This window comes from Drosophila elegans, unplaced genomic scaffold (assembly GCF_018152505.1).
Source record: "Drosophila elegans isolate 14027-0461.03 unplaced genomic scaffold, ASM1815250v1 contig_814, whole genome shotgun sequence".
NCBI lineage: Eukaryota > Metazoa > Arthropoda > Insecta > Diptera > Drosophilidae > Drosophila > Drosophila elegans.
Genome location: NW_024546167.1, coordinates 20817773 through 21099914, shown reverse-complemented (window position 1 = coordinate 21099914; position 282142 = coordinate 20817773). Strand labels below are relative to the sequence as shown.

At 39.3% G+C, this 282142-nt stretch overlaps 28 protein-coding genes and 2 non-coding genes across 47 annotated transcripts; 19 read left to right on the top strand and 11 right to left on the bottom strand.

Moving 5' to 3' along the window:
* The first annotated feature begins 300 nt into the window (after positions 1-300).
* Positions 301-772, top strand: LOC108137822. The gene has a single exon (XM_017259747.2). It carries the CDS (start codon positions 331-333, stop codon positions 640-642), a length of 312 nt encoding a protein of 103 aa, XP_017115236.1. The 5' UTR covers positions 301-330; the 3' UTR covers positions 643-772.
* A 2347-nt stretch (positions 773-3119) lies between these two features.
* Positions 3120-3628, top strand: LOC108137831 (collagen alpha-3(IX) chain). Its single transcript, XM_017259756.2, has one exon. The coding sequence runs from the start codon at positions 3168-3170 to the stop codon at positions 3531-3533; it is 366 nt and encodes a 121-aa protein (XP_017115245.1). The 5' UTR covers positions 3120-3167; the 3' UTR covers positions 3534-3628.
* Positions 3629-46397: 42769 nt separating this feature from the next.
* LOC108149153 (gustatory and odorant receptor 21a) lies at positions 46398-48011 on the top strand. The gene is made up of 3 exons (XM_017276555.1): positions 46398-47149; positions 47363-47420; positions 47478-48011. The coding sequence occupies exons 1-3, from the start codon at positions 46398-46400 to the stop codon at positions 48009-48011; spliced, it is 1344 nt and encodes a 447-aa protein (XP_017132044.1).
* Positions 48012-49697: 1686 nt separating this feature from the next.
* Positions 49698-51580, top strand: LOC108149456 (xylulose kinase). Its single transcript, XM_017277051.1, has one exon. It carries the CDS (start codon positions 49796-49798, stop codon positions 51512-51514), a length of 1719 nt encoding a protein of 572 aa, XP_017132540.1. The 5' UTR covers positions 49698-49795; the 3' UTR covers positions 51515-51580.
* Positions 51502-86471, bottom strand: LOC108149446 (cGMP-dependent protein kinase, isozyme 1). Of its 2 annotated transcripts, none has more exons than XM_041710615.1 (5): positions 86398-86471; positions 54161-54591; positions 52211-53659; positions 51957-52142; positions 51502-51792 (listed from the first exon to the last, which is right to left on the bottom strand). In XM_041710615.1, exons 1-5 carry the CDS (start codon positions 86407-86409, stop codon positions 51630-51632), a joined length of 2241 nt encoding a protein of 746 aa, XP_041566549.1. In that variant the 5' UTR covers positions 86410-86471; the 3' UTR covers positions 51502-51629. The 2 variants fall into 2 exon arrangements, with proteins under 2 accessions (XP_041566549.1, XP_017132529.1); XM_017277040.1 differs by lacking the exon at positions 86398-86471 and adding an exon at positions 57030-57316.
* Positions 83013-83963, top strand: LOC108149177. Its single transcript, XM_017276594.2, has 4 exons — positions 83013-83206; positions 83269-83481; positions 83551-83665; positions 83746-83963. The coding sequence occupies exons 1-4, from the start codon at positions 83103-83105 to the stop codon at positions 83899-83901; spliced, it is 588 nt and encodes a 195-aa protein (XP_017132083.1). The 5' UTR covers positions 83013-83102; the 3' UTR covers positions 83902-83963.
* LOC108149472 (probable ATP-dependent RNA helicase DDX28) lies at positions 84506-86310 on the top strand. The gene is made up of 2 exons (XM_017277087.2): positions 84506-85441; positions 85506-86310. The coding sequence occupies exons 1-2, from the start codon at positions 84578-84580 to the stop codon at positions 86256-86258; spliced, it is 1617 nt and encodes a 538-aa protein (XP_017132576.1). The 5' UTR covers positions 84506-84577; the 3' UTR covers positions 86259-86310.
* Positions 86415-88948, bottom strand: LOC108149462. Of its 2 annotated transcripts, none has more exons than XM_017277074.2 (5): positions 88507-88948; positions 88304-88441; positions 87272-88250; positions 86979-87212; positions 86415-86913 (listed from the first exon to the last, which is right to left on the bottom strand). In XM_017277074.2, the coding sequence occupies exons 1-5, from the start codon at positions 88855-88857 to the stop codon at positions 86477-86479; spliced, it is 2139 nt and encodes a 712-aa protein (XP_017132563.1). In that variant the 5' UTR covers positions 88858-88948; the 3' UTR covers positions 86415-86476. The 2 variants fall into 2 exon arrangements, with proteins under 2 accessions (XP_017132563.1, XP_017132554.1); XM_017277065.2 differs by having other exon boundaries at positions 88304-88450; positions 88507-88947.
* A 289-nt stretch (positions 88949-89237) lies between these two features.
* Positions 89238-90276, top strand: LOC108149286 (peroxisome assembly protein 12). The gene has a single exon (XM_017276733.2). The coding sequence runs from the start codon at positions 89325-89327 to the stop codon at positions 90216-90218; it is 894 nt and encodes a 297-aa protein (XP_017132222.1). The 5' UTR covers positions 89238-89324; the 3' UTR covers positions 90219-90276.
* A 5-nt stretch (positions 90277-90281) lies between these two features.
* Positions 90282-91274, bottom strand: LOC108149296 (post-GPI attachment to proteins factor 2). Its single transcript, XM_017276745.2, has 2 exons — positions 90477-91274; positions 90282-90418 (listed from the first exon to the last, which is right to left on the bottom strand). The coding sequence occupies exons 1-2, from the start codon at positions 91132-91134 to the stop codon at positions 90282-90284; spliced, it is 795 nt and encodes a 264-aa protein (XP_017132234.1). The 5' UTR covers positions 91135-91274.
* A 150-nt stretch (positions 91275-91424) lies between these two features.
* On the bottom strand, positions 91425-92989 carry LOC108149303 (post-GPI attachment to proteins factor 2). The gene is made up of 2 exons (XM_017276757.2): positions 92051-92989; positions 91425-91935 (listed from the first exon to the last, which is right to left on the bottom strand). Exons 1-2 carry the CDS (start codon positions 92679-92681, stop codon positions 91799-91801), a joined length of 768 nt encoding a protein of 255 aa, XP_017132246.1. The 5' UTR covers positions 92682-92989; the 3' UTR covers positions 91425-91798.
* Positions 92990-93332: 343 nt separating this feature from the next.
* LOC108149276 (cleavage and polyadenylation specificity factor subunit 4) lies at positions 93333-94632 on the top strand. The gene has a single exon (XM_017276722.2). The coding sequence runs from the start codon at positions 93455-93457 to the stop codon at positions 94400-94402; it is 948 nt and encodes a 315-aa protein (XP_017132211.1). The 5' UTR covers positions 93333-93454; the 3' UTR covers positions 94403-94632.
* Positions 94633-95069: 437 nt separating this feature from the next.
* LOC108149266 (integral membrane protein 2B) lies at positions 95070-98917 on the top strand. The gene is made up of 3 exons (XM_017276712.2): positions 95070-95295; positions 96899-97610; positions 98137-98917. The coding sequence occupies exons 1-3, from the start codon at positions 95188-95190 to the stop codon at positions 98274-98276; spliced, it is 960 nt and encodes a 319-aa protein (XP_017132201.1). The 5' UTR covers positions 95070-95187; the 3' UTR covers positions 98277-98917.
* LOC108149258 (RCC1-like G exchanging factor-like protein) lies at positions 98905-100501 on the bottom strand. The gene has a single exon (XM_017276703.2). The coding sequence runs from the start codon at positions 100432-100434 to the stop codon at positions 99070-99072; it is 1365 nt and encodes a 454-aa protein (XP_017132192.1). The 5' UTR covers positions 100435-100501; the 3' UTR covers positions 98905-99069.
* Positions 100502-100608: 107 nt separating this feature from the next.
* On the top strand, positions 100609-109395 carry LOC108149237 (cytoplasmic protein NCK1). Of its 3 annotated transcripts, none has more exons than XM_017276683.2 (6): positions 100609-101172; positions 104696-105269; positions 105545-105749; positions 106174-106519; positions 107084-107551; positions 107795-109395. In XM_017276683.2, exons 2-6 carry the CDS (start codon positions 104771-104773, stop codon positions 108002-108004), a joined length of 1728 nt encoding a protein of 575 aa, XP_017132172.1. In that variant the 5' UTR covers positions 100609-101172; positions 104696-104770; the 3' UTR covers positions 108005-109395. The 3 variants fall into 3 exon arrangements, with proteins under 3 accessions (XP_017132172.1, XP_017132165.1, XP_017132181.1); XM_017276676.2 differs by having other exon boundaries at positions 104539-105269; XM_017276692.2 differs by lacking the exons at positions 104696-105269; positions 105545-105749.
* A 323-nt stretch (positions 109396-109718) lies between these two features.
* LOC108149214 (arf-GAP domain and FG repeat-containing protein 1) lies at positions 109719-132054 on the bottom strand. 3 transcript variants are annotated; one of them, XM_017276648.2, is made up of 6 exons: positions 131432-132054; positions 113321-114228; positions 112167-112625; positions 111825-112019; positions 111441-111763; positions 109719-110799 (listed from the first exon to the last, which is right to left on the bottom strand). In XM_017276648.2, exons 1-6 carry the CDS (start codon positions 131599-131601, stop codon positions 110761-110763), a joined length of 2094 nt encoding a protein of 697 aa, XP_017132137.1. In that variant the 5' UTR covers positions 131602-132054; the 3' UTR covers positions 109719-110760. The 3 variants fall into 3 exon arrangements, with proteins under 3 accessions (XP_017132137.1, XP_017132144.1, XP_017132153.1); XM_017276655.2 differs by lacking the exon at positions 131432-132054 and adding an exon at positions 120730-120841; XM_017276664.2 differs by lacking the exon at positions 112167-112625.
* Positions 132055-132914: 860 nt separating this feature from the next.
* On the bottom strand, positions 132915-134256 carry LOC108149164 (WW domain-binding protein 4). Its single transcript, XM_017276566.2, has 4 exons — positions 134156-134256; positions 134020-134092; positions 133244-133965; positions 132915-133182 (listed from the first exon to the last, which is right to left on the bottom strand). Coding segments are annotated over exons 1-4 (1017 nt in total). The 5' UTR covers positions 134158-134256; the 3' UTR covers positions 132915-132962.
* A 327-nt stretch (positions 134257-134583) lies between these two features.
* LOC108149522 (probable serine hydrolase) lies at positions 134584-136502 on the top strand. Its single transcript, XM_017277155.1, has 3 exons — positions 134584-134777; positions 134952-135038; positions 135487-136502. Exons 1-3 carry the CDS (start codon positions 134717-134719, stop codon positions 136323-136325), a joined length of 987 nt encoding a protein of 328 aa, XP_017132644.1. The 5' UTR covers positions 134584-134716; the 3' UTR covers positions 136326-136502.
* A 1165-nt stretch (positions 136503-137667) lies between these two features.
* Positions 137668-138700, top strand: LOC108149207. The gene is made up of 3 exons (XM_017276636.2): positions 137668-137773; positions 137832-137955; positions 138362-138700. Exons 1-3 carry the CDS (start codon positions 137700-137702, stop codon positions 138599-138601), a joined length of 438 nt encoding a protein of 145 aa, XP_017132125.1. The 5' UTR covers positions 137668-137699; the 3' UTR covers positions 138602-138700.
* A 1733-nt stretch (positions 138701-140433) lies between these two features.
* LOC108149349 lies at positions 140434-146284 on the top strand. Of its 5 annotated transcripts, none has more exons than XM_017276868.2 (4): positions 140434-141412; positions 142868-144247; positions 144725-145318; positions 145875-146284. In XM_017276868.2, the coding sequence occupies exons 2-4, from the start codon at positions 144159-144161 to the stop codon at positions 146140-146142; spliced, it is 951 nt and encodes a 316-aa protein (XP_017132357.1). In that variant the 5' UTR covers positions 140434-141412; positions 142868-144158; the 3' UTR covers positions 146143-146284. The 5 variants fall into 5 exon arrangements, with proteins under 5 accessions (XP_017132357.1, XP_017132384.1, XP_017132342.1 ...); XM_017276895.2 differs by lacking the exon at positions 140434-141412 and having other exon boundaries at positions 141612-143018; positions 143899-144247; XM_017276853.2 differs by lacking the exon at positions 140434-141412 and having other exon boundaries at positions 141612-143018; positions 143169-144247.
* A 369-nt stretch (positions 146285-146653) lies between these two features.
* On the bottom strand, positions 146654-154765 carry LOC108149340 (epidermal growth factor receptor kinase substrate 8-like protein 1). 3 transcript variants are annotated; one of them, XM_017276833.2, is made up of 6 exons: positions 154463-154765; positions 150238-150640; positions 150036-150179; positions 147727-149340; positions 147119-147301; positions 146654-147056 (listed from the first exon to the last, which is right to left on the bottom strand). In XM_017276833.2, the coding sequence occupies exons 2-6, from the start codon at positions 150589-150591 to the stop codon at positions 146964-146966; spliced, it is 2388 nt and encodes a 795-aa protein (XP_017132322.1). In that variant the 5' UTR covers positions 150592-150640; positions 154463-154765; the 3' UTR covers positions 146654-146963. The 3 variants fall into 3 exon arrangements, with proteins under 3 accessions (XP_017132322.1, XP_041566190.1, XP_041566189.1); XM_041710256.1 differs by lacking the exon at positions 154463-154765 and adding an exon at positions 151953-152044; XM_041710255.1 differs by lacking the exon at positions 154463-154765 and adding an exon at positions 150752-150844.
* Positions 154766-155476: 711 nt separating this feature from the next.
* Positions 155477-156684, bottom strand: LOC108149564 (KRR1 small subunit processome component homolog). Its single transcript, XM_017277204.2, has one exon. The coding sequence runs from the start codon at positions 156608-156610 to the stop codon at positions 155570-155572; it is 1041 nt and encodes a 346-aa protein (XP_017132693.1). The 5' UTR covers positions 156611-156684; the 3' UTR covers positions 155477-155569.
* Positions 156685-157318: 634 nt separating this feature from the next.
* On the top strand, positions 157319-164455 carry LOC108149380 (serine/threonine-protein phosphatase 1 regulatory subunit 10). 3 transcript variants are annotated; one of them, XM_041710246.1, is made up of 7 exons: positions 157319-157417; positions 158227-158453; positions 158528-158625; positions 158695-158969; positions 159126-160499; positions 162337-163713; positions 163744-164455. In XM_041710246.1, the coding sequence occupies exons 2-7, from the start codon at positions 158451-158453 to the stop codon at positions 164052-164054; spliced, it is 3438 nt and encodes a 1145-aa protein (XP_041566180.1). In that variant the 5' UTR covers positions 157319-157417; positions 158227-158450; the 3' UTR covers positions 164055-164455. The 3 variants fall into 3 exon arrangements, with proteins under 3 accessions (XP_041566180.1, XP_017132398.1, XP_017132406.1); XM_017276909.1 differs by having other exon boundaries at positions 162337-164455; XM_017276917.2 differs by having other exon boundaries at positions 157335-158159; positions 162337-164455.
* Positions 164456-165049: 594 nt separating this feature from the next.
* Positions 165050-166561, top strand: LOC108149553 (peptidyl-prolyl cis-trans isomerase, rhodopsin-specific isozyme). The gene is made up of 2 exons (XM_017277194.1): positions 165050-165586; positions 166269-166561. The coding sequence occupies exons 1-2, from the start codon at positions 165080-165082 to the stop codon at positions 166470-166472; spliced, it is 711 nt and encodes a 236-aa protein (XP_017132683.1). The 5' UTR covers positions 165050-165079; the 3' UTR covers positions 166473-166561.
* Positions 166475-176137, bottom strand: LOC108149140. 3 transcript variants are annotated; one of them, XM_017276549.2, is made up of 15 exons: positions 175974-176137; positions 175796-175920; positions 175285-175495; positions 175098-175230; positions 174574-174710; positions 173875-174513; positions 173611-173812; positions 173165-173544; positions 172073-172629; positions 171271-171570; positions 170189-170800; positions 168852-169904; positions 167433-168403; positions 166666-167047; positions 166475-166607 (listed from the first exon to the last, which is right to left on the bottom strand). In XM_017276549.2, the coding sequence occupies exons 1-15, from the start codon at positions 176104-176106 to the stop codon at positions 166554-166556; spliced, it is 5889 nt and encodes a 1962-aa protein (XP_017132038.1). In that variant the 5' UTR covers positions 176107-176137; the 3' UTR covers positions 166475-166553. The 3 variants fall into 3 exon arrangements, with proteins under 3 accessions (XP_017132038.1, XP_041566442.1, XP_041566443.1); XM_041710508.1 differs by having other exon boundaries at positions 175796-175913; positions 175974-176061; XM_041710509.1 differs by lacking the exons at positions 175098-175230; positions 175285-175495; positions 175796-175920; positions 175974-176137 and having other exon boundaries at positions 174570-174606.
* A 16099-nt stretch (positions 176138-192236) lies between these two features.
* On the top strand, positions 192237-195115 carry LOC108149173 (larval serum protein 1 beta chain). Its single transcript, XM_017276580.2, has 2 exons — positions 192237-192552; positions 192797-195115. Exons 1-2 carry the CDS (start codon positions 192343-192345, stop codon positions 194960-194962), a joined length of 2376 nt encoding a protein of 791 aa, XP_017132069.1. The 5' UTR covers positions 192237-192342; the 3' UTR covers positions 194963-195115.
* Positions 195116-195454: 339 nt separating this feature from the next.
* On the top strand, positions 195455-195619 carry LOC121467898. The gene has a single exon (XR_005977923.1). It is a non-coding gene; the product is annotated as a U1 spliceosomal RNA (small nuclear RNA).
* A 1564-nt stretch (positions 195620-197183) lies between these two features.
* LOC121467909 lies at positions 197184-197348 on the bottom strand. The gene has a single exon (XR_005977934.1). It is a non-coding gene; the product is annotated as a U1 spliceosomal RNA (small nuclear RNA).
* Positions 197349-213267: 15919 nt separating this feature from the next.
* Positions 213268-217377, top strand: LOC108149576 (glutamate receptor ionotropic, kainate 2). Its single transcript, XM_017277214.1, has 11 exons — positions 213268-213458; positions 213524-213679; positions 213739-213801; positions 214010-214213; positions 214427-214638; positions 214693-214815; positions 214881-215123; positions 215182-215598; positions 215827-216198; positions 216280-216960; positions 217036-217377. The coding sequence occupies exons 1-11, from the start codon at positions 213347-213349 to the stop codon at positions 217309-217311; spliced, it is 2859 nt and encodes a 952-aa protein (XP_017132703.1). The 5' UTR covers positions 213268-213346; the 3' UTR covers positions 217312-217377.
* Positions 217378-231635: 14258 nt separating this feature from the next.
* LOC108149327 (protein O-mannosyl-transferase TMTC2) lies at positions 231636-264102 on the top strand. 2 transcript variants are annotated; one of them, XM_017276796.2, is made up of 10 exons: positions 231636-231978; positions 255465-255551; positions 257036-257591; positions 258080-259169; positions 259242-259356; positions 262102-262187; positions 262256-262644; positions 262703-262787; positions 263061-263218; positions 263280-264102. In XM_017276796.2, the coding sequence occupies exons 1-10, from the start codon at positions 231905-231907 to the stop codon at positions 263451-263453; spliced, it is 2814 nt and encodes a 937-aa protein (XP_017132285.1). In that variant the 5' UTR covers positions 231636-231904; the 3' UTR covers positions 263454-264102. The 2 variants fall into 2 exon arrangements, with proteins under 2 accessions (XP_017132285.1, XP_017132293.1); XM_017276804.1 differs by lacking the exon at positions 263280-264102 and having other exon boundaries at positions 262708-262787; positions 263061-263192.
* The last annotated feature ends 18040 nt before the right edge of the window (positions 264103-282142 follow it).

The window sequence follows — 282142 nt, the reverse complement described above, 5'->3', positions numbered from 1 at the left end:
CCAGCTCAAGTAAAAATAGTAAGTTAAACAATCAAATATTTTACACAAGGAACTGAAATCAAATCATAAGTAGCTGCCAAATGACGCACAGAAGGTAAATTAGTCAATGGTAAACAGTAAACATTACTTTGTGTCTGGTTTTCGGTTTTACCAAATTACCACAGCAGACGTTTGTTTGATTTGTGTGACGGTGCCTGAGCAACAGCTGTTTTAGAAAGAATTTCTTTGGTCTCAATGGAAAATTTTGAAAATATAAAAGAGCTCGTGCTTCGGGAAAAAGGTATTACAACCTGAGTTTCCACGAAGGCAAAACTACAAAACAGAAAAAAAATGCGTTCCTTCACTCTGATTGCCCTTTTCGCTATTATTGCTGTGGCTACCGCTCAAGGACCTCAAGATGGACCTAAAGCTGGCCAGGATGGACCTCAGAACGGTGAGCAGGGCGGTCAGCAAGGATCCCAGCAAAGTGGTTCCCAGGAAGGACAACTGGGTGGTCCTCAAAATGGCCAGCAGGGTGAACCATGGCACTTGTCTGCGAATGAATCAGTCATCTCCAACATCACCACATCCATAACCCCCGAGGCCAGCACCACAGAGGCCAGCACCACTGAGGCCAGCACCACTGAGGTTTCCTCATCTTAGGACGTAGCTGGATTCTATTCCTTAAACTATTTTAGTTTTGCATTTTTTCCTTATCCTTGATATTATTACAAATTATAAAAACAATGGATAATGTTTTGTTGTGTCTACTGGTATAAATAAAAAAATCTTTTTTATAAAAAATGCAAAGTATCTTTTGAAAAAGTAAAATAAGAAATTTCGAATATATAACAGTTTTTTTTCCTAAGCAGTAAAGAATAGATTGCTATTTTGTTGAGCAAATTGTGTTACAAAATTTTCATTTTAGAGATCCTCCAAAACATTTGGCTAAGCAATATACCCACCAACACAAAAGAAAATAAATACATTTAGACGAGTAAAAGGTGTTACATGCGACGAACACGGAGAGCCGCTTAAAGCGCTCGGGGTTGTTTCAGCATTTAACGGAAAAAGTTTTTCCATTTAGCGCTCAGCCTCCGCCTTGGTTTTTTTTTCCATCCACAGAGCTCGACTCTTTAACATGGTGAAAATTAAAAGTTAAATGCGCAAAGTCAATAAAAGCCGGCGATGGCTATGGCGATGGCGATACTAACAAATGGAAGCGAGAACGCGGCAGTTGGGAAATCCTTTAATGCCATCGCATTTGCATGGCAATATAGACTTTGGGGGAAGTGAAAATGGAGGGTTGTGGTGTGGATGATACATTCAAGGACAATAGCTCGCCTCCTTGTGTCTTTTGTGCGCCACTTGCGACTGTTTGCCCAGAGATAAAAACTCGGTTTGGGGCTTGAGCACAGCGCCAACTAATAAAATGCACTTGCAGTAGTAGTCAGGATTCGGCTAGGTCCTTGCAATGGTTTGCGTTTTGTCTTTGCCGGCTGAGTGGCTGCGTTTGCTTTGCTAATTGATGCACTAGGCGCTTGTGTACTTTACAATTACCAGGCACCGAAAAACGGGTCGGAGCTTAGAGATATTTAGATTGAAGAGTCCCCTAGCAGATGTACATATATTTTTACACATAAAACTGATAGTCATCTGATTGAGCCATCAATTCCCGAAGACAAAAGCGTGACCGGAATAACTGGAACAGTTTTGCTTTCCCCATTTTTCCAGCACCCTCTTTAACTGCAGTTGCTGGCTGTTGGGGCGGTGAACAAAATCAATTGTGGAAAAATATGCAAAGCGTTTTTAATTAAAATTTTGAAGATCTTGGTTGGACGGAACCCTCACAGCTAAGCTCGGCAAATTATAGAGAGAGAGCAAACGCATTGGGCCGTGGATTATGGCCAGAGGCGAAAAATGGGCAAAAATCGAGGGCGTGGGTGAGGGTGAGGGCATTCCACAGTTGTTCAGATTTTTAATTGCAATTGCAGCGCGCTCATTAAAGCGATAATAATTCAATGCAAATGAAATCTGCAATTTTAATTTGCCCGACTAAGTGGGAAAAGGCGAAAGGGTTCCGCCCACAACAAAACGAAATTAGTTTGCTACATTTTCCGTTGACGCACATTGAACAATCACTTTCCCTTTAATATAACATATGAATATAATGATATAGGAGAAGAAGATATTGTTCAGTGTTCAATGTGGCCAGAGCAAACATTTTGCCATTGCTTTTAGCACTAATTAGTCAATTAATGTCCAATTTACTATTTCGATGATGCTCTGATGTAACTACTGCAACTGTAACCCAACAACGGACAACGGACATCGGACATCGACATATGTATTCTGCTGGTCTCGGCCGGACACACAGTGTGTATGATTAATGCTTAATTGCATTAGCCAGAGTGCAAACGTCGACTACACAGCTCGAAAATAAATGAAATTCAAACTTTTTAGCGGCTTAAATTCAAGTGCTAAATTATATATAAATTGAACTGAGTTCAGGCTATTTCTTAGAATTAAATCTTAATAAAAACAATTTATATTTAAATTTTCTTATATAATTAATAAAGTATTTGTTTGTTACTTTGTTTAATTGAAATACAATTTATTAGAACTACATTTTATTGACTTTTTGAAGTGCATAAAGAACGCATTAGACCTTGGCATTTTCAATGACCCAGGCAAATTAAATGGACATTTGTTTATTGGTCCTGCATTTTGGAGAAACCATGCAAACTCATAAATTGCATCCGCTGCTGAACAAACTGATGAATTACCCGCAAAACCCAATAGAATCGAATCACAGAAGGCGACAACTCCATTAGCTATAAAAACCACCCGTGCCAGACACATTCTGTGCTGATAAATAGTGAAATGGAAGTGGACAAACACAACAGAACGGAGACGGCAGTATTGAAAGCGAATCAAGAGCAGCTGCTCTGTGACGCCAGGGGAAAAACAGATGGATAAATGGCTAGCATTTTGGAGCAGCTCAAAGACTCTTTGTCTGGCTTCGGTTTTACCAAATTACACTTGACGTTTATTTGATCGCTAGGCGACGTCACTGAAAAGCAGCTGTTTATTCATTCAGTTGAATGGGGGAAAGTATAAAAGGCGTGTTAGCATCGAGAATAGGTATCACAGTTAAGTAATACTGAAAGACATAAACACCGAACACCATGCGTTCCTTCCTAATCATTGCCTTGTTCGCACTGCTGGTCGTGGCTGCTGCTCAAGGTGGACGTCGTGGCCGCGGAGGTCCTCAGGGTGGACCTCGGGGTGGACCTCAGGGTGGACCACAAGGCGGCCCACAGGGTGGCCCACAAGGAGGACCTGGTGGACTTGGAGGACCTGGTGGACCTGGTGGACCTGGAGGACCTGGTGGACCAGGTGGTCCAGGTGGACCTGGTGGACCAGGTGGACCTGGGGGACCTTGGGGACTACCTCCCAATGCCACCCTCCCCTGCAACAGCACCACAACGACAACAGAAGACAGCACATCGACCTCAACCACCGAAGCCAGCACCACCGTGGATGCCGCTTAATAAGGGAGCTCGCATTCAATTTCAAATCCATTTTTGGCTTGTTCTCCTCTGCGCTTCCCTTGATATTAATAAAAGCATTTCTTGCAAGAATTAAATTTTTCGGAAATTAAGAAATGGGCTATATTAACAAAATAACAACTCAAATTTCAAACCAAGATTTATTTTCAGATTTTTAGAGCAAAGAACAGTTATGGACTTAAAGCTGAAAGTTTTTTGTCACTTTTCTGCAGGGTTTTGGTCATTTTAATGCAAACACGATTTTTTTTGGAAATTTAGAAAGGGGTAACATCATAAAAATGGCAAAAAATCCACCAGAAATTACAAACCAAGTTTTAAACGCAGTTTTTTAGAGAACTAAGCATCGAGACATTAAAGATACACCACTTCGAAATCGGATGCTTAAAAGAAAAGTTATAGAATTAAAACTGCAGGTTTTTTGTCACTTATCTGCAAAGCTATTTTATCGGAAATTAATGGATTTATATCTGTAAAAAAAACAACTCACAATATTAAAACAAACTTTAAGCGCAGATTTTTAGAGGCTCAACCCACAAGACTTTAAAGATATACCGCTTGAAAATCGGATGGCGGAATGAAAAGTTATGGAATTAGAGGTGCAGGGTTTTGATCAGTTTTCTGCAAACACGGTTTTTTTGGAAATTAAGAAAGGGGTAACATCATTAAAAATTGCAGAAAATCGACCAGAAATTACAAACCAAGTTTTAAAAGCAGTTACTTAGAAAACTAAGCCTCGAGACATTTAAGATATACCACTTCGAAATCGGATGCTTAAAAGAAAAGTTATGGAATTAAAACTGCAGGTTTTTTGTCACTTTTCTGCAAAGCTATTTTATCGGAAATGAATGGATTTATATCTGTAAAAAAAACAACTCACAATATTAAAACAAACTTTAAACGCAGATTTTTAGAGGCTCAACCCACAAGACTTTAAAGATATACAGCTTGAAAATCGGATGCCGGAATGAAAAGTTATGGAATTAGAGGTGCAGGGTTTAGGTAATTTTTCTGTAATCACGATTTTTTTGGAAATTTAGAAAGGGGTAACATCATTAAAAATTGCAGAAAATCGACCAGAAATTACAAACCAAGTTTTAAAAGCAGTTACTTAGAAAACTAAGCCTCGAGACATTTAAGATATACCACTTCGAAATCGGATGCTTAAAAGAAAAGTTATGGAATTAAAACTGCAGGTTTTTTGTCACTTTTCTGCAAAGCTATTTTATCGGAAATTAATGGATTTATATCTGTAAAAAAAACAACTCACAATATTAAAACATACTTTAAGCGCAGATTTTTAGAGGCTCAACCCACAAGACTTTAAAGATATACCGCTTGAAAATCGGATGCCGGAATGAAAAGTTATGGAATTAGAGGTGCAGGGTTTTGATTATTTTTCTGCAAACACGATTTTTTGGAAATTTAGAAAGGGGTAACATCATTAAAAATTGCAGAAAATCGACCAGAAATTACAAACCAAGTTTTAAACGCAGTTTTTTAGAGAACTAAGCATCGAGACATTAAAGATACACCACTTCGAAATCGGATGCTTAAAAGAAAAGTTATAGAATTAAAACTGCAGGTTTTTTGTCACTTATCTGCAAAGCTATTTTATCGGAAACTAATGCATTTATATCTGTAAAAAAAACAACTCACAATATTAAAACATACTTTAAGCGCAGATTTTTAGAGGCTCAACCCACAAGACTTTAAAGATATACCGCTTGAAAATCGGATGCCGGAATGAAAAGTTATGGAATTAGAGGTGCAGGGTTTTGATTATTTTTCTGCAAACACGGTTTTTTTGGAAATTTAGAAAGGGGTAACATCATTAAAAATTGCAGAAAATCGACCAGAAATTACAAACCAAGTTTTAAACGCAGTTTTTTAGAGAACTAAGCATCGAGACATTAAAGATACACCACTTCGAAATCGGATGCCTAAAAGAAAAGTTATAGAATTAAAACTGCAGGTTTTTTGTCACTTATCTGCAAAGCTATTTTATCGGAAATGAATGGATTTATATCTGTAAAAAAAACAACTCACAATATTAAAACAAACTTTAAACGCAGATTTTTAGAGGCTCAACCCACAAGACTTTAAAGATATACAGCTTGAAAATCGGATGCCGGAATGAAAAGTTATGGAATTAGAGGTGCAGGGTTTAGGTAATTTTTCTGTAATCACGATTTTTTTGGAAATTTAGAAAGGGGTAACATCATTAAAAATTGCAGAAAATCGACCAGAAATTACAAACCAAGTTTTAAACGCAGTTTTTTAGAGAACTAAGCATCGAGACATTAAAGATACACCACTTCGAAATCGGATGCCTAAAAGAAAAGTTATAGAATTAAAACTGCAGGTTTTTTGTCACTTATCTGCAAAGCTATTTTATCGGAAATGAATGGATTCATATCTGTAAAAAAAACAACTCACAATATTAAAACAAACTTTAAACGCAGATTTTTAGAGGCTCAACCCACAAGACTTTAAAGATATACAGCTTGAAAATCGGATGCCGGAATGAAAAGTTATGGAATTAGAGGTGCAGGGTTTAGGTAATTTTTCTGTAATCACGATTTTTTTGGAAATTTAGAAAGGGTAACATCATTAAAAATTGCAGAAAATCGACCAGAAATTACAAACCAAGTTTTAAACGCAGTTTTTTAGAGAACTAAGCATCGAGACATTAAAGATACACCACTTCGAAATCGGATGCTTAAAAGAAAAGTTATAGAATTAAAACTGCAGGTTTTTTGTCACTTATCTGCAAAGCTATTTTATCGGAAACTAATGCATTTATATCTGTAAAAAAAACAACTCACAATATTAAAACATACTTTAAGCGCAGATTTTTAGAGGCTCAACCCACAAGACTTTAAAGATATACCGCTTGAAAATCGGATGCCGGAATGAAAAGTTATGGAATTAGAGGTGCAGGGTTTTGATTATTTTTCTGCAAACACGATTTTTTTGGAAATTTAGAAAGGGGTAACATCATTAAAAATTGCAGAAAATCGACCAGAAATTACAAACCAAGTTTTAAACGCAGTTATTTAGAAAACTAAGCCTCGAGACATCTAAGATATAGCACTTCGAAATCGGATGCTTAAAAGAAAAGTTATGGAATTAAAACTGCAGGTTTTTTGTCACTTTTCTGCAAAGCTATTTTATCGGAAATTAATGGATTTATATCTGTAAAAAAAACAACTCACAATATTAAAACATACTTTAAGCGCAGATTTTTAGAGGCTCAACCCACAAGACTTTAAAGATATACCGCTTGAAAATCGGATGCCGGAATGAAAAGTTATGGAATTAGAGGTGCAGGGTTTTGATTATTTTTCTGCAAACACGATTTTTTTGGAAATTTAGAAAGGGGTAACATCATTAAAAATTGCAGAAAATCGACCAGAAATTACAAACCAAGTTTTAAACGCAGTTTTTTAGAGAACTAAGCATCGAGACATTAAAGATACACCACTTCGAAATCGGATGCTTAAAAGAAAAGTTATAGAATTAAAACTGCAGGTTTTTTTGTCACTTATCTGCAAAGCTATTTTATCGGAAACTAATGCATTTATATCTGTAAAAAAAACAACTCACAATATTAAAACATACTTTAAGCGCAGATTTTTAGAGGCTTAACCCACAAGACTTTAAAGATATACCGCTTGAAAATCGGATGCCGGAATGAAAAGTTATGGAATTAGAGGTGCAGGGTTTTGATTATTTTTCTGCAAACACGGTTTTTTTGGAAATTTAGAAAGGGGTAACATCATTAAAAATTGCAGAAAATCGACCAGAAATTACAAACCAAGTTTTAAACGCAGTTTTTTAGAGAACTAAGCATCGAGACATTAAAGATACACCACTTCGAAATCGGATGCCTAAAAGAAAAGTTATAGAATTAAAACTGCAGGTTTTTTGTCACTTATCTGCAAAGCTATTTTATCGGAAATGAATGGATTTATATCTGTAAAAAAAACAACTCACAATATTAAAACAAACTTTAAACGCAGATTTTTAGAGGCTCAACCCACAAGACTTTAAAGATATACAGCTTGAAAATCGGATGCCGGAATGAAAAGTTATGGAATTAGAGGTGCAGGGTTTAGGTAATTTTTCTGTAATCACGATTTTTTTGGAAATTTAGAAAGGGTAACATCATTAAAAATTGCAGAAAATCGACCAGAAATTACAAACCAAGTTTTAAACGCAGTTTTTTAGAGAACTAAGCATCGAGACATTAAAGATACACCACTTCGAAATCGGATGCTTAAAAGAAAAGTTATAGAATTAAAACTGCAGGTTTTTTGTCACTTATCTGCAAAGCTATTTTATCGGAAATGAATGGATTTATATCTGTAAAAAAAACAACTCACAATATTAAAACAAACTTTAAACGCAGATTTTTAGAGGCTCAACCCACAAGACTTTAAAGATATACAGCTTGAAAATCGGATGCCGGAATGAAAAGTTATGGAATTAGAGGTGCAGGGTTTAGGTAATTTTTCTGTAATCACGATTTTTTTGGAAATTTAGAAAGGGGTAACATCATTAAAAATTGCAGAAAATCGACCAGAAATTACAAACCAAGTTTTAAACGCAGTTTTTTAGAGAACTAAGCATCGAGACATTAAAGATACACCACTTCGAAATCGGATGCCTAAAAGAAAAGTTATAGAATTAAAACTGCAGGTTTTTTGTCACTTATCTGCAAAGCTATTTTATCGGAAATGAATGGATTTATATCTGTAAAAAAAACAACTCACAATATTAAAACAAACTTTAAACGCAGATTTTTAGAGGCTCAACCCACAAGACTTTAAAGATATACAGCTTGAAAATCGGATGCCGGAATGAAAAGTTATGGAATTAGAGGTGCAGGGTTTAGGTAATTTTTCTGTAATCACGATTTTTTTGGAAATTTAGAAAGGGTAACATCATTAAAAATTGCAGAAAATCGACCAGAAATTACAAACCAAGTTTTAAACGCAGTTTTTTAGAGAACTAAGCATCGAGACATTAAAGATACACCACTTCGAAATCGGATGCTTAAAAGAAAAGTTATAGAATTAAAACTGCAGGTTTTTTGTCACTTATCTGCAAAGCTATTTTATCGGAAACTAATGCATTTATATCTGTAAAAAAAACAACTCACAATATTAAAACATACTTTAAGCGCAGATTTTTAGAGGCTCAACCCACAAGACTTTAAAGATATACCGCTTGAAAATCGGATGCCGGAATGAAAAGTTATGGAATTAGAGGTGCAGGGTTTTGATTATTTTTCTGCAAACACGATTTTTTTGGAAATTTAGAAAGGGGTAACATCATTAAAAATTGCAGAAAATCGACCAGAAATTACAAACCAAGTTTTAAACGCAGTTATTTAGAAAACTAAGCCTCGAGACATCTAAGATATAGCACTTCGAAATCGGATGCTTAAAAGAAAAGTTATAGAATAAAAACTGCAGGTTTTTTGTCACTTATCTGCAAAGCTATTTTATCGGAAACTAATGCATTTATATCTGTAAAAAAAACAACTCACAATATTAAAACAAACTTTAAACGCAGATTTTTAGAGGCTCAACCCACAAGACTTTAAAGATATACCGCTTGAAAATCGGATGCCGGAATGAAAAGTTATGGAATTAGAGGTGCAGGGTTTAGGTAATTTTTCTGTAATCACGATTTTTTTGGAAATTTAGAAAGGGGTAACATCATTAAAAATTGCAGAAAATCGACCAGAAATTACAAACCAAGTTTTAAACGCAGTTATTTAGAAAACTTAGCCTCGAGACATCTAAGATATAGCACTTCGAAATCGGATGCTTAAAAGAAAAGTTATAGAATTAAAACTGCAGGTTTTTTGTCACTTATCTGCAAAGCTATTTTATCGGAAACTAATGCATTTATATCTGTAAAAAAAACAACTCACAATATTAAAACATACTTTAAGCGCAGATTTTTAGAGGCTCAACCCACAAGACTTTAAAGATATACCGCTTGAAAATCGGATGCCGGAATGAAAAGTTATGGAATTAGAGGTGCAGGGTTTTGATTATTTTTCTGCAAACACGGTTTTTTTGGAAATTTAGAAAGGGGTAACATCATTAAAAATTGCAGAAAATCGACCAGAAATTACAAACCAAGTTTTAAACGCAGTTATTTAGAAAACTAAGCCTCGAGACATTAGAGATACACCACTTCGAAATCGGATGCTTAAAAGAAAAGTTATAGAATTAAAACTGCAGGTTTTTTGTCACTTATCTGCAAAGCTATTTTATCGGACATTAATGGATTTATATCTGTAAAAAAAACAACTCACAATATTAAAACAAACTTTAAACGCAGATTTTTAGAGGCTCAACCCACAAGACTTTAAATATATACTGCTTGAAAATCGGATGCCGGAATAAAAGGTTATGGAATTAGAGGTGCAGGGTTTTGGTCATTTTTCTGCAAACACGATTTTTTTGGAAATTTAGAAAGGGGTAACATCATTAAAAATTGCAGAAAATCGACCAGAAATTACAAACCAAGTTTTAAACGCAGTTTTTTAGAAAACCAAGCCTCGAGACATTTAAGATATACCACTTCGAAATCGGATGCTTAAAAGAAAAGTTATAGAATTAAAACTGCAGGTTTTTTGTCACTTATCTGCAAAGCTATTTTATCGGAAATTAATGGATTTATATCTGTAAAAAAAACAACTCACAATATTAAAACAAACTTTAAACGCAGATTTTTAGAGGCTCAACCCACAAGACTTTAAATATATACTACTTGAAAATCGGATGCCGGAATAAAAAGTTATGGAATTAGAGGTGCAGGGTTTTGATTATTTTTCTGCAAACACGGTTTTTTTGGAAATTTAGAAAGGGGTAACATCATTAAAAATTGCAGAAAATCGACCAGAAATTACAAACCAAGTTTTAAACGCAGTTATTTAGAAAACTAAGCCTCGAGACATTAGAGATACACCACTTCGAAATCGGATGCTTAAAAGAAAAGTTATAGAATTAAAACTGCAGGTTTTTTGTCACTTATCTGCAAAGCTATTTTATCGGACATTAATGGATTTATATCTGTAAAAAAAACAACTCACAATATTAAAACAAACTTTAAACGCAGATTTTTAGAGGCTCAACCCACAAGACTTTAAATATATACTGCTTGAAAATCGGATGCCGGAATAAAAAGTTATGGAATTAGAGGTGCAGGGTTTTGGTCATTTTTCTGCAAACACGATTTTTTTGGAAATTTAGAAAGGGGTAACATCATTAAAAATTGCAGAAAATCGACCAGAAATTACAAACCAAGTTTTAAACGCAGTTTTTTAGAAAACCAAGCCTCGAGACATTTAAGATATACCACTTCGAAATCGGATGCTTAAAAGAAAAGTTATAGAATTAAAACTGCAGGTTTTTTGTCACTTATCTGCAAAGCTATTTTATCGGAAATTAATGGATTTATATCTGTAAAAAAAACAACTCACAATATAAAAACAAACTTTAAACGCAGATTTTTAGAGGTTTAAGACACAAGACTTTAAAGATATACCGCTTGAAAATCGGATGCCGGAATAAAAAGTTATGGAATTAGAGGTGCAGGGTTTTGGTCATTTTTCTGCAAACACGGTTTTTTTTGGAAATTTAGAAAGGGGTAACATCATTAAAAATTGCAGAAAATCGACCAGAAATTACAAACCAAGTTTTAAACGCAGTTTTTTAGAAAACTAAGCCTCGAGACATTTAAGATACTCCACTTCGAAATCGGATGCTTAAAAGAAAAGTTATAGAATTAAAACTGCAGGTTTTTTGTCACTTTTCTGCAAAGCTATTTTATCGGAAATTAATGGATTTATATCTGTAAAAAAAACAACTCACAATATTAAAACAAACTTTAAACGCAGATTTTTAGAGGTTTAAGACACAAGACTTTAAAGATATACCGCTTGAAAATCGGATGCCGGAATAAAAAGTTATGGAATTAGAGGTGCAGGGTTTTGGTCATTTTTCTGCAAACACGATTTTTTTGGAAATTTAGAAAGGGGTAACATCATTAAAAATTGCAGAAAATCAACCAGAAATTACAAACCAAGTTTTAAACGCAGTTTTTTAGAGAACTAAGCCTCGAGACATTTAAGATATACCACTTCGAAATCGAAATCTGCAAACACGATTTTTTTGGAAATTTAGAAAGGGGTAACATCATTAAAAATTGCAGAAAATCGACCAGAAATTACAAACCAAGTTTTAAACGCAGTTTTTTAGAAAACTAAGCCTCGAGACATTTAAGATACTCCACTTCGAAATCGGATGCTTAAATGAAAAGTTATAGAATTAAAACTGCAGGTTTTTTGTCACTTTTCTGCAAAGCTATTTTATCGGAAATTAATGGATTTATATCTGTTAAAAGAACAACTCACAATATTAAAACAAACTTTAAACGCAGATTTTTAGAGGTTTAAGACACAAGACTTTAAAGATATACCGCTTGAAAATCGGATGCCGGAATAAAAAGTTATGGAATTAGAGGTGCAGGGTTTTGGTCATTTTTCTGCAAACACGATTTTTTTTGGAAATTTAGAAAGGGGTAACATCATTAAAAATTGCAGAAAATCGACCAGAAATTACAAACCAAGTTTTAAACGCAGTTTTTTAGAGAACTAAGCCTCGAGACATTTAAGATACTCCACTTCGAAATCGGATGCTTAAAAGAAAAGTTATAGAATTAAAACTGCAGGTTTTTTGTCACTTTTCTGCAAAGCTATTTTATCGGAAATTAATGGATTTATATCTGTAAAAAAAACAACTCACAATATTAAAACAAACTTTGAACGCAGATTTTTAGAGGCTCAACCCACAAGACTTTAAAGATATACCGCTTGAAAATCGGATGCCGGAATGAAAAGTTATGGAATTAGAGGTGCAGGGTTTTGGTCATTTTTCTGCAAACACGATTTTTTTGGAAATTTAGAAAGGGGTAACATCATTAAAAATTGCAGAAAATCGACCAGAAATTACAAACCAAGTTTTAAACGCAGTTTTTTAGAAAACTAAGCCTCGAGACATTTAAGATACTCCACTTCGAAATCGGATGCTTAAAAGAAAAGTTATAGAATTAAAACTGCAGGTTTTTTGTCACTTTTCTGCAAAGCTATTTTATCGGAAATTAATGGATTTATATCTGTTAAAAGAACAACTCACAATATTAAAACAAACTTTAAACGCAGATTTTTAGAGGTTTAAGACACAAGACTTTAAAGATATACCGCTTGAAAATCGGATGCCGGAATAAAAAGTTATGGAATTAGAGGTGCAGGGTTTTGGTCATTTTTCTGCAAACACGATTTTTTTGGAAATTTAGAAAGGGGTAACATCATTAAAAATTGCAGAAAATCGACCAGAAATTACAAACCAAGTTTTAAACGCAGTTTTTTAGAAAACTAAGCCTCGAGACATTTAAGATACTCCACTTCGAAATCGGATGCTTAAAAGAAAAGTTATAGAATTAAAACTGCAGGTTTTTTGTCACTTTTCTGCAAAGCTATTTTATCGGAAATTAATGGATTTATATCTGTAAAAAGAACAACTCACAATATTAAAACAAACTTCAAACGCAGATTTTTAGAGGTTTAAGACACAAGACTTTAAAGATATACCGCTTGAAAATCGGATGCCGGAATAAAAAGTTATGGAATTAGAGGTGCAGGGTTTTGGTCATTTTTCTGCAAACACGATTTTTTTTGGAAATTTAGAAAGGGGTAACATCATTAAAAATTGCAGAAAATCGACCAGAAATTACAAACCAAGTTTTAAACGCAGCTTTTTAGAAAACTAAGCCTCGAGACATTTAAGATACTCCACTTCGAAATCGGATGCTGAAAAGAAAAGTTATAGAATTAAAACTGCAGGTTTTTTGTCACTTTTCTGCAAAGCTATTTTATCGGAAATTAATGGATTTATATCTGTTAAAAGAACAACTCACAATATTAAAACAAACTTTAAACGCAGATTTTTAGAGGTTTAAGACACAAGACTTTAAAGATATACCGCTTGAAAATCGGATGCCGGAATAAAAAGTTATGGAATTAGAGGTGCAGGGTTTTGGTCATTTTTCTGCAAACACGATTTTTTTGGAAATTTAGAAAGGGGTAACATCATTAAAAATTGCAGAAAATCGACCAGAAATTACAAACCAAGTTTTAAACGCAGTTTTTTAGAGAACTAAGCCTCGAGACATTTAAGATATACCACTTCGAAATCGAAATCTGCAAACACGATTTTTTTGGAAATTTAGAAAGGGGTAACATCATTAAAAATTGCAGAAAATCGACCAGAAATTACAAACCAAGTTTTAAACGCAGTTTTTTAGAAAACTAAGCCTCGAGACATTTAAGATACTCCACTTCGAAATCGGATGCTTAAAAGAAAAGTTATAGAATTAAAACTGCAGGTTTTTTGTCACTTTTCTGCAAAGCTATTTTATCGGAAATTAATGGATTTATATCTGTTAAAAGAACAACTCACAATATTAAAACAAACTTTAAACGCAGATTTTTAGAGGTTTAAGACACAAGACTTTAAAGATATACCGCTTGAAAATCGGATGCCGGAATAAAAAGTTATGGAATTAGAGGTGCAGGGTTTTGGTCATTTTTCTGCAAACACGATTTTTTTGGAAATTTAGAAAGGGGTAACATCATTAAAAATTGCAGAAAATCGACCAGAAATTACAAACCAAGTTTTAAACGCAGTTTTTTAGAAAACTAAGCCTCGAGACATTTAAGATACTCCACTTCGAAATCGGATGCTTAAAAGAAAAGTTATAGAATTAAAACTGCAGGTTTTTTGTCACTTTTCTGCAAAGCTATTTTATCGGAAATTAATGGATTTATATCTGTTAAAAGAACAACTCACAATATTAAAACAAACTTTAAACGCAGATTTTTAGAGGTTTAAGACACAAGACTTTAAAGATATACCGCTTGAAAATCGGATGCCGGAATAAAAAGTTATGGAATTAGAGGTGCAGGGTTTTGGTCATTTTTCTGCAAACACGATTTTTTTGGAAATTTAGAAAGGGGTAACATCATTAAAAATTGCAGAAAATCGACCAGAAATTACAAACCAAGTTTTAAACGCAGTTTTTTAGAGAACTAAGCCTCGAGACATTTAAGATATACCACTTCGAAATCGAAATCTGCAAACACGATTTTTTTGGAAATTTAGAAAGGGGTAACATCATTAAAAATTGCAGAAAATCGACCAGAAATTACAAACCAAGTTTTAAACGCAGTTTTTTAGAAAACTAAGCCTCGAGACATTTAAGATACTCCACTTCGAAATCGGATGCTTAAAAGAAAAGTTATAGAATTAAAACTGCAGGTTTTTTGTCACTTTTCTGCAAAGCTATTTTATCGGAAATTAATGGATTTATATCTGTTAAAAGAACAACTCACAATATTAAAACAAACTTTAAACGCAGATTTTTAGAGGTTTAAGACACAAGACTTTAAAGATATACCGCTTGAAAATCGGATGCCGGAATAAAAAGTTATGGAATTAGAGGTGCAGGGTTTTGGTCATTTTTCTGCAAACACGATTTTTTTGGAAATTTAGAAAGGGGTAACATCATTAAAAATTGCAGAAAATCGACCAGAAATTACAAACCAAGTTTTAAACGCAGTTTTTTAGAAAACTAAGCCTCGAGACATTTAAGATACTCCACTTCGAAATCGGATGCTTAAAAGAAAAGTTATAGAATTAAAACTGCAGGTTTTTTGTCACTTTTCTGCAAAGCTATTTTATCGGAAATTAATGGATTTATATCTGTAAAAAGAACAACTCACAATATTAAAACAAACTTCAAACGCAGATTTTTAGAGGTTTAAGACACAAGACTTTAAAGATATACCGCTTGAAAATCGGATGCCGGAATAAAAAGTTATGGAATTAGAGGTGCAGGGTTTTGGTCATTTTTCTGCAAACACGATTTTTTTTGGAAATTTAGAAAGGGGTAACATCATTAAAAATTGCAGAAAATCGACCAGAAATTACAAACCAAGTTTTAAACGCAGCTTTTTAGAAAACTAAGCCTCGAGACATTTAAGATACTCCTCTTCGAAATCGGATGCTTAAAAGAAAAGTTATAGAATTAAAACTGCAGGTTTTTTGTCACTTTTCTGCAAAGCTATTTTATCGGAAATTAATGGATTTATATCTGTAAAAAAAACAACTCACAATATTAAAACAAACTTTAAACGCAGATTTTTAGAGGTTTAAGACACAAGACTTTAAAGATATACCGCTTGAAAATCGGATGCCGGAATAAAAAGTTATGGAATTAGAGGTGCAGGGTTTTGGTCATTTTTCTGCAAACACGATTTTTTTTGGAAATTTAGAAAGGGGTAACATCATTAAAAATTGCAGAAAATCGACCAGAAATTACAAACCAAGTTTTAAACGCAGTTTTTTAGAGAACTAAGCCTCGAGACATTTAAGATACTCCACTTCGAAATCGGATGCTTAAAAGAAAAGTTATAGAATTAAAACTGCAGGTTTTTTGTCACTTTTCTGCAAAGCTATTTTATCGGAAATTAATGGATTTATATCTGTAAAAAAAACAACTCACAATATTAAAACAAACTTTGAACGCAGATTTTTAGAGGCTCAACCCACAAGACTTTAAAGATATACCGCTTGAAAATCGGATGCCGGAATGAAAAGTTATGGAATTAGAGGTGCAGGGTTTTGGTCATTTTTCTGCAAACACGATTTTTTTTGGAAATTTAGAAAGGGGTAACATCATTAAAAATTGCAGAAAATCGACCAGAAATTACAAACCAAGTTTTAAACGCAGTTTTTTAGAGAACTAAGCCTCGAGACATTTAAGATACTCCACTTCGAAATCGGATGCTTAAAAGAAAAGTTATAGAATTAAAACTGCAAGTTTTTTGTCACTTTTCTGCAAAGCTATTTTATCGGAAATTAATGGATTTATATCTGTAAAAAGAACAACTCACAATATTAAAACAAACTTTAAACGCAGATTTTTAGAGGTTTAAGACACAAGACTTTAAAGATATACCGCTTGAAAATCGGATGCCGGAATAAAAAGTTATGGAATTAGAGGTGCAGGGTTTTGGTCATTTTTCTGCAAACACGATTTTTTTGTAAATTTAGAAAGGGGTAACATCATTAAAAATTGCAGAAAATCGACCAGAAATTACAAACCAAGTTTTAAACGCAGTTTTTTAGAAAACTAAGCCTCGAGACATTTAAGATACTCCACTTCGAAATCGGATGCTTAAAAGAAAAGTTATAGAATTAAAACTGCAGGTTTTTTGTCACTTTTCTGCAAAGCTATTTTATCGGAAATTAATGGATTTATATCTGTAAAAAAAACAACTCACAATATTAAAACAAACTTTAAACGCAGATTTTTAGAGGTTTAAGACACAAGACTTTAAAGATATACCGCTTGAAAATCGGATGCCGGAATAAAAAGTTATGGAATTAGAGGTGCAGGGTTTTGGTCATTTTTCTGCAAACACGATTTTTTTGGAAATTTAGAAAGGGGTAACATCATTAAAAATTGCAGAAAATCGACCAGAAATTACAAACCAAGTTTTAAACGCAGTTTTTTAGAGAACTAAGCCTCGAGACATTTAAGATATACCACTTCGAAATCGAAATCTGCAAACACGATTTTTTTGGAAATTTAGAAAGGGGTAACATCATTAAAAATTGCAGAAAATCGACCAGAAATTACAAACCAAGTTTTAAACGCAGTTTTTTAGAAAACTAAGCCTCGAGACATTTAAGATACTCCACTTCGAAATCGGATGCTTAAAAGAAAAGTTATAGAATTAAAACTGCAAGTTTTTTGTCACTTTTCTGCAAAGCTATTTTATCGGAAATTAATGGATTTATATCTGTAAAAAGAACAACTCACAATATTAAAACAAACTTTAAACGCAGATTTTTAGAGGTTTAAGACACAAGACTTTAAAGATATACCGCTTGAAAATCGGATGCCGGAATAAAAAGTTATGGAATTAGAGGTGCAGGGTTTTGGTCATTTTTCTGCAAACACGATTTTTTTGGAAATTTAGAAAGGGGTAACATCATTAAAAATTGCAGAAAATCGACCAGAAATTACAAACCAAGTTTTAAACGCAGTTTTTTAGAGAACTAAGCCTCGAGACATTTAAGATATACCACTTCGAAATCGAAATCTGCAAACACGATTTTTTTGGAAATTTAGAAAGGGGTAACATCATTAAAAATTGCAGAAAATCGACCAGAAATTACAAACCAAGTTTTAAACGCAGTTTTTTAGAGAACTAAGCCTCGAGACATTTAAGATACTCCACTTCGAAATCGGATGCTTAAAAGAAAAGTTATAGAATTAAAACTGCAGGTTTTTTGTCACTTTTCTGCAAAGCTATTTTATCGGAAATTAATGGATTTATATCTGTAAAAAAAACAACTCACAATATTAAAACAAACTTTGAACGCAGATTTTTAGAGGCTCAACCCACAAGACTTTAAAGATATACCGCTTGAAAATCGGATGCCGGAATGAAAAGTTATGGAATTAGAGGTGCAGGGTTTTGGTCATTTTTCTGCAAACACGATTTTTTTTGGAAATTTAGAAAGGGGTAACATCATTAAAAATTGCAGAAAATCGACCAGAAATTACAAACCAAGTTTTAAACGCAGTTTTTTAGAGAACTAAGCCTCGAGACATTTAAGATACTCCACTTCGAAATCGGATGCTTAAAAGAAAAGTTATAGAATTAAAACTGCAGGTTTTTTGTCACTTTTCTGCAAAGCTATTTTATCGGAAATTAATGGATTTATATCTGTAAAAAAAACAACTCACAATATTAAAACAAACTTTAAACGCAGATTTTTAGAGGTTTAAGACACAAGACTTTAAAGATATACCGCTTGAAAATCGGATGCCGGAATAAAAAGTTATGGAATTAGAGGTGCAGGGTTTTGGTCATTTTTCTGCAAACACGATTTTTTTGGAAATTTAGAAAGGGGTAACATCATTAAAAATTGCAGAAAATCGACCAGAAATTACAAACCAAGTTTTAAACGCAGTTTTTTAGAGAACTAAGCCTCGAGACATTTAAGATATACCACTTCGAAATCGGATGCTTAAAAGAAAAGTTATAGAATTAAAACTGCAGGTTTTTTGTCACTTTTCTGCAAAGCTATTTTATCGGAAATTAATGGATTTATATCTGTAAAAAAAACAACTCACAATATTAAAACAAACTTTGAACGCAGATTTTTAGAGGCTCAACCCACAAGACTTTAAAGATATACCGCTTGAAAATCGGATGCCGGAATGAAAAGTTATGGAATTAGAGGTGCAGGGTTTTGGTCATTTTTCTGCAAACACGATTTTTTTGGAAATTTAGAAAGGGGTAACATCATTAAAAATTGCAGAAAATCGACCAGAAATTACAAACCAAGTTTTAAACGCAGTTTTTTAGAAAACTAAGCCTCGAGACATTTAAGATACTCCACTTCGAAATCGGATGCTTAAAAGAAAAGTTATAGAATTAAAACTGCAGGTTTTTTGTCACTTTTCTGCAAAGCTATTTTATCGGAAATTAATGGATTTATATCTGTTAAAAGAACAACTCACAATATTAAAACAAACTTTAAACGCAGATTTTTAGAGGTTTAAGACACAAGACTTTAAAGATATACCGCTTGAAAATCGGATGCCGGAATAAAAAGTTATGGAATTAGAGGTGCAGGGTTTTGGTCATTTTTCTGCAAACACGATTTTTTTGGAAATTTAGAAAGGGGTAACATCATTAAAAATTGCAGAAAATCGACCAGAAATTACAAACCAAGTTTTAAACGCAGTTTTTTAGAGAACTAAGCCTCGAGACATTTAAGATATACCACTTCGAAATCAAAATCTGCAAACACGATTTTTTTGGAAATTAAGAAAGGGGTAACATCATTAAAAATTGCAGAAAATCGACCAGAAATTACAAACCAAGTTTTAAACGCAGTTTTTTAGAAAACTAAGCCTCGAGACATTTAAGATACTCCACTTCGAAATCGGATGCTTAAAAGAAAAGTGATAGAATTAAAACTGCAGGTTTTTTGTCACTTTTCTGCAAAGCTATTTTATCGGAAATTAATGGATTTATATCTGTAAAAAGAACAACTCACAATATTAAAACAAACTTTAAGCGCAGATTTTTAGAGGTTTAAGACACAAGACTTTAAAGATATACCGCTTGAAAATCGGATGCCGGAATAAAAAGTTATGGAATTAGAGGTGCAGGGTTTTGGTCATTTTTCTGCAAACACGATTTTTTTGGAAATTTAGAAAGGGGTAACATCATTAAAAATTGCAGAAAATCGACCAGAAATTACAAACCAAGTTTTAAACGCAGTTTTTTAGAGAACTAAGCCTCGAGACATTTAAGATATACCACTTCGAAATCGGATGCTTAAAAGAAAAGTTATAGAATTAAAACTGCAGGTTTTTTGTCACTTTTCTGCAAAGCTATTTTATCGGAAATTAATGGATTTATATCTGTAAAAAAAACAACTCACAATATTAAAACAAACTTTGAACGCAGATTTTTAGAGGCTCAACCCACAAGACTTTAAAGATATACCGCTTGAAAATCGGATGCCGGAATGAAAAGTTATGGAATTAGAGGTGCAGGGTTTTGGTCATTTTTCTGCAAACACGATTTTTTTGGAAATTTAGAAAGGGGTAACATCATTAAAAATTGCAGAAAATCGACCAGAAATTACAAACCAAGTTTTAAACGCAGTTTTTTAGAAAACTAAGCCTTGAGACATTTAAGATACTCCACTTCGAAATCGGATGCTTAAAAGAAAAGTTATAGAATTAAAACTGCAGGTTTTTTGTCACTTTTCTGCAAAGCTATTTTATCGGAAATTAATGGATTTATATCTGTAAAAAAAACAACTCACAATATTAAAACAAACTTTAAACGCAGATTTTTAGAGGTTTAAGACACAAGACTTTAAAGATATACCGCTTGAAAATCGGATGCCGGAATAAAAAGTTATGGAATTAGAGGTGCAGGGTTTTGGTCATTTTTCTGCAAACACGATTTTTTTGGAAATTTAGAAAGGGGTAACATCATTAAAAATTGCAGAAAATCGACCAGAAATTACAAACCAAGTTTTAAACGCAGTTTTTTAGAGAACTAAGCCTCGAGACATTTAAGATATACCACTTCGAAATCGGATGCTTAAAAGAAAAGTTATAGAATTAAAACTGCAGGTTTTTTGTCACTTTTCTGCAAAGCTATTTTATCGGAAATTAATGGATTTATATCTGTAAAAAAAACAACTCACAATATTAAAACAAACTTTAAACGCAGATTTTTAGAGGTTTAAGACACAAGACTTTAAAGATATACCGCTTGAAAATCGGATGCCGGAATGAAAAGTTATGGAATTAGAGGTGCAGGGTTTTGGTCATTTTTCTGCAAACACGATTTTTTTGGAAATTTAGAAAGGGGTAACATCATTAAAAATTGCAGAAAATCGACCAGAAATTACAAACCAAGTTTTAAACGCAGTTTTTTAGAAAACTAAGCCTTGAGACATTTAAGATACTCCACTTCGAAATCGGATGCTTAAAAGAAAAGTTATAGAATTAAAACTGCAGGTTTTTTGTCACTTTTCTGCAAAGCTATTTTATCGGAAATTAATGGATTTATATCTGTAAAAAAAACAACTCACAATATTAAAACAAACTTTAAACGCAGATTTTTAGAGGTTTAAGACACAAGACTTTAAAGATATACCGCTTGAAAATCGGATGCCGGAATAAAAAGTTATGGAATTAGAGGTGCAGGGTTTTGGTCATTTTTCTGCAAACACGATTTTTTTGGAAATTTAGAAAGGGGTAACATCATTAAAAATTGCAGAAAATCGACCAGAAATTACAAACCAAGTTTTAAACGCAGTTTTTTAGAGAACTAAGCCTCGAGACATTTAAGATATACCACTTCGAAATCGGATGCTTAAAAGAAAAGTTATAGAATTAAAACTGCAGGTTTTTTGTCACTTTTCTGCAAAGCTATTTTATCGGAAATTAATGGATTTATATCTGTAAAAAAAACAACTCACAATATAAAAACAAACTTTGAACGCAGATTTTTAGAGGCTCAACCCACAAGACTTTAAAGATATACCGCTTGAAAATCGGATGCCGGAATGAAAAGTTATGGAATTAGAGGTGCAGGGTTTTGGTCATTTTTCTGCAAACACGATTTTTTTGGAAATTTAGAAAGGGGTAACATCATTAAAAATTGCAGAAAATCGACCAGAAATTACAAACCAAGTTTTAAACGCAGTTTTTTAGAAAACTAAGCCTCGAGACATTTAAGATACTCCACTTCGAAATCGGATGCTTAAAAGAAAAGTGATAGAATTAAAACTGCAGGTTTTTTGTCACTTTTCTGCAAAGGTATTTTATCGGAAATTAATGGATTTATATCTGTAAAAAGAACAACTCACAATATTAAAACAAACTTTAAGCGCAGATTTTTAGAGGTTTAAGACACAAGACTTTAAAGATATACCGCTCGAAAATCGGATGCCGGAATAAAAAGTTATGGAATTAGAGGTGCAGGGTTTTGGTCATTTTTCTGCAAACACGATTTTTTTGGAAATTTAGAAAGGGTAACATCATTAAAAATTGCAGAAAATCGACCAGAAATTACAAACCAAGTTTTAAACGCAGTTTTTTAGAGAACTAAGCCTCGAGACATTTAAGATATACCACTTCGAAATCGGATGCTTAAAAGAAAAGTTATAGAATTAAAACTGCAGGTTTTTTGTCACTTTTCTGCAAAGCTATTTTATCGGAAATTAATGGATTTATATCTGTAAAAAAAACAACTCACAATATAAAAACAAACTTTGAACGCAGATTTTTAGAGGCTCAACCCACAAGACTTTAAAGATATACCGCTTGAAAATCGGATGCCGGAATAAAAAGTTATGGAATTAGAGGTGCAGGGTTTTGGTCATTTTTCTGCAAACACGATTTTTTTGGAAATTTAGAAAGGGTAACATCATTAAAAATTGCAGAAAATCGACCAGAAATTACAAACCAAGTTTTAAACGCAGTTTTTTAGAAAACTAAGCCTCGAGACATTTAAGATACTCCACTTCGAAATCGGATGCTTAAAAGAAAAGTGATAGAATTAAAACTGCAGGTTTTTTGTCACTTTTCTGCAAAGCTATTTTATCGGAAATTAATGGATTTATATCTGTAAAAAGAACAACTCACAATATTAAAACAAACTTTAAGCGCAGATTTTTAGAGGTTTAAGACACAAGACTTTAAAGATATACCGCTTGAAAATCGGATGCCGGAATAAAAAGTTATGGAATTAGAGGTGCAGGGTTTTGGTCATTTTTCTGCAAACACGATTTTTTTGGAAATTTAGAAAGGGTAACATCATTAAAAATTGCAGAAAATCGACCAGAAATTACAAACCAAGTTTTAAACGCAGTTTTTTAGAAAACTAAGCCTCGAGACATTTAAGATACTCCACTTCGAAATCGGATGCTTAAAAGAAAAGTTATAGAATTAAAACTGCAGGTTTTTTGTCACTTTTCTGCAAAGCTATTTTATCGGAAATTAATGGATTTATATCTGTTAAAAGAACAACTCACAATATTAAAACAAACTTTAAGCGCAGATTTTTAGAGGTTTAAGACACAAGACTTTAAAGATATACCGCTTGAAAATCGGATGCCGGAATAAAAAGTTATGGAATTAGAGGTGCAGGGTTTTGGTCATTTTTCTGCAAACACGATTTTTTTGGAAATTTAGAAAGGGGTAACATCATTAAAAATTGCAGAAAATCGACCAGAAATTACAAACCAAGTTTTAAACGCAGTTTTTTAGAGAACTAAGCCTCGAGACATTTAAGATATACCACTTCGAAATCGGATGCTTAAAAGAAAAGTTATAGAATTAAAACTGCAGGTTTTTTGTCACTTTTCTGCAAAGCTATTTTATCGGAAATTAATGGATTTATATCTGTAAAAAAAACAACTCACAATATTAAAACAAACTTTGAACGCAGATTTTTAGAGGCTCAACCCACAAGACTTTAAAGATATACCGCTTGAAAATCGGATGCCGGAATGAAAAGTTATGGAATTAGAGGTGCAGGGTTTTGGTCATTTTTCTGCAAACACGATTTTTTTGGAAATTTAGAAAGGGGTAACATCATTAAAAATTGCAGAAAATCGACCAGAAATTACAAACCAAGTTTTAAACGCAGTTTTTTAGAAAACTAAGCCTTGAGACATTTAAGATACTCCACTTCGAAATCGGATGCTTAAAAGAAAAGTTATAGAATTAAAACTGCAGGTTTTTTGTCACTTTTCTGCAAAGCTATTTTATCGGAAATTAATGGATTTATATCTGTTAAAAGAACAACTCACAATATTAAAACAAACTTTAAACGCAGATTTTTAGAGGTTTAAGACACAAGACTTTAAAGATATACCGCTTGAAAATCGGATGCCGGAATAAAAAGTTATGGAATTAGAGGTGCAGGGTTTTGGTCATTTTTCTGCAAACACGATTTTTTTGGAAATTTAGAAAGGGGTAACATCATTAAAAATTGCAGAAAATCGACCAGAAATTACAAACCAAGTTTTAAACGCAGTTTTTTAGAAAACTAAGCCTCGAGACATTTAAGATATACCACTTCGAAATCGGATGCTTAAAAGAAAAGTTATAGAATTAAAACTGCAGGTTTTTTGTCACTTTTCTGCAAAGCTATTTTATCGGAAATTAATGGATTTATATCTGTAAAAAAAACAACTCACAATATTAAAACAAACTTTGAACGCAGATTTTTAGAGGCTCAACCCACAAGACTTTTAAGATATACCGCTCGAAAATCGGATGCCGGAATGAAAAGTTATGGAATTAGAGGTGCAGGGTTTTGGTCATTTTTCTGCAAACACGATTTTTTTGGAAATTTAGAAAGGGGTAACATCATTAAAAATTGCAGAAAATCGACCAGAAATTACAAACCAAGTTTTAAACGCAGTTTTTTAGAAAACTAAGCCTCGAGACATTTAAGATACTCCACGTCGAAATCGGATGCTTAAAAGAAAAGTTATAGAATTAAAACTGCAGGTTTTTTGTCACTTTTCTGCAAAGCTATTTTATCGGAAATTAATGGATTTATATCTGTAAAAAGAACAACTCACAATATTAAAACAAACTTTAAACGCAGATTTTTAGAGGTTTAAGACACAAGACTTAAAGATATACCGCTTGAAAATCGGATGCCGGAATAAAAAGTTATGAAATTAGAGGTGCAGGGTTTTGGTCATTTTTCTGCAAACACGATTTTTTTGGAAATTTAGAAAGGGGTAACATCATTAAAAATTGCAGAAAATCGACCAGAAATTACAAACCAAGTTTTAAACGCAGTTTTTTAGAAAACTAAGCCTCGAGACATTTAAGATACTCCACTTCGAAATCGGATGCTTAAAAGAAAAGTTATAGAATTAAAACTGCAGGTTTTTTGTCACTTTTCTGCAAAGCTATTTTATCGGAAATTAATGGATTTATATCTGTTAAAAGAACAACTCACAATATTAAAACAAACTTTAAACGCAGATTTTTAGAGGTTTAAGACACAAGACTTTAAAGATATACCGCTTGAGAATCGGATGCCGGAATAAAAAGTTATGGAATTAGAGGTGCAGGGTTTTGGTCATTTTTCTGCAAACACGATTTTTTTGGAAATTTAGAAAGGGGTAACATCATTAAAAATTGCAGAAAATCGACCAGAAATTACAAACCAAGTTTTAAACGCAGTTTTTTAGAAAACTAAGCCTCGAGACATTTAAGATACTCCACGTCGAAATCGGATGCTTAAAAGAAAAGTTATAGAATTAAAACTGCAGGTTTTTTGTCACTTTTCTGCAAAGCTATTTTATCGGAAATTAATGGATTTATATCTGTAAAAAGAACAACTCACAATATTAAAACAAACTTTAAACGCAGATTTTTAGAGGTTTAAGACACAAGACTTTAAAGATATACCGCTTGAAAATCGGATGCCGGAATGAAAAGTTATGGAATTAGAGGTGCAGGGTTTTGGTCATTTTTCTGCAAACACGATTTTTTTGGAAATTTAGAAAGGGGTAACATCATTAAAAATTGCAGAAAATCGACCAGAAATTACAAACCAAGTTTTAAACGCAGTTTTTTAGAGAACTAAGCCTCGAGACATTAAAGATACACCACTTCGAAATCGGATGCTTAAAAGAAAAGTTATAGAATTAAAACTGCAGGTTTTCTGTCACTTATCTGCAAAGCTATTTTATCGGACATTAATGGATTTATATCTGTTAAAAGAACAACTCACAATATTAAAACAAACTTTAAACGCAGATTTTTAGAGGTTTAAGACACAAGACTTTAAAGATATACCGCTTGAAAATCGGATGCCGGAATAAAAAGTTATGGAATTAGAGGTGCAGGGTTTTGGTCATTTTTCTGCAAACACGATTTTTTTGGAAATTTAGAAAGGGGTAACATCATTAAAAATTGCAGAAAATCGACCAGAAATTACAAACCAAGTTTTAAACGCAGTTTTTTAGAAAACTAAGCCTCGAGACATTTAAGATACTCCACTTCGAAATCGGATGCTTAAAAGAAAAGTTATAGAATTAAAACTGCAGGTTTTTTGTCACTTTTCTGCAAAGCTTTTTTATCGGAAATTAATGGATTTATATCTGTAAAAAAAACAACTCACAATATTAAAACAAACTTTAAACGCAGATTTTTAGAGGCTCAACCCACAAGACTTTAAAGATATACCGCTTGAAAATCGGATGCCGGAATAAAAAGTTATGGAATTAGAGGTGCAGGGTTTTGGTCATTTTTCTGCAAACACGATTTTTTTGGAAATTTAGAAAGGGGTAACATCATTAAAAATTGCAGAAAATCGACCAGAAATTACAAACCAAGTTTTAAACGCAGTTTTTTAGAAAACTAAGCCTCGAGACATTTAAGATACTCCACTTCGAAATCGGATGCTTAAAAGAAAAGTTATAGAATTAAAACTGCAGGTTTTTTGTCACTTTTCTGCAAAGCTATTTTATCGGAAATTAATGGATTTATTTCTGTTAAAAGAACAACTCACAATATTAAAACAAACTTTAAACGCAGATTTTTAGAGGTTTAAGACACAAGACTTTAAAGATATACCGCTTGAAAATCGGATGCCGGAATAAAAAGTTATGGAATTAGAGGTGCAGGGTTTTGGTCATTTTTCTGCAAACACGATTTTTTTGGAAATTTAGAAAGGGGTAACATCATTAAAAATTGCAGAAAATCGACCAGAAATTACAAACCAAGTTTTAAACGCAGTTTTTTAGAAAACTAAGCCTCGAGACATTTAAGATATACCACTTCGAAATCGGATGCTTAAAAGAAAAGTTATAGAATTAAAACTGCAGGTTTTTTGTCACTTTTCTGCAAAGCTATTTTATCGGAAATTAATGGATTTATATCTGTAAAAAAAACAACTCACAATATTAAAACAAACTTTGAACGCAGATTTTTAGAGGCTCAACCCACAAGACTTTTAAGATATACCGCTCGAAAATCGGATGCCGGAATGAAAAGTTATGGAATTAGAGGTGCAGGGTTTTGGTCATTTTTCTGCAAACACGATTTTTTTGGAAATTTAGAAAGGGGTAACATCATTAAAAATTGCAGAAAATCGACCAGAAATTACAAACCAAGTTTTAAACGCAGTTTTTTAGAAAACTAAGCCTCGAGACATTTAAGATACTCCACGTCGAAATCGGATGCTTAAAAGAAAAGTTATAGAATTAAAACTGCAGGTTTTTTGTCACTTTTCTGCAAAGCTATTTTATCGGAAATTAATGGATTTATATCTGTAAAAAGAACAACTCACAATATTAAAACAAACTTTAAACGCAGATTTTTAGAGGTTTAAGACACAAGACTTAAAGATATACCGCTTGAAAATCGGATGCCGGAATAAAAAGTTATGAAATTAGAGGTGCAGGGTTTTGGTCATTTTTCTGCAAACACGATTTTTTTGGAAATTTAGAAAGGGGTAACATCATTAAAAATTGCAGAAAATCGACCAGAAATTACAAACCAAGTTTTAAACGCAGTTTTTAGAAAACTAAGCCTCGAGACATTTAAGATACTCCACTTCGAAATCGGATGCTTAAAAGAAAAGTTATAGAATTAAAACTGCAGGTTTTTTGTCACTTTTCTGCAAAGCTATTTTATCGGAAATTAATGGATTTATATCTGTTAAAAGAACAACTAACAATATTAAAACAAACTTTAAACGCAGATTTTTAGAGGTTTAAGACACAAGACTTTAAAGATATACCGCTTGAGAATCGGATGCCGGAATAAAAAGTTATGGAATTAGAGGTGCAGGGTTTTGGTCATTTTTCTGCAAACACGATTTTTTTGGAAATTTAGAAAGGGGTAACATCATTAAAAATTGCAGAAAATCGACCAGAAATTACAAACCAAGTTTTAAACGCAGTTTTTTAGAAAACTAAGCCTCGAGACATTTAAGATACTCCACGTCGAAATCGGATGCTTAAAAGAAAAGTTATAGAATTAAAACTGCAGGTTTTTTGTCACTTTTCTGCAAAGCTATTTTATCGGAAATTAATGGATTTATATCTGTAAAAAGAACAACTCACAATATTAAAACAAACTTTAAACGCAGATTTTTAGAGGTTTAAGACACAAGACTTTAAAGATATACCGCTTGAAAATCGGATGCCGGAATGAAAAGTTATGGAATTAGAGGTGCAGGGTTTTGGTCATTTTTCTGCAAACACGATTTTTTTGGAAATTTAGAAAGGGGTAACATCATTAAAAATTGCAGAAAATCGACCAGAAATTACAAACCAAGTTTTAAACGCAGTTTTTAGAGAACTAAGCCTCGAGACATTAAAGATACACCACTTCGAAATCGGATGCTTAAAAGAAAAGTTATAGAATTAAAACTGCAGGTTTTCTGTCACTTATATGCAAAGCTATTTTATCGGACATTAATGGATTTATATCTGTTAAAAGAACAACTCACAATATTAAAACAAACTTTAAACGCAGATTTTTAGAGGTTTAAGACACAAGACTTTAAAGATATACCGCTTGAAAATCGGATGCCGGAATAAAAAGTTATGGAATTAGAGGTGCAGGGTTTTGGTCATTTTTCTGCAAACACGATTTTTTTGGAAATTTAGAAAGGGGTAACATCATTAAAAATTGCAGAAAATCGACCAGAAATTACAAACCAAGTTTTAAACGCAGTTTTTTAGAGAACTAAGCCTCGAGACATTTAAGATACTCCACTTCGAAATCGGATGCTTAAAAGAAAAGTTATAGAATTAAAACTGCAGGTTTTTTGTCACTTTTCTGCAAAGCTATTTTATCGGAAATTAATGGATTTATATATCTGTAAAAAAAAACAACTCACAATATTAAAACAAACTTTAAACGCAGATTTTTAGAGGCTTAAGACACAAGACTTTAAAGATATACCGCTTGAAAATCGGATGCCGGAATAAAAAGTTATGGAATTAGAGGTGCAGGGTTTTGGTCATTTTTCTGCAAACACGATTTTTTTGGAAATTTAGAAAGGGGTAACATCATTAAAAATTGCAGAAAATCGACCAGAAATTACAAACCAAGTTTTAAACGCAGTTTTTTAGAGAACTAAGCCTCGAGACATTTAAGATACTCCACTTCGAAATCGGATGCTTAAAAGAAAAGTTATAGAATTAAAACTGCAGGTTTTTTGTCACTTTTCTGCAAAGCTATTTTATCGGAAATTAATGGATTTATATATCTGTAAAAAAAAACAACTCACAATATTAAAACAAACTTTAAACGCAGATTTTTAGAGGCTTAAGACACAAGACTTTAAAGATATACCGCTTGAAAATCGGATGCCGGAATAAAAAGTTATGGAATTAGAGGTGCAGGGTTTTGGTCATTTTTCTGCAAACAGGATTTTTTTGGAAATTTAGAAAGGGGTAACATCATTAAAAATTGCAGAAAATCGACCAGAAATTACAAACCAAGTTTTAAACGCAGTTTTTTAGAGAACTAAGCCTCGAGACATTAAAGATACACCACTTCGAAATCGGATGCTTAAAAGAAAAGTTATAGAATTAAAACTGCAGGTTTTTTGTCACTTATCTGCAAAGCTATTTTATCGGACATTAATGGATTTATATCTGTAAAAAAAAACAACTCACAATATTAAAACAAACTTTAAATTTGGTCATTTTTCTGCAAACACGATTTTTTTGGAAATTTAGAAAGGGGTAACATCATTAAAAATTGCAGAAAATCGACCAGAAATTACAAACCCAGTTTTAAACGCAGTTTTTTAGAAAACTAAGCCTCGAGACATTTAAGATACTCCACTTCGAAATCGGATGCTTAAAAGAAAAGTTATAGAATTAAAACTGCAGGTTTTTTGTCACTTTTCTGCAAAGCTATTTTATCGGAAATTAATGGATTTATATCTGTAAAAAAAACAACTCACAATATTAAAACAAACTTTGAACGCAGATTTTTAGAGGCTCAACCCACAAGACTTTAAAGATATACCGCTTGAAAATCGGATGCCGGAATGAAAAGTTATGGAATTAGAGGTGCAGGGTTTTGGTCATTTTTCTGCAAACACGATTTTTTTGGAAATTTAGAAAGGGGTAACATCATTAAAAATTGCAGAAAATCGACCAGAAATTACAAACCCAGTTTTAAACGCAGTTTTTTAGAAAACTAAGCCTCGAGACATTTAAGATACTCCACTTCGAAATCGGATGCTTAAAAGAAAAGTTATAGAATTAAAACTGCAGGTTTTTTGTCACTTTTCTGCAAAGCTATTTTATCGGAAATTAATGGATTTATATCTGTTAAAAGAACAACTCACAATATTAAAACAAACTTTAAACGCAGATTTTTAGAGGTTTAAGACACAAGACTTTAAAGATATACCGCTTGAAAATCGGATGCCGGAATAAAAAGTTATGGAATTAGAGGTGCAGGGTTTTGGTCATTTTTCTGCAAACACGATTTTTTTGGAAATTTAGAAAGGGGTAACATCATTAAAAATTGCAGAAAATCGACCAGAAATTACAAACCAAGTTTTAAACGCAGTTTTTTAGAGAACTAAGCCTCGAGACATTAAAGATACACCACTTCGAAATCGGATGCTTAAAAGAAAAGTTATAGAATTAAAACTGCAGGTTTTTTGTCACTTATCTGCAAAGCTATTTTATCGGACATTAATGGATTTATATCTGTAAAAAAAACAACTCACAATATTAAAACAAACTTTAAACGCAGATTTTTAGAGGCTCAACCCACAAGACTTTAAAGATATACCGCTTGAAAATCGGATGCCGGAATAAAAAGTTATGGAATTAGAGGTGCAGGGTTTTGGTCATTTTTCTGCAAACACGATTTTTTTGGAAATTTAGAATGGGGTAACATCATTAAAAATTGCAGAAAATCGACCAGAAATTACAAACCAAGTTTTAAACGCAGTTTTTTAGAGAACTAAGCCTCGAGACATTTAAGATACTCCACTTCGAAATCGGATGCTTAAAAGAAAAGTTATAGAATTAAAACTGCAGGTTTTTTGTCACTTTTCTGCAAAGCTATTTTATCGGAAATTAATGGATTTATATCTGTAAAAAGAACAACTCACAATATTAAAACAAACTTTGAACGCAGATTTTTAGAGGTTTAAGACACAAGACTTTAAAGATATACCGCTTGAAAATCGGATGCCGGAATGAAAAGTTATTGAATTAGAGGTGCAGGGTTTAGGTAATTTTTCTGCAAACACGATTTTTTTGGAAATTTAGAAAGGGGTAACATCATTAAAAATTGCAGAAAATCAACCAGAAATTACAAACCAAGTTTTAAACGCAGTTTTTTGGAAAACTAAGCCTCGAGCCATTTAAGATATACCACTTCGAAATCGGATGCTTAAAAGAAAAGTTATAGAATTAAAACTGCAGGTTTTTTGTCACTTTTCTGCAAAGCTATTTTATCGGAAATTAATGGATTTATATCTGTAAAAAAAACAACTCACAATATTAAAACAAACTTTAAACGCAGATTTTTAGAGGCTCAACCCACAAGACTTTAAAGATATACCGCTTGAAAATCGGATGCCGGAATAAAAAGTTATGGAATTAGAGGTGCAGGGTTTTGGTCATTTTTCTGCAAACACGGTTTTTTTTTTGGAAATTTAGAAAGGGGTAACATCATTAAAAATTGCAGAAAATCGAGCAGAAATTACAAACCAAGTTTTAAACGCAGTTTTTTAGAAAACTAAGCCTCGAGACATTTAAGATACTCCACTTCGAAATCGGATGCTTAAAAGAAAAGTTATAGAATTAAAACTGCAGGTTTTTTGTCACTTTTCTGCAAAGCTATTTTATCGGAAATTAATGGATTTATATCTGTAAAAAAAACAACTCACAATATTAAAACAAACTTTAAACGCAGATTTTTAGAGGCTCAACCCACAAGACTTTAAAGATATACCGCTTGAAAATCGGATGCCGGAATGAAAAGTTATTGAATTAGAGGTGCAGGGTTTAGGTAATTTTTCTGCAAACACGATTTTTTTGGAAATTTAGAAAGGGGTAACATCATTAAAAATTGCAGAAAATCGACCAGAAATTACAAACCAAGTTTTAAACGCAGTTTTTAGAAAACTAAGCCTCGAGCCATTTAAGATATACCACTTCGAAATCGGATGCTTAAAAGAAAAGTTATAGAATTAAAACTGCAGGTTTTTTGTCACTTTTCTGCAAAGCTATTTTATCGGAAATTAATGGATTTATATCTGTAAAAAAAACAACTCACAATATTAAAACAAACTTTAAACGCAGATTTTTAGAGGCTCAACCCACAAGACTTTAAAGATATACCGCTTGAAAATCGGATGCCGGAATGAAAAGTTATTGAATTAGAGGTGCAGGGTTTAGGTAATTTTTCTGCAAACACGATTTTTTTGGAAATTTAGAAAGGGGTAACATCATTAAAAATTGCAGAAAATCGACCAGAAATTACAAACCAAGTTTTAAACGCAGTTTTTTAGAAAACTAAGCCTCGAGCCATTTAAGATATACCACTTCGAAATCGGATGCTTAAAAGAAAAGTTATAGAATTAAAACTGCAGGTTTTTTGTCACTTTTCTGCAAAGCTATTTTATCGGAAATTAATGGATTTATATCCGTAAAAAAAACAACTCACAATATTAAAACAAACTTTAAACTCAGATTTTTAGAGGCTCAACCCACAAGACTTTAAAGATATACCGCTTGAAAATCGGATGCCGGAATAAAAAGTTATGGAATTAGAGGTGCAGGGTTTTGGTAATTTTTCTGCAAACACGGTTTTTTTGGAAATTTGGAAAGGGGTAACATCATTAAAAATTGCAGAAAATCGACCAGAAATAACAAACCAAGTTTTAAACGCAGTTTTTTAGAAATCTAAGCCTCGAGACATTTAAGATATACCACTTCGAATTCGGATGCTTAAAAGAAAAGTTATAGAATTAAAACTGCAGGTTTTTTTGTCACTTTTCTGCAAAGCTATTTTATCGGAAATTAATGGATTTATATCTGTAAAAAAAACAACTCACAATATTAAAACAAACTTTAAACGCAGATTTTTAGAGGCTCAACCCACAAGACTTTAAAGATATACCGCTTGAAAATCGGATGCCGGAATGAAAAGTTATTGAATTAGAGGTGCAGGGTTTAGGTAATTTTTCTGCAAACACGATTTTTTTGGAAATTTAGAAAGGGGTAACATCATTAAAAATTGCAGAAAATCGACCAGAAATTACAAACCAAGTTTTAAACGCAGTTTTTAGAAAACTAAGCCTCGAGCCATTTAAGATATACCACTTCGAAATCGGATGCTTAAAAGAAAAGTTATAGAATTAAAACTGCAGGTTTTTTGTCACTTTTCTGCAAAGCTATTTTATCGGAAATTAATGGATTTATATCTGTAAAAAAAACAACTCACAATATTAAAACAAACTTTAAACGCAGATTTTTAGAGGCTCAACCCACAAGACTTTAAAGATATACCGCTTGAAAATCGGATGCCGGAATGAAAAGTTATTGAATTAGAGGTGCAGGGTTTAGGTAATTTTTCTGCAAACACGATTTTTTTGGAAATTTAGAAAGGGGTAACATCATTAAAAATTGCAGAAAATCGACCAGAAATTACAAACCAAGTTTTAAACGCAGTTTTTTAGAAAACTAAGCCTCGAGCCATTTAAGATATACCACTTCGAAATCGGATGCTTAAAAGAAAAGTTATAGAATTAAAACTGCAGGTTTTTTGTCACTTTTCTGCAAAGCTATTTTATCGGAAATTAATGGATTTATATCTGTAAAAAAAACAACTCACAATATTAAAACAAACTTTAAACGCAGATTTTTAGAGGCTCAACCCACAAAACTTTAAAGATATACCGCTTGAAAATCGGATGCCGGAATGAAAAGTTATTGAATTAGAGGTGCAGGGTTTAGGTAATTTTTCTGCAAACACGATTTTTTTGGAAATTTAGAAAGGGGTAACATCATTAAAAATTGCAGAAAATCGACCAGAAATTACAAACCAAGTTTTAAACGCAGTTTTTTAGAAAACTAAGCCTCGAGCCATTTAAGATATACCACTTCGAAATCGGATGCTTAAAAGAAAAGTTATAGAATTAAAACTGCAGGTTTTTTGTCACTTTTCTGCAAAGCTATTTTATCGGAAATTAATGGATTTATATCTGTAAAAAAAACAACTCACAATATTAAAACAAACTTTAAACGCAGATTTTTAGAGGCTCGACCCACAAGACTTTAAAGATATACCGCTTGAAAATCGGATGCCGGAATGAAAAGTTATTGAATTAGAGGTGCAGGGTTTAGGTAATTTTTCTGCAAACACGATTTTTTTGGAAATTTAGAAAGGGGTAACATCATTAAAAATTGCAGAAAATCGACCAGAAATTACAAACCAAGTTTTAAACGCAGTTTTTTAGAAAACTAAGCCTCGAGCCATTTAAGATATACCACTTCGAAATCGGATGCTTAAAAGAAAAGTTATAGAATTAAAACTGCAGGTTTTTTGTCACTTTTCTGCAAAGCTATTTTATCGGAAATTAATGGATTTATATCTGTAAAAAAAAACAACTCACAATATTAAAACAAACTTTAAACGCAGATTTTTAGAGGCTCGACCCACAAGACTTTAAAGATATACCGCTTGAAAATCGGACGCCGGAATAAAAAGTTATGGAATTAGAGGTGCAGGGTCTTGGTAATTTTTCTGCAAACACGGTTTTTTTGGAAATTTAGAAAGGGGTAACATCATTAAAAATTGCAGAAAATCGACCAGAAATTACAAACCAAGTTTTAAACGCAGTTTTTTAGAAAACTAAGCCTCGAGCCATTTAAGATATACCACTTCGAAATCGGATGCTTAAAAGAAAAGTTATAGAATTAAAACTGCAGGTTTTTTGTCACTTTTCTGCAAAGCTATTTTATCGGAAATTAATGGATTTATATCTGTAAAAAAAAACAACTCACAATATTAAAACAAACTTTAAACGCAGATTTTTAGAGGCTCGACCCACAAGACTTTAAAGATATACCGCTTGAAAATCGGACGCCGGAATAAAAAGTTATGGAATTAGAGGTGCAGGGTCTTGGTAATTTTTCTGCAAACACGGTTTTTTTGGAAATTTAGAAAGGGGTAACATCATTAAAAATTGCAGAAAATCGACCAGAAATAACAAACCAAGTTTTAAACGCAGTTTTTTAGAAATCTAAGCCTCGAGACATTTAAGATATACCACTTCGAATTCGGATGCTTAAAAGAAAAGTTATAGAATTAAAACTGCAGGTTTTTTGTCACTTTTCTGCAAAGCTATTTTATCGGAAATTAATGGATTTATATCTGTAAAAAAAACAACTCACAATATTAAAACAAACTTTAAACTCAGATTTTTAGAGGCTCAACCCACAAGACTTTAAAGATATACCGCTTGAAAATCGGATGCCGGAATAAAAAGTTATGGAATTAGAGGTGCAAGGTTTTGGTAATTTTTCTGCAAACACGGTTTTTTTGGAAATTTGGAAAGGGGTAACATCATTAAAAATTGCAGAAAATCGACCAGAAATAACAAACCAAGTTTTAAACGCAGTTTTTAGAAATCTAAGCCTCGAGACATTTAAGATATACCACTTCGAATTCGGATGCTTAAAAGAAAAGTTATAGAATTAAAACTGCAGGTTTTTTGTCACTTTTCTGCAAAGCTATTTTATCGGAAATTAATGGATTTATATCTGTAAAAAAAACAACTCACAATATTAAAACAAACTTTAAACTCAGATTTTTAGAGGCTCAACCCACAAGACTTTAAAGATATACCGCTTGAAAATCGGATGCCGGAATAAAAAGTTATGGAATTAGAGGTGCAGGGTTTTGGTAATTTTTCTGCAAACACGGTTTTTTTGGAAATTTGGAAAGGGGTAACATCATTAAAAATTGCAGAAAATCGACCAGAAATTACAAACCAAGTTTTAAACGCAGTTTTTTAGAAATCTAAGCCTCGAGACATTTAAGATATACCACTTCGAATTCGGATGCTTAAAAGAAAAGTTATAGAATTAAAACTGCAGGTTTTTTGTCACTTTTCTGCAAAGCTTTTTTATCGGAAATTAATGGATTTATATCTGTAAAAAAAACAACTCACAATATTAAAACAAACTTTAAACGCAGATTTTTAGAGGCTCAACCCACAAGACTTTAAAGATATACCGCTTGAAAATCGGATGCCGAAATAAAAAGTTATGGAATTAGAGGTGCAGGGTTTTGGTAATTTTTCTGCAAACACGGTTTTTTTGGAAATTTAGAAAGGGGTAACATCATTAAAAATTGCAGAAAATCGACCAGAAATAACAAACCAAGTTTTAAACGCAGTTTTTTAGAAATCTAAGCCTCGAGACATTTAAGATATACCACTTCGAATTCGGATGCTTAAAAGAAAAGTTATAGAATTAAAACTGCAGGTTTTTTGTCACTTTTCTGCAAAGCTATTTTATCGGAAATTAATGGATTTATATCTGTAAAAAAAACAACTCACAATATTAAAACAAACTTTAAACTCAGATTTTTAGAGGCTCAACCCACAAGACTTTAAAGATATACCGCTTGAAAATCGGATGCCGGAATAAAAAGTTATGGAATTAGAGGTGCAGGGTTTTGGTAATTTTTCTGCAAACACGGTTTTTTTGGAAATTTGGAAAGGGGTAACATCATTAAAAATTGCAGAAAATCGACCAGAAATTACAAACCAAGTTTTAAACGCAGTTTTTTAGAAATCTAAGCCTCGAGACATTTAAGATATACCACTTCGAATTCGGATGCTTAAAAGAAAAGTTATAGAATTAAAACTGCAGGTTTTTTGTCACTTTTCTGCAAAGCTTTTTTATCGGAAATTAATGGATTTATATCTGTAAAAAAAACAACTCACAATATTAAAACAAACTTTAAACGCAGATTTTTAGAGGCTCAACCCACAAGACTTTAAAGATATACCGCTTGAAAATCGGATGCCGAAATAAAAAGTTATGGAATTAGAGGTGCAGGGTTTTGGTAATTTTTCTGCAAACACGGTTTTTTTGGAAATTTAGAAAGGGGTAACATCATTAAAAATTGCAGAAAATCGACCAGAAATAACAAACCAAGTTTTAAACGCAGTTTCTTAGAAATCTAAGCCTCGAGACATTTAAGATATACCACTTCGAATTCGGATGCTTAAAAGAAAAGTTATAGAATTAAAACTGCAGGTTTTTTGTCACTTTTCTGCAAAGCTTTTTTATCGGAAATTAATGGATTTATATCTGTAAAAAAAAACAACTCACAATATTAAAACAAACTTTAAACGCAGATTTTTAGAGGCTCAACCCACAAGACTTTAAAGATATACCGCTTGAAAATCGGATGCCGAAATAAAAAGTTATGGAATTAGAGGTGCAGGGTTTTGGTAATTTTTCTGCAAACACGGTTTTTTTGGAAATTTAGAAAGGGGTAACATCATTAAAAATTGCAGAAAATCGACCAGAAATAACAAACCAAGTTTTAAACGCAGTTTCTTAGAAATCTAAGCCTCGAGACATTTAAGATATACCACTTCGAATTCGGATGCTTAAAAGAAAAGTTATAGAATTAAAACTGCAGGTTTTTTGTCACTTTTCTGCAAAGCTATTTTATCGGAAATTAATGGATTTATATCTGTAAAAAAAACAACTCACAATATTAAAACAAACTTTAAACTCAGATTTTTAGAGGCTCAACCCACAAGACTTTAAAGATATACCGCTTGAAAATCGGATGCCGGAATAAAAAGTTATGGAATTAGAGGTGCAGGGTTTTGGTCATTTTTCTGCAAACACGGTTTTTTTGGAAATTTAGAAAGGGGTAAACATCATTAAAAATTGCAGAAAATCGACCAGAAATTACAAACCAAGTTTTAAACGCAGTTTTTTAGAAAACTAAGCCTCGAGACATTTAAGATATACCACTTCGAAATCGGATGCTTAAAAGAAAAGTTATAGAATTAAAACTGCAGGTTTTTTGTCACTTTTCTGCAAAGCTATTTTATCGGAAATTAATGGATTTATATCTGTAAAAAAAACAACTCACAATATTAAAACAAACTTTAAACTCAGATTTTTAGAGGCTCAACCCACAAGACTTTAAAGATATACCGCTTGAAAATCGGATGCCGGAATAAAAAGTTATGGAATTAGAGGTGCAGGGTTTTGGTAATTTTTCTGCAAACAAGGTTTTTTTGGAAATTTAGAAAGGGGTAACATCATTAAAAATTGCAGAAAATCGACCAGAAATAACAAACCAAGTTTTAAACGCAGTTTTTTAGAAATCTAAGCCTCGAGACATTTAAGATATACCACTTCGAATTCGGATGCTTAAAAGAAAAGTTATAGAATTAAAACTGCAGGTTTTTTGTCACTTTTCTGCAAAGCTATTTTATCGGAAATTAATGGATTTATATCTGTAAAAAAAACAACTCACAATATTCAAACAAACTTTAAACTCAGATTTTTAGAGGCTCAACCCACAAGACTTTAAAGGTATACCGCTTGAAAATCGGATACCGGAATAAAAAGTTATGGAATTAGAGGTGCAGGGTTTTGGTAATTTTTCTGCAAACACGGTTTTTTTGGAAATTTAGAAAGGGGTCGACCAGAAATAACAAACCAAGTTTTAAACGCAGTTTTTTAGAAATCTAAGCCTCGAGACATTTAAGATATACCACTTCGAATTCGGATGCTTAAAAGAAAAGTTATAGAATTAAAACTGCAGGTTTTTTGTCACTTTTCTGCAAAGCTATTTTATCGGAAATTAATGGATTTATATCCGTAAAAAAAACAACTCACAATATTAAAACAAACTTTAAACGCAGATTTTTAGAGGCTCAACCCACAAGACTTTAAAGATATACCGCTTGAAAATCGGATGCCGAAATAAAAAGGTATGGAATTAGAGGTGCAGGGTTTTGGTAATTTTTCTGCAAACACGGTTTTTTTGGAAATTTAGAAAGGGGTAACATCATTAAAAATTGCAGAAAATCGACCAAAAATAACAAACCAAGTTTTAAACGCAGTTTTTTAGAAATCTAAGCCTCGAGACATTTAAGATATACCACTTCGAATTCGGATGCTTAAAAGAAAAGTTATAGAATTAAAACTGCAGGTTTTTTGTCACTTTTCTGCAAAGCTATTTTATCGGAAATTAATGGATTTATATCCGTAAAAAAAACAACTCACAATATTAAAACAAACTTTAAACGCAGATTTTTAGAGGCTCAACCCACAAGACTTTAAAGATATACCGCTTGAAAATCGGATGCCGAAATAAAAAGTTATGGAATTAGAGGTGCAGGGTTTTGGTAATTTTTCTGCAAACACGGTTTTTTTGGAAATTTAGAAAGGGGTAACATCATTAAAAATTGCAGAAAATCGACCAGAAATAACAAACCAAGTTTTAAACGCAGTTTTTTAGAAATCTAAGCCTCGAGACATTTAAGATATACCACTTCGAATTCGGATGCTTAAAAGAAAAGTTATAGAATTAAAACTGCAGGTTTTTTGTCACTTTTCTGCAAAGCTATTTTATCGGAAATTAATGGATTTATATCTGTAAAAAAAACAACTCACAATATTAAAACAAACTTTAAACTCAGATTTTTAGAGGCTCAACCCACAAGACTTTAAAGATATACCGCTTGAAAATCGGATGCCGGAATAAAAAGTTATGGAATTAGAGGTGCAGGGTTTTGGTAATTTTTCTGCAAACACGGTTTTTTTGGAAATTTGGAAAGGGGTAACATCATTAAAAATTGCAGAAAATCGACCAGAAATTACAAACCAAGTTTTAAACGCAGTTTTTTAGAAAACTAAGCCTCGAGACATTTAAGATATACCACTTCGAAATCGGATGCTTAAAAGAAAAGTTATAGAATTAAAACTGCAGGTTTTTTGTCACTTTTCTGCAAAGCTTTTTTATCGGAAATTAATGGATTTATATCTGTAAAAAAACAACTCACAATATTAAAACAAACTTTAAACGCAGATTTTTAGAGGCTCAACCCGCAAGACTTTAAAGATATACCGCTTGAAAATCGGATGCCGAAATAAAAAGTTATGGAATTAGAGGTGCAGGGTTTTGGTAATTTTTCTGCAAACACGGTTTTTTTGGAAATTTAGAAAGGGGTAACATCATTAAAAATTGCAGAAAATCGACCAGAAATAACAAACCAAGTTTTAAACGCAGTTTTTTAGAAATCTAAGCCTCGAGACATTTAAGATATACCACTTCGAATTCGGATGCTTAAAAGAAAAGTTATAGAATTAAAACTGCAGGTTTTTTGTCACTTTTCTGCAAAGCTATTTTATCGGAAATTAATGGATTTATATCTGTAAAAAAAACAACTCACAATATTAAAACAAACTTTAAACTCAGATTTTTAGAGGCTCAACCCACAAGACTTTAAAGATATACCGCTTGAAAATCGGATGCCGGAATAAAAAGTTATGGAATTAGAGGTGCAGGGTTTTGGTAATTTTTCTGCAAACACGGTTTTTTTGGAAATTTAGAAAGGGGTAACATCATTAAAAATTGCAGAAAATCGACCAGAAATTACAAACCAAGTTTTAAACGCAGTTTTTTAGAAAACTAAGCCTCGAGACATTTAAGATATACCACTTCGAAATCGGATGCTTAAAAGAAAAGTTATAGAATTAAAACTGCAGGTTTTTTGTCACTTTTCTGCAAAGCTATTTTATCGGAAATTAATGGATTTATATCCGTAAAAAAAACAACTCACAATATTAAAACAAACTTTAAACGCAGATTTTTAGAGGCTCAACCCACAAGACTTTAAAGATATACCGCTTGAAAATCGGATGCCGAAATAAAAAGTTATGGAATTAGAGGTGCAGGGTTTTGGTAATTTTTCTGCAAACACGGTTTTTTTGGAAATTTAGAAAGGGGTAACATCATTAAAAATTGCAGAAAATCGACCAGAAATAACAAACCAAGTTTTAAACGCAGTTTTTTAGAAATCTAAGCCTCGAGACATTTAAGATATACCACTTCGAATTCGGATGCTTAAAAGAAAAGTTATAGAATTAAAACTGCAGGTTTTTTTGTCACTTTTCTGCAAAGCTATTTTATCGGAAATTAATGGATTTATATCTGTAAAAAAAACAACTCACAATATTAAAACAAACTTTAAACTCAGATTTTTAGAGGCTCAACCCACAAGACTTTAAAGATATACCGCTTGAAAATCGGATGCCGGAATAAAAAGTTATGGAATTAGAGGTGCAGGGTTTTGGTAATTTTTCTGCAAACACGGTTTTTTTGGAAATTTGGAAAGGGGTAACATCATTAAAAATTGCAGAAAATCGACCAGAAATTACAAACCAAGTTTTAAACGCAGTTTTTTAGAAAACTAAGCCTCGAGACATTTAAGATATACCACTTCGAAATCGGATGCTTAAAAGAAAAGTTATAGAATTAAAACTGCAGGTTTTTTGTCACTTTTCTGCAAAGCTATTTTATCGGAAATTAATGGATTTATATCTGTAAAAAAAACAACTCACAATATTAAAACAAACTTTAAACTCAGATTTTTAGAGGCTCAACCCACAAGACTTTAAAGATATACCGCTTGAAAATCGGATGCCGGAATAAAAAGTTATGGAATTAGAGGTGCAGGGTTTTGGTAATTTTTCTGCAAACACGGTTTTTTTGGAAATTTGGAAAGGGGTAACATCATTAAAAATTGCAGAAAATCGACCAGAAATTACAAACCAAGTTTTAAACGCAGTTTTTTAGAAAACTAAGCCTCGAGACATTTAAGATATACCACTTCGAAATCGGATGCTTAAAAGAAAAGTTATAGAATTAAAACTGCAGGTTTTTTGTCACTTTTCTGCAAAGCTTTTTTATCGGAAATTAATGGATTTATATCTGTAAAAAAAACAACTCACAATATTAAAACAAACTTCAAACGCAGATTTTTAGAGGCTCAACCCACAAGACTTTAAAGATATACCGCTTGAAAATCGGATGCCGGAATAAAAAGTTATGGAATTAGAGGTGCAGGGTTTTGGTAATTTTTCTGCAAACACGGTTTTTTTGGAAATTTGGAAAGGGGTAACATCATTAAAAATTGCAGAAAATCGACCAGAAATTACAAACCAAGTTTTAAACGCAGTTTTTTAGAAAACTAAGCCTCGAGACATTTAAGATATACCACTTCGAAATCGGATGCTTAAAAGAAAAGTTATAGAATTAAAACTGCAGGTTTTTTGTCACTTTTCTGCAAAGCTTTTTTATCGGAAATTAATGGATTTATATCTGTAAAAAAAACAACTCACAATATTAAAACAAACTTTAAACGCAGATTTTTAGAGGCTCAACCCACAAGACTTTAAAGATATACCGCTTGAAAATCGGATGCCGAAATAAAAAGTTATGGAATTAGAGGTGCAGGGTTTTGGTAATTTTTCTGCAAACACGGTTTTTTTGGAAATTTAGAAAGGGGTAACATCATTAAAAATTGCAGAAAATCGACCAGAAATAACAAACCAAGTTTTAAACGCAGTTTTTTAGAAATCTAAGCCTCGAGACATTTAAGATATACCACTTCGAATTCGGATGCTTAAAAGAAAAGTTATAGAATTAAAACTGCAGGTTTTTTGTCACTTTTCTGCAAAGCTATTTTATCGGAAATTAATGGATTTATATCTGTAAAAAAAACAACTCACAATATTAAAACAAACTTTAAACTCAGATTTTTAGAGGCTCAACCCACAAGACTTTAAAGATATACCGCTTGAAAATCGGATGCCGGAATAAAAAGTTATGGAATTAGAGGTGCAGGGTTTTGGTCATTTTTCTGCAAACACGGTTTTTTTGGAAATTTGGAAAGGGGTAACATCATTAAAAATTGCAGAAAATCGACCAGAAATAACAAACCAAGTTTTAAACGCAGTTTTTTAGAAATCTAAGCCTCGAGACATTTAAGATATACCACTTCGAATTCGGATGCTTAAAAGAAAAGTTATAGAATTAAAACTGCAGGTTTTTTGTCACTTTTCTGCAAAGCTATTTTATCGGAAATTAATGGATTTATATCTGTAAAAAAAACAACTCACAATATTCAAACAAACTTTAAACTCAGATTTTTAGAGGCTCAACCCACAAGACTTTAAAGGTATACCGCTTGAAAATCGGATACCGGAATAAAAAGTTATGGAATTAGAGGTGCAGGGTTTTGGTAATTTTTCTGCAAACACGGTTTTTTTGGAAATTTAGAAAGGGGTAACATCATTAAAAATTGCAGAAAATCGACCAGAAATTACAAACCAAGTTTTAAACGCAGTTTTTTAGAAAACTAAGCCTCGAGCCATTTAAGATATACCACTTCGAAATCGGATGCTTAAAAGAAAAGTTATAGAATTAAAACTGCAGGTTTTTTGTCACTTTTCTGCAAAGCTATTTTATCGGAAATTAATGGATTTATATCCGTAAAAAAAACAACTCACAATATTAAAACAAACTTTAAACTCAGATTTTTAGAGGCTCAACCCACAAGACTTTAAAGATATACCGCTATAACCATAATCGGATGCCGGAATGAAAAGTTATTGAATTAGAGGTGCAGGGTTTAGGTAATTTTTCTGCAAACACGATTTTTTTGGAAATTTAGAAAGGGGTAACATCATTAAAAATTGCAGAAAATCGACCAGAAATTACAAACCAAGTTTTAAACGCAGTTTTTTAGAAAACTAAGCCTCGAGCCATTTAAGATATACCACTTCGAAATCGGATGCTTAAAAGAAAAGTTATAGAATTAAAACTGCAGGTTTTTTGTCACTTTTCTGCAAAGCTATTTTATCGGAAATTAATGGATTTATATCCGTAAAAAAAACAACTCACAATATTAAAACAAACTTTAAACTCAGATTTTTAGAGGCTCAACCCACAAGACTTTAAAGATATACCGCTATAACCATAATCGGATGCCGGAATGAAAAGTTATTGAATTAGAGGTGCAGGGTTTAGGTAATTTTTCTGCAAACACGATTTTTTTGGAAATTTAGAAAGGGGTAACATCATTAAAAATTGCAGAAAATCGACCAGAAATTACAAACCAAGTTTTAAACGCAGTTTTTTAGAAATCTAAGCCTCGAGCCATTTAAGATATACCACTTCCAAATCGGATGCTTAAAAGAAAAGTTATAGAATTAAAACTGCAGGTTTTTTGTCACTTTTCTGCAAAGCTATTTTATCGGAAATTAATGGATTTATATCTGTAAAAAAAACAACTCACAATATTAAAACAAACTTTAAACGCAGATTTTTAGAGGCTCGACCCACAAGACTTTAAAGATATACCGCTTGAAAATCGGATGCCGGAATAAAAAGTTATGGAATTAGAGGTGCAGGGTCTTGGTAATTTTTCTGCAAACACGGTTTTTTTGGAAATTTAGAAAGGGGTAACATCATTAAAAATTGCAGAAAATCGACCAGAAATAACAAACCAAGTTTTAAACGCAGTTTTTTAGAAATCTAAGCCTCGAGACATTTAAGATATACCACTTCCAATTCGGATGCTTAAAAGAAAAGTTATAGAATTAAAACTGCAGGTTTTTTGTCACTTTTCTGCAAAGCTAATTTATCGGAAATTAATTAATGAGCTATCGTAGAAAAATCAACTCAAAATTTTAAAACAACGTTCTTGTGACAATTGGAGTCGGCAAGTCTTGCAAAAAGAACGTGTGAGCAACAATGGCTGGTCAATCCATGGATCCGCTGCAGTTCTTTAAGCCGCATCAAAGGATGAAGCTGTGCCAGAGTTTTTTTCTCGTCTGCAATTATGTCACACGGCGAGCTGACTTTGTGGGCATAAAAAAGCAGCTAAACACTTTATTTATGCAGTCTCGCTTGTCGTTTGTCTTAAAAGTTTTCGCATTAAACGAGCTGAGTTTGCCAAACTATGTGCTGTGGAAATGAATTTCGGTGCCAAAACAGGGCCAACTCTGGCCAAAAAAGCATGGGCGAACTCGCAACAGTTGGCTGCAGTTCCCCCAAACCGCTCTGGAAATGAGACTCGAATTCCCAACATTCTCCGGCGGAAGATTTGTTGCCCCAACTTGTTATATCCCACAGGAGCGAGGAGTTGCACGAGAGGATTGGGGGCTATTCCGCTGTCATTGCCATGGATTTCCTCTCCACTCTCGACTGACTTTAAGCGCCTTAAGAGCCATTGATGCCGGGCCTTTTTGTATCTCAGGCAGAAATAGATCAAAAGTCAGGACCACACACACGACAACCGAGAGGGGTTGTGGGTTGGGGTTGACCCAGAGGACAAGGACTGGCTCAAAGACGGCGATGGAGACCCGTTGGTGGCACATTTTTATTGGTCATTAGTGCGAGCCTCTATCGGCATTCGTAAGCATTTACACATCGTTAAACTTTCATTTCCGGCAAATTAAGCGCATTTTATGTACCTTCTCCGTTCGGTCGCCCTCAGTTGAACTCCTACCCCTGCTCCTCATTCTCTGTTGGGTCACCCGATGGTCGGTGTCAGCAAAATGACCACAACAAACGTACACCTAGAGAAAATGAAGTCAAATCTATTACCGAAACGGTTATGAAAAGTACACCAAAAACAGAATGTGGTTTTAAAAGTAAAAACTTTAAAACTGTACTCAAACATCACAAACATTAATTTTGCTTCTGCAATAATTTGTGGTTAGGCTCATCTTATTTATTTTAACCTACATGCTTTTTAACTTAATATTTCAAATTAAATTACTTTTTTTATATAGCACTATATTTTATTACAAACCAATCTAATTAAAAATCCTTTCTTTTCTTCATCTGTAGGATCCTAACCAACGACTAGGCTCGTGCTCATGTCCCGGACTTCAGCATATTTAATGGAGGGCAAGCAAACGGGCGCCGCCTCCGGGCGTGTCCCTTTCATTGTTTGTCTTTCAATCGAAAGTCAATAGCAAGGCCTGTCCTCCATTCTCCGCTGGAGAAGGGTATAAAAGGTTCTGCAATGAGAAACGGCAGGACTTTTTCGAAAACCCAACGATGTCGTTCTGGGCAGTGAGTCGCGGCCTGACGCCGCCTTCAAAGGTGGTGCCCATGCTGAATCCCAACCAGCGGCAGTTTCTGGAGGACGAAGTACGTTACCGCGAAAAGCTTAAACTAATGGCGCGTGGCGATGCCATGGAAGAGGTGTACGTTCGCAAGCAGGAGACTGTGGACGATCCCCTCGAACTGGACAAACACGACTCGTTTTACCAGACCACAAAGAGCCTGTTGGTGCTCTTCCAGATAATGGGCGTGATGCCCATTCACCGCAATCCGCCGGAAAAGAATCTACCTCGGACGGGCTACTCCTGGGGCTCCAAGCAGGTCATGTGGGCCATCTTCATCTACAGCTGCCAAACGACCATTGTGGTGCTGGTGCTGCGCGAGCGGGTGAAGAAGTTCGTCACCAGCCCGGACAAACGATTCGACGAGGCCATCTACAATGTGATTTTCATCAGCCTGCTCTTCACCAACTTTCTGCTCCCGGTGGCCAGTTGGCGACATGGACCGCAGGTGGCCATCTTCAAGAACATGTGGACCAACTATCAGTACAAGTTCTTCAAGACCACTGGCTCGCCGATCGTCTTTCCGAATCTCTACCCGCTCACTTGGTCGCTGTGTGTCTTCTCCTGGCTGCTGAGCATCGCCATCAACCTGTCCCAGTACTTCCTGCAGCCAGACTTCCGGCTGTGGTACACGTTTGCCTACTACCCCATCATCGCCATGCTCAACTGCTTCTGCAGCCTGTGGTGAGTACACGTGTGATTTTTATAGTCGTAATTATGACTAATTATCGCATGTTTAATAAAATTGTTTGACCAATGCAATTTTTTGCGTTTTTTAAGTTTAAAATATTACCTTGATTATCGCTGAAAATTAGATATTATATGAAGCTCTTAATTTTATGTTAAAGGTTATGTTATCGCCAACTATATTTACTATTTTTTGTTTATCTCTTGCAGGTACATAAACTGCAACGCATTCGGTACCGCCAGTCGCGCCCTCTCGGATGCTTTGCAGGTAAAATAAAACAGGTTTTCAACAGCAAACATATTAATTTTACATTGTTAACTGCAGACGACCATCCGGGGCGAAAAGCCTGCCCAAAAGCTGACCGAATACCGCCATTTGTGGGTTGACCTCAGCCACATGATGCAGCAGCTGGGGCGAGCGTACTCAAACATGTACGGCATGTACTGCCTGGTCATCTTCTTCACCACGATCATCGCCACTTACGGGAGCATCAGCGAAATTATCGACCACGGAGCCACCTACAAGGAGGTGGGTCTGTTCGTCATCGTTTTCTACTGCATGGGCCTGCTGTATATCATTTGCAACGAGGCGCACTACGCTTCCAGGAAGGTTGGCCTAGATTTCCAGACGAAGCTGCTCAACATCAACCTGACCGCCGTAGACGCAGCCACCCAAAAGGAGGTGGAAATGTTGCTTGTGGCGATCAACAAGAATCCGCCCATAATGAATCTGGACGGGTATGCTAACATCAACCGGGAGCTGATCACCACCAACATCTCGTTCATGGCCACCTACCTAGTGGTGCTGTTGCAGTTTAAGATCACCGAGCAGAGGCGCATTGGCCAACAGCATTCTTAAGCTTGTCAGTTTTCGATATACTATAAGTTATTACGATTAAGATTTGCTGAAATTTAAATAAAAATGGGATTTATTTTCCAGTTTTGGAAAGAAATCGGTCTTTTCGTTTAGCTTATCGGGGGAATAATTTCGCGGACGGCGGAATTATGTCGTTTTTTTTTTTGTAGCGTTTGTCGTTTTTTTTTGTGGCGGAGAAAAATAATATTTTTTATCAATTTTATTTTGTTAAATTCCCCATGCGATAATTTTATTTTTTTTTAGAAAAATATTGCGTGCGACAATTTTTTTTTTTTTTTTTTTTAATATTGCATGCGATAATTTTCATTTTTTGTTACAATTTTTGTTAAAAAATATTGCATGCGATAATTTACACATTATTTTTACAAATTTTTGTTAAAAAATATTGCATGCGATAATTTACACATTTTTTATAAATTTTTGTAAAAAAATATCGCATGCGATAATTTACACATTTTCTCAATATTTTTTGGTAAAAAAATATCGCATGCGATAATTTACAAATTTTTATAGATTTTATTTTGAAAAATATCGCATGCGATAATTTTTATTTTTTTGTATCAATTTTATGTGGAAAAATATCGCATGCGATAATTTTAATCTAGATCCCGACAACCACCCGCGTTGCCAACCATCGGCGGATGCCCGCAAAGCATTCGCGTTGCCAACCACATCCAGCCCAATGCACCCTAAAAGCATGCTACAACCAAGCAAAAATTCGGCATGCAATTACATGCTTCCCAAAAGTATGCAACACCTTTTCTGCCGTAAAAGGTCCAGAAAACTTCTTGATATCTTCAAAACTGGAATTAAATCCCATTTTTGTTTAAATTTCAGCAAATCTTAATCGCAATAATTTCCCACAAATAAAAATACGACAATAAATGCACTTATAAGCGTTTATTTTTTTTTATTAAACACACCTGTGAAACAAAAATAATTTATGTAAAATAATTGCCTCAATCGATGTCCAACTTATTGAAGTATGCCATAATGCCGAAAAGATGTAACGCCTTTTTACATGCTGCCGTGTCGCTGTTTTCGTACACCAGAAGATGCGTATTAAACTTTTCGTAGTTGATATCTGCGAAAAAAAAATTTAAGTTATTTTATAAAATATGATATAATATTATTAAAATATGTCACCTACCAAGCTTGTCTTCTCCACTTAACAGCCGCATTCCTTGAGTAACATTTCCTCGCACACAAACTTGTAGAGTTCCAATAATTCGCTATGCCGAAGTCATCATCGCCAGAATTGTGTCCCTGCAAGTAAGATAAAATATTAATAGCTAACTCCTATAACTGATTTACAAAACGTACAACCTAAGCTAAAAACAATACTAATCTTAAGCCATAAGACTTTAAAGATATGCCACTTTCAAATCAGATGGCGAAAAGAAATGTTATGGACTGAGAGCTGCAGGCTTAAAAACAAAATTTAAGCGCAGATTTTTAGAAGCTTAAGTCACAAGACTTTAAAGATATACCGCTTAATCGGATGCCGGAATGAAAAGTTATGGAATTAGAGGTGCAGGGTTTTGGTCATTTTTTTGTAAACACGATTTTTTTGGAAATTAAAAAATTTCATAAAAATTGCAATTCAGATAAAGGTTATTGATAGTTGTTGTCGCTTTTTGCATTTAATCCGGCTTTTAATGTAATGTCTACACAGTACAACAACTTTTTTAGCTACTAAAATCTATTTTAAAAAATTGTTTGTTCTCCCATAAATTTTTACCTACCTCTGCAACCACCGATGTGTGATGTGCCACCGACGCAGGCAGGACTACAGTGGCAACAGCTACCTCGGTCTCCATTTGGGCACCCAGCTGCTGCGCGCCGTGATCCTTGACTCTAAGCTGAGTGTCACCTATGTCGCGCAGATTCGCTATGACGTTGACCTGCCCGAGTTCGGTACGACCAATGGAATACTGCCCGACGGTGGCCCCGGCGAGTTCCTGGCCAACCCGGTGATGTGGGTGAAGGCGCTGGACATGCTGATGGACTGCCTGGCGAAACAGGGAGCGGATCTGCACTCGGTGGCCTCGATTGCCGGAGCGGCCCAGCAGCACGGTTGTGTCTTTTGGTCGGAGCTGGGCCTGCGGCGTGTGTGCAATTTGAATGCGCACCTGCGACTCCACGAACAGATCACGGAGAGCGCCTTCGAGCTGACCAGGACACCCACCTGGCGAGACACCTCCACGGATCAGCAGGTGCGGGAAATGGAGCAGGTTGTCGGCGGTCCGGCCGAACTTTCCAGTATCACGGGCTCCAGGGCGTACGCCCGCTTTACGGGCCCCCAAATCCGGAAAGTGTACACCCAGTGTCCGGAGCAGTATGAAAGATGCCCCAGGATCTCTCTGATCAGCAGCTTTTTGGCTTCGCTGCTGATTGGCGGCATCGCCTCCATAGACTACACCGATGGCTCGGGCATGAACCTGATGGACATCCGGCGAAAGACGTGGTGTCCGCTGTGCCTGAATGCCTGTGCTCCCGACCTGGCCAGGCGTCTGATGCGGCCCATTCCCGCGTCCCGGCTGCAAGGACGCATTGCGGACTATTATGTGAAGCGGTGGCACTTTCGGCCGGACTGCATGGTGGTGGCTTCCGCTGGCAGCAAGGCCTCCGAGCTGGCTGGTCTTCTGGTGGAGAAGGACTTCCTCATGCTGTCGCTGGACACCAGCGACGTGGTGGTGATGCCGCTCAAGAAGGCCCCCCAGCTGGAGGAGGGCCATGTGATGTGCCATCCCACCCGGACGGATGAGTACATGGGCCTGCTGTGCTTCCGCAATGGCGCCCTGGCCCGCAAGGCCGTCTGCGAGGAGGTGGTGCAGGGCGCTTGGCAGCGATTCTACGAGATGCTCGATGCCACGCCCCCCGGCAACAATGGCCATGTGGCCATGCACTTCCGGGAACGCGAGATCATACCCATTGCCCGGGGTGTTCTGCGCTGGGCTCCCCACGTGGACAACATGTCGCAGGAGTGCGTGCGCGGCAGCCCGCGATTCGAGACGCCGGAGATAGAGGTGCGCGCGTTAATCGAAGGGCAAATAATGCACCACTGCGCCGTTGCCCGCGAAATGGGCTTCCACAAGGCGGCCGACACCAAAATCATTGTGGTGGGCGAGGACTCGCGGAGTCAGCGCGTGCTGCAAATCGTGGCGGATGTCTTCAATGCTCCCGTTTACCAGAGAACCGGCGTCGAGGTGAGCCTCTTGGGCTGCGCCTTTCGCGCCCGTTACGCCTTCTACGAGCATCGGGAGGCCGCCTGCAACTGCCGCTCCTGCAAGATGCCCAGGGGCAGGGCGCCCAAGCTCAGCTTTGGTGAGTTCTTCAGTGCGGTGCCCTCCGGCTTGAAACTGGCCGCAGAGCCATCGCCTGGTTGCGAACAGATCTACAGGCCCCTGATTGCGCGGTGCTCGCAAATTTGCCAGCTGCTGGCAGCCCAAACATTGGAGTACATCATCGACCAGGATCCATAAATTTCCCTTTGTTCCTTTCTACGTTTCTACGTTTCTACGCAACTCAATAAAGTAAGCTAAACTAAAGAGTGTGGAAGTACTAAGTCAAAGATGGGGAGGGGTATGTGGCATGTGCCTAGAAGTCCGCATCCCAGCCTGAGAGCTCGTCCGGCGGCTCGTTTAGGTCGCAGGGGAAGCGGTCGAAGTAGCGCACGTCCGTCGGATGGGCAATGGGGCGCACAAAGGGCGGGATCAGCAGCTGGCTGGACAAGCCATCCCAGTCGAATCCCAGGAACCACCTGAGGAAGACATGGATTACTAAAATAGCTACACTTTTATAAAACAGCAATGGATAAAAATCAAAGCGAATAATATGGAAATTGAGTACAAACATGTTTTTAATGTTATTTTTTTTTTTTTTGCTTTGGTGGGCACCCCTGCTTCTTTTTAAGATGGTACTCACTTGTGCTTCTTGATGTCTTGGATGCCCCCCGTCTGGTAGCCAAGTCGCTCCGAGGGAACGTCGCGGCACAGGCGCTTGATGAGCTGCACAGCCCAGCGGGAAATGTGCTTGGGGAAGGCGATCATGTCGATGCCCTTCAGAATGAGGTTGTACGTCTGCATGGGATCCGGGGCACTGAACGGCGGTCTGTTAAAGACAAAAACCCATAAAGTAAATAGTTATAATAATAAGTGCTTATTGCTTATTTCACTTACGTGCCATTGAGCAGCTCGTGGATGAGGATGCCGAGGGCCCAGTAGTCGACGGCTCGATCGTGACCCTTGTTGAGTATGATTTCGGGTGCCACATACTCGGGGGTGCCGCAAAAGGTCCAGGTCTTGGCACTCGTGCCAATCTGCTTGGCAAAGCCAAAGTCCACGATCTTCACGTAGCCGCGCTCATCGAGCATCAGGTTCTCGGGCTTCAGATCGCGATAGATGATGCCGCGGGCATGCAGGTACTCAAAGGCCTGCAGGACACAGCCAATGATGAACTGGGCGGCGTTGTCCTCGAAGGAGCCGCGATCCCGGAGCATGGTCCAGATCTCGCCACCCATGCAGGCCTCCAGCAGCATGTACACGTACTTCTCGTCCCGGAAGGTGCGATACAAGCGGCACACGAAGGGCGACCGCGAACTGAGCATTATGTGGCGCTCGCTGTAGATGTGCTCCTCCTGCTTGGTGTCCACAATGTGCCTCTTTTTCAGACACTTCAAGGCAAAGGTATCCACACGGCCTTGATGGTGCGCCTTGACCAGCTCCACGCGACCAAAGCCACCAATGCCCAGGGTGCTGACCACCTCGAGGTCCGTGAGCTTGAGGTCGGGAAACTCCTGCTGCAGCTGCTCCTTCAGCTCATCCCCGCTATCATTCTCCCTGGCCGCCTTCATGGCCAGCATTCTGCTCTCGTCGCCGTAGTCCTTCTCCTTCAGCTCACACAGATCCCCGATCAGCCGCTTAAAGGAGTCCCTGTCCAGGGTCAGACACTCCACGCCCGGCGACAGGGCAATTATGTTGGCCGTTCTCTTGTCCTCGTTGATCAGCGCCTGCTCGCCAAAGTAGTCCCCGCGGGCCAGAGTGCGCAGTTCCGTTTCCTCCACCGACGAGGGCGTCAGCTTCTGGGTCACACGCACATTGCCCTGCGAGATCAGGAAGAAGCTGTCGCCGGCGGTGCCCTGGCGAATGATGTAGGTGCCGGCGGCATAGAACTCCAGCTCCAGGACGTCGGCGATCTTGGCCAGCAGCTCCTCGCTGAGGTTCTTCAGCAGCGGCACCGACCGCAGGAAGTTCACACTGTTCTCGATGCGCTGCAGACCCGTGCACATCATGATCTGCTGGAAGACCCTGCGGTCGAGCACCCAAACGCGTGCCGCCTCACTCAGCACCCGAATGGAGGCCGTCCTGGTGCAGTTGTACAGGATGGCCAGCTCCCCGAACGCCTTGCCCGGGCCCATCTTGTCCAGCACCTTGCCCTGCTGCATCACCGCAAATTCGCCGGCCGCCGAGACGTACAGATGGGCTCCCACCTCGCCCTCGCGGATCACGAACTCCCCGGCCGCAATGCTCTTCGAGTACATCGAGTCCACCAGTTCGCGCACCTGCGAGGCGTCTATGTTCTTCAGAAAGTCGTTATCCATGATGGCGTCTTTGATCTGCTGCTTGTCACTGTAAAAAATAATAAATATTTGTTAAAATAGTTTCTAATAGGCATAATTAATATTAACTTTTTTAATTAACTCCAAGGTACCTACCTACCAAATCAGCTAGTCGGTTTACAGATCTATGCAAAAATATCTGCAGTTTCTAATAAGTTTTATTTTTATCAAAAAATTAAAATTATTTTTGAGTTTAATTGTATTCTTATCAAAAACAATAATTGTGGTTTCATTTATATTTTTTGCTCAGAAAAAATCATAATCGTCTTCATAATCATGTAATAATAAATATTACAAAAATTAAAAAATTATTGAAATACTTTAAATTTTGAAATAAAAGAGTGAATATTGTTAAAATACCTTTTTTTATCGCAAAACATATCCTTATTTTTTAAAAATTTCTTGGCTTAAATAAAAATATTTTTAGCTTGTAATTTTAAGTCTTAAGACATATATAGTTGTAGCCAGTAATCTTGTTTGGCGACCAAATAAACAAATAGACAAATCTCACCTGAAATCCTTGTCGTATTTGGGAATGGGTATGCTGTAGGAGTGCTCCATGGACTTCACGCAGCTCTCGGCGGAGACACCTTGTTTTTTGATGGCCGCAGGCATTGCCTTGGGCGGCGGTTCCCGATCTCGTTCCCGTTCCCCCGCGGAGGCAGATGATGTGGATGATGTGGAGGATGTGGCAGCCGACGATGTGGAAGCGAATCCCGTCGAGTGGGGCAGTGGGCCCAGGGACAAGGCCTCCAGGGCGAACTCCGGACTGGAGGGCAGCACCATTCCGCAGGAGCTGCACACATGGGGATCCCGCTCACGATTCTGATCCCGATCCCTGCCTTCCTGCTCGCCACATTGCTCCGGCAAAGGGTAGAGCTTGGACTTGGTCTTCTCGTTCCGGGTGACATTCAGGTGGTTGGTGGTCTGCTGCAGCACACTCTGGAAAAAAAAAATGGGAAGTCAGAGATAGGAGCAACAATTGCCATGCGTCGGTTAATCAATTCCCAGGCAATTGGGAGGCAATCAATCGATGGGGGCTCGTGATTCCCTCGACACCCGAAACCCAACTCAATTAGATGACCCACTGCGGATGGCATTCACGTGCTTTCCCGATGACAAACGCCGAGATGAAATGCACTGAAAGTCTTGCTTAAGATTTTATAAATATAAATAATATAAATATAAATAGATCGTACAACAGCAAAAAGTATAAAAAAAGCTAGAAATTTCTACAAAAATGTTTTATGATATTGTTTTGAGTACTAATGTTTTATAATACAGATATATAATTTTATGATAATTGTTTGCCAAATTAATTGGCGATTAAGTGATTAAATACTACTCATAGCACGGTGTTGTGATCTACCTTAATTTCTTGGTCTATTTTTACTAAGATTAAACTATTTTTTAATAAATACTTATCAAAGATACACCCTAATTTATTTATCTCACACTTTAAGAATTTATTACATGGCATGGCAATGTGGTAATGATTTCTTTGTGAAAAACAAACATTCGCTTTGCTAATTTCGCTTTTAGATACATTTTTTCCGCGTGTATGCCAATTGGGTGCGTTTCTTGACTCCCTTATCACAGTCCGTAAATAGAATGCTAAATTTTTCCCTAAGCGGTGACCCAAAAACGAAACGGCATAGATAAAGCCGTAACCAAAAGGCAAATCCGAGTACGAATCCGAGGCGCCACCCTTGAAAGTACCATAGGCCTAGTCATAGCTCCAGTTCCAGTTTCTGTTTCAGATTCGGTTCCATTTCCAGCTCAGAGGGTAAACAAGATAAGCCGAATGTCAGGGCGAGGTGTTACCACCCCTTACCACCCCTTTCCACCCCCCACCAACCACCTTTTGCTTGTTTTCCAAATTATTTGCATAGAAATTAGCATTTCAAAAACACTCTTCGTAGCTCGTATTTCCTTTTTCTCGCTCACCGCTCTTTTATTTCGGTTTCGGTTACTGTGTTTTTCGAGATGCGCGTGCTGCCCCGTTCGGAACTATATTATCTATGTATCTTTGTATCTCTGTTTACCCACAAAGTGATATGGGGCATCTGAGATCTGAGGGGAACCCAAAAGAGGGGCAGCTGGAGGTGATCCGGCAATTAGCGACGCACACTCGCGAGGCGTTTGAATTAAGTGCCGAAGAGCTTTACATCTCGCCAAAGAAACAATTTCCTACGGCTTCCACTAATCTGGGAAAATTTTTATTATGACAAGGGGATAATATGGGGTATACTTGAAAGTTTTTCTCCTTAGTAAAATTCCACTTATTTAAATGTAAGTCATTTTAAGAATTAAATAGAAATAAATCTTAGTAAAATTGTAATTAAGAATAGAGTTTTTATGGCTTAGAAAAGGCCACTCCATAAATATGTATTTCATTTCGGTAAAATTGTTATTACTATTACCTTGATCTTCAAAAATTCCTTTGCTAACATCTTAGTAAAATATTAACTAACTTAAATCAGGGTCCTTTAAATAAGTGATTTCTTAAAACTTGGAAAACGTGATGCCAAATGATTATTTAATAATTAATTGATTATACCATATCCCCAACAATCCAGATAGACACAATAGACTTTTGCATAACCACTAAAACAGTTTAAGTTTACCCCAAAATTTGCCGTCAAAGCTCTCCGACTTTATAACCCCAATTAGTGAGATAATGGAAATTAAATGATATTAGGCTTCCAGATTTTTTTGAAGAACTAGCTACCGAGTATCTCGCAGTCGCTAGTCTCGAATTTTCACCGCTCTACACCCGACTCTTTGGGCTATAAAATTGTGCACGTCGAGATCTCGCCAAGAAGTGCTAATCACTTGGCTCAATAAATCTGCCTTACACATATTTAAACTATGTGGGGATGGAAAGCAGCAGAGAGGGGGAGCGGGGGTTCAAGTACAAATTTATAAGGCGGGGAGAGGGCATGAGATAGCTACGAATATCTAGCAGATACGACGGCAAGGGCATGGGTTAGTCCCCCCCCTGTCCCCTTCCCCCTTTCCCCTGCGATTCAGTGGGGTAGGCATGGGCATGGTGTATATATGGGGTGTATCTGATATCTGGGCTGAGTCTGCTGCTGTTGAGCAGATAACAATGTGACGGGGGTGGAGAAAAGGGTGGAAGGGGGAAGGGGGGCTCGACGTTGTGTATTTGCAGATACTTTTGTATCTCAGCGATACACAAAGCGAATTCAAAGCGAATTTAGTCCGAAAAATAGTGCGGTCTGGTGGTGGCTCCTCTGCTTATCTGCCAGGGGCAGCAAACAAAAACCTAGCAAACAAAGCGATGCGATAGACAGCGATGGATGGCTTTTCCCGCTCTATCTGGTTTTACCTTTCGGTGAGCCTTCGACTTTTCTCACCTTCAGCTTGTGGATTTCCCGGTGCAGTTTGACCAGCTCGCTTTCCCGACTGCGCACCATTTCCCTCAGCGACTGCACATCCTTGGTCAAATTGGCGACGATCGCCTCGCGCTCTCGATCGGTCATTGCCGAAGCCATTTTGATCAGCTGTCTGTGGGGTCAAAGGTCACTCAATCTCCTTTCCTGAGATCTACGATTTGGGGACTAGCGTTAGTCAGCGTTTTTCCATTCAAGCGGTGATGATGCTCCCCCGCTGCGTTTCGCCGGCGGTTTGGTTGCGCGCGCGATTCATTAGCGACTGCCATCAGGTGGCGATCGACGCGGCGTATACGTGATTTATCAGAGAGAGAAAGGCGGCAGAGCGAAGGCGGCTATAGCACAAAAAGAGCCCCGAAAAAGAGCGATCTCGGCTTATCAGCTGAGTAAAGCAGAACAAAAGAGCACCAAATGACAATTTAAGGGGTTACCAGTACATGCACACAGCCAAACAATAGACCATGGCTTTTGTTATACGAAATCTAATAAACTTTTGTATACGATAAATATATTATCTGGGGTGCTTACTTATAAACCTTTTTTAATTTCTTTAAACGACTATTATATTTTAAAAATATTAGTTCTCTAATTTGTGATAAAAAAGCTTATAAAGGTTTTTATAAAATATATTTAATATCTAAGGTAATACCTTCATACATAAATATTTTTTATACAATATATTTAATCAGTCTATAATATATATTTTTATATAAAAAATATCATTTCCGTAATTTTGTAGAAATTTTGCTTTTCTGGATATTAATTATTAAGCTCCAGATATAGTAATAAACAAAATAAATTTCAAAGCTTTTGTGTGCAAGGACTTAAAATTTAAAAATCGACTTATCAATTAGTTAAAATTAAAAAATAACAAAAAAAGAAACTAGTAAAAGGTGTAAGAGATGGTAAAACCTTAAGGCAATTTAAATTGGCTTTATGGCTGCCCTGAAAACAAAACGCAGCCGCAAAGGCCGGGCGTAATTTGATGATGACAGCCAACGCGACATTTACGGGACCAAAAGGATGGCCAGCCGATGGGTCAAGAGGGGTAAGAAGGTGGTTAGAAAGCGGTGTGAAAGGGGCCAGGAAATGACAGGGCAAGGGCAAATGCGAAAGCGTGCAGAAAGCGCAAAACGAAACAAAAACGAAAATGCGAAATGGCAGCCAGCAGATATGAAAACGAAAGGCAACTGATGGAGCGAAAAGGAGAAAAGTAAGGGGCACAGATATGGCGGCCATAAGGTAAGCAACATCCAGAGAACTGACAAACATTTGGACATTTTAGAATAACTACAGAAACTACATTTCTTTTCTGGATTTACTGAAATTATAAAACTTTAGAAAAAATATGCGTTGTGTCTGATGTAATAAATATACCTCTATTTAATTAAATGAAATAAAAAAAAGTAATTCTAAGAGTAGTAAACTTTCTGCGTAATAAAAAGGAATACGATATATTTAACACCAGTAAAGTTATTTAGAAAAGAAATGGTACAATTTAATAGTGTAATCTTACTCCTGATTTCTTACTTTAAGTACAGAACTTGAAATTCAAATTTATGTGCACTAGATTATATCCTATTTTTCATTGCCAAAGTTTTAGGTGGGGGAGCAACTTAAATGAATTGCTGAAATCTGGAGTTTAAGTCAGATGAGTTGTGCTGTAGTTTTGTCTTGATAGCAGGCGACGAGCAGAAACAGTATGAAATAAAATTGCTTTACAGCCATAATAGAATTATATTGGTAAAACTGTGAGGGGAAACTTTAAAGAGGAGAGGCAGAGGGTGTTTTTCGGAGTCTGCCAAATGCAAGCGAAAATAAAACGCAAACGAGCGACGAAATTCGCTGGTGGCATCGCTGGCTTCAGTGGCTTCACCCTCGGTTTCGGTGGCTTCCGTTGGCGGTGGCCCACATTTAATGGAGACTCGCATTCCGCCACAGACAGTGATATATCTGGGATGTGCAACACACGAAAAAAACTGGAGGAAAATCCAGCAGAGAAAGCGATTTTCGGGCGACGTGACACCCAGCGGGCAGGACTTTGAAATCAAAAAAAAAAAAAAAAAAGAAGCAACACCGAACATAAGGATTAGCTGCCGAGCTTAAAGGGAAAACGGAAACGGTAGCAGGGGCTCACACGGCGTATGCGCAATGATGCAGCAAATGATCTATTAAAGCATTGCCGCCAGTGGAGTCAAGATAAATTACCTGTATGAGGTGAACGGGAACGGGAAACAGGACTTTAGACGAGCTGTCGAGCTGCTCAAAACTCTGACATGCTACGGCAATTATTTGCAGGAGCTAAGGCACCACCCAACCACCTAAAGCATTGTTGCCAATTTAGCCAATTTCAGGCTAGATCTGGCATTGTAAAAAATCCTATATCTATAAATTAGCATGAAGCAGTATGGGCACGCTTAATCTAGTATTTTTGAAAATAAAATATCTTGGAAAAATTGTAAAAAGCCTATAATTAAAAACCTAGCATGTCTTTGCTCTTGTATTTAATATAACTAAGCCGCTTTAGTATCTATTTAAGTTATTTATTTTCATTTTCTATATTCGTATATCGAACATTTACAATGAACATGTACAATCTTAACAAACATAAAATAAAGTGTGTCAATTGCCAATACTATTATTTATAAAAATAAAGTTTTTTAGTATGTATTCTTTAATTTAAATATAGTTTGTTCTCCAGCATTTATTTTTAGTTCTTAGTCTGTTTGTATACAGAACGCAGATTACGTGGGAGTTTAATACCTGTCAACACTGCATCCAACTTACTAGGGCACCCCGATCGACCTCCGTGGCTGCATCCACAGAATCCTGGAGCATGGAAACCGGGCTCAAAAGCCAAAGACTCCGACAACTGGGGGGCAGCAGCTTAACGTCAATCCAGCAGAGACAGCTAATTAATGGACGCTAATTTCTGATGGCTGCAATCCCCCTGATGACGAGGCGGGCTTATCATAAAAGTTTGTCGCGCATTAAAAACAGAAACTGAGTACGAAGACAACAGTTTTAAAATAAAGATTAGAAGCAGGCAAACGGAATTCCTAACTAGACGAATAAATTAACTATTTCCACGGATTTTTCGGGGAACAGAAAATCTGAAACGCAAGTTTTAGCGTAGAGAAGTAGATACAATTAAAAAAAGTAAATCCTTTAAGTTTAAGAAGCACACAGAATTTAAAGATATTTAAATTACTTTTCTATTGTGCTTTTTTAAGAAAACTGAATGGTTGAGTACTATAATAAATTTAAGCTTATTATAATGTAATAATGTTTGTCAAAAATGTTGTTGTACCAGCTAATCAGTTTGTGGATCTAATTTTAAACAGAAATTATATTGCAATGAAATGAAAAACTTAATTGTAATTGTAAAATGCTGACAGCAAATAAGCTACTGAAAGGTAAAGGTCCGCGTGGTTTGTCAAAGCGAATTATGAGTTGTACCTAATGCAAAGTGCAGTCTCGTTTTATTTCGCAGGACGTTGTAAAGCAGGGATTACCAAATCAGGGGGCGCGTAAATCAGAGAAGGGGGATTTTGGATTGTGGATTGTGGATTTGCGGCCTGCCAATATTTGCATAATAGATATCGCATGTCACACACATTTCACAGCGGTGATTACGGCTGCCGAGGGCCAGAGAGTTGAGAGCCTGGCTTTCGTTTTGCATTCCTGCGGCTGTCTGTCACAAGGAAAATCCGGAACTGAAAGGAAAAACAATGGAAAGCAAAAGCAAGGCAAAGCCGAAACAAATACGATTGACGGGCATAAAACAGGCAGAGGGCAAATCAAGTGGCAATCTGCGGTTATGAGCGGGTTCCCCATAAACATTACTCCGTAAAAAAAACCCCTCACATGCATACAGATCGTATGTAAATGGGGGCTTAAGCTGGCTTTTCCTGCAAATACTATCAACGTGTCGACAGAGCAGCAGGAAAAAACAAAAACCCTAGGACATCGAATAGACGATAGGTGACAATGGAAACCAGGGAGATAAACAAAACCCTGTTTTGTACTTTATTTTATACCATTTGTCCGAAGGGCAAGGAATTCAAAGACAATCACGTTCCATTTCCATTTGCAACTCGAATCTCGTGATTTGTTGTTGTTGTGCAGGAGGACACATCCTCGGAAAGCCATTCCCCTGGGATCGGTAGCATTTCTTATCGCCTTATCAACACAACATAACATTTCGTTCGTGTATTTATTCAATTAAAATCGGCTGCATGGGGGGAAAGGCCAAAGTGTACACCGGGGATTAATTCCAGCTACTCCGTACCACTGGTACCAGGTGGGTCCTTGTAACTGCCCCCCAAATCCTCTGCCCAACCCCTCAATCCTCGCCAGCAACCATTATCATTGGCTCCACCTGCCATCCAGCCCATTCATTCTGGCCCTTTTTTGTTCTGCCCTCGTATTCGTATTCGTATCTCAGTTATTGCCTTTGTGATACTCTCTAATCCGGGGAGTAAAAAGTGTTTTCGACTACGTAAATTAGGTCTTACATCTCAATTACCTTAAAGAAGAATAATATTATTTAAACATCATTAAAATCTTCTCATTTGAAACTATTTAAAGCATTAATAATTGCCCAAGATTTTCTATTAAAAAATATCTTTATAATATATTGTGGTGCACTCTCATCTGGGGATTAAAAACTCTTTTTGCCTATCAATTGATTATTTAAGTTTTAGAAAACCCAAAACAGAGCCTGTTTTCTCTCTTTTCTCTTATAAATTAGACGTCTCTTTATAGGAATATAACTTCGTCTAAGGGCATGCCACTATTTTGTTTCTTCCAAATTAACGAAGAACTAACCAGCCGACTCTTCTGACTATTTTTCACTGCTTTTTGTTCGTTTTTTGTCTGTTTTATCCCCGGCAAGATAAATGTAACATGTATGGTGGGGAAACAAAAGGAAACCCCCCGAATAATAAACCATCAGCAGACAATGCATCATGTGGTGGCCAGCAGGTCAGCTGAATAATTCCATGGGCAGCGCTAATTTCGAGTTTCTGTGTCGGTTGCACATATCGAATTATTCTGCCTGGCAGTATGGGAATTACCTGTCACACATCGTAAAAGGCAAAGACTTGGAAAATTAATGAAAAGTTCCATTACTTGAGGACGATGGACGGCAAAAACTTTTGCACTTTGACCAGTTTTTCGGATTCGTTTGGATAATAAAAAGTGCTTCAAGGAAATGTTTTTTGGGATGCAATCCTGCTCAAGCACGCCTCTTTTTTAACTTGCCACCCGTATTTCCCATCCACCTTAGCTTTTCCCATCTTTATGCATAGTTGGCGTGCTTTCTTGGCCTTTTTCTACACGTCTGAAAGGAAAGAGCAACGAAATTTGTTGCAGATAAATTTAGATTTTCCAAATGGGTTTCGGTAGCAAGAGCACATAAAGAAACTTTAATGATCAGCAACTCAAAATCATCAGAAGTGCATTTACAATAAAGTGTAGTTCTACCTGCTTAAAGTTATTTTAAAGTAATTTATTTATAATTTCAAAAATTTATTTCACAAATCTTTTTAAGTTAAGTTTTTAAGGGATTTATTCTAACTTTCAAAAATTGGTTTAAATCAACTTTTTAAGTAGGGTCTAACTTCATTTTGTTAGCTTTATAGCTAAACATCAATATTTTTTAATAATAATAACATCAGAAGTACAATACTTCAAGGAAACCTAGTCCTATTTTCTTTCAGTGCTTCTGGCAGTGCGAGAAACTGGTCAAGTTGAGAATGCTGATGGCTCTTGGCTGCCTGCTGCGTGTTTGTGAAGTTTTGCAAATTGCTCGCACACACACTCGCCAGTGGACAATGATAGATTAGCCACCCCCCCTCGCCCTTACTTTTTTGGCCTTTTTGGCCTTTTTGAGTATGCGCTCGAGAAAACTTCAATTGGCAGTGCCAACATTTCTTACAACAATATTAAACTGTAATTGAAAAAGTCAATTAAAAAGTTTCGCATTTTGTTCTCAATGAACGCAGTCAGACATCCTGCCATGCCACGCCCCCTTTTGCCGCCCACAAAACGATGTTTGCTGCAAAACTTGGCGCCTGTGGGTATGCAATCAAAAAAAAGGATAAAAAAAGTGCAAGGCGAAAGCGAAAACTTTCTCCACCGCCTGTTCATATCATGCACTTCCTCTTTATTTTTTATTTTTTTATCCCTGCAGACTTGTGGATTGAGACTTTTGAGTCGGACTGCAAAGTGTCAATTAGCGTGCAGTTCATTCCTGTAATTGTGCAAAAGGGTGCATTCCTTTGAGCGAATTATAAAGGCAATTAAACGATTGATAGCCAAAAAGAATCCTCATAAAAACTTACTAATGACCTTATCTAACATACCTACTCGAAAACTTTTAGCTCCAAACTAAATAAAAGCCTTTTAAATCAAAGCAAATAAACGGCTCTTGTATAAATATATTATTTTTTAATTATGAACAGGCTTCTGCTTGTATCATAGGCATTATATACACACAACAACATTTTTTAAATTTTACAAAGAGAAAAATTAAATCAATCGTTCGAGATAAAAGGCTTAAGCTTCTTCAATTTCCTTTTATTAAAAGTGGGTGTATCACAATTTCCCACAAAAGTTTGTGTCCCAATAAGTAAATGGAAATTGAGTGAAAGTGCAAGCACAAATATTTGCAATGTCCAAATTGTGCTATCGAAAATGTTGCAAAAATAAGAAACTCTCTGAATATTTTGACAGGCGTAAGAGATGCGGATTCAGATTAGTTTTTTGACCAGTACTCAAATTTATAAATAAATTCGCCCAATTGAATTGCAAGTGCAGTCAAAAACACCACAAGCTAACTTTCAAAGAAAAACACAATGAAATATTTCAGCAGTAATTGGGGAAATTGATTTCTTGGTTTGAAAACGACTCGGAAATACGCTTTTGTCTGTGGCAACTTTTAGTGATTCGAACGAAACTAGTTTCTATTGCAAGTTTAAATTAGAAATTCCTTTAATAAAAATAGTAAAATACTCAACATTTCAACTAAGAAATGTAAGACAGCAAACGATACGCGATTGTAATTGACAGCCAATTTAAAATTCTAAAAATGGTTTTTATATATATTATCCCTATTCCCAGTATAATACGAAATCACCGTAAATTAAGCACGTTTGCTAGCATTTCGATGCGGATGATGATGGATCTATTCGAACCGGAAGTGTAAAAAATTCAGCACCTCCCTTTTAACCTTCCCCTTTTGGCTGCCCGTTGAGCAAGCTTTATTTAAAAATGCAACAAGCAACGTTGAGCACTTTTTGTTTCGGTTTCGCAGCACAAATCGATAGAAGCAAACAAAAAGCGTTTGCAGGCCAAAAAAAAGGGGAGAAAAACTGGCAGCCAAAAATGCCAAACAAATTGATTGGAATCGAAAACGAAACGCAAACGAAAACGATTCGAATGATTGACTGGCTGGCTGACTGACTGACTGACTGATGGATCGACGGACAAAATATGATGGCTTATGGCGGTGCTGGTGGTGATGGTGGTGTTGGTGGTGTTGGTGTTGCTGAAATGTAACCATTGCGACTTTGATTGCACACGTTTGCCGCTCACCTTTAATTTGGGGTTCGAAAAACATTTTGGCCTGTAAATTAATTTGATTGCCCGACTCATGAATGAACAAACGGACGAATGAACAAACGGACAAATGAACAAACGAATGAAAACCATTTGCCCGTTTTTTGACAAATGCAATTACGCAACGGTCTGCAATGCAAATTTGTGTTGTTGCAGTGTGCCTCCAATTGTTGTTTTTGTGTTCCTGCCCAGTCATCGAAAATGCATTTGGCATTATTTGCTGGCCGTCGCCCGAAGGAGACTTCCGCCGCCACCATTCAAATCGAATATCGCCTCTGCGCATAGAACAGCATCGATGAGAATCGAGCTGAATCGCGTCGCAATGAATGCATGGACGTCTTCTGCGCCACGTCCTTCCCGCCCTTCGACGCTTTTCCGCTTCACTGAAATATAAATTGAATTCAAATGAAAATTCTAGATTTTAAAACAAAATGTAGAAAGAAATTCATTTTTAAAGCGAGATATTTTATAGAAAATTTAAAAATAAAAAATATTCCAATAAAAATTTACTTGATACATGATACATAACACTAAAAGGGATTAAGTCCCTTTAAGCATTATACTTTTCACTCACTTTTCTCGCTGTGTAGCCGTTAACAATGACAACAGAAGCGAAGGCAAACCCGCAGCTCACAATGCAACTGACGCAATCGACGAATCGACAACTCGACGTGTTTATTCACTGCATTTCCTGTTGATATTCAACAAATGTCAGCTGCACCTCCTTTTGGCCCCCGCTGTTTCAGAGTTTCTGGAGGAAACAGGAAGCGCATTTGCAGCGCTTTGCCAGGACATCCCGCCAAGGGAAAGGAGGCAGGGGAAAAGGGCGGTGGAAAGTGGGAAAAGTTTGAAGCTGCACATTGATTTTTGCACTTATTGTTGGCAATTGCATGTGGCCTTGCTACACCAGTCTGCAGACCTTAGAAAGCCCCAGCTTTAAACTTGACTAAAAGAAACATTTTGACTCATCAGGCCAAGAAATATGAAAGAAAACGCTATTTTTAAAACTCCGTTTTTATGTCCGAAACTTTTTCTTCTTAAAACTTTGACTTATAATAAATTTTTTGTATATTTGAGCTTATGCATCTTCTGAATAATACTTCTTCATCATTATTAAAGGGTTATTGAGGATTCATATTTAATTGGTTCAATTAGATTGAACCTTAAGTTCATTAACATAAGACCTTTTCTTGCTCCTCTACTAAATCGAAAATTAAAAATAGTATTAAGTATAACCTAATCGTATATAAAAATCGTCTGAATTAATTAATACATTAAAATAGAGTCGTAATAAATTTGCAGTACATTTTCAAAAGAACATAAAATAAAGTTACTGCTTCAAAAGCTTTTAAATTTTTGTTGCCCAATTAGTTTAAGAAACAGCTCAACTGAAAATCAGAAATCGAGCAAAACTTTCCCGAATACCGTGTATAATTATTGACTCAACCGGCAGCAGCCAACTGCTTTCTCCTTCCGCCGCCCAAGGCCAAAAGAGAAATGAATTTAATTTTCATAAATATTTCTCATTTTGGCAGTGGGAGTATTAAGTTTTAAGCTGCTGTTGCAGTTGTCGTCATCGCCTTGATTTTTGTGGTGCCTCTCATTTCGCATTTCAGTTTCTTTGGATGCGAAGAAAACCCGGGTTTTTACTCACAAACATGTATATATAACGCCCCTTAGGCATTGCCACGCCCACTGCAGTGGCAAGTGCGTCAAACCAGAACAAAAAATGAAAACGTGGCCAAGTGAGTGTGAGTGAGGTAAAACATAAAAAATTGAAACTAAAAATGTTTTATGCATGGGCAAACCACAACAAAGCGCGTAAATGTCATTTCCTTTTGACTAAAAGGATACTTTGAAATTGAAATTGTGGTATTTTTTACACACCCACACAGCTGCAGTACAGTGCTCACACTGGAGGGCAGCACCTCCTCCTCATCCTCCTCCTCATCTGGATCCTAAAGTCCTGGAGTCTCGCTCCAGGCAAAAAAGTCAGCAGTGCCTTTGTAATAGTTTCTACCCCCAATTCAGTGGCTGTTTTGCCAGTTGCATTGTGCGGCCATCGAGCATTTTGAGTGGTCTGCTCATGTGAGCAGCCACCAATGGGTTAAAGCAAGTGGCTTGGCTGCGAGTGGGTTAAGATTGGGGTTTTTTTTGCGACAAGTGACACAGAGACAAGTGGCGAGCTGGAAATCAAGCCTCAGCTAATTCGACAAATATACAAGCGATATTTCTATTTGTTTATGAAAAATAGCTTGTACTCAAAATAAAATTAACTTTAAATTTTAGAAATTTGGTAAAACAAAATGAATTGTTTTTACAACAATTTTCTACATTCCAGAAAAGATTTAATATTTTTCGTGACTTTTTTTCCTAGATTTTTTTAAAAAAATTTTTTTATTAAAAAAACTAAACCTATAACTAAGAGTATAAATAATTAATTTTATTTTGAGTGTAGTCTTTTAGTTAACCCTCTTATCCGCTTGTTGGGAATATCAGTAGTAAAGGCAGTGAGTGTCTCAATACAAGACTTTGTGGCAATGTCGAGGCCATTGACGTGGCAACTTATATAGCCAATGTGGAATATTGTACAAATAGCATACTTTGCAACTAATTACGCTTGACAAATAGGGGGAAAAATGCGATGCCTTCAGGCCAGAACTGTTGTTCACACCACTGAACAGTGGTTTCTCAAAGTGGCTGACATCTCCATTTGAGGGGTTTCTGATAAGGGGACTCTGAAAGGGGACACTTACATAGAAATGTGTTCAATGGATAGAAGGTAATGTACCGCAGAATAAGTACAAACTAAGTAGTCTACAAACTACATTAATGGATACATTATACTCTAATTTTAAGAAGAATGATATATACATTGAAATAAATATCGTTAGATTTAGACAAAAGACGGTCCTGTTTTCTTTAACTAATATTGTATTTAAAAATCTTCTCAATTGGTAATTAAGTTTAAAATTGTATTAGAACACTATAAACACTATATAAACATTATACACGACTCTTCAATCCTAAGTTAAACTAAACGAGAACCCTATTGTTATAGTTATAAGACCACTGTGCCCAATGGGAATGGCAAATGGAGAAAGCGCTCCGTGGCGAAGGAGCAGTGGCATTTGAGCATTGTGCCAGTGACAACGAGCGACTAAACATCACAGTTGAGTGCAAAACTGTACGGGGGACAAGGGAGTGAATGCATTTTCCGACTGGCTGGACAGCACTCTCAGGAAAACAGGGGAAAACTTGTCGCTTGAGGGGAGAAGAGTGCCAATTATCGGCATTTTGCATTTGGAACTTTGCATTTGGCATTTGTGGCCAAGGCAGCGAGGCATGAATTATTATGCCGAAAAACTTTCGAGAGACAGAACTCTTGCATTGGCATTGAGTTAAATTTCGATTTTACTCTTGGCCCCTAATCTACTCGGTCCATAAGCCCTCGAAAGTTGCCTCTGAAATATTCATGCGTGTGGCGACAATAATGCCGAAATTCGGAGAAAAGAGGGAAGTGCCATTTAGTAATGCAATTGCAAGACAAAAACTGGGCAAATTCAAAGGCAACTTGCCATTGTTTGCACTTATTCAACACGCCTTTTTAAAGCACTCAAAAAAATGGTAACTGGTGTATACTTATTGATTTCGTATCAATGAAAATAATATATATTACATGAAGCTTTGGTAATCAATAACAACAGTTTTTCATGGTTATTTAAAGTCACTGAATAAAGCTTTGTTTTTGGGTGAAATACAAATGCTTTTATATATTAAACTTTCTCAGAAGATTACACATTTTCCCCTTTTAATTTTGATGAGGTATTATTTGTCCTCAATTTGTAGTTTAAATTTAAATATAACTCAGAAAACAATCACAGCATATATGTAAAGTCCTACACTTAAACAAATAACAATTCTTTTTGGATGGCTTATTTCTGGACTCTGCAACTTTTAGTTTAAATTAAAATCAAAAACCCAAGTACTAGCAAGTACGTAGCTACCACACATCAAAAAAATATTGCTTCAGCGCCTATTTTAGTTTTAATAAGTGATTGTTTGTCCCACCAATTTGTAGTTTAAATGAAAATACAACCCAGAAAGTAATCAAAGAATATTCTTTAAAACTGCAATTGAAATCATTTAAATTTGAATGGTCTATTATTTGTCTCTGTGCATCTGCAGCTGCTCGGGTTTTGAGCAGGCTAATTTGCGGTTGGCCTTATAAATTGGTCCGACCGCAGCTCGCACATAAAATGAAGCACACAGAGACAGAAATCAACCATTCGCCGCAGGCTGCGCGCTAAGAAAGCGGGAAAAGTAGGGAAAAGTGGGAAAATCGGGGGAAAGCGACAGGAAGCGAGGAAAAACTTTTACGAGCCTCGCAATGAGCGGTCAAAAGTTTGCTTTACGACAATTATGGTGACCAAGGAGACTGGAGGAAGTGAGTGGTGAAGCGTGTTTTGAGGCCGACAAAGTTCAATTACGGTCAACAAATTGTTTTGCAATTTGAAAACACATTTTCATAGTTTTTTGCTGGCCGCAGCTTCAGGAAAATGAGGAAAATTCCCCCCTCTTATTTTTAAAGCCCGCTTATAGCCGCAAAGTATGCAATGAAAAAAGAACGCTCAAGATTTTAATCGTGATTTGCGCATATTGCGTAAAATTGAATTTTCAAGTAACCAAAAAGTTCTGTCAAGCGCCTCAAGTGGGCGCCTGTGGGGGACGAGGGGCGTGGCACACCAGAAAATTTCTCAATTCGAGTTCTCAAATGAGTGTGTTTAGTGCGGAGATGACAACGTGATTTATATTATTGACGAATGGAATTTGTATTTGGATTGTAGAAAATACCTGAATCGAAATGATGCAAATTCAAAGCTATTTTAACTCTATTCATTTTAATAATATTTAATAACAAAAAGTGATAGTTTTACTAAAAAAAATATACTTTATTCCGATCTACTTCTTTTTTGAACTTTATCTAAGAGATCTTTTTGAAAAAGGTTTTTGGTTTAAATACAAAACAAAATAAAAATCTAGCTTTAAAAAACCTTAGTGGTTTAATTATTTCAAATTCATAACTGCATAACTGTATGTAGTTTCAATTTAGTTTAAACTTATTATTATTATATGAAAATATAACAATCTAGTAATTCTACTAATTTTAGATGCAATTATACTTAAAGCCATTTATTGACCCCCTAAGAACATTCTGGTCCCAAAATCACGTTTCCATCTCCCATTTTTGCCTGCGTCTCCAGCGAGTGGCAGTTGCAATTGGTCGAGCACTCATGGAACTGATGTGTTTACATTTAGTGCCAGCTGCCATCTTTGGAGTCCTCCGAATCGTTTAAATCCCTGCCCCTTTTGCATCCGCATCCGCCTCCGCATCCACTCTCTATTTGCCCAGACTTAATTGTGGGCAGACTGCGGGAAATTGGGGGAGCTGAGTAACATTCAAACTTACATCAGTAAGCCCTGGCGTGCTGTGGAATAATCTTGCTCCTGGGGAGTGGCCACATTTTGCCATCCTCCCTTCAAGTGGATGCAACTGTTTGCCCCGACTTCTGCATGCTGTTTTGTTTCCCTTGCTGTTGCTCTCTGGCATTATTATTTTTAGAGAACACGTTTTTAATTTCATTTGAAATTCATGAGCTGCATTTTCTCGCTTTACGAGACAAAAACAAAACAAAAGAGAAGCAAAAGACTCTTAAAGCTGCAATTGAATTCGCGTCGCAACGTCAAATAGCTTTATTCCGGTCTGGCGGAAAATTCAATTTGGGAAGCTCTTTTAATATGCGGCGTCTTAGGCATTGTCTGGCATTTCCATTTCCATCTCCTAAGCGGCTTTCTTCGTCCTCCAGGTGGTTTTACTTTTACAGGCTCCGAATTCGGTTTCTGTTTCCTGGTGCGGGCCCAAAAAACACAATCAAAAGGCCGTTTTAATTTAATATTCATAAGCAGCAGTTAATGAAAATCACTTGAAGTCATCAGATGAGGGGCGGCCAGAAAAGGGGGTGTGGCCATGTGTGACAAGGGTAGCAATATCAGACGATATTGCGTTGTTACGTATATACTATATAATAAAATGTCAAATATGTTTGACGCAATTTAACCGCAACACAATATCCGCCGAACGGTGAACGGCAAACACCCAACTGGCACTCGAGGACGCTTAAGGACCCTCAGGTTATCAGGTGGAAGGAGGTTAGTGACAGGGCACAAGGACGAGGACGAGGACGAGGACAATATCCCTGAATGGGATATGGCCTGCGACAACGTCGATATGGCCGACGTGGCAGGTAAAAAGGCAATTCCCGGCTTCAGTTACCCAATGCAGCTGCCCCGCAACCGGAGCCCTTTCACCGATACTTCCGATACCCTGTACTTCTTAAGGTATTTATGCAACAAGTATAACTATTAAATATATTTAATAGTTATTATATGTATAAACTTTTTTTCATGCTTTTAAAAAAGCAGATAGCCATAGCAATAGCATTTGAGACCATCTATATTTCATTCGGATTTATTTACTGCCAAAAAAATTGATCACAGAAAAAGTATACAACTTTAACTTGTATTGCTACCATATTGTAAATTTTAAGCAGATTGTCAAGAAACATAATATTCAACAATTTGTCTTCACAGAAATGCTGAATTACATTTTTAGTAAAATTAAAACATTACATATTAAATAAATTAATTGTTCAGTCAAAGCAAGTTTGAAAGAAAACTAATTATTTAAAAAACATTTTAGTAAGAAAGTCTAAGCCAATTCAAAAGGTTTAAATATAGTTAATTTTTGTTTAATTTATTTTAATACTTATCTAAGTGGGCTATAAGGGGGTTCAAACTACCCCCTGTGTGATACAAAATCTGATATTTAAGCCACCCACAACGAAATTCTGGGTCCGCTTCTGATAATAGGTATCTCAGTAACCTTAAGCCCACAATATCCTTGCTGAGTATCGCTTTTACTGTATTGTTATTAGCATAAAATGGGTACGTGAGCGTGGCGCAAACTGAAGGCCAATCTTAAAGAGCTGTACTAGCCCAATCAACCTTAAATAGGGGCCAAAGTCAATTTATTGATTTTTCAGGAGCGCATTTTTCACTTTCCAATCGAAGACAACGGCGATGCACGCCATTTGTTGTGGCCCCCAATGAGATATAGCCCAGATATTCGAGCAAAAAGGACATTGCATGCTGCTTGAGGATGCAGGAGAAAGGATCTAGGATATAGAGAGCAGGGAAAGCTGAGGAAAGGATGAAGCAGCCTTCGGCTATTCAGTCTGCCAGCCAGCCAGAAAAACAGTCAATAAAAGTCCACTTACATTTCTGCCGACATCTCAATTATTTTCCTTTCTCTTACACACACACACAGACACACATACACCCAAGAAAAGTGAAAGGAAGAGGGAAAAGGGTCACAAGGGACGAAGCTTTCACCTACTGGCACACCTTTGAAGGCCTCTACGGATTCGAGTCTTCTTGTCTGCCTTTGACACTCACAATTTCACCAGCAATGATAATTCAAATTAAATTTCACCAAGGCAATCGCAATCGAATCGATATGGGTGTTCATAAATATTTCAAAAATTCCTTGGAGAGTTAATAATTTAAACTGGCAAAGGATAAAACACTTTAATTGATTAATTAACGGCAGTGAGCTAAAACTCGTGGTAATTCATTATTAGCTTTTGAAAGAAAACAAAATAAATTTATAATGGTTATGTTGTTCCTATTTATAAACACTATATATGTTTATTCTAAAATTTAATAATTCCCTATAGAATTAAATTAAAAGCCAACACCCAAAAATCCTTGAAAAGTTCATAATTTGGTGTGGCAAAGGATACAAAAATGAATTTATGAATTAACAACAGGGAGCTTAAATCCATGGGAAATCATTATGAGCTTTTAAATGCAAATTTTTTAATTTCATACTGGGGTACCAAAGTTGGGATAATGACCACTTAACACAGCTGCCAGACAATTTATTGCCCAATAAAATTACTCAGTCGAAAAATCAAACATTGCATTAACTTGGCTTTTAACATTTAAAAGTTAAGTTAGGGGCTTGTATTTATCTTGATCAATTCATTAAAATATATTTGTAATTGTTTTGGTAAGTCATAATGAGCTTTTAAGTGGAAATTACTTAAATTCATAATGGGATACCAAAGCTGGGATAATCTGCACTTAAAACCGCAGTGTTAAGTTTTATTATTTAAGCCAGACGACGACTTGTTGCCCAATAAAATTACACGCTCGAAAAATCAAACATTGCGATAAACCAAGTTAATGAATCGAGCTAAGCTAGGGAAAACCCATAAATGGAAAATGGCAATGGGGAAAAGGCAACCAGAAATGGGGGAAAAACGGCTCCCCCGAGGAGCTCCAATTAAGCAAAGGAAAACGGACAAACATTACGGCGAAATCGCTTTATTTTTGAAGTTGTTCGAAAACACTCGAAATGAACAAACCCATTTGAGCAACTTAAGATGATTACGACGGGTCTGACCGACTTGAGACGGGAAAACGACAATGCCAAACAATTCATTTGGCGAGCGGATTTCTTTCGCCTCTGCGGGAATAAGAAAGGGAAACGGAGAACTTCGAGGAGAAAGCAACGGGATTAAGGGGAATCGCGTCAAGCTGGCATAATCTGCGCTCCGCTTGCTTATTTGCATAAAATAATTGAAAGGCGAAATTTAAAAGAATCAACAAAGGCGCCAAAGCCGGGAAAACAGAAGGGAAAACAGAAGGGAAAACAGGGCGGAAAACAGAAAACCCAGCGAGAAACGCACTCGAGAAAATCCCCAGAAGAAGGAGAATTCTCGAACAAAGGCGTACGGTCAAGTGAGCCGGACTGCACCTCCGAGTGCACTAATTACGCCGGATGCAGAGCCTCCGGACTAGCTGGTTAACACGGAGAGAAACTGAAGGTGCCAAAAATAATATTTGGATACTACATTCCTAGCTTTAAATTTATTTTCAACTTTTAACAAGAGGTAAAAATAAATAAAACCATATTACACATTCTCCAATAAGGTTTTATTGCCTTTGTCTTTTAAAAAGATTTCTATAATTTAATTGGGACGAATATAATGTTGTTTGAAGTTACAAAAATAAATAAAAACATATACCACATATTTTTTGACTTTTAAATTAGTTCAACAATTTAAATAAGAAAAATAAACTGTTATAAAAAATTATCCGCGTAACTAATTGAAAGCAAAAGTAGAAAGCTTTCCCTTTTAAAAGTTAACAGCTTTAAAACAAAATATTAAATCACTAGAAATTTCAGTGCTATTTAATCCCTTTCTGAAAGCTTATAATACTGTCCCAGATTTACTTAAATGCAATCCACAACAATGCTGTCATCTCATCGACATCATAGCCACATATAATGGTAGGATCTTTGACAGCGACAACTGGCTGAGTTTTGTTTTCTGTTCTATTAATTGGGTTTGCGCCGCGACAACTTTGTTTGCTCTCAATGGAAATCACGACTGTTGCCGTCTGCTGATTGACTAATTGGCCGGGAAAATAGCAAATCCAGGAGTGTCGTGGCAAATCATTCACTTATTCAATTATTGGCACGATGCGCATTCGATTCGATTATATGGCCCCTGTGATTCCGATTGCGATTCCGATTCTGCCGTGCAATTAGTTGCAAAGAGACACTCGGAAAATCAGGTTGGCAAAGGGGCATGTTCAATTGGCGATGAAATCTTCGACAACCAATTGCATGGAATTAAATCCGGCATACTGGGCCAATAATAATAACCCGACTACACGTGTCCATCCAACGCTCGTTACGTCCATCGATGCTCATAATTGAGTTAACTCTGGGAGAGATGGGTGGTATAAATCACTATACCACCCTACATTTCACTCCATGATGTCCTTTAATTGACAGCCACGTATTTAAATCGAATGCCCGGTGATGGACAACGGATGGAGACGTCGTCCTTAACCGCTTTTGCCAGATGGATTTTCGACGCACGAACAGTGATGGTATCCTGGATATTTTCCTGCTCAAACTGGAAATCCTAAGGATAGTAGTTAGATACTTAATCTTTCTAAGCACTTAAAAAAATCTATTCTTGGTTATTTTTAACCTCCAACTAGAAATTCTAATGCTAGTGTTTCTAGTCATTACAAAATTCTTTCTCATTCTAAGCACTTATAAAAAAGGTATTCTAGTGCTAATGTGGCCAATATTCTTATATAGTTGATGCTGGCTGCTAGACAATTGTCGTTTCATCAACATAAATTAATCTTTATTTCTTATAGTGAATAACATCCCTTCCAAATATATTTTTTTTTAAATGCCTTTACCTATGTTAAAAATTTAGCTATTTCTAGCATTATACAACACTTGATTGAGTCACGCCTTGTACATTTTGCAGTGGGCAACACTGAAGCTGGCTGCTCGACAATTGTCGTTTCATCAACTTAATTGAATCTGCCGCCCCACAACAATAGTGGGTTGGATATCCGCGGAATCGGGATCGGGATCGGGGTGGAGTTCGCGATGGCGATGGTTTACAGGTAGGTAAATCTGGTGTCAGGTGTTGCGGCGTATTGCTTACTCAGCCCGCGGGCGGAAACCTTTGTAATTGAAATTCCCTGTCGGAGGATTGCTGAGGCGTCTCCTCCACGGGGAGACATCCGACCAAAATAAACGTCAGGCAAATGACATAACGCATACTTTTTTAATTATGCAAAGAGCCGGGGAGTGGGGGTCGAAGGGACTGATTGATTGCCGACAAGCCTCGGCTGCTAACGAATGGAAACAATTGATGACGACCGCCGTCGAGTCGGTGAAAGTTATGCTGATGCTGATGCTGATGCTGGGCTTACTTTCTCTTCGTTCTCTACTTTCGCCACCTCAAGCGTAAATTTGGCCAAGCCCGCTAATGGCTTTCAATCCACAGAGACTCTCCAAAAGGAACTATCAATGTCGCGGAGTTTTTCGTGACAACAGCAGCCATTAAACTTATCGAAGGACTCGCCTTCACCTTCTCCTCATCCTTCACTGCGTTCCTGAATCTTTAAGCTCTTTTTGTAAATGAAAATACTTTAACAATCTGTTTGAGGCAAGCACGATTCGGTTGCAGGAAATGGACGGAAGTCCATTTTGTTAAAGCTTTTCCAACGTATCAATATTTTACAATTTATTTAAGTGGACAATTTTTTAGCTTAGCTTTAACGACTGTTGGGGGAAATATAATGCATGCTTAAAAGTTCAGAAAAACATGTGTAATTCCTCATTAAACAAAATACAAATTCTGTAATGTAATTTTAGAAAAAAATACATGGTAGGTTTATAATTTACTAAAGCATATAAAATGGCTTTTAATTAGCTACTTTACATCAAGGCCCACAAAATATATGAGTTAAATTTGGTTTAAGCTTTGGCAATGTATCAACATTAAAACAATTTAATTCAATGAAACTCTTTTTCGACCTTAAACTCAACAAATCTATCAATTTAAAGCTTTAAAAGTAAAGTTTAAAGCTTGAAAAAGACGTTCTTATTTTATGACCACGTAATAAATGATTTTAATGCTCAATCGATGCTGACGTGTTCATTGACATTCATTGAAACTTCCATTTGCAATAATATCATACTGTCCATCCGTTAATCTGACATCATGGCGAGTTTTAAACCTTAAATTCTCATTCATTCACTCAATTTTCACGTTGAATGCTATCGAACGGAATTCGATTTGCCACAAGGACTTCGTCAGCTCCGCCCGTCCTTTCATCCTCCCATCCATGCACATTCATTGCCCCTTCCGGCAAATGCTGACAAGTTTCGAATTTCCTGGCGCTTCAATAATAATAACCAGCACTCCATTTCGCAAGGACAAGAAAACAGGAGAGGTGATGCATGGCTTCCAGCTGGGAAGCTCCGTGGTAGCTAGTCCCTAAACCCACTCCCTTTTCGGGATTCCCGATTCTCAGATGCTTGGCTTCCTAAGTCCGCACACATCGCTGCACATTTATTTCCGGCAAATTAGGCTCAGCACGGTTCGAGATGCCACGACCACGGTAGTTCAAGAAAATCCAAGGCAGTTTTGCCATCTTGCAAGCCGCTTTGCGATTCAAACTTGACGTTGCTCATACGCCCCGACGACCCAGACGACCCAGTCGACCCCCAAAAAAACCCAACCTTTGTCAATGCGAAAACATGAAAATGATAACAGACAATTTATTGAAGCGCCCAGATACATATTATACAGACTTACAGACGGTCAGGGAATCCAAAAGTACCGACCTCGGCGGACTCTCAAAAGTAGGCAACACAAAATATACCCACGCAATTCCAGAAATGTTAAGATATGCCCATGATTATTATGATTTGTCGATTCCCGGCCACTGCCTCCGCTTTCGACTCTTCCGCCCATATTTTTGCGGGATATCAATGCGAGGCTGTTAATTTATTTCAGCTGCCCTGCACAAAGCAAAAAATTTCAGGTTTTGCTTTCCAATACAAATTGATGCGGTGAATTTACACTGTAAGACTACAGTTTTGGACTCATCGGTATAAATACGAAAGTAAATAATTATAATTTTATTATTTAGTATTGAATTTATAAATATCAGTTGTTTGTTTTACGAGACACTTTTATTTAAACTAAATCTTTAGGTTTTTAATGGTTGCTACTATTTAAGGGTTCTCAAGTTTCTACAATAACATTATTGATAGCGAATTTCTAGAATTTTGATTTATTTTATGACGCTGAATCCCATTTTTGACAGTTTTTTTTCACTGTCTTATTCTGTTTGTTGTTTTTTTCCACGGTGTATTCCTATTTGTATTCATACTACCTACATTTGCGTCGGTTTTTCATGCCTGAATTCCGACCAAAATTCATTTTATTAACCACACACGCACTCTATTTTCCGTCACATGTACAACTGCGACTTTTTCAGCTTGACAAATATGCATCGCTCTCGACAGTGAAGCTATTTTGCATGTTTTTGATTTTCTACGAAATCTGTGAAGACTGTGCGAGAAGGGAAATCCCCGCAGACTGTCTGGCATGGGGGTTAGCAACCGTCTTGGGCTCCTTTTTTTCGGCAGCTGCCGAGTGAAGGTCGGAGTTCCCAGGACCCCGACTTCAACAGCTTAGCAGCCCGTGTCAATGGCTCGGTGCGTGAGAATTTGTTGCCTTGCGAGCTTAGAGGATGGAACATGCCAACCGGCGGCCAAAGGCAAGGGAAACGGAAGGTGACAGGTGGCGGCGCTCACCTGAGCCACATACATCACTTGCAACCCCCTGGTCCATGTTTAGTAGACAGTTTTATTTACGCTGATGGCCATAAATATTTGAATTACAATATAATATTTAAGCCCAAAGCCAGCGAGCTAGGGGTGAAAGATTTATGGCTGCCGCAAATCTACGCCAGCCACTTAATGCATTTTAATTTATTAAGCTGTCAATCTGCCGGGTTCGGCACAGTAGCACATCCGCATCCGCCTATCCGTATCCGCATTCGCACAGGTGTAGCACACATCACACAGCACGTGTGCCTGGGATTTGTTCAGCGAAGAGTTATGCGTTTACTCTTGGACATGGACGGAATTCAAGTTAACTGCATTAACCAAACAGCGATGGAGGAGCCACAAGTTGTTTTTGCGGAAAAGAAAACACAAAGAAGAAAACAGCTCAATTTCATCGTGATTTACGTAAATCAAATATTTTTGGGGAGGAAATCACACAGAAAAAGACAGCTAAGAAAACTCTCCGAAATTGAAAAGTTTAAAAGACTTAACATTTTCGACAAAATTAATTTATAAACCTGAACAACAGTATCTTTAGTGCAGGACTTGCGACATTAAATTGTGTAATATTAGTTTCTCCGTGGGTACAGGGGGAGAATGAGTTAAGAGCCCGATGTCGTTGCTTGCCAGTCACTTGTCGCCTGTCATTCGTCAGTCTTGAGTCTGCATGTCGTCGGCCTCTGGAAGTTCTGTGGCAAATGACCAATTTCAATTAGAGATGCAGAGCCAGACCATCGGAGCTCACAATAATACACAATGCATGCCACACGCACTGCTTAAATATCCTTAAGGGACTACACAGAGAAAGCGATATGCTTCAAAACAAATCGCAATCCTATTAAATCACTTTATAAGTAAACAAGTAATCCTGCTAATAAACACATTTGAGGAAATAAAATCAATTTTGTAATCAAAATTGTCTATAAAATAAACACACCAAAAAAAATAACATACTACAATTTGGCCAAAACTAATAAACATTTTATTTGATAATAATTTCACCATTTATCAGGGTGCAGATGATATGCACACAATGTACAACCAAAAATATAAAAAAAATAAAATTGTTCAATGAAAATTTTTGTTTTTCAATAAGAAAGTTACGCAGTTTAAATTGCATGCAAATCCAAACAAAAAAAATGTTTAGTCCTTCAATTGACAAGCCGTATAAAAGCAATCAACATTTTTCATAAATTAAAATGGAAAAAATTATTTTATTTCAATTATTTATAGTATTTTTTTTTTTTTTGAGTGTAGCCACACACACTCAACAACCTGCTGGCTGTTTAAATATGAGCAACAGATTAAAACTTAATTTAAAGTTGACCCAGCCGGGTTTCGTGTTTCCACTTCAAGTTTAATTAATATGTTAAGCCCGTAAAAGCTGCATCGGTAAACTAACCCCATCAGCCAGCTTTCGTGTCCTGTGTTTGTTTTTTGTTTTTCCATTCCCCCAGAGACCCCCGCACAACGCTTAGGCAAACAAAAGGTTTTGGGGCTTATATCATACTCCCCCCACATCAACACCCAAACACACAGAAAATGAAGCATCTTGCACGATGGCTTACATGTGTAGCTGGAACTCAAGGTGAATACCAATTGTCTGCCAGTACTTTTTCCCATTGTACTTAGGTACATTTCATTTGCGTGTGCAGTGTTAATCCGCAAAAATCGGTAGACTGCGGCTGCCATATCCAGATATATACATACATAAGCATATACGCTTTGGTCTTATGCATTGTTCTAATGCGTGCTTAAAGCGCATTTCCAGCATTTCAAACTCGTCTGCACGCACGAGTGCCCACAGTTGTGGTCACATAAATGCTGTCAAATCAGAGTTAACCATTTCCTAATACACATTTCAGTCAAACAATTATGACTACCAACTTGGGAACTAATATGTATCAGACAATAAATGCATAAGCATTTTATGAACAAATTACTTGTAAAATATTTAAATATACAGTGATTAAATATCAGATAAAGACAAAAAGTGGTTTAAATTAAATTTTGCTGACATCTTCATTTGGGAAAAATGTGTACATTAAAGCTGTCGGGCTCTACTCATGATTTTATTTTTTTTTAATTATTTAAAGATGGATTTTAATTACATATCCGTTTTATTGAGTTAAAGCTGTCGGACCCTTCTAATGCACATACATTAAAATAAAATAGTAAACCACAAAAACCAACTATCAGAAATGGTTTAATAATTTGAAACGAGTTTTCTTATCTTAAATGCTAGAAATGTAATTGAATGGTATGGTAGAGAAAGCATTGAAATAATCTCGATAAATGCGACCACTTCTGTGGCTTTCGTATGTGAATGCCGCGCCCAAATACAGGAACAAAGCACAAAGCGCCACTCGACAAATGCGCTGTAATTTGAGGCGACAAGTATGCAACGCAAGTTTTAAATGCATTTCACGCACTGCGGCTGACGTACCACTCATTCCCCCCGCTCAAATGATCCCCTCCATAGTCCCCACTAATTCTGGTAAATCCATGAAAAGTCCGACATTTCTGTCACGCCCGAAAGTGTCGTCAAGTGATGGCTGTCGCCGCCAGCCAGGGCCCACTGTGGCACACACAAAAAAAGTAGTTTATTACATTTTTCGTATCCTCTTAATTTTAAATAATGGTAAATCATGATAAACCAGGATATATGGTTAAACAAAAAACAAACGAAATATGGTTAAACAAAAAACGTACACTAAAATAAAGGTTATATTAGAAAATGTTTTTAAAAAAGAAAGAAACCTTTAATTATTTAAATTAATAAATAAATACTAAGAAATTAATAATAAGAAAAATATTTTGTTTAATTAAAAAGATCCTGATCAAGAAACGTTTTTAGAAGAAATAGCCGGAGCTCAAGTCTCAGTGTTTTCTTTCTGTGTAGATGGCGTGGCCGCGGAGTTAGGTTGGAGTTTGACCATCATGATAGTGCACTCGAATGGATTCACAAAGCACGCAGATTTCAATTACACAGCTACGCACGAGTGTCCTTTATTTCACCTTTTTTTATGGCCTCGCTTATCGGGCAAAATGGTGCAGCAATTAGAGCCGACTGATTTATCTAATTGGGAGCAGGAAGGGAGAAGACCGGAAGTGGACACGAGACCACGCGACTTCTTGATAAGTAAAATCACGCAATTTGGCAAATGATTTACCTGACTTTCGTCAAAGAATCGAGACACGCACACGCATTGTTCTTTCATTCTGATTGAATTAAAATTAAATTATTAATAATGTGATTTGCCAAGATAAGGAATTTCACAAACATCACATTTTAAAGTACTAAATAATAAAATTTTTTTGTAAAGAAAACATCTCTTGAAGAATCTTTACTATCGGACTATTTTGTTTAAGACAAACGACAAAGTCTTGTGCAAAATATGCATATAGTTATATGAAATTTGAATATTTCAGAATTCTGAAAAGTATGCAAAACTTTGTCTCAGAATTTAAGACTGATTTGCATACCCAGTCGCACCGCAAAAAGTCAACATTTACAAGTTCTTCACACCATGTGCACGAGCATAAGAATATTAAAATCGCATTTTGCTTGAGGTGTTCGCTTTATAAAGCCATTACGAACTATCCGGGGGACGGGGAACGGGGGGACGAAGGCAAAAGGGGAGGTTGAGGGTGGAGATGGTGTTCTGCAAAGTCCGCATGTGTCGGGCCGGCATTTTAACACTTTAATCATTGAAATGCAAATTCAGATCCGAGTTTCAGCAAGACATGCGTCAGCCAGTAGCACTTGTATGTTAACACGGCCACCGAATGCCACGCCCCTGAATTCTGGAGAGGACAGCTCAGGATTCTGGCTGGGATTTAGCATATTTAAGGCCCAATCTACACAGAAAGAAATATGTATACGAATCTGAAGTAGGTTTTTTTTACAATTTTTAATGAATTCATGGCGGTTAACATTAATTTTTCTTGAACTTAGGCTTTTTTTTATTTGAAAATCTGGCCTCTATTTTGGTTGGAATTTAATTTTGGGGCGACTCTTTTGTATTACGAAAAACAGTTTTTTTTCTGTGGAGGGCAGCGCATTTAGAATTCAGCCTACTCCACACAACTGAGTTCCTTTTCGGCTCCGAAAATAATGAAAATGCAGGACCTGGCAACGAATAAATTAACCTGAATCGCATTTATATTCGAAAGTAGTGGCGCGATGCTGCTGCTGCTCAAACCTGAATTTCGCGCGGAATGCTTTCTTTATTGCACGTAAATAAAGTCATAAAGTCATCATTACAACCGCGCCAACAAGGAGCACGATACGAAACGATAAAGGAGCACAAAGGACAAACTTTTGTGACTGCGATAAAAATTCGCAAATGTGCACAAATTACTCAAAACATATTAAAAACTGCGTCTCCGCCTCAACAACTTGCGCAAAACGTTGCACACAAATTAAAAACTCTTCGAAAGAGCAGAGATAAAAGGAAATTCCTTTGTGGCAAGTTTTGCCGCCGACCTGAAGTTGCGTTCATTGTCGCAGGAAAATGCAGTACAACTTTTCCCAACTGAAAATCATTGAGTGTTACTAGATGACTGGAAGTTTCCTTTTTCGACACGACATATGAAAAGTTTCGTAATTCAGTTGGTAAAGTCATCTTTGAATTTGGCGGTGAATTTTTTTTTGTTCTTCTACTAAAAATGGGTAAAAAACTTCTTAAAAATCATACTCATTAATACTAAATATCAGGCTTAAAAGGTAACCAATAATTTAACGCAAATTAAGTAATTTTTATAACAAAATTTAATCAACAATTTTACAGGTCCAAATTAAACAGTAACCTGTGAGTACAGTTTTGGGTTACCTTTTTGCCAGACTCAAAAATCGAAATTCTTTTTTGAAATTAATTTAAGGAATAACTTTTTGTAATCTTTAAGGTCTAAATATACATAGTGTTTTGGTTGCCTGAGTGTGGATTTCCACTGCAGCACTGGGTCGGAATACCCTTTTTGAGGGTTGTTTTGATCGATTTGGTATTCTCAAGCTAGCTGAATATGGTCCCATTTGTTTTTTAGCCTCCAACTTTTGTTTAATTAAATTGAAGTTCTTATCGAAGGAGTATGAAAACCGGCGAAAAATGGAGGAGGAGACAGAGACTGCATTTGAACGACACCAAGCTATCATTCCCCAGGTGAAGAAGGCCTATGACGAAGTCATTCAACAGATATTTGCGGACTTGAGGTAAGGCGAAGATATGCATCCCAGTCAAGGAAGAGATGACATCTAAGTACATATTTGTTTAGTCCTTCAGATCTGGATGTTTGTGCAGCCATTTTGGAGGAAAAGGAGGATACTTGCTTGGACACCGAACAGATGATAAATAGCACCCGTCGGCTCATGACCAAGATCGTCCTTGATGTGAATCAATGCTTCTTTACCGGCAACGATGTGAAGACCAAGCTGACCACTTTGGAGATGCTGAAGGAACAGTTTGCTGCTCACGAGGGAAAGGATTGGTTGGTATTATAGCTAGTAAATAGCTTATAGACCCGGAACAACTTTATGTTTTACTATTGAACCCTCAGGAACTTCAACGGTGTGTCCCCAGAAGAACTCACTCGCCCGTTGCGCATGCACAGTTTGGCTCTGAGCATTCGCTTTATGGAGCGCCAACTGAAGTCCCAGGAAAAGGAACTTGAGGTATTACTACCCTTTGATTTTTGCTATCTGAGAAACACTAAGAACTAAAAATAAACGAATTTTTTAAATTTTTATTGCAGATTGCTATGGCCAAAAGCAATGCGAATCGACAGCTTGTACGCGATGTGCAGAGCGAACGAGTGAAACTGGGCGTCATAATACAAGAGCAGCTGGCTCAGTATCAGGAAATGATGCCACAATTAATCGACATAGAGCGTTCCATAAATGAGATTTGATTTAATCTTAAAATAAAACTATTTATGTTATGATTATCTAATAAATAATACGTTTGAATCAATTACAAATGTATGAATAGAATGGAAAATGTATTAAATACAATATGTACAATATTGTAGATATATATATAATTTTTTTTTAAGTACTAAAAATGCTTGACTTTAATTTAATTAGACACTAGTTAGAATTAAAGTTATGGAAATAAACATACTAGACACCTTTTCCTAAAATTTAATAATTTTTATAAATGCTAAAACTAGTGCCTCTTAAAATGTACTTTAACTTTAATATGTATTACGGTTATTTATCAAAAGTATAATATATAAATGTGCCTTTAACAAAAAACATTTGTCAAACATCCCGCCACATAGGCAGCACTTTAGAAAAGGTATTTTCCAGCACTTAACTCCGGAGCTGATTTCCTCGCCGGCAAACAAAATAAAACTAATCCGAAAACTAGAGAATGATATCAATAGTGAAAAAAGTGTCTCCTAAATGGGATTTCAATACTTGTACGCACTTAAATCTTTTATAAAAATGTAATAAAAACATTTTTTATACTTTCTGGCACATTGGCAGCACTTTCCCAAATGCGTTTTGCAGCACTTAACCCCACAGCTGATTTCCTCGCCGGCAAATGGAATAAAAACATTGAATAATCCGGAAACCGAAAGAATGCTGAACTTATCCGTGGTGCTGCGGGTGCAATCTACGGCAATCCGACGGACTGCATCCTTCGCTACAGCGGCGGCGGTCAAGACCAAACCGAAACCGAAACCCACAAAGGGTCAGCCCAAAAAGCAGAAGGAGCAGCCCCTAATCTCCTGCAAAAGAAGCCAGTTCAATTTAACCCAGCACGAGCAGGAGGATGCCAAATTTGGAAGCCTTACTCTGGCCTCCAAGGGCTGGTTGCACAACAAATCCAAGGGAGATTACTTTATCCTGAATGCCAGTGTGCGAGGGGAACAACTTCATCATGAAATGCAGCCAGTTGATGGGTTTCTGGACTCCTCTGGGCTGCAGATTCATCCCCAACTGCTGGACAATCTTCGAGATGAACTGGGCATAAAGCTGCTGACGGGCATCCAAAAGCAGGGAATGCCAATTGTCCATGGGAAGGAACACTGTCTGATAGCTGCGGAAACTGGATGTGGAAAGACAGTTACATATCTACTGCCCATCCTGAACAAGCTCCTCCAAAGAGTGGGTGCCGATAGGAAACTCAACTCTCCCCGAACACTGATCCTCACTCCGGGCAGGGAGCTGGCCACCCAGATAGCCGGTGTCGCAGAGAAGCTCAGTCAGGGCACCAATCTCAAGGTGCAATCCCTGCTAGGAGGCAACACCAAGCAGCTGATGTTGAGTCCGCAGTTCGAGGAGTTGGATATTCTAGTGGCCACTTTGGGTGCCCTCAGCAAACTGGTCACCACTGGCATCTATCGCATGGAGCACGTTCGCCATCTGGTTCTCGATGAAGCGGATACCCTTCTAGATGACACGTTCACGGATAAGCTGACCTACTTCCTGAGGAGATTTCCCGTGAGTCTTGCTTGAGTGGGTTCCCCAAGAAGAGTTAGTAGTTTTTCTTTATCCTTGACAATAGTTCCATTTGGTGCAAAAGGAGGAGACTGGCACCCAGCTAATCCTGGCCTCGGCCACCATGCCCACCAACACCAGGGAGATCCTGCACAAAGTCATTGATGTGGACACCATTAGGGAGGTAGTGAGTCCGCATCTCCACCACCTGATGCCCCATGTGACCCAGAAGTTCCTGCGCATGTCCAAGGCCGATCGGCCAGCCCATCTGCTCACGCTTGTCAAGCAAGATCTTTCAAAGCGACGACCACTGATTGTGTTCAGCAACAAGTCCACCACAAGTGACTATGTTTCCATCTTCCTGAACAACAGTGGAGTGAATTGCCTCAATCTCAACGGAGACATGCTGATGAAGATCAGACTGGGCCGTTTCGAGCAGTTCCAGAACGGCCACTGCGACGTCCTCTCCACCACAGATGTGGGAAGTCGCGGTCTGGACACCACCAGAGCGCGGCATGTGCTCAACTTTGACTTTCCGCTCCATGTCTCCGATTACATCCATCGGTGCGGCAGGATTGGGCGAGTGGGCAACAACTTGGACAATGCACTGGTCACAAACTTCATATCCTCACGCCGCGAAATCGACGTCGTCCAGAGGATCGAACATGCCGCGCGAACCGGTGGCCTGCTGCCAAATGTGAATGCCAACATCAGGAACATTATCAACAAGCGAATTGTGGCTGAGATGAAGGCGGCAGGAGTTCCAGTTCCGGTTTTGGGGCCAACCAATGGTCATCAAGCACAAGAAGAGGCCTTCTAGTCTTGTAGTTTTAAGTTTTGCGAGTAAATAGTTTTGTTTTCACTATGATAAACCACTGTGCTCCTTTTATGTATCAATGGGTTTTATGTTATGTTTTTTGAGAAGGGGCTGTAGTTGATAAAAACTAATATTTACTCACCCCAGCGCACATCAACGTTGAAAGTAAAAGTATAGTTTTATTGAGATCCCCAAATAATTCTCCTTCACAACCCTTAGGTTCAAATCCTCAGGTAGTGGTAGCCGCTAATGGGCGACCATCTTCGCACGTTCGTCAGCGGCTTAAAAAGCTTTCGCTTGGCTATGAGAATATCGGAGCTGGCACCACCACCAGCCCCACCATTCGCTGTGGACGCGGGCGAGTCCACGGAATGCGGCAGATTGGAAACCTTGGGCTTTAGCAGCATCGGTCGACAGCCGGCGAACTTGAAGCGGATGTGTCCGGCGCAATTAAGCTGCAGATTCGGTGGCTGGAGGTGGGGGAATGCCTCGCACAGAGTGGGCTTTGGCTTGAGCGCCTTGCTGGGATCATCGCCATGGCACATGGCTGCCGCCAGGGTGCTCCATTCCAGTCGACGCACTCCTGGTACTGATTCTATTCTATAAGCCGGTGGCTTGACTCGTACGTACCGCCTGCTCACCATCTTTTCGTAGGTTCCTGTAATATAGTACTTGTACCAGTTACTAAGAAAGTTTTTCGAAGTTTTACTTGGCAAAACTTACGCGCATAGTGCACCAGAAAGGGTTGCAGAGCGGCACCGCATCCATGCTCCAGCCACTCGTACAGATATGTGTCATCCTGTCCGCCCAGGAAGATGGCAGCCGGTGCCAGATCCTGCCACAAACTGTCTGGAATTTCCTCCACGCGTAGTTTGTAGATGTAGGGTATAAACTCTCGAAAGGCATACTCCCCCAAAGCGATTAGACCGCGTACCGCTCTGCTGATGTACTTAAAGTCTGGATAAGAAGGTTTTACAGATTAAACTTTAAATTAAAAGCTGTTTGTGAACATGTACCCCTCTCACTGCAGATAATGCGTCCCTCAAAGAACCTCGCCAAACGTCGTTTGATGAGGAAGAGGCACTCTGCCTGCAGATAACCACTCTGGGAGGCAAGCTGACCCATTGTTTCGCACAGTTCATCGACGAGGAGATTACCCACTGGAGTGGCAAAGTAGGTGGACAGGTGTTCCTGTGTCTCCGTTTGGGGATTACCCTCCTCCGCCTCCTCCTCCTCCGTTTGCAGCCTGTATATGGTGTGCTCCTGCAGTGTATTTTCACTGGGAAACATCTGGGGCTCCTGCTCCTGCTTGCCCACCTCCATGACAACGGGATTATCAGCGGGATTGGGCAACTGTTCTGGCTGCTCTTCAAACTCCATTTTGATGGTGGCCTGCTCAGCGGAGTCTGTAGCCTCTGGTGGTGCTGGTCTGATGGTTTCGTAGGGAGCCATCAGTTGGCTGACGAGCACCTCGGCCAGGTTGAAATACTCCGGCCGACAGGCATTGTGATTGGCCGTGGAGTTGTAGTTACAGGCACGTAGCAAGCGCCAGCAACGCTGGCTCAACTGGTCCTGCTGCTTGAAGGCCAGCAGCTGTACGATCTTGCTCACTATAACCCGGTAAATGGAGCCCATGAGGGGCGTTTGGTAGGCATGGCAGATGGCAGCCATCTGGGATTTGGTGTCTGCGAAAAGGGCAGCCGTAATCAGACTCTGAACACACTGCCGCAATAGATCCGTGTGCTTATCTTCCACGGGGCAGATGCTCTGAAAGTCCGCATCATCGGGTGTGCAGAGATTGATTTCCTTTTGAAACTCGGCACTCAGTTCAAAGATCTTGTCGGAGTGGAAGTAAAAGCTGCCATCGTAGTCGATGCGGTCCCAATCGGTGTCCATGGCGCCCAGCATGGGTGGCACATCGGCATCCTTGAGCACCTCATTAACCAGATCATAGGTAACCACTCCACCCGAATGGCGGGAATATATCTTCACGTTCTAATGGGAAAATCAATAAATACAAATGTTAATGGGTAACATATTTGCCATACATTGATCAGTTCCCAGATTTTGTAGGAGGCATCCTCGGCCAGTTTGGCGCACACATCTTGTGATAGTTCTACATCCGTTTGGTCGTGCTGCTCCCAAAATATCTTAATGCTCCGCGGATCAAAGCCGGCATAGCTCTTCTGATGGCCCTTCAGTAAAAAAAGGGGTATTATAACCAGGGAAGGCCCTTGGAGTATCCTCTCACCATTCGACTGGAGTTTCCAGAGGCCTCTGCTCCTGCAATTCCTCCTTGGAGTCCATGGCCACCACCGCCACCTCCGGCCACCGCAAATGAGGCATCAAATAGATTGTAGTTACCCAAACTCGAAGTTGGCGTTGTGGGCGTCGTGACCATATTAAGGTGGGTGGGCGTGGCTGGCAGGCTGCCCACTGCGGATGCGGAAGTGGCAGATGCGGATGCGGATGCGGATAGGGAATTCTTACCAGCCAACTCCAATTTGGCTGACTTGGAGCGGGATTTTGTGGACTTTTTGGTGACTTTACTGTGCGTTGACTTGTTCAACTCGTCGGAATTGCCAACGCCCGAGGTTTTCATCGTTTTATATATATATTTAACAAAAACAAACAAAAACAAAACAAATTTCGAAAGATTAGCATCCAGTGTTGTGAAACGACGTTCCAATGATGCCCTGCACACTCGGCTTTTTTCAAGCCGAAATAAATGTTTATAGTTTTTCTCCCGCTGTTTTATCGATAAGAAAATCCTTACAACAAAACAACTGCTTTTATTTAATTTAGCCAGAGGTTTTTAATAAATTTAAGAGCCTGGAGCGGCATAAAAAACTAATTTCGCCCGTATACGTTTTTGTGTAGTATTCGTACAATTCCTCTTTTAAGCCAAAAGAGTATTTCTAGCTTTTTTCGCTTATTGTATTTACGTTTTCAACAATCGATAGCCCCAAGGACTGATAAGAAATTACTTGACGCGCTTTACAACACAGACCAAACAACTGTTTTTATTTTATTTACCCAGAGTTATTTTAATGAATTTAAACAAAAATAATGGCAGAAGCCGCTAATGTGCGCCAGAACCTGCAGAATGTGCCCTCGATATTTGAAATATCGGCGGCGGAGACACTGGACAACCTAATTTACCCGGCTCTCAGCAAGATCTTCGACTACTTTGGTTTGCGGCTGGACTTTAAACTTTGGGGAAGTTTGCGGATTCAAGAGGAGCTATCACCATTGTTGACCTGGCTGCTGCAGTACTTGTATCTCCGGAAAAGAGCATCCTCGTTTGGCGAGAGCTTCTACGGACTGCAACGGACGGTTACGGAAACTGGGGATTTGCTGAGCCGCCGGCAGCAATTCACATCCGCCACATTGTTGACCTTCATTCCTTACCTGGAACGAAAGTTGAAGAGCAGAATAGCCCGCCATGAGGACACAAATCCCTGGGAGCAGCGACTGCTCAGTGCCTTCCATGCTTTTCATGCCGCCAAGGCGGCGCACACATTCCTTTACCTGATCAAATACGCTTCAAGTCATTCGCCCATCTTCAAATCGTTGGGTCTGACCCTCCGCTATCCCAGTGAGCCTCCCAAGGAAGATCAATGGACCTATCTCGTCCTCAAAATGCTAGAGGTCTTGGCCTTTTTCCTGCAGTTCGTGCAATGGTGGTACTCCACGGATCAGCGACGCAAAGTCGGAGGCACCCTGCTCAATCCGGAGGCCATGCCCAGGAAGGAGCTACCCCCGGAAGTCGAGAAGACTCTGCCCAAACGAGGCGAATGCCCAGTTTGCTTGCTGCCCATCCAGACACCCACTGCCTGCTCCGTTTCTGGGTTCGTATTCTGCTGGAAGTGCATCGTTAGCCACATGAAGGAGCATGGATGTTGCCCGGTCACCCAGTATCCTATTAGTCTGGACGATCTAGTTCGCATTTACGAAACATAACCCTAAGTATTTTGTTGTCTTTTACACGATTTTGTTAATACATTCAATAAGAAAATTACGTGTTTAGATTTCACTGAGGTAAAAGCCCATTCGCTGATCGTAGCATATATAGACGTGGTAGAAGTCGAAATAAGCCAGGCATAGATACAAACAGAAGCACTCGCTCGAGACAAACTCCCCAAAGCCAAAAATGGAGTAGGCTGTAGGATAAACACGAATTTAAACTATAAAGATACTATTTTTACCCGCTCAACTCACCAAAGGGAAGGCAAAACTTCTGGTGGATAAAGTAAAATAACCACATTATCACCACGGTTACAAAGTAGAGGAAAACCAGTTTGCTTTTCAGCCGTATGGACAGCTCCTCGTGCAGCTGCTGTCTATCCTTGTCGAGCATATAATACTTGCAGCACACGAAGGATCCCGCCATGTAGATGGCACACGACATAAACAGGGATAAAGCGATGGCAATGTGAAGCAGTGAGTCGCCATCCACTTGGGCAAAGGTTCCCCAGAGCAGCATAATAAAACTACTGACCGCCAGCAACATGACTATCAGGTAGCCGAAACTTCGGACCGCTTTGGGCAAAGTCCTCCGGTAAAAGCGGAACTGCAACCAGGCATTCGCAATCCAGAAGGGAAACTCCATCCAACATGCAAAGGCCCAAATACTGTGCTGCGACTTGGCAGCCGCCGATGTGGTGGGGAAAAAATTGAAGACATGGCAGGAAGTGTATGTCGTGGCCGCAAAATCCGTGGCAATGGCCATCACCAGGTTGTAGGCCATGCACAAGGGCACTTGCAAAAGTCCAAGGGCCAGAAAAGGACCCACCGGTAAGCGAAAGTGCCGCTGAGGCCCCAAATCCTTCATTGAACTAGGTAGCATCTTTAGTTTATCCTCATGAAAGTGATTCATTTTGGCACAAATAAAAATAATTCGTTTCCTAATTCTCACAGCTTATACTACAAGTAGAATGACAGATTTTACAGTGATATCTTGTTAGTATTAAAAAAAAAAATGTTGCTTGCTGTCAAAATAACCAGCCTAAAGTTTGTGACACATGTGCATATCATACCTTAAAAATCATTTAAGAAATTTCAAAATATTGTATATTAATATTACGAAATGGTATACACAATTTAATTAAAATATTCCTAATTTATCATTTATCCAAATTCAAATAAATACAATTTTATGCTTACAAAGTATTAAAATCCATAAAGCCATTTTTAAATTGCGTTTTGTATAAAAAAGAATATTCTTAAAGCCTTTTTCTTATCCAAGAGCAAGTGTAAAAATATTGCATTACATAAAAGTGGAACACGGTTCGAATTTAACTAGATTCCTTACAAACTTTTTAAGCTTACAATATTATTAAAGAACCATTAAAGAACGTGTGAAAGCCTTAAATAAAAGCGTGTGTAAGCATTAGATCCTGTCATACTGAATCGTTTCCTGTCGGAGTCCTTCGGAAGCGGGTTCCTTTGGTAAAATTAAGTAAACTTTGAGCTTAAGCTAAACACCTCGGCGGCTGGCTGGATGATATGGCGGCGTTGTGGGGATCGACCTTGCAATTGATCTATAATTGTGATAGGTAAAGGCCGTGCTTGGCATCGCATACCACGTTGAGGGCGTAAAAGTCCCAGTAGGATGTCATGTGAAAGCCCATGTTGGTCAGCACTACGATGTACTCGAACAAGGCAAAAAAGGTGTAGACTGTGGAAATTTATATTTCAGTTTAGAGGCATGCGGAACAATGTATCGGCATGCAACCAGAGTAATGGGTAAGGAATAAAATGATTTGAGGATTTTAAAACCATCAATCACTCACCTCCCGCCTCGCAATGGGAATTGTGCCTGACGAAGCAGTAGCCAGCCAATCCAAAGGCCACCACATTCACCAGAAACAGGTTCCTCTTGTATCTAAGTGATTTCTCCTCGTGTGGCAGGAGTACGGTTTTCCGGGTATTCCTATTGAGCAGGTAGGAGACCAGCATATAACACTCGGAACAGGCTATAAACACCACAAAGGCGTTCCTATGCGTTTCATAGTGATCCGCGGAGGTCCAAAATGAGAGGCAGAAAAGGGCCAAGTCCTCGATGACATTCAGGAAGCAGGCCAGGATGCCCAGCAATCGCCGGCTCCTACGGATATGTTCCCTGTAGTGCTCCAGGTAGATTTTGGCCACCGCCAAACGAAGTGGTAAATGCAGGAAGATGGCCAATCGCCAAACGGTTTTCTGCGGCTCATAGTTCCCAATGGCTGCCGAAACGGAGGGCAGATAGTTGGTCACATCGCAGTGGGTGTAGGTGCTCCTCACAAAGTCAAAGGTCAGCGACCAAATCACACAGAAGAAGAATCCTCCGAGGGGCAAACTCAGAGCCACCAGTGCCAGTCTTGAGAAGGGAAGCCGGAAGAAGACGCTTTTGGGATCGTTAAAACGCTCGTATGTGGGCAGCATTTCAACTTTGGAGATTGGGATGGATTGGTTGGGTCTGGAGTCGTTTCTTCAGCGGCTCACGCTCCACATTCTCCAGTTCGTCGGCTCCCAAATAAGCTAATCTCGGTCTTTTCCGCGCACTTTTCTGCTTACGTCGTAAACATTGCGAAAAGAAGTTGTAAACAAGTGATCGATAAACAGCTGGCTATCGACCGAATGGCGGGGGTGGTTAATTATCGTGTTTCCTCAAACACAATTTTTTAAATTAAACTTATTCTTAACGTGGCGCTTATATAAGTGGCCCTTATAGATAAACAGTTTTATCATCAACACTAACGGGGCGGATACTTAATCTGAACGCCAAAATACAACAGCCAACAGTGCTGGTCATTATCGATTTATAAAAGTAGCTATTTGGATTGAAAGAAATAAATTCAAAGCTTGGGGGTTTTGCTTTGTTAACTATTGTTTGATTTAAATAAATCTATTCTAAGTTAACATTTTTTAATAAAAAAGTTTCAGTGATAAAAAAATATTGTTAATATAAATGCATTTTTTGTTATGTTAGCAAAACTAGCTTAGATAGATACTCCGGCTAGACTTCGCTAAAAAATAACCAGGTGTCCAGCCCTATCCACTGCCACCCGCAACCTCAATCGATATCGATAACTTTTCGCCGGCTGCGTGACATCACTAGCAGCAGTAAAACAAAACAACAAGCGCAAAAAAAAAGAGAAACTGCATTGTTTACCAGATTTTAAGGGCACCCGAAACCCAAATTAAATCCTGCCGAGATGGACATCCTACTGGCCAACGTGAGCGGGCTGCAGTTCAAGGCGGAGCGGGATTTGATCGAGCAGGTGGGCGCCATTCCGCTGCCCTTCTACGGCATGGACAAATCCATTGCGGCCGTCTGCAATTTCATCACCCGGAGTGGCCAGGAGTGCGACAAAGGAAGTGCCTGTCCATTCCGACATATTCGCGGCGACAGGACGATCGTGTGCAAGCACTGGCTGCGCGGACTGTGCAAAAAGGGCGACCAGTGCGAGTTCCTGCACGAGTACGACATGACCAAGATGCCCGAGTGCTACTTCTACTCCAGATTCAATGCCTGCCACAACAAGGAGTGTCCCTTCCTGCACATCGATCCGCAGAGCAAGGTGAAGGACTGTCCGTGGTACAAGCGCGGCTTCTGCCGCCATGGCCCCCATTGCAGGCATCAGCATCTCCGGCGCGTCCTGTGCATGGACTATTTGGCCGGGTTTTGCCCCGAAGGACCCGCCTGCAAGCATATGCATCCACATTTCGAACTGCCCCCGCTGGCGGAACTGAGCAAGGACCAGTTGCACAAGAAACTGCCCACGTGCCACTATTGCGGCGAGCTGGGCCACAAGGCCAACTCCTGCAAGCAGTATGTGGGCAGTCTGGAGCATCGCAACAACATCAATGCCATGGATCACTCGGGCGGAGGGCATTCTGGCTACTCCGGTGGTCATTCTGGGCATTCTGGCCATTCCGAGGGCAATGACAATGACAACTCCAACCCCAACAACAGTCACCACAGTCAGCATGGTCCACATGGGCAACATGGTGGACCCGGTGGTGGTGGTGGCGGTTTCGTCAAGGTGCCCACGCCGCTGGAGGAGATCACCTGCTACAAGTGCGGCCACAAGGGACACTACGCCAACAAGTGTCCCAAAGGACATCTCGCCTTTCTCTCCAATCAGCATAGTCATAAGTAGTATCCTCCTCTGCTCTGTATGATTAGATTGTAAGCGAGTGCAGCAAATAAAGGTTGAAAAGGGTTCCGTTCCGGCCCCCAGAAGCCACAGAGATCGAAAGATCCTTACTCCATTGATCATTTCATCCCTGAAAAAAGAGTGTTGGCCTGCATTTTTCAAAAATGTCCTATTAACTGCCAGTAGATTGTATTTTGTTATCAACGAAATAAAATTTTTCATAAGACTTTAAATATATATTATTTTTGAAGAACGTCTTAGATATGTGAGACTTTAGAACGAATTCTTAAGGGCTCTTTTAGTGGAACCGTCATTAGTAAATTAAAAAAATTTAAATAAAGCAACTATAGATATTCATTAAATTTAAAAAATAATTAGTGTGAAAAAATACTTAATTTTATTGAAACTTATTCATGAACAGATATTCAAAAAACTAAGAAAAAATTTTAGAAGCAAAAACACTTAAATTCATAAAAAAATAACAACATACAGAAAATACTTTCAAAAGAATAGGTCTATTATATATGTAACAATCGTTTTATATCTTAGTTTTTAAAATTTCAAATTTTCCTTTAGGCGCTTAGCATTCTGATCCAAGTTTTCCACCAGCCTTGAGTCTCATATTTTAGGTATTCCGAATCCCACAGAAAGATTGATTGGCATGGCAACGGTCACACTGTCTGGATCGAGATTTCAACTCGTCAACAATTGCGCACTAAATTTTCAGTAAAAACAAACAGAGACGAACGTTCCGAGGCATTGAAAACTAGTTTAAATACAGAGCAGCCATGACAATTTTGGGCAAATTGCGGGGGGAGATCACGGACCAGGAGAAGGTGCCACTGCCGATGAACCTCAACGATGAGACGCTGATGCATCATGGCTCCCTAATCGCAGTGAGTTTAGTTTGCATTCCATCCCATTTCCCAGAGAAGATATATGTACATATGTAGCCTCATTTTTGCGCAATCGTTTTGCGAGAGGTGTCCTTGTGTCCAACCCACCCCCTTGTCCTTCTGCCCCCAAAAAAAGCCACAAGTTCTGCCAGGGGGGTGGTGCTCCGAATCGGAATCCGAATTTGCAGCCTCAGCGCAGGCAGAGGCAGAGCTCGACCTGCAGGCCATCGATTTTTCCCCGCTGGAATTCCTTGTCGCCCCCAAATTCCACCACCCACCTCCCCTCCCCCAAATGACGTGTACCCATTCACTTTCCTGGGCTTTCCCCGCCAAGGACTACTCACATTTCTCGAGGTCAGCGGTGGGTCTCTTCCTGTTGCTGGTGGAGATTGCAGATTGGCCCTGACAGCTGGGGTAAACCCAATTTGGGTTGCAATTTCAGATCATACTTTTTGTGTGTGCAGGTTTTGCTCTTTGGCCCCGCACACACAGTGACCTCGATAAGTATGCGAACGTGGAGAGTATCCAAAGAAAGTCGTGTCTTATCAGCTGGCAGTCATACATAAACACTCCCAGCCAATTTGAGTTCTAAACATATTTCCCAATCTCTCCCCCATATCAAGTTTCTACGATAATGCAGCGACAGCAATCAGCTGGCATTGTTCACTTTAATATTTTACTACTGCACAATGATATAAACAATAAAAAGTAAAAGTACAAAAGTAAATTTTAATAAATGATGTTTTGAAAAAATTATTTATCCTAACTTTAAAAGCGTTAAAAAGCTATGCTTTTACATATAACTGTCAATTAAAATTTTTTATTTAAAAAAAAATCTTTTAGACTCATGTATTATTTAGTACATTTTTGTGCTTATTTGTTGTGTTTATAGTTGTACTAAGGTCCACTCTAACTAGCATGCAAACGATTTCAATTGACTAAATGGTTGCAAGGGGAACATTTATTGTTTGACCTATCTGAGAAGTGCTTGCTAACGACGCAGTAAGCGAGTGTTTAAGCAAAGCAAAGGGATGCAGTTTTGATTGTCCTAATCTTAGTTCTGGAAAGTCCCATTTATTTTACATAGCACCCAGTAAAGAAGTATTGTTCAGCAAAGGCAACTTTTGGACTTATAGAATTTTCCTTTGAGTCAGCTTATTTATTTATTCGTTTTGCCGACGACTTTATCGCTGTTTTTATGACTGTTCCATTGGGAAACAATAAGTATATCTTGATAAGGGGGGAACACAAGAAGGCTTTTAGCGTATTTTGTTAGATTTTTGTTTTGTCTTTTATAAAGATTGTAGTTTTTTTTAAATATATTTTTTACAGTTTGAGGAGTATTATTTTAAACCTAACCAATTTGTTCTTATTTGTATATCAAATTCCAAATAAAATTGTTTTTATTTATATAAAATCGATATAAGGTCATAATTTGTATAAAAAAGTCTGTTAAGAATTGCTTTTCGTTATATTATTTTTTTTTTTTTAATTTTGAATGAAAAATCTATATAAAATTTAATTGAAATTATTTCGCCCATGGGCACTATCCCCAAAAAATGTATAAATTCACCTTATTTAAACCCCAATTTCCCATTCACAGCCCAAGGTGGCTTACAGCGACAATGAAGCCGATGCGGAATCGATGGTCTTCAATAGGCCCCAGCACCATTGCCTCAAGTCCTTTCTGCTGTTCCTGATCGCCGTGGTCGTGATGCTCCTGGGTGTGTTGGGCGGATGGACCCTATATCGCGTATACGCCCCATCGCACGGAAGCATGAGGTACCACGCCCTGTGCGAGATTCCCTATCCAGAGGACTCGATGGAAATGGCGCGTGTGTATCCACGCTCCGATGGACCCTTCGCCTTGAACTGGCGCTCCCTGCTGCCCGACTTTGGACCCCCGATGACAAACAGTGAATCCCTCGATGACAACTACTTCCGCGAGGACATCGAGCTGGATGGCGATAGCGATGAGGAGGGATACGCCCGTGTGGACGTGCCCGACTTCAAGGATGGACGGCGAGGTCGTTTCATGCACGACTTCAAGGAGAATCAGTCGGCCATTATCGACACCACCACTGGCAGGTGCTTCATCATGCCCTTGGATCGGGATACCACTCTGCCGCCCACCAGCTTTGTGGATCTCATGAAGAAGATGAGCACTGGCTACTACAACATCGATACGGAGCGCGTTCGGCGCCAGATGCGCGTGGTGACGCCCCGCATCACCGATCTCTCGCTCATCTCGGAGCGAATTGCCAACGAGTGCTACGACATGAAGGTCTACATGATGGAGAAGTTCGTCTCGGGCAGTAAGTTTCCCCTTACTTATCATTGATTGTTATGCTTCATCGTTTACAACTAGACTAAGAGAGCAAATCACTAGATAACTCTCGTTTTTTAATTACCTATCACTGATGGCATGCTGCATCGTTTACAAACAGATTCAGAGAACATTTCACTAGATTACTCAAGCTTTTACCCTGCTTGAAAACTAATTGCACGCTTCATCGTCTACAACCAGATTCAGAATACATTTCACTAGATTACTGTAGCTTTTACTTGACTTAACACTAAATGCATGGTTTCATCATCTTCAACCAGAAACATTTCAGTTAATTACCCTAGCTTCTACCCTGACTAATAACTGATTGCATGCTTCATCGTCTAGAACCAGATTTAGGGAACCTTTCATTAGACAATGCATTTGCATGCTTCATCGTTTACAACCATATTTAGGTAACATTGAACTAGACAACACTAGTTTTTGCCTTAGCAATTACCAATTGCATGCTTCATCGTCTACAACCTTATACCTTATACCCTTTTCCTTTGCAGTTTCGAAGAGATCGGCTGATCCTCTGCCTGATTCCGGCAAGTACGCCGAGTTCATGGGCAAGGGAGTCATCGAGTACGATTTGGCCAATATTGCCGAAGTGGAGGCCTATGAGGCAAATGAGGCTAACCAACGGGCCTGAGCATCCAGAGAGGAGGATCTTTTAAGCTACAACACCCCATATTGAATACACAACCTAAAGAAATTATTACTTAGAATCGATTTATACATATAGCGAAGAGAAGCGATGAGATCTGTTCGAAGCCATGCCTAGAAGTGGTCTAGATCTGGTTTAACACTGGTTAGCAGGACACGTGCACCCCACTCCGGGTGGATATATATCATCATTGGCCAAGTTAAGCGAATCATGGACGACGACCCTAGTAAAGAAGCGTAACGAAAATGTACCTAGAACGCAATCAAAGCGATCGACGAAATTGTGACAAATACGAGCAATGTATTAGCCTCGGGTGCGGAATTAAAATTGAGAAGAGATTGGATCAGATTAGAGATTGCTACAACACACACACACTCACACAGACACACTGCGGCATTCCAAGTACATATTTTATATATATGCTCTTAAACTATTCTAACAATTAATGTATAGAACGGATTCAGATCGAAGCTATTTACATGGAAAAACCAAAACCAAAAACCCAACCAGGAAAAACCGAAAGAGGAACGGAAACTATCAGCATGCGTCGAGTGGGAGAGAAACAAATTAATCTAAATGTTCTTTAAAACTACTTAAATGTATTAAACGCGAATTTGTGATCTTTAGCCGTTTTCTTTTTATTGGCGGGCTTAACATGTTTCTCCTTCATTAGAATACTAACAAAAACATGTTTCTTTCGACTAGCATATATTTAAACTTAAATTATTATTATTATTTTAAACAGATACTATTAACAATAACAATTTCACGGTTAAATCTAGAAGTAGGCCTTGCAGAGAGCAATAGTGTGATCCACTCCGTAGGCAACTTTGGTAACTTTACCATTGATGGCCGCCTTGAAGGGGAAGAACTGATCCTTTTTGTGTCCCAAGCCCAGATGACCGAATCTATTCTTTCCCCACATGAAGAGATCTCCATCCGAGTTGACAGCGCCCATGTGAAAGACTCCGCATCCAATGGAAACCACCGAAGTCGCGTTGCTAAAGTCATTCCTTCCAAAGAGCGGCGGCAAGAGATGCTGTGGCTTGGAAGTTTGCTCCACAAAAGATCCAAAACCGAGGATGCCAAAGCCCCAGGTGTAAACCAAACCCTGATCATTGAGGGCCATGCAAAAGGATCCGCCTGCAGCCACATCCTTGATCTTGCCAATGGATTTGGTTAGCTTGAGAGCTCTGGGTACATTTATTTGGGTCTGCGCATGTTCAGAGTCATCCAGCTGTCCATACTCCGAGTTGCCCCATCCGAAGGCATCGCCTGCTTCGTTCAGGGCCAAAACGCAATCCGATGAGCAGCTTAGTCGCACAATTTTCTCCTTTTCTATGTCGCCGCCTATGAGGGTTATCTGCCCGGCTGTGTGGTAATTTCCCTGGCCAGTCTGACCATCTGCACCCCAACCGCAGGTGTGAACCCGACCGGTTTTGGTCAGGAACATGCTGTGATCCTGTCCGCATTCTACCTGGACTATTTCATCATCCTTGCCGCATATATCTTCCTGCGGAATTCTGTGGATTAGGGCACTCTTGCTGTAACGCTCCTCCTCGATGATAGAGCGACCACACTGCCCATAGGAGTTGTTGCCCAATGTGAAGATGGTTCCGTTTCTGGTCAGGATCACCAGATGAGCTCTTCCCGCTGACATGCTCTTCACCTGCATATCTTCATCCGATTCTCCTTGCACTCTGGGTAGTTTTATGGCTGTGGGATAGATGATCACATCCAGATTGGCTGGATCCTTCGGATTACCCTTGACTTGGAAACCCAGTTGGGAATCCGTGTTTAGGCCGCTGCCAAAAAGTGTCTCCCCGTCGTCTCTTTTTACGGCGTAGGCTGTGAACCCGTAACCTGCCGCCACATCCGTAATATCATTATTGTTGGAGAATTGCAACCTAGTGGGATGATGAACCATCTCCGTGTAGCGTTCCTTGGCTTTCTTCACATTGGTTTGGAGGCCCAGAGCTCCAGTTTCCTGGAATCCCCAAACGTAAACGCGGTTCTCATGGCTGTCCGTGGTTTTCGGGGTGTATTCCTTGATTTTTGACTTATCCTGGGCCAGAACTACCCGCTTGGCCTTTGCTGTATATGATCTGCTGATCCCAAGACCAATTTTTCCGGCTTTAAGCATGGTTTAACAGCTAAAATTAATATATCAGGTAATTCAATCAAAACAAACCAGAAATAGTGTTGCAAAATACCATTGCTCACCCATCGATAGGAGAGATGGAAAAACATCGATGGCGCCCCGCCAAACATCGATGAAAGCGATGTTTTGAAAACATCGATGGCATCGATGTTGGCATCGATTGCTCTAATCGAAATCGGATGGGCGAGTGAAAGAAACGGCTCCGGCAAAATCATTAAAAATTAATTAATTAACCGCAAATCAGCGCTCCAAAAGTGTGCAAACAACTCGGTATTAAAAGTAATTAACGCGTGCGGTTATTAGAGGACTCGAAAATCGTTAAATTCCCAGGATTTGTGTGTTTTTCCACTCGCCGCAGCAGCATATGTACACACACACACGCGCACCCCCGCCCCAAACACACACACACACACTCGGAAATATATATATGTATATATATAATATTATAATTAAAGTTGTGTTTTAAAGTGTGTGCGTAAAGTGCAATAGCCCAGTGGAAAGTGGAAGTGAAATAGAGTGTGGTGTTCCAGGAGTTCCAGCAGTTTTGAGTGTCGTCTTAACACACATGTCTTCCCATTTGCTGCTGGCTTTTCCAAGGGCTGGTGCTAAGGGTTAAGGATTGAGGATAAGGACACACGGATAGCGGATACGGATACGGATAAGGAGTGCCAGGCGGAGAATCAGGAGGAATATAGGAGTTGTCCAATCGCTTCGTCTCCGGTAGGTACACACAAAATATTCGGCTGCTCCTTTTTAGCTCCTGTTTGTGGCCTCTCTCGAAAATCTCTCATTCATCTCTCTCTCTCTTGCCTCTCTCTCTTTGGTCCTGCGCTTTCTCTCTCTCACCACCTGGTGGTGCGTAGTCCTTTTGGTCCACCACCCCTGGTGGGTGGCGGTGCTGCAACCCTTAACCCTCGGCTTCCCATCACCTTTTTTTTGGGTAACCATGGTCGTGTGTTTACCGGTAACTGTGCCACCAAAAGTGCTAGTGTTCTGAAGTACCTTTACAGTACCATTAATAGTTACCTTAATAAATATCTGGTACTTTTTTCCCTCGAACCTTTTGTTCCTCAGAGAAGAATTTCATACGAATATAAAGTTATCCTTGGTTTAAGATTATATTTATATTGTATATTTAAATTGATGTAACTTAGTTGTGTGCCATCAAAAGGGCTATTGTTAGAGAGTACCTTCAAAATTGTGCCCTAATAAATACCAGGTACTTTTTTGCCCAACTCAGATATCAGATAACTTAGTACTGTGCTGATAGTTTTAAAGATGATTGACACAATATTTAAATTGATTGAATTGGCACAATTGATTTTCATTTAATCCTAGTCTATGGTTCTGAAAAAATCTTAAAATTTTTACCCATGTACTTGCACACTATTTAGGTACAACAAGACGCATAGCTTTCCCAACACTGGCCATGAGTCCTGCCCTCTAACCTCACTCCCATTTTTAAGGACAAGAAGCCGACCCTCTCGCTGCCGAAAATCCACCACCTCGCAGAGATTTTGCGCAGCATCTCTGGGCACGGCCGGCAAATGTGACAGACTCCCTCGGCAACAATCCCAAAAAGTAGAAAAAGTAAAACAAAGCCGAAAACCGAAAACGAAACCCCATTCGAATCCCATTCCCCAGCAAAAGTATTTACTTAATCAACTTGGGGAATGGAGTTGCGGCCCAAGAGAATGAGTGATCTTATGTAAACAGGGGCGCCCTTTGCCTCCCACGACACCAGATAAGAGACTGCTCCACACAAATGGCCCACTTTCAGTTCCTCCATTTCTTCCCTACCCCCACCCATCCAAGTCGTAACTCAATGTTATAGACCCAAATGCTCTCATTTCGGGGGCCACCAATTTGTTTATGATGGTTTTCGGGGGCTAGTAGCTGGTGGCTACTACTCCCTCGCCTGGAACCGATCTTCGGAAAACAATGGAGGGGAAAGAAAACTTTCCGCCTCATAAACTCATAGGCTTGTCCCGTCGAGCACGTGCAACTCTTTCATTTTTCAGCACTTCCCTCTTTCTCTCAAATAGACGAAATGTTGTCAAGAAAACAATAAACGAATGCACAGAAAAAAATATCTTTTGAATGCAGAAATTTTTCAACTGTCATGCTATATGAATCATATTTTGAAGTTTCTGTAAACAGCAATGGAATGTTTAAAGTTAAAAATATAACAATGTTTATTTCATATCAGAATCAGACTTAACTTATCAGTTTAATTCAAGTTCATATCATATAAATAACATATGTTTGTATATTTGATAGTTGCAAAGATAAAAGTTGCTTACATACTCTTTCTACTATTAGTATCAACTTAATCTTATCTATTTACTTCAAAATCATATCATTGGTATATTCAACTTTACAAATTCCACCCGATTTCTGTGATTCTCTATCACCAGTGTAATGTCAATGTCTTGGGCTTATGCAAGCGCAAACAATAACAAAACAATTGCCAAGCCAGAAAGAAGAAAATCCAAATCCAACGGTGGTGCAGTTCAGTTCATTGGCAGTCAGCCAGCCAAGCGTTTCATGTTTACCAGGGCCTCCTCCTCCTCCTCCTCCTCCTCCTCGTACTCGTACTCGTACCGCCCCCTTATCACTCGAGCATTTGCACAAACATAATCTTTTTTGGGTTCTTTCTCCGTAGCTATCTGGGTTCGGTTACGGTTTCACTCCCCGCTTTCTCCGCTCGACAAAAAATGAAAACACAAACAATAGCAGGCAGTGAATCACTTTGTGACCAGTTCCTCCACTTCCTCATAAACAGGGTTTTTTCCCGAATTAAACAACCTTTGACTAATCGATAGTAAAATAAACAATTAAACGAAAACTTATATGCCTTATATTTTTTGGTTTGTTAATCTAGAACTTGTAGTCTTTTGTTTCCAAATAAACAAGGCGTTTTCCCTTATCTCAGTTTGAAGACTAATCGGCCGAAAAGTAAACAAACGAACTTGTTATCAAATTAATATTATTATGACTACATTTTAGGCAGGAAGTTCGCTAAATGTTTTAACAAGAATTTGTTAGAAGCTTTCGTTTAAAAAGTGTTTCTTTATATGGGTTCCAGGAATTATAATGAGAAATACTTATAGCTAAAAATCTAAAAATAAACATTTTCAGCTCAATCAGTTTGTCATGTTTGTTTATGATCTAACAACATCCAAACTTCTCTCACTTGCCATAGAAAAGTGAAACCAAAACGGCTTAGATTCAAAGCCCCAGAAGAGCGTTTTCTTGGCTTGTGGCCGACACTTATTGATTTTTAATTATCCCAAGATGGCCCTTGGCTATGACATTGACTTTGATTTTTGCTGCCTTGGCCAATGAACCCATCGCCGTGTTGCTCTTCAGAGATCTCTGGCCCGAACAAGCAACCTTCTTTGCCGCCTGCTAACCGCCTTATGTCACTCGACAAATCTCGGCCAAGAAACCAATTTCCCAATACCGCCAACAATTCCCGTTCGTGACTCATTGCGGTCGAATGTGTCAGTTGTGTTTTCTGTGTCTTGTTTGTGTCTTTCTTGGCCTGAAATGGAGGCGAGATTTCGGTTCTGCAACCTCCGAGTAAACAAATCAATGGCCGATGGGCCACTCATTCGTTCGCCTGGCAATTGGATTCAATTGAGTGGAGTCAGGCATCGGAGGCAACTTTCACTTGCACAGATTTTAATTGCTTCGCAACTGGAATGGCCAGATTCCCTTCCCCTCTCTGCAAACCATCATTATTATTATCATCATATAAACACACTCCACTTCATTCATTCATCCTCATCATCGCCGGCTCGCTGACCCCAAAAACAAACATTCATCTCTCGGCTAATTTTTGAGTTGGTTTTCCTATTTAGTATTTAGTATTTCGTGTTTGAGTACTTGCATTGTATTTTTTAAACTAATCATTTTCACGCTTCTTAGCTTCTTGAGTGCTAAACAATTAAACATAATTTTATTATATCATTTGCTCTCTTCTTTCTTTCTTTCTTTTCATTCACTTTGCTTTATTGCGTTATGTTTACGTTTGCCACGCCTACGCTGCCTTGCGCCCCCATCATGACCACGCCCCCACAGCAATTATGCATTGGCTAGAGGCGATTTGCAGCAAGCTTAGAGTGCCAGCAGCGAGCAGCTGCAATACATAACCACCACCAAACGATCACCATCAAAAAAAAGACTTCATCAAACTCCAAGTCCACCACCAACAACAACAACAACCTCTTGCCTCCAGGAGCAGTCCTTACCAGGAGCAGTCCCAGCTGGAGGAGCAGGAATCCCCCCGCGGCGGAGGAGCAGCCAGTCTGGAATGTTGGAACACCCCCAGCGATTTGTGCGCAACATCCCCGACTCCTCAGCCAGTTCGCAGCAGTATTCGCAGCAGCATCCGCCACAGCTGCCGCAACACCAGAATCTGAATCTGAATCTTAATCAGAATCAGAATCCGAATCTGAGTCAGAATCAGAATCTGAATCAGAACAACCAGATCTACCAGTACCGTCCCCAGGTGCCAGTGCCCGTGCCAGGATCACCTGCCCACCATCAGCGGCACTCGTCGCTCTCTCAGCAGCAGCAGCAGCAACAACAGCAGCAGCAGCATCAGCAGCAGCAGCTACATCACCACCGCACCCTGTCCACCGCCTCCTCCTGCAGCGCCCAGCACAAAAGTGTGACCTTCGGACAGCCAGCGCTCGACTGCGGCGGCAACGGCAGCGGCAGCGCCAACGGAAGCGGTAGCGGCAACTCCTCCAGTGGCAGTGCCGCCGGCAACGCTGGAACCCAACCAATGGCGGGCAACATGAAGCACGGTGAGCTGCTAGTACACACTCTATACAATATTAACAGAGGAGCAAAATGGGGTAAAACCAGGATTTAGGGATTCTAAAACTTCATGACACAAGTCAATTAAATTCTTAGGAAGTAACAATTAAGTATAATCTTGGTTTTGAGTCTATACATACATACATTTTTTTGTACTAGGTCATGAAGTTATAATCCCTATTGTCTTGGTTTTCTCACTCAATACACTCTATACTTTTTTTTTAGAATGAAAATAACAATTCGTATTGTATCCAATCCGCAGGCAAATCTCAGGAAGACGTCTGCTACGTGGTAGCCAAGTACGATTATGCAGCGCAGGGTGCCCAGGAGCTGGATCTGCGCAAGAACGAGCGCTATCTGCTGCTGGACGACTCGAAGCACTGGTGGCGCGTCCAGAACAGCCGCAATCAGTCCGGCTACGTGCCCAGCAACTATGTGAAGAAGGAGAAGCCCTCGCTCTTCGACAGGTGCGTCCTGGTTCCTGGCCCGACTAAACCCAAGCGTTCTTCTCTTGCTCTGATTTCAGCAGAATTAAGCCCTCTATATCTATTCTGTATCTGTATCTGTAGCTGTAGATGTATCTATATACGCGTTCGAACTCCCCCACCTTCCACCTTTTGCTTTGGTTTTAGTAATTTAACTTTAGTAATTAAACTGCTTTCGGCTTTTGTATTTTGTATTTCGAAACAACAAAAATTCGTTTTGCTTTCGTTGTCTGTCGAGCCCCGCCCCTTTGCCCCCCTGAAAACTTAGAAACTCCACTACTAACACCCGAAAACGAACTATAGGACTAGTCTAATAACCCACCTCAGAATCTCCCCAAGAAATCTCTCCAAATCAAAGCTTTTGCCAAAGTCTGACCAAATATCTTGATCTGATCGTTCTGTGCAGCATCAAGAAAAAGGTGAAAAAGGGCTCCGGATCAAAGACGCTACCCAATTGTTCGCCCTCGCGCCAGATCGAGAGTCCAACCATGTCGCGCCGACTGCCCCCAGATCCCGCCGAGGCCATCGGCTCGGCCGTGGTCAAGTACAACTACCAGGCCCAGCAGCCCGACGAACTATCGCTGACCAAGGGCACGCGCATCCTCATCCTGGAGAAGTCAAACGACGGCTGGTGGCGTGGTCAGAGCGGCAACTCCGTCGGCTGGTTTCCCAGCAACTATACCACGGAGGATTGTGATAACGACGGCGAGATCCACACCTACGCCATGGCCGAGAACGTGCTCGATATTGTGGTAAGTGGTTCACTTCTTAGAATTGAAAGCACAAAGGGAAAATCTTAGAATATATACACCTTTACAAGAAAAAATAAAGGAAATTTGCCTACCAATTTAAATTTAACTAATTGTAAACGATGGATCTTCTATCCTTCCTAACCACTGCACCGTTTACAACCTACTGAAATCGCAAATCCTTGATAAAGATTGGCTTCCATAGAATAGATAATAGAAAAAAAGAAAGCAATTTCTCTACCGATTTTCCCCAGCATTTAAATAAAACTTATTGTATTATTGCATCTTCTACCATTCCTAACCACTGCACCGTTTGCAACCTTATCAAAATGGGTAAATCTTAGAATAGATTAGCCACTGCACCGTATACAACCTACTCAGAATTGAGAGTACAATTTTAGAATAGACAATGGAAAAACGAGTGAAAGCAATTTCCCTATCGATTTTCCCCAGCATTTAAACAAAGACGATGCATCTGCTAAGCTTCCTAACCACTGCACCGTTTACAGCCACCTGAAAATATTACCTAATAATGTTTTTTTTTGTATACTTTCCTTCCCACTAAAGGTGGCCCTATACAGCTTCACGTCGAACAACGACCAGGAGCTGTCGTTCGAGAAGGGCGATCGGTTGGAGATCGTGGATCGGCCCGCCTCCGATCCGGACTGGTACAAAGCTCGCAACAACCAGGGCCAAGTCGGTTTAGTTCCACGCAATTATCTCCAAGAGTTGAACGACTACCTGGCCACGCCCTATCGCAATACGAGTGCCAGCGCCGGCAACGGAAATGGAGGAGGTAGCAATGGCGGAGCAGGGGGCGGCGGTGGAGGAGGAGGAGGCGGCGGAAGCGATTCCATGGAGCGTCGCAATGAGGGCAATAAGCCGGCGGCGCAATCCTCTGGCCAGCCAATTGAACGGCCAAATCTGGCGGGCAAGTCGTGGTATTATGGAGCCATCACCAGAAGCCAGTGCGACACGGTGCTCAATGGCCACGGGCACGATGGCGACTTCCTCATTAGAGACAGTGAGACTAACGTGAGTGAAATGCACAATATTGAACTGCCACAACATATCTGAAGCTTTCCCTTTTAAATTATTGGAAATTCAAACTTATCAATTTGTAAATCAAAAAACGCGAATTCTTTATGTTAAAAAGAGCTTTTCTTATATGTTTATACAGTTTTAGTTATGAGAAAAGATAAGTTTACACAATTATGTTGTGATAGTTCAAGTCAGTTTAAATAAGTAAGCAATTAACTTAAATATCCTTTCTTGCAGATGGGCGACTATTCGGTTTCGTTGAAGGCCCCCGGACGCAACAAGCACTTCCGCGTGCACGTGGAGCAGAACATGTACTGCATCGGGCAGCGGAAGTTCCACTCGCTGGACCAACTGGTCGACCATTACCAAAGAGCGCCCATCTACACGAACAAGCAGGGCGAGAAGCTGTATCTGGTGCGATCCCTGCCGAAGGCCAATGGCACGTAAACAGAGTTCCGGGCGGAATCCAGTGCGGCGGAATCTCAGCAACCAGCATCCAGCATCCATATTACCCGTATTCAATCAGCAACACACATATGCAACACAAAATGATATACCAAGGCTAACTTGTAGGCAGCTCAGCGCAGCGCATCGCGACGTGTAGTTCAATGTAGTTCGGTTCGGATATTCAGTTATGGACACTCAGTACAGTACTCAGTTTTGGATTAGATCTGACCAGCGTGTGTATATAGATCGGTTGGTTTAAACGCGACCCGTACATACATATATAGCCACGGACAAACACAAATGACCTTTTTGTACTTTTATATAATTGAATTAACTAAATTACCGCTTAATTATCGCATTGGCTAAAACTAAAGAACCCATCATTGCATTCGATTCGATTTGAGCAATTCTAGATGTCAACATGCAATACCATTTACATATTTACATACCATACATGTGCACATATACTATATTCTAAAGCAAAGTTGTAGCAGACTTAAATGTACACAGAGAAGAGAAGAGAAGAGATCGCCGCTTTTAATCAGAATCACAACACTCGAACATGTAATATGAGATATGATATGATATGATACGATGTCTATTATCCATGCGTTAACCATAAGCACATACTGTATTTCGTGTATGTACTGTACATACATGGGTGAGACACATCCTGATCCTGGATCCAGGACACTCAACCCAAAAACACAGCCAGAGTAAGGAATACGCGCTCCTACAGTCATTTTTGTTATTTATCCATTTAATTATCGACTACGATATAACCACGCAAAAAAACAAAAACAAATACAATTGATATCTCCGGGCGGAGTCGGTGTTCCGCCGCATAATTATAAACATATTTATAATTATAATATAATCGTTTGCTGGCGTGGCGGAGGAGGAGGAAAAGTGGGCGGCGACTTATACGCGTATAAGCCATAATGTACAGTTGATGCAATGCTAACCTAGGCACTTTTTCATCTCTAGATATACGTGTACTCTTATTTACGATTACGATTACGAGAGAGAGATAGTAGAACGCAGCGATTCCAGCTTTAACTTTTGTTTAATTGCTATTATTTGTTTTCCTACGTTTAACATTACGATTATTATTTTGTTTTTATTTAGCTCTAGGAAAGAAATTAGCGAAGGAACGTAACGAAAGGGAGAAGTAAAGTGTGGCTGCCAGTTAAATGACTTTCAACTTTTCTTTCATACGCGAATTTTTAAATTATAAATCTATATAATACGAGTACGTAACATAAAACTTAAATAATTTATAGTAATTTAAACGATTGCTAAACAACCAACTAGTACTAAAGACGAAGAGAACAAACTAGAAATTATACCGAAACGGAAATGAATAAAAATACATTCAAATAAAACATAAACCGACAGAATTCTGTTTACTTACCCATTTGGAAAACAGGAGCTCTTGCAAAGTTCTTGTATTTATTAATAAAATCTTTTGACGTTGCATACTTTTTGGATTATCTTGACAACCATTCTTGATTCTTGAGTTGCAAGTTTTTAATTTAAACTTGGATATCCACAATTTAATGGGAAAATCTTGCACTAACTTTTCTATAGATGATTCCTAAAAGTATGCCAATAAATTTCATTATTATTTTGAATTTTCGAGGCTGTTTTGACCAATTCTACAACGATCACTGGGGACAATCACAACAGGAATCCAAAGTAAACAGGTTTAGCGTTCTTATTTGTTTTTTTATTGAAATTTTCGTAGTTTAAATAACTTTAAGGCTTCGATAATGTTTGACACGTTAAGGCTAAAAATGGAAAAATTCTTGCTTCTTATCTGGACATGGACATGTGAGCACTGAATTGAGTCATGGATTCGGTTCGATGGATGGGTTGGTTCGGTTTGTTCGGTTGGTTGGGACAACTGGTGTTAATGGAGGCATTACACGGGGCTTACAATCAGACAGAATATGTACAAATGTCTGAGTGCCATCGTGGGTGCAACAAAAAAGGTTTGACTCGCGAGTTGAGCAATCTATATCTATCTGCACGCCCCATATCGCACGTACTAAAATATAAAATTAGCACACGGAAAACGCAGACGATTTAGCAAAGAAAACAAGAAGCAATTCATTAGGTACAAAAGCATATTTGTATATATCTGTATCTGTATCTGCATCTGCATCTGTATCCGTATATATATATATAGTTTTATAATCTTATTAAGGCCACACAATCAATAACTGACAGAGTTCTTATCCGCAAAAGAAAGTGCTAAATGGGGACAAAGACAAATACGAGAGGAGGACAGACACAACATATAACAGAGAGAATCTGGGTCAACTGCATCCTCCACTAGGATAAGGATTAGGATTAGGATTAGTATCAGTATCTATGTTAGTTAGTGGATGATGTGTTTTATGGGCGGGCGCTTAGTACAAGTAGAAAGTTCTAGGGGCAAACGGCAAATACAAATTTGCGTTTCCGTATCCGTAAACGTTAGAGTAGAGTTACCATGTAAAAGAATATATTATACGCCTCAAAAAAGCGCTGAGTGCTACGACCTCCAGGATTAGCGTCAGCGCGGAGCCTTCGGGGTATACATATTTGAGCTATGTACACAGAAAGTGCTCTCCGGCGTGGATTATGTATAATATAGATTAACGCTAGTGTTCGTAAAATGGACTAATTTCGGTTCGCTTCCGCAGCTTCTCCACTTTTTCTGCTCTTCTTTGTTCGCTGGCTCAGTGCCGCTTAATGTCCCCGGTTGAGTCTCATAAGAATGGATTGTTGGTGTTCATGGCGCCGCTGGCCTGTGAATATAAAAAAAGAAAGGGCACCTTTAGCAAACATTGATCCGGACTAAGCCAGCACTGGCTGGAAATAAACCACCGACTGTCTGGATTTAATGTGGCAAAGGGAACGTGAGAAGCGGATAACTTATGTCCACTGATAAAAACAAGGTGCAAAATCACATTTAAATATTTTTGGCTGTGATTTCCATCCATTGTGGTTTTGAGTTATATTATTATTACATATAATATCTAAAATAATTTTTTTTTAATTTAAATATGCAATACGAAAATATAAATTCAATTGATTTACTGTTTAATTCTTTTTTCAGTGGCGTTGGATACGTGAAAATTATTGCTTGTTTGCTTGATTAATATTTGTTAAAGAGAATTACGCAGCCTTATGATGACATTATTTATCGCAATGGCTGGAATCACGTTTCACACTTTAAACAGCTAATTAGGGAAAATGGTATGGTAAATGGTATGGTATCTTTAAATATACCAAATGAATCCAGACAGTCAATATAATGGTAGGTTAGCTGCGTTAAACATAATAGTAGTTGTTTATGGTTTAAGTTTTAAGCACTCCTGATTTAAGGTATGTTTTTGAGCACTTATTTTATTTTGACCGCAAGTGCATAACACATTTCGATACTCACTGCAAAGGGATTGTTGGCCATCACCGGAGCTGGTTGCATGCTACCAAAGCCGCAGCCGTTGGGCAAACCTTGCGAGATGGCGAACCCGTTGTTGTTGTTGAAGTTGAAGAAGCTCTGCTGTTGATGGTGGTGCTGCTGCTGGAGAAGATGCTGCCCCATCTGCTGCTGGGGACTGCTGCCATAGGCATTTGGTATGAGCGTCAACTGGCCATAGAGATTCTGATGCTGTTGCTGCTGGAATGGATTCACCACATGGCTGCTAAGCTGCTGCTGCTGCTGTTGCTGGCTCTTGAAGGGATTTGGATTTGGATTGTTGTTGAGGACTAACAAACAAGTATCCAATTAGCGAGGGTTACAAAAATGAGGACTCTGTGAAGTACTCACCGCCAGCAAAGGCATTTGCATCCTGGCCATTGCCATTGGTGGGCGTGGGCGCCTCGGTGACGCTTTCGCTGGCCTTCAGCTCCCTGAGCTGCTCATCGAGGTCCTTGAGAGCAGCATATCGATCCTCGCTAGGAGCCATGGCTGCACTACCACTTTTGGGAGGACTCGTCGCATGGCCATTCTGCAAGGGTGCACCTGCAACATTGGGGAAACCAATCAATACACTGGTTAAGATTACATTTTTAAATAAAAACTAATAAACAAACAAATAAAAACAACGAGCCAAATGCAACAGAACTTTAAACACAAAACTCAACTCAAGGTAACTGTTGAAAAACTTACTCCACGTAAAGAAATCATGGAAATTGGCATTTAAAATATTCATCTCTTGATCATCTGTCTGATCTTCTTGGGAACTGTTTGAGATGGAGTTGAACAAGAAATACGAATTCGAGGAGGGCTTCTCTGGAGTACTCTCATTCTCCAGGTAAGTCAGAAAGGGATTTGTGGGCGAAAGTGGCAGAGTGCCATGGAAAAAGTGTTGCTGCTGCTGCTGTTCGATTTCCTGCTCCTGCTCCTGCGCCTCTATACGCATCTCCTCCTGCCAGAAATTCCACGCCAGCTCTGGTTCTTCTTGGACGGTTGGCAGTGGTGATGATACTGCAGAAACGGCGGAAACGGCGGGAACTTGAACTGAGACTTGAGCAGAGCCCGGAGAAGGTTCATCGCAATCGTCAAAGGGATCGTGAAAGCCCCGCCTGCTCCAGTCGCTGATCCAATCGTGAATCGTGGTTGTTGGAGCTGGATATTCAGCCAAACAGTAAAGGATTAGAGAGTGGAAACATGGACTCTTCTGGGTGTTGGTATCTATCAAAGTGTGCTCAAAGTGGAAGGCGAGCGAGGGGCGCAAGGCAAGCTGCAGGATCTTACGGAAAGCCAAAGCCAAATTTGAGTTGCTGGTAATTCAAGCAGCGGGTGCAGGAGAAAATGTAGATATTTGAATAGGTCTCTTGTTTTTAAACTAATTGCAAACATGTACCGATGAAAGATTATAAACTAGCCAAGGCACTATCAAATTCTCTAATGCCAAATTATCAATTTGCCGCTTTTGAAGGGTATTTTTTAAAACTCTTTAATAAGTAAGATTGGGGATAAACATTATATAGCTGATCTTTTACTCAAAACTTTGAGCTGAGCCAAAACTCTTTTTTACTTCCAAAATGATGATCATGACTATAAAAAGATATACATTGTGCAGAAGTATGATTTTATATTCTTCTAATAAATTCGCCACATCGTATATGTATACTATTCAAAGCGTTTTGAAATTAATTTATGCCTGTAGCTCAGTCATAATTAAAACTAATTAAATAATGATTACATCTTTAGCGCTTAATCAACTGAAGGGAGATTCAAACCAAAGATTACAGATTACTCATTTAATGAAAACGAATCGAATGGAAAGAAAAGCCAAGCCTAACGAACTGGATACTTACCAACTGCATTGAAGATGGGTGCGTGATCAAAGTCGGCAAAGTTCTCAGTGTTCTGATGATGATGATGATGACCATTGCCATTGAGAAGATGCTGCTGCTGCTGTTGTTGTTGCAGCTGCTGTTGCTGTTGCTGCAGTTGTTGTTGCTGTTGCTGCTGGAGATGAGCTGCCCGGAGGGGCTGCACCTTGGCATAGCCATTGCTGGATCCCACCGAGGAGACGGAGGACACGGCCGGCGATCCTGACGACCGTGCAGACGTGGCATCGAAAATGTTGGCCGAGCCAAAGTCAGCCACAAAATCGGAATCCGCACCGAAGCCATTGCTGGCGCAACTGCTGGTGTCCGAAAGAGCTCCCGTGGATGTGGAACCGGCACTGTTAAGGCTACTCAATCCTCCACCCAGACCAAATGCATCGTGATTGTTATTTTGGCTATTCTGCTGCTGCTGCTGTTGCTGATGATGGTGATGATGATGATGATGTGGCCGACTGATTGAAGAGGAGGAATTCCCAGAGGACGATGAGTTAGCCAACTTTTGCAAGCCATTGGCCGATGTTCGCTGGGCAGCAGGCGGTGTCAAATGAATGCTGGCATAGCCATTATTGCTATGGTGGACACCATTCTGAATGTGATTTGTCGTTGTCATCGGAGCAGACTTGTTCAGGTTTACCGCATTGGCCAGCGACTTAAGCGGACTGGCCGGCTCCAAATAGTACCGCTTGCGTTCGTACTTGTCCATCATCAGCTCACGCTGATCCTGCTGATGCACAGCACGCTTGGGATCCCACAATCCCAGCCAGGTTTTCGCACACAGCTCGTTGCCATGGCTGCGCAGGAAGTCGATCTCGTCCTGTGTGAATGTGGCCATCGATATGGATTTCACCCGATGTGGTGGCGTTAAACCGCGTCTGCAACATAAAGGAAATCACATTTTTATTAATAAAATGGAAAATAACTTTATTATTTTATTTTATTAACTAACTTTAGTTCGGGGGATTAATGATTAAGAAAGAGTCAAAATATTAAAGTACTATAAAGTTAAAAGGAAAGTATTCACCTTAAGAATTGTAAGCTAAGTTTCAAGTCTATAATTTAAAACAAAAAAAAATGGAGTATTTTTGTGTGTCATCAATTTGTTTTCTAATAAAGTTTACTATTTTATTGATGGGGCTAGCCACCACCTTAATGCCTCAAAGTAATTCGTTTCTATTTTGAAAATTGCTCAAGATTTGTCCCCACTTTATCGCCCATTTCTTGTGAGGTGGTGTTGATGGTTGGTGGTGGTTTGCCTGACCCACTTGTACCCACCAGAATGACCCGTCAAATGGGCGTTCAATTTCAGTTAATTGCGCAAATTAATTGCGCTGGCCTTGGGGCCGAAAGCAATTGGAGCACTTTGGAGTGCCCAGAACGGCATGAAAAATGAAACCCATAAAAACAGTAGCCGAAGAGGAGGCGCTCGCACTGTTGTTGTTGTTGTTAGTTTTGGAGAGTTTTCCAGCAAATTCGCCTCGCACCGACGGCTAATTTCGGTTTTTCACGAATTTCCCGAACGAAACGAGTACACAACAGCAACAACTTGGCCACAGCAACAGCAGAGAAGCAACAAAACAGCAAAACAGCAAATCACCAAAAGTGGCAAAAGTGGCAAAAGAGAGCCAAGAGCCAAATATGCATTGCAAGGGGAAGCAGAAGCTGGACGTTTCACATGAACGCTTCGCTGGCTTCAGTTGCTAGTTGGTTGTTAGTTGTAGGTTGTTGGTAGCTGGTTAACCGGTTGCCGAACGGAAAAAAAATTGTTAGAACAACAGGAGCCAGTGTTAAGATTATAAGATACCCCGTACTCTTGATAATATGAACAAAATAATTACCCAGGCTTCATCAACTCTAACCGTTGTTGTTCTAAAGAATTCGAGTTCTTATTACGTTAACAAATTTATTTAAATTGCTTGCTAAAATCCTCTGGTTTATCGAAGTTAACGAGCTTATTATGTTAAATATAAATGTAGCACTTTAAACGACTAAAACTAACATTTATAATGAAATGTTGATTATTTCTATTCTTCTAAAGAATTCGCGTTAATTTTATACCCCTGCAAAGGTAATATAATTTAATTTAAATTTTGTAATATAACTTTATATGATGAAAGCCAACTGGATATTATTATGTTAAATAATATAAATAAATTTAAAACTTAAAATGACTAAAAATAACCGATATGCATGAAATTTACATTGCGTATTTCTATTAAAGAATTAAATAATTCGAGCCTATTTAGGGTAACATAAAATATTTGAAACTTTAAATGATAAAAGCCAACAAACACACTCACAATACCCAGAAAGAGGTATCATAACCGGCAAACTGATGTGGTACATGCAACGAAAATTCTAGAAGCTGCTGATTGCTACCTAATGGCATTCCGAATGTCGTCCTTTGTCATCCAAACGCGACCATTACCGCGCTTCTAATGCAATTGCGGCTCAATTGGAGGACAGAAACTAGATGTCCATGACAAAAGAAAAATGGTGGAGGAGAAAATCCGGAAGTCGTTGAGTGTCTTACCAGAAAACAATCAACTCTCACTTAAGTGGAACCCCCAGTGAAGTGGATCGAAGTGAATTGAATTGAATAGATGAGGAGAGGAAGGGATTGGACTGGAGTGAAGTGGAGTATAGTAACTCCTCCACGAACGGGTGACCCGTAACCAACAGAGCAGCTGAGGACGACTTCCGCCGGCGGCTAAATGGTCTGTGAAGCTGCAACTACGTCACGAAAAAGCAACAGGAGGTTGTCTGACCTTACACGACTTTTCGAGCCACCTCTAAACAGAAAGACCACCGTTACACAGGAAGAAAATAATTAACTGATACCAAGATGATTTGTCTTAGGTAAAAAAAAAGGTACAGGCTAAAAATATTGTTTTATATCAATTTTCCTTTCTGTAAATAGTCTTACCAAACCGTAATTGGCACACTCAAAATTATCATTAGCTACTATCTTAAATAAGTCTTGAATTAGTTAAGCATAAAACTTAAAATAGACATTGGTGATCACATAAATGAGTACTTGAAATTATGAGATTTACAACTGTGACCATTAATATTTGATTTGTTCTGCTAATGTAAAAACATTTTGCATGTACAAATCCACTTTAATTAAATAAGACACAAAACCAGTGGGGGAAAATCATTAATAGATATTCTATTAGTGATTAAATAGTTGGCATGTCTAAATATTTATTCTTCTAAAAAGTTAACTGAATCATAGCTATTTTTCCCCCTATCTAAAACCATTTTATTTCTTTAAAAATACAAGAAAATCAAGTAGTTGTGAAACACTAAACCAGTGAACGAAAAAATCGTTTTAAAATTCGGCGATGCCTTTTTAATTTATGCTGTTTTAATCCTATTAAAATATCAACTTGGCATTTGCCGGATTAAGGCGAGTGGTGCAGTAAGCAGTACGTGATGTTTTTTTATGTGTGGCAAACACCACTCAAGTGGTGCCCAGTTTTCCGAGTGGCCACATCCCCAAGAGCACGCACATGCAATTCGTTAGAGGATTGGTGGAGGAGGAGGAGGAGGAGGAGGATGAGGAGATGCAGTGGCAGCTGCAAGTGGCAAATGGCAAAAACAAAAAACCCAAGGCAGAATAATGCACCATGTGGCAGTAGTGGCTATTTTTGAAATCCAGCCACCACACTGCGGAGAAAGTGAAAGTTGCCTCCACCACAAACACACACAAACACACACACACAACGTGGAAACAGTGGCGGCATTTTAAAGGCGGAGGCACTCACTCGACCACGCCCACCGTTTATGGCTTGCATTTGAAACGCTTAGTGAAGAGGGAAAAAAGTGGGAGGAAGGTAATTGACAATCACAGCCGTAATGACTGCAAATTTCCATGCAGCTGAGGCAGCTTTTGTTAATGCGAAAAAAAACCAATAAGCGCGAAGTGTTATCCCACCCTTTTTATATGCGGTTCTAGGAACAAAAATAATCACTCAGAAAACCATTCACAGAAGCACTGCGGAAAATTTATTAACGGAAAAAATAAGTTTGGAATTTTTGGTGCAAAATTATCTTGACCAAAGGTAAAAACAAAGTTGGTAACTGAAAGAGAAATTAATTTGTATATTTTCATTAGGTTTTTAATTAAATTGACCAGGCAAACCCCTATTTTAAATTGCGGTTACCACTTTTTTATAAAAACCAATTTTTTCAAAAAGTTTTATTCATAATCTAAGGGTTTTCTTTCCTTTCTTTAAATACAACCAAAATTGTATATTATTCTGAATATCTTTCTGATATCGACCAATTGTTTTTCCGAGCATTTCACGACTTGATTCGCTTTGTCAAATTGTTTAAACAGGATGCACGAACTCATTTATCTAGGTCTCAGTTGTCAATTTCTCAGTGCAAACTCTGAGCCCCCTTTAGCGTTGTGTTCAATATTAGCATTGCAATGCTAATTGTTATACGAACCGAGCCCAGCAAACGAACACACACATGGGATTCGAGTACACCCATCAGTAAATACACTCATCATCGTCAGAGGAAATCTCCTCCAGCCACATCATCTACATGCTGAAAAGAACTAGAATGGCAGAGTGCCATGCTAATTGGGAGTCAACAAAGCAGCGCTGAAACTCACAACTCGGATCGGAAAACTGTGTCACACCTCAGAGGTCATGACAGGGCAAAGGGCAAAGGTGAATGGAAATGGCATAGAAGGTTTTATCGCATTTAAGACAAAAGGAAAGGGAACTCCATAAAAAAAAAAAACTTAAAGGCAAAATAAATATTATTTTGCTTTTATTGTTTTATTACTTTCCGTAGAAATTACAAGCGTTAAATGTAATGGGAACTTAAAATATGTCGCTTTCAAGGATGCATTTAGGCTAATAGGCTGTGAATTGCTTGAGATTTGATGGATTATTTCGTGGAAGGTTAGCACAGGTTTTCACGTGCTCATACGCGGCGTTACTTATGCTTTGAGGCTTTGAGTTGTGTGACCCCCTTTATGTCACCCTATACCGCCTCCGCCTCCGCCCGCCTGGTATTTCCACATCGCGGAGATGGCGACTCCGCCGCCGGATGAGATGATGGGTCCCGCGATCTGAGATATCGGATCTCGAATCTCGGCGGTTTCGGTTTCGCTTCGTGCTTGGCACAAGTGGATACAACGAAAATTAAAACAAACACAAATGCAGAGAGAAGACAACAGAGACAAGCGACTGTAGACTGCAGATAAACAAAAAACTTAGCTTACAATCACTCACACTCTGGCATTTTTCGTTTGCTACAAAAGTGCAAAACTCGTTTTTTGCGCATTTTGCGCACTCAGCGTGAAAAAAATCAACTCAGCTGAGCTGAGCTGAGCTCTCCACTCAAACAAAAACAAAAGTAAAACTCGTTGCGGCAGAAAAATAGACAACAAATGCAAAACAAGTACAGAGACGAGTGCCTCGGACAATCCACAAAATATACAAAGTAAAACAAAATCGGAACGGAATCGGAATCGGACCTACCACATAGCGTTTAGCTTTAGTTTAGCATTGTGCAAAAAAAAACAAAATCAGCGAAAATAGCCAAAGGCATAAAAGCGAAAAAAACAAACAAATGCAAAAGTACGGCAGACCAAATTATGACAATAAATAACAACTTAAATATGGACAGCGCCTAACATATGAACTTTTGGTTTCTCGGGTAAACCCAGAGAAAAGTACATAGGTAGTTTGGAAGTTCAGATACCCTCGCTTTAGATAAGAACGCCATTCCAACGATTATCAATAACGTGAATATTAAACTAACAAACAATCACTGATTATTTATATTGACACTTGGTCTGACACATTCGCCGTCAACAGTCATAACAATTATTTTCGCTTGATGGGTTTAGTTTGAGGAAATGTGTATGTAATGTACACCTAGGCAAATATGAGGTGTATATACATTTTTTCATATATATATATAATTCCCTGTTAAGATATTTTTAATAGGTTCTTATTCATTTCTGAATTTATTCTTTTTTAGTTTTTACTAGACCCAATATACTTCCAAATACTATTGCGCAGATCTAAATATATTCATTGATTCCTCAGTTCAATTGCTGTTTATGATGTTTTAAATATATTCCCGAACGCAAACAACACATCCATTAACTTGGCTGCACAGCAAGTTTAGTATCATCATTCACTTCCCCCCTGCGAAGGGTATGCAAATATAAATGCGAATCAAAAAACAGAGACTGAAACAGAAAACGAAACAAAAACAAAGGCATCTACGCAATTTCTTAGGTATAAATACCATTTCTTTTTCATTCCCCATGAGTCACAGGTCCCAGACAATCGGGGGTTTTAACAGCGATGCCAATTTAGTTTTTACACAGAAAAAATGTATTTGATACGATCAATGTTTTAATGATTTTTTTTATAATTTAAAACCAGATAGAATTGATAACATTTGTAAACTATCACAAATTTGAAAGCCTTTGTAAAATTGCAAAAACGAGAATGGAATTTAAATATCTTTTTGACCTGCGAATGTCAAATGTAAATCTTGTTTTTTTTCTGTGTATACTGTAAAGGGAGAAGTCTCACTGTGCGGCTGAAAGAAGCAATTAGTCAATTTCCAAAGAACCCCAGAGACGGGGAGTAAAGCTAAGGGTATGATGAAGACCTTGCCCCAAGACATGGCCCATTTTGCTTAGCAACCGAAAGAGGGGAAAACAAGAGTTCAGAGAAACATCAAAACGCTGATGCTGGGGCCACTGGAACAGTTATAACAGTTAGTTATGACCACTCCCCGAGCTAATTTAATTTTTAAAGCCCAACTCTCGAAGCCAAACACTTTCTAGGTTCACAATGTGGTCCAGTTTTTATTTTTTTACGATGTCGGACTGAGCTTAATAGCTTAGAATGTCACTTGGGAAATAGCCCAAAATGGAGGGCTATTATCATACCAATAAAATCAATATCACCATAACAATCAATATGTGTTAAAATCAATTACTCCTTGCTCGATTCAGAAATTGAAAACAAGGCAATTTATCATTTGTTTCTTATCAATTTGTTGGAATTTAGTTTTTTAAGTAGCTTTAATGCCACCGCGAACACAAAACAGCATTGTTTTCGGTAAACCAGGATTAAAACGTTATTTAAAGTTGGTAACACAATTGTACTCCAAGTTCTACAAATTTAAAATGTTTATTATGTTTTTAAAACTGTACGTTAAAAATACAAAAAGGTGTTTAACTTTTCACCTTTGAAGTTTTGCATTTTAATATAAGTATCTTGTATCTTGTTTAAATTGAACGATTTCACGCATTTGGAGATACTATTTATTTACTTTGATTTAGAGAACGCAGAATCATGATTTAATTTGGTTGTAGGCCAACTTACTGCGTATGAATTTCCTATATGGAGCCCCTTTTTTAATCGGAGACCTCTGCCAGAGGAATTGGGAATGCGACTGCTGACTGTTGGGTGTTGAGTGTTGAGTGTTGAGTTGTGAGTGACTGGTGATGAGCTCGGAACGCGACTGCCGCCAGACCAGCCGGAGAAGGCCGGCGAAAATGCGTTTCAGACGAAGCGGAATTCATGCAAATTGCGGGCGACAAGTGCGATAAGTGGGAGTCAAGGGGCCGACATATGTACCAGGAATCGATGTTTACACAAAATGGATAATGGGAATATTAACAACGCCCCACTTCCCGATCAAATTCCTCCCTCTAATCTTATTCAAAACTTCCCTATTAGATTTCTTACTTTAAATGTCAAAAAAAAAAAATTGTTAATTTGGACGCCTTAATGATTTAAATAGAATAGCACTTAGATAATAACTTATTAAGCTAAGCTTCCCAAATGAATTGCCTCTTTGTTCGCTCTTTGTCTTACAGTTTCTGTCAACTCGGAAGGAAAATCATTTAAAAGTGCCATAAAGCACGAACGCGCTGCTGAAGTTCAGTGTGATTGGCATTGATATTGACCTCAAAATAAAGAAGTCTCATCGATGAATCAGCGGAGAAATAATAAAAAAGAGACGCCGCTTTGTGGGTGGCGTCCCTGGGTTTCCACTGAAAGTCAATCTTTGTCTCGGATTGACTTTCTGCGCCAAGTAAACTTACGCTTGGCCAGCAATGTGCAGGGGCTCAGTCCAGAGTTAAAAATAAAAATGCCGCCTGGTTTCAATTTCAAACCGCAGCCAAAGTGACACACACAAGGCGAAAAAAGCGAAGGCAACGGGATCGAGACACAAAGCCTGGACATTGAATGTGGCATATTTTTATACACACAGTGGTTACTGACTAATTAGAACCTTGCAATTGAAAGCGTTTCTAAATGAATATGATTCATTTTATGTGACTTTGTTACACGAACCACAATGACATATTAACCACATTCCACTCTTATTACATATTAATTTAAAATAATAAATACTAATATACTTTTAAATGCAATGACTTATCAATTTTTTTATTATTTTTTTTTTAAAGGCACATTTTCTATTAATTATTGACATCATACGCGTTTTGAAATTTCTAGCAAGCACTGTACTTGCAAGTGGGCACTATAATTTTAAAGGTGTAAGTGTTTGTTTGGCAAATAAATGAAAATTGCCGCTAACTTTGATTTGGTTTGACCACCCTTCTTCCCCCGACAGCTGCGAAACTGACCTCGACTAGACAAACACTCTAAGTGAGCCAAGGCTCCAAGTCAAAGTCGAACGGAAGGCAAAAGTCCGGGCTAGACACGTTCTATCTATCTATTTAACTGCATCCAGCTCGAAAGCGATCCCACGGTCAAGAGCTATGCACAGAAAAATAAAAGCCTCAATTTTAATTGGGTATTCTTAAGTTAAAAAGAAATGTACAATGCTCAATATCATAATTTAAAAAGATATCATTTTACATTTTGCAGAGTAGACCTTTCTTCAGTAAAAAGAACCAGGTTTGAATTCGGCGAATGCCTTTTACAATTTCTTTTTATTATTACAATTAGTTACAGCGTGATTTTTTTCTCTCTGTATGGGGAAAATTGAAATTCAAGGTCGTTGTGGCTAGATGAAGCACACGACTAGATATATGTTATAGCTAAGTTGAGCCCCGAGATAAAGCCACAGACCAGCGATCCGTCATCTACTTTTCACTCAACTCAGGAACATTTTCCCGACTGAAAAAGAGCTCAAACTGCAAAACTCGCTCATTCATAACGCGCTGCACGTTCCCAGGCACGGAAAAACATGAAAAGCGGTAAGAACTTTTTTTGCGAGACTGACCTACAGGAAAAAAAAAGCGCTGACCCACTCTGAAAGCAGAATGCTGTCCAGCTGTGTGTGGAGCGGCGTTTTAATTACAAAGTTATGCTAAGCTGAAAAAGCTGCAGAACAGCAACTGCAAACATTTCCGACAGACGTTGCACTTTTTTGCCCGCTCCCTCGGTGGCGTTACTCAATTAGGCCAGGCCAAATGGAAAGAGGAGAATCCCACGCATTCCGAACCCGATTCCCGTTCTCTACCATTCCCTCCTCTAGTTTCCCCCGATCCCCCAGAGAATCAATGTGGGCGCCACAAAACTAGTCCGTGGCTGCTGCACAAGCTGCCACTTCTAGGCATCTATGGAGGATGCACAGCAAAACAAAAGATTTCTACTTTAACAATTTTTAAATTATTTAAATTCATAATTTACAAAGATACGTTTCTTTACATAGAAATTTACATAGAATTTGTCAATTATTACACAAATATATATATAAATATATATATCCTAATCGTAAGCATTCATTACTCACTTATTTATGATTTGAGTGCTATTATTTTAAATATTTCTTCATAAACAATGATATTAGACCACTAGGAGTTATTGATTATGGGAATATAAAACTAATAGCAAATGAGTAATAACTAAATGACACACTACAAAATTTCCGCCATCAGCGTTTCAAGTATTTCGTTTTTGGATAGCCAAGCCAAATATGGAAGAAACATAAATTAACAGGCTTTATTATTTTTATTAGTGCAGTTTGTGTCACTTTTGGCGCAGAGCGGTCGCCTTTTGGCATTCGCTGACAGTTGTCGCGTTTGTCTCACAAAATAAATTAAACTTGGCACCATAGAGGAGAGGAAGGGGTGGGGAGGGTGTCATTTCGAATGAGGACTCTCCACTTGGGTCCTATGAATATTTTAATAATGCCATCGTCTGAGCCGCCCGAGCTGCAAATTGCCCGAAAAGCCTTGAGCTCTTTTGCTGGCCATGGGATGGCGAATGAAAAATGCAGAAAGGACCTCCGGATTTGCCATTGAGCCATTCATTCGGCCGGAAAAAGAAATTTCTCGGACAAAGCCGCGTGGGCAGCCGGATTATGGCCTCTCTTTCTGTGGTGGTGGCACTTTGGAAATTTGACTTTTCCACAAATTTAAATATTTTAACAAAGCATGTCTGGATTACTCCAACTCTGACTGAAAGAAAAAATTAGATTTACACAAATATTGCTAACATATGTACAACTTGTAGTTTTAAATTTTTCTCTTTGCTTAATTGGAAGTCTACGCTACGGTCCCAATGGTTTTAAAATCATTAGATGATTTTGGCCATTACGATTCAGTTTCTGTTTTTTGTGCTATTTTTCCCATCGATCCACCTCCATGTACGACCATATGGCACACCAGGACATCTCCAAAAGGGCAATCCAAGGGTCGCAGCAGGCTCCGGCTGACGATGTGCCTCCCAGAGAGAAAATGGGTGGCGGGCAAAGCAGAAACCATAAATATCCGTGGGGGCAGGCGCCTATTGCTCGTTCCCATTCTGCATCGCTCTCTTCCTCTCATCTACTCCTCTCTTTCTGTTTCCCCTTCATGGCGCTCTTTCCTTCTCTTTCTCTGGCGAATACACTGATATAAAACAAAACCTTCATTTCTTTATAACGATACCATTCAAACAATGTTGTCGTACTAGATTTCATTTATAAAAAGCAATATGATTAAATCAATATACATTTTAAAAAAATTATTATTGAAATGACTTAAATGAAAATAATTTTAGAAAAATATATATTAGTAAACAGTTTTTTTTCGTAAACTAAAAACAAATTATCAGACCGTTAAAAAAGGTGGCATGCCACTTTAGTACCTACAGTTTTTTATAGTTTTCATACTCAAAAAAAAATTCAATTGCATGTGAACTTTTTAAAAGTGTATCCGCACTGTTAATTGGCCTCTTCTCTCCAGCTGTTTGAGTTGTTTTTTTGGGGGAGGGAATGGCGCCTGGTGGGACAAACTGGAGCACACCCCCTCGCACTTCTCCAATCCTCACCCACATATTTCCGCATTTAAATTGCACTCACAACTGAGAATTGAGAATTCAGAATCGAAAGTCAAATCGCCTTTGTCGCTCGGCGTTTGCGCCTCTGCATTATTAATAGAATTGAAATCTCTATTTCAAGGCAAGCGCCAAAACAAACAGAGGAGAGATTGAGGAGGGGGTTAAGGGGGCTTGAAGGCGTTAAGGGGGCTGCGAGGGATTATAGCGTGTGGTGGCAAACAACAACAGCAAAACAAAGGAACCAACCAGCAATTACAGCAACGACACCTTCTAAGAGTGTTTGTGTTTGCTTTGAATCAAAACTGCGCAATAATTGCCGGGTCACCCCCACAACCAACTTTATGTCCATCTCTTTCTCTCCGAGTATTCCTATCTCTATCGCTCGCCAATCCTCTTCCTCTTCCCTCAAAACTCATGGGCAATTCACAAACATTTCTTCAAATGCTAAACGAGTTAGGAGCGATTCAATTCAATTCCATTTCGCTTTGATTCCAGGAACTCAACACAAAGCGAATACAGTAAAATACAAATCTAAAAAATATCAAGTTTTATGTACTGTCATTAATTTAAGTTTTATAACAGTCTAATCCGACCACGTTGATCAAACCCAAAATTATATCACAAGCAACGCAAAATTAAGCCTTTTTTTCTCTTTTATTTTGGGTTTACATATTACGAAGTTAACAAAAAAATTTGATGAAAACCTATTTAAATTTATTAGAAAAACCAAAAATTACATTAACTAGAAATTGTAACTTATTGGTTTTGAAGAATGTTCACATTAGTATCTGTTTATTTTTATGATCTTAAAAATAAATGTTAAATATCCCAAAAATAGATTTCTGAAGTAGAACAAAATAAATGGAAACTAACGAGGATAGTTTGCTGAAAGTACAAAATGTTGCTAAATTACATTTAGTTTTCTCCATGTGGAAAACGATTTGAATTATGAATATTTAAAACACATCTACACAATACATAAATGGGAGTGCTGTACACACAATCGCACACCCGTACACATTTGGCCTGTTGTTATTTATATTTAATTGCTCTTACGCTTTGCCTCTTGGTTGCTTTTCTTTTAGTTTGTTCGTTTGTTGTCTTGGCTTTTTTCGGCGGACAGAGAGGCAGAAATAAACGGGCCGCACAGCTGACACCGCATGGTGAAAGTTTGCCCCACACCCGCCCTTTTCCCCCTTCGCTTTTTTTTGGGGCTGTCAAACGCAGACATGTTTATGCTGTTTCATAATCGGAAATTTACATACACTTGCCAGAAAAACTATGCGTACAAACATGTTCTGCAAGTTTGTGCTTAAAAAAAATGTGTTAAAAAAATACATAGAAAATTCATTTTTTTACAGGAAGTACTATATTTAATAGGCTTTATTTTAATGTAACTTCTTACTTTCTAGCACTTAAACTTTTAATAATATAACAAAAAATGTAAAAAAAAGGTATATTTTCACTCAGAAAAAGTATGCGTACAAAATCAAAAATCAATTAAAAATCTGTATTTTTTTTAATATTTAGTACGAAGTTGGATACCCTTTTCGTTTTATAACTTCAGCCAACCGATTTGGCATTGACTGGACCAATTTCATTGTATCCTCTGCTGTTATTTTGCTCCATTCTTCGACAATAACTTTTTTTAGCATATCCTTGGAAGTAATGGTGTGCAGGCGGATCCTGCGCTCCAAAAGGTCCCACAAATGCTCAATTGGATTGAGATCTGGGGATTGCGGTGGCGAATTTAGCTGGTTTCGAACATTATAAAGCAACCACAGCTTTGTATTGTGGGCACAATGCTTAGGATCATTGTCCTGTTGGAACCAAAAGTCACTATCCAGTCCTAATTTCGTGGCGCTTTGGTGCAGATTTTGTTTAAGGATGTCAATATACTGTTTGTGATTCATTATGGATTCAATGAAAACAAGATTTCCAACTCCACTAGCCGCCATACATCCCCAAACCATTACGCCACCACCACCGTGCTTTACGGTTGGGGCAAGGTTTTGGATATCAAGGGCGGTACCCTTTTTTCGCCACACAAGCTTACGGCCCTTTATGCCAAATATACAAAATTTACTTTCGTCACTAAAAATCACTTTTTCCCAGAACTCAGTAGGCTTATTTTGAAAATTTCTGGCGAACTCCATTCGCTTGGTTTTGTTGACTGCTGATATGAGGAGTTTCTTTCGGGCAGTGCGGCTATTATAGCCTTCTTTCTTCAAAAATTTGCATACAGTATCTTCATGAAGGTTCTTATCAAACTTGTCCTTAATATCCTTGGCAATTTTAGAGGCTGTTGTCCTTGGATTTATTTTAATAGTCTTCAAAATGCTTCTCTTTTCCCGCTCTGTGAGCTTTGATGGCCTGCCAGATCGAGGTTTTGACTCACAGGAACCTGATGAACTGAAATTTTGAAGGACTCTTTGTACAGAGGAGTGTGTTCTACCAATAATGGCACCGATTTCCCGAAGCGTTTTGCCCTCATCACGAAGTTTTACTATGAGTTTTCTCATATCAAGATCAATTTCTTTTGTTTTTTTTCCCATCATGAATTTTTCGTGTTGTTAAAAGATAAATATGAAAAAAATGACAAGCAGCAAGTAAACGAGCTTTGATTTACAGTTATTAATGCGAAAACAGACTTTAATAAGCTTTAAATACCGTTAATTTGATATTCTTTGCTTTTGTACGCATACTTTTTCTGAGTAAAAATATACCATTTTTTACATTTTTTGTTATATTATAAAAGGTTTAGGTGCTAGAAAGTAAGAAGTTACATTAAAATAAAGCCTATTAAATATAGTACTTCCTGTAAAAAAAAGAATTTTTTATGTATTTTTTTAACACATTTTTTTTAAACACAAACTTGCAGAACATGTTTGTACGCATAGTTTTTCTGGCAAGTGTATGAGCCGCACAGAACGGGTCAAAAAAAAAGAGAGAGAGAAAGACGTGCTCTGAGCTTTTTGTGAGCTCCACTCGAAGGCAGTTGGCCCAGTTCGACTGCAACTGCAATGCCAATGCGGTTGGGGAGCGAAAAACGAGAAAGGGGAGGTGTCCAGTCCACAGTTCACTTGCCCGCTGACGCATGTACTGACTACATAGCCACACAGAAAAAAAATCGAAATATATAATATCATAAAGCACCAGGTTCGAATCCCACTGCTGCTACATTATGTATTATATTATATTTTTTAAAACATTCTCTTAATCAATCGCTGTACTAAAACTCACTATATTGGAAATCATATGGTATAAATTCATTATTGTTATATATTATTTAAGGAAGTGGGCAATTAAATGGAAAATCAAAGTTCTCTTGGCAGAACAAAAAATTCTTTTAATCATATTACTTTGATAGTTTGACAGAGTATCACAGTAATATCAATATATCAGAACAACCTAATTTATCACTTAATTGTTTATCAAACAATGTTTTTTATTTATTTTTGTGTACTATAGCATGACTATAGCTATGGAGATGTGCTCAACGCCACATAAAAACGAACAACCACACGAACCATTGCAAACTTACAGCCAGGTACACAGAAATAGCTCAAACATAAACTTAGTTTAGTTATTGCTCCAAAGAGTGCATTACTTTAAGAAAATTTGAATAATTGGTAAATAATAATTATGTTCTGATATAAGAAATTTTAATTGTTATGAAATGCTTTTCACACTTGTTTATTGTTGAAATGAATCACTTAGGCCTTGAGTCAAAGAAAGTATTTAAATGCCTAAGGAAATCACACATCATATAAATTTTATGGCCGTGAAGGAAGTAAACAGACTTGTTTTGAAAATTAAACAAGCTAAAGATAAAGAATATCATATCTAGAAGCTTTAGAATAAAGGACTGTAGACCAAACAGGAAACAACATTTTATGACTTTAAATAGATAAAAGTCTTTACAAAATATAAAAGTATGACTTTAGCTTATTTAGTAAAAAAAATCAATAAATTACAAAGGAAACATCTTATTAGTTGTTGGATTTTATTTCCGTATATAAAAGTCAGTAAAACGTTACAGAACAAATATATATAATGAACATCTGTTGCACCGAATAGAGTAATCAACTTTGAGGGCAAATCCCTCACTCACATCACTCAGTTACTTAATAATTGAATAATGCGAATGTGGTTTTGAACTGGCAACCTCATATTTAAATGACCATTGCTGTGTGTAGTTAGTGCTTGGTGTGCGGTGGGAATGATGACGATGCCTGAGAAAGTGGCTCACCATTGCTGCTCTGCTCCCAATGTTCGTTTGCTTTCGCCTTATCTAATCAACAAGTTTCTTGACTTTTATGAGCCAGCCAGTAAGCTTTGAACTCGGCTGCCAAAGCCAAGTCCAAAACGACTGAAACGACGGTGTAGCAGATGGCGGCAACTTCTGCTTGATTGAGGTGCAACAATTTGTCTGCAATTGGAGGCAAAACTTCAGGCAGCACAACTTCAGCCCAAAAATACATTCGAGCATGGCCTGGCAAAAGCTGTCGGACTGGTTTTCCCCGCTCCTCCGGCCATTCCCATTCTGAAAACCCACTCCCAAGTCCCATTCTCATTCCCCGATTCCATTCCCGTTCCCGCTCCCTCATTCCTGAACCGCTTCCTCCATTAAGCGACTTGGAGAAGTGGCCGGCCGGTCTGCGGCGGATTCCAATATCCAAAGGCGGTCGGTCTGGTCTCAACATGAACAGCAATTTCTTCTTGGAGTCGGTTTCATTTGGTATTCCCTGCACTCGCCTCTGCATTCCCCTGTCGCAGTCGCAAGTCGCTAGTCGCATTTTCAGCCAGGAAGTTCGTTGTCGCCTGTTGTCTCCCCTGCCACGCCCCCTTCCTCCTTTGTGTCCCCTATTATGGTGCAGTACCTTTACACACCCCTTCGGCTACACTGGGAAAACACTTTGAAACTATGGTTAACCATTTAAATTATTTATTTAGTAAAACTGAGCTTAATCATAGGTTGATTCAGTCAAGTAGTTCGTAAACAGCGTGCATAAAACTATATATTTAGCCAGTTAATGTATGTTTACCGTTGGCTAAATAAAGAAATAAATGATTTTTCACCAAATTAGTATTAGTTTCCTGTTTGTTAGTTTAGAGTTCTAAAGACCTTTTATTTAAAAACAATAACTATAACTATTTTTAACATGGTTCTAATAATAAATTTGTATTTATTTATTGTGTTTTTATAAGAAACAATTTGTCTATGTTATTGAAAGCATTTTATTTGTTTCTCCCAGTGCAACCGTTTTGTGTGCCCGGCATTTATGCGGCTTTTCATTTACATGCCAACATTTGTTTCCCTTGGCAGTTGGCAACGAGACTTAAGGATTGAGGACTGAGGACTGGGCAATGAGTCATCGAAGGCAAAGGAGTTGGGGGCAAAATGCAGACAGCCGACTGCAGAAGAGAGAATTGCAACGCAGTTGGCCACTTTGCAACCAGGTTTTGATGATAGAGATAAACTCAATGAGTAGGAGCCCGCATGCAGTCCAATTGAGGAGTTCAGTTCACAGGTCCACAATCTGGGGCGCACAGCTTGTCGTGGGATACTGGGGTTTTGGACCTGGGCCAGGCGGAAGTTTAAGAGCAATCATGTAATGTGCTTGATCCGGAAATGCGTAAATCAAATCAAATGCAGTAGTAATATATGACCCCAATTTGGTTATAGCGCGCGCACAAATCACAGAAGCCAATTTGGCAAATTACTCGAGGGGGGTAAAAAGTTTTTGAGGGCGCCAAGGACACCCACAACTCAACCGCCAGGTGGGCGGCCCTCCAAACTGTCACAAAAAAAAAACACAGAAAACACGAATAGAAAGCGCCGCCCGCAAAGACAAAACAATTTCGTTTGCCTCGATGTCGCGCAATTGAAAGTTTCTCGTCTTCGATTTGCATTTCGAAAAGGAAAGGAAACCAAATTGTGCGAAATTGTTCGGGGGAATTGCTTTCGCTTTCACACAAAATACAAAATACAAAATAATAATGGGGAGACGGGATCGGACATTGCATCGAACGGAAATTATCGGTCACTCCACTCGCCAGTTGATCGAAAATTGGACGTCAACAGAGTTCAAATTGGCTGGGTTCAAGTAAAGATAAGAGGCCAGACCAAGAAAGCTCCAGCGATCGAAAGAGATGTTCATATTTATAAATTTTTAGTCCTATTTTCAGACTCAATTCATGCTTTATTTTGATAAACATAAAGTGAATCCCCCCGGGGTAGACCATTTGGCAAACATCATTTCGGATACTTTATTTTTGATAAGAGTATCAGTGTATATGTTTACCGATCCAACGAAGCGTGACTAAGTGGAAGAAACACACAAATTTAACCACTTTTAGTTGATCAAATATAATTTTAAAATAAATCGAGCTCTAGAGCGCGATTGGAAACTAATATTTTTATAGTTTTTGAAATAGGAAATATTTGTAATCTGAATGCAAATATAAAATACTTTAAGTAACAGCACTATTCAAAGCACTATTCACTCAAAAGAAGTGAGTCTCCGAACTTAATTGGATATTATTATTATTATTATTATAAGAATCTCCAAAACAAATCTCAAAAATGAATCTCTAAAATGAATCTCAGAAGTAAATGTCAGAAATGAAAAGAATCAAACAAAAACCAGTGTGATGTTTAGTTTTCATTGACATAGAGTAGTCTTAAAAATATAGACCACCCTACAAGGCGACTAATACGGAAAATTGCAAATTCCTGGAATTGCTTTGTGTCCTAGGGTCATAGGTCATAGATACTTACAGGACTCCGGAGCAGCGGGTGCAGACAAAGGAGCCGATGGTCATGTTCACGTAGGTTGGTCCCTTCTGTCCGCAATCGAAGCACTGGCGATTGCCACCCGAACCGCTGGCCACCAATTCCCGCAGGGCGAGCAGGTATTTATCGTCCTGTTTCTTGCGCACCACCGCCATGGTTTCCGTCTCTTTTGCTCCCTTTGACGCCGACGCCGCAGCCTTTTGTAACGCTTCCGGTGTTGTTGTTGCTGTTCCGATGAGCGGTTTGATCGAGGGTCCGCTACCTGCGCGCTCCTCCTCGGATTCCTCCTCTTCCTCTTGATCCTGATCCGTTCCGGCTAGCTGCTCGGTATCGGAGGGCAGCTGCTCCTGAAGGTCAGGGGGTGGGAGTGGGTGATGGGTGGTCCGCTCGGCCGCGTAGGGCGCAAAGGGGGCGACGGCGGTGCGGTAGGAGGAGGCGGCGTGGGGCGCGGTACCGTTGTAAACGTAAACGAACTGAATCTTGCCTGATTTTCCTGATTTTTCAGGTATCGAAATCGGTTTAAAGGGGTTATCGAATATCGATTTTGTTTGTTTTTGACGTAAATCTCCGCTTTCTTTATTATTTATTTCAAGTTTCGCTTCAACTTTTCTTTATTCTCCTTTGCACGATCGTTATGACGAATCGGAAGCGGTTTCGGGTTATCGGATATTGTTTATCGTTTATTCGTAATTGACGTAACTCTTCGTTTTCTCTCTCTTTTTCGTCCCCCTTCCACTTTACGCAATTTTCAGCTTGACCTTTCCTCTCCTTCGCTCACACTCACACACACCACAACACACGACAATGAGAATCACAGGTGTGTGTGTGTGCTGTGATTGATCGAAAACAACTATTTCCGATGGCTCCTGTTTTGTTTACTTCTTTCGATTTGCAAACTATTTCTCAGGGAGCAGCCTGCAAAAGTTTGCTTTAATTCAATTTATTTACACAGAATGCCGCTGCAATTGCCACACGGATTTCAATTGAAATTTCGACGCTGTGATTGCACTCGCCACTTTTGCTGTTCTTCTCTTCTTGTTTGTTTGCAACGCGGATTTAACAACGAATGGAAAACGTACAGCGAAAAACCAAACAAAACAACACAGACAAGGCACAGACGCACTCAAAACAGCGAGCAAGAAGCGCGATTCTCCGAAATTCCGACGCAAATCCACTCGCCTGCAACTAAAACAGCAGAGTGACCGTACGCGGCCAGCTGAAATATACCACATACTTTTTCAAAAAAAATACTGCAAAAACCATCAAGTGATTGCCTAAAAGCCTATTCACACTGCGGCATTTTTATGCAACAGCCGAGTCACCCACCATGCCGCATCAGCGCCTTTTTTCTTTCAATAAAATTATGTTTGGTTTTTTAAGATATCCATAAATGTTATTCTTCTAAAAGAAATATACAATTTCTTTAGTAAAGTAGTTAATCAAATTAAAAGAATTTGAGCATGCAAAGTACGTCTTAATAGTTTATTATCTACTGATTATTAACTAAATAAAGAGCCTAATCCTCCGTGCGTTGACGGCTATTGCCCTTCCTGATGAACTTTCTTTTGAACGTGGCAGGTGCACTGGCGGCTGTCTCGGGATCCAAGCCGCCTATGGTCTTCTCCTTGAAGCGCTTGGCTGGAGGTTCGGGTTCACTGGTAGCCGAAATCACGGGGGCGGACGGACTGTAGTAATCCGTTTGGGGCAACTGCCAGTCGATGGGCTCCTCAGGTGCCCTACAAAAAAATATATCAATAAAGTAACACAAAGGTAGATTTCTTAATGCTCAATCCATACTTGACTACCACGGTTTGCCACTGGCCAATCTCTTTGGTGGCCGCCTCCTCCTCCGTTTTGAAAGCATTACGCTTCTCCTCCTTTTGCTTTTTCTCCTTGGGATTTTCGGGTTTACGGAATGCCTTCATCTTTTCCCGATTCACTCGCGCCACTTCCTCATCGGCGTTGGCCCGAAATTTAAGTGATTCCTGTGCCTGTGAGATCTCCTGCTGATCGATGGCCAGTTGGTTAATCCGCTCGTACTCCTCGTAGGATAAGTAGCCCTCCTTGGGAGGTTTCCAAACGGATTCATTGGTCTTAACATTCCAGTAGTAGGTGTGTCCCTCATCCGACTTGCCCTCCACCCATAGGGAGGCTTCGGGAATGGCTGCTTCGTTGGTTACTTTGCCAGGAGCCACCCGCCGATTGTCCTCCTCCTCATCGGAGAGTCCTTCGAGTCGCATTGGATCTACTTGGCGCGATCTTCCTGAGGAGTGGGCACCACTAGAAGACGAGGAGGAGGCGGTTGCCCTCATCACAGTGTTTATGGATCTGGCGGTCATGTCCCCGCGGGAATGAACATCCTGGGCATACGACTTCATGGCTGCCTCCTCCATTTTCCGGATTTCCGCATCCATTTTCTGGCGCTCCCTTTCCGATTTCTCGCTGCTCCGGCTGATGTCCGTGATCCTCTTGGCCACATTTAGCTTGTGGCGCTTGCCACTTTCGTGGAAGGCCACGCTCTGCGGAATTAAGTCTCATTAAATATTCTTAATTTAATAGTTTATTAAACTCACCGCCTTGTTGTCGCTCAGCCAGCATTTGCAAAAATCGCAAAACTTGCGCTCGTTTGATTTCCAGAACTCTGTCCTGTAAACATTGGTTATTAAATTTGTTTGCTGAAGACATAGGGTTATAATTTTTTGCACTTACATGTTGATTTGTTATTAAATTAACCAGAAAAACAATTAATTTTGTATTTACAATTGCGAATCAAAACAATAGACTAGTTTCAGAGTTGCCACTTAGTTCGAATCGAGGTGCACCTTTAGCTAGCCACATCTAGCTTATTTTAAATACCAAGAACACACTAGTTTGAAAAATCCAGATTTCACACATCTTTAAAGAACTCAATACTTTTAATTATTCCGTTCATTTCTCTAAATTAAAATAAAAATATAAACAATTTTAAACTAGTATTATATCACTAGTCAGTGTTAGTTATAGAAGGCGTAATTGGTTGAAATGGCGGTGTGGTTACCCCGATTTCCAGTCCATTCCTACTTTAGCTTTCCATCCAGCTTTAAATCTATTTTCCCGCCAAAATGACAGTTCCGTCATGCTAATACCTATCGGTAATCAGTTTTAGTGTACGGATCAGAGGAAACTTTTGTGATTTTGGCCAGTCTCTCTCCGAGATTCGCTCAAAGCAGTTGCTCGACGTCTGATCCTCATCCGCATTTAGCGTTACGGAAACTTACAATCTATTTAGTCATGGGCCAGACACGCGTAGCAACAAAATCGCCGGAGACAGTGGTTTCCCCAGAAACTGCAAGTGAGTAAACCGGAGGAGGAGGTCATGGTCAGGTCACCAAATGGCACGCATTTCGCACCTCAGTCCGAAGTTTCACCTGGTTTCGTCTGGCGGTTTCGCCATTCACTTTGTTTCGTCACAGATGTCAGTTTTTGATTTAATTGGAATTCCAATACCTTTTGCTTTTCTTTGTAGATGGCCTGGAGGAGGAGGAACTGCAGCTTCTGGGCGAGAACAGCTGGGAGGAGTTCTCCATCGACGTTCCGTGGGGAACCGTTGAGGGTGAGTCATCTAGGCGCCGTTTCCTAATCACAACCCATCGGCCCATTCATGCCGCTCTGACGTGATTTCGAATGCGACGCGGCTACACAGAAAAAAACAAATAGTTTGATCTTCCTGAGCTCGATTTTTTTTAAAAGAGATTTTTAATATGACAGGTGCACAGAGAACTAACAAATAGATACTGTCAATGTGAAGAAGTTTTTTTTTAGTATTTAATCACGTTCTTTGTTTTTTAAATAAGTAGAACATTACTTTCAGACATTTTTTTTTTAAATTTCTGCTTCGCCTTTTAAAAAATTTAAATTTGTATTATTATTGATTAGCAAACAGTTTTTTTAGTCATAAAAGTTGGACTGTAGTATCCAATAGATATGCATCATACAAGCAAACCATAAATACTATACAAATTTGTTATTCCTGTGTACTAATCGATTTTCGTCGCTTTTAGGAAAGTGGTGGGGTTCGAAGGAGAGCCAACCAATCATCGCGCTTCATGGCTGGCAGGACAACTGCGGCAGCTTCGACCGCCTGTGCCCACTGATGCCGGCGGACACCTCCGTTCTGGCCATCGATCTGCCTGGGCATGGAAAATCCTCGCCGTATCCGCAGGGCATGCAGTACTTCATTTTCTGGGATGGCATATGCCTGATTCGCCGGATAGTGCGCAAATATAACTGGAAGGATGTCACCCTCTTGGGTCATTCGCTGGGCGGAGCTCTGACCTTCATGTACGCAGCCAGTTTTCCCCTGGAGGTGAAGAAGCTGATCAACATCGATATTGCTGGTCCCACAGTTCGGGGAACTAAGAGGATGGCGGAGGGCACCGGCAAGGCATTGGACAAATTCCTGGACTACGAAACACTGCCGGAGAGCAAACAGCCGTGCTATTCGTACGATGAGATGATAAAGCTAGTGCTGGACGCTTATGATGGCTCCGTGGATGAGCCCTCCGTGCGGGTGCTGATGAAACGGGGAATGCGTCACAATCCCAGCAAAGATGGCTATCTGTTCGCCAGGGATCTGCGGCTGAAGGTGAGCCTGCTGGGCATGTTCACCGCGGAGCAGACATTGGCCTATGCCCGTCAAATCCGCTGCCGAGTGCTCAACATTCGGGGAAATCCCGGCATGAAGTTCGAATCGCCGCAGGTCTACGCGGAAGTGATCAAAACGCTGCGGGAAAATGCCTCCAAAGTGGTGTATGTTGAGGTTCCCGGCACGCATCATCTGCATCTCGTGACCCCGGAACGTGTGGCACCCCATATCAATCAGTTTTTAAAGGACCCGTGAGGTACCATTGACCGATTGACTAGAAAGTTACTTAAGTAGGAGGCTAGATAGAGAATGCTATATGTAGATAGTTTGTATATATATCATCCCATATATGTGATGTGTCTGTGAGCAAAGGTATGTGTCCGATTTCTGTGGTATCTAATAAAAACACACAAATTTATGACCAAACAAAAACCCGGCTTTTTGTCATAGCTAAACAATTGTTGCTACTTGAACTTTGAACGGCGAGAAAGCTTTCTGGCACGATGTATCTTTTTATGGTCACCATTCTCTTTAGAGCAAGTCATTATTAAAATTCAATTTGCTATTTAACTGTTTCGCCAGTCATCACTACCATGCAAGCTTACAATCTTTTACAAACTTTTTATAGCCGTAGATAAAGACGCTTTTTTTATAGAATAGTATGATGTTTCTCTCTGATTTCTTATCTTTTGAAGGGATATAGATTTTGCTGGACTTTGGAATATAGTAAATGGATTTATTATAAAAAACCTACAGGGCGGAAACTAACCCGGAAGATAAAAATGCGATGCCGGAAAAGGTTTCACCTAGACGATATATTTGCGTCAGCTAGATTAGAAGTAAAGCACATAGGAAGAAGGTCTTTGGAAGATAGTGAAAAAAAAATCTATCTTGGAAGATTGAAATCGGTATTAAAAGTTAGGTATTGTATAACGATGGAAATGAAATTAAACCCAAAGTTGCAAGACTAAAATTAATTTGCTAAACTTATCCGACTTTAAAAAAAAATAAATTATTATGTGTGTAACTAACATAAAAGCGGCGTATATACTATATTTCCCAGAACTATTTATCAGCAAAACATTATTTGCACATATAATAAAGCATGTAGAGATAGACTATCGCAATTTCACTTGTAATTACTTTCTCATTTTATTGACTATACAGATAAAATAATTGTGCTTAGTGCAACAACTAATGGCCTTTTTTTCGTTTTTAAATCCAGTGAATGTTCTTTTAGTATTAATTTAATACAGCATAAAAATATTTTTAAACTTATTATATTATTGAATGTTTATATAAATATAATTAATTTTATTGATAAAAAAAAATGTGCAAATTCTTTGCTTTTTATAATGTACATTTTTTCCCAATACCAATTATTTATAAATTCTTAGTAAAATAATTTAATAAGTAAATAAAAACAGATTTTGTTTTTTTGGGTTAAAGGTATCTTTTTTCAAAGCTGTGGCAACACTCAAATGAATAAAATACAGAACTCAGGTAACTACGACTACGTCACGAATGTTTTTCATCAACCTGGTAGCACTGGCAGTCAAAAAAATTTCCGTTGCATAGCAACTGATTTGTTTACGTTTTTATTTACAAATCCTTTTGCAAGGACGCACAATGGACCTGATCAAGGAGATTAATGACAAATACCTGGCCCTTGAGGCGGAGATCGATCAAAAATTGGAGAAAGTGTGGGTTATTCTTGTGTAAAATGAAAAAAAGATCTGGGATTAATTATTTTATTTTTAGGCAAGCTGAAGAACTAAAACTAGAACGTCAAAACGAAAAGCTTGCCGAGACTTCTATCCATACCCCTGCACCCAAAGTTTTGTCCTATGAAGATGCTTTACTGAGAAATACCAACACCTTGAAGGTAGGCTTTTCTTTTTAAAAGTATAATACATACACAGGAAAAAAACATATGTAAAATTAACATAGAAAAATTGTCACTTCCCTATTTTGCGAAATTTTCAAGTATTTTGGAGGGCTTAAGTTTAGCTATTGTAAACTTTTTTTTCGTTTATTAAATGATAGTAAGCTTTTTATGAAATGTTAGTGTCTCTAAAAAAATCCAAATATAAAAGGAACTATGATTTAAATAGTTAAAGTACAAATATTTAGGACAGTTACCATTTTTCAGTGTACTTAAAAACTACAATTTGTATAGCAATAAACTACTTTGTAGAGCTGTTTTAACAATAAAAATTCCAATTTTAAATTTTTGATTTTACACATGTTTTTTTTCTGCGTATATGCTAAAGATCCTAACTATTTTTCAGGCATTAGAAATAGCAAAAGCCCGCTTAAGATCGCGTTCTACGTATTCGCCCGTGGAGAAGCTCCTTCAAGAGGCTCTGCAAAATTATAGAAAAGAACTGGAAAGTCTTGAGGAGATCAAGGATAAACCCCACGATCAGGACACCCAAAAAGATGAGGAGGAGGACAACCTGTACGATCTGGTCATGCAGAATGTGATCGAGGCCAAGAAGCAGCTGCCCCAAAAAACAGTCGATCTTTAAATTGTTTCCATGGAACTCGTGATGTATATAGGTATTCGCTGTACTGTGTACAATAACAAGACATTGTCAAGCTGAATAAACACCCACCAAATGTACACATTTGCTGGAAATTGAATTGAGAATGGGAATGCTGGGGAAAAATGGGTAAAAATGGGGTGTAGGTGTATGCTCACTTTCTGTTCCCACTTCAAACAACGATCGAAATGGAGCAAACATTGGGTGACGAAATGGAACCATGCCATCCCAATCACTAAGTGCCCGATCGACGGCATGTTCTCCACCCTTATTGTTGGAAAAAAAATGATATCTGTCAAGGCGAGAAGATATCACCTGAAGTCGTTGGAACATCAGAGCAAACACATTTACCTAATTAGTTGGTCAAATAACTACTTGGACATCCCCAAATCGGACCAGGGCAAACCCAAGAAGCCGTGGCAATCAACTTTAGTAATAAATCAATTAATGACTCTCCGCCTCGTGCAAACATCAAAGAAAATTATGACTTTTCTAGGCATGTTCGCTGTCCTCCGATAAAGTCACTGACGAAATTGTGGAACAGATCGCTCCAGCGCATAGAATATAAGTTGTCATTTGTCGGAGGCACTTACTTAAGTACAGTTGAGGTCAAAATAGTAATACCAAAGGTTGGATCTCTCAGCTTAACTGTTTAACAAAAATCTATCGAGTTTTTAAATGTATCAAAGATATGTATTTATATACCTATCATAGCAAACTTCTAAACACTATAATATGATTTTCAAAGAAATCTCTTTAAAGTTTACGTCAGTTGAATTCTCTCAAGTTCTTAAGTCCCCAAAAATTCCATGTAAGATGTATAATTAATTAATGTAATATATAAACAGGACATACTATTTTCCACAGCATACTTTTTTGAACACTTTAATAGAGCATTTAATCCTCTTAAAGTCTCTATTATAACAACTATAGTAGTCTAATCAAGGTCTCAAAAATGGACAGAATTCTCACTCTAAAAACCTAAATCTAACAAAAGTAGAAAACACTATAGAATTGACTGCCATTGTAGGGTGCTTTGTTGATGGATGCGCCTGACCGGGTCGCAGGTAAAAGGGAGCTGTCGTCGAGAGCCCTCACCTGTTGGCACACTAGCTTCACTGATAACGCCAGCCACGACAGAATCTATTGAGACAAATTGTGGGGCGACATTTCCACTGGCATTTCTACTGGCATTTCCATTTCATTTTCTTTTCAACCCGTGTGGCTACGTTGACAGCAGCGTTTAATGGCCAATACAAAGACAGCACGCTTGCTCCGGTGTGTGTTTGTGTGTGTGTGTGTGTGTTCTGCTATCTACAAAATATCACCCACTTTCTGCTCCAGTTCAATATTTCATATTTATTTGTTTTCCGTTTCTGTTTTTGGACTCTCCCTCTCGCTCTGGCTATACCCTTGCATAGAGTATTTTAATTTTAGTCAAACGTTTGCAATGCAGAAAAGAAGACACATCCAACCCTCTAAGCAAACTAGCTACCTGAATAAAACTTTCCCAATAAGTTATCATTCTGCTGGTGCTATATAAGTAGGAACTATATAAAGTAGTATAAAGTATAAAAAAAAATTTTTTTTTTTAATTTATTTGAATATTAAAAATCAGACAACGATAGAACGATCGAAAAATTCATTTGAAAATCTGCGAGTCTTCATTGTCCCAAAACGTATAAGATTAAAAAAATAAATATAGTCGTTTCATAAAAATATTGAATATTTGTATAGCTGCTAGGGTATACAAACTTCGACTAACAGAAGTTTGCTTCCTTTCTAGTTCTCCTTCGCATTCGCACCTGTACAGGTGAGATATCGCCAGCGATCGACGATACTTCGTGGGCCGCCGCCATCGGGAGCTGGCGTTTTAAACTTCACCGTCAAATCCGACGTTTCAGTTACGTTTTGAATCGCGACAAGTGCATATAGTGCCACCATCGATCCCCGTTCTTGTTCAGCGAAAGATATGGTTTCAATATAGCGTTCAGTGCCTACGTGTAACTAACTCCTTCAAAAAAGGGGCAGCGAATTACTTGGGCCAAGGGAATGCAAACTGTAATTGCAATGCTACAAGTTTGTTCGTTTGGCTTAAGTTATTTTCATGTCTGATTTAAACGCCACGTGGTGGAGATCGGGAGTAGTTCTGGTTCTATATAATATGCATACTCAAGGAAGTGTTTTGGAACCTGGAACTAATGCGGTTATCAATGGATATCTCAAGTGTACTAACGAGTTGGCAACTGCGGGTTTGTTTTACACTTGGCGTTTTGAAATGAAGACGTCATCAGGTGAGGATCGGCTTTACATTGGAATCAGAACACCTGAAAAGCAATTCCTCGAAAGCCCTATCAATCAGAAATGGTTCTTTCATTGATTGGGGTTTGATAATTAAACTGGTACTGATACTGATACTGGTACTGGTACTACTGATACCCAAAAAAGCAGACGCCACCAAAGAGGTGAAGCCGGTCGATTAACGATTGCCGCCACATTCGGCTTCCGTTTGCTTCTTCGATTCGAATTCGGGGATTCGAAATCGGGTTCGGGTTGGGTATTGGTGTGCTGGCATGGACTCTCGGTGGCCATAAAGCCATTATCACCTGTATTGGTTGTACGATTTGCGGTTCCGTCGGCAGTCCCGCGACCGTAAAATCTGATTTCTGTAGACGTGTCGTCGCTCACCCCGAACCGATTCGATACGACTGGGAAAAATGACTTGGGAGCGAGATAAGAACCCTGGAGAAGTGCACAGAAAGAAAAGACGATATGATGAGGCTGTCAATTAAATAGGTTGTGGACCTTATTCCCAAATATCGGTTGAAACTTGTCCGGCGAGTATCAAAAATATCAATTTGATATTATAATATCAAAATGATATAAATATAATTTTAACTTAAAGTTTTTTTTTTAATTCTTCTTAATTATTTAGACATTTAAATATCAGAATTAAATAAAAGTGATATAAATAAATATTATACACGTTGAATATAATAGTAATATTATAAATATAATCAAAATTTTCCTGATGCATAGTAAAAACAAGAAACGCCAGCAGAACAGCAGCAGGAATCGAACCTGTACCCTTTTGGTTTCTTTTTTTTTTTAATAAAAATAAAAGTGAAATAAGATTGAAGTGTAAAATGTATTTTTTAATGACATCACTCACTCAACAATAATATGAACTAGACTAATATTTATTTTTGACCTGGCAATATATAAAAAATGGAAATATAAATTTGTTCCCTGCAGTAGGGTTAAAAAAGGGTTCTTGGGGGACAACGTGGCACCTCTGTAAGGTAAAAAGGTAACCGAAACTGATAAATGTGCAACGTATACAAAGCTTGCTCGCGTTGCTCCACTTGCTTTCGGGTTATCAGTTGGAGTGACAAGCGGAAATTAAAGTTGAAATCGACACGATTACTTCATTAGTTGTGTTTGGAAAAGACTACCAAACAAGTGGGCGGGGGATCAGAGGTCAGAAAGGAGTTGACAAGGTCATCGCGGGATGTTTATACATTCGGCTGTCGGAGCCGATTGATGGATTGGATTGTCAGTGGCCATAACTAACCAATTAGCAATTTGCCATTCGTAGCAGGCAAAGCCAGGCACATCATTGAAAGGTTGGATCTGATGGGTGGTGTTTTGGGTGGTTTGGGTGGGAGGCAACTCAGGGTGTGGGTGCACCAAGGTGAAACGCAATCAGAAATAAGTGAGCCGAGCCAAGTCGAGTTAAACTTGAAGACTTGGACCCAATTCGATCAGGTGCAAGCGACAGAAACAGCGAAGGAAACATAGACAAACAGAGGCCACGTATTCGGCGCGGGAGTACAGTAAAACCATAAAAACTGGACAACACGGACCTTTGTTAAGACAAATTCTTTTTTAATGACAATCCTAAAACTGGATAAATCAATGTTTGCACTTACACTCATGCAAAACCCTCGTTTAATTGTCATCTGGGTTGTAAATAATGAAATAATTTAATGGTAAACTGTTTTGGGAAAAATTGTTATTGGTTTTTATATCAGCAAAGCTCTTATTTTTTGTGTGCCTGAATTTTGAATGAAGCTCATTAGAAACTGTAAATCTAAGAAGTATGAAAGCCCAAAGCTAGTAAATTTTCATTAAAAAAAAAAAATAAATTAATAAAAATATTACTCAAAATTGTTGTGCCGAAAGTGGAATTTGACTAGATTTGACTGTACGTTGATTATTAAATTTGAGTAAACAGTTTTATATCTATAGAAAATACCTGACCATCCAGAGGACCTTTTGCTGTACTAGGATGAGTGTGGAACCCTGAGGAGATGTCATTGGTTTGGACGTAGACGAAAGCGAAAGCAAAAGGTGTAGACGCAGACAGAGACGGAGACAGAACTTCAGCGAATATGCCAAGGTACGTCAAAAGAAATGAATTACCCGAACTAAAATCACGGGTAGAAAAGTGCTCCAGGCCGAGGGCCGGCCCCCAAGTCGCACTTTACTGCAAATGCAAAAACTTTAGACAGGGAATCAATTGTTGTTACCTTGTTTTATTTTGCCCAAGACACGCAACAACAATGGAACCGTCAAAAGGGAGAGGTTAAGATGGAGAACACGGCGAGAAGAAAAGGAAATCTTTATAATCCTTTGACTTGACCTGAATTATTCGAGTCTTAGAGGTAATACTTTCCTATCTTTAAAATAATTGACTATAGTTTAAATAAGCCAAGTCTATCAACTTGAAATCTGTATCAATATTTGTTCAGCAAACTTTTCCTTTATGACTTGCCAATATAAATTCATAGTTATACGAGTAATAAATATTACGATCCTAAAATTATTTTGTGGTAGTTAAAGGGATATTTTTACTTGCCTTAATATTATATTTTTGAGAAAGGAAAAAAAAATGTTTTTTTCTTATGAAAATTGATTTTTATTTCCGTAGTGTTTGGGGTGGATTGAGTTGGAATAGTAATTATTATAACTGCAAAAGTATTGTTTAAAAAGTATTATTATTTTTATTTTTTTTTTTGCTACAAATTAGAGTTTACATTTTTCTCTCAGTGGCGCGAGTAACTAGCAACAAATGGGCAGTCGGCAGATGGGGGCGTGACAGCAACCGTGAAAAGAACTCGAGGATGACAGTTATGGGTTACAAAGGCAAGGATTGAATCAAATAAATAAACGCGCAAGGTTCTCGTCATGAAGCGCAGCTCACTGGGTCGGATATTTGGGGGTTGCCTGGGGATTTCTACAGTTTATATGATTCGATTGAACGGGTTGATGGCTTCTAGATGGCAAATGGGAATGGGGATAACCTTACCACGTCCACGTCCATGTCAAGTTTGCATGCGGCTGCAGGTAATTCCTCATTTCACCCGCTTTACATAATCACAACAAATGAACGAGGAAAGGCGACGGATGGCGAATCTATTAGCATAAGGGCGCATAAAACGGCGCCGTAGCTGGATCCTAGCTGGAATCCAATATCCAATACGGCTACGGCTACGGATACGGATTCGTTGAGTCAGTTGCAGTGGAACCGCGAGCCGCGATGAACGTGTGGAAGGCAAAGGTCCTAACGGAGGTGCCGTTCGGGCATGTCCTCATAGTCAGTGGACGCGTCAAGCCCCATCCAAATAAGTAAGAAAAACATTCTTATTTTCGGGTAAACTCGGTACTCGCTAAATAACGTGGAGAGGATTCAATATCTATGTTTTAGCATACCCGTTTGTCTGCTTAAAAGTTTTGTCTTGAGATTAAATTTTAATCCAAACGAAAGGGTTTTGTATGGAAACCTTTGGCACGCAATAATAATAATAAAAACATGAAGATGTCTCAAGTCCTTTATAATCACTGAACTATTTAACAAGCTTATTGTAAAAAAATTCAATTTTTTTATGCAATTAAAAGTTTTTATTGATAAACCAACCAAAAAAGTTTCAATGCAAATACCTACATAAGTTATTAAATTTCAAAAAATTACTGCATATAAAAAAAAATAACTAAAAATTAGCTCACTACATAAATTAAAAAATCATTGAAAGAAAAAAATACGAATACCGAGAACCTTAAAGTTTACAATTTTTACATACAAATCCCCTTTCGATTTACGGACAGAATATCTCTGGACCTCACGGACAATGTGAATGCGCAGAACGAGAGCGAAACGGTCTTCCTTAAGATCGAGGCCAATTTCCGCGAGGGTCAGATCATCCGGAGCATGTTCCAGCCGGGCGAAGGATGGCAGCAGGAGGAGATTTCAAAGAATTGGAAGTGTGACGGACCGAAGAATCCTCTGCAACCGGGTCAGAGTTTCACTTTCCGAGTGGCCGTACTGCAGCGATGCTTCGAGATCTACGTAAACGATCAGTTGTACGGATCATTTGAGTTTGTCAAGTTTCCCAAGCAGATAAACTACGTGCGGGCTTACGGCGACTTTGAAAAAATCACCCAGTTCCATCACCGCATGCTCTTTCCGCTGGTTTTCCCGAGAACTCTCATGTGCCCGGACAAAGTGGCCTTCCAGAGCGATGTGCCCCGGCGATATGAAACCGGAACCGTGGTTGCGATGGAATGCATCGCCAAAGGGCCACCGACCACGGAGTTCTCCATTTGTTTCCAGTGCAACGACACTGGGAGGACAGTACTCCGTTTTCATGTGAACTTTGACAGGACAACGGTTTCACGAAGCTACCAGCGGGAAGACAACAGGTACAGTGAAGTCACAGAAATAGTACTTTATATATGCTTATATGCTTATATCTTCTAATAACCCGATGCATATGTTAAAATATTACTGAAAGTTGTAAATATTTTGTACTTGTTACAGAAGAACCATGATTTCTGTTTTACTTAAAATTTTTTTTTTTTAGTTTAAAAATTTTAAGACGAGTCATTTACTTATACATCAATTTAAAAGCCAGTGATGTATAGAACATAAAAATTATGTTGAAGCTGTTAGGTTTATTCCTTGTCTTACAGACAAGAATGCAGCCGCTGCATCGTTTACAACCGGCTTAAACATTCTTTTAAATCCTCTAAAAATACTTGTTAAATGGTATTTAAGTTTTTAAATATTTTTTAAAATAAAAGTTATTTTATTATTTTTAGAAGTCTTCAATTCAATGTATTAAATTATTAAAACGATTTGATATTCAGCTTAGTCCTTGCCTTACTGACATGAGTGCAGCCGCTGAACCGTTTACAACCAATACAAATTTAAATATTCCTTACCTTATGTGACGAAATTCCTTTTTCTTTATTTCAGCTTCGCTATTAGTGACGAGGAGACCGAGGGTGAATTTCCATTTGTGCGAGGAAAGCTGTTCAAGATCGCCTTTGGCCTCGGCGATCGTGCCTTCCTGATCGCCGTTAATGGTCAGTACTTCACCTACTACAATTTTCCGGGACGCCCCTTCTCCATTTCCACGCTGAAGTGCTTTACCAACGAGGTGGGCGACTTTGCCGTGAGGAGCATGGAATACCACTCCGATTCGCCACTTTTGGCCCGCGTGGAAAAACTATCCATCATCTAATCGAAGGGGTTTCCTGGAATCTAATAAGATTGTTTCGAATTTTCGTAGAATGCTCTTTGTTCAATCGTTGGCTTTGATCACCCTACGGCACCAGTTAACTTCTTCTTGTGAGCATCCAAATAAAGCAAAGCAGCTCTCCGTATCTTTGTGTTTTTGTAACCTTAGCTTATAGTAAAGATCATTGGAATATATCAGCCCTGTTATATCATAACCATTATTTTATCGATTTCATCATGATCTAAAAAATATACATATTCCTTATGGTGGGTAGCCAAATTTTTCGTTATTAGATAATTTGTTTATGCTTTAGTTATGGTTTTGCTATGCCAAAATCAATTCTTCACTCCTTTCAGCCGTTAATTTTCTATGTTTAACGGTTGCCTTAGCCAATTTCGACATGGTGTTATTAACAAGTCTACCAATATCAGTATTAGTATTCCTTACCAATACTTATGAAACGATGTCCTTTTATCGCAATCGACCTTATCATTGATTACAACAATCAGAGGGATCCTTTGGATATAATTTTATTAAAACAAATTATTGCCGTCGCCTCCCTTTTTCATCATCATCTTGATCAGCATCAGCTTCAAGTCAACAGTTCCAATCTGGAGCTCCACTTAGGTTAGTCTTAAGGTTAGTTATAGTTTGCACACTCTCCTGCGAGCAAGTGCAAAGCATCGGAGCTAATCCAATCGGTTGGGGATCAGGACTAGCTTCCTAGACGGGACTGCTGATGTCTGGTCTCTCTCTCTAATGCTACGGATTCTCACTACGGATTATATGTGTATATGTATGCGGTAATCGTATATCGATCGATCCTAGAAGTAGCGGAACTCGCCCTTCTTGCCCAAATGCTTGCTACGCATCATGTCGGTGGGATCCGGTGATCTTTGCTCCATGCCTGCGTTGTCCTGGTTTGTAAATATGTCATTTAGTATGGCATTTGATAAATACAACTGGATGGAATACCCACCCCGGATCGCAGTTTGTTGCCCGAGCCTGGAGGACCCGCCTGTCCTGGCTGCTGTTGCTGCCCGTAGAACTGGGCTCCATCGCCATCGCCGAAATTGAAAGGGGTAACGATCGTGTGGGGCACATGGGCCACTTGTCCCCGCATGTTGCGCGCCTTCCACCACTTTCGGGTGTCGTCAAGGATCTAAAGTTAAGAGAAAAATAATACAGTTTTATTATTTTTTTTTTTTATATCAATTTTGGACCAATTTTAAAATGCCCTGTGCAATGGAATAAAATCTGATCTTTTAAAAGTATCATTTTTTGACGGTAAATCGAAATTTATATCTTAATAATAGAAAAGTGAAAAAAAATTAGAGTTAAAAAAACTATCATGTTTTAAAAAATAACAAAAAAAAAACCAAAATTGTTGTAACAAAAACTATATAAATTCAAAAAAAAATTATTATAATAATAATTAGTTTGGCTGTGCGTTTTGTTAATATAATAATTTATAAAATACATTGAACTCAAATGTTCGGACATAGCCCTATTGGTTTACGCTCCGCATTGATTATTAGATTTCAGTGCACAGTTTTACACACATAAATTTAAGAAAGCAATACCAACCTCTAGATATTCTCCCCGCATCACGCTGAGCTCCTTGTCGTTGTTGGCGGTGCGTGGATAGGTGACCAGCACAATCTTGGCACCCGCCGCCTGCAAATCCTCCAGCCAGGACTCGAGCATCTGATCGTCGCTGACATTTGGTGGACCACCCCTTCCTCCTCCGCCGCCGCCGCCCAATTCAGAAGAGGGTCCTGGACCAGAGCCACCGTATCCATTGCCCCCGGAACGAGATTCCCGCGTATGCAGATTCTGCAGACCAGCTGTGATGGCGCTGAGGGTTGGTCCCGGTCCTCCTGGTCCTCCATGGCCGCCATGACCGTGTGGTCCGCCCCTTCCCTCAATCGAGTCGAAGGAAAGCTCGCTGCGGGTGTTGAATTCAGAGGCGCTGATGGCTCCCGCTCTATCTCTCTCGCGTTCCCTTTCTCTCAACACATCATTGCCATGGTGGATGGTATACTTTTCAATGCCCATGGCCATGTTCATCCCGTTCCCCGAGTCGTAGTCATCGTACCCACCGCCGCCTCCTCCTCCACGACCATTTAGTCCAGATCCCGCTTGAACCTCCAGTCGGCGCTTGCTGACATGAGCGGGCGGGGAATTTGGTGGCGGCTCCAGCTCATCGTTGATCAGGTAATCGGGTGACCAGCCATCGAGGAAGACCGGATGATAGGAGCCCACATCGTCCTTCCACTGATCGCGCGGTATGACCCAGGCATCGCCCAACGAACGCCACAGCTCCGTCTCCTTGCTGGTCACACAGTTGATGAGCAGGTTGATGGCCTCCCTCGTGAGCAGGGGATTCACCACGCGTGCCGGCAGCTGCGACTCATAGTAGGTGTCACTAGAGGCCTCCACAATCAGGGCCAGCGGTGTGAACAGAAAGTGCACCAGCTCGGGGGCATTCGGGTCGTGGATGTGCGCCTTCAGCTTGGCCAGAAGGTTAAACGACAGCTTAAATTTGGCGAATATGTCCACGAATTCCTTCTCGTGTGGCGGCCGGGTTCTCAGGGTGAGCAAACCCTCGCCCGGATCCCTTTTCTTGGACTTGCGATTACGACGACGCCGCTCGAGTTCCCGCGAAGCTGCAGCCGCATGTTGGAGTCGCGCTATGAACTTCTCAATGTCATCGAAACAGTGATTTAGAACGGCCACATCGCGTTCGTATTTCTCGCTGGATGTGGAGCTGGTCTCATCGCGTTCCGCTCCTCCGCCTAATCCTCCTCCGATACCACCATGTTCCGAGTCCGTCTCGCCACCGATGTGGGCTACATCCTCGCCAGAAACTCCCACCACGCCGGCCCTCATTCCGTACTGCTCCACGCTGCTGTTCCCTTGGTGCATTTGATGGTGATGGTGGCTCTCACGCTCACGCTCGCGATCTCGATCCCGATCCCGCTCCCTTTCCCGTTCGCGCTCCATCCGCTGCTCCCTGTGCTGGTGCAACTCCACGCGACTGTGCGACGACGACGAGGATGTCTTGCTCATCATCATGGCCATGCTGGACGCCCCGCCTCCCGACTGCGTGGGCGTGGCACCGCGCTGCTGCGTGATCATCTTGCCACTTCTCAGCTGCTTTAGGTCCTCCACCAGATGAACAGCGGACACGCTTTGTGACTGTAAGAAGAAAAAAGTGCAATTGAAGGGTTATTACTTGTGAAATTAAAGAAGATTTTAGGATCTTAAGTACAGGGTATCAAAACCTTTTGAAATTAACTTAGGTTTATGGTCAGGGGTTCTCAAAATTGGCATATTTCAGTGCCCTTACAAACATAATTTATAAAAACAAGCACAAATATAACGAACATCAGTTTAGAGTCGATTATTCGTTTGGATTAGCGATGAAAAGTAAACTCAATGTAAGTAAACAAATAAAAGAACGTTTAAAAATTGTTGAAAATAAGCTGCATTACAATTTAAAAAGCTTTATCAACAAAATGTTAAGAACTGAAATGAGTAACAACCTCACACTGATAACATATGTAAAAGTAAATTTTATTTTTTTGCGATAAGTGCAGTGACCATTTTTAAATTTAACCGGATTAAATATGTGCACTGTACATATCATGTGTCAACCGACCAGTGACAATCTTATGTCAAGTTTTTTTTTTTTGCGCAATTAAACAACATCATTTTACTGAAAATAAGCTACAGTAAATTGCATGACACATTCCACTTAAAAAGAATGAATATAAATTTTGGAATTCTAAATTAGCTTTATCAATTTGGTAATTTCAAACTAGAAAGGCTTGGTTGCTTCCTACTTTTTTTTTACCATCATACAATCATAAAATAAGAGTTACAATGCTCACCTGGAAAATGTGCATCTCGGAGCGGGAACCACCGCCTCCGGACACGATAAAGACCAGAATGTTGTTGTACAGCTCCATGGCGTCGTTGGAGGTGAAGGCGGTGGGCTCCTGGACCAGGGAAGCTGGAAATCTTTCGATGATGTTCTGGAAAAGAGGGATTTCGATAAGCTAAAGGCCTAAAAAGACAATACTCCGGACTTACCCCCGTTTCGTAGTCCATGATGAGAACCCACTGGTAGTCCAGACAGAGCTGCATCTTCTGCGACCAAATCCCAGTGGTCTTCTCCAGCTGAAGGAGTCGTCGCATTCCGTCTGCGGGATACACAATGCCCGACTCCTTGTTCACCGTAAAGGTGGCCAGGTGCTCCAGCAGGTAGGTGGGCTTGTCGTGCAGATCGCTTTCCATCCGCTCCCGCTCCTCGCCACCGCCACTGCGATCATCTCCGGAGTAGTCTCCACCTCCTCCTCCGCCACCACCACCATGGGCGCCGCCTCCTCTCAAGCTTCCACTGCTATTTCCGGCACTGCCTCCGCCATTCGAATGATGGTTCACCATAGTGTCTCCCAATCCGGTTTCAGGCTTGCTTCCACGCCTGAAACTCAGTCTGAAAAATAGGAAAAATTATACTTAAGATTATTAAATGCCAGCTAAAGTTAAGCTATTCATAAACAATTAGGTTGGGCTTAAATATTTTGAATACCAAAAGTGTTATTACCGTTTAGAAAGTCGGTTGAACATCACTTAAATGTTTCTTTGGTTTACAAATAACGTTGCTACTACTTTAATGAATTCTGCTTCATTGGATAATAGAATTATCAGTTATAAATTACCCAATATATAATTTTTGTATTTGTATTTATTTTTGGGATGTCAGAATTTCTAAGCGGACTTCAAAAACATGTTTAACTTGAATTAATTCCTTAATAAAGAACACCACAAGAAATCCGGCTTTAGTTTTTTTTTAGATTGCAAATATTCTGTGTGCATTGGGAGGCTGCCAAATAAGAGTTTCACATTGACACATGAGTTTTTAAAGGGTGTGGTCTGCGTTCCCAATTTGGTTTTCTCAAGATCTTAAAATTTGCATTGACCAAGTTTTAGATACAAGGTACAACAATTGATCTTCGAAAATGTATAAAATCATTTTGTATAAAATCATTTTGTATTTTGTGCAGCTGAAACTTAGATAATCCCTCAGTGTTTTAAGATTTTCTCTAAGCTCCCATCTAAAACCCCCTAAATCCTCTTTAGCCCCTTAGATATTGCGCAGCCAATGAGACTCTGACTCAGACCGCATTCCACACAGCCACTAACGTTATAACACATACACTTAAAAGCGATCCGCACATGGCCGCAATTATTCTCAAACTTTAACATTTCGTTGTTGGCTTGGATCAGCATTGGAATTCAAAAATCGCGCGAGTTCCCCGGGTTTGCCTCTTAACTGATTGTCTCCACTTGTGCTACACAGAAAATAACATTTGGATAGTTCTCAAGGTCGCTGAAGAACCAAAGCTATGGTGACATTTTACATTTGGACAGCAAATAAAAAGCAACACAATTAAAGTTTATCTATAATTTATCAAATTAAGCCAGTTTATCATTTCAAATAATCCTGGCAATTTAGGGTTTAAGGTTTAATATTTGAGGACTTTCTTATAAAGAAAAAAAAAGAATTTTTAACCAAATAGTGTGTCAGTATTATATCAAAATATTTGACAAATCTTGTAACCGAAGTGCTTAAAACAAAATAATAATAAAATCAAAATCGGGCTTAAAGTGATCTTAACATTTTTCAAACCTTCTTGTATCAAGTTTTAAATGTTCTTAACTGTTTTCTTATTTAAAAATAAATAAAAAATCAATATCGGGTTTGAACTGATCTTAATATTTTTCTGTGCAGCAAATAAACACACCTGCAAAAACACACACATGTGAAACTGAGATTTGCAAACACACTCTCCCTCGCTCTCTCTCTCTCTATCTCACTAACGAACAGACACTATAGTTCAGCCGCTCCCTCGACTCAAGTAACAACTGTTCCCCTGTTTAAGGCTGGGCTCAGGCGCCGACTGCGACGCCAACTGCACAGTCGACGGCGGCAGAGACATTCCAATCTACACATAACAAAATTCAGAGGTCAAATTAAACGTAAATAGTTAAATATTTTAAATTCATGATGATATAAATGATTATTCTCACTTAAAAGACTATTTAAATTTAAAAAAATCTGATTAAAGGTTTTGGTATCAATGTAGTATTCCAGCAAATATAGTTTTTTAAAATTAACAAACTGATAGGTAAATTCATCAAGTTTAAAAATTTAAAATCTTTCTTCCTGTGTACCTATCTGCCAGGGGCGCAGGGTCAAGGGGAGGGGGGATGTGTACTTGCAACAGGTGAAAGAGAAAACTGTTTGGGGGGTCAGCTAGAGTACACTATCTTGCAAACGATGTTGCCCAAAAGGAAATCGCAGTAAACAAACAACTCCAAATGCATATAAAAAGAAAACATTGACCCACTACACCCCTGGAAAGTCTTTATTTTTGTTACGATGCAGAGCTGTGTTATATTATCTCGGCGTTTTATTTTTTGTACAAGCCCCATATTGCATCATACTCGTGGAATTTGACAGCTTTGTGTTTTCGCTCTTTTTATTTTCAGCAGCTTAGGAGGCAGTGACGAAACGCGATAAACATTATCGCACTTCAATGAATGCGAATTTGTAAGGCTTAAGTTTTTTTAGTTTTTGAACTAGTTTTGGTATCAAGTTTATAAAAGAACCAGCAAATTTGCATTGTGTATCTCGTTCTCCTTTAAGATAAAAAAAAATTGGCAAAAAAATTACTTTTAGAAGAAGGTGTGCACCTAGTTTAAATAATTGTTAAAATACAATTGTTCCCAAATTCATTGCACAATATTTCTAGGGTATATAAAAATACATAGTGCTGTAAAGAATCGAAATTTTACAAGAAACAACTTAAAATGTTCTCAGTATAAATATCTTAGGCATTCCCGAAGAAATTTAAAATACCTTTACTCGTAGTGGAATACTACTACTAACTTCATTCAGGTGAAGATAATTAATTGAGGCCTGATAACCATGAGATGGGAATTAATGTCTCAAATAATTCAGACAGCACGGATTTAGATAAAAAGGCGGTGGTTCGTTTACTTGTTTTACTTTTATTATCGCTCATACTTTTTGGTAGCAAAGGCAAAACAACAAACAACAATAGTTGTTTTTGCTGTTCTTTGGGTGAAAACCAGCTCGAGAAGGCAGGGGGCTGGGAGGGGAGGGGAAAGGCGAGACATCGACACCCTGATCTACACTATTGCCATCCCCCTCTCGCGCATGCGTGGCAGGTTGACTGACGTCTGAGTATCAGTGTGTGCGGCTTGAAAAGGTATTTGTCTCCGTGTCTCTTTTCCTCCGCCCGCCACCAACCACCCCCCTCTCCTGTTGCTGCAACTTAAGTTTTTGACCGACCGCATTTTTTAAGCTTTCTTTTCCACCTGTTTTCCGATTTCCTCTCTCACTTTGCGCAGTTCATATTTTACAAGTCTCTCACATGCACACACACAAAGCCACCTCCAAGCCGCACTCACACAGGTGAGGCTTTACAGTAATATGCGTGCGTAAACATACAGTGGTTACTTGAAATAATAATGTTATTAAACATAAGTCCCGTATCGAGTAATGAAAAACAATTTTAAGCATTCATCAATACTCTTTAGAACTAAACCCAAAAACATTAATCAGGATGTTTTTAGCCGGTACTGACAAGCCTGCATATTACTTGAATTTTAATGGGTTTAAATAAATAAGAAAGCTTACCAATCGACAATTTTATGTAAGCTAAAGCAATTTTTACCGATCAGTTCAAAATTTCATAAGGCATATTTTTAAGCCGCTCACTTTTTAGAGTTATTAAATGTTAAAGGTCTCACGGAATCGAAGGTTCACTATTTACAGGTATCACTGTATATACAAAAGTGGGAGCGGCGGCAGGTTTCGTATTGATTTTCAACGCTTTTGTTCAATTCATTCACTAATTCACACATACAGGCTTAATTTCGCTATGTACAATATTCTAATTGACCGCATTTTCCTGTGATATGTGTGATAAAACCGTATATACACACGTACATATGTGCATTCCCTTCACACTCACTCGCACTACAGGTATGGATATCTCGTTAGCATTTCGATATCATCCTCTCACCTGGCACATTCTTTTTCTAATTAGCATGAATCCGAATCTCTGTCACGTTCACCTGGTATTTTAACTGGTTTTCGTTTTATTTTTGGCTTTAGTTTTTTAACTGCGATCACTGGAGCATTGTTTTATTTTTTAATTCAAACATTAAAAGTAACTGTTGTTCAGCACTTAATCCTCTCTTCTTCTTCCTACTCCTTCTTTACCTGTCTTCGCCGTTTCTTTCTGTCTTTTTCTGGCCTCCGCCTTTGGTGTTGTGCCTTCTCGCTCCTCGTCGATTTTTATTTTTAAGTCGGCTTTCTTTTGCTCCGTTCTTTTTGGTTCTCACAAACCGTTTTCTTCTTTTTTGTTGTCGCTTGTGGAAAACAAACGTACAAATAACAATAACCCCGGAACGTAGTTGTTATTGTTGTGGCTTTTCAGTCGCCGTATTTGTTGTTTTTGTCAAACGCACGCGAGCGTTCGTCCGCTTCTTAAGCGCGTTTAGTACATGTCAGTTCAGTTGGTACGAAAAAATCGTACTAACTTGGCTGACTCGTAGCAGGGCTGGGAAAATTTATCAAAGATATCGATAGTTTTTTGAAAAATATTAAGTTTTTTATCACGATATTTTTTTTAGCTTAACATTGAAATATCGATATTATTATTGATATATGCTAATATTTCTTCTTCAAAGCCGTGAACCCAAAGAAATTATACCGTGATGTTTAAAAAGGGAAAATAGAAAAATGGAGCCAACCTTATGTGTTCCTCGTTTGAATGAAATTTTTAAGGTCCTACTGCGCGTTGCCCTTAAAGTCTATCACTCATACGCACTGTTGGCTTTCATAATTTATTCTAATCTAGGTAGCGTTGATTTCTACGATTTGAACGAGATCAATCTGTGGACAAGTTTTTTTGGACAAAATTAAAAGTTGTAAAAGTATATTAGGGCAACACCTAATTTATAATCCTTAGGCTTTTAAAATGACATACTAACTACACAAAAATGTATACCATAAATCTAAAACAAAAGTGATTTAACATATGCAAAACTAAAAAGCTAAAAACAAAACCATTTCAGCAATCTAGAAATTCCATGATTTAAAATATTAAAGAAAATTACGAATCCCACAATCCCCCTTATGTAAATAAAATCATTTGGCTTTTAAATCTGCATATTAGCCACACGAAAAGTAAGAGATAGTTACGATTTAAAAATTAAACAAATCAATAATAACTTTGATTTTCATTGCTTCATCTCAGCTCACAATCTTTTTTATTGAATAAATCTAAGGCTAATTAAAAAACTATCAAATAGAAAAGCATCCAGATCAGCTTCTCGCCTTCTTGTTGGCCTTGATTAGCTTGGCCTTTAGGGCCTTCACATCCACCTTGCTGGAGGAGGAGGCAGAGTCCTCCACGTTCTTCCGCTTGGAGGATGAAGGCTCCTCCGTGGGCGGCACAAAGTCCTTGTTGCGGCGCTCGTCCTGCCGCTTGGCCGCCTCCTTTTGCTTCTCGCTGCGCTCCTGGTTTCGCTTGGCCTGCTTTTGCTCCTGGTTGAGGAAGTACTCGCCGCTGGCCAACTGCTTGTCCACCTTGCTCTCCGGCTGGCTGGGCGGGAATGGGGTGTACTCCTTCTTTTGCTTCTTGACCTTTGGCTGCTTGCGTTTACTGATGTTCTTGTTCTTGAATTTGGGCAGGAACCTGGACCAGTCCTCGTTGGCCAAACGCGGGTCCTTCATCAGTTCGCGCTTGATCATCAAAGCCTTAATGTTGTATATGGGATGCACATTGTTCATGGTCTCCAGGACAATATCCCTAACCTGCTGCAGGCCTTTGTAGGGACCCAAGGCAGATACAGTGTTGCCTTGCACCAAAACATAACAATCGGTAAGCAGTTCGATGGATTTCAGAGTGGCTCCATTGGGTCCTATTAAGCGCTGGCGACGCTTCACAAACTTCTCCTTTTTGTGCACCAAATTGCCAATCTTAATGATATCACAGCCAATGTCATCCTGCAGCACCCGCTTTGCCTGTTCGAAGGGTACACTTCGGGCCATCAGTTTGATCATGTCCCGCGCCTTGATGATGATATAGGGGTCCCACGTCTTCCGGCTGGTCTTCACCACCATGCTGCCCTCCATTAGGTCCAGTTCCGCCTTCAGATGGTGCTCCTCCAGGCACTGCTCCACCAGGGGCCAAACTTCTTTGAGATAGCGCTCCCTGTATTTTGGAAACAGCGTGGCAAAGGAACTCTCCTCCACCATTCCGTGCGGATTGTCCTCCTGCTTAAAAGCCGGAATCTTCATGGACCACGCATTATCCACCGGCTCCGTGCTGATTTTGGTCCCCTCCGCTTCGCTGTCGCTCATTTTTACGTATTTTTATATGATTATTCCTGAACAGGTATAATTTCTTGCACGCTTGATTTGACAGAGCTGCCAGATCAGCGGATAAAGGTATGTGACCTAATCACATTTTCAGTTTAACAGTATTTTTTAAGTTTAGTATTAATTTTATTTTATGTTACAAAAGAAGTTTTGATATTCTTTTAAATAAATTTTGAAGCATATATATTTTATATTTATTTGGTTTATTTATTTATATAATGGTAGCTCAAGGTTTAAACCTTAAAGCTTATCGGCAACTTACAGCATTTGTAAATGACCTCCAACTCCTCTAGGATAATAATATATTTTTAATATTAAAATAAGAGAAACATATTACAATTTTATGGATGGGTTGGGTTTTTGAAGGAACAAGATGATTTTTGTTATATTTTCGTTGGTAGAGTTTGGTGTTAGCTGGGTTGTCGGAAAAGAAAGTTTTTTACATTTTTTTGGGAGTTGAAAGGGCGGCTGGTCGCTGGGCTGGAGCTATTACAGATTGGGAAAGAATTCTGGAGTATTATGTATATAAAATAAATGGTAACTAAACCAAAAAAAATTATAAGCCTTTAGATGTGGTTCACAATTTCTTAAATAAATGTTAAAAAATAATACTAGAAGACAAACAAAAAATGTTTACACTTGTTGGTATTATTCAAAAAAGCAACGTCTATTTTTCATGGTATTTTTCAACGCTCAGCTAACGGTCACACGATTTTGTAAAACTAAGCCGAGCGCACGCTGGAATTTTCGGAGAAAGAAAAATCGTCGCAAATAAAATATATAAAAATTGTAAGGCCGATAAAATATTGTATATACATATATTTTCTGGTAGGCTCATTAAGTTCTTACTCGACCAAAATGTCAGCGGACAAAGTCGCCAAAAAGTCTGGCTAATTTTGGGGCGTGGACGTGATCAAGATTAGCATAAAGACAATTCATTAGCATTAAACAAAGATAAACAATACAAAGTGGCCGATATTGTAAATACTGTAATTGCTATAAAAACGCAAATTTTCTAGCATTTCATTTGGTTGCGGATTTAATTACGCATTGTGAAAAAATTGTGAAAATCAAAATGGCGTCTTTTTTGTGTGCGTGGCAGGGCACTGCCAACTTGCTTGAAATTAAGCGAAACTGAGTAGCTTTCACTTTCTGTTTTCCCAAATGTCAATCTTGGGTTGTACAAAAAGAAAAGCTGAGAGTCATTCGTGCTACAAAGGTTAAAGCAATCGCATGTTTTTTTTGTAACACGCTAGTTTTTAATTTTTGGAGAGTGGACAGCACGCGGGGTTGCACTCGCATATCGATTATCGATAACCGCGGAGCACACGTCTGCATTTTCCCAAGTGCCTAAAAAAAATTGCGACGCGAAGAACACGTTTTCCCGCAGCATAGAAAAACACAAAAAGAAAACAATAAAAATTTGCCAAGGAATTGGTTTACTAGCAGCTATTACAATAAATGAAAAAAACGACTCAACTGCTGGCGACAGCAGCTGAAATTTGTTTTTCCTTCGTTTTAAAAGTGAATTGTAGGGCTTCTGCATAGTTTTATCTTTACGAAATCGGTTCTCAGACAGTTGTTTTCTGCTATTTTAGATCAATTTGGAAGGCTTGCGAAAGCTGATTTTGATGGAATTACGTAATCAGTGGAAATTTTGTATCCATTAGTTACGCACACCAACAAACGAGCGTCGGCACACGCAGGCACCAATACACACAAACTTTCACGCATATGGTCATACCAGCACGCGTGGGAGAGAGACGGCAATAGGGTCTATAGTGTTGCCAGACCTTGTTTCTCTTGCGACAAACAAAGGAAAATGGTGAGTTTGAAAATGAATATAACCATGAACAACCGTGTCTAATTAAAGTGATTTATTTTGAAATATTTAAATAGCCTCGCATAGTGCCATTGCAATTGTTGCGGTGCCTTCGGGTGCTGTTGGACAATAATGGTGGAATTTTAAGTGCTTCGGAGGTGAAACGCATTTCGGGGTAAGTTCACCACACAACACAGCAGCGCCCCCTGGTGGCCTCTATTAATATGTTTTCTTTCCCCCACAGTTTGATGGCGAAATATTCAAAAAAACTGGTTTCGAAATGTGTTTACGTACAAATACTAAAGTCCACGAAGACGGAGTTGTTGGGTGACTTTATGGCCGTGGGCGGTTGGTCGCTGGTCTACACTTGGTTAAATGATGCCATTAGGGCGATGAATTGGCCCCTGGTTCAGGAAATCCTGGAATTATTGCTCCTTTCCCCAGTGGATGTCAATCGGCTGAAGATCAATTCGGCACCCATTTTGGTCAAGGGTCTGTGCAAGGATGGCGGCAATGAAGGTGAGTTTCGTGTTCTTTTTGGTCCTGTTGTTCAGTCCTCTTTTTATCCTGTTCAATACTGTTCAGAATCTTGTTGTCGCGCCTATTTGGAGCATCCTTCTATCCATTTTTCTGCCTGGGGATTACTAATTGCCTTTCTTCGACCCCATTTTCCAGGTGTACGCATTCTGGCCAAGCGTTTGGTGGAGCAATGGCTGAAGATTGTGACGGAGAACACAAGCGTGATGATCCAGCAGCAGCCTCCTCCACAAATCGCGGCAGCAGCTCCACCTGCCGCCCCGTTGGTTGCTCCAGGACTTCCGGCGGACTCTGCCTCGTCCTCGGACAGCACGGACAGTGCCGGCGCCCCCGTCACATACACCATCACCTCGGCGGCCAATAGCAGTAATTCCAACAGCATAACCATCAAGTGGAAACCGCTGCTCGATAAGCCAGATGATGGCGATGAAGATGAAGCTGATCCCCTAGCAGTATCCTCATCATCGCACAAAGACAACCAGGAGGAGGATGATCACCAGGATGAGCAGGCCCATGCAGTATCTGCTGACACCAGTCTGGGGAAAAAGTCGTCCAGTTTAGATGATAGTAGTTCAGCTTCAGCGGCTTCAGAGGTTAAGTCTGGGGAGGACGTTGATAATAAGAAGCATAAGAGCGCCAAAAGCAGCGACAAGAGTAAACGGTCCGAGAAGGAGCGCGAGAAGGATAGAAAGAAGGAGAGTAGTTCCTCGAGCCACAGGTCCTCCTCATCTAGCCATAAGTCGTCGTCGTCTTCCTATTCCTCCTCCTCTTCGAAGAGTAGTTCCTCCAAGAGCTCCTCCTCATCTTCCTCCTCATCCTCCTCCCATCGCAGTTCGAGCGATAAGCATCGCGATAAGGACAAGGCTCGCTCCAGTTCTGGTTCATCCAGTTCAAGCAAGGACCGAGAGCGCAGCGGTTCGTCCTCATCCTCTTCCTCGAATAAACACAAGTCCTCAAAGTCCTCATCCTCCTCATCGTCGTCGTCGTCGAGCTCTGGTTCTGGTTCGTCTAAAGATCGCAAGGACAAGTCCTCGTCATCATCCTCTTCGTCGTCGAAGCAGGAGAAGGACAAAGATAACAAGCTAATGCCTCCGCCAGCAGTGGCATCAGCACCATCTGCTAGTGCATCTCCCACTGCTTTGGCCAAGGAGAGCGAGGCACAGAAGCCCAGATCCATACCGATCATGTCCAGAAAGGCCTCGATTTCGATAGAGATACGCCGGGATACGGAGAAAACGGCCACGGTGAAGACGTACCAGTCCAAATTCAGATCGCACGGTCTGACAGAAGAGGCACCGCCTCCTCCCTCGCGAAAGGGTTTGAAGAAACCCACTTCATCGGTGGTTCCACCGGCACCAGCTGCTACTCTACTGGCTGTACCGCCGCCGCTGAAGCGTCCTTCGCCGCCGCCCAGAGATTCGCCCACCGAGAAGAAGGCCAAGATCGACATGAACACCATCGCCGGACATGTGGAGCGGCCCGGAGCCGCCAAACTGATTGCGCCCAAAAAGAGTAAGCATCCGATTTCGAAAAACCCTACTAATGCTCTCCTTCTTTTCCATTCCATTTCACAGCGCTCGGAGTCTTTGGTGGTTTTTGCTTTTGTGTTCGATCGGAGTCTCGAAAGTCTCGTACTCCGCCGTATTATTTTTCTCCTCAAGGTGTTTAATTTTGCTTGGGATGGGGTCTTAAATTCTAGAAGTGTGTGGGGTTTTTGAGTAGCTACTTTGCATTTGTTATGTATTGTGGGGCAAATCCCCTAGATCGAGATTGAATTGTAAATTACCAAAGTGTGTGAGTCTAAAGACGTTGTTTCCAACCGGCTGACGAAGGATGATGTCCGGAGGTCCGAGTTCGAAGTTCGAGTTCGGGGCACACTGCGCATGCGCTGAAACCGAAACCAAAATCCAAAAGAAATCTGAGGCACAGACGATGTTGCCGCCGCGACTGCCGCTTGGTGTTAAGTATCCCAAACTCTCAAATCTTGAACGTATTTTGCTTAGCTTAGCTATAAGGTATGTAGATTCCATTGGCTCGAAGCCCACTTTAAAAACTTACAAATAAAAATACGATTTCCTCTAGAAAAATACGATTTTTCTATTGAATAAAAAAATGCATTGAGCGCAAAAGAAAAACTAAAACGAAAAACTATTGACTTGAGCTGGCGGTTCTAGACGTTTGGTAGGTGGATCACCACCCCGTGGGCATGAATCCCAGCTGCTTCGCTTTGGCCTCGATGATTGTCGTGCGTCGTGTGTCACCGAGGGTCGCCATGATTGTTTTCCCGGTTAGATAAGGGAATCCCCCCCGTGTTCACCCACTCCACATATTCAGTGCATCATCATCAGCAGCACGGATGCGTCACTTTGTCGGCAGAGCTGCACGATGAGCCTGATCTGATCGCTGTTATGTTTGGTCGATTAGAAAGCAAAGATTTTAGTAATCTATTTGAATTAAGTTAGTCTCATATTTATTGAAAAAGTTTATAGGATCCTAATAAATATTTTAAAGCCTCAAAGCTAATTAAGACCAAAAGCTATTTATATTAAAGTTTTCAATTAAACACTGTCCGTAACAAATTCCACTAACACTTGAGTAGTAAACAAGTAGTACACATTTTTTTTTTTTTTTTAAATTTTTTTAAGAAATTATATAAGTTCTAATAAATTTTGTATATTTGAGATCAATATCAATTTACATTGATCCTTTAAATTAAAAACTTTGTTGGTAATAAATTATACTTGACAGTTATATAACAAAAGTTGAAATTTTGATTTGGCAAAAAAAATTCACGATCTTTAAAAATAAAGAAAAAAACTAACGTAAAATGTCAAAAATCTTAACCTTAAAAAAAATATAAGTTTAAGTGCTGTTTAATACCCCTTCTACGCAGCAGAATAGAAAAAAAGCAACACTTCTACTAATACTGTATACTATAATATTGAGTTTTATCAGTTTCCGATCAACTTCAGATATAAACGCAATAACTATCATTAGGAAGATAGTTGTTTATTACAAAGACATACTAATTTTCAAAAGATGAACTACCCTATACCTTTTTACAACTTTTATAATAAAAACTTGTTAATAATTTTCCATCTTTTTAGGTTGGATTAGCTTGTTTAGTACTTAAAATTTTCATAAGCGCCCTAATTACTCAAATTATGGGACTTAAGTGGGTGGGCAGCAGTCTGTTATTTTTACTTTACTTTTCCTGATTTCCAGCAAAAGCAAATACCACCAATTTGACCAACTCCTAGCAAAAAACCCTCAACCAATTATTTAAACAAACAAATTATTACTAAATAACTAGTTCAATTGCTAACTATTCCTTTGTTGTTTTTTTCAGTTCAAACCCTGGTGGAGACCAATCTGTTTTCGGATGCATTGGCCGCCTCAATTGAGCCCAAAAAGGTGGTGAAGCGTAAGCGAAACTTTGCCAATTCCCCCACGGACAAGGATTCCCCGGTGGCACCATTGAAGTTCTATCAGGACACGCTAGACGATTCGAAGAGTGAAGAGAAGTCGGACGATAGCAGCAAGGAGAACGACGATGCTCGAGGCTCTGGATCACCCAGCAAGGATACGGATGTCGATGATGATGATATTCCCTTGAAACGAGTCAAGGAGGACATCGAGCAGAAGGTGCAGAAGGAAAAGGCGGCGGCAGGTGGAGAAGGAGGCGAAGCGGGCAACACCTCTGACACGGCGGACGATCTGCCCGAGGAGCCGAGGAAACCAGGTCCTGGCTGTGGTCCCAATGGACCACCTGGTGTCCTCATGCTGCACCGTCGCAAGGGCCCCAAAAAGAAGCTCACTTGGCAGCCCGAGGACAAGCTCACCCAAATAAAATACTTCGAGGTGGATCGATCGGAGCGCGTGAATGTGATGAAGCAGACCTTCTTGGAGATGAAGAATCTGGAGCGATTCAGCGAACGGGATGCGATGACGATTGCGCGCCGTGGCTTCGATGACACCATGGAGCCGCAAATGGAGTGGCGTCCGCTGATCGAAGTGGACAATGTGCCCGATCACCCCAATGGCAATCTCTCCAAGCAGCGACAAGTGCAAATGGACAGGGAGGCAACCACGCTGCGAGCTCTCTACTTCTCCCCCGACATGATTCCCGATAGTGCTGCCGAGGCGGAACTGGAGCCACATTTTGCCCATGACATTCCCGTAATACCCATGGACGATTTGACTGGCAATCCGGATGCTGTCAATGACTACAGTGCCTTAGCGTGGCCGGAACCCAAGGGCTATGCGAGCAGTTCCGGGATGGGAGCGAGCAACAGTGGATCGGATATGGGTTTCAGTGAGAATATGATGCCGGTGCTGGGTGGCGCCGGACCCAATATGATGGCCAATCCCTTTGATCCGTTCATGGGTCGCATGCCGGCTCCAGCGCCCATGACGCACTCACCCAATCTCATGCCGAATGGACCGCCGCAGATCTGGCAGAATCAAATGGGTCCCGGTGGTGGTGTGGGTATGCCACCTGGTGTGCCGCCCATGATGAATGGGCCACCGGTTGGTGGTCCAGGGATGGACATGAACAACATGAACAATATGCCGCCGCAGAACTTTATGGGCATGCCGCCATTCGGTGGACCACCGCCACCGGGATTCAATCAGTACCCGCCCATGATGATGAATGGTCCGGGACCTGGACCTCCGGGAATGGTGGGACCCAATGGTCCTCCCATGATGAACGGGCCACCCAATGGTCCGCCCATGATGAACGGGCCACCCAATGGTCCGCCCATGATGAACGGGCCACCTAATGGACCTATGATGAATGGAATGGGACCTGGACCCATGCAGAATGGAGGTCCCAGGAACAACAACAATCGGAATAAGAACAACAATGGTGGCAATTGGCGCAGCGGTGGCAACAACTTCCAGGACAACTCCGGCGGCGGCGGCAACTGGCGGTCAGCGGGAACTGGCTCCAATCGAGGCGGTGGCAGTGGTGGCAACACGGGCATCTGCAAGCAATTCATGCGCGGCCACTGCAACATGGGCAAGAACTGCAAGTATGTGCATCCGCAGAAGAAGCGCATGTAGGACTTGCCCGAATCTTCTGCGGAAGATTCAGCTGTATAGATCTCAGGCGACGCACAACATCAAACGGAGGCACTGATTCTGGAATCAAATCCCCACACACGCAAGACTGTAGCCAGGTTAGACGCCGCCGCTGTTAGTTCGTTAGTTCGTTAGCTTATCTCTAAGTGTATATATGTATCTGATATAGTTTTGTGTAGAGCGGCAGTTTATTATCCCTAAGTTATTTAGTCTAAGATATACGTTTAGGCAACATATTGTTGTCGAGTACTTAAACCGAAGACTCTCCTCCCGAATTTTTGTATACCCGCTCGCTAGCTTCTATAAATTATGCAGATTATTCATACAGTTACGTATTTATAAGTTCATACAATTAAAGACCAAGTCATATGATGAAAACAAAAGAAGCGTATTTCTTTAATTTTTTTGAATAGGAATGTAAGGAACCGAATTTATGAATACCCTGGCATAATATTTTTGCTTGTTTTGTTGAAAAATATTAAAAAGTTGCTTACCTAAGCATCGTAAATGGATGATTTAAAATTGATGACACACTAAAAAGACAAAAATGCATAAATATATTAGATAAATGGTTATTTTTTTTAAACCTACTACTAATTTAAAGAAAAACGTAAAATAGATGATTTATTATATGAAGTAGATATTTTTTTTTCAAAATTAAATATATTTTATTTAAACCCACTATTAATTTAAAGCAAACATTTACAACATTTAACATTTTTTCAAATGCCAAAATACCTATTTAAAAATTAAAATTTGTATTTAAATTAAAATGTTAAGCACAAATCAAGTATAAATTAATATCGAAAAGATGCATATTCTCTAGCAGGGTGTTAGATATCGATTTGTTTTAGCGGGGTATGCCATCATCATGCGGTGCTTGCACTTAACCTGGAATTTCTATGGATTCCGACCCAGAAATTCAATTCTCTAATTTCCACAATCCAGTCTTTTGTTTCAGTTTTGTGTATTTCATCAGCGCGTTAAGACCGGAACCAACGGAAACTATGAATTTCCTCAATTTGATAATCTGTTTTAGCTCTTTTTCGGTCGCTGTTAGTGGTTTAAGTTTCATGGTGACATCCAGAATCTACATGGATGTGAAGCACAATAAGAAACCAGTGGGCCGGATAACCTTTGGATTGTTCGGGAAACTGGCTCCCAAGACAGTGGCCAATTTCCGACACATCTGCCTGCGTGGAATCAATGGAACCAGCTACGTGGGCTCTCGTTTTCATCGCGTAGTGGAACGCTTCCTTGTCCAGGGCGGCGATATCCTAAATGGTGATGGAACCGGGTCAACTAGCATCTATGGCGAGTACTTTCCGGACGAAGACAAGGCCTTGGAGGTGGAGCACAATAGACCCGGTTACTTGGGAATGGCCAATCGCGGTCCGGATTCCAATGGCTGCCAGTTCTACGTGACCACCGTGGCCGCAAAGTGGCTGGATGGAAAGCACACCGTATTTGGCAAGGTACTCGAGGGAATGGAAACCATTTACGCCATTGAGGATGTGAGTTTATATAGATAAAATAACAACAAAAATAGGTTTTCAATTTACTTCAAACACTTAATTTAATCCCTTTATTTAAAAATCATTGGATATTTTCAAGCATTTTTGGCTGTAAGGATTTAAAGTGGATAGAACCCTTAGTCGTTCCTAAAAAATAGATTTAAAGTTTGTGCTTCCGTTTTAACAATAGAAAAAATATATATTTTCTTACGAACATTGTTAGTTCGTATTAATTACTAAAGTGCACAGATTGTGAACAACATTTTTGCCACGAAAATAATAAAAACATCCTAATATTTGCTTACCTACAAATTTAAAATAGAAAAATGATAAGGACTTACAAATATATAAAAAGCTTCAAAGCTTTATAAACATTACATGTTAAAAACAAGGTGTGCGATTATTTGAGACTTTTATTTTAGAAAAGCAACTGATATTTATTTTTTTTTTTACCAATTTGGCAGATTTTTCTTTAATTTTGTAAACAAGAGTAAAAACAGTTTTATTGTTTAAACTCGCTGAATTTTATGTACCTAGTGTTATGTTGTAAAGTAAAAATTACACAAGTCCTTCTGTTTTAAAATAAAAATCACAGTAGTCTTTTTAAAATAAAAGTCTCTCAGTCCCTGTGAATTTAACCCAAAATGTAGTTCTCATACTACAAAGACGTTTTATATTCCAGGTGAAAACAGACACGGATGATTTCCCAGTGGAGCCGGTGGTGATCTCCAATTGCGGCGAGATTCCCACCGAACAGTTTGAATTCTACCCGGACGATTTCAACATTCTGGGATGGATAAAAGCAGCCGGCCTGCCCGTGACCAGTTCCTTCTGTGTCCTGCTTATCTTCCACTACTTTTTCCGCCAGCTCAACATGTATTGCTAAGGCTCCCCCAAAAGTAAAAGCTTTATTACTGCACATAAAATTAAGAAACCCAAGAAGAAACCACAATAAATGCATATAAAACTAGGCAACAATCAAGCCTTTCAATAGAACCGGAAGTGTTGGTCCCATGTGCAACTGTGAGTAGGACGTTAGAGGTCAAAGGTAATATCAGTTTAAATCCGAAATTACTCACATCAATATACAGGTAGTCTTCCACAAGCTGATCCTTTTCGTAGAAACGTGACTCTGGCTTAAAAAGTCCCACCATGGTCACATCCACTCCAGAATAGTTGGACAAGCAGCCGGAGAAAATTTTGGCCAGTGTAAAATGGTGCTTGTGATCGGGATAAACAGATGGATTCAGACTGTTGTAGTACTCCACGATCAGTCGACGATCCTTTGGCGTCAAATCTCGCTGGTGCTTAACCATTCTGTCCAGGTCAAAAGAGTGGGCGTGTTTCAGCTTGGGATCCTGCTCCGCATCCATCAACCGCTCAAACATATTCCTGTACTTGTCCTTAAAGTACTCCAACGTGGTGCACTTTTCAGCCCAGAAGGAGAATTTTTTATCCGCACTTGGGAGAATAATTAATCAATAATTAAATATATAATATTTAGTTTTACAATCGTTTATTCAAAGATGGAGCTATGGGACTATCTTTTGAGGATTACTAAAATAAGCAGATTTAGAACTGCCTGAGTAAACTAGTCATAATATTAATCTTTTTGTTTAAATAATTTACTAATTTTTATAAATTAATTACATAGGTTCTAAAAAACTCGCGTTTTTTTTCTTCGAGCAAATCAAAACGCTGCGTTTCTATAACGATGCCAATTTGACAGTTAATCGGCAGTTATTTTTGTACCTACTCTTTCAATTCTCTAGCATAAATATGATTTGAGATGTAAGTTTTATTTGAAATTTTGAATGACTATGTTAATTTTACCATCATTACTTACTGTTGAGCGTCGGTGACATTAAAGTCCACATATAAACCTGGAATCCTGACAGCCGTACGTGCTGCGGCAATAAGTTTGCCGGGGCCAAAGAAGTGTAGTTTAAGTTCGAATCGCCGCAAGGTGTTCATGGTCAACAGACCCAAGTCGAGGACAAAACCGTGTTGCTCGCAGGGAACGGGTTGGACTGTGAAGTGTTTGACCATCGCTGGGTGTTTGAAGCCCGGCGCCTTGTGAATCTTCTGGTAAGATTGGTAGACCTGCTGATGCACCGAATACAACTCCGGTTTCAGTCGAAGGCGCCTTAAATATCTCTCGGCCAAGATCAGTTGCCTTAGAACTGTGGCATGGGGCAACTCCTGGTTGTTATTCACCATCACGTAAGTGTGAACCATTCGGAAGAGCTGCAAATCGTGTTGGTTTTGACGCTCCGAGCTCATCTCCTCCTCGCTGGACGATAGCAAAGTAAAATCCTCGGTGACCGAGACTATTTCTTCCACTTGCAGCTCCTCTTCACCTCTGTCACCCTTTGGCTCTTCATCCAATTCTGTGATGCTGCGAAAGATCTCATAGTGGTAGATCTTTTGCAGCAAACGGTATTCCTCCTCGATCTCTAGAGGACTTAAGGGAGTGCTGGACAGTGGGGATGCCATATCCAGCATGGGCATTACGCCCTGTCCTCGTAAACAAAAGTACTTGGTGTCACTGTTGTTGATCATGGCTCCAAAAGTATGCCTAAAGCTTTCGCTGAAACCCAGGATGCCTTTCACACGGATCTGATCCGATCCTAAAGGTTCCAAATGCATCATATCGCTTGTCATCATCTTGCAGTATCCATCAACCAGACGTTTTTCCAATGGTTGCTCCTTGGGCGACTTGGGAGGTGGCTTCTTCACCTCGACCACAACCAACTGGAGAGGATATTTGGTTAGATTGCTCACACGCACCACGGTATCGAAGGACTCGTACCAGGGCTGAAAATAATAGTATCGGTAAACATAATAATAATTAAATATATATATTTATTAAAGAATAAATAGCGTTGATTTTGGTTTTGTCAATAAATTAACAAAACAGGTATTTATATCAAAAAAATATAAGTTATATAGTTTTATAAATTTATTGTCTACAAGAATTACTTTATTTTTAAGCTATTTCCTAAAGAATTCGCGTTTTTCTATTTGTTTTCGAAAATCAAAAACATTTCGTTTTTATAACAATGCCAAATGGAAAGTAAATTAATTTGTTAAGTCATCTTAATTTAAATATTTCCTTTTTTTATTTTCTACAGAAATTAGTTTGTTAATTATTAACCTGTGTTCTAAAGAATTCGCGTATATCATTCATCTAGGCATCTATTGTTTTTATATTACTGAATTTATTTTTTATCGACTCGTTAAGTTATCTAAAATATATACCCACCTTGATTCCCACGTAAATGCTGTCCTTGTGGAACTTGATCTTCTGCGGCAGATTGATCAAAGTGACGGTGAAGCGCTGACTTCGTCCGCCTATTAAGGCCAACTCGAATACGGCCCGCATTTCGTGGCTTCGCCGAATGTGCGGCAGATATAGTTTACACTCCAGATCCGTGTCCACAGTGCCCCGTTTTTCATAAAAGTAGATATACCGACTGGCAAAGCAGTATTCGGTGGATGCCTCAGACCATTTTTCGCTGGACTCAAGGTGAAGGCGATTTAGTATATCCGAAATGGTTTCTCGCACAACACTCGACGAACTTTGATCTCTGTCCTCCTCTTCTTGGTCGGCAGGGGGAAGTTTCGGAGGATAGAGTAGTGGTTTATGTGCTAAGTCCAGTTCGTTGATGACCTCGTCCAAGATTTCCAGTATCAAATCGCCATTCTCCTCAAAACGACGAAATTGACAGCGGCACTCTTGATATCTCAGTGTCATATTTGGCTGATCCTCGCAACTGAAGTCGTAGTCCAGCATGCGAAGAATTTCCGAGAGGAGATCCGCTGCAATGCCCTCCGGATCATCCTCGTCGCCAATGAAAATCTCCGTGGTCTGCAGCCTTTTCCACTTGAACTCAGCCGGCATGCAGCCTTGATTAACTAGATGGATCATACTGTCATAAGGTTTGCCCCGATCGAAAAGCACAAGTTCTGGCTGCAAGATCACAACATCTGGAACCATTATTGATGCCCGCAGTGGTAGAGACTTCAACTGCTTTCCCAGCGCCATCACATTGATTCTTCCCTCGATTTGGCGACAGAAGAGCTGTTTCGAAGCTCCTCCCTTGAGCATCACGAAGATTTCTTTTCGCTCTAAGCCACCCAAACTGATCTGTATCTCCTTCTCGTAAGTATCTTCGTAATATTCCTTGATTTTGAAAGGGCCAGTAACCTGGAGGATCACCTTTTCGATGGGCACCGAACAGGAATTCACCAGGAAAGGCGTCTCTACGTACGAACGCTCTTTTAGAGGTTCACAGCGTTTGTAGTTGAAGATCACCTTCGGAAATTTAAAAGTTTTATATATTATAAAGTAAATATTGAGTATAATGTATTTAAAATACATTGATAGGAAATCAATAAAGACACATCACTATATAGATTTAAATTACAAAACTAGGATGCCAAAAAAAAATATTATTATTGTGTTAATAAATATGTTCAAGCGCAAATGTACTTTACTTTGAAAAAAAATCGAAAAATCAAAATCAATCATATCGATTATGATTATTACACAGGGGAGTTAAATGGTAAATTCAATTAAATAAACGCTCATATTTTTACCTGCTTGGGGCTCCAATGCAGCTGGACATCCACGAAATCTGCCGAGGTCCTAATCCTAATGATGTGTTTACGCTGCGGATACTTTTGGTCGATGACCTGCACCAGAAAGTCGCCGGTGGCGTGGCCTTCCACATAAGAGCTGGCCAAGATGTCCAGCTGATTTTCGTCACTGGGCGACATGTAAAGATTCTTTGGTTCCATGTCAAAACGGGAAGTTAAAGCGTTGTTGGCACAGGCCGAAGACACATTGGCCCCCGGTCCATAGGTATTAAGGCGGATAATCAAAATGCGGTAGGAACGACGACCTTTGTTGATCACCCGAATGGGAAAACGGTGCTGGTAGAGGCTTTCCTGGAACTGCTCCTTGGTATCGGTGTAGAGCAGTCCGGCATCGAAACCCTGGCGTATATCCGGCTCGAAGTAGAGTGGCACCCCCTCCACCAGAAAAGTGATGGGAATCGTCATCACATTGTCGAACTGCAGGTCAATAAACATGGTGTTCTGGTACAAATCCGGATCGGTGAACAACGACACCAAGGTGGTGTACATGCTTTGGCCTGTGGGAGCTAAAGATCCACCTCTAAGTGTCAAATACTGGAACTCTATATCTTTCTGAAGAGGAGTTTTAATCGAAATTAGTTTGGGAAACACTTGAAGAATATATATAATCTATAACAAATACAAAATATAATACAATAAATTTAAATGTTATATATAAATTATTTTAAGCCGCTAGTGATTTCTGCAGCTGGTAAGCTATTTACGAAAATAATATGTAAAAGAAAAATATATCGTTATAAATTTAATTTTGTATACAAATTATATGTTTAAATCACTAGGTTTTTGAAATCACCTTTAAATGTGTCTAAAAGTATGCAATATAAAATATACTTTATTAGAGAATTTGTATAGACTCATAACAAATATTTATTGCATACTTTTAGACACCCAGATTCCTAGTGACTTTTGTAGCACCCCACATAATAAGGTTTTCCTAAAAATAATACCTAAAAGCAATAGTATAAACATTTAAAAGCTAAACTGTTTTTTTTTTGACAGCTTTCGACTTGAGTTACCCTTACCAGTTGCATGCTCAGCTTCGTGTGCGTGGGCGTATAGTTGTCGATATAGAAGTGCACCAGGCTCTTCTCGTAGACCTGCAATCGCTGGTGCACAAACATCGGCATAACTCTGATCTCTGTGGGTAGTACATTGGCGAAAAGATGAAAGGCGTACGGCGAGTTGGCGCCCACCATCTTGACAAGACCAGATAGCCGGGTGTTGCCCAGCGATCGAAAGGTCACAGCGCACTTGGCGGTGATCTCCGATCCACCGTCAATGAAGAATTTCCACGTGCCGTCCCGAAAGGTCATGTCAATGGGCTGGATTTAAGAAATTAAAGAGATGAATTATGATTACAGAGCAAGTTTAGAACAATTATGTATGAAAAAGTAGCAAAAGCTTTTGCTTTGCTGTGAGCTGTGAACTTGCTTTTGCTTGAAATGCAAATGTAAAAGCAAAGCATAATCTATAAAATCTTTGCTTTGCTGTGAAAGCCATTATTTGACTTTGCTTTTGCTTATAAGTTTAAGATTTCGAATTTGTAAAAGCAAAGCCAGACATTGCCTCTTTTTGCTGTGAGCAAATTGGAAGCAAATTTTAAATTCGTTAAAAAAATATCTTGGGACAAGATTGTTCAAACTAGTTGACCGTTAAAGTAGGTATCATCTAAAATTGCTTTCGCAGCAAAAGTAACAGTCTGTAGTTCTTACAGCTAAATTAATAGCATTGCTTCTGCTCTTGTTGATATTGCTGTTACTTTGCTTTCGGCTTCTAAAATGCTCACAGCAAAAGCAGTCAAAGCTAAAATTTTAAACCACTCACAACGACATCATAGTGAAGAAAGACGCCTATGATAGATGGGTTGGAGAACTTCATCTCGAAGTCATAGTCCTCGCCAGCGTAGATTGTTCGGTGCGAAAGGTCCACCATATTGGACCACACGATTTCGGGGACCACGCAATTGTACTCAAACCAGAGCTTCGAGCAGAGAAATTCCGACTTGATGAGGGTCTTCATAATGGGATGATCATCGCTGGAATCCACAGATGGTGTTGCAACGGAGGGACAAATCCTCACGGACAGCGATCGATGGAAGTAGCCAGCTTTGTTGGGCACCAAAAGAATGGTAATGCTCCGTCCAGTGTTTGGACGCAGATAGATTATCTCATTGTCGCAAAAAACTTCACGTGGATCACTGGGCAGTGCGTTCCAGTCCATGAATATATAGTTGTTGTGCTTCGTGAAAACAGAAAAGTACTTTGTGTTGAGCAGACCCATAAGTGCCTCTTGAATGACACGGCGGTCCGTCTCCGACTTGTCAAAGATCTTTTGTTTCTTTAGGTTGGTCAGCAGATGGGCAGCCATCTGTGGAATGGGCTCTAAGTGGGAGGTGGAAAATAAATTAATATTTATAGAAATAAAGTAAGTGCACTTAGGGAAAAAACCAAGAAACCTTCGTTTTAGTACAAAGCAGGCTTGAAAATAAGTCAGGTTCGAAATGTGCTCATCTTCATAATATTTTCTTGTTTCAAACACTTTGCATTCTTATATATATAGTATAGTTTTGCTTGATTTATGAACAGCTTTTCAAATCAAATATAATTTAAACTTAAACCAACCTTAATAAAACCTTATCATTTCATGCAAAGTGGATAAAAAAAAGTTATAGTCATTTTTGGGTTTATGGTATATTTCTTCTAGTTTTAAGTACAAAACGTATTTCGTTTACGAATTTTTTTAGTATCTCTAGAAACTATTTGTACTTGTTTTTTCGAGCTTAACTATTATTTTAAGAGTTTAACTTTTTAAGATAGGTTTCATTAAATATTTCTTTTTGAGTGAAGTTCAAACTGAACAAACATTCTTAAAACAATACCTTTTTAAACTTAAGTATCTTTTTCTGAGCATGCTCACCCATCACTTCCTCCTCAAATTCCAAGCTATAGTTTGATTCAGTCGCTTGGACGGACTTCATGGAAAGCACTTCCGATATGGCATTTGTGAGACGGATTTCCTTGGGCTCCTCCGTTTCGTGGCTTTGCAGTTCCTCGTGCACCTGCTGCAGATGTCGTATGGGATCTCGCACTGTTATGGGCAGCATCTCCGTGGAGTTGCGTATATTGAGAACCAATGGCGTTTCCTCCCCATCATCGGTGGGTTTCACCTGCAGCGTTATTGGCACGGCCAGTGGATTCATTAGTAGCATATATCGTTTCTGGGGCACGGCCATTGGAATGCTCCCAAACTCCACCAATTGGGGAAAGGTGCGCAGCTGCACCGGTTGTCCAGTGCCCCTGGACAAAAAAAAATCAACGATTTTAGAGCAGAGAGATTACAATGCTTATCACTCAGATACATACTTTATCGCAACTTTGTAGTGCGCCCCATTTTGCACTTTAAAACGCAGTGTTATTGTGAAGCGAGCGGGATACAATGAGTAGAAGGACACATTGAATATACCACGTGTGCAAGGCTCCAGCAGGAATCCTTCAACGGGCGTGATGCGTATGCCGGCCGCATCAGGATCCGTACAGTCCTTGTACTCCACTTTGGCGGGCACAACTGCCAAAAGGGTATATGACTGGCTTATATTTGTAATTTATATTGTTGTAATTTATTCTTACCATCGGAATTGAGAACTTTGATCTGGGCGCAGTGCTCTTCGCCCAGGTAGATTTTCCGGAAATCAATCACTTTCGGGTGAAACTCCATTTCGATGCCCTCGATTAATCCAGCCATGATCACAAAATGCGACTCGATGCACTCCTCGGCGTCGGTGAAGCAAAATGTGGCCCGAGTGCGCTGAAAATACGGTGGCTCCTGATCATCCGGAAATGGATTTTCCGCATCATAGGTCGGCCGGAAAATCAGCATTATTTCTGCCGAATTTCCGGTTCCGATTTTATTTGGCATGGAGAAGTCAAAGTGCTTGACCGCTTTCGCATCCATCAACAAATCCTGCACACTCGCACGTTCCTCGAAGTCAAAGATCAGTGCACTGTGCATGCTGATGGCATCGTCGATCAGTTTGTTGGAGATCTGATCATCCTCATCCTCATCCTCATCGGTACTCGGCTCCTTAGCAGCCGGTTCCGTGTAAAACCGACCGGTGACGAATACCTCATGCGGACTCTCGTTACACATGATCACCATGCGAGTTTCGTCGCCAGAGAATTTGGTCGAACCGAAGACCACACTGCCGATATTCAGATGCACACTCATTGATTTGGGCGTGAAGACGAACATCACCGGCTTTGGAGGCACTGGGAATGGATAACATTGAGGAGATATAGGTTTATCTACCGGAAGAAGATGATACCTACACACTCCAAACTTGATGTTGAAAAAACCCTTGTACACGTTTAGTTTTTTTGGTTGGATGACTAACAGCAGCCTGGCGTAATCCTGTGGCGGCAGGATGTCCTTGTTGTTGTCATGGATCTCCAGGCCGCGATTTGTGCTAAAAAAAAGATAAATTAAAAAAATATATATATTTTTAAGAAATTGTTGGTCATTTTGAAACTTTTACTATGTGACTTATTATTTTTAAAATGGAAGTAATTTTGAGGTATGTATATCTGATTTTGGGCTGTTTAGCAGTCAGTATTACCAGTCTATGGAACTTTTTTTTTTTTTAATAATACCATATTTATAAAAAACAAACAATTGCTTTTTTCTTTTCTTTAAGTGAAATTCCAACTATTAGATAGAAAGGTGTATTGGCACTTAGAAAAGTGCGGTTGCATTTTTGACATATTATGTAGTTTAGTTATAAAACTAGTTTATACCTTTTAAACATACTTGGTTTTTTTCGATTTAAATTAAGGCATAGACATACATAACTCACTTTCTGTACCGCACTCGAACGCGCTCTTTGGTGGGGTTGTAGATTATCATTTCGTAGTGGGTTTTGTTGCCGGGAACGCAGCTGGGAAAAGTTATGGTGTCGCTGATCGACGGATAGTGTAGTTTGTCCAGAACTGCGGAGAAGTTCCATAAGAACTGGAAATCACTCTAAAAGCCAACGTGATTACCAATGATGGGCACTTGGAATATAATATTCGGGTGGAAACACTCAACAAGAATGTGGCGCCGGCGATTTATGTCGCGCTTTACAGCGGACCGTATCCAGATCTTTACCTCCAAAGTCTCATCGGTGTCCAAGTAGCGGTGAAGGTCCAGTTCCGGTATCGAAATAGACGTGTCTTCGGGACTGTCAGAGGTTATGTTGATACGACGTGGGAACTGCGAGTAAAATGACGCCATGATTGAACTCTCGTTCCTCATTCAAAATTATAATATTTCAAAAAGTTTTCTACATAGTATTAAAACAACATGTTTGTGCTTTAAAAAATACACAGTTACATTATCTTTTTAAATAAAAAAAATTAAACGTCAATTTTTTATGAAAAGCCATATATCCATATTTTAAGTGGATGATGATTATTTTAAAAATTAAGTTAAGTTTAGAAAATTTGTGTTGTTTTTTAAAATAATTTAAAATTGGTTCCACTTTTGCGGACGCTGCTGCAGTTGCCGACTTACCAATCCGGTGTTTTTAATGCTGAGAGTCAGACCGTAAGTGTTGTTGACCTTAAAGCACTTTTGGTGGACCATCATCCGAGGCGTGATATGCAGGGAATCAACCAAGTTCGAATACTCACTGTAGTCTACAAGAAGGTCAAGGAGGTCAAAGGATAAGTAATATACCCAGTAATCTTACATTCCTTGGCAATGCAGCACTGAAATTGACGTCTTGTTTTGCTACTGCTAAAGAAACGATCCTTTTGCCTTTTTCCAACACCCGCGGCTGATTCCGCGGTCGAACCCGTGGCATTTTGCTGCTGCTTGGACATTTTCTATTGTGTTGTGTCCCTAAAATGTTTTCGTAAGCCTATGTGATTTTAATTCAAAAGGCATTCAGACAGAGCTGAAATCGCTATTTTAATTCAATTGAAATTTGCATATGCTTATGAAGAAGAAATGTGGTTTGGGTAAAATGTATAGAGTTTTTTCTTTGTATTGTTTTTATTTATTTATTATATCTTCCTTCCAATCAGTGGTCTTTTGCTTTTAGTTGCTTTTCAAGGGCCGTTGTTTTGCCAAAACAATTTCAATTTGGCAAAACCCAACGCAGCATGAACACCACAAAATGTCGAACGTGTTGCAGCCTCTTCTTTTAGCTTGAGCTCAACCACAGTTTCGTTCTGGAACCTAAATACACAGAAAAAATGCGGTAGCAAAAAATATAGACTTAAATTAAGTTGTTGAAGAAAAAAAAATTTTTTAATAATTTTTTTTAAACTGTGTTTTTACAATGTAAAACATATGAATTTAATAGATACAAATGCTATATAATAGCTTTTGCAAAATGTAATATTTGTAACTAACCAATTAAAGACCTTTTTTTTGCCGTGTAAAACCAAAGCAATCCCAACCGCAGAGCTGCCAATGCACAACAAAGTCTGCTTGCCTTATTTATTTGCTGGTCCGCTCGGAGGACACCGCCGACTGGCCAATTCTGCACTTGGCAAAAGGACATTTCGTCCTTTTGTGCAAAATTAATGATATGGGCCAGGAGCAAAAGGACTTTGTGCGGTTGCGACGGCCTCGCCTGCCTCGCTCTGCCATCCTATTGCCATTTTTATTGTCAACGGGGTACCCGAAACTTGAGATAAAAATTTGCCGGAAAGCCAAGCGACCACAAAACCGTACAAAGAAAATTGAAAGAAGGTCCTGTCGTCTATCTGTGGTACTATGTGTATGTGGAATTTGCATGTGTTCCTGCTGCATCCCATCTTCACCCATTGTTTGTTGGGCACAGCCCACTTTTGTTATCGCCAGCAAAGCGCTTATAAATCACGGCACTTCACATGCAAGGCACTTCACGAACCTCGGACCTCGGACTTCAAACACGGACACACACAGATAACTCATGACCATTGGGATGGCCGAAAATTGCAGCATCCTTCAATGGATTGGCAGGCAGTCCACTCCGTAGTCCGTAGCTCATTCTCATGGACATGTTACTTTTTGATGGAAAACAATTGCCAGGACTTCGGCCATCGCTCTCATCATGGTTGAATTGGCGCTTTTATTGAGTACAAATTGGATGCCATAATGATGACAAAGAACCGCTAACAAACGCAGCTTTAAGTGCTGCCTTTCGTAGATGGCATTTTTATGACATCCAATCCGAGGTCTGCGACTGATTGCTGCGCCACTGCATCCCCGACGGGCAGGATGCCCAAGGACCAACCTCAAGGATCTGCTGGCCGTGGGAAAAAAGGGTTTTTATTTGTCCGGCTTATGTGCTCCTTACGACTGTAAAGTGGCAATTCTTTAACAATTTATGTTGCCAAACCAAAGTCGAGTGTGTGCCATTGCCTCTGAAAATGGATTTTTCGAAGGGAGGAGGTGGTGGTGGTGTTGGGGTTTTGTGGCCAAAGACTGCAACAGCTGACGCCACTCCCCCGAACCGTTTGCCCTTGTCGACGCTTTTTATTTTGTTGGTCCGTCGGCGGCTGTGAAATTTTCGTGAATTTATGAGCACTTGAGAGCAGGCGCCATTGCCAAAGGCAGCCCTATTTCCCCATCCTTAGTTTTCTCCGAGGGCGACTTTGTTGGCCTAATATAAATTTCAACTCGAACAACAACAGCTGCACTTGAAAAAATTATATAGCTCAATATATTATAGCAAGCCAGTACTCATGCCAACAAATGGATTAAGAATAAGAACTTCATTGCTTCAAGCTAAAAAAAAAAAATATTTTCTTATTGGTTAACTTATTTTTTTTAAATCAAAGTAAAGCATACTTTTGAAAAAATCATATTTTGAAATAAATTCAAAGAACTTAAAAATTAAAAGAGATATAATATATTCTGAAAAACAAATCAAAAGATTTAAAGAATTGAAAGTAATATAATGAATTAAGATTCAGGAAAAATCTGGTACTTTCGTCACTGTAAGCCTTAGTTTTGTAAACTAGTCTACCTTATTTAATAAATAATAAATAACAAAAAAAGATTCAAGAAAGTTTGGTCATAAAAATGATCAAATTATCATACAAAAAATTATGCAATAAGACTGAATATTTAAAGAACTTAAGAAATCAAAGCCAAAACAGATATTTAAGAATATGTTAGCCACTGAAAATGCTTAGAATTTGTAAATTTTGGTAGTTTTAAATACATATCTTAAAACAGCGTTTTGCTATTCATCAAATTTATATTTCTAAGTGTAAAGAGAATTGGGGGTCATGGAGTTGGAGGCTTGGGCAACATTTTAATGCGCCACGCGGTATTTTTCGGTTTTTTCTCGCCCCAATTCTAAGTGGCAGCAAACGGGGCAATAAAATGGTCGCCGAATGTTATGAAAGGATTGTGGCCAAGTGCGAGGGCTCGTAAATCGTAGGCCAGTGTGCCCCTTATAAAAATTAGTTTACGTGGCACATAATTTTGCATTAATTCCGCCCTGAAATGACACTCCCAAGGAAGAGGAGCGTGTTGTGACCAGAACTTCGAGGACATGACTGGCCGAAAAAGACCACTTTGCCACATTTTAAAGTCTCTGTCACATAAAGTGCTCACTGGGGGCCAGAGAAAACAAAATGCAACAAAATATTTTGATATGCTGCACACAGAAAAACAACACGGCTTCTCCGGAGGAGCAGGCAAACAAAAACAGAAACAAGAGGAAAAACAAATGCTTATAAAATGATAAGTTGCAGCTGGATGAGGACGTGAAGTCAAGTGAAATGCAGCTGGAGCATGGCAGCACATCCTTGGGCTGCAAGGGGCGAAAGTGGCAAAGGACCTGCCATCGACGATGTGTTGCGGAAGTATTTTGTGGGAAATTATTGCGGCCAGAGCCGAGACAAGACAGCACAAGCAGACGGTTAGGGATGTTCGCCACGAAGGATACCATCAACTAAATAACAAATAAAATACAAAATAAATTTGAATGAGTCCCTAAAAATGTATTTTTTTATTAGTTATTGAAGCGAACTTATAGTGTGCTCAAGCCATTGAAAAGACAATGTTTAAAATGTAATAAATTTATTTATTTAGGTCATATTTGTTATAAAATTACCTAAAAGGGAAGCAAATGATCTATAAATATGGAACAAATAAACAAATAAAATGTTTAATCCATTTTGAGTTTAGGAACTATTTCACTGTCTTTTAGGGTGTACCTTAGCAATTGTTTTAAATGCATTTAAATGTTCTAAATTATTTGTGACATTTTAATAAATATCTGAGAAATCTCCAACATAATGTCGAGCAAAAAGCATTAATGGAAGACCGATTGCCTTGCCACAGCTCATTTACAAACAAATTTGCATCGCTTACTCGCTGCAAGGGAGCGATGACGTATGCGCAATATTTGTGACCATGGCCCGACGCCATCTAGCGGGCAACCGCAGCAGCAGCAGCAGGAGCAGCAGCTAATTAGTGTGACAAATTGCTTAGTCAGAGAAAAGGGAGAATGCGGGGACAAAAACCACATCCCTGTTGGCCACATCCAGCTATGCCAGTCGATGTCGAACTTTAGGGTCCACTGCAGAATGAAAACTCATTAAAAATTTACAATTGATTGACTGCAAAATGTTCAGCAACGGGTGGCTTTCCCTGTGCCAAAAATTTTGACAGTCCTCGTTAATTTCGGTTCGTAGTGACCATGGCTAAATGATGCACACATAACGCATCGAATGGCATATGGCCATCGTCATAGCAAACGCCCCTTCAACTGGAGCAATTTATGTTAATGCTCGTTAGTGAAATCAAACAGCAACACAGGGCAACAATTGTGTAAACAACAGGGCTGTAAAGCAAACTACATACTACTACATACTATACTACTACGTGCAAGGGTCCGTTCAGAGCAACTGAACTGCATCTGTCGGTTGCACAAAATATTGACGCATATATTGGCAGTGACAATTAATCTGCTAATTGCCAATTTAAGCACGTAAACCAAACACAGGCGGTGGCATCGACATGACCAGGGCGTGGTCACTGCACAGCCAGTGACAGATAGAGGAGTACACTTGGAAAATAATCGAGTATTACTAGGTTTGTGTCTTTTAAAAAAGTTTAAGAAAAAGTTCTAAAGAATTCGCGGGCTTATCCAGTTTAAATTTAATAAATTTACTTATTTTATTGATATAACCATTTTGCTTTAATGATGAGAAGTGATTGCTATCATGTTTTCTTTTACACTACAGAATTCGCGGTCTATATTTTTCTTATTAAATTAATTTATATAAAATATAATTTTCATCCCTATCCCTGTGTACAGGAATATAATTTCTAATACTACATCAATTAAGGTCAAACAAATATATTTATAAATATTTTCCTACAGAACTTGCGTTCTTATTTAAATTAACTTTTTTAATATATTCATTTATATGACATTTGGTATACGCCCCCACCAAATTCTCTCAGTGTACAGATAGGTAATAGGAAGAGCCAATGGTCCGTATCGGGGTTGCCGTTTATGGGCTGCCAGTCCATTGCAAACCGAGCAGAATGAAGGCTGCGGACTGCATCTGCAAGTGAATTTGATTTGCCGTCTGATTTATGCGTGTGACGCTCGAGTACTTTTGCGTAATTTGAGCTAATGAAAGTCAACAGAGGCGCAGGATGCTCAATGCAGGATGCAAGGACGTTTAAGGGGGACCCGCAAGTGCGTATGAATAATCAGGGTTTAAAGCGAGCTCGTAAATAAATTAGTTTTGCTCTTGACACGACAAATTGATGTGGGTGGAGGTGGAGATGGCGAGGGAAATAGAAGTGCCAGCGACTCCGGAAGCCGGAATCCGTAATCTGGAATCTAGAATCCTTAATACGCCGTTCCGGATGCAGCACAATGGTGATCTAATGAGCACGCACTGCCTCTTCTGCCTTTGAGTTGTTGGGCACGGAATTTATTTCATTTTTTTCCAGCAGAAGCAGCAGCAGCAGCAGCAGCAGTTTTCTTGCAAAACTTTCGCTTAGTTTGTCGGCTTTGAAATGGGGAGGGGTGGGGGGAGGGGAGAAAATAAAAAGGTTTAGGGGCGTGTCTCTGCTCGACCCTGTCAACTAAATGCGCTCCATTGTTGGCAGCAGGACGACTCTTTACTTCCTTTTCTCCTTCCATGACGATTGTGTCGCAGCTCATTAAATCCAAGGCAAGACAGCAAAAGGCAAGCCACAAAAATCCCTTTGCACTTGGCACAAAGAGCTTCATTGTGCTGCTCGTCGTCCACAGCCACATTCAAAATGCCATTAAAAGCATACTAAAATTAATTTGTAGCAATTAGTTGCAAATTGCTAGAAAGCAAGGCGGCCAAAAGCAAAGGATAAGAGCAGCCCAGGCGCTTCTGTCCAGAGAAATGGCTCAACATTTTTATGTGTTTTTGCTCATTTAGAGAGCTGTCCATGGCCATGCCGAGCAAAATCATAAAAACCCACTGCCAATTGCCCTCCCTCCCTACTTTTCTTCTTATTTTTTTGCCCAGCTGAGTAGTGGAGCATAAATAAATTCTGTGTTATTTTTGGCAATTATTTTCACATTCGACTACATCTCCTCCTCTGCCTTCCGAATATGTGTTTTTGTATCTCTTGTGTCGAACTCATTTGTAATTTGCAGCTAGTTCGGAATGAGAAATGCTTGACGTTTCTTTGAGAGCTGGGGAATACAAGGCTGCTCAAGGCTAAATTACAAAAAAATAATAGTATTCTTTGGATTTAAGTAACCATTACAATTTTATCTTGATTTTTAGTACTAGTTTGCATAAAATTGGGCATTCCTAGTAACCATGTTTCAAATAAACTTTAACTATATATTAAGTAAACAAATTTCGAATTTCCTAAGATATTTATATAATCAAATGATTAAATAAAAATAAAATCTTAAATATAAACTTTCATTACACAAAAGTAAGAGTACTTATTATATATATTTTTATAGTATATATTTTCCTACATAATTCGCGTTTTAATTTAATTGAATAGCTTTTTCTGGGTATATTCCATTCGAGTACCACGCCGAATTATTTCCATTTGTTGCTGTGACTGTGACGCCATTAATTAGGCCCCACCTCCAAAGCTTCGAGTTACCCTACCAACGGGACGCCTATTCCCTAAATCCAACTGGGATTCTCAGCCAGCGATAGACATCTCGGTGCCGGCATTTGTCTTCGAAGGCGTGGATAGCAGGGGATTGGATTTGAAATGGAAGGAGACTGCATGACACATGTTGTCAGCAGGCTCATCTTTCTTTATGCACTGTAAAAAAAATGTACATGTCTTGATGATCATTTTATACCAAATATGGTTATAAATACTTATCAAAACATAAAGTTCAAGAGAAGAGCATAAGTAATCTCATATTATTAATGTTAGTTAAATTAAGACTAAGTAGAAAGGTTTTTCATATGTGTATTTGGCTGCAGCATCTATACGCTCCGCTAATTGGAAAATGTCACAATTTATTTCTTTTTTATGTTTAATTGGATTTTGCTGAAGGGAAAGTTTACTTCAGAGGGCGGAGAGATGTGCGTCGCCTAGGTACGATGCATGATAATTTTCTTAATTTGCGCGCCTTGATGAGCAGAGAAAACCAAGGGAAATGCTGGGCAAAATGAGATGGGGGGAAGTTTGCTAGTGAGAAAACGAAACTTTTTCCATTTTGCTGATGGCATGTGTACGTGTAAAAGTTTTGCCCACAGCTGAGCGGAAACGTAGAGATGCCTCTGCCTCCTGCCACAAGGATGACTCTTCAAAGGTGCAAATAAAGTAAATTATTAGATTCTTCTTTTACTTGCTTGTGGATTTCCGCTTCAATTACGGCCGCTGCTCTCGCATAAATTTCACTTGACAAACTTGCTCGTGATAGTTGGCAACCTTAGCCCACACTCCCGCACTCAAATTGACAAATTAAGGACTTCCGCAGGGGCGACATGTAATTGCTATTAGTTATACCCCAGCCAAGTTTAATGACAGTGGAGCGTAAAATCGCAGCAGAAGTTGCTTCCAGAAAAGCCATTTCATCCATTTTTATATTACATTTAAAGCTCGCTGGCTTTCAAGTCTCAAAAATGAAAAGGTTTTAATCTTAAAATCTTTAAGCTTACTATTACTTAAATAAAAACAAATTTTCCAAATTTGAAGCATATTGTATTGACCATTTTTATTAGCGTTAAAAGGAGAGCGTTAACATACAAGTACAGTTTTAACTAACATCTTAGCTAGCATATTGATAATTTATTGTAAATTATCATAGAATAAAAGCACAAACTTTCAGAGGCATGTCACTTTGAAATTGGATTCCGAATGAGCACGTTATGGGTTTTAGAAGTGTAGTTTTTAGTCACCTTTCTGTAAAGCTACATGAAATGAGAACAGGTATTGTTGAACCATTTTCATGTGAATTACCAGAGGGATGCCTCTCTAAAATCAATATACAATTGCACTTTTGGCTCACCATTAGATACATCTTACATAAAATGAAACCCAAAGCACCAGAATCCTCGTTAATGTGTCCCCACCACTCCTTAATGAACGCTTAAAGTTATGTGGTTTCTCATCGCCTTTGTGTTTCATCCTGTTAAACCAACAACTTCATATGGATTTGGAATCAAAGGCGGCTTTTCGTATAATTTCTCAGGCATATAAATAAATCACGTTGTCTGCCAGATAAAAAGCTTTATTGGCTTCATTATGGCAACGGCATTCCGTTTCGGGGCTTAATGAGAAATGTAAGCTGCACGGCGTTACGTATACGCCTCATAGGCGGTCGTCGCTTGTTGCTGCGTGGTGTCCTGTCCTTCGTCTTATTTCTTTAAGGGGTGCGCATAATAAATTTTCATTTTAATGACTTAACGCATAAAAACAAAAACAAGAACAACAACAGAGCCATGAAAAAATATGATGAAGAATGCAGGGTGTTACAGGTGTGCTGTTGTTGTTCATCCTTGTTTCTGGTTTTTACAACGCATTTTTGTGCTGAGCACATTCTGTTGTTTTTGTTCTGGTGTGTTCGTTACATATTTCTTTGCTTCATTTGTTACGCATTATTCCCCAGCTTCTCTCGCTTCCCCCGCTTCGAATTTTCATCGTGTTGTGGACCCGAGAGGCGTCGCATAAATGTGTTGGCAAAACATTTTTATGATGACGTGCTAAAGGGAACACCGGGATCCGTAGCTCACCATTCAAGCCAAGCCTGCGAGCAAAAAGTTAATTAGAAATTATGCTCGAGCTGTGGTGCTGTGCGAAGACAAGTATACGTATAATGGCCAACACACAACACCTTTGGGCTTTTGCAATGAGGCTTAAAAATCATACAAACATACATGACGAGCCATAAACCTCGACGGCATAGGCATAAAGCTAATGAATGCCACTTTTGATGTGTGTGCGTAGCAGTAAGAGGCGTGACAAGGCTTAAACTGAAACACCGTCCAGATTTGTTGAGAAAAGTTTGATTATTCTGTGTTTAAAGGTCCCCTTCCATAACTCAAGTACATACATATTTCTAAAATATTTTAACTTGTTAACTGTTTAAAAGAACAACGCAATTCATATTCTTAAGTATCTGTATCTAAACCTAAGGTTTATTAAAACATCTTAATGAAATTTCCTAACGAAATTCTTCTATTGTAGTATTTTTTAATTCAAAATAACAGCTCAAATGAATACAGCATAAGCCAGGCAGAAAATAAAATTAGGAATTTCTGTTATGGCAGGACACTCAATGGTATGTAAAGGTTATGTCAAATGAAGAGTTTCGCATTTTCGCAGTCAATTTTCTTTTATGTGTTTTTGTCGCACTCATTTTACTTTTACTCCTCATCTGAATATGTTTGTGTTCCGCTGTTTTCATAGGGCAAAACATATTTTTCGTTTTTGGCTTTGCATGCTTTGAGGCGTGTGTTTTTTGGTCAGGGTTGTCAGGTTCGTTTCCTTTACCTTTTTTTTGTACTATTTTTTATAAAAGTAAAATTTCAATCAAAATTTCCTTTATTAAATTTTAAGTACCAAAATAGTGAAATTAATTTCTTAACTAGACATATAGCAAATAGAAATGTAAAAGTGGTTCAACTCATAACATTGAGGCTACTAAAACCTGGCAACCCTAACTAGGTAACGATGAGTGTGAGGCTTGTATTTTTAATACATTTTCGCTTCAACATTTTCACAATAACAGACAGGAGCGGAGTCGAGAAATTACCATGCCGCTTATCAACACACTCACATCGGCATGAGCATCGTTTTGCTAGATGGCACTTTGGGGAGCAACTATGCAGCGCGTTCGCAGTGACAGTGACTAATAAAAGCACACACACACGCTGGCAGCAGATCCTGGCATTCCCACAAAAGCAATATAATAGTCAAGCCCTCTCTCTCTCTGGTAATATACAATATTTTCCGCTTTCTTTTTGCACCGTTTTCATTTGTTACTAAAAATCATAAACAAATGTTGGTGCAGAGTTGCCCGCTATCTCGCATATGGCATAAAACTCGCACACACATACTCGCAGCAAATAAACTGCTCATAAAGAAAAAAAAAGTATCAAAAAATAACAACAGGATGGGAAACACAGAGAAAAACCAAATATAACGGAAAACAAGTAAAAACGTTAAGGTCAAGGGATTCGACAAAGTGGTACCCGGCATTTGGATTTCTAAAACATTATAGTGTTTTCGTCATTGATATTGCTCCTAATTGTTGAAAATTGTTAAGAAATCCGTCTTGAAGGACCATTAATAGCATTTAGCATTAGTTTTGGATGACAAACCTGTAATTTGTCAGGTGAATAAGATATGGGATTGTTTCATTAGATCCAATACGATATATATATCCCATGTTTCTGACATTTGCAGAAATATAACATACTCTTAAGCTCAAAAACTACCGACTAATAAAAGGCATGAGTCGCTGAATCTGTGGGTTTCAAGAGGTTTTCTGCCTGGAAAGCCGGCAGCGGGATTACGAGGGGGTAGCGACTTAATCTCCATCTAAACGCAATGGAGTCGTAATAACAACAGAAAACAAATAAAAAAACACAGACCAACAGAGCAGGCACACAAGATATCTACAAATACATATGCATGATCTGGTATGCTTGTGTGTACATATGGTCGCATTCATAGTTTACTTTTTTTCCACTTCATTTTATACCTCCACCCTCGCTTTTCTTCTAGAAAAGCAGGAAGCGTAGGAAAAATGGCAATTTGGTGAGCTTTTTTTCATTTTGCTCATTTCTCTTTTATTTCGAATGTTGACTGACTCACTGACTCCCTGACTCACTCGCCTTGCGTCGTTACAAGCTCCTTTTTTTTTCCTTTTTCAAGGATGTGTGTTTGTGTGTGCTGCTGATTAGCCCACTTGGGTGCCATTGGAGTGCTTCATTTGATCCTTGGCCGCAGTTATAAACCCCCCTCGCAGGACCTGTCCATGTTCATGTCCTTGTGCCACCACATTGTACTCACACGTGTCCGCATGTCTCCGTTTTAGGTGTAGTTTCTTCTGCCGTTCGGTCATCTTGTCTCCTGCATTTTTCACTGGCCACAAATATGAGTGTGTTCGGGGACAACAAAGAAACTATAAAATAACTGAAGAGATCCGGCAATATGCTCTGAATTGATGACCTACCTAAATTGATGACCTGCGGTTTAAATGAATTTTCCATGGTGATTTCTGAACCTCGTAAAACTAGACGACATTGAGTTTAATGTTTCATGGTGACAAAAAATAACAAGCAGATTATCATATATGTCATGATAATTGCATTTTTTGGAATCTGGATAGCAGCAATATGGAGCTTATCGATAATTATTCTGATGGTATATATAAAATGAATAGTTTGAGATATATATTATAGGTTATTTCTTAATCTCTAGTTAGAAAATGTTTATTTTATTTTTGAAAATTTAATTTAACTTCCCTGCAGCGTAACCGAAATATCCTCTGACCGAATCATTTATATTTTTTTCATGTTGCTTACATGCTGCCAGTTACAACGAGTATGGTGCATTATTGTGTTGTTGTCTCGCCTCATTTGTGTCCTGCCCCTTCCTTTTGAACATTGTGGTCCTTGTTGCCATCTTTGTGGTCATTTCGAGCACCCCGCTTCCCATCCCAAGAAAATGAAAGGACGAATAAAGAAATTCTCCACAAAATTACTGGCAAAGGGACAATGAATTTGCTAGGGTATCGAATGCTTCGACAACTGCCACCCACTCGAACCCACTCGCAGTTGCCCTAATTTGGCCATTACCAAGGTTGATGAGATCGTAAAGTGTTGGTGTGTGTCCTTTTTTTTGTGCTGCTGCTCCTGCCAATACAATTTTCAGGTCATTTAATTCAAAAGTCATATGTTGTTCGTAATTGAAACCCGCAGGGGTAGGGAAACAGAAACGACTGAAACAGAAAAAGAAGTCCACTGAATTGCATAATTTGATTAAAATATTACGGCATATTTATGCTTGGGCTTGGGATTTCATTTCGTTGCCAAATCGAATATTTCATGCGCTGGAAATGTTTTCCTGCGGTTGAACCCAAAGGGAAAATCGGGTGGGAAAAAGGGCAAGGCCAGCATTTGCTGACTTGGAAAATACGCCGGAGATACACAAACACACACAGAGCAAAAAGTAGTTTTGTGTAAATTTACATTTTATATTAAAGTGACGCGCGACGAGGACGCAGCTGTCATTTCTGTTTTTGCTCGGGGCTAAATGAGTTTTTAAGCGCTTCTCATACCCATATGTTGTGTGTGGATCTCCAAAAACCACAAAAATCAAGACAAAGGGCAACATGTGGTTGTGGATAAAACCTTTTACGTTCAAGCCTTCTAATTTCCTTATCCATTCAACACCAGAAACTTCAATAAAGTGCTCTTTCATAAGGGTTTAAAGTTCATTTCGCCCATTTTCAGATATTTTTGTGTGGCTGCAACTAATTAGTGGCTGTCGTTGCTCCTGATCCTGCACCTGCTCATCATTTCGCCCTTTGGTCCCTTCGGTTCGGGCCATTATTAATGCTACTGCTGCCATTTTGGCCATCTCTGCTGGCCACGTCATCGGATATCGCGGCTTGCCCCTCATCTTCTTCTTCCGTGTCATCTGCTCGCCTTTTCATTTTTTTTCAGCCCGCCCCGAACAGGGTAAAACCCCAAGCCAAACAAGCTGATAAAGTTAAAAGCAGCCACATGAGTGAGTGTGTATACACGGGAAATTATCAAAAAGGTAGAAAACTGGTGACTGTAAATCTATAATTTCATCACTTAAAAATCATAAGTAATAAATGCAGAGTGTGTTCAATTTTTCTTAATTTTAAATTAATTCAAATTTACTTTTTGGTCCTTCGAGCCGAATAATAACGTAAATGTTTAAAATCGCAATTATATTTTATTTTATTTTGTAAGCACACCTCAAGCTGTCATTCTCCCTTTAATTTTATTGCACTTTTACAATATTGTGCACCATAATTCTTGCAGTGTGATTGTGTGGAGCATGACGGTCACCATGCGACAAAGCACACGATTAAATTACAAAATGTCAATAACGATAACGAAATGAAATTGATTGAAACGAGTGGTGACCACACAATGGATGCGACATCCCATGGTTTATATAGAAGCTACATATAGTATATTACCGGGCCCTGGACATCGTCATTCCCTGTCGCGTGATAAATGATGCGTGTGTGCTTGAGTGGATGACACCTTGCAGATATGCACACATAGATCCCATAGCCCCGCACAATGGCATGTCAATTAAAATGCATGATGTTGAAATCATTCGCAATTAATTCATAATTAAAACGCGACACATTATCAAAAGTGTGCGACTGGGGTGGCATTTAAATAAATTGCGAATGAATATTTATAAGGGGCTTCGAGCGTCCACTGTTCATTAGGGAAAATGCGGAAAAACCAGAATCGCAGTTGGTAAGGACAAATTTGGTCCTTCGAGTCGAATAAAAATGTAAAAATGCACATTTAAGTTCTTCATTTTATTGTAATTTTTTTGTTTTTGTGAACTTACCTCAAGTTTAGGTTTTTCGAAATGGCGCAGAAATGTTTTGGGGCTTGCAACTTTCACAGCCCCAAAAATCTGGGAACAATGAAGTGCACTTAAAAGCATTTAGTTGTAGCGACAATATTTGTAGCACTGAAATGCGGTTGCCTCGAGGACCAAAAAAGGGAGTGGCCCTGCTACCCTTTGAAATTAATGTGCGTGCATAAACAAGGAGTCAGGGGGTTGGAGCTTAACTTTGGCAACTTGGCCTGTTACATAGATGGAGGCCAGTCCCGCCCTACCAAATTAGCGCCATAAAGTATGCAACAAGCTTTTGCAAGCGCTTTTAATTTGTTCCCCGGCACTAGGGCCATCAAATATTCATTTCTGGGGCCTTCTCAGAGAAAAGTGGGTGGTTTTTGGGGTCTTTCAGAGTTCAAGACAGGCCTCGTGCTTCCAGTTAAAACTTTCGGCTAATTTGCGTGCGGCAACTAAAACATTTTCCTTGTAGGCGGTTTCGTTGGCGCTTTGTGTGGCTTCCCGTTAACGCAGTGTTTGAAACTAAATTTCCATTCAACTGTCATTTGTGTGGGGGCCATATTATGCCATCCCCAGCGCCCAGCTGAATTTTAATTCTGCTGCTGTCATAAGCAAATTGACTGACAAGTAATTAAAAACGCTGCGATAAGTTATTTTGGACGTTGCTGGAAAAACTCCATCTTCATCATTACAAAAACGGGGCGTGAGGGTGCCATCATTCGATGGCTTTGATTGGGCCATAAAATTAAGTAAACGGCTGACTAAATTCCACTATCAAATTGAATTCGGCAATTTGTCTCTGCACTCTGCAGCTCCGTTTATTATGCAAAGGATCTTGGATGGAGAGCAAACTGTTTATGTTGCCTGCTTTTGGCCCATAAAAAGAAGGCGGTCTGCTGCGGTTCTTCGCCGGAAATCTCATTTTGTTTGTAAATCAGCAATTTGCAGCCGGGCACAGGACGTTCTCGATGTCGTTCTCGCCTCAGCAACACCCACACTTTTGGGACACACCCACACGCCGCTACACAGGGCATAAAAATCGTATTATTTTTGAAGATCTTACAGAGAAAAACACTTGATTCAAAGATAGGGTAATTCTAAATAATTTCTATATTTTGAAAACAATAAAAAGCTTGTTTGGCAATAATGCTTTTTCTCAGTTTTTATAGAGATTAATTTTTTGTTAAAGTAGAGAGTAAAGAGATATAAGACAGCACTTTAAAGTATATTTACTTTAAAGCAGCTTGAGATATATCCCAGCTTTTCTTCCCGTGCACACACTCACATTTTTAAACGCTCAATAAGATTGGAAAATTGATGGCGGTATTGCTCATTGGTTTGGTAACGCTTTCCCCTCATCCGGTTTTCCGATTTTCCGGCTACCCGTTCGCTTATCGCTCGGCAGGATTCTCCGGCAGCTACTCCACCCACTTGGTAAGTAAGTAAATCCCTCATTTTCAGTGAAAATAAAAATTGCCCCAGCAGCGTAACGCAAAATAAACACATTTAAGTTGCAAATTGAATTTTGCATAATCCCAGGCGCTGTAGCGATGCCACTTGGGCTGGGTTTTCTGGATTTCCCTATCCTGGGTCCGTCTTCGTCCTGTCCTGTCTGTCCTGTCTGTCGTCCTTTATTTTATTTTTTTTTTTCGGTACGGTGGCACTGGCACACTTCACATCAGCGCATGAGACGGAATTTCTGATTAGTTGCCATGGATTCCCCTTCTTCATCATCTGCCTGCCGCGCCCAACACTTTGCACTTGTTTACCCTGCTTTGACTTTGGCGGAATTCTATTTATTTTCAAAATTTCTTTTGGGACAAATTTCCCACACCACATGAATGTCACACACGCAGAAAGGAAGAAGAACTCTTCCTAGGCGTGTGATCCTGGGGGATTTACAAAGTAGCCGCGTAATTGAATTTACTTTATACTTTGCCTGATTAGAAAAAGTTGATTGGATTTCACGCAGTCCCATATGCCGATACATCTTCAGACTGGAACTTGAGTCACCAGACTCCTTCGTCTGGCCCAAGACAATTATGGTTGCCAATAGGCTACCCAGATATTCGGTTATTAATAGTATTTTGATAGGCTTTAAATTAAGCCTTATTACAATTTATAGTTTGCTGATAACTAGAAATATATAAAATATACAAATTTATTAACTAGAGAGTAGCAAACAACTAGGAATCATAACTTGAAATTTATAGTTTTTCTGAAAGTACTATTATTTTCATTGCATTTGCACATGACTCTTGGCAGTAAATATACAAAACTAGTTTTATTTTTAACATAAAAACAACAACTTTAAAAACAAAACCAGTTTGATCAGAATATATTTTTCATCCAAGATAAAGATACAAATATTGACGTAATAATCTATAGATTGCATTTGCAGATGGGTCTTGGCAACAACAATTTTGAAAATAATGTTCTTAACTTAAGAGAAGAGAATCAAACCAATAGAAAGTGGATAATGTAACTTCTAAAAACACCTATTAAGCTTTCAAAATAAAACCAGTTGTTCCCTTTAATCAAACTATATATCTCCATCCAAGACAAAGACACAAATTCTCCTAAAATAAATATGCAAAAACACAAATGCATGGAATGGAATTTGAGATTGCGGGACACGGATTTAATTTAGCTTGACGTAATAGCATTTTGATTGCATTTGCAGATGGCTCTTGGCAACAAGAATCGATAAGTGGGTACCAAACACGAGTTCAGGTGATAAGAATGTATAGCTGACGACAGCTGCGCAGCGAATTTGGTGACAGATGGCGCGATCGGAGCACCTGAGATACACCCGATGACCCCTGAACTGTACCTGAACTGCGATATCTCGTCTTAAATTCGAAGCTCTAAGCCCCAAGTATCCCATTTTCGTAGGCGGTACTTTGGGTATAAAAGCAGCCCCATCGGCGGCACTAAGGCAACAGTCTTTAGGCATTGGATCCACTGGGTGCATCTGATCCGGAGCAGTTGAACAGTTGAGCAGACGAGTGTAGTAGCAGTAGAGGTTGCAGGAGTCCGTCAACATGAAGATCGCCATCGCATTGCTGGCCTGTGTGGGCCTGGTCGCTGCGGCCAGTTTCCACCAGACCCACGAGGTCAAGATCGCCGACAAGGTCTTCTTGGAGAAGCAGAAGTTCCTCTTCGAGATCGTCTACCGCGTGGAGGATCCCCTGATGTTCGAGGAGTATATCAAGAAGGGCGATAAGTTCTACTTCGAGGAGTCCTACTACACGGTGAGTAATCATAAGATTAGCATAAGTTTACTTAAAAAAAAAAAACGAAAGAGTGGTTAAATTTAGAATTTAATTGAACTTTTTTTTTTGATATTTTAAAGTTTAAAACAAAAAATCCAATATTCGCATTAAAGCCTTGTGTTTATATACGTAGCAAAATCATTTAAACATAAACCTTTTGGTAGTCAATCCTAGGAGTTTCATAATCCCTAAAAATCCCGTTTTGCTTTTCCTCCCATGACAGCACTACGACCTGTACATGAAGAAGTTCTTCGAGGCGTACAAGGCTCACGCCCTGTTGCCCAAGGGCGAGTTCTTCGGCGCCCTGGCCATGTCGCATGCCAAACAGGCCCGCGGTCTGTTCAACTTCTTCTACTACGCCAAGGACTGGGAGACCTTCATGACCAACGTGGCCTGGGCCCGCATGCATGTGAACGAGGGCATGTTCGTCTACGCCCTGACTCTGGCTGTCATCCATCGCGAGGACTTCCACGGACTGATGCTGCCCTCCATCTACGAGATCTTCCCGCAGTTCTTCTTCAACAGCAAGTTCGTGTACGAGGCCGAGAAGTTCGACTACGAGATGTGGATGAAGATGACCATGTACGAGAAGGAGTACATGGATGTGTACTACAAGACGCATGCCCATGGTTATGGCTATGGAAACATGTACCAGACCACCGACTACATGTATATGAAGGACTTCAAGACCTGGCAGTGGTGGAAACTGATGGGTCTGGGCGAGCACTGGTACAGCGAGGACAAGTACATTCTGCGCGAAAACATCTACGAGTTCAACCAGGAGAGCAAGTGGCTGTCGATGATGAAGGATGTGAAGAAGTTCTACATGCCAGTGGACTACACGCGCGACCTGAACATCTACAACGAGGAATCCAAGCTGTCCTACTTCACCGAGGATCTGGGATGGAATGCCTACTGGTACTACCTGAACATGGACTACTCCTTCTTCTTGGACGGAACCACCTTTGATCTGAAGAACGACCGTCGCGGTGAATGGTGGTTGTACAATGTGCACCAACTGCTCAGCAGGTACTACATGGAGCGTCTGTCGCACGGATTCGGTGAGATCCCCGAGTTCTCCTGGTACCACCAAATCGAGATGGGCTACGATCCCCAGATGATCTACTACAACGGCATTGGCTACAGCTACCGCAAGAACTACTACGAGATGGAGACCTATGGCAACTTTGACATGCTCGACAAGATCACTGGGTTCGTGAAGCGCGTGCACAACATCATCGAGACGGGCTACTACAAGACGGCCGATGGTCACATGATCGATCTGCGCAAGCCCGAGTCCATCGAATTCATTGGCAACATGATGCAGGGCAATGTCGATGCCATGGACAAGATGTTCTACCAGTTCTGGTACATGCTCGCCCATATGTACTTCGCCGACACCGACTACCACCAGATGGACGTCTACCCGAATGTGATGCTGAACTTCGAGACCATGATGCGCGATCCCATGTACTACATGTTCTACAAGTCGATTGCCCAGGTCTACTTCCAGTTCATGCACTACCTGCCCAAATACACCAAGGAGCAGCTTTTGATGCCTGGCGTGACGTTGAAGCATGTGGAGGTCAGCGATCTGACCACCTACTTCGATCTGGTTGACATCGATGTGACCAACATGCTGAACGACAAGATGATCTTCCACGATGGCAAGTTTGTGTGGGACAAGTCTCTGTTTGCCCGCCAAATGCGTTTGAACCACAAGCCCTTCACCTACACGTACACCATCGAGTCCGATAAGGTTGAGAAGGTTGTGATCCGCGCTTTCCTGGGACCCAAGTTCGATGAGTTCGGCAAGACCATTTCGCTGGCGGAGAACCGCATGAACTTCATGGAAATCGATGAGTTCTTCTACGAACTGAAGGCCGGCAGCAACATGATCACCCGCAAGTCCAGCGAATTCTACTGGACCGCCAAGGATCGCACCACCTACACCGAGCTGTACTACTACACGATGATGGCCTTCGACGGCAAATACGACTTCCCTCTGGACATCAGCGAGCCCCACTGCGGCTTCCCCGATCGCCTTGTTCTGCCCATGGGCTGGAAGAAGGGCATGCCCATGCAGATGTTCTTCATGGTGGTTCCCTATGTTGCCCCCAAGTACGAGCAGTTCTCCACCTTCGACTACACCTACTCGTGCGGCATTGGATCTGGCGCCCGCTTCGTGGACAGCATGCCATTCGGCTATCCCTTCGATCGCGAGATCGACGAGTACGAGTTCTTCGTGCCCAACATGTACTTCAAGGATGTGGCGATCTACCATGCCGACACCACCGAGAAGTACTACCAGTACAAGAGCTACTCGAACTACGGCCACTTCGACTACACCTTCTTCAACGATTACTACACCAAGTACTTCAAGTTCTAAGCGTTGTCGTCGTTGTGTGTGCGACCACGGATTTGGAATGCGAAATATGACCATCAAACGAACGAACCAACCATTGAGCGGATGTATTTATGTCTGATGTTTAGTATATAAGTTGCGCAAAAAGTCTAATAAACTTTCGAAAAACCAAGAAAATGTAGTGGCGTTTTGTATTTACTCTTACTTTTAGGAATTTTAATGTTTTTATATATTAATTATTATTAATCTGGGTTACTTACAGTTTATAAAAACAAAAAGTCTTATGAAATAAAAACCAAATTGGTACAGATAATAACTAACATAAAGTGTAACCATTTTGAAATAATCGCAACACTGGCAAAATAATCTTTTTCTTTAGAACTAGTTATAAATATATCATTCAGTGTCACTAACATACTTTTGGGAGTGAGTGTTTTTTCGCAGCAACCTAAATAAAATTCCCAACTGGTTCTAGCACTTTCCGCAAGGAAAACCAACCCCAGAGAAGAGGAAAGCATACTTACCTGGCGTAGAGGTTAACCGTGATCACGAAGGCGGTTCCTCCGGAGTGAGGCTTGGCCATTGCACTTCGGCTGAGTTGACCTCTGCGATTATTCCTAATGTGAATAACTCGTGCGTGTAATTTTTGGTAGCCGGGAATGGCGTTCGCGCCGTCCCGACATGAGAAATGCATTTACATTTTTAAAACAACACAACATTCTTAAATAATGTTAAAAGTATAATGTTCTTAAATGTTCAGTAACGGCTGGGCTGAGTAGCTTGACTAATTTGCTCTCCGTTCTGATACTGCGCGAATCTCGTTACCCCTTCTCCAAACTCAGCTGCTTAAAATATTTACTTATTGAACTGAAGAATTTGTTATATTATTTTTCTTACCGAAAGACATATTTGACAAATTTAATAAATTAAATGGAAATTTTTATAGTTTAAAAATATAATGTTTCAAATTTCACAATTATTCGCTTTGATTTTCATTCTGCGCTGTTTTTAGTTATTTTTAATGTGAAAATTTTAGGTATTTCCTGACCAATTCTGTTACATAAATCAAAGAAGAACTTGTTAGCTCCCGGACAAAAACAAATGTTATATGTCCAATGTCCAAGTGCTAACAAATTTTCTGAAATGTATTTTTTATATATATACAATACTTCCTTTTCAACATATTCTTCATAGTTAAATTATACAATAAATATTGCATGATTTAATATTAAAATAATGTGAAAAATATTAGATACAAATTGGTTCTGTTTATTTTAAATTTATTATTTTTAATATTTTAAATTAAATTTTTAGATGTTTAAACAATTCCAAAAACACTAAAAATTTCACATTAAAAATAACTAAAAACAGCACAGAATGAAAATCAAAGCGAATAATTGTGGAATTTGAATTTTGAAACATTATATTTTTAAATTTTAAACTAACTAAGCTGTCATTCTGGTATGAATAAAATATAAAATATATAAAAAAGTAATTGGAAGCAATTGCTTTTGTGAGAAAACGTTGTAAATCCAAATTTCACAATTATTCGCTTTGATTTTCATTCTGCGCTGTTTTTAGTTATTTTTAATGTGAAAATTTTGGTGTTTTTGGAATTGTTTAACATCTAAAAATTTAATTTAAAATATTAAAAATAATAAATTTAAAATAAACAGAACCAATTTGTATTTAATATTTTTCACATTATTTTAATATTAAATCATGCAATGTTTATTGTATAATTAAACTATGAAGAATATATGGTGTTGAAAAGAGTGTATTGCATGTATATAAAAAATAACATTTCAGAAAATTTGTCACTTGGACATTGGACATATAACATTTGTTTTTGTCCGGGAGTTAACAACAAGTTCTTCTTTGATTTATGTAACAGAATTGGTCAGGAAACACCTTTTTGGGTGAGAGTTTAACAAGAACTCCGTTTTTCAATGATGAAACAATATATTTTTAAATTTGAAACTTGAAAAATTTCCATTTAATTTATTAAATTTGTCAAATATGTCTTTCGGTAAGAAACATAATATTACAATTTTTTCAGTTCAATAAGTAAATATGTTAAGCAGCTGAAGTTTGGACAAGGGGTAACGAGATTAGCGCAGTATCAGAACGGAGAGGAAATTAGTCAAGCTACTCAGCCCAGCCGTTACTGAACATTTAAGAACATTATACTTTTAACATTATTTAAGAATGTTGTGTTATTTTAAAATTTAAATGCATTTCTCATGTCGGGACGGCGCGAACGCCATTCCCGGCTACCAAAAATTACACGCACGAGTTATTCACATTAGGAATAATCGCAGAGGTCAACTCAGCCGAGGTGCAATGGCCAAGCCTCACTCCGGAGGAACCGCCTTCGTGATCACGGTTAACCTCTACGCCAGGTAAGTATGCTTTCCTCCGCTCTGGGGTTGGCTTTCCATGCGGAATCGGCTAGAACCAGTTGGGAATTTCATTAAGGTTGCTGCGAGAAAACACTCACCCCCGAAAGTATGCCGCTCTAAAGTTGTAGTTTGTTTTATAACTCTGCGCTAAATGAAACAGATTTCGACTTAAGTAAGCATTTATATGAACCTCTTATCGGTTGTTAAATCGTCTTTATGCCTATCTCACCACTAAACTGTTTACAAAGTTTACTTGTTAGAAACAACATGTTTAGATTAAATGATGAACATTTTTGACTATAATTGTTATCTAATGCTTAATAATAAGTATAGTTATTATTATGAAGCTGTTAAAATGTAAACGTTTTTATCTAAAGGTCATCTAAACTTTGATTTTTTAAAGCGAATCATGTGAAATGATAAACCAAATTCAAATTTGATTTGCATTTAAAAACAAAGCAATCACAATGATTCACAACAATTTTACAACCCGCAAAAATTTCGAGAATCGAAAAACATTTCAAATGGTGAGAATAAACCAGCGGGATTTGGTCAACCTGGAAAAGAAGCCGAGCAATCGCCTAAACCCGATATTTATGGGAATATTAAATGGTTTTTCACAATTTCACAAGCCGCAAAAAACTAATAATCGAAATAGATTCAGAACCTGGGAAATTCGATGGTAAGAGTGGATCAGCGGGACATGGCACTACGAAAAAGTGCTTTAATTTATGGCAATTACAAATTGTTATTAGAAATTTGCGGTCAACGAGTGCACACAACCGCAGGTAAATTAAAAATCAAATGGGAAATGAACCAGGAAAAAGGCCTGAAAAAGCAAAAGCAAAAATTATTGTTGACATAAGCCGCATTCGGTATGTTGTGTGTGTGTGTGTGTGCCTGAATTGTTTGCTGTTTGTTTGCACATCGGGATGTTTGTTTGATTGCGGACCACTTGTGTGTCCTTTGCATTATTCCACAACATATTGTGAATGATAACAGAAGAGTGGACTCGCGCTGAAGGACTCGCTGGAAATGAATAATTAAACTAACAAACATGGGCCATCAATTTAGCCTCTGTCGCTCTGCTTTTGATAAGCACTTGACAAAACGCTAATGAAAGAGACAAGTGGAGCGACGCACGGTGGCTGCTGCGTGTTTGTGTTTTTGCGGCATTTTAATTAATAAATGTGCATCCAGTTTGCCGCCGGGCCAACCGCCATTGAGCGACCAACGAACTTTGCCACATTAGCTGCAATTCAACTTTATCAATAGGCTTCTAATTAACTCGGCTCGGCACATTGGCAAAACTTTTGGACACAGTTCGCCCCGAAGAACCTCTAGCTACAACAACTGCTGTTTTCTGATGAGTTTGCTGATCTAGTTTTCGTGTTTTCATGTTTAATCAATTCAAACGCAGCGCTACGGGAAAGTTATGTAATGCCCTTTTATCTACTCAGTGCGTCACGTAATTCAGCGCTTATACCCGTCGGGAATACATATTGGTGGACATCAATACACTCGGAAAAATAACAGAAAGACAATCAACAAACATATAGAGCGGTAAAAATAAAAGTAGATTTTTTTAACAATCGAATATAGTTTGGATGGCACTTTCTAAAAACTTTGTTATATTTTCGTGAAGCTAATACCATTAACTTAATGTGAAAATTTGACAATCAGCATTTAACATACGTATAGTATTTTAAAATATTTAAAATAGATTGAGAAAATATTTTTTTTAATTTTTAATCTTATAATTATATTGGACATTAAAAACTTATTTGTTTTAGTTAAAAGATGAACAATGGTTTATGGTTATTTTTATAAATTGGTAGATGTTAATCTTTTAATACTTTTTACACTCATAAATGAAATTGCCTTAATTTTAGGACAAAGTTGCCTTTGCATTATGAAAATTGTCTTATATATGAGTCTTCCATACAAAATGGTTAAAAATAAACATTTTTCTATTCTTAAATATATGATTTTAAGCACTTTACAAAGTCCACCTACTACTATTTTTACCTTTTAATTCAAAGTTCTTAAGGTATATAAATACATATAAGTTTTTAAGATGTAAAAATATATATATTTATTTGTTTCACAATCTCTTGGCAATTACTTCAAATTTTAATTCGGCAAGGATCACCGTGGGTGGTATTTGAAGCGAATTCGAAGCATTCTCTCGAAGGGCGTCCGAGTGCGTTATTCGCGTAATTATTACAGCATCAGGCTGCTTGCTGCCACCGCAGATGGAAACTTTTTCGCCGAGCAAGCAGCGAAACTTTGCCATCATATTTTCTAGCTGCCGTGTCGTGTCCTTTGTGAGTGGCCTAGTTCTCTGGCGGACCCAGTGTTTCTGGCCAGGAAGCGAAGGATACGAGAGTGGGCAGCATAAGCAGGGATAAGTGCTCCTGAGTGGACAGGACTCATTGTGCGCCGGCCTTCATTAGAGCTGACTGAGCGCATAATAAACAAGAAGCAGTAGCAATCGCTTCGCAAGAAATTCGACTTATTTTCCTTTGCGGACAACGGACTTTTGCTTTTTGTTCCGTTCGGGCGGAGGTGTGTTTAAAAGCATTTCCATGCTAAAACAAAAGGCCATTCAATAGGATTTTGCCTTTATGGGACTGGCTGCCCAAATGCGGCTTAAGTTAGTTCCTCCTCCTCATCCCTTTTCTTTTTCCACCCACCTTGCAGGCGGAGAAGGAGGAGCAGTCCTTTGGCCAGGACATCCACAGTTAGCACTCTCGCATTATTTACATGCTTGCCCTCCTCTCAGTATATTTGCTCGTCCAAAGTCGCCTTTTCTTCGTTTCCTCTGTTCTCAGTGAAATTCTAAACCTTTTATTGGGCGGCAGAGAGGTCGTGGTCTTATGCACTGCTTCACTCACAAACGAAGCTTTTAAAATATTCATAGAATTGCTTTAATAACGGCAAATGAGCAAGCCAAAACGATCCAGTCAGCCCCAAAATGTCATTTTGGTTTGACTATGCACAGTCAAAAAAAAAAGATATTTTTTAAGGATTGCAATTTAGGGATTATTTGTAAAGCTAAAAAGAAATCCTATACAAATACATACAAATTAAACCCAATATATATCTAATATTTTTTGCATTAACTTAAATATATAAATATTTTATTGGTCAATTTAATATGCATTGTATTTCATATTATTAAGTATACAAATTATGTTTACTATTTCAATTTTTTTTATCAATGTAGAATTCAATTTGCTACCCAATTGACTTTAATTTAATTTAAATACGTTATATACAATATATTTATTTGAATATATATATTTATTTTTTACCATACTATAGTTTTTATCAATGTAGAATTCAGTTTGCTATCCAATTGTCTATCTCTATCGAAGGCGGATGGCATATGGACTGAGAGAGGGAGGAAAAGGGGGAGTAGGCCACAGGTTATGCGGCAAAAAGCAATTTTTATTTACCAGAGGGCTCCGCCGCTGACTCCGTTGGGTTGACTGATTGGCGAGACGGCGCCAGAGCGCAAATACTGGTTTACTAAGACTTAGACCGGCGACCGGAGACAAACGAGGCGTCCATCTGAAGATGCGACCACCCCAATATAAAGCTCATCTCCCCCTTCATCAGTCGACTCCATTGGGTTGGTATGCAAATCAGGGACGACGACGCCGTCGTCGTCGAGCAGGAAGTTGATTAAATGACAAAATAAATAGAAAGTGAAGGATAATGTCAACATTCTAAGTGGTTTTCTTTTAAAAAGCTTAACTGACAATGAACCGCAGGGCAGCGGTCGTCGTCCCGCCATCCCCCCTTAAAAACTTCGGGTTTCCACCGACCAGCGACCACGGCATCAAGTTGAATAAATTATTTTTGTGACTGGCGGGCAGGCTGGAATCTAGAATCTGGATGGGGGAAAAGCTGCGGGAGTCGGCGGAATTCAAGACACGAGTCCTTGAGGTCGCTGCCACAGGAAATTGACTTTGATAGTGCATGAAATTTGATGATAATTTAACATTTTTCAATTTGGGTTTATGGTCCCCAAAACCGACGTGGCGGCTACACTTGAAATAATTGGGAATGTATCTTGCTCTTCAATTAGGGTTTTTAAAACATCGATAGTTTTGGCTATCGAAGGTGGCTACTATCGATTATATCGATAGTGTCAGATAAAATAGAACGAAATATCTATAAAAACTAAAAACGCTGATTAACAAAATTTGTGTAGAGCGTTAGCATAGATGGTGATCTCAAAACATCGATGTTGCTAAATTCTTTGATCATCGATGGTATCGATAGTGCTATCGATTGTTCTACCAACTCAATCAAAAATTGTATACGTCACTAATGTAAATTGTAAGGGAAATTGGGGAACAACTAATGTACTAAGACTAATAAAAAAATTGAAGATTACATATATAAGCTATGGAATTTCAAGGTTTACATTCTGGGAAAATAATGGTTTTGATGGCTCTATCTTTTGTCTATAATTTTTTAATCTTTCTCGTTTGGTTTTTTTCCAGTGCAGCCCTACATGAGGCCGCTTGAAGTGCATGGGGATGATAAGGGATAAGGGTGCTAGTTGAAGCATCCCCGACGTCGGCTAATGAGCTGCCCTTATTAAATTGAGCGTGCGGAAATGTTGGACAACGCCAAAGTCTCTTATCCTCTGACAGCGGCAAATTGTTTTGCCCGCTGACAAATGCCGCTTTGAGCCGTTTTTGTGTCGCCGGTTTAATTGAAAAAGAAGTCCCGCTGGGAGCCTCTTTGGCGCTGTTCCTAATTGGTTGCCCCGGATGCAGCAGATCCACTTTGATACAATGTCCGGTCTTCGAAGAGAAATAGTGGCGACACGTATGCATCATTAAGTCGCTGGCCAGACGCCAAGTCTGCCCTTTCGGTTGATTTAGGTGGCACGTGATTAGCTGGACTTACAAATGCACTAAGAGAATGTACAATTGTTTAAGTAGAACTAAAATTCAAGATCTATCTAAAAAAAATATTTAAAAAACGTACCGATTTACAATGCTTAAAAAACAGAATAAATAAATCCACTCAATACAGATCAAATATGTTTTCTTTGACCTTTAAGTTGAGCTAATGATAAGGGGTGTCAGTTGGCAAGCAACCACTTCGCGCTCAGCAATCTTGTGCTGTGTGTGCACAGTTGTTTCAGTTCGTGCTTTTAAAATAATGAAAATCTTTTCAGCATTACTTTTTCTGCTGATTTGGTGAATCTCACAGAGTCACAGAACAGAATCCTTAAATTAATGCCGACTATCCCATAGTTTCAAAATTTTAAATTGTCTCCTATAGATTATAAGAAGAACAGAATTTAATGTAGATGATATAAGGGGATCCGGTTGTGGCTGTTTTGATGCTTGTCAAACAAATTATAAGCCACTGACTCAACTCAAGTGCCTCAACGAAAGCGGTTTACCCACTTGTGTTCATCGTCCTCCCGGCTCAATCTCAATGCTCATTTCCAACCTCATCCTGGCTGTTGGTTGCGTTTCGTTGTAAACTTTCCATGCTGCCTCTGCCAAAAGCAGCTTATGGCTAATCCGCATATGGCAAACTATATAATATACATGAGAGCAAGTCTCAGGACCAAGAAAATACCGAGGGCAGGGGCAGTTTAATGGAACTTTCGGGATGCAAAACTCTCTCAGAACCTGACAAAGCAATTTCCACAGTGACACATTTCCTAGCCACACGGAGACGAGAGAAACGACGAGCCACTCGAGTTTCGAGTGCAATTTATTTGCTACGTGCATGTAAATAAATACAAATATACGTATAAGCATAAATAATAAAAACATATTAGTGCACATTTTAATTCGTTTTTATTAAAATGCGCGCAGAGCAGTCGGACGGGGAAAATGGGAAATGGGGAAAATGGGAGCTGTCTGTCTGTTTGGTTTGCGGCTTGGCTGCCTGTCAGTCTCGTTAGTGGGTTAAAAAGTGGGTGGTGGCTAATGGGGGGGGCGGGTTGCGGGGGGCTAACCGGGGGGGTGGGAGAGGCACTGAAGTGAGGAAGACGCACTTACATCAGTGCACAATTTTTTTACATTAATGTGTAAAGTGCTCTGCTACAGATACAGATACAAATACAGAGCGTGTGCCGTCGAGGGAAATTAAAATAAAAGGCAACACACAAACAAACAAACTATAGCAAATGCCACTACAACTATATGAGCTTCAATATGTCACAGTTGAGGACATAAAAATATGGCATTAACTATTGAAATGTGATCTTAGGAGTGATAATATTGAGGCTAAAATAATATGTTATTAAAACATTTAATTTTTAATTTTTTTTTCAGATTTCAATTTAAGTTCCCCGATATTTTAAAAACTAGGCTTCAAAATGCCATAATTAAATAAAATAAGACCAATTCCTTTGTCGTACAAGGCGATGTCGGATTTACTCCACCAGTTTAGTTTACGCCCATCTTTCCTTAACAAACTTTGGAAACAATAATAGAGCACACAGCTTTCCATTTCTGGATATTTTGATTTCTAATCTATTAAAATTTTTAATTGGAAAGGATTTTATACGCATAATACACACTGTTACCTTGCATACAGCCCTTTAGTTAGTGTTGGTGGACTATCTCGCAGATGGGGAAATGCAATTTCTGACTTTATGCTGTTCACTTTTCACTTTTCCCAGGTCCATGTCCAAAATGTGGGCGATGCATAAAAAGGCGAAACATGAAACATTGGTGCGGAGCCAAGTGAATTGCGGTCTAATGGGTTGTCTTTCCAGCTCGACGGCGGAGTGCAGAAGCGTGTAAGCTTCCGTTGTCGCAGTTCTTTCGCCCTTCCCCATGTAGAAAATTGTGTTTGAAACTATAAAACCGTACTCTTTAATCAATCGGCGTTATATTTTTTTGTTTTCTGAACCCATAATTAATGCTTCAAAGAGCAGTTTTTCATTGATGAGGAAACGGAAGTGGAAGAGGAGCCTGCCCCGCTTCACTTGACAAGTGTAGCATGAAATGAGTGCGCGACATATTCATAAATTATGCTCCTTTCATTGCCAATTAGAAGGTCCTGAATACGGGCGGCAGCGAAAAACGCCACGTAGCAGCCACACGACAACCCCAAATGAAGCCAATTAGTTGACGTAATGTTAACGACAATCACGATGATGGTGGGGCCCAAGTGCAGGTGCTGCTGGAGTTTGGGGCAAGAGGAGGAGACACTTTTTGAACTGCCTGCAAATGGAAACATTCGAAGCTGCGCCATGACGACGAGTTGCACAGAAAAAAAAAGAGAGACTAAAAAATAATTCAAATTAAAAGAAATGTCTAAAATGATTACCATTAGCATTAAACAAACGGTAATGTCATATATCTCACGTTTTAAATGGACGGATTTTGTTTATTAGGTTGAAAACCTACTCAAAACTTTATAGTAGAATCAGTCTCAGTGAGATTCGTCACTAAATGGTCTTGTGTCCGTAATTGAATAAGAGCGTGATATTGCTTTTCTATAATAAAGGACCAAATTCTTAGTTCGATTCGTAAAATATTAAACTACAAGTTAATAAAAGATTTCTTTTAGCTTGTTTTTACAAGTGTATTTGAACCCCAGACAGGTGATGGGCGTTGGGCGGTGGCTTCGAGCAGCTAATTAATACGCGCCGCTGCACCACAGAAAAGAGGAAGGAATGTGGCAGTGACACGGTAGTAGTGGTCCTGGACCTGGACCCACCAACTAGAATGCCTGGCTCAAACTGTCAGCTTTTCCATCGCGACCTGTAATGAGCGTTCAGAGTTAATTGGCGTGCAAGAAAGTGGGTGGGCTTGTGCACAACGACAAAAAAAAAAAAGCAAATGGCCAGGCGGCAGCGAGAAACTTGACAAAATTTTATGCGTCTCAAAGACATTAATTAGAAGTAATTGGTGCGGCCTAATGAGCTTGTTTGTTGGTTGGTTTGCTATTCCCTGGCCAGGCAATTTGCAACGACTTCGAGTGGATTTATAACCCTTCAATACCCCCAACACCCCACCCTCTGCCCTTTGCTGGCAATCAACTCATATTTCATGGCATGCTCGGCTGTCATTAGGCGCGAAAGCTACGAATTGAAACGCGAAAAACAATCAAAACTTTTAATAAAAGAAAGCCCAGGGAAAAACCGTCGATGGAGAACGAATGAAACGAACAAAATCGAACAGGGCGACGCACACAATCGTAAATATTCCCACCCATTTTAGCTTTGTTTTTATGCGATTTCAATCAAGAAACTCGAGGAACCATTCTGATATGGAAAGGTTGCAACAATTCGAAGCGGCGCCGCCTCAAATGACGCGCGAAATGAAATGAAAATTTCCCCCATTTTCCCACCCCCACAGACTAGAAAACTAAAGTGTAACACTTGAATTGTTGTTTGTGTTTCGATTTCTGTTGTTTTCTTTTTCTGCTTTTTTTTTTTTTTGCCAGCCAGCCAGCCAGCCAGCCATTTTCCATATTGAACTCTGACACGCAACATGCAAACGATACTGTATTGATGGTGGGGCGGCTTATATAATGAAATATGCCAACTTTGATGATGTGTCATATCGCACGATTGAAATACTAGACGAAAACGAGCCAAGAGTCGCACACACAAAGGGAACTCAACTTTGATTCATTAAAATATTTCGGTAATGCGATGGATGGGCGATTTATGCAATGTTCCTTTGACTGAGAGCACAAAATGGAATGGGGAAATGGGAGGTTTCCCGTAATTGAGTTCCCCTGACAACAAAGCGGTTTATATGCCATAAATTGACTTTTATGTCGGTGAATTGAGGAGGCGAACTGAGGATTGGTAACGTTGACAACGCGATATACCTGCATATGCTTAGAATACAGAGTATGTGGAGCATCGATGATGGGAGGAGACGTGAATGGAAAGCAGCTTACATCAAACTAACGAACAGCTCATTGGCATCCAAAGCCAGATGCGTTGCAAATAAATAAGTATAAACAGCTGGGGTAGTCAACTAAGCCTCTAAAAGTATACTATGTAGTAAAGTTATTTAACAAATATTACCTAAGTAGTGCGATATTACCTTTCTTTTAAATGACCAGATGGCCGGTTATTTAAGACACTGATTCATTGGTAAAACTATAGTAAATAAGCTTTAAAATATTCAAGCCTTAGCCCCATTTTTTATAAAAATAATATAGGTTTAAATACTAAAATATATATTTTTAAAGTTCTTAAATTGTGAATAAAACTTTAAAGTTCGAGGGCTAGTAAAGAACTTCGGTAGACATTTTAGAAAAATTAACCTGCTAAATGACCCTTGAAATTTAATTTTTCCCTGCAACATAAAAAAACCTAATGCTTAAAATGTAATTTTAGTTCTCAGTTTAAGCAAGAACCGCGCAGTAAGCTTTTTCTGGTCATTTATTTCTTGGTCGGCGGCTTTTGTTTGTGCGGCGAGTGCTTTTGACGTGGTCGTAATTACAAAAATTTCGGTACGTTTCCCTGAGCGGACTCCGTCAAAATGCTGACACGCCCCGGACCTCAGAGCCTCGGGGGTTTTTTCCTCAGAAAAATGTGAAAAGGCGTGGAGGAGCCATGGAATTATTTGCATTTGATGCTTGCTATCCGCGGGCATGGATTATGATGATGTGGATGTGGAGGGCCAACCAATGCAGCTAACCATAAATAGCGGTTATCGGAAATAGGGATTCCGGGCCAGGACCGTCCACCCCCCCTTTTTTTTGTGCTCCCCCCTCGATTCGTGCAACACATACAAATGTGGCGCATTTATTTTAATCCTTGGCCAGGAAGGACTAGCTCTCGGCGAACAGGATGCGATGGTCGTGGGACCACGGGGCGCATTAGTAATCGGAGCAGGGTGAAGGTGGGTCGTTTTGTGCTGGAGCCAGAAGCGCCTGGGGAGCAACAAAGTTGCGGATTCATAACTCTTTCATTTGGCCATATCTGCACATTTTTTCCATGCTGAGCAACCCATCTCGATCCATGCTGTAGCTGTAGCTGTAGCCATACCCATACCCATTCCCACCGCCCACTGAAGCCTGGCCTCGTAAAAAGCGCGCCGAGATTGGCATTTGGCTTTCGTTGCCAATATCCTTCGCGTCCTTTCCATCCCTTCCGCCCCATTTCTGGCCCCCTCCATTCACCATTCTCCATTCCATTTGGTTCATGGCTTGCTCTTGCCAAGGCATTCATCAAATTCAAGTCATGTTATCGCAGAAAATGAAACAAATTTTTGCAATTTGATTGCTTTTCGTGTTGATGGCATGAGAACCAGACACTGAGAGAAATTTGGCCAAAATAGAGATAATATGCTATACAAAATATGTAAAGATTTTTAAATATCATTTCTGATATATTTATAGCTGTAAAAATATTTAAACTTAAGATAAAACAAAATTTTATTTAATGCGAGTTTTTTTGATAAGTATAATAGTATAGAAAAAATACATATTTATTTTGAAACAATTTGTCTAATTTGTAATAGGTCTTTTAAAATTTACCTATGATTTTAAAGCATTGCCTTTTGTATAATTTTACTCTTAAGTTTGAAATAATTTTGCCGATTCTTTCGAAGTCTTAATATACATTAATAAAAAAGTCGCACATTAAAGCTATACAGTTTTTAATAAAAGGAAAAGCCTATTGTTATTTTTACAAACGTGAACTCACACATTTTTGTTTCAAACATTCTTTCGATTTGTAGTAAAATTCAAACTTAATAGTTTGACTGTATAGATTTGTTTTTTTTATATTCATTCTTTTATTTCACAAATTAATTTTTGTTCTTTTTTTGAGTTTTTTGTTTAACTGTACCCCGAGGATACACTGGAACAGGGGGCGTGGCAATAAGCGCACTATGCTGAGGGTCCGCCCACGTATTAAATATGCATGCCTATGCGATGGGTCGAGATTTCTGCCGAGTTATGAACTTCCTGCCTGATTATGCGAAATTTTTCATATTTTTTACGTGCCTAACAACCAAATGGAGCAGAGCACAGACTTCGATTGCCGCCATATCAGGTGAATGATATTCGATGTTCTTGCGCCACCTTAATCATATTCTCTGCGGTCTGTTTTACATGCAGGAGGGAAAAACACATGAGTGAGGGAAAAGCAGTAGCCGTAGAACCGTATATCATTTGCCTGCGGGAAGCAAGCCGTTGTTGTTTTATTTCAAAAGTTAATTTCGCACTTTATCATCGACGGAGCAGCCGCTCAGCTCAGTCAACGGCTTGTGGGAAATGAAACTTTTCAGCGGAAACGGAAGCTGTACACGTCCTCCGATTTTCCTCCATCGCCTCCAATTGCAGATATTCCTGGCCTGGCCAACTTTTCCTCGGCTTGGTGTGAATAAAGTAAAACAAATGAAAAGGCTTTTCCCATACCCCCCTTTTCCCCACTTGCTTTTCTTTGGCAACAATTGCATTGCGGTAAACAATATTTCTGTTATCTGGGCACCAGGGTGGTATACTTTACAGCTTCGTTTCCGTGCCCATTTTTATTGTTGGCTGAAAGGCAGCCAAGTGTTCAATGCACAACTTTTAGCGCAATTGTTAAAAGAATTAAAAGGAGGGAGAGACAGGGTAAAACAAAAGCCAGATATGATAACAGCCAGAGGACCAGAACCGGAAACGGAAGGGAGCTGCCATAGACTCCGGTTAGAGTGGAACATGCGAGAGAAATGTGCCGTGACGTCGTGGCAAATGTAATGGAAAATGGTCACAGGATCCAGATCCACCTCATCCTGCTCCTCCTGTCCTGCTGTTGTTGTTGGCCGGCAACTATTTTTATGCAGCCTGGCAGGCAATGTGTAACGCGCCGTAGAAAACAACGACACCATTCTTGGCTCTAGAGCTATTTATATGTTTATTCTCCTTTCGAGCCCTGACTATGATTTCTGTGCCAAGTGCGTAAGTGCCAAGGGAGGGCTGGCAAAACCCCGGACTAACAAGCGACGTTTATTGCCATAAAACTTTACGACAAAAACTCATTTCCGTCACCAAAGCAAAGCGATAAATGTGATGGGGAAATCCACAGCGAAATCCACGGAAAAAAGTGTATGGGGTTGATTATTATATATTTTATATATAATATAATATAATCTAGACTTTGAAAGAATATTTTATAATTATTATCTTGTTCACACAACATAAGTTCAGGATATAAGATTTGTTGCGTTATAGGTTATATTTGTTTGGGGTTTGGAAAGTACATCTTAAAAGCGATTTGCTTGACTTTCTAAAGCTAAAGAAAAATAATTATTTTTACATCAAGAAGAGCTGAGCTTAATTTGATTTTAAATTAAAATAAATGTAAGGAAAATCTCTACCGAAATCAAACAAGAACTAAATTTTGAGCTGAAGGATTCGCGGTAATTTGTAACCAATGACAGTTTCTTTTTTAAATTCTTATATTAAACTTGATCTATTTAATAATATGTTCCTTAAAGTTTTATCATAATGTCTTTTTTTAAATTTAAATACTACACTAAAGAAACTATTGAATAATATGTTTTTTTAAGTTTAATTAGAATATCGGCTCGAGTATCGAATAGAGGCCTAATTTTTCTTCGCCTGTGGGGCGTCAATTGTGCAATGAATCTAGGTGGGGACTTTTGGCTCTCAGCTACATATGTCGCAGAAGTCGCATCCGGAACGGAAGTGGAGCACTCAGCAGCAGCGGAAGAGCCACAACTTGAGCCATTTGTCAGCTGGTGGCATTTGGCTTTGGATCTGCTATGCAAATGGAGGGGGATCGGCTCATATAAAAATGCTAAAAATAATAATAATAATTCGGTTGACATTAGACGGGCGAAGAAGAAGGCGCTGCCGAGAAGCAATTTAATTATGCAGATAGTCTTGCCGGGAATTACCTGGCCGGCCGGCAGCTGAAAAAGCAGCCGGAGCAGGAGCCATTGCTCATTAGTGTCAATCTATTTAGCATAAATTTCAATTAAAGCAATATCCTGCAGCCAGGACACGACGATGAAGCCGACTTAGGACACTTTCGAAGAAAAATACGACTAAGGAAAGGAGTGCGGCGGAGAAAAAACAAGCGAAGCGAAGAAGGATGCAAAATTATGGCGCCCGCTGTTGTCATCACAGCCGCTCCCTTCTTTTTCTCGCCCACGTTGGCGTCTCATATTTCAGGAACGAACGCTCATTAAAATGCAAAATGAGACTAAAGTACAAGTATATTGGAAAACTCACGGAGTAAAGGTTAAAGGAGCGGTTAAAGTAGCTCTAGCTTGAGTCTTAGGGCACCGAGTGCCAATCATTGACCAAGGCAACCGCCACTCACAAATCCCGGCTAAGAAATGTACTCAAGACACTCAACAGTCGACAGTTGGTAGGAAAATAAATGCCTGGCGAAATTGGGGTTTAGTATACTCTTGCAAAGAACACTTTTGATACAAAATCGTAATGGCAATACATACTTTTTTTTGACAATTTTTAAATTAAACAAAATTGTATATTTTATAGAAAGTACATGTAAACATATTCTGTTGATTTTTGTAAATTTATTTTACTTTTTGTGTACAAATTTCGTGGTTTAATTAATGAGTCTTCTTATTTCGTTTTGTAAAATTTGCACTAAGCAGAATAGTTGTTTTAGAACAATTATTAAATTTAAATTTAATTAAAATATATATATATTTTTGTTTTTTATTATTAGATTTTATTTTCTTTACACAAAAGTACACGTAAACACATTCTGTTGATTTAAGCCTTACAAATATTTGCGAAATGCTATTGCAAATAATGTTTGATGAACTTTTTGGTACAACAATTTCCTTTTGTGTAAACATAATTTATGTAGTTTAATAATAAAGTCTAAATGTATTTTGTCAATGTCGCCAAAAATGTTGCTAAGAAAATTTCCAGGTAATTTAATTAATTTAAAAATTAAGTGGTCCAAATAATAGGTCTATGAAAAAAGTGTTTGAGGTTTTCAAAAACTCCCCAAAAAGAAACGTTGTTTTAACAAGTTCTAAAGTTAAAATTGAAACACATTTTTGGAGTTTAAAAAATTCTTTCTTGAGATAATGTCAAACTCTTGGAGGAAATCGTAATACCCGTGGAATGTAGAATAAATTGTCGTAAGTCTTACAGCCTTAGACGCCGACTGAAACTCAGACTCCTAGTCGCCCGTTATAAGAATGCTGCAATATTTCCGCACAGCTTACATGCCACAAAACCCAGCCCAGCCAAACAAACACACATAAGGAGACGCACTAAAGGATTGCTAGCAAGGAGCGCTTAGGAACTGACAGTTTTGTAAATATGTGTGCAGAGGTTCGCCTTCGGAAGGAGGAACTAACCGGCAAGCGGAAGGAAACAGTTAATACTTCTGTCTGTTATGCGCTTACTTCCTGTCTCCATTAAAAGTCATTCTTTCGGATAATCCTTTTGGCAACATTATGGCAAGTATTAAAACTTTTTTGCACTAGCCGTGTAGCATCATCATCCCTCTCAGTTTTTACCCCATAGCCATAGCCTAGCTGTGAGTTCTATTACCTTGCAAAAGTTTTGCAGATTCTTCTGCTGTTGTGGCCAGGATTTGGATTTGTTGTGCTGTGTGTGTTGCTGCGTGTTTTCTGTTCGTTGAGCTTTGCTGGGGACCTGCCTGAAGTAGGGATTTGGTGTGGGTTTCTGTTGGTCTAGTTGTTCTGGTGGCTCTTTGGTTCCTTTGGCCAGCTGCAGGGCATTCCATTCCATTCCATAGGTGGCCCCTTTTTGTCCGCTGTTGCCTCCGCATGATAGCCATAAATATTTCGTGTAATAGAAAATGTTTTGCAAGTGCTTGGTCCTGGCTCATTTTATTTATTTTTTTCGTTTTGTTGTACTCACTTCTTGGCTTTGGCTTGATTACGGCAGCGAATACCCGGCGAAGTTTTAATCGAAAAAAAAAGAAGAAAATAGCTCGGGAAATTCCACGCTAATGGGTATACAGTGTGGGGTATTCAATTCGGAATAGTTGCCATGGCTATGGTGAACATTTATCATCATCAGCCGGAGCTTGACTGGGGGCATATTGAATATTTGGATTTTGCCCAACTTCAAATGAATATTAACGGTTAGACGGGTCGGTGTTTTAACCTTCTTCCGGAATTGGGTGGGAATTATTCAAATTTCGACAAAAGGTGCCCAGGCTAAAACACGAAACGTGTTCGGCATTCACAAAATCCTTTGAGCAAACACAGTGGCAAAGGTTAAAGTGACACCAGCGGCAATATTGTTGCTTCCATGTTGTACTCCACAGCCATTAAAAAGTATGCTTGGCTGAATGCTGAATGGTACCTTTTATGCAAATCCAGGAACCTATGATGACTGGAAGGCGCCTTTTCTGTCCCCTTGTCGTTTTTGCCATGAAAAAGTGACACCTCATCGCTTTTCAATGAAGCACCTGGAACCAGAAGCTCTGCTCGTGGGTGACACATTCTGCGGCTGATTGAACCGTGTCCAAGCTTGATGGGTTCTGCTCCTCGGGGAGCTAATCACTGTTCCTTTGGCAGATGCCTCAGATAATGGTCTTGATTATCGTTATATTCTTCTTTTAAGTCCAGCGAAAAATTGACTGCTACATGTCAAATTATCAGGAACGTTTCTTTGTTAATAATAACTTAAATATCATTAAATGTTTTTATATAATTATTGATATACAAATATTTAGCAAAATTAAATATACATTAAACTGTTGGGTATGACATTTTTTAAATGTAAAGTTATAGTTTACAAATTTGTGATATTCTTATTTTTGAATTTAACAATTCTTAAGAATAGGTAAAAAAAATTAACTTCTTATTGAAATCACATAGTTTTTTGTGATACGAAGCAAAATCAGCTGACTGAGCTTTTCCAACCAGCTGATCTCAGTTCTCCATTCGTCGTATTCGATCTTCAATGGCCAGAAAAGCTTCGCCAGTTGCCGTGTGTGTTCGCCAGCCGGTGTGTGTTCGCATGAAAAACGAAATATTTCGGAAATAGCTCAGCCCGCTGGCCAAAAATGTTCAGTGGAAATTCCAGAGCAGCAGGCATGTGGCATCGCATGATTTGGCTCAGCTGCATTTGCAGTGCATTTTTCGTGTGTCCCAGCCGAGGGCAACAAATAAACATCGGTGAGATGTGGTTAGCCACTGAGAAAGGCAACAACCTCATGTCCTCTTTTTTTTCCAATCCGCAGGTGCCTTTTTCTACGACGATGAGCTGGAACTGGAAAAGGAGTTCATGGAGGTGGTCAACGCTATTAATGGACCAGAATCAGAGCAAACCCTTCGTTTTTATCCCCTTATAAAGCGTTTAAAATCCGAAGATGGGAGTGTTATGTTGCAGGAGCAGGGTGAGTCCATCGTTTTCCCCACTCTTACCATAAAACTCTGAATGAATTTTCGCTTTCAGCCTGCGATCTCATAGATAATGGTGTCGCGGCTATTTTCGGACCAAGTTCAAAGGCGGCAAGCGGTAAGACGGGTGTAGGAAAAATCTTGTGTAGAAGACGAAAGCAAAATAGAACAAACAAAAAAGCTTGACAACGAATTTTGGACCAGAAGAAAATGACGGAGAACTTTCTCAACAAATTGCCGCATCTGTTTGTCAACAGAGCGGATGAGTGATGACATTTCTTTGGGTATAGCATATGTATTACATTCGTTTTTCGCTCTCTTTTCAGACATTGTAGCCTTGGTTTGCAATAATACCGGTATACCGCATATAGAATTCGATGTTTCCGACGAAGAACATCAGGAGGAGAAGCCCAACCATCAATTAACCATTAATCTCTACCCATCCCAGGTAATACTCTCCAAAGCCTATGCGGATATTGTGCAGAATTTTGGGTGGCGCAAGTTTACTATAGTCTATGATGCGGATGATGGTGAGGAAATTAATTAATAGATGCTATAACTTCATTGTTTCACTAAATTGTTATGACCGCAAGCATTGTTGCATATTCTTAGTTTCGGCAGAATTAATTTAAAATTGTTTCTATTTTCCGAGATTGTTTAGTTAGTTAACTATATTTTTTATATTTATTTCTAATAATATATTTATTTCTTATAATACTGATACATAATCTTAACTTTTACAGCCAAGGCAGCGGCACGTTTGCAGGACCTTTTGCAGTTAAGAGAGGTCCACAACGATGTAGTGCGGGTAAGAAAGTTCCAAAAGGACGACGACTACAGGGTCATGTGGAAAAGTATCCGAGGTGAACGACGAGTGGTTTTGGACTGCCCTCCTGGCATGTTGGTGGAGCTATTGAACTCCTCCTCGGAATTTGGACTGACTGGACAGTTTAATGTGAGTTATTATTGCGTTGTTTTACTTCAATACTTAGTTTTATTTAACAAACAGCACATATTTCTGACAAACTTGGAAACCTACACTGATCATTTGGAGGAACTCTCAGCGGATAATGAAACTTTTGCAGTGAATATTACTGCTGCTCGTCTGTTGCTCAACCCTGAACCCCCAGCAGTAAGTAAAGATGCGGTTTAGCATAAGAAGCTATTTTGTTTATAACCCAAATTACCTGTATGCAGTACTCCCAGCCCTATGGATACGTCATTCAAAAGGAAAATATCGTCTACGAAAGCAATGAATCGCCACGCACTCTACTCCACGACCTGATACATGATGCACTGCAGCTTTTTGCGCAATCCTGGGGGAATGCCAGCTTCTTTTACCCGGACAGGATGGCAGTGCCGAGGATAACCTGCGATTTTGCTGCATCCGGAGGTCGCACCTGGGCCATGGGTCGCTATCTAACACGCCTCATGAAAGCGGTAAGAAGGCCATACCCCCAAAGAAAACAGCCGTTAATCTCCCTGAGGTGTGTTACAGACTTCCGGCGTGAACAGCACGAACTTCCGGACAAGTAGCCTGCAGTTCGACAAGGATGGACAGCGGATAACGTTCAACATCGAGGTGTATGACCCATTGGACGGCATTGGCATAGCCATCTGGGATCCAAGGGGCCAGATAACACAGCTCAATGTAGACGCAAAGGTGCAGAAAAAGATAATCTATCGCGTGGCCACCAGAATAGGACCGCCGTATTTCTTAAAGAACGAGACTGCGGTTGAACTAAATCTAACAGGCAACGCTTTGTATATTGGATATGCCGTCGACCTTATAGACGCCATTTCCCAGGAAGTTGGTTTCGAGTATGTCTTTGTTCCAGTTGCCGATCAGCAGTATGGAAAGCAGGACAAGGACACGAAGCAGTGGAACGGCATTATTGGCGAAATCGTTAACAATGTGAGTACAAACAAGTTCAAACTTTGTTAAGTTTTATGGTGCTTAAGAATTCGCGTTTGGTCTCTCTTGTGCCAAATAGATAATAATTTAACTATTTAAAACTTTAGACTGATTTCATTTAAATTTAATAATGGAGTACTTTGATTCAAAAGAATTCGCATTTCTTTTAATTCCAAATAAATAGAAGATAGTATATCATTCTTTCATAATTATTAAATTATTTTTCAGGATGCTCACATGGGAATTTGTGACTTAACCATCACCCAAGCTCGCAGAACAGCAGTGGACTTCACCGTGCCCTTCATGCAACTGGGAGTTAGTATCCTAGCCTACAAAAGTCCGCATGTGGAGAAGAAACTCGATGCATATCTGGCACCCTTCGGGGGAGAAGTCTGGATCTGGATTTTGATATCGGTTTTTGTGGTTACTTTTCTGAAGACAATAGTGGCGAGGATCTCCAAAATGGACTGGGAGAATCCACATCCGTGTAATCGCGATCCCGAAGTGCTGGAAAATCAGTGGCACATCCACAACACTGGCTGGCTGACTGTAGCCTCCATTATGACAGCTGGATGTGATATACTACCAAGGAGTCCACAGGTGAGACAAGAGAAAAAAACATATATACATATATTTAATATATATATATATATATATATATATATATAACATTATTTTCAGGTGCGCATGTTTGAGGCCACCTGGTGGATTTTTGCCATCATTATCGCCAACTCTTATACAGCCAATTTAGCTGCCTTTTTGACCAGTTCCAAAATGGAGGGCAGCATTGCCAACTTAAAGGATCTGAGTGGTCAGAAAAAGGTTAAGTTCGGCACTATCTATGGCGGCAGTACGTATAATCTTCTTGCTGATTCCAACGAGACTGTCTATCGACTGGCTTTTAATCTCATGAACAACGATGACCCATCTGCATACACAAAGGACAATCTCGAGGGAGTCGATCGCGTGAAAAAGAATGAGGGCGGCTATATGTTTCTCATGGAGACCACCACATTGGAATATCATCGCGAGCAAAACTGTGACCTTCGATCCGTCGGCGAAAAGTTTGGGGAAAAACACTATGCGATTGCTGTGCCATTTGGTGCGGAATACAGGTCAAACTTAAGTGTCGCCATTCTGCGGTTAAGTGAACGGGGTGCCCTTTACGACCTGAAGCAAAAGTGGTGGAAGAACCCCAATGCCAGTTGTTTTGAGGAGCCCGATCCGGACGCCACTCCCGACATGACTTTCGAGGAATTGCGTGGCATATTCTACACGCTTTACATGGGCATCCTGATCGCCTTTCTCATCGGCATCACAGAGTTTCTGGTCTACGTTCAGCAAGTGGCATTGGAAGAGAAGGTAAGCTTGCTCTCTAATTACAAGTCTTGAAAAAATATAAAATCCTACAATTATTTGGTATTGTTATATTCACAGCTCACGTTTAAGGCCGCATTTAACAAAGAGATACGGTTCGTGCTATGCGTGTGGAACAACAAAAAGCCCATTGTGGCCGGCACCCCAGTGTCTAGTCTGAGGACTACACCACGAAGATCCTTGGATAAGTCATTGGAACGAACTCCGAAATCAAGCCGTCGCATTGTCATCGGTCGCTCTTCAGAAGAAATGCGAGAAATGCCTCAAGGATCTGGTTCCAAGTCCTCATCAATCACAAATAACACGAAGGTAGAACAACAGGAGGCGCGTTGTTAATAAACTGTCTTAACTATGATAAGTTTTCATCATCTTTATTAATATATGAATTGTGAATGTAATTTACTTAACCTTGACTTTTGCTTAACTATACAGTTTGGATTAAGTTCTGCTGCTGCAAAACATTTCAGTTTTGTCCACGAAGAGTTCGTTTCAATGAAAGGTACGCCCATCAATATGAACCGTAATCAATTTGGAGCTTCTTTAAGCTTGAAATTACTTGGCGGGGGTTCTTTTCTGGTCCCGCGGGCGCAACACGAGATGTCGACGCTGGAAGTTAGTGCACGCCTCGTTGGCCAACTGCATTAACCCTTGCTCCTCGTCCTTGAGCACCATTTCCGTTTATTGTTGCCGCAGTTCAGCTTCTGGCGACGGAGGCTGTCTCAGCTTGTCAATTGCGTTATTGGAGCTTATTGACATTTTATATCCGGCAACTGACGAACCTCGCTCCCCATCGCGAAAATTATTTAAGCAGCTGCAGGCGAGATGAGCGAGAAACAGGAGCAACAGCAACAGCATCAGCAGGAGGGAGAATGGACCAAGCTCCAAGGACCAAGGAGCTCCTGCTGGGGAGATTGTCGTGTTCGTGTTGGGTAGCCCTTGGCCTTTGTTGGTTTGTGTAAAATGAGCAGCAGTGACAACAGCAGCGACAGTCCCAGAAAAAAAAATAAAGCAACAAGAAGATGTCAACTGACAACATAGAGTGCTATGCACTGAAAATCTTTTGGTGCTACAAGACTAAGGAATGCTTTTTATTTATTTACCATTAATCTGTATTAAATAAAAATAAATGATTTTAAAAAATTTTTTTTTTTTTTTTATTAAAAGTGAAAGTCAACTTTTTTATATGCTGTAACTCAATGAGTTGAGATTTTAGGCATATTTTCTAAAAATTCATGAAAAATGCAACAATATGATAAACTTTTTTATTTATCCCATTTCGCGCAGTGCATTTGTATCTGGAGGGCCGCTTCCTGGGCAGATCGCATTGCATTCCATTCCATTTCGTGGCGAGTGTCATTTGCTAGCCGTTTGTTTGTCTGCTCCGCAGTTCTGTGTGTTCAATTTTTAATTATTTTGTACTGAAGTGGCTTCAGCTTCGACTGCCGGGCTACGTGAGCCGTTCGAGTAGTTGACAACTGGAAGAGGCAGGCGGAGGAGGAGTAGGCGGCAAAACACCACAAAACAAAAGTCTCCACAGATCCGCTGAATTTCGCGGGCTGAGTGAAAAATCCAACACACTTGTTGAGGCCACAATTATTTTGCAGCATGCGCAGTAGCGTTCTGGTGGCTCAAATCCACCACCGATGGCCAATGGTTGAGAGCTGGGCTACAAAGCGACAAGTTCCACAGCCTCCCAAAACGTGGGAAGGACGCACCCCCAAGGACGAAGGACAAAGGACGAGGGACGAGTCTTATACGGACGGCGGGATGTCATTTGTTAATGCCACGCACGTAAGCAATTTCCGCACGAAAGCGCATTCCTTGAGCCTTTAATGTACTTTTTGATGTTAACAAATTTTTCGAACATTTGTTGTTGACTGACTGAGGGCAAAAAAAAAGGGGGAGACAGAGCAACACACACACACGTTCATGAACTGAATCTTAAGTTGCGGCCACAGTTGATCTGCGGTTTTTGGCATTGGGTGTGAGTGATTAGAGTCGCATAAACAAATTAATAAGTGGGCGATAGAGTTCACCGGATTTTAAAAGGGGGGCAATCCAATCAAGTGGCAAATTTCAAGTGTGTGAGATACAGCGTTAACAGAAATTGGCGCCCAACGAAGTGCAATCAACACCTCGCCACAGTTATAAATTGAGCAATTTTCCACTTGGGAAAATTTATGAGCTGCAGCCGTGGTGTAAATTGTGGCCAGAACGAAGTCGGATAAGCTGCCAAGTCCATAGGGCAATCGTTCGACTCTTTGGCTCTCTGACAGGCAATCCGAATGGACGGACGAACGGACGGAACGGATAGACACACGTATGGTCTTCATGGGCTTCACTGCACTTCGGCACTCAGTTTGCGGCCGCAATTTCTTGAGCAAATTGAAATTCTTGTGGTCGTTTCCGTTTCCCGGCGACGACCTCTATTAGCCGGTATAAATTACCCTTGCTATCCCTGTATGCAGTCGGGCTCTAACTTGTATGGGAAATTGCTGGCAACATTTTTAATTAACAGCTTGCGAAGAAGGCAGCGAGGGCAACGAATCCCGCTGGATTTATTGTGGCAATCGCAATTTACACGACTTGGCAAGAAACTTTATAAACACTATGTGTGGTTTAAAACCACTTTGAAAAAGTTGTGTGTTTTGAGTAAAAGCTGATCTAATAAAATAACTAATAGAGAAAAACAAGCACTTATATTTATTTAATTAAGTTTGTTATAATAATTATTACAAAATTTCATATTACATATTCAATTTTTATAGAAAAACATTAATCATAAAACTTTTTATTTAAATTCAATATTTTTGTGATTCGGATTTAGCACCATCATTTGCGTTCAATATTTTGGTAATAAGCACAATAAGTTATTGCGTTAAATTAATGTGAGAAACTGGCCACAAACGCCAGTTTTAGTATTTAACAAGAATAAAGGCCTACTCCTTTGAAGAAGGTGAAACCGCAAAAACCGGTTAACACGAAGAGACGAGCCTGTCCAGGAAGGGCTTTCGAAAAAAAAAAAGAAAGTTAAACTTATAGGTCAGAGCTTCCTTCGACATCACCACCTCCTTCCAAGATTGAGAGCGCAGTGACTTTCCAGTTAGTTGCGTGTCCTGTGAGGTCCTGTCTGCAGTTAGCCGTAGCTTTGTTTGTTTGTTTATTTGCCTTTCCACAATGCACTAGACTGCAAGCTGGCATCTTGGCATCCGGAAGCCTCTGTTTTGCCTGTTTTCCCCTGTTTGTTTGTTTGTTTGTGCGCCAAGTGGCCAGCAGTTGTGTGTCTCTTGGCTTTTGCTGTTTGGTGTTTGGTGGACAAATAAAACGCAGTTATGCAAATGATGGAATCCCTCCAACCATTACATACTGTACTCGCACATAAATTCAGGCATTTGCCGCTGAATTCAATTTTCCGCACAATTGAAGGTCTCACATTACTCAGGGCGAAGTTCGCGCACGATCGCTGGTTGCACACATTTAAAAAGAAAAACAATTGCCAAAAACCATTGCAATTTTTCGTCTAAAGGGGCAAATACAATACCGTAAAACAAATAAATGCAGACAAAAGCGGATGCCTGAAACTAGGGAGTTGAGAGTGAAGAGTGAAGAGCAAAGAACAAATAGCAGCGAACCGCAAGACGGAAACAGAAACAGAAACGCGTCACACAATGTCGAACTCGCACTCGTCCTTGCAGGACCTCCCCTCCCAAACCCCTCAATCTACCGCCCCCTTATCCGCTATTAGATATTTATTTCTGCGGATGTTTGCTGTGTCGCTGTCTGTGTGGGAAGCGCGCACATATTTGCACATGTTTCGCATTTGTATTCCATGCGTTATTGAGCTGAAAATTGATGCACATTACTTACTCTATTGAATTACACATTAGCCCCGACTCAACTGCGAAAGCAGCTGGAAATGCACCGAAAAAAAATATACAAAATACCGAAATTACAGGTTTTATGTCAATTTTAATTACACCCAAAAAAATGTGCATAGAAACAGTGCTTCATAAAATTTAAACTACTGGGTATGATACATATTTTAAAAGGAAGAATATTTAAAAAGTTTTAAAAGTAAACTTATGTGGGTTAAAAATGAGGCATGAGAAAAAAATTAAACTTAAAACTTTCCATATTTTATTTTCAAGACACATTTATTAAAACTAAATTTTTAGTTTTTTTTGGTATGTGAAATTTTTGTTTGGTTGTGTCTTTTAAAACTTAACCCTTTTTTAGACATTTAATTTTTTTTTCGTGCAGACTCTAAGCTGGAACTGAAGCTTCTGATGCTGTGGCTGCATCACCGCCGCCGCTCGTTGGCCAATAAATAATTTGAAAATAACAAAATAACCAAGTGAAACAAAGACACGCCGCCAAAGTGCGCTATGGCAAAATCAACGTCGCCCCGGGCGATGCAGCCATCGATAGACCGAACCCAAACCCCTTTTTCCCACGCCACTTTCGCATCTTGCATTGAATTATGCATGTGTGTAAGTATGTGACCACCTCCACCTCTCTTTCCCGCCCACTGCATAGGGACCATAAATTGTACAACTAAATACAATTTATTTCTCGTCGTCGCTGGTGACCCGTGTATTTTATACGTGCCAGACCCCCTCCCTCTAAAAATCCCTTCTTTGCCACTCCACCCATGACCCCCTAGTGTTATTTATGCGCTTCTCTCAGCATTTTTCCCCCTCGCTGCAGTTGTTTTTCCTATTCCTCTGGCACTATGTCTTCGATTCAATATTTATGCGGTTTAAAATAGTTTTCGAAATACTCGGCTACATTTGATTGTGTTTTTAAATCACCTGTCTCAGCTGCTGCGAAATGTCAAATGTTGTAATAACGTGATATCTTGTTTTGGAAGACATGTACTTCAGGCAGCATGGCCTTAAATATATAAATTGTTGGGTAATTTTAAGAATCAATTTTTGTTTAATTGTTTTAACATTTTTAGTTTTCATTTGCTTGACTCATTGTGCTTGGATTTGAGAATAGTTTACTTAAAAGTTAAAAAAAAAAAAAAGTGTTGTGATTCTCAAAATTTCTGGGTTTTTTTTTTCGTATAATGTAGATATTTGAAAGTATTTAAGAGCAATGTGCCAAGAAATGAAATTTTAAAAATTTATAAAATCAATGTTGAAATGTAACATCAATGTAAAACCAGCTCCCACGCTCTGGAGACATAACAGATTTAAGTTAACAGCATGGTAACATATTAAATATTTTAACCGTTTCCACATTTAAAGTGTTCTACTGTTAGTTTCAGCCCCTCAATGTAAAATGCAGACATAGTACACTTTTAAGCATGCTGTTAACTGGTAAAATAAGTCTGTTACGAGCTGTGCGTTTAAGGGTGAAACATTGAAAGAGGGTGAAAAACAGAGAGCTAACATAACATTGCAAAAACAGCGAACGGATAAATATTTATAGCACTGTTATCCCATCTTTGTATAGCAAAATCACCCCTTATTTTATTTAACATCCGATGTTATGGTAATAGAATGCGGATAAACTTAACATTTGAATGTTTTCTTATTTTTTTTTTAGAAATTGTGCATTATAAAGACTTTTTGACTTGTTTTAAAAGATGATAAAAGCATGAATTCGAATACATTTATCAAATTTATGCTTACATTTATAATAATAGTACTGTTCTTATTTGTGTATATGTTGCTGTCAATAAAAAATATATGTTTTTTTATTAAAATAGTAGGGTTTGTCTCTAGAGGGTTTCCGCTTATACTTCCGCTTATTTAAAATTTAGAGAATTCAGGTAACTTATAATTGAATTTCGATGGAAAAAAAACCTACTAAACCTACTACTACTACTTCGTACATTTCAAGTCAATTTATGGTTTTGATTTTCCCTAATCTTCCCCGAGTAATCAAACTCCGGCTGGCTAACATAAAACTGTTGCATTCGTCGTGCCAGCCACTCGAAAAGTAACCATTAACTGTGACTGGCAACAACTCAATCGCACTGGGCCCGAAGTCCTGCTGAAGTCCTGCAGCGTCCTGCGGAAAACTCACCACTCGACGGTCGGTGGGACTTCGCGTATATAACAACGAGTGCGCCAACTGGCTGATTTCAGTCTTCGTTTTGCCTCCGAGTCGTGCGGTCAGCTACTAAAACCGGAAACTGAGTCTGGCCAAAATAAAAAAAAGAATGGCAATTGCTGCCTCGGCCGCGATGTGGCACCAATCATTTCGATTCTGATTCCGATTACGATTCCGTTTCAGTAGAATACCAGAAAAGATATATATAGTCGAAAGATAGGTGGGTCATGGTTCAAATCCGGCCGGAGTCAGTTTTAAAGTAGGGCTCTTAAAGCTACGGAATTTTCGTGCGCTCGTTTCCGTTTTTGTTTTCGTGTCGTCGCGTGTGTGTGTATGTGCCAGTGTGTGGGTGAGTGTGCCGCTGTGTGCGTGGCATTGTCGCTGCTCTCCGGGCAAAATCGGGATACATTTCCGTAGCCGTACTGCTGCAGAATACAGCAACTCAAGTGACACACAGCAGGCAAGTGGAAAACCCGTAGAATTCAGAGTAAAACCCAAAGGAAAACCCAGAGGAAAACCAAGAAAATGCCAAGATGATAAGAAAAAGGAGAGGCGCGGGCGAGCAGACAATTTCTGCGGTCGCAGCTTTTGACTTTCTGCGGCATTGAGTGCATTTCGTGCACTGTCTCCCTGTTTCCGAGTCAATTTGCGGCTCCCACTTGTTTGCAACTTTCCCCTTGACTTTTCATGTTTTTCCTTAGTCAGCTGATGCTGCATTAAATGCTTGGTAGCCTTCCATATTTCGAGTTTATATGCCTCGGAAATTTGTCCGCATCTGTGATGTTTAAATGCTGTAAACATTGCAAATTTTGGTATTTGGTCCTTCAAGCCGGATGGAACCTGAGATATACTGAGTGGGGAGTTAAAAATATAGTTGAACCCACGCATTGATTTGATTAGATTTATTTGCACAATACAGATATTTGCAATGAAATATATATTTAACAATTTATATTTATCTATGCAATTTAAATTAAACAATTAACAGAGTTTTAAAAATCTGATAATTTGTGATTTAAACAGAATTTTTCAGCTGGCTTTTTTCAAGCATTTAAATAACCGCTCTTTCAAACTAAATTCATTTAGCTCGTTGGCCATCGCCTAATAGTCAATTTTAGTTAACATAACATGTATGTATGAAATCCTCTCTGGAACAGTTATGTATTTATTTGTTTGTGAAATTTTACCCACTCTCTCCACTCGCGTTTTTTTAAACCTATTCATTTTCCATGTTTGCCACCACCTACAATTCGCTCCACCGCAAAAATATTTCTATCACGCTTCAAGTGCGTGCCAGTTTAGGGAATTTCCCATGCAAATGCCTTAACAATTGAAATTAGATTTGATGCCAGCCTGTGCTGGGTGAATCCCCGAACCGGGTTTAAGGTTAACAAAAAACCGCGGATTGGGCGGGATTTTGTTATTGTTTTGCCAGGCGTTCTAGGCGAGATCCTCTGCCACTTCCGTTTTGCCTGCTTATGCTTTTGCCAGGCATTGAGGCAAAGCGAACTGGCTGCCATATGCGCCAGCCGCAAAACTTTTGAATTTTTAAGTGGCAATTCGTGTAGCCGCGCTTCCTGCCCTCAAAGTCAGCCAGAAAGGCAGCAAAATGTAGACATAACTTTTACTAAGGCCCTGCCACTTGCCCCCAGTCAGTGGTATTTATTTAATTTTTAATTCGGCACCAAAAAAATTAAATGAAATCCTGCTATCTAACCGAGATTAAAACAAGCAAGCTTTAACAAGCACCGATGATTTCGCTATACAAAAGGATTTATAAGATTTTGTTATGTTTGACTTAGTTTCAAGTAGATAAAAGATATATTTTAAACTAATTGAAAGGCAGCAAAATGTTTGCTAAAGCGGCTTAAATAAAATCTTTAACTGGAAAGGCGGGCCAAAACATAGCTGAGTAAAGCTTAATTCTAAAATTTAACTCAAATTAAAATGGGTAAAAATAAAGCGGATTTTCGTATTTTGATTTTTTTGAAAGTTGTAAATTTAAATAACCAAAAAGTAATTCTTAACTTAAAAGGCTTTACTTACGTTAACTTTTGATAAAATGAAAATGTTCATAGCGTACCAAAAATATAAAGTTTACATTACATTACATTACAGTTTACATATTTTAATTTCCCTACAAGTGCCGATAATGTGCTGAAATTAAAAAAAAAACGCTATGTTTTGCCAAAAGCTAGCTTTTTAAATAATATTGTAACCCTAGAAAGTGTCCAAATTCCCTAGCACTGATTTAAGCCATTATGTGAGTGCGGACACTGGCGACATGCAAATTAGTTTACTGGTAATGAATAAAGTGAAGTGAATAAGTGCGGCAATAGCAGAATTATTGTGTGAAATGTGGAATTCAATTAGCTCTCTCTCTTAACATTCACAGTAAAGTGCAAAGTTGTTCCTTAGAAATTGCCGGAAAACTTTTTTGTCAGTAAAATCCCATAAATAAATTATTTTTGTGTAATTCGCTTTGGAAATAATTAAGCAAGTTGCAAATGCCGCCTGCAAATAAGAGATTGTGAAAGATTTAAATAAATTTGCGTGAAAGCTTTGCGGAAAAAGTGAAAACAAATCCGTGTTTGCAGCAATTTTGGGTCATTAGCTTAGTTCATTAATTAATGTATTTTTGGCATGAGAATTTAAAGATTTCTTGAATTGAAAAACATATTTAATCTTGTATCTGCCGTAATGGGAGTAACTAACTATAATAAATTAATTTAAGACATGAAAACATCTTATAAATTCGCTGCTGACATGAACATTTTTGCAATTAAAATCTAAGGCTTTTGGGCCAAAAATAATCCCAATTTCAAGCTCTGTACTTTGCGTTGGGCAAAATTGAAAATGCTTTCATTGAACTTACTCGAGTTTCCCAAGATCAGCTCAAGCAGCTAATGTGTCTCAATTAGTAGAATAATTTCGCATTTAAGTGCAACATTTACTGGGGTGGTTTTGCATCGATTCCTACTCGGGTTTCAATTTGCACACGAAAATACGGCTGAGATTGGTAAATACGCAGGCGGCAAGTTCAATGGAACTTTCGATTTTGGACCAGTCTATGGTGTTAAGGGGTAGTAGGAACAGGAATAGGAAGTTCGGTGAGCATCGTCAGCTCATTGGAAGTTGCTTGGCTGGTAGTAAAAGTGCAACTTTGTCTGCAGAGCTGCAGTAAATATGCAAGCTCCAGCTTTAGCTCCTCTATTTTTCTCCCGTTTCCCTCTAACCTTGGCAGTTTCAAAAGTACAAGTGTGTGTATGTGGTTATACTCTAACCCACACCCTTGGTTAGTCCTTTTTACTTGCACTGGAGGAAAAATCACAACCTGAAGTAAATAATACAATTCGTAACGTACAATCAGAAGCTTTGATTTTCTTTTAAAAAAACAAAGGGCAAACTGACACAAATAATAATAAACGAGCTTCTTTAATTTTAAACTTTGAATTTAGTTCAAAGACTTTACAATAAAGTCATTACTTGCTATCTGTTCTTTTTAATAAAATTCCGTCGAATTTAGTTTAACTATACTTTTTGTAAACATTCTTAACCACAATTTAAAACATTTAATTTACTTCAGACTTTGTAATAAAGTTAAAGCTTAATATGTTATTCAGTTCAGTTGAAATTAGTTTTGTTACATAGTTTAGATTAGGATTTTTAACTATTAAAAATCCTTAGTGTCAATTGTCTTTTATTGTCTAAATTAAGACATTAGTATATAAAACCTTCGTTGTTTTCTAACGCTAAACCTTAAATTACTTTTTCTTCTCAGTGCAGGACACAGCAGCTGTTGTTCTTGCCCAACTTCCAGTTCACACACGCCCTGACGCCCACTTTAACCCTTCCCTGACCATCAGGCACCCGCATCGCCCGGACTTTCAAGTGTGCTCGGGATCTGCGCGTTATGCAAAACTAACTTTTTCCATTATTTTCTGTGTGTTGCCGCCGCCGCTGCTGCTTCTACTGCTGCTTGTGGTTTTTATTTATGGTCTATTTTTGTTTTCATTTTTTTTTTTCGGTTAGTTACCCCAAACCTCGCCATGTAAATAAAAGCCAACTGCAAAGTTTTGACAACGCTTCTCTCGGTTGTGCAGCAGCAGCAGCAGAGGCAGCAGCAGCCGATGCCGCCTCCGAAAATTGGGTCGGCAAAAGCGAAATTTATGTCGCAGCCGCGTGCAAAGTGACAGCGAACAAATTGCCGCGACACAGACACTGGAACACACAGGCGAAAAAGCATACTAAAACTGCACAACAAGGCATGTAAAATGTTGGCGAAAGTTTTCAAGCCGAGCGCTAATCAAGTGACAAGGAAAAGGGGGGAAAACGGAAGCTGCCAAATCGGGGCTTCGAGTGCAGCTAATTTTTCGGATTTCCTGGGAATGCACTCCTTGAAAATCTCCGTCTAAATGCGGCTGCAAAATTCCCAAAAAGTTTTTTGGAAGCAACTTTGAATTATTGATAAAATACTTAGACAGCATGTGTGTGAGCTTCCCCCAATTTCCCCCCGCAGACACTTTTAGCATACATTTGGGCAAACAAATTTCCAACTCGCAATGCACACAACTTATTTGATGCACTTCAATTCGTTGCCAGAGACAAATCCTGGAATTGCAAAAGGCCTTAATAGAATGGGAAAATGGGGAGCGCAGACGACATTGATAAATGTTATTTTGGCAAACTTTTCTGTTGGGGGCAAACAAGCAAAAATGGGTAAATTCCACAACCCACAACACAGAAATGCAATCGAACGAGTAAAGCAAACACAGAACCTCACTGAGAACTAGATCCAAATCAAAATATTTCTATTCGACACAAATGGGGCACTCCTTTAAGGTCATAAAAGCTGGGAAAACTAACTAACTTTTGTTATTAATGAAAAACATCGCTCCCTGAAATCAGAGAAATTGGGAAAAAGACCTGACCAAACAGCGATATACATTTTTTGGTAAAATAAATAAACTACTATATTTGTATGGTATTTGAAACTTTAAACCAATATCATTAATTGACAATATTTTTATATAAGAGGGAAATCCAATTTTAAATGTTCGATTTTCAAACCAAAAGCAATTGTTAAATTGCTTGAAATTTGTTTTAACATTTTGATTAGAAAATTAGACTACTGGGTTAAAATGAGTAAGGGGATTATTATTATTATGTTTGTTTTTACCCTTTATAATTAAATTAATTAACTATTAAAGAACCGTTATTTTGAAATTTGTTTTCTGTTGCCAAAAATTTATAGTGTTTTCAGGATACGTCTAATAGAAATTTTATTCGTACAATAAGTATATTAAAAAATTAGAAAAAATATTTGAGAAAGGAAGAAAATATTACTCCTCAAAGGTTTAGAAACGAGAAATTCAAATTAAAAATCCATCTGGCACATTGACGCGGCGAAAGTTAAACTTTCTAATTAAATTGGCTACTGGTGGCCCCGACAACCTATCCCGCCATGAGTTATTAAAAATATATTACAACTGCTTCCGGAATGCGGGTAGAAAGTGTTAAGCGCAAGCAGTTAGCAGCATTTGTTGCTGTTTGTCGCAAAGTTTGCCCAGCCGCCGCAAAATTGAAGTCCTTGATGCCGAAGAGTCCTTTCCTTTCCCTTCTTTGTTTGCTGCTGCTCGAGAAACTTTGCCGACGACGACGAATACTGGCCATTGTGGCAGTCTTCTTGGCCAGCAGCTGTAGTCTGCAGTTTGCACTCTGTGATTTTGTGTGTGCTGCTGCCTGCTGCCCCTTAATTTGCTGGACCAACTTTGTCTAATCAGTGTGCAGCTGTTGGCAGGTTTCCCCAGATTGCGTATACGCGTCGTTGGCCCGCCTTCGAAACCCGGGTTGTTACGTATATGTAAAAGCGCTGGGTCTTATATGAAGACCAGCTATGCCTGCAGTTTGACAGCCTTAAAAAAAAATCATAGACTGGGCATTAATTTGACACTATTACACATGGAGAAAATAAAACTTTTCTCTTTAATTTTTTTGTGATAAGTCAAATTAATATATTAGAGTATAATAAATGGTATCAATTTATTAAACTCGTTTAACGTGCATTATCTTTCCAAGAACTTACGATTCTAGTCTATGCGGACTACTCATTGTGACCAACAATTTAGTTAAACCTTGAATTCTTTAGAATACATACATCGCAATATTCAAAATTCGAAATTTAGGTACTATGGGTTGCAAGCTGAGGGGACAATACAAATACCCAAAAAGAAATTTAAGAACATTTAGTTTAAGTCCAAATTTAATGAGATACGGAATATTTAGTATAAAGAAATCAATTAAAAAGTCGAAATCTAATATGAAAATTGGTTTTATTGAACTTTTATTTACCACCATATCCACGATCTTTCTTTGCCATACGCGTTGCGACACTAAAGTGGATCTAATGACTTCGATGGGCGGGCAAATAGCGAGTATAGTGCTGGCACCGCCCACGCAAATAGATCGTTCGATGGATTGTGACACGCGGCGTATGTGTGATATGTGTAATTTGGAGCCATGTACTTACGAATAGAGTACCGCCGCAAAGCAATTATAGTGAAATGAGCTAATAATATTCAATTTCAACGGGGCTGGGCTGCCTGCGCTCAGCATTTTGTCGAAATGTCAACCAGCAGCAACCAAACAATAACAGATGTCAAACTGTCACAGGGCCAGACGACAACGAATCGTCAGAGGGCCAACACCGAAATGGAGGAGGAGGTTGTGGCACTCCAAAAGGGTCGTGTGTCAATGGCTGGCACTTCACAACGTGGCCAGTTGCATTGTGGGAAAAATTGCAGCTGGTTGCCGTGAAACGTGAAAAATTACGGGCGGAAAACGAATCGAATACGATAATAGAATAGCAGGGCAGGTGGGCAGGTGGGCAGGGCATAGGAGCCATGAAAATCACTCAATTGGACGGCTAACTGACAGCCACACATTATCAAATATTAATGGAATGGCGGGCTCATTGAAACCGTTTGTCCCCCGTGGAAAAAGGGAACTTGAATGGGTGGCTTCCGGCGAACTTTGACACCAACGCCCCCTCAAAGTCATGGGAAATCAGCTGTAGCCGTAGGACACGATACCCCCAACGAATTTTATAAGCGAACATCTGGGCAACACCGGGTACACATGACTAGCTATAAAACGGGAGGCGCCGCGTCACACACACACACAAAACAAGTGAAGGGCTCATTTATAATTCAGCAAAGTAAAACATTGAAGTAATGAAATTACACCAGAAGAATTTGTCGACGTCGTCGGCGGCCAGACATATTTGCCTGGGGAAATGGAAATATGAGCGAGGCGAATAAATAAAAATTTAATGAAAGCACGTATACGCAGCATGCGCCCGGCTTTTGCATGCGTGAGGCATTTTGACAAAACATTTTTGTATGTTAGTCGTCCGTCCCGGTGGTGGATGTAGCTCGGGAAAACGCAAATAATTGAATTTCTGTCAACGAAATTAAATTACGCCTGCCACTGCCCTAAGCACCCTGCCACTTTAAGGCCCTTTAAAGTTGCAGCCATAATGCATTTTAAATAGCGCATAATTAAAATAAATGCAACAAATGATTTAAATTTATTATAATGCCAGCAAAAACACTGTGCAACCCAATAACAAAACGTAGAAGGTGTTTGTGTGTGGACCCTATATATACGTGCATATATCTGTGTGCGTCAGGATGAATGGCAGATATATACAATAAAAGTTAATGACAATGCATAAAAGTTCATTACTGCCAGACACACAAACAACGGGTAATTCAAAGGACATGACATGGGGCAAGATATGCCGCAATTGTGCATTGCAAAGATGGGACAATGGGGAATCCCGCCGAATCAGACACTTTCAGATATATACTATGTATATACATAGTCCAGGCCATTACAAAAACCCACCTTATCTATTTACCCGAACCACCGCAAAAACGCGGGGAAAAATAATAACAAAACGACAGCAATCAAAGGACACGGCAGTTACACAACAACTGACCACTAATTAACCTAATTTCTAGCCCAACAATCACAAGGAAAAAGGGAATGAATCGAATTCAATCCAATCCAATACTTCGATGTTGAATACACGGTTATGTTGGACAGATGGCAGGATAAACCACCGACCAGAGCCAACCGACACACAAATGGAAACCAATGAGGCCATTTATTTTTATGTTGATTATTGTGTATTTCCCGTTTTTTCGGTAATTATTTATGCCACCCTCTGGCCTGCGCGAGCCGGCTCAGGAAATTATTTCGATATTAATTCAAACAAAACTTTCAATAATCCGTAATTATCGACGAATGTAGATCAAATAATCACGTTTTAGTCGCCGCTATACACCAACAACAAGAACAGAAATTAATTAGGGAAAAACTAAATGGGAATTATTTGCTATGACACCAGGACCTACACATCCTGTCTGCTGTGGGTTTTGTAATTGGCCTAAAATCGCTGGCTGTCATCGTGTATACTATAAATTGTACAATTTTTCCGACATGCGCTTATATTTATTTTACCCACATTTATGCACCACAATTAAAGATATCCTTTGGCTAACTTGGTTATTGATTTTTTCCTACTTGCAGCCGGCAGTTTTGGTCCAAAGAGAAGGCAAATAAAACTTGAAATATATTTGGCTAAAGCAAACAAAAGCCACACCACACACACATATATGTGCTGTGTGTGTACGAAATAAAATCACATAAAATGCGACGAAATCTGCAGCATGCATTAAACAACGACGAGCTGGCAAACATACAATATTCAAACTAAGTGGACTTGCACAAGTCCGGCATTTCATAAGGAAACTCTGATAAGTCCTGGTTGTCTTGGTCCTTCGCACCGGATCCTGGAGAGATGCCGTCAATGGAACCCTGGCTGGGGGGCGATTCCTGGCTGGGGATGTTGCGGCTCCGGCTGCATAAATCAAAGTGAGTTGCACTGCCCCTATCTTGTTATTTGCTCTTCGGTTTTGGTTCTCGTTTCGGTTTGCTTTGGTCTGTGTGAAATCAAATTAATTTCAAACTTGTTATAAACTTTCGTTCGGTTCCGCACTCTGCTCTCTTGTTAAATTTAGCGCAAGTTTTTCAATAAATTGGCACACACACACACACAAACTCGGCATAATAAAAGTCTGCATTGGCAAAGTTATTTTTGCGGCGCAGCTATTTATAATTTTTCCAGAAGAGGGATCCGCTCAAAAGCAGCATTTTCTCAAACCTGACGAGGGTTTCCATTTCGAAAATGGAATTAAAAACGACTACGGCGAAAGGTCTATTTGGGATTCCCGAAAATATAAATCCCCGGCTCTGGTTTGAGGCACTTTTATTGCCATCGATTTGCGCCGAGTGCTTTAGAGAGAACGCTTTAATGGAAAGCCCTCTCGGCTGAATGTTATAATTAGGTATGTTTTACGGGGCACATGCGACTGCCGGGGAAAGTGGCTGTCAAAAAATTCATAAATGAAAAGCCATAAAAGTGCGACCGACCCAAAAAATCAATGCTGCCACAGCTGTTACCCTCTTCCGTCCTGGCTTTTTTCTAAGCCAAGCGTACATGACCAGCATCAATAAGTTGGGCTGGCACACACACACACATACAAACCTTGGGTCAAACAGCTGCTCCTACTGCTGTTCCTAGAATCCCTGAATTTATTGACACTCACACACACACACACACAAACCCCGATAATCACTGCTGCGGCAACGTGCTAAGAGAAATCCGAAGAAATCGAAATGGACGCAGTGCAAATTCGAGGTTAATGCACAAATAAATCTGCCACAAATTGTTAGCCATCAAAAATCACGTTCCACGTTGCACGCCAAATAGGAGGGGTTGCTGTAGCACAAAAATAATAATTATTAACGCTCAACTGCGTCGCAATCAACAACATTTTATCTGGCGCTGCCAAACAGTTTCCAACTTTTGCGGCAGAGTTTTGTGTCTCAGTTTCGGGGTTTCGCTTGCCTTCACTTGAGTCGGTTTATATACCCGTTACTCGAAGAGTGAAAGGGTATATTAAATTCAGTGAAAAGTTTATAGCACTTAGAGAGTGATGGTAGAGGGCTTTTTAAGTTTAATAGATCAATATCTATCGTCACACCAAAAATGTTCCAAACCGAACAATTATTTTGGTAGTTATAAGAAAAGTTGTAAGAAAAGAGAGTAATAGAGCAAAGGAACCTAAACCTCCATTACATATGTTATTTTAAAAGATGTTAGCTAAGTAACGAGTATCTAATAGTCGGGGCACTCGACTGAACGTTCCATTTTTGATTTTTTGTTGTGCTGCTGCTGTGTTCCGATATCGTGAGCCTGCTAACTTCCGATTTCCGGCGTGCGCTGTGATTGAGCGCCGCTTTATTTCCTGCGGGGCGGCGCCATCGAGGACCGCAAGGACACTTCTAGTCCTCCTGCCTGCCAGCGCCTGTTTGACTTCTGATAAACTTATTATACACTCTTTAAAGGCATGTTTCTGGGGTAAGGCGAAAGCACCCCCGTTTCACTTGTTAGGCTTGCCTATTTAAAGTTTAGGTTGAGAGACTGATGGGAACCAAAAATAAGGGGTTGGTTAACCCATTTAGTCATTGATGATTTGCTTATCTACATTAACATCGGTTTCGTAAATAGCCTGGGATTTTTAAGCACACTCAGGTTGAGTTTTGAAATACTAATAATAATACTAATATAATAATAATAATAAAAATAATAATATAATACTAATAATAATAATATTTCGAAATAATAATATGAATTCATATTGTTGGTTTATTATTGTACATATTAAAAAGACTTAATAAAAAATATAAATCTTTGAATATTTTTGAAATACCTTACTTAAATTTCCCAAATAATACACATTTTTAAGGAAGCAGAGTTCAATACATGTATGCCCCAAATTGGATAAGGCTTAACTGGCTGGATCTAGGTGTGAGACCAAATGGGTTAAGGGTGGTTAAGGGGGAAACCTTTTCCTCCGCCTTTTCTGTCTGCGGGCATCAATGTCAGTGATTTATCACAAGGCACAGCGCACATAAATAAACACCAGCAGCCAACGGAGATGGAGTCGGATTTGCTGATACTTTTCTTCGGCTCTTTCTGCCTCTCCATCGGGTGTATTTTTTGACAGTGCGTTGCTTTACGCATCACTAGACTTATCCAGGGTCCCCAGTCGGGAACCTTCATCCTCCATCCTCCAACCTCCTAGTTTCCTTTTCATTTGACGCTTTGTGCACTTGACTTCGGGAGTCTCCTTCGCTGGCTTCGATTTGCTGCCTCTAACGACCCTTATTGTTTGACACTCGGCGTTGATTTTCGCCCGGCGTTCTGCTCCGACATATCTTCGATATCGAGGCCATGGAACACCATCATCCCCCCACCCCCAATATATACTTATCTGCCCAGGATAATGGCGGAGCGCCTTGGCTGGCGACATTATTTTCACTTTATTGAAAACTTGTAGCCGAAATTGATTTTCTGCGTCTCCTGGTGGCGCGGCGGTACATTCCAAACGCCCTGGGAATTGACATTCCCAGTCCGACTCCCATTCACCACCCACCCACCGGTGGCTTTGTCTTCTCGCAAATTTATTTCGCATTTAGTTGAATACTTTCTGGCATTCGGCTGCTTGCGAAATTCCGCATACATTTATTTTAAAGACTGTAATTTCGTTTTATTCTCATGCTAATGTGACTGCCTGCCTGCCTGCCGCCCTGACTTGCATTTGTGCATGGGGTATTTGGTGGCGGGTTATTAAGTATTTATTTGCGCACATTCCGGTGCTAATGTGTTTTTTGCGGCGCGGCGATGAAAATGCAATTTCGTCTGGGCAACTTTTCTGGGCCGGGGCGAACATGCGGCGAAAATCAATTTAAGCCCGAAATGTTCAGCTAATTGTTCCTGCAACTGGGTTATTTCAATTTCATATCGCTGAGCGGGACAAAAAACTATTCCCAGTTTCCGATGCAAAAAATGCAAATTCGCACAACACAAAAGCTTAATATCAATAAATTAATATTGATGTGCTGTCACGGGCCTTTTATTGTACACCCTTTACAGTTTTTCGATACCCTGTAATTGCCAGAAAGGATTAGACAAGTATTGATATTTAACAAAAAATGAATCAAGCCAATGAATTATTCACAAAACATTGGCAAACCGAGAGAAAATTGTTGCAAAATTAAATCTTTACAAACTCCAGACAGTAATGCTTAAATTTAAAATTATAATAGCAACTGATCATACTCCGCAACCCTTTTTTGAGCTTGCATCGCAGACCATCAAATACAATTTTTTGTTGCTTACACCATTGTGTTATTCAAAACTTAAATAAAGTTGTTAGTATTACATATTATAATAAATGTCAGACGATGATAGATCGACAGTAACAACACTGTTTGCTCAGCTGTTTTCCAGAGTTGCCAACCTCTTGTTAACAGTGTTCCATGCTAGCTTATTTGAATAGTTTAAAGCTCGCTACTGGTCATCCTAGCTTCCATTTTGACTTTCTTACTCGCTTCGGTTATCTTTTTTAGAATATTTTATTTGAATTCCGCCGTAGTCCAAACCGGATTCTCCGCACCGTACCCGGCGAGCAGAACAATAAAAGCAATCAGTGCTTAAAAATCAAATTCAATTTGCGCATATTCAGCATTTTTCCGTTGTCCTTTTGTTTCTCTTTCTCTTTCGGTTTCTGTTTTTGTTTTTATTTGTTGTCCTGGTTGTTCTATTGCCGCAGCAAGTACAAATTTTTTTTTGAAAAAAATTATAACAAAAACGCTACCAAAAAATATGAATACCATGCGAGAGAGAGAGAGAGAGCAGGACAGATTCAGATTTCCCAAGGACGCCCGACGACGACGACGACGACGAAGAGGAGAAAATGGAGTACTGGGCAAATCATAAATATTCCCTGAATCAACAGAATATGATGAAAATCCATAAATCATTGTGGGAGCGGTCCTCGGCGGAGTTGAAATGGAATTGTTTGGCGGGGGAAGGGGGCTTTCGCAGAGAGCAAGGCAAGGATTTCAAATGCAAATCAACTGTGTCAAAAACTTTCGCTGCCAAGTGCTCAACGGTAGAGGCAACTTTCTTCTTCTCGTCGCCGCCGCCTTTCTCTCGTGGAACTGAGACTGCCACGCCCACTTGGGCCAGAGCAAACAAATAATGAAGATGAATGCAAACAGTAAAACACCAGGCAAATAGCAGAAGAGTTCTAAAGAGAAGGAAGGGTATGATGATGGTGATGAGGACGCCGAGGAACTGTACAAAATTTAAGCAAACAATGGACGTAGTGTAACTAAAGAGGGAGGAGGGGACTGGCAATGGTGTTCCACTCGAGTGCGAAAAAAGCGGCTTTTGTTTCGTTTTAATGCGATAATTTCATGCGCAAGAATTTAATGGAAAATTATTTCAGCTATTTTCATAAAATCCTTCGCTTCGGAATTTCTCCTTCCTTCCAGCAAAAGCCGGTGAAAGTTCGAAAAACTAAAAAGGAGGAGGAAACTTATGCCAAGCACTGTGCCCGATTTTGAGGAAGCAGCAGAACAATGCATTCCACTATTGCATAGTTCCTTTTTTCCTACTTAATAATTCACATAAAATCAAAACTTGCATATTTACATGTGCATTTTTTGTATCCATGGCTGCATTTGCTATTTAAGCTTGCCAAAAAGTTAGACAAATTATAGAAAAGGGTTTTATTTTAAAACCATAAGAGAAAATAAATACTTCGGGTTAGCCAATGCTTAATACTTTTGTTCAAAATTCAAATTTGGGAGGTAGCTAATTTCTTTAAACAATTTATATTTTTAATCGGTCTCGATACGGAATTATAGTTATATTTATAAGTACTGTAAACTTTTTGGCATTTAAGTAAGCAACTTTATGCAAGGAAGCTACAACAAAAGTAATAGAAAACAAAAAGTAAAATTGGGCAAAATAAAAGTGTCACGAATAAAGTGCAAATTTGTAGCACCTTCAAAGTTTCTGAAAATTTCCAAAAGATTTGCCACACAGTAAGGACACTGGGCCAACAAAGGAAAGCAAGAAAAACAAAAGATACTAAAATTCAGCAATAACTGCAGAAGCAGCAGGAAACAGCCAAAATGGCCACGAATGAGGCGCGAATTTGTTGCAGCAAAAGCTCTCAAATGGAATTTAATTGTCTGCTGCGATTTTGGCCAGCACCTGAAGCGTAAAATTAAACGATGGCCAACTAAAATCAGGGTCCGAATCCTGGCCCAGCTGAGCGGAACCCAAAAACGTTGGCCAAGGCAACTTGTTGCTCCCCATTTTACACGTGGCTTTTTTCGTGGTATTTTTGACGGGGGGTCGAAGGAAGTCTGTCTTAAAGTCCTCGCGCTGCATCAGAAATTTTGAGCACGTACGGCTGGGAAATAAAACGAAATAAGGCAAATTCCCATCTTTCAACTCCTCCTCTTATTTTTTTTTTTGGCTTTTAGGCGGGTGTGAACACCCAGGCTTAAGATGAACGGACGCTTCGAACTTGTCGCCCATAAAACTTGAAATTGAAAAACTTTTACTTTAAACTAGAAACGTACGCATTGTTGTGTTTGCGTGTGCTTCTCCCAACAATTCAGACAAAGGGCGGAAAAGAGAAAGGCGGCGGGGCGTGGGTGGTGAGTCGAAAGTCGAAACACTTTCGCCTGATTACAAACGCGCAAATGATGCGTGTCTAATGCGAACGCAGGCCAACGGAAGCCTCAAACAAAGGCGTCCGACTAACCACACGAGGTAGGGGTTCTGGAATTGAGTCTGACAAGAAAGAATTTTTACATATGAATGTACACTGGTAGAAACAAAATACAGAAAAGTAAGGTTACATAGTTGTTATAAAAATTCGTTATATTCTTCTTAACATAATATTGTACAGTTTTCATACTAGTACGAAACCTGTAAAAGTGTTCGGTTACCACCAAGTCATACAGGAAAATCCGACATGAACCTTCTTTAAATATTTTATATTCATTTTGAATAATAGTTATAAGGGCAGCTGAAAAAATCGTTACCCCTTTTTGTACAGATTTTAAAACCACATGAACAACAATTAAAAAAACATTTTTGTTCAATGCAAACCGTCATTATTGTTAGGGTAGCACCCAGCCTTAAAGAAAAATCAGTCACGAATCAGTCACCATTTTAAGTGATTTTGACTCTCTTAAGATTTCTTCTTGTTATCCCCAAACAATCTATTTTAGGAATCCCCGCTCTAACCTAAATATTTCTTTGGGTGTGCCACAAAATTGTCAAATTGTCTGCTTTGCGTTCTTTTGCAGTAAATGTATGAGCGATGCCTGAATGTAGGCAACATATTTCGCCCTAGGAGACGGGGGGAGGGTGATGACTATAGATACTGTAGAGACAGGGATGGAAATAGGGAAGGGAGAGAGGAATAGAGCAATGACAGACAGCCTCAAGCTGCTTCCAAGAAAGCGGAGCAAGAAGAAGCCCACTTTTTAATAAAATAAAGCCCAGGGTCTGGCAAGCGTTTAACATATGCCCCAGCCAGCAAAGAGAGGGAGAGGGCGCTAGGGCGGGCAACAGAGACGGAGGCAGGGAAACAGAAAGAGATGGCAACAGTAAAAGTAGGAAGAGCAAACGAAGCCCGACGACGGCTTGATATTAAGCGCACCAGAGATAAACACAGACAGCACTAAATTAATTCTGCTCAATTTGCATTAAAATATATGTGTGTGCGAGAGATTCGTTCTCCGAGTCGGTGTGTCTTCTGTGTGTGTTAGTTACATTTCCGTGGATGTCCCTGTGTCTGTGCTTCTCCTCCGCTCTTTTAGTTTATATATATACACAGGAAAAAAAACTGAAATGATGTGAGGATCAGTTTCTAATATTCGTTTTGAGCATTTTAATTTATTGTTTTTCCCATTTTATGGGCAAACTCAAGTTATAAGAAACTAAAATGAAGTATGTTAATTTTAAAAGAAAACAACAACAAAAGGAGGATTTGAATATGCAAAAAGGAAAATCAGTTTGTTCTAAATATTCTAGATACGTTTTCTTAAGTGCATTTTGCGACTGTGCGTTAGTTTATTTAATTTTAAAGCCTGCAGGCTGAGCGACCAAACCTGCTTCCACTTCTGTTTGTGCTTCCTCTGCTAACTCGCTTTTCCACCCCCCGCCACAACTTTCACTCCCCTTCAATCTCAGTGCTCGATGTGGTCGCACAGGTGAGCAAAAACTTTCGCACAGCTGCCTAATGACATTGTGGAGGGACTGCGTCTGTGGTCAGGTATTCTGTCTAAAGCAAACGCCAACAACAATATGGGATGGGCGTTTGTGGGAGTGGGCGGGGACAGCAGCTTTCACCAAGTGTCAGGGCTGAAGAAGAGCCAGCCGCAATATTCGGCGGGGATCCGGGCGAGTTATTTCCGACAGGGCAGCAACAAATTGCCCCGACCCGTCAGACAACAAAGTATTAAAACATAAATGCCAACAATATCAAAACGGATGAACCGCAAAAGTGTACGCCAAATACATATATAAATTTGCATGCATAAGGATACAAATGGATACACAGGACAGCAAAGGTAAAAAGTGTAGGCCAAAATTTCGGTATGCAAAAATCAGGACCTTTAAGTTACTTAAAGAAGTACCTTTTCTTGAGTAGGCAGAAATACTCCATTCTATTTGGATTTTTAACAACTTAAAGATATGTATACATTTTAATCACAACAATATAAGTTATAGTTTTAACTTTGACCGACGGCAAGGCTATTAACTTAACCGCCATTGTAGGCATACAACTCGGATGTACACACAGAAATATATGTAAACAAATTGTTACGCACTTTATGAAATGCCAAACCGAACCCGAAAGGCGGACGGAGGCTGAATTTGTGGTCTCTGCCGGTTTACCTCTCCCCTAATTCGCCAGTTATTGTCTTTTACATCATCGCTTTACTTAGCATAAGTACAGGCAGAAACAACAACAAATTGCCGCCCCCCTGAAAATGCCTCTTCCCTCAGGTGCGTAGACCCAAATTTGTTTTAGGGGGTTTCCCAAATTACAACACAGAACTCTTTAGACCTTTGAGAAGCTTTGTAGAACATTTTACTTCGAAAACCGAAAAACCTCTACAAGAAATTTACTTTTTAATATTGGAACTCAAGAATTCGCGTAGATAGTAAGCCAAAGCATTGCTTTCAGCTACTGCATGACAATACATTTTCTTTGCGTTTAAGGTAGTCTTTTAAGCAGGCTTATCCTTCTGGAAGAATGACTACGCCACTGTCTTTTTGCAAACAGTACTTTTGTTGCTGGCATTCCGTGCTGCGCCGCATGAAACCGTCTGACACCGCCAACGAAAGCAACTCCAACATCCAGTCCGAGCGCCTTTCTGCCATTGTTAACATTTATTTTTATTTTATGCACTCACACCCCCACAAAACATACCCCCTCTCCGAATGAATACCCAGCACCACTGGGCGCCTTGAGCTCCAAATAAGTATGCACAGCACGGGGCAGACTCCAATTCCACTGCTTCTACCGCTCCCACTCCCAATTTCAAGTTAATATTATTGACTGCTTTCCTGGGATGTTCTTACCCGACTTTTCCCAACGCCTGTGTGTTTTTTTTCTGTTTTGTGCGTGTGCGTGAGCGTGCCAAAGCCAATATTTAGCTAATGGTCTTCATATTTTAAATATTGGAGAAAGGAAGTGGGGGCCAAAGCCACTGGCAAACTTTAAAGACTTGAAAACAAAGAACGGGGAAAGGAAAACACAAATTTAACGCAGGCAAAAAATGTGGGAGAGGGTGCGATGTGCGAGTGTAAAATATTTAAATTAAACTGCAAACGCAAATACACATCCACATATGTATACACAATGCAATTTCATTTTCGACCATAAATTGCGCGCATGTGAAAAGTTGCTGCTGTTATTGTTGTTGCCGTTGCTCCCATTTTTACGGGTTTATTTATTTTTGGTTTGTTATTGTTGCTGTTACTGTTGCCTATTTATTTGCAAATGTCACGAGTCGGTTGAAAGTAAGAGAGGGGGGAAAGGGGATAGAGGGGTAGGTAATGGGCGTGACAGATAAAAGTAAATTTGTTGATTATTGTTTTTTGCACACTTCAAACACGATAAATAATTAAACGCAACTCCAGGCGAACTTTGGCTGCGGTTTAAATTGCAAATGCAGAGGAAAAAGGAATGAATCAAATGGATTTTCAGCGATTCGAAGGCTTTTGGGTGGGTGGGTTGGTTGGTTGTGTGACTGCCCATCCCCTAAAGTGCAAATCTTTGCCAGCAGTCAACAGCAACAGCAGCAGCAGCAGCAGCAGCAGCAGCATCGAATAAACCATGAAAATGTTTTGCCAGCCACAAGCAACGAAACAAACAGAACGCATTACCATATGTGCTTGCAACAACAAGAGCAATAGTAACAAATGACAATTTCAACAAAGCACTATAGGCAAACAAAAGCAAACAGCACATAGAACGCAGAACGCAAACGAATCGTACAGAGGACCTACGAAAAATGCAACTCTTGCATATTTGGAACAAGTGAATTGAGCGGGGTGGTGGGGCTGTTCAGGGGTTGCTATACGGAATAAAGTTATATTGATGTCAAACATGCGCAAAAAGGAACAGAAACAAAACCCGAAAAAAATAAAACTCAAGTATTCTAAAAGGTCTGGGATATGCTCGAATTTAATGATATCCAGCATTGGTTCAAATATACTTTGGCAATACATTTATAAATAATTTAGAATGTAAAGTTATAATAAAAACATTTTTCTATAACAATTTTAGTTTTTGGCGACCAACGTGGGGCTTTTTGAGTTGTATCAAATACATAGCTATAGTTACAGGTTTACCGTATTAAGAAATATTTTAGAACATAGTTTTCTTTCACAATATCTTAATTATTTAAGACGCTGTGTTTTATATAAAATTTATCTTTACGCTTGTGGTAAAAGATTCTGATAAACTAGGTATTAAAATAAATTAGTGAAAGGATCCAGTTTTCGTTTAGCAATTATTGACAGCCTTGGGTGCACAGGTAATGGGCACAAAAAGTTGAAACGTGCTGCTCTTTTGTTACCAAAACATCGTCGACACAAAAGCCGCCCAAATAACTGAAACTGGAGCGCAGCAGGAGAGGAGAGGCTGTGCATGGTAGCAGTCAGTGCCTAACCTCTTTTCCCAAGCAATGCAAGCGATTTTCAAACTGGGCGTATACGTAATCTGCCATGAACCAAATATGTGATGCGAACTGTGTTGGCCAGAAGGGAAAAACGAGGGGGGTCGGCCTGCCACAATTGTTGATGGCCCGGTTGGCTGGCAAAGTGAGCAAGTGGGCCAAAATCGAGGACACACACATGGGGAACAATTTGCGCTCTCGAAAATCGCTGAAATCGCTGGCAAAATGATTTGTCCACGTTACCCTACTGGTGCAAACCCCTGCGAAACTGCCTGGAGCTATGCAATCATCTTTTTTGTGGGCTCTTTTCTGTTTTTTTGTTGTTTTTTTTTTTTTTTTTTGTTTTCTTTGCCTAATTGACGACACCCTAGCGCATATGCCAGTGCTTGTGCATACATTTTAATTTGTTTACTCTGTGCCCATTGTTGTCGTTGGTGGGGGATAGGTGGATTTTAGCCTAGGTGCCAGGCACGGACACCCACACATGGCCTGGCTAAATACACTTTTACGTGACTCGACGACATCAGCGTGCGGTATTTATGGGACGTATATAAGGGGCAAAAAACCACGGGTGGCGCAAGTTATGGACTCAAATGTCCCGGAATCGAAGTAAAATCGTTTGACAATCAAATATTTTATTGCACTTAAGGCGCCTTAGAAAGATTTGTTAAAGTAAAGCTTAAGTTGACAAAAAACGGAGAAAATAAATGAACAAAATATATAACTTATTAATTTCCAACTACATCCAATGCTGTATAAGACAACAATTAAGAAATATTTCTCAGACCTTTATTTAGGTAAGGGATCCAATTGTTTTAATAAAAAATTCCCGATTCTATATAAGCCTTTTTCCGGTAAAGACTTCTCCTGGACCTAAGCTAATTTCCCCTTTTGCCAAGTTTAAACCTGACGCATCGCAAAACGAATTTCCTGTCTTTACATTGACACTGATTTCATTTCAGCCAGTGGCAAACGGTCGCGTTTCAATGGCAGCACCATAAAAGACACCACCCAGGGGCTTAAAATGAGGGACTTTGGGGCAAAAGGTTGGGTGAAAAGCGGAAAGCGCGAGCAATGCAAGTTAATGCAAAACGCGGCATTTAACACTTTTGAAAGGAAGCGGCGCGGGCAAACCAAGTTCCCCATACCCAATGCTCGTATATATATATATTTTTTTTTTCCTAGCCCCTTAAACCTTTATATTTACCTCTACCCACCTGACCAGCCAACCATTCACTCTGAGTCAGCCACACTATGGCCCTATAAAATGCTTACAAAATGTTGTTTTATATGAGAATCCCCTTCACATACATGCACATCTCGTCATACAAAGGCACTGCAGTTGAATGGCTGTGTGTGTGTGTGAGTGGGAATTGCATTTTACATGTGACGCACGTGAGCAACAACAGAGCCAACAAAAACCAAAAAGCTGCCCGAAGCAACAGAGGTAGAGAAATCCGGTACTGAGAGAGCAGTCGTCAGATATGCGAGAAAACGACTGCAAAAATACTCTTTTCTTAAAAGAAATATATTGAAAACGCCTAACTTTTGTGGCTGCATAAGTCAGCAATTGACTAATTGATCCAAATTCTTTAAATTGAGCAACACATCTGTTTAAAATGTACCACACATTTAAATGTATTAATGGCAATGGACATGTTCTCAAAATTTATAATTTTTAAAAATAAATAAATTAAATTGAGTTATCTTTTTTAAGTACAAAATGTTTTTTATATTTTATGACCAAATTTTTCAAAAAAGGAAATCAAAAGACTTTTTGCTTTACTAATTTGTTAAAATCTAATGCAGGCAATAATAGATTGTGCCCATCCTTAGAAACAGATACTTTAAGATCCATCCAGGAGCCATGAATATACCCTCTTAGGAATGAAAGGGCATAAAAAGCATAAATCGCTTCACATGCGCAAACAAACTGCCTGCACCGTTTTCCCTTGCCCTTTTCCAACGCTTTTCCACTGGCTTTTCCTCTCTCTCCCGCTCTGCTTGCGTGTGTGTGTGTGTCAGCACTCATTAGGATTAATTTTCCGGTTGCAGCATAAACTGAAGCTTACAGAGAAGACACAGAAGGATACGGAAGGCATACACAGAAAGAAAATTTAAAATTTGCTAGAAAAGTAATATGTTCGTACATTGTATATATGTATGTAGAAATAATAACAAAAATACATCCATTTTTCTTCTCTTAATTACATATCATAATTTTTTTCAGTTCTAAAGTTAAGGTTCAAATTCCTTATAAGAATTTATTAAATTTTTGATTTGCTGTAGTCTTTTGTCTATTGTATTCAATCATGTTATGACTATATGATATTATATAGTTTTTTCTTTCGGTGTGCGTTCAAGTGTTGAATGCGTCCGTCAGCCTTCAAACGTAATAAAAAGAGCGGTGCAGAGCAGACTGCTCTATCTATCTCCCTCTGGCTCTGGACCGAAAAAGAAATAGTTAAACTGCATAAAATTTAATCAAGAGCGTTGAATGTCAGCCCTGGCCCTGGCAGTTAGAAAGAAGCAGAGAAGGCCGAACATAGGACGAACACGTAAACGAGCAAAATGACATTTTATCATCAAAGGTGGGCCAACAACAGCCACAGATAGAGATAGGTATAGAAGAGCGGAAAGAGATGGGGATAGGGACAGGAACAGGGATAGAGACAGAGACAGAAACAGATAGATAGAGCGAGTGAGGAGTAACCCACAGAGAATCGAGAACCATTTTGTGTGCGCTGAAGGATAACCTACATTTTACTTTTCAGTTTTTAGTTTGCCTTTTTATGCACGTGAGTGTATGTCGGTGTGTGGGTTTGCTGGCCAGACTATAGAGCCATCTGTCTCTGTCTGCGTGTGCCTGCATGAATGTGTGTGTGCAATGACAAAGCAAAACTTTCCAATTAACTTTGATTAAAAAGTTTCCACTATCGCCCTACAATGTAAACATGAAAAATTTGTTTGAATTAAACTGCTGGCAGTCAGTCAGAAAAAGGATGGCTATAGGTGGGCGTATGGTCATGTGGGCGTGGCAGGTGCACATAAAATCAATTTGCAATAAAATCAGTAAGTTGTATTTGTCCAGCTCCAACATGGCCAGGAAAATCGAGAGTCAGAGAATGGTAAAAAAAACGAAAGAAAGAAAATATCGGTTGGACTGGTTGGTCAACCTAGGATTAGTTGGAGGATAGAAATTAAATCTCTGTAGAAATTTATAATGGTTTTCATTGAAGTACTCATTCTAAGTCTTAGGAAAATAACGAACAAACACTCTACATTTGTAGACTTTAAATACTTTGAGATCTTTACTTTGGGTTTGAAAAGCCTTTGAAAACGCCTCGTTTACTATCGCTTTCGACTGGTTAAATCATCGATTTAATAACGTTGGAGTAAATGCAGCTCAAACAAGAAGCGAGGATTCGCGAATGAGGCAGCCGCAGAATGGACAGTTGGCCGCAACCGCGGGACCACCACAGATATGCCAATCCATCCACACAACACACGCACACAACAATTGCAAACACCAGTGCACTGGTGTGCGTGTGTGCGCTCTATATTGTGTAAATTTGCAATATTTGTTTTCATTTCATTCACTTAAAATGCTGTATTTGGCGTACAGCAACCAAAAGAAATCACACACAGAAAAAATATCAGAAAATATCTCAAATTTATGGTCTTAAAATTCCAAATCTGGTAGCAAAAAATAATTTATTTTTTGAAATACCGTTAAATTATTTACTTATATTGGCAAATATGTACCGCTTATCTAATTAGCTGTTTAATTTTGTATAACAAACAATTTGTATGTTTAATTCTGCTTTATAAACATGTATAAATTGCATGCATTGTATTTTTTTCTCTGTGCACTTGCAACTCTGCATGCCTTTTATATCTGGCAAAATGTCGGGGTTACCATCTGCAATGCTTTCGAAAGGTTTTTGGTTAACGCTGCCTCCTCGATCACCACTTTGCCGCAAATGGCACATCAATTACATTCTTACATTTCATAGCAGATACAAATTTGCAACAGCAAACTGCTGGCTACCTGGCTACCAGCATTTGGCATCCGCTTCTCCCCTTTACCGCTCCTGTTTATTTGATTGTTGTTGGCTGGTTCTGTGCTCCATATCTGAATCCGTGTATCTGTGTATCTGTGCATCTGAATCTGCATCTGTATCGCTCTGTTCCTGGTCCTTATTTAGCCCGCACATGACGAGCATTTTTGCACAACGGCAAAAAATCTGTCAGTTGTCAGTTTGCGAGTGTGTGAGTTAGAACGATATTGCAATGTGCATTACTTTGGCAATGGAAACAGACAGCTGCAGGTGCTCTATCTTCTGTACTCAAAAAAAAGGACACATTTAAACATTTGAAAATAAGAATTTATTTTTTCTATCTATTTTAAAACATTCGAAACTATAAATTACCTTTACTTTTATTCATAGTGATTTTTGGAAATATATTTCTTAAAACAAGACATATTTTCCTAATTAAACAGTATTTTTTTGAGTGTGCTTAGGTCAGAAGCATTGCGAATCAATCGTTTTGAATGATTGATAGAAATGTTTGCGATATATATTTACCAGCTGGCACACATCGATCGATGTGAAACTTCGCCTCGGGAGAAGTGCAAAAAAATTACACATACGCCCCATGTGCGGGCGAGCGCGTGACAAATTTTAACGCTCCAACGCGTCTGGGGTTTTATGCCGCCGGAAGGCGAATGGCGAGTGGCGAATGGCGAATGGCGCAGCATAGAAAGCCACCTAATAATGCTGCAGCATTAAAAAACCATAAAAGGAATCGCGACTTTGATGTGGGGCTGCTGCCTTTAAGCTGCTTTTCCTCCACTCCCTACTTTACTTGCACAGGGCATTAAAAGTTTGCTTGGGGAAAACCCTTTTCTTGCGGTCCTCGTGGGCTGCGGCAAATCTTCAGTCAGTGGCTGGCCCTTTTTGAAGGGACTTAATAAATAATTTGGCCAGCAAAAAAATTGATGCTTCAATAAACCTCGGGCCAGCGACTTACCTTTTGCGACTCTCAGACTTCGGCACCAGAAATAATCAAGTTTGCACAGCGCTGAAAGCCACACAAACTTCAGTGTGCGCCAAACGCACTTCAAAAATTGTTTTGCAGTTCCCCTCATCTTTTCCACTCATATTTCACCCTAGTTTGTGCCTTTTTTTTCTGCCCGCTCCTCAAACTTGAACGAGAGTTGCGAGTTGTCCAAAAGTAAATAATGAGTAAGAGACAGAACCGCAAAAGGTTTTGCGATTTGGAATGGGAATGGGATGTTTTCGGTCAAGCTGCAAACTGGGTCGTCAATTTTGGGAGCATTTGAAGAAGACATTCACCGGAAGCCAACAAAAAATCGAAGAAAGTTCATGAAAGATGTGCTTTATATTTACCTTTATGAGTGGCGTGGATTTTATTCGGTTTACGGGTTTGTGTGGAAAACAAAGGCATTTATTTATTATTCATTATTTTTCTCTTCGATTATATGTTTCATGTTGTAATGAGAGAATTTAGAAGGATATAATTTGTGTTTTAATATGTCCATTTTATTATAGCACTTTAACTTTATTAAACAAAGTTATTAATATTCATTTTTGGGTTTCTCTGGAAATTGAGAAATTAATCTAAGTCAGTGTATTAACCATATTACTTTAATAATGTTTTAGGGACACAGCACTATAAACTTAAAAGGAGTCAATATCTCAGACATTAGCCAGCTTGGGATCATTTATTTTAAAGGATTATCCATTTATGGAAACCGCTGCATCCGACGCGGTTGCTGCGTGTTCCCCGCTGATATACATTTAGGAAATCCACAGCCAGACTGCGTTTAGTTGTGCAGTATTTTATGGGGCTTCATTTGAGCGTGTGGTGTGGTGGCTGCTGCTGTTTTGTTTTCGGAGCTTTCGCACGGCATTGGTTTTTTATTTTATTGGATTTTATTTTATTTTTCACGGCGCGTGAGTTGCTTGTTTGTTTCGTTGTGTTGTTTGCCTGTCGGTTGTGCATAAATTGCGGTGTGCGAGGGCCCCATTTTCCACATTCGCCACCCAACAACTCGCTGCTGCTGCAGATGCGATGCTCTTGTGCCGTGTGCGGCGAAACAATAAACAACGTGACTTATCACATTGCGTAACTTGTGATTTAATTGGATTTATACCCACGTACGCTCCGAGGGAAAGAAGAGGGAAAATTGCTGTTCGTGAGCATTTCCTGTCAATTTTATTGCAACTGCAACTCTTTTTCCTTTTATGCACCCACTCCCCCCACGTGACTTGTGTAATGTCCAGAAATCGGAACCCAATCGCGTTTCCCATCGATTGTGGTTGCGCAAAGTTTTTAATTATGTTTGCGGTTAGCAATTGGATTTATTTCCTGCGACGCATCAGCGTACGGAAATCCACGGGACGCAGGACACCTGACGAGCACACACATGGATGCCGTTTAATTATTTCATACAAGCCCTGACTTCAGCCTGCTGCCAGTTAATGTTTCGATTTGCACGGTTTTTTTCGCATACCACTCAAAGGGGCTTACTCTGGGTTATTTGAGCAACGCGTCAAAACGTTAAATATTCCATGCCAACTATTTAAACGATACAAAAAAAATGATGGAGTCTGGGTGAATACTGGTGGTGCAAATGCAACAGAATCGTAAATATTTGCCACGTACAGTAGAAACAAATACAAAAATATAGCACTCGTACACTGAAAATACATATGAAATATTTTGTTAAGTTCCCTAATAATTTTACCTTCTCAAAGGCATCAACTTTCAAGTCATCTCTTTCCGACATTTTAAATGGTTTTATCACATAAAGGAAGTGGTACTTATGGTATTTGATCAAGTAATTATAGTACTTAATTAAGTATCTCTTGAAAAGTAGAAAGGCAGACACTGATTTGCTTTTAATTTTGGAACAAACTCAATATTTTCTTGAGTGGAGAAAAGTGGTCAAATCAAATGTGAGCCAACATGGCGTATGCGTAATTATAATTATGTAATGCAAACAGCACAAAGCGCACACACACACACACACACACACAAACACCATACATACACACGAATAGACAAACAGACAGACAGAAGAGACACACACACACGCATACACACATACAGCGGCACTCACATAGACACATGTCATTTTAATTAGCATATAGAGCAACACGCATACGCCACGTTGGTCGTCGGACTCCATTTCAAGGCACTTGGCATTTGGACATTCCAGTTATAATTGTTCAACAGGCTTACGCAAATGGGTGGCAAAATGGGCTGGTAAATCGGGGTGGTGAGAGGGACAACACACGACAGTTGCGCATTCAATTAACGCAGCTAGCTGAAACACACACGCTCACTTACGCACACTATAATACATTTCGTAACTAGGCCGCAGCTTCTCTTTTTCCCCACCGACAATTTCCCGACCTCCAACGCGATTATCGAGACTCTTTGGATTCCGCTTTTAGGGTTTTTAGCGTTGTTTTTCGGGGCGCCAAAACATTTTGGCATAGTAAATCCGTAGCATCCTTCCTCCCCAAAAACCCGCCGTTAAGTGTTTTCCCACCCATGCTCTGTGTGTGTGTGTGTGTGTTTATGTGCGTGTGTGCCTGCGAATACATAATTAAACGATTCACAGTTTTGGGCATTTAAATTAAATTATGGCTGTGAAGTGTTGAGCGGAATATGGGGAAAGTGCGGAGCGAAACTCGAGAGCGTATCGAGCTCTGTTAATTGACAGATGCTAATTATTACCTAATTATTATTTATGTGCGACTGAAGGAGCTGTCTGTCGGATGGGCAACGAACAATGGGAAAAATAAAGTAAAATAGATGTTCCTACATCAAGAAGGGACGAAATATGAATATAAAATGAAGTAAAACATTCAAAGCAACGATTAAAAGGCAATTAACAACAAGAATTAGTTTTAAATACTAGCTTTCATTTATAACTGACAAACCAAGATACAATTTTTAAACAAATCAATATTAATCTTAATCAAAAGTCAAAGTATTTTAGATATATATTTTCCTTTTTCGAATTGCCTTAATAAACTTTTTATCGAAACCACCATCGTATTCAAATTTCGTCGCAGTTGAAGCCCCGAAGCGGAACTGCGGCACTTTCATAATTCGCCAAAAGCCGCTCAGACAGGTTTTCACAGGAAAATCAAGCCTTCTACTGCAATTGTACGAACTGTTGGGTAAATGTTCAACGAGTTATACAACCAAAACTCGAGGAAAACCCCCAGAAGCGAACGAAAACTTTACTGCAGGGCTAAAATATGAAAAGTTTTGCCTTAAAAACACGCCCCCGAAAGGTGAATATGTGTGCATGCTATGCACGTGTGTGTGTGTGTGTGTGTCTGTATGGGGCGGTAAAACTGCCTTTTTTGTGATTAGCATAAAGCTGCCAAAAGTCTGAGTCTGTTCCCGGCTTTGGTTGGAATCTGACTCTAACACTACGAGAAATGTGATAGTTAATTAAAAAATATTTATTTCCAATGTTAGGAAACTAGTCAACATATTTAAGACTATTTTTGGCCATATTAAAGACCATGTTAAATTTAAAAAAAATTATTTATTTACAATGCTGGGAAACTAAAAACTATCTTTAATTTAAAACCAACTTCACAATTTTACTTAATTAAACTAAGTTTCTAGTTAAAAAATCACTTAAAAACAGTGCTTATTTATTCATTCATTCCATTTCATATTCATTTATTTTTTTTATAATATAATTTCGGCAAACCCAAATTAATTTTTCTGCTAGTGCATTCGAAGCCAATAAACATTTATGCTTGTGCTCTGCTCTCCAAGACTCCCACAGAGCTCAGCTCGGCTTCTAAATACCTCAGAAAATATTGGCAGCAGCAAGGGCAGTCCGTGTCCGTGTCCGTGTCCGTTCGTAACGAAAGCTGACCGGAAAGTCAGGCCGGACTGCATCCACAATGTGCCCAATGGACTACGAACTCTAGACTCCACTCCGAACTCTGATCCTCTTTGATTTTGACTTGTTTGCATGTGTTGCGCACTTGCTGTGAGGCTTACCTTGCACATCCGCACTCACACGAGGGTGTGTGTGTGTGTGGTGTACTTTTTTTTGGTGGGAGTACAGAAGGGTGGAGCATTCGTATTTGGCAAGCTAAACGAGTTTAGTTGGCCAAACATTATCATAACTTGGTCGTTTGCAAGCCGCAATGGTGTAATCGTTTCATTTTTAAAACGTTTTCGGCATTTTTACGGTACTTTCCCAAAATGGTTGCCTTTCCGTTCATTATTTTGATGTCCGGTTGGAGAAAGCAGAGTCCAGAGGCCAGGACTAGCCCAAAAACTAAACCAACTGCCTATTTAAAATGCAATGTGTAGGGGCTCGCAGGGCAACGCTGCATACCGCATAATAATAAACTTTCACTTTTGGCAGGTTTACTCAACTGTAGTCTGCCTTTTTTCAGCTTTACTCGACAGCAATTTAAGCGGCAAATGATTGCTTAGCTCTGGGGGATAAAAAAAAATTGCGGGTTTGCAAATATCTGGGGGTGTTGTGGGTGATCCTAACCCCTTTGACCCAAGAGGGGGCCAATGCCGGCCGCAGGTGTCGGCATATAATTAATTTTATGCATAATCAAGCAAAGCGAAATAAAAACGCCTATTAATTATAGTTTTTGCTGCCCGCCCTAAATAACTTTATTCCTGATGGTTCCTATGTGTGTGTGTGTGTGTGGGAGGAAATTAATTCAATGCGCTTAAATTTCACGTCTATTAGTCTCCGGAGTCCAACGCCAGTTTCTAATTTCCATACTGCGCTGCTCCTGTGTTTGGCATTTGGGCATTTGTGCCATCCAACGCCACTCGCCGGGCAATTAATTTGGAATTTTAATACCCAAAGTCGGTGCTGCTAGCTAATTGTGGCCTGCAGAGTGACCCTGGCCTGGTGAAACCCTCGACCACACTACTCAAAAAAGGGATCGATTTAAATGTTATATTCCCAGCTCTTATATATATAAATATACTTAAGCCAAAAGATACAGAAGAAAAAGTGTCAGGTTTGTTTTTCTTACAGATATTTATATTTTTATGAATATTGTTTAAGAAGATATTAAAACATGTAGAAAACTTTTGGTTTCAAGAGAAATTAATAGAAGGGAATTAACATTGGCCATTTTTTTAGTGTGGTTGTGTTATAATAGTATATATATTAAAAACAATTACCAAAAAAAGTACAAATGCTCATGGATTTTGTTGCCAGTGTACCTGTGTTACGTATCTCATACATATTTTTTCACTGTGTACTTCATAGAGATCGATTTCGTACTTTAAAGCAAAACTGGGGCAGCTCAAATTCCAGCTGCATCCGGGGGAAACGAAACCAAGGGTTAAGCGACCTTCGGGGGCTGAACATTAGGTGGGAACTTTGGCGTGGCCAGAGAAACACCTGCCCGAACGGAAGCGGAAACTGTCAAAGGCATACAACAAACAAACGCAGCGATGAAAAAACACCTATAACATTGGGGGGAGTGCCAGCAGGCAAAAAACGCAAAAACAAAAAAAAAAAACAGAGAAAAAAACCATTAGACGACACAATTTACTAGGTCAGCAGCAAAGGATGGCAGGTGGCAGGGCAATAAAAACAAAAGTGCCAACTGGCATGAGCCAAGTGCAAAGACAAGGAAAATGGCAAGTGCCATAGACTCTCGAACTTGTGTGCAAACAGTTTAAAGTGCGACGACGACGACGATGGTGGAAAGTAATAATAATAAGACAGAGTGGAAATTTAATCAACAATAAACCTGAAACTGTTAAATAGGCAAACAACAATGGCTGGGTCCCACGAAAATTGAGACAATGAAAAGCCCCTTATTTATGCGGTGGCCGGGCTAATTACGAAAATAAAACATGATTTATGGCCAAAGAGAGGCTCAAATGGATGGTTGAGAAGTTGCGAAAAGCTAGATTGAGCGGAAGGACGGTAAGGAAGTGTACGAGACAGCAAACAAAGTACCTTCTTCCTTCCCATATATAGTGCTCAACTTTGTGGGCTATTATTTGTGGATAATTGGTATGCGAGTCGTTCGCCAGATGAGTTGACAAGTTGCGAATGATAGTCCTGAAATGAAATAGCCCCCAAGGCAAATGGTTCGGAAACAAACTGCAGGCAAATCAATCAGGCAAACACCCACAAGCACGAAAAGGAAAAGAACTCGGGGGCCAAGCTCATCATTATGGCTCATTAGCAAAGCAATTTTAGCGGGTGTGTAGTAAATGTGCGTCCCTCCCTCCATCCTACGCTTTTCCCATTTTCCTTTTGCTGGGCTTACGCTCATATTGAATGCTGCTAATTTGGTCATAAGCCGCTCAAGGCCTTCGTGCATAATGCCAAATCTCTTAGTGTGTCAACGTCGACAAAACTATGCCACCCACCCACTAGCCAATCCCCTTTATAAGACTTAGCGAAGCCTAAGCCAACTGCTTATTACTCGCATGTAAAAGCTTGTGTGCCGAAAAAGAAAAAAAACCAAGGCAAAAAGCGCTGAAGTTGCGCAATTTGGTTCGACTGGGGAACTAGTTCATTCTGAAAGTGAAAGAATAAAAATAAACTAGGACTTATTAAGACTAACACGAATTATTAAATTAAACATTGAAATTCTTTTTTTTTTGCTTTATATATACCTATGCACATATAACGCAACTTCTTAAGCATCCTTTTGACCATTTGAGTCCTATTCAAACACTCTAAACATATATAACATTTTATCAACAATATTTTAAGATAGTTTTCTTAATCAGTCAATTAACATGATATATAATAAACTTTATGGGTAGCCCCTCTATTATGTGATAAAATTCATTATGTTTTAAAGTACTGATCCTATTTAAGATCCTCGTAAGGATGCTTTTTCGCATTTAGCGGCCTTCGTAATGTGGTTGCGGTGGCCCAAGATCTCATGTGTGTCCATTATTCGATGGAGGAACCAAAGACACAACCTACACATGCACATACTGACTGGCTGGCTGGCTTACGGACAAACAGCGCTTGCCATCGAGGCTTGTTGATAGCCTTTATTGTCTGCAACTGCTGCTGCTGCTGCTGCGACTCTTAATGGGGTTGCATCTCAGGAGTAGGATGGCATTTGCATGGCATGGTGTGCCGTGGTTTGGTTTTTGGGGGGAGGGAGTCAGTCCGGCTTGTTGACGTTGGCAACCGCAGCAACAAATGTGCATAGAATCAGCAGCTGGGGGGATGTTGAAAACTGGGTGAGGGCGGTGGGATGGTGTAAGCAAATGCAACAGCAACAGACTGCTGGCTCTCATTATGTGTAATGGCTGTAGCAACATCATCAACGGCCAGTAAACAACAACAAAAGGGCGGCAGCAACGGGTACAGCAACAACAGCAACAACAACAACAACAACAACAACAGCAACAACAACAACTGCTGTCAGGGAGTCCAAAATGACAACAATGCGCCAAAAAGGAGGAAGTCATGAATGCAATCTACCTGCACATTGCCGTCCGATTTCGAAAGGAATGAAAAGCCAGCGGAAAGCAAGGGAAAAGTAGAGGAAAAGCTGCTGCCAGCAGTTACTGCCGCTGGCAGCATCAGCAACAACAATAACAAAAGCCGAGCAACGAATACCTGTAATGGGAAATATGATCCAGAGTTGCAAAACATGGCTGCGAAAGGATCTCGGATGAATGTCACAACTTTTTGCCGGTCCCCGGGTCCAGGGCTCATTATATAAGGCATACACTTTTAAGAGGTGGCAATAAAAAAGGAGTCTTTAAGCTTAAAATATTTTTTACTAGCCTGTTTAAAATTAATCTTTTTATGGACTTACTTTGGCATATATATATTTTAGAATCTAAATGAAAAGGTCAAAAATCGCTTATTAATGAAAGTATAATTTATCGAATTCATTATCTTATTACTCCAGATCGAAATAAAAGCGTATGATAGGTACTGCGTACTCTTGAAGTTAACAAAGAAAATTTATTTCAATCATTTTCTGATCCTAATAGTTTAAATTCCTCAAAAAGGTTTACTACTTTTGAAATATTTACATATTTTATGTTATGGACTTGTGTTGCCATAAATACGTTTAGGAACCTAAACGATAAAACCGAAAAGCACTTTATTTTAAGATAGTTTCTATGCTATCTGATGCTTAAACGTAAAACTAATCGATTTCACCACCCTCTTCCCATTTCAGCATGGACCTTACGTGTCTGTTCTGCTGCAGCCTGGCCTTCGTCCTGTATCTGAACACCCTGAACGCTGGCTTCGTCTACGACGACAGGTAAGAGTCATTATGCCTAAGAAATGCGAGTAGCAAACTGTTCAAGCTTCCAGGCAAATTTATTAAAGTTGCGATAGCACATCCTGAATTGCGTTACGGCGTTGCAAAAAAAAAAGGAAATAGGGTGGAGAAGTAAAGTCGCTTGCGGCATGCCTTGATGCTGCAATGGAATTCCAGTGGTGCTTAAAATCGAATTTCAACCCACCCACCACCACCATCCCAAACACACACACATAACAGGCTGCTCCACCGACTTTATGCGGCATTAGAGTGGCATTTGTTTATGTGAACCAGTGGCGGTGGGACAGGTGGGCCAAACCCCATCGGCCTTTGCCATGATATACGAGCTGCTAGCACCGCCGCCGTCGTCGTTGTCACGAACACCCTGCCAAAATCCTACAAAAGTCCGCCTGCCGTGCGTGCAGAGTGTTGCACAGGTGGCAGAGTAGAAATGCCGGAGCAGAAAGTCGAGGAACCAGGGGCTACGACGAAGAAGGACTCCCGCCAAAGACCAAAATGCAAGTCCTGGTACGAGGCATTGGTGTGTTTGTGTGGTTAAAGCCAACAGGATGCCAGTCGATGATGTTGGCAATGTAATGGAAGTCGTCCTCAGAATGGTAGTTTGTGTACAGTGAAAAAGAATGGAATGAATAGTTAGCGGAAGCCAGATTTTACAAAGTATATAATTAGGTTTTCCAAAATTCAATTACTTTGCACAATTTGCAGATTTAAACCTCCTCAGAGATTTCCATAGACTCACAGTTCATACATGTTGTGTAAACCATTAGGAATAAGAAACTATATTATAAATATTAATCGTTAATTCAAAATAAAGTTTCAAAGGTAAAGTCCTTATATTTGCTACGAAATATATAGTGACAAAACCATTTTAAAGCTTGCAAAGGTTACATATTTTTTTGGGGTTGTTTAGTGCACTCTCAGATACTGTGTGTCCGGATGCCGATGATGCCATCAATGACAACATTCAGACGCAGGCAGTTTTGGCTTAGCCTCGGCACAAAATGTGCACAGTAAATGCATGGACAGATGTATGTGGGGAGTCTTAATGACAGGACAAAAGTTGCTAGGGAAAAAACCCGGGCCCTAGCGTTTTTATACTTGCATAAAAAAGTCTAAAGGGGTTGCTTATATCTTGAGTCACTTAAATTAAGATTCCCAAGCTCCAGGATAATATTTAATCTACACATAGTTCAGCAATACAATAACATAAATAAGCTTATAAACTGGACCAAAGAACTTTGAAAACTGCCTTATGCTGTGTAACTCATATCCCCACTTAAAATTAAAAAAATGTGAAATGTATTAAGTAAATTTGTTCAACTTAAATAATAAATTTGGATGTTAAGAAGGACTTATGACAAAAGAAACCTATATAGTCCATCAATGACCGGAAATTGCCTTAGGTATAAACTGTGTTTCTCATATCCCTACTAATAGCTGTCCATCTCGGTCCTCTTTTGCAGACGCGCAATCCTGGCCAATGCGGATGTCTCGGGCGGAACACCGTGGCAGCGGAGCTTCGCCAACGACTTCTGGGGCACTCCGCTGACGGACAGCGGATCCCACGGTTCGTGGCGACCACTGTGCGTGCTCAGCTTCCGGCTGAACTATCTGGTGGGAGGGGGATTTGCGCCGTGGGGCTTCCACCTGGTCAACAATCTGCTGCACTGCGTGGCCACAGCTTTGGTGGTGCGAGTGGCTCGCACCCTCTTGGCCTCCGTGTGGGCGGTTCTGGCCGCCGGCGCCCTCTTTGCCGCCCATCCGATTCACACGGAGGCGGTGGCCGGTGTTGTGGGTCGGGCGGACGTGGCCGCCTGCGTCTGCTACCTGCTCACGTACCTCAGCTACCTGCGGCACATGAGGTGGCGCGAATCGGGGGATCCCCGCCAGTGGCTGGCCCTGGGCGCCACCCTGCTCCTGGCCTTGGCCGGGCTGCTCTGCAAGGAGACGGCCATCACGGCGCTCCTAGTCTGCGCCCTCTTCGACGTCATGCGCGGTCTGAGCGGACAAGTGGACAAGGTGGGTTACCAAATGATTCATATTTAAATTCTTTAAGGCCTTTGAATAATGAACAAAATAACTTAATAAATCAAAGCATTTTATACTCAATTTCAAAATTTTTCGCTTTGATTTTCCTCGTAGCGGTCCTTATCATAAGTTATTCAAATATATATAATAAAATATTCAGATGTTTATATTTACTATTCCATTTTGTGTCAGTAAAAACAGTTTTTTTTTGTGGCACTGAACCAAGTATCTTTACGTTTATTCTTTTGCGGTTTTCTTTTTTAATTACTCTTTTTAACTGAAATTGTACCAAGTATCAACCCATGTATTCTTTTCAGGTTTTATTTTTTCTTTACTCTTTATAGAGTTGTCCACACTTTTTTGTAGGTTTTTAATTTCTCTTTTTTGCGCAGGGATTTTTGTATTAGTTTTAGATTTTAAAAAGTGTTTTGACTACTTTGCTTGTAAATACTAAATACTATTTTGTGTTCTTTCAACAGCAACGTCTTCGTTCAGTTTGCATAGTTGTTGGTGCCCTCTTCTGCGGAGCTTATTGCCGACTGGTTATTGTGCCCGGTCCGCAGACAGCCTTCTCCAGCGCGGATAACCCCATTGCGAGGACACCGTCCACCTGGACGAGATTGCTGACCTTCCTCTACCTGCCCGTATTCAACTTGAGGCTGTTGCTCCAACCGAACGTTCTGAGTTTCGACTGGGGAATGGATGCTCTGCCCAGAGTAACTACTCTGTGGGATCGCCGGAATGCCCAGTCCGCCTGCTTTTATTCAGTACTGGTGGGCGTGGCGTGGCTCAGCTGTCGACAGCTGTTGAGCGGGATAAAAGAGGTGACTCCGAAGGGGGATTCAACCTTTCCGCAGTACCACATCCAAAAGGTGGCCAGCACCAGTCGCAAATCACGCTCCAAGCGCAAGCGAATGGCCAACAATAATAGCAAGTACCAAGCCTTTGAGGCAGCCTATCATCACCAGCAGGAAGCGCTTCCATGCCGCGATTGCAATAACAACAATAGTAGCAGTGGCTATGTCTATGAGGGGAGTAGTAGTGCCCAAACCCAGAACCCACACCTTGTGTCTTCCGCCTTTCGCGGCTCCCGAAGCAGCAGCAGTTGTAGCAACAGCACAAATAGCTCCACTTCCAGCTCCTCAAGTTCGAGTTCTAGTAGCTCCAGTAGCTCCAGTTCGAGCTCGAGTGGTAGTGGTAGTGGCTATCATTGCTCCGTTAAGGATTATGCGCTGGAGGGAATGTCGCCTCGAAATCGGCATGCCTGCATACTGCTAATGTCCTTTAGCTTCCTGGCTCTGCCCTTCCTGCCCGCTAGTAATCTGCTCTTCTACGTGGGATTTGTGGTGGCCGAACGACTATTATACCTTCCCAGCGTGGGTTTCTGTCTACTGGTTGGCTATGGCGTCTCCAAACTGATGGAGTGCAATCAGAGAACCCGCTGTGCCCTGATACTGAGCTTCAGTGTTCTTTTGGCCGCCATGAGCCTGCGAACCTTGAGGAGGAACGCCGACTGGCGGGACGAGGAGAGCCTGTACCGCAGCGCCATTGCCATCAATCCGCCAAAGGGTAAGTGGTCCTCATATATCCGAATATCACAGCCCGAAAAACCCGCTTATTTAAATCCCCTCTTTTTTTTAGCGTTAGGCAATCTGGGCAGCGTACTCAGTTCGCAGGGGCGTTACGAGGAGGCCAAACAAGTGCTTCAGGAGGCCATAAGATACAGGCCAAACATGGCGGATGTGCACTTCAATTTGTAAGTACCAATAACTAAAGCATTTAGCACCTTTTAACAATTTTTTAACAAACAGTTAGAGAGCCTGCTTTAGACGAGATGAAGCAGGAAAAGATTAGTAGTATTTTCGTTTGGAAAAAGTTTTTTTTTTGACTTGGTTGATGATATATTATAATAGGTCCATATTTAAAACTCAAAATATTCCACAATAATAAAATTGGCGTTAAACAGTAAAGGAAAGTTAAAGAACGTTATATTTCTAGTAAAATAGGCTACTAATTACCGCCAACAACTAAGCAAAACTGAAAACAGCTTTAAATCGTAAATTACACTTTAACAAAAATTGTATCATACAAACTTATTAAAGTCAGGTAAGGCATTAAACCCTGCTTGATTCCCATAAAAATGTTAGAGTTTTTTTTTTTGTAAAAGTGGAAACCGGAACTGGCCTCATTATGTTGCCTACCCACATGTGACAGGCAAAAGCGATGCGATAAATGGCAGCCATTTTCATTATCTTTTCATGTGCTTTTCATGCCCACTTTCCCCCCACCCACATCAGGCACTATATCTCCGATCTCCACCCCTTGAAAAACCCTTCGGTTGGGTGCGCATTTAGCGCGGCCATTTATGCAGCGTAGCATCCCAGTTATGAGACTCCGTCCCCCCTCCGTTTCCCCAAAGAGATGGCAATACAATGCCGAACAAGCTGTCAAATGAAGCCCATTTCCGTTTTTTCACGCTACCCGAGACACGCACCAATCCTCCAAGTCGCCAGGCGAACTGCATCCTTCGTCTCGTTTTCCCATTTGTATCCTGCTCAGGGCATTTGCGTGCCGCTGCAGAAACTATGCGCATTTCGTGATGAACACACTGGCAGAAATAAAAGTAAAGACTTAAGAAAGTCGGGGATATGTGTAGTCATGCGGGGAATACTTCGCTTAAAAGTCAGATAGAGTTAATCTTGCGATTGTATTGCCAGAAACAGAAATTTCGTTGTAAACCATTTGAGATCCTTCCCTTTAACTCTACAAATGTTGATATTTAAGTGATTTCTATAAATTCGTTATAAGAATTTATTAATAGTTCGATTCCTTATCTCGAACACTTACAAATCTTTTTTAAATTAAATCTTCTTAACTACAATATACTTCTAAACTCCGATATCTTTACATGCAAGTTTCTTTTTATAAGGACTATTTTTTTCGTGTGCTTACCAGGATGCTCGACAAAAGTCCTTAGCTTTCACACTCTCTCCGTCCGTTCGTCTGTCCCTCTGTCAACGTCTGACAAAGTCTGTAAGCGTGCTCTGTTCTGCTCCGTCCTGTTCTGTTCTTTTCTGTTCTGTTCTGGTCCTTCTGTATAGTTATGGTAGTATAGTAGTACTCTGCTGGGTCTGTGTTTTGTCTGCTGTCTGCTGTCTGTTGTCTGTTCGCATTGCATTTTTGCTCATTGCGCATATTTCACAGCAGCGACGCGATGCGACATAAAAACGTGGCAAAGGAGAAAACCCAGCAGCGACGGAACGGAAATACAAAGCAGGGAAAAAGCGAAAGAAAAGTGAGCGCGGAGTTGCGCTTTGAATATTCAGTGCGTCATTTTGGGTTTTCCTTTTTACCGCCTGTCTGTCAACGTCAGGCGGCTTGTCGCAAGCCAGATTATTGCTTGTACTAACCCCGATTACCCAACCCCGAACCCGAACCCAACCCCGAGCCCAACTCTTTTTCGCCAGTGCCACCAGGCTAATGCCACAGTCCTCAAGTCAATGGTTCAGCAGAACCAGGTCACAACTGCTGCTAGGGCAGCCATTATGTGTGTGTCCTGCTGTGGAAACCCTTCAACAGGCTGCCTACAAAAGCAAAGCGAGCGCTAATCGAAAATCAATGTTGGCCCCCAACCGCAGCAGCCAGTGTTCCCAGCAATCCTGCGGATACACATCCTTGTACATACATTATTTACTGCGATCAAATCATCAATAGCAATGCTCGCGGCGCTGTCGCTTGCTTGACTGATTGCCATTTCCCTCAAGTCTCAAATCTATACACATTCCCACATGTCCTTGTTGTTTGGCAGGACCACCAGCAGGAGCAGCATGAGCAGCAGAAGCAGCAGAAGCAGCCAAACACCGAAACCAGCAAATCACTGAGCTGTATAATTTGATTTTTTACTTTACCTAACGTCAAACATTCGTGATTTTATTGTCGGTCTTGCTTCTGCTGCTGCTGCTGCACTTGTTGTGGCTCGCATTTCGAATGGGAAACGTGAAAAGGACCCTCTATTTCCTTTTTCCACAGAAAATCGCTGTGGGAAATTGCAAGGCAGTCGTCACTTTAAGAGTCAGCTTGGCAGTAGAAAACTAATTACATAAGTCCAAGTACACCAAAGAAAATCGTGTGTGAAATGTATATAAGAACAGATTTAGAGTTCACGCTCTATTTAAGTTTATAAATAAAAAAAGTGCTTAACATTTTCATAAGCTATAGTTACAGTAAATTTTTTTTTATACATTGGTTTGTAGATTAAACATTGTCTACATTCTTTTACAATTCTTTAACGCAAATGTTACCTAAGTTAATAGTATTTTCTTTAGTGAACTAGTAGTTGCTCATCTAGGTAGCAACCCTTTAACCCCCCAAAGGCACTCAACTTGTCAGGCTCTAGGGAATCCAAAAGCGACCCAGTCTCTCCGATTTAGTCGCTCTAATTAGATCACAAGTGGTGGACAAGTTCAGTCTATTAATGTCAACACTTTCACTCTCGCTTCAGGGGCATCCTGCACCAGAATCAGCAGGTCTATCCAGCGGCTGTCGAGTGCTTTCAGCGTGCCATCAAGTTTCGACCAAACCTGGCGGGTGAGTTGTGCAGCCTGTTCGCCCTTTTGCGGTGTGGTAAAACTAACTTTCGGTATTTTCCCCTACAGTGGCTTACCTCAATCTGGGCATATCATTTATAGCGCTGGGCAAGCGACAGCAGGCAATCGAGATCCTGCAGTTGGGCTCCAATTTGGATGGAGCCTCTGTTCGAGATCGAGGTGCTCATGATCAGGCCCGAAGCTCGGCCTACTTACAGCTGGGTGCCCTCTATGTGGAGCAGGGAAAACTGCAGCGAGCTCTGGCCGTCTATCGAGAGGCTCTTTCTTCGCTGCCAGGATTACCGCAGCAACGGGAAGTGCTTTACCAGCGAATCGGCGATGTCCTGGGTCGTCTTCAGCAGTGGGACGAAGCGGAGCGGCACCATCGGGCAGCACTTGAACTGCAGCCTAACCAGGTGGCCGCTCATCTCTCCTATGGCATCACACTGGCCAGAAATGTAAGTGTAAATCTATACCTCATATGGTATTCATAATCAGTTTGATTTTTTCTTGCAGAGCAGTCGTGCTTCGGAAGCGGAAATGTGGTTCAAGCGAGCCTTACACCTGGCGCCCGATCAAGCCAGCGTCTATCATCATTATGGTGAGTACTTAAGTGATTTTATGATTTAAATTCCATAGTTATAGGTATAAAAAGAAAACCCTTATACTGAAGAACTCACGTTTGATTTTTGTGAAGGTTTCTCTGTCTACAAAAAAAATTTAAGTTTTAGTTGAAAAAAAAATTAAATTATCCTAAAGACTATTCTATGGTTAAAACACAAAAACGCTTGTGCTGAAGAATTCGCGTTTCGTTTTTGAAAAGTTTGTTTCCATGAAACCGAAACCCTAATTTGTTTCCTTACTTGTCTTTTAGCCGAATTTCTCTCGCTGCAGTCGCGACATCATGAGTCCGCTATCTATCATCGGAGGGCCGCTGAATTGGCGCCCAACGATTATGCCCTGGTGGTGGCAGCTGCCACTGCAATGCGACTGCTGGACAGGAAAGTGGAGGCAGAGACGTGGTACAGAAAGGTGAGAAGCCACCGATAAAATAACTTGTTGTTTCTTAAATCAAAAAACATTTTTTTTTCAGGCTGTCGTTTTGCGACCGGACGATGCCCATGCTCACACTAATTTGGGGGCCATATTGCATCTGTTGGGACGCACGAATCATGCGGCTGCCAGTTATAAGGCGGCCCTGCGACTTGAGCCCGGAGATGCCATCACGTTGGGCAACCTGGCCAAGCTGGGTGTTACGAATGTCTAGCAATTGTAGTGGTAACTATAGCCACAAACAAGCTAATGATAAAGTTAATTAGCCACAGAGCAGAGATATTTTTATATAGTAAAATAAAAAAAAAGTGTAAGGAAGGGCTAGAGAAAGCGTTAGATAACTCTACAGAATTTATACAAAGGACTACGATACATATGTATATCATTTAGCAGCTGGCAGCCGTGTAAATATCCAAGCAGCGACCAAAGAATGTCACAAAATAGATAGAAAGATAGAGATACCGATAGAGCAGACAAAGATTGAGAGCTACAGATACAGATAGAATCAGTGGAGAAGCGACAGAGAGAACAATAATTAAAATATCTAACTGTTAAGGAACCGAGTTACTGTACAGCTATAGAAAGCAGAAGGGATCTGTGGGAACGATGATTGGGTAACTACTCGTAATGTGCTTAAATATCCGTGTAAATTACTGTAAATATGAGACACCCACAAGGCATTTGTTTGTGTCATATTATTGACTATATATATACGATTTGACTTGGCTTCTCGAGATTATTTTGTCCGTTGTGTGTACATTTTAGTTAAGCATTTAAAGATACCAATAAAGAAATGTATGGATTGTATAAAGATATGGCAAGGAGAACATATATATAATAAAACAAACTGAATTGAAATGAAATTGGGTGAAGTGTTTGGTTTTACTCGATGGGAGGATAAACTTATCCCAACTCAAAACCCGTAAGCCTGCTCAGTGGCACATTCCTTCCATAATTACAACCGCTTTGGCCACTGCAATCAACCTAAGCTGCACTTGTAGGACATTTAAGCAGCCAAGGGAAATATTTTCAGTGCTCAACGGCTTAGATCCCCCTTTCCTACTGTCTCTATCTACCCGACCTCCCACAGTCCCTATCTACCAGCCATCTTCTCCTCCAGCTGAGCCCAAGTACAAACACAATCAATGTCAGAATTTTCGACCCAAGTCGAAGACGGCAAAGAGGCGCCACTTAAGCCGTGGGCAACCACAACAGGAAGTAAGGCGCTGGGGCTGTGTCTTCTGCCAACCAAATCGCAGGATTATGAATTACAATATACCCGACTGCTCCAGCTGCAGCTCCAGCTCCTTGCTGCTGCAGTCATAATATTGCCACAGCTAATGCCACGTCTAAATGGCCGGCTCTTGGCAAGCATTCCGGATTCCTTTCCTCCAGGCCTCCTGAAAGATATGCTGGCGACCGATAAAGGTGATGACTTTTGACATCCGGCAGCAGAGCAAGTGCACTTCAGAGAGCACCACCAATTGGTTTGGCAAGTCGAGTGGCGGCTTGTTGGCCGCTGGCAGGCGAGCAGAACGTGCCCAAGAGCATATAAATGAATGTATCAGACAGTCGTCTAGTCACTCTGTCCGTCAGCCAGTCAGTTCCCCGTCAAACCGTCAACCCGTCACTCCTGGAAAGCAGCCTCCTCTCCAAAACAGTGTCATGTTGCCGGAGCCACTTTGGTGCAAGAGGGGGAGATGACGACGACGCCGCTAAATGCGCTCGTTCCTGAGAGCTGCTCACTAATTGCAGACGCCTCTGACTGACTACTCCTCCTGCTCCCAGTCGCCACCTATCATCTGGCTTTCTTACAAAGTGACTCGTTAGCTTTGTGGGCCAGCCCTGCTCAGTCAACCAACTGGGTGGCAAGAACTGGCGTTCAGTGCGCTAATTACTGACAGCCTCGGCGGCGAGTGCTCGGATTTATGACAAGACATCGTCAGCGTCGATGGCTCCACTGGGCACTCAGGCCAAAGAATAAACCAGATCTCGGCATCGTCGGTTGGGTTACGTCTGAGTGGGCACCGAGAAGACCAGTTAGCAGGGAACAGTGCTCGACAGGCAGTAACCCTGTCATGGTAACTCGACAGAAAAACTTTTATTTTAAAATATAAGCTATGTTATATACTATATATTCAAGCATATAACCATAAGTGGTAAGTCTATATTATAAAATGGAGCTGATTTATAAGGTTTGCCATTAGGGGTTCCTGAATTGAACAATCATTATATTTTTGCTTATGATGACTGTCCTAAGTCTCCGCTCTTTAATATTGCTACAGGGTACTTAAAGGCTTTGTCGGACAATGGCCTGGACCTGATTTACGGAGGGAGGAGGTTCGCTTGGGTTTCATGGAAAATAGGGAAAAGGACCGAAGAACCCCACCTGCCAAGTGCAGCGCCAGACGCAGCTAATTCGAGCTAATTATGGCCCGGAGCTGTGTGAACTGAAGACGACAGCCGACAAAAAAGCTTACACAATGTTTGATATGTGTAAAGCACACACAAACTCTTGCTGGACAAAAAAAGCAAAATCGTTTTGGTATTTTTATGTTTTAATTGTGGCTTACGTTTGATTTGGCCAAAGGGCAAATGCTTGAACACAACGGCGTCCATGACAGGCGCACAAAACAAAGGCAAACAAACATACGGGCGGTGATGGCGGTGGGGCAACTTTTATTTACAAGTTGGTGATGGCAGATCCAAAATCATTTGTTATTTGCACATTTGCCAAAAGAAGGAAAAACTTTGCCGGCCGCCCGTGCTTCTAAATCGTTTTTGATGAGGGTCGCCATGCGAGAATGTAGCCAGGATGGTCAGGGGTAAAAAGTCGGGACGAACCGGCAAATGCTCCCGCCTGACCACTTCGGTCAACTCCAAAAGTTTTACTATGCTGGCGCAGCTCGAGAACAGAGATTTAGTCGTTGCTCATACGCCATGTGTGTTCCAATTTATGGAATTACACTTATTATTTTATTCTACGAAAGTTACTTAAGGTAAAGTTGAAAAACAAAATGCAGCAACCTGGCTAAAAAAAACAGATAGTTTAAAAAAAATTAAAGATTTTGAATAGTATTAACAAAACTAATCACCAAACTTATGTTAGTCTTGAAATGTCATGTGTTTTTATATAAAATGTATTTATAATATAAATATATACAATTTATACTAATAGCATAACTTTTCAAAAATTTGCAAAATAATGTTCATGTAACCCAAAGCATATCTCTTAGAGATTATAATAAACCGTATTATCTGTGCTTACTTTGAAATAAACAACAATTGTAACTTTTGATGCAGCCTACGCAAAAGGAAATGGGCTAATTAGCGAAAGTACGAAGCACTTTTGAAAGGCTGAAAACTGCGGCCCCCGCACCGCGAAAAAGTTGCACTTGACATGCTGGGAAGAACGTGACAACGTCAACACTCTGGCGCTCGCATAATAATCATATTGCAATATAATGGCGTGAAACAGCAACATCTGAGATACACACAGCAGCAAGAGCAACAAAAAGCATGCCACTCGCAGGAATGGAAAATGTCTGCGACAGTTGACAGTTGAAGCTGGCGATGATGTCAGTTTTTTGCACTCTTTTGCCGCTTTTTGTAATTGCGCAAAAATAAACTCCCTCAGCTTCAGAGCCAAAAATTTCGAAATCTGTTGCATAATTCCGGGTGGCTTTTTTGTGCTGTGTTGCTGGCTGGCTGGCGCGCGTGTTCAAGTGTTGACATCGCCAGCAGAAAAGAAGAGAAAAGCAACGACAATTGCAAGTGCAGCAGCAATTTATGGCCAAGAAACAGGACAAGATGAGGGTCGTCGTCTGTCACTGGATGTTGTACTATACACTCGTATTCCAACTGCAACTACATTTGCAACTACAGCCGGAATTAAAATATGCAAATTTCATGTGTAGGTTTTTGTAATTTCCACAATTACCATGCGCAGCAATTGCAACTGTCCCTGTCTTAATTAAAGTGCCCGAAAACTTGTTGAGAAAATTATTTTTCCATGCCTGCCAGCTGTATGGCCAAACAATTAAAAATCAAAATGCCAAATTACACTTGTACATTCACCAAATTACACAGCACACACACACACACATGTATAGTGTGTGTGTGTAGGAAAGCACAAGGAGCAAAATATAGAGACATCAGTAAACTAAGCTGACAGTAAAAAGTCCGTCCAAGCGTGTAATTAGAAATTATATCCAATTGCCCTGCGGCCACTCGAGCATCGGGCGAACGAATGGACGGCCAGGAAAGGAAGACCATCCCATCCCACCGCCCACAGCCGCCCAAGCCACCCACTTCAGCCAAATCCTGCCGACTGCGCTCACGATTTTTGGTTTTTCGAGACAGCCACAATGCCTGTGCGCCTGTGGATGCCTTTGGATCTGCCCAAGCGATGCCATCGTGAGTGGAAATTTTCGCAATACATTAACTGCATTGGATATTCGAAAGGATTATAGACTCGAAATTTAATCAAGATTATCTGTTTCAAGGGAATTTAGACTCAAACCATGATTTCATATATTTCTGTTGAGGATAATTCTAATAAATAATAATCATTCTAAAATTATATTGTTTTATATTATTGATAGATAAATATCAGGTAAATACTCTTAAATAACACAGCTCTTAAAAAGTGTGCCGATTTTACAGGCTATCTAAAAAGATCAGTTTTCTAAGGACCCGATGAAAAATCAGCTCTCAACATTATATTCGGTATTTAAGTTTCTAGCTTAAAACACTGAATATATATTTTACTGCTGTATTTTTTGTTGTAAAACCAATACTTTATCGCCTTGTTATTTTGTTTTAGTTTTGGGTAGAAAGCGTTAGTATTGGTTAATCCCTTGGGAAAAGATATGGACACCAGATCCCGTCACGCTCTCATCTCGTATCCATGTGTGCGTGACTTTGGCTGTTTCAGCGCAGCTTTTGTACTATGGCTATAATGGCTATATTTTTGGCCAAAATAAATAAAGAATCAAAAGAACATTTAAACAGAATCTAAGTAGATTTAAAAAATCTACAACTGCCAATAGGTCTTACCATAAGATAAACCCACTTTGAAGTCGGCTTCTTTATCAGGGTCTTTTCTTAACAAATTCTTTGTTTAAGAGACCATTAATAAATGAGATTTTGGAAAAGGACTGCTGACCCCATAGTGTGTGCGTGTGTATGACACTGCAGAATGTTTAACTGCAACGGCAGCAGCCTTTCGGGTTGCCGCCTACGTTTGGCTTTCCCTTTCGCCGCCCACCTTTCACCCTTTATGCCACTGCCCTGCCACTCCTTTTACCACCCCTCGTGTGCCTGTGTGTGGCAGCCTGTGTTTCTGCCGCCAACCCTTTGGCAGCTGCCAAATTGTCTCTTGTGGTTGTCACACACTGCGTATTAGTAATGCGCCATACGCAGCGCTCGCAGCAGACCAAAAACCCACTCCTTTTCGCCCTTCTCATCGACTGACTGCTCCGGGTGTTTGTGTCAAGTGTCAATGTCTGTGCTTTCAATTACGGAATGTCAGACAAGTTGAAAATTAAATTCACAACGCATCCACGGCGAGGCGTTTATTAAAGTTGCCGCATTGAAAAACTTTTGCTAAACGCTTTCCAATGAAGCGTGGGGCCAGGTGAACTTTCCCGAAGGGGAATCACCAAGAATTGGCCAAAACCTCCTCGACTTACCTTGACTGAGAAACTTTGGCTCTCGTCCTTGTAAGCTGGCTAAATGGCAAGTGAAGCTTAAGCACAGAGGAAAAGGCACAAGGCACACACAGTTCATAAGCCACTTTACAAACAAGCTCAAATGGCTAAAAATAAGTCAATGCCACAAAAATATATGAGAAAGATGAAAAACGAGTTCCAATGGTTTTCGTTTTTAAGAAATATGTTGTTGATGCAATTAAAAGGAACAAAGTTAATTGTTAAGAAAATCGTTGGCTAAAAGAACTTTTCGGTACAGAAAATCGATTTATAAAGTTCCTACAAGGGTGTAACCTATTAATAATTTTATGAATGAATCATTATTTTTAATGATAAACCCCCTAAACAAACCTTGCAACCTCGATTTTGTCCTATAAAAAATTATAAATCAATTTTCTTAAACTACATTAAATGTGATATTAATAATTTTACCGCATATTTTAAATGTGTTTTAAAAGCATAAAACAAAAACAAAAAAATGTTCACCACATATTTTAAATGCACTTAGAAACACCGAAAAAAGCAGCAAAAATTTGTGTATTACATAACACACACATATGTACATATGAATACGCGAACTTACGTACGTATACATATGTACATATGTGAAGCTCAGGTACGCAAACAAATTTTTAAAATCTTCGTTGCTCTTTTATTATTTAAATTTACATTAAATACATATATGCCGAATTGCGCCAAATACATTGTTTAAGCAATAGGATCAATTGATAAAAAGACGCCATTATTAAAAAACACTTAGTTGGCATTCAATTATACACAAACACATGCACAAGTATATGAGAAGGAACTTACTTAATTGTTTTTCGCCGTTTAAAACGCAAATTAGCACTCCGAAATCGTAGAAAATCACTCCGGGCCATTGTTAGCTGCTTGCGTAATGTATTTTAAAGTATTTTTGCCACAGAAATCTTTAATTATTGGCATTTTTCACAGAGCTCGAAGTTTTTGCGTCCAAAATGAAAGTGGCGTCGGTTCGAAAAGAAAAAGAGGAAACGGGGAGAGCGAAGAGAGCAAAGAGAGAGAGAACAGGAACTTGATCAACTGTCAATATGTTGCTAAGGTTACAGCAACATTCGATCTCGAATTGCAACATTGAAATGTCGTTAGATTTTAAATTTCAATATGCTTGCTGATTTAAAATAGCTTGGCTTATTTTGTTAGGCAAATATTTAAACTAAAATACATTTTTGACTGTGTTAAATTGAAATTAATTTGCCGAATGTTAATTTAAAGTGATTTTATATATTTAGGCTATAACCATAAATGTTTTGTTAAAGTTATATTACAATTTAAATCAAGCTTAAGGAACAAGAAAACACATAAATGTGTACACTTATATACCTGATTCTTTAATACTTATTAGTGACTAAATTGTAAATTGACCAGACATGTATTCCATCCCTTTAAATTCCGCTTAAAATTGTCAAATGTAACAATGTCCTAAGAAATGGGGTTTGAGGAGGACATTAGCGAACAACAATGCAAGAATCCAAAAGCATGACACTGTCATCTGCAGTAGACATGTGAATGCGGGGGAGTATAGAAATTCAAAGCACTCGCCGAAAACAAAGCAACTTCCCTTTTACTCCAGAGTCAACCAAAGAACAGAAAGACAATGAATCACAGGTCCAGAAATAAGGTGAAGGAGGATTGCACTCTAAAAAAAATGCTTAATAATTTGTTATTCGTATAAAATTAGTGGGGTAGTCAAAATTCTATAGTCCTAAACACTTTTTGACTCCAAAATTTATTTAGAAAAAGAAAACTTTGAGTTATAATTATTTGGATTTATCTAGATCAGAAATTTTTCAATTTTAATCCAATTCCAAATTCAATAATCCAATTTAATCACGTATTTATAAATTTAAGCAGTGATTATATTTTCCTGCGTGCAGGAGGAAAAAAGGTATTGGGACGTGTTTAAATTTAATCGTCACATGTCTAGAGTCAGGGGCTTTGGACACCCACACACACACATTCTCGACTTTATGGCATTTTATTATTTTTTATGATTGTTTACAAGACAAGCGGCTCTTAAGCACGCTGCATTACGACCTCTAACCCCAAAGAGGGGTGGCTAAAAAAGGAGGGAGGGGGGCGGTGGAGTGGGAGTGTCGGGCACATGTTGAAACAAAGTGCTTTTGTTTGGTGACATCAAGTTAAGTACCTGGGCCCAGGATCCACAGCCAACTTGCATGAGTACAAACACTTGCTGGATGGAGGGGACTTTGCAATGGAGATGGGGATGGGGATGGAGATGGGGTGGGGCCTTCGAGGGGCTGAATGTTGATGCTTGACGTGACTCGAGTTCGTTTTGCATTTGAAATTTGCATTTTTAATGAAAAACGGTTTTAATTGCATGAAATTGTTTGACTTTGTTAAACAGAAAGATCGAGTGGGAGAGCCAAAGTGAAGGAGGAGGAAAAAAAGGACCCAGATGTGAGGCAAATAAATTCAAGTACGAGAACATTCTATTTACACGCCACTGACTATCAACAGGAAACGGATGCAACACTTGGCAGTGCTGCCCGACCGCACCACGAAGCCAAAAATTCGGCACACTGGCCGTAAGACTTCTTTTTCAAGATAGTTTATGTATTTACTACCACACTCACTAGAATAATCTTTAACAAAATAAAGCAATGTTATTAGTAAATATAGCAACAGTTTTTAAAAAATAATTGTGTTGATCAAATTTTCTTTTTGATTTTGAATCAATGGAAACATTCGCCTCACTGTAGACTAGGCAACCATTATAGCCAGACACGACGTGGCTGAAAAATTGCTGGAAAAACTTGCCGAAATGGCAACAAACAAACAAACAAACAAACAAACAGACAGGCAGATAGAGAGGGAGACAAACAGAGGGAGTCGCGAAAAAAAGTTGGAGGATGGGGATTCTGAGGCAGCAACTGGACGCCAACTGATAGCAAATATGTTCCCAAGTACTTTCGGAGAAAACGTTTTTAAGCCAGCGACAAAACTTTTACCTCGGTTGCTGTCGGAGAAAGCCGGAGAAAAGTAGCTGGAGAATGGGAGAAATAGAGCTTGGGAATGCAACACTGAGGGAAAATGATTAAAAATAAATAATACATGCGTGGGATATAGTGATAACAATAAAAAATCTAAAATTATTATAAGCTGCTTCACTTATATTCTTAAATTTGATATATTTGATATTTAAGACCTTACTTTCGTTTTGAAGCTTTCCAATAAATATTTTAAATACATTTTTATTTTAATATAAATGCTTTTTCATAGATAGTTTTCTTAAATTTTATTTAGTAGTTTCCATATTTTTTTGTGTGCAGAATTTTGAGCTCGTCTTTGAGTCGCTAAGCTCCTTAAATCCCTTATGTAAACTTTTCACCCACCGCTGGCTTTTCCTTGTTCTCCATTTCTCTGCTCAGTTCTCAGTTCTCGGTTTTTAGGTCTCTTTTGCTCAGTTTTGCAGTCGATACTTGGACTTTTGTCGCTCATCCGTCTTTAATGAAGTTGACTGCGTTTTGTCGTTTTGCCGTTTTGCCCCCGTTGCTCTGCCTGTTCACCCATCGCATTTCATTTTTCAAAACTGGCAAATATATATTTTCCACACTCAAACTCTCAAACTGTTGCTGCTTGCTGCGGAATGGCTGCTGTTTGCGTGATAAAAGCAAATTTTCACTTTTGGCTTTCGGTGGCTGGCTTTTTCCAACTCTGACTCTGGCTTTGGCTTTGGCTGGAAGTCAGAAAGATAAGTGCTGATAAATGCATTCAACTGCTTATAACGAGAGGAAAGCAGGCGGTTTGGTTGAACCGGGGATAAATCGATGGGGTTTGGAGAAATTAGCTGTCGAAATAAACCAAACGAAGGATTGAATTGTGCGCCTAACGAGCTCTAATTCTGGTAGAGATTTTACATAATTAGGCATCTGCAAAAGGGGGTGTGGCAAAAGAAGGCGACGCAGCTGCCTTTAATTTGGGTCAATGTTCGACAAATTAAAATAAAACGAATACAATTTAAGTAGAGTTTTTGCACACTTGCAGTCAAGTATAATTGGTTTACCTAGTGGTTTCTTGAGGTTCAAATTATTAAAAACAAGAAAAAAACAAAAAATAATAAAAATACAATTAAAAAAAAAAAAAAAAGTCTTGTTAGATAGATTTTTGATAACAAGAATTAACTATTTTAAGATTTTAATGAAAATTGAAATATCAAACAATTTAAATCCCCTTTTGCAGTTAAGAAAAAATATTTATTTGTTTAGTATTGTTGAATAAATTTGTTGACCAAAACACTAGAGAATATTTAATTGATTTTCTAGTGCTTACAGGGAGCTCCTTAAGTGGTTCTTATTTTCGGACTTGGGGCCACCTGGCCCACACCCACACCCACAACCAACCCCTGGACAGCCTCTAATTGAAATTACTTCATTAGACGGTGGCTTTGTTTGTGTTTTTGCCTTTTTTTTGGCCAATTTCTGGCCCTGCTTCGCACTCGCCCTGAACAGATGACAGTTGTAATCAAATTGGACGTGCACCATTAAAAACGATAGCACCCTGGGACTCTGGGTAGCTGCTACTCCGCCGTCCGGAAGTTACAGCCACGCTCCGTGAGAGTTGGCGTCCGGCCAAAAGCGGACTCGAGGACTCCGCGTACTAGGACTTGGACTCCAAATGAAAGCAAAACGAATTGAAAATTAAATACACAATTTATTGCATTCGCGCGGGTTCTTGTCACGGAGCAGCAGCGTCGGACAAACAACCCACTGCAAAGTACAGTTAGACCCGCTTCCGGATCCGTGCCACGACACATTCTATTCCGTGCCCTTTCGTCCCTCTAAATTCCACACTGAGCGAAAATTAGGTAGTCAAACTTAAAAATACTAATAACAACATAAATAAGCTTTCAAAATGGATAATTTTTGACTAAAAATCGGAGAAAACACTTCGGTTCAACTGTTCAATTCTTTTTTTTTAATTGGGAGTAATTGGTTTTTGGATGTTAAATCGTTTTAATTTAACATCGCACACCTGTTAAATTTTTTATAAAAAGGTAAATACAATATTTAGTATAAAAATAGAAAAAGTAAAAGAAATAAAATACTAATGATAAATAGAAAAACACCAAAAGAAAATTAAGAAAATTGACAAAATTGACAATCTAAATAATTTTTTATTCATTTGTTAATTATCTGCACTTTGTGAATAATGGAAAATAAATTGATTAATGTGGTGGATAGCATAGTAACTTAAAAGTTGCAGATACTATATTAAAAAAATAAACATAGGTCATCATAATTCTTAACCTATTTGTTACAAAAACCAATCAACATTTATAAAAATTAAAATATTTCTGTCCAATTTTTCACAAATTCAAAATTAAACATCCTTTAGTTTTGATTGTTTTTTCTCTGTGTGGCAATAAGTGAAAATTTGTTGTATGTTGCACATAAATTTCGAGCTGCATTGGCAGGGAAGAAAGGGGCAGATGGGAGAAATGGGCGAAATGGAGGGCCTTGGCAAATTAATATTTATTCTCTGGCAAAAGGGGTGGATGCAGGAAAATAGAGAAAAGTGGCTCTGCCCAGCGACGGGCTGCTAATTACAAAAGTCGAATGTAGTCATTACACGAGCGATTAAGTTTTTGTCGTGTGTTTTCGAAACAATTTTTCGGTTTCTGTTTTCAATTTTTTTTTCTGCTACTATTTCTAGATGTTGTGTTCCTTTCTGCTTGTTTTCTGGAGTGGGAAATTAAAACTAATGTTCTGTTAAAAAGAACATTTTTTAATTAGCAAATAAAGCTACGAAAATGCTTAAGCCTTCCTGTTAAATAAAAACCTGAACAGAAAAAAGTACTGAGGCCACTAATATTTAGCTTTAGCTAATCTTATTATTAATAAATTTTGCATTTTGTCACAAAACTTTGAGATAATTAAAAACTGAGCTGAAATAAAGATTGGGGCCACCAATTTTTAGCTTCAGCTAATCCTATTTTGTCTAAAATTAGTCAGATCCTAAGTTTTTTTCAAAGTTTAAGAATTGTTTTCGAGCATTTTTCCGATTTCTCACAAAACTTTGAGACAATTTATATCGTCCCGCTTTTGTTGCGATTATAAAAACATTTGCAACAGCTGATATCTGCTGAAATTGATGAGTGTGCCGGCTGCTCACACACAAAGCAAGGAAATTTAGTTCAGAAAGTTGTCCCAAAGTCCAAGAACAATTCGCAGGGCGGAAAAGCCGTAACACACTTACAGTTTATTGCATTTATAGCCGTTCGTCTGTGTGGGTAAGTAAGTCCTTCACACATACATGCAGTCACCCACGCACGTAGAACCCCCCTTACCCTCTTTTACCACCCAGAGGGACACCATTTGGTAATGAGATTTAGAAATAAAATCTACAAAGATGTTTGCACGAGCTGTTGACGTCCATCTAAGTGTATGTGGGTGTGTATTCACAGTATCCAGAGTATCCAGAGTGTGTATGCGAATCTGTGCGCTTGTCCATTTGTTTTCAGCTACTATCCATTAGTAACAGATGTTACTGCCACTACCAGAGTCTCAGAGTTTGAGTCTGGGCCCCATTTGCAGATCCACATTCAAATGGCACATCTATATCTATGCACGGTGCCATCGTTTTATATGTACGATTTGCGCACAACAAATACCCAAGCATATGAGGAAATTTGGAACTTGAAGTCGCCAAGAACACACTTCTAGAGTGTACTAACTAAGAAAAGTTAGTTGTTAGGTGCTGACCATATATTACATTATTCTAACTCTCTAGATGAAACCATTGTTTAATTTTGTTAAGAGTCCAAGGATATTTTCTTCTCACCAGCTAAGTATTATAATTAAATAATTGTATAGACTTACAGACCATAAGTTAAGAGTTCCTTTCTTGAAAATTGTATCAAAACTGATGTTGATTGGGGCATACCCTTGGCCATCAGCGCACTTCAATTTGTAGATGGCAAGCAATTGGCCATTATTTGTACAGCATGTAAGCACAGTTTGCCTGGCCAGCAGAGAGTTCTCCATGTTTCCCATTAAGTATTGCTTCAATAGCATTAACGTATGCCTTCTGCACCTTCTCCTTTTATATCTACAGCTTGTTCTTTTCGTGATTTGTGTCACAATGCCTGCGCAGTTAACGTACGCAGCATCAAAAATCGGCTGTGTACATCATAAACACGTTTGAGTTATGGCCACTTTTTTATGTGACTTTTGCTGAGATGCCTCCCCTACTGAACCAGAACCAGAACCACTCGAACCACCCTCCCTCTTGGCCATAACGAGATAAATCATTTTAGACAGCGTCATTAGTTGGCCGTAATCATTTTGTTGCTGCTCCAAAAGGACCAATGCTGTCCTTAGTATAAGGTCCCTCAACATACGCGCTCAACTTTTGATACATTACGTATACGCCAGGGCTGCCTTTAATCCAAGTCTCAAGACTGCGGTAAATGGTAAATTTCTTTTTAATTTGAGGCATTCACTCAAAGTCATAGTCATGTTGGGGATATTAATGCGCGTCCACATCCGCAAATGCCCGCATCCATCCTTATCCCCATTTTCAGAACAGTCCAGCCAATGACTTATAATTTATGGCGATGGCAGGCGATGTCTGAAGTTTTCTCTTATCCTCATTCCCGTCATTTTCTAAGAGAAAAAAATATAAAAAAGAGCTACCAAGGAATTTCGAACACCCTTGCCGTTCAAACTGAAAAAAATGTTATAGAAAACACCCCCCATATTTTATAAGCCAAAATAAAAAAGTGACTTTAATTTTAATTCGATCATCTCAAGCTGTACGATGCCATGATTGATTTCTTTGGTTAGGGTATTAAGTCGAGTTCCCTCTTCCGTCTCAAGGTTGTCTGTTTTGTACTTAATGGCTTTTTAATTATATTAGCGGCGGTCGATTTCGATTTTGTGCGTCCGAAGATGACGAAAATTGGGGGCAATGAGCCAGCGCGTGACTTGCAATGGCTTTTTGGTCTCCGACCGTTCCACACAGCATCAACATCCTTCCCGTGCCATCTGCCTGTCGTAATAATTGCATCATTTGATGTTGTTTGCTGTGCAGCCGCCTTGACAACTGCATTTGTCCCCGTGTGCGCGTCTGCAGAATTTCAGTGAGAGAAAAATATCACAGCAAAATGAGGGCTTAACTTAAAACTGGGGATAAGAAAATTTAAGTTCTTCATAGTTTTTAAACCTAAGATGGCTTTCGAATCGCACCTGATTTGTATAATGTTTTCTGAACCTAAAAAGCTGTTTGTGGTCCTTCGAGCCGGATGTTCATAAATATATTTCATAGTAGACAGAATTTCAAAGGACTGAATATAGGTATATAGATTTTATTTGTTTTATTTATATAATAAAACCAAAAATTTAAATTTCAATTGTTTTTTATCGTTGACTTTTAAGAAAATCTATTAAAATAAAAATAAACTTCTTAAACATCCATTTGAAATTGTGACCTATGACTTTCGCGTTTCCCAGTGTTTAAACTGCTCTTCCTGTTCGCTCTTGCGAGGGAACACTAACATATGCTAATAGCAATTTGTGGTAATGAAGTTGATTAACATTGCAGCCAGGAGTGACAACAACAACACGAGCATGACGCCCGGCGGAGACAGAGACAGACAGACGGGGAAAAGCGGGATAGCAACAGTTCGCTGGCTCCTTGCGCCTGGTAATTAAATTCATGCGCTGCCGCTTGTGCATCTCATTCAATCTCATCTCCAGCCGTGATCCCTGCGCCTCCATATTACGGAAATTGCATTGGAGCTTGCCGTATATCCATAAAGGCCTCCTTCGACCTCATGTTGTTGTCCTCATTTCCCTTTGATATTTGGTCCTCTGCACCCAGCACTTGACTTCTGAGCCATGTGTGCTGACGTAATTTTCATATAAATTGATGGGCTCCGCACCCTTGGCTGCATTTGTCTGCCATTCGATTGTCCGGCATATCGAATGGCAATTAATTCTGTCACAGCCAGCGACAGTAATAATATAAGGTGACTTTTGCGGAGCTAACCAGAAATGAGATCTGTGAAACAACGAGGGGTCGTTTTGGGATTGCAATTAGTTTACCCAAAGAAGTTGGAAGTGATCTTTACAAAACTTCGAAACTTCGAAAAAATATATCATTTTGAATGATACCGCAATTCTTTATTGGTAAAGTAATCCACAATATTCTTGACATTAATACGGGATCTATCAAAAAATTACCAAATTCATAAAAACTTTTTATTTTATTTATGAAAATTAATAGCAATTTCAACCATTAATTGTAGTTTAGTTCTACTTAGTTTTAAAACGTCTACCACAATCAATATTTAAATCCAAAAACTGAATTATAGTTTTCGCATCCACTAAATGATGTACTTCCCCAATAAACTGCGTTGATTTGATTTCGTGGGCGTCATCGTTATCGCGATTGTTATTGTTGATTTTGTTCCTCAACGATGGCGCATTTTTAATGCAATTAAAACAAAAACAATGGCTGTGGAAAGAGCAAAAAATACAAAATAAAACGTGAATATTGCAAATTGCATTTATAGTCAAAAATTGCATTTAATAATGCAACAAAAATAGTCCATAATTTAGTTACTAGCTGCAGGCAGAGAAAATGGCAGAGAGCAGAACGCCAAACTCCCAAGTTGATTAAATTTAACACAAAAGTTTCAATAATGCAGCACGCCTGCGAATCAAAGTGCATTTAATGCGATAATTCAAATATATATATGTATAGTATATATCATAAATGCGATAATAAAATATGGCCCGTGACGACAAAAAGCCGCCCGAGACGGGCACGTGCTGGCCACCCGTTCTTCCGGACGGACAACAATGGGGTCCGGACAAAGGCCGGAAACGGAAACAGAAACGTCGCACTGCCAACGCACAAAAGTCGAGCACAAAGCAGCGCAACAAATGAGTGTCTCCATTCTCGATACTTTTCCCCTATCGCCACCCTACGGTGATCATCCATGAATGGCCGATGAATGATAGCCATATCCCCATGCCACCCACTTAATTTACAATTGCAACTCCACATATGTATGTATCTATTAATGGGGGGAAAAGGAAAGCATGGGTGGTAATTCAATTTGCAGTGGGCAGATGCATTTCGCTCAAAAGTCACGTAAAGAGCCTTTGAATGTAAATGAAATGCAGCCGAAATAGCCAAGTAATTGAATGTACACCAAACGAATAGGGAAGCCAGCGTGAGCTTCGTCTTAAAATTTCAATTTTAAAAATCATATTTCTTGACAAGACAGTCTTGATTAAATATTTAAACTTAGTTGTTTTCAATATTTACATTTAAGATTGTTCCAAACAATGCTTTTTAAGATTCTTAAGATTTTTATAAAATTCGTGGACAATTTCTTTGATTTTAAAACATTTCCGTTTGTAAATTCATTGATTTAGGACTAATTGGTTCTAAAGAATTCGCGTAAAAAAGAATGATGATTTTATTCCAAACAATTCGGGTTCCCAATTTTCTTTAGGACTTTTCTACCTATGCAGATTTCTAGAATGTATCACCGCCGTCACGCTGCCATCTCTAGATCCTCCCGGACACCTCGAACCCTCCGCGTCGGGTTTATTGCATGCAATTAAGTTCAATAAAGTGATGCAACGCATCCGCTGGTGGAGCATGGCGCGGAGGATTTGTAAGTTGCCTCTTTCCGATGCCCTTGTTCTTGGCCGCTGTTGTTGTTGCGTAATTAACGAAAGTGCGCTTGCGGCTGCCACAGAAATGAAGGGGGAGTAGGGGAGGGGGGCGAGAACGAGGGCGAGGGGTTATTGAGGCGGAAGATGTAAGGTAGGCGTGGCCAGTCGGGGCTCATGGCTGGCTCATTTACACGATCCAGCTGCATAATGAGCGCCATATGCCATCGCGGACGGTTTTTATCGCACCCACACGGACACGGTACAACAAACACACACAGATACGCGAAATGGTACACTGGCAGAAAAGTTTTATAATAAAAAAAAAAATAATAATAATAAAAAAAAAATATTATTTTTTTAATTTTAAAATTTTATTTATATATTCTATTTTATATATCTATTTAATATTGAAATATTCTTAAACATTTTTGCTGTTTTAAAATCCTCCTTGTTTGATAAGTCATAATTTTTTTTTTCTCTGTGAAAAGAATGCTGTAACGATAGGGGATGCCTAAATTTAATTAAAGCCTGGCGGACTTGCAGCAGAGATCGAACGAGGTGTCCTTCTGCGAGTTCCGCGTCCATACCGTCTTAATTCGATTAACAATCAACGGAAAACTGTGCAAACAAATAAACTTCGAGTGGAGGCGTATCCTGCAGGGGGCGTGGCAGACGGCGGCTGGCCACTTTTGACCCCAAAGTAATGGCATAATTTAATTGACAGCAAGCAACTAGCTCTTCGGAGGTCGTGTTTTCGCAATGAAAAAGATAAATTCAGATTCTGCGGAGAAGTCTCGGTTTTTGGGGCGCAACCGCAGCCATTGTGGGCGTGGCACTTGCAAATGTTGTTGTTGTAGTAGCAGCAGCAGCAGCTGGTGCAGCTAAAAAATAAATTCAAAATTGTGTTGGCACAACCAGCGTGTAAAACTCCATTGTTAACATGCAATTTTACATGAATGCCACAGGTGATAGTTGAAAAACTGCCACTAAATCAGAGACAAACTTTGGGGTGTTTAAAAACTTATCCCAAGCCTGTAAAAAAATGAAAAAAAAATCCTTAAATAAATTTCAAAACAAGCTAAAATTTGGTAAGATTTTTAATGTAGTAGGAAAGCTATACAAATGTAAGCTTTTCCTTAAAGTATTTGTTGATATCGGGCTTGAGTTCAATTTAATCAGATTTAATATTTTAATATTCTTGATTTTAAGATATATAAATATATATATATATATATATATTTATTAAACATTTTTATCGAGTACCAGGATAAAGACCACTAAACTAAAATTCAAATTACAGAGGAAAACTTAAGCTATTAAATGTTAAAATGTTATTTCAAGTTAATGAAAAAGAAATCATAGCCTAATTTAATAAGGCTTTTCTGGCTTTTTGAGGTATACGGAATTATTTAAAAACCAAATAAAGTAGAATGGAATTTATTTTCTAAAGCAGCCTTTCTGCGTGATTTGGCGCAATTCAAACAGGAATTTTCAAAGATTAGCTGAGGTTTGAGTCGCCGGCCATTCCATTCATTCGTGCATTGTTCTGTCGCCATAAATGGTGAGCTAATTTTGTTTGGCATTCGGAAAATGGCCTCCAGCTGGGCTTTCGCATTCGATAGCGAATGCCGTCGTCTTTCAGCCTGCATGGAGTCCATTTTAGCCCCAACTATAGCATTTCCATTGCATTCAGAGCCGAATTGGATTAGAAGCTGGGGCGTAATAAGCATAACGTTAATTGAGTGTGGTAATTCACTTAACCAAAGCCAGTGCAGGCAAAATCCCTATTCTCGGTTCTCGGGGCTCGGGGCTCGAGGGTTGACTGGACTATTTAATTTTGCTGGATTTTGCTGGGCGGCCGCCTGTTTATCGCTTGCTGTTAATCTTAAACGATTTTGTTGGCTGGACAAAAAATAACAAAAAAAAAAAAAAACTAAAGAAAAACGAGTCCAGCGGGAAATCTGTGTAAGAGATTCATCATGTTTGCCTACTACAACTCAGTATCCGTAGCCAAGTTTAGTTGCTTCGTAGACAAACGCAAAATGGGGCGAAAAGCGTGGATTTTCAGTTCCAAAGGGGCCAATCGAAAAAAGGAGTAGGGTCTACTGGACTCCAGGACTGCAGGAGACTCCGCCAGCAGCAGGACATTTTTAATTAAATTGCATTTCCGCTTGGGAAATTTTTTATGAAGCTACAAAAAAGCAGCGGGCGGAGGAAATGTGGGAGGAGCGGGAGGAGTGGCAGTCGAGGAGAAAGCATTTTCCTTTTGCTTGCCTGGCGTTGCGTTGCTTTTGTACTTATTTTTATGCCGCTGCTTCATCATATCCGCCTCAGCTTGCGACCACGCCCCCAAGCCCCTGCACTGCGAAATATTAATTAAATTTACATATTCGATTTGTAAACTTAAATCAAATTTATTTCGTTTGTTTAATAATCAATTTCGAAATATATATATTTAGATTTAAAAATACAAATATTTATATTAACAATGAATGTAT

Excerpts from the sequence above, each read along its gene's own strand:
- LOC108149446 (XM_017277040.1), bottom strand. The coding sequence starts at position 57,167 with ATGGCTTCGGCAATGACCGATCGAGAGCGCGAGGCGATCGTCGCCAAT. Across the intron at positions 53,660-54,160 it reads AAATACGACAAGGATTTCAG|TGACAAGCAGCAGATCAAAG; the intron begins GTGAGATTTGTC and ends TATTTTTTACAG. Across the intron at positions 51,793-51,956 it reads CAAGACATCAAGAAGCACAA|GTGGTTCCTGGGATTCGACT; the intron begins GTGAGTACCATC and ends TGTCTTCCTCAG.
- LOC108149303 (XM_017276757.2), bottom strand. The coding sequence starts at position 92,681 with ATGCTGCCCACATACGAGCGTTTTAACGATCCCAAAAGCGTCTTCTTC. Across the intron at positions 91,936-92,050 it reads TTCCCATTGCGAGGCGGGAG|TCTACACCTTTTTTGCCTTG; the intron begins GTGAGTGATTGA and ends AAATTTCCACAG.
- LOC108149237 (XM_017276683.2), top strand. The coding sequence starts at position 104,771 with ATGTTGGAACACCCCCAGCGATTTGTGCGCAACATCCCCGACTCCTCA. Across the intron at positions 105,270-105,544 it reads GGCGGGCAACATGAAGCACG|GCAAATCTCAGGAAGACGTC; the intron begins GTGAGCTGCTAG and ends TCCAATCCGCAG. Across the intron at positions 107,552-107,794 it reads TTAGAGACAGTGAGACTAAC|ATGGGCGACTATTCGGTTTC; the intron begins GTGAGTGAAATG and ends CCTTTCTTGCAG.
- LOC108149276 (XM_017276722.2), top strand. The coding sequence starts at position 93,455 with ATGGACATCCTACTGGCCAACGTGAGCGGGCTGCAGTTCAAGGCGGAG.
- LOC108149173 (XM_017276580.2), top strand. The coding sequence starts at position 192,343 with ATGAAGATCGCCATCGCATTGCTGGCCTGTGTGGGCCTGGTCGCTGCG. Across the intron at positions 192,553-192,796 it reads TCGAGGAGTCCTACTACACG|CACTACGACCTGTACATGAA; the intron begins GTGAGTAATCAT and ends CTCCCATGACAG.
- LOC108149327 (XM_017276796.2), top strand. The coding sequence starts at position 231,905 with ATGCCGTCAATGGAACCCTGGCTGGGGGGCGATTCCTGGCTGGGGATG. Across the intron at positions 231,979-255,464 it reads CTCCGGCTGCATAAATCAAA|CATGGACCTTACGTGTCTGT; the intron begins GTGAGTTGCACT and ends TTCCCATTTCAG. Across the intron at positions 262,788-263,060 it reads CAGCGTCTATCATCATTATG|CCGAATTTCTCTCGCTGCAG; the intron begins GTGAGTACTTAA and ends CTTGTCTTTTAG.
- LOC108149553 (XM_017277194.1), top strand. The coding sequence starts at position 165,080 with ATGAATTTCCTCAATTTGATAATCTGTTTTAGCTCTTTTTCGGTCGCT. Across the intron at positions 165,587-166,268 it reads CCATTTACGCCATTGAGGAT|GTGAAAACAGACACGGATGA; the intron begins GTGAGTTTATAT and ends TTTATATTCCAG.
- LOC108149340 (XM_041710255.1), bottom strand. The coding sequence starts at position 150,774 with ATGTTCAACCGACTTTCTAAACG. Across the intron at positions 150,180-150,237 it reads TCATGGACTACGAAACGGGG|AACATCATCGAAAGATTTCC; the intron begins GTAAGTCCGGAG and ends CCTCTTTTCCAG. Across the intron at positions 147,302-147,726 it reads TGCGGGGAGAATATCTAGAG|ATCCTTGACGACACCCGAAA; the intron begins GTTGGTATTGCT and ends TCTTAACTTTAG.
- LOC108149456 (XM_017277051.1), top strand. The coding sequence starts at position 49,796 with ATGTGCCACCGACGCAGGCAGGACTACAGTGGCAACAGCTACCTCGGT.
- LOC108149207 (XM_017276636.2), top strand. The coding sequence starts at position 137,700 with ATGGACCTGATCAAGGAGATTAATGACAAATACCTGGCCCTTGAGGCG. Across the intron at positions 137,774-137,831 it reads GATCAAAAATTGGAGAAAGT|GCAAGCTGAAGAACTAAAAC; the intron begins GTGGGTTATTCT and ends TTTTATTTTTAG. Across the intron at positions 137,956-138,361 it reads GAAATACCAACACCTTGAAG|GCATTAGAAATAGCAAAAGC; the intron begins GTAGGCTTTTCT and ends ACTATTTTTCAG.
- LOC108149576 (XM_017277214.1), top strand. The coding sequence starts at position 213,347 with ATGTTCAGTGGAAATTCCAGAGCAGCAGGCATGTGGCATCGCATGATT. Across the intron at positions 214,816-214,880 it reads TCAACCCTGAACCCCCAGCA|TACTCCCAGCCCTATGGATA; the intron begins GTAAGTAAAGAT and ends ACCTGTATGCAG. Across the intron at positions 215,599-215,826 it reads TTGGCGAAATCGTTAACAAT|GATGCTCACATGGGAATTTG; the intron begins GTGAGTACAAAC and ends ATTATTTTTCAG.
- LOC108149153 (XM_017276555.1), top strand. The coding sequence starts at position 46,398 with ATGTCGTTCTGGGCAGTGAGTCGCGGCCTGACGCCGCCTTCAAAGGTG. Across the intron at positions 47,150-47,362 it reads AACTGCTTCTGCAGCCTGTG|GTACATAAACTGCAACGCAT; the intron begins GTGAGTACACGT and ends TATCTCTTGCAG. Across the intron at positions 47,421-47,477 it reads CCCTCTCGGATGCTTTGCAG|ACGACCATCCGGGGCGAAAA; the intron begins GTAAAATAAAAC and ends TGTTAACTGCAG.
- LOC108149380 (XM_017276909.1), top strand. Across the intron at positions 158,626-158,694 it reads GAGGTGAAACGCATTTCGGG|TTTGATGGCGAAATATTCAA; the intron begins GTAAGTTCACCA and ends TTTCCCCCACAG. Across the intron at positions 160,500-162,336 it reads ACTGATTGCGCCCAAAAAGA|TTCAAACCCTGGTGGAGACC; the intron begins GTAAGCATCCGA and ends TGTTTTTTTCAG.
- LOC108149177 (XM_017276594.2), top strand. The coding sequence starts at position 83,103 with ATGGAGGAGGAGACAGAGACTGCATTTGAACGACACCAAGCTATCATT. Across the intron at positions 83,482-83,550 it reads GCTCACGAGGGAAAGGATTG|GAACTTCAACGGTGTGTCCC; the intron begins GTTGGTATTATA and ends TTGAACCCTCAG. Across the intron at positions 83,666-83,745 it reads CCCAGGAAAAGGAACTTGAG|ATTGCTATGGCCAAAAGCAA; the intron begins GTATTACTACCC and ends TTTTTATTGCAG.
- LOC108137831 (XM_017259756.2), top strand. The coding sequence starts at position 3,168 with ATGCGTTCCTTCCTAATCATTGCCTTGTTCGCACTGCTGGTCGTGGCT.
- LOC108149472 (XM_017277087.2), top strand. The coding sequence starts at position 84,578 with ATGCTGAACTTATCCGTGGTGCTGCGGGTGCAATCTACGGCAATCCGA. Across the intron at positions 85,442-85,505 it reads ACTTCCTGAGGAGATTTCCC|TTCCATTTGGTGCAAAAGGA; the intron begins GTGAGTCTTGCT and ends CCTTGACAATAG.
- LOC108149214 (XM_017276648.2), bottom strand. The coding sequence starts at position 131,601 with ATGGCGGTGGTGCGCAAGAAACAGGACGATAAATACCTGCTCGCCCTG. Across the intron at positions 112,626-113,320 it reads ACCCATCTTCAATGCAGTTG|CTCCAACAACCACGATTCAC; the intron begins GTAAGTATCCAG and ends CTGAATATCCAG. Across the intron at positions 110,800-111,440 it reads TGGCCAACAATCCCTTTGCA|GCCAGCGGCGCCATGAACAC; the intron begins GTGAGTATCGAA and ends TTATATTCACAG.
- LOC108149564 (XM_017277204.2), bottom strand. The coding sequence starts at position 156,610 with ATGAGCGACAGCGAAGCGGAGGGGACCAAAATCAGCACGGAGCCGGTG.
- LOC108149349 (XM_017276868.2), top strand. The coding sequence starts at position 144,159 with ATGAACGTGTGGAAGGCAAAGGTCCTAACGGAGGTGCCGTTCGGGCAT. Across the intron at positions 144,248-144,724 it reads GTCAAGCCCCATCCAAATAA|AATATCTCTGGACCTCACGG; the intron begins GTAAGAAAAACA and ends ATTTACGGACAG. Across the intron at positions 145,319-145,874 it reads TACCAGCGGGAAGACAACAG|CTTCGCTATTAGTGACGAGG; the intron begins GTACAGTGAAGT and ends TCTTTATTTCAG.
- LOC108149286 (XM_017276733.2), top strand. The coding sequence starts at position 89,325 with ATGGCAGAAGCCGCTAATGTGCGCCAGAACCTGCAGAATGTGCCCTCG.
- LOC108149266 (XM_017276712.2), top strand. The coding sequence starts at position 95,188 with ATGACAATTTTGGGCAAATTGCGGGGGGAGATCACGGACCAGGAGAAG. Across the intron at positions 95,296-96,898 it reads ATCATGGCTCCCTAATCGCA|CCCAAGGTGGCTTACAGCGA; the intron begins GTGAGTTTAGTT and ends TCCCATTCACAG. Across the intron at positions 97,611-98,136 it reads GGAGAAGTTCGTCTCGGGCA|TTTCGAAGAGATCGGCTGAT; the intron begins GTAAGTTTCCCC and ends TTTCCTTTGCAG.
- LOC108149164 (XM_017276566.2), bottom strand. Across the intron at positions 133,966-134,019 it reads GGCTGAGCGACAACAAGGCG|AGCGTGGCCTTCCACGAAAG; the intron begins GTGAGTTTAATA and ends TTAATTCCGCAG. Across the intron at positions 133,183-133,243 it reads TGGCAAACCGTGGTAGTCAA|GGCACCTGAGGAGCCCATCG; the intron begins GTATGGATTGAG and ends ATTTTTTTGTAG.
- LOC108137822 (XM_017259747.2), top strand. The coding sequence starts at position 331 with ATGCGTTCCTTCACTCTGATTGCCCTTTTCGCTATTATTGCTGTGGCT.
- LOC108149258 (XM_017276703.2), bottom strand. The coding sequence starts at position 100,434 with ATGCTTAAAGCCGGAAAAATTGGTCTTGGGATCAGCAGATCATATACA.
- LOC108149296 (XM_017276745.2), bottom strand. The coding sequence starts at position 91,134 with ATGAATCACTTTCATGAGGATAAACTAAAGATGCTACCTAGTTCAATG. Across the intron at positions 90,419-90,476 it reads GAAGTTTTGCCTTCCCTTTG|CCTACTCCATTTTTGGCTTT; the intron begins GTGAGTTGAGCG and ends TTTATCCTACAG.
- LOC108149140 (XM_017276549.2), bottom strand. The coding sequence starts at position 176,106 with ATGTCCAAGCAGCAGCAAAATGCCACGGGTTCGACCGCGGAATCAGCC. Across the intron at positions 175,921-175,973 it reads GTGCTGCATTGCCAAGGAAT|ACTACAGTGAGTATTCGAAC; the intron begins GTAAGATTACTG and ends ACCTTCTTGTAG. Across the intron at positions 169,905-170,188 it reads TGCATTGGAGCCCCAAGCAG|GTGATCTTCAACTACAAACG; the intron begins GTAAAAATATGA and ends AAATTTCCGAAG.
- LOC108149522 (XM_017277155.1), top strand. The coding sequence starts at position 134,717 with ATGGGCCAGACACGCGTAGCAACAAAATCGCCGGAGACAGTGGTTTCC. Across the intron at positions 134,778-134,951 it reads GGTTTCCCCAGAAACTGCAA|ATGGCCTGGAGGAGGAGGAA; the intron begins GTGAGTAAACCG and ends TTTTCTTTGTAG. Across the intron at positions 135,039-135,486 it reads TCCGTGGGGAACCGTTGAGG|GAAAGTGGTGGGGTTCGAAG; the intron begins GTGAGTCATCTA and ends CGTCGCTTTTAG.
- LOC108149462 (XM_017277065.2), bottom strand. The coding sequence starts at position 88,857 with ATGAAAACCTCGGGCGTTGGCAATTCCGACGAGTTGAACAAGTCAACG. Across the intron at positions 88,451-88,506 it reads CTGGAAACTCCAGTCGAATG|GGCCATCAGAAGAGCTATGC; the intron begins GTGAGAGGATAC and ends TTTTTACTGAAG. Across the intron at positions 88,251-88,303 it reads AAATCTGGGAACTGATCAAT|AACGTGAAGATATATTCCCG; the intron begins GTATGGCAAATA and ends TTTTCCCATTAG.